The 277,469-nt window shown below is 43.9% G+C and overlaps 27 protein-coding genes across 56 annotated transcripts; 20 read left to right on the plus strand and 7 right to left on the minus strand.

Moving 5' to 3' along the window:
- Positions 1-24,141: 24,141 nt before the first annotated feature.
- cks1b (CDC28 protein kinase regulatory subunit 1B) lies at positions 24,142-26,862 on the minus strand. Its single transcript, XM_067255999.1, has 4 exons — positions 26,728-26,862; positions 26,296-26,366; positions 26,007-26,134; positions 24,142-24,972 (listed from the first exon to the last, which is right to left on the minus strand). The coding sequence occupies exons 2-4, from the start codon at positions 26,352-26,354 to the stop codon at positions 24,923-24,925; spliced, it is 237 nt and encodes a 78-aa protein (XP_067112100.1). The 5' UTR covers positions 26,355-26,366; positions 26,728-26,862; the 3' UTR covers positions 24,142-24,922.
- A 761-nt stretch (positions 26,863-27,623) lies between these two features.
- pbxip1a (pre-B-cell leukemia homeobox interacting protein 1a) lies at positions 27,624-35,167 on the plus strand. 5 transcript variants are annotated; one of them, XM_067256107.1, is made up of 12 exons: positions 27,624-27,840; positions 28,541-28,654; positions 28,888-28,972; positions 29,094-29,179; positions 29,367-29,720; positions 29,775-30,318; positions 30,800-31,036; positions 31,473-31,496; positions 32,287-32,321; positions 32,406-32,495; positions 32,637-32,817; positions 33,045-35,167. In XM_067256107.1, the coding sequence occupies exons 2-12, from the start codon at positions 28,589-28,591 to the stop codon at positions 34,085-34,087; spliced, it is 2,745 nt and encodes a 914-aa protein (XP_067112208.1). In that variant the 5' UTR covers positions 27,624-27,840; positions 28,541-28,588; the 3' UTR covers positions 34,088-35,167. The 5 variants fall into 5 exon arrangements, with proteins under 5 accessions (XP_067112208.1, XP_067112204.1, XP_067112206.1 ...); XM_067256103.1 differs by having other exon boundaries at positions 29,367-30,318; XM_067256105.1 differs by having other exon boundaries at positions 27,625-27,840; positions 29,094-29,161; positions 29,367-30,318.
- Positions 35,168-36,457: 1,290 nt separating this feature from the next.
- On the plus strand, positions 36,458-37,928 carry s100a11 (S100 calcium binding protein A11). Of its 2 annotated transcripts, none has more exons than XM_067256168.1 (3): positions 36,458-36,576; positions 36,684-36,830; positions 37,420-37,928. In XM_067256168.1, the coding sequence occupies exons 2-3, from the start codon at positions 36,702-36,704 to the stop codon at positions 37,549-37,551; spliced, it is 261 nt and encodes an 86-aa protein (XP_067112269.1). In that variant the 5' UTR covers positions 36,458-36,576; positions 36,684-36,701; the 3' UTR covers positions 37,552-37,928. The 2 variants fall into 2 exon arrangements, with proteins under 2 accessions (XP_067112269.1, XP_067112270.1); XM_067256169.1 differs by having other exon boundaries at positions 36,534-36,576; positions 36,668-36,830.
- Positions 37,929-38,998: 1,070 nt separating this feature from the next.
- s100u (S100 calcium binding protein U) lies at positions 38,999-43,720 on the plus strand. 2 transcript variants are annotated; one of them, XM_067256412.1, is made up of 4 exons: positions 38,999-39,140; positions 42,019-42,149; positions 42,525-42,731; positions 42,816-43,720. In XM_067256412.1, exons 2-4 carry the CDS (start codon positions 42,030-42,032, stop codon positions 43,023-43,025), a joined length of 537 nt encoding a protein of 178 aa, XP_067112513.1. In that variant the 5' UTR covers positions 38,999-39,140; positions 42,019-42,029; the 3' UTR covers positions 43,026-43,720. The 2 variants fall into 2 exon arrangements, with proteins under 2 accessions (XP_067112513.1, XP_067112514.1); XM_067256413.1 differs by having other exon boundaries at positions 42,525-42,710.
- A 3,507-nt stretch (positions 43,721-47,227) lies between these two features.
- Positions 47,228-48,127, plus strand: s100s (S100 calcium binding protein S). Its single transcript, XM_067255715.1, has 3 exons — positions 47,228-47,241; positions 47,587-47,740; positions 47,930-48,127. The coding sequence occupies exons 1-3, from the start codon at positions 47,228-47,230 to the stop codon at positions 48,125-48,127; spliced, it is 366 nt and encodes a 121-aa protein (XP_067111816.1).
- A 2,211-nt stretch (positions 48,128-50,338) lies between these two features.
- On the minus strand, positions 50,339-56,972 carry she (Src homology 2 domain containing E). Its single transcript, XM_067255689.1, has 6 exons — positions 55,861-56,972; positions 54,288-54,414; positions 53,225-53,476; positions 52,883-53,096; positions 52,598-52,717; positions 50,339-52,403 (listed from the first exon to the last, which is right to left on the minus strand). The coding sequence occupies exons 1-6, from the start codon at positions 56,353-56,355 to the stop codon at positions 52,220-52,222; spliced, it is 1,392 nt and encodes a 463-aa protein (XP_067111790.1). The 5' UTR covers positions 56,356-56,972; the 3' UTR covers positions 50,339-52,219.
- An 808-nt stretch (positions 56,973-57,780) lies between these two features.
- On the plus strand, positions 57,781-62,327 carry pygo2 (pygopus homolog 2 (Drosophila)). The gene is made up of 3 exons (XM_067255891.1): positions 57,781-58,716; positions 59,173-59,222; positions 59,429-62,327. The coding sequence occupies exons 1-3, from the start codon at positions 58,659-58,661 to the stop codon at positions 61,043-61,045; spliced, it is 1,725 nt and encodes a 574-aa protein (XP_067111992.1). The 5' UTR covers positions 57,781-58,658; the 3' UTR covers positions 61,046-62,327.
- Positions 62,328-62,814: 487 nt separating this feature from the next.
- cgnb (cingulin b) lies at positions 62,815-76,396 on the plus strand. 4 transcript variants are annotated; one of them, XM_067255316.1, is made up of 22 exons: positions 62,815-62,969; positions 63,816-63,850; positions 65,849-67,034; positions 67,243-67,343; positions 67,441-67,504; positions 69,081-69,196; positions 69,338-69,470; positions 69,570-69,782; positions 70,015-70,163; positions 70,681-70,707; positions 71,220-71,322; positions 71,534-71,746; positions 71,843-71,923; positions 72,127-72,372; positions 72,498-72,668; positions 72,778-72,939; positions 73,055-73,144; positions 73,238-73,321; positions 73,461-73,579; positions 73,860-73,968; positions 74,212-74,375; positions 74,940-76,396. In XM_067255316.1, coding segments are annotated over exons 2-22 (3,669 nt in total). In that variant the 5' UTR covers positions 62,815-62,969; positions 63,816-63,848; the 3' UTR covers positions 75,076-76,396. The 4 variants fall into 4 exon arrangements, with proteins under 4 accessions (XP_067111417.1, XP_067111418.1, XP_067111419.1 ...); XM_067255317.1 differs by lacking the exon at positions 70,681-70,707; XM_067255318.1 differs by lacking the exon at positions 63,816-63,850.
- On the minus strand, positions 70,415-177,805 carry LOC136961849 (aquaporin-3-like). The gene is made up of 9 exons (XM_067255326.1): positions 177,791-177,805; positions 177,474-177,518; positions 173,625-173,713; positions 172,372-172,498; positions 172,082-172,219; positions 171,294-171,412; positions 170,896-171,113; positions 170,232-170,785; positions 70,415-70,427 (listed from the first exon to the last, which is right to left on the minus strand). The coding sequence occupies exons 2-8, from the start codon at positions 177,514-177,516 to the stop codon at positions 170,557-170,559; spliced, it is 963 nt and encodes a 320-aa protein (XP_067111427.1). The 5' UTR covers positions 177,517-177,518; positions 177,791-177,805; the 3' UTR covers positions 70,415-70,427; positions 170,232-170,556.
- On the plus strand, positions 80,113-93,389 carry LOC136961848 (tuftelin-like). 3 transcript variants are annotated; one of them, XM_067255322.1, is made up of 11 exons: positions 80,113-80,285; positions 88,748-88,843; positions 88,916-88,999; positions 89,213-89,278; positions 89,402-89,491; positions 90,096-90,206; positions 90,703-90,926; positions 91,219-91,324; positions 91,603-91,686; positions 92,033-92,127; positions 92,251-93,389. In XM_067255322.1, exons 1-11 carry the CDS (start codon positions 80,223-80,225, stop codon positions 92,321-92,323), a joined length of 1,092 nt encoding a protein of 363 aa, XP_067111423.1. In that variant the 5' UTR covers positions 80,113-80,222; the 3' UTR covers positions 92,324-93,389. The 3 variants fall into 3 exon arrangements, with proteins under 3 accessions (XP_067111423.1, XP_067111424.1, XP_067111426.1); XM_067255323.1 differs by lacking the exon at positions 80,113-80,285 and adding an exon at positions 82,948-82,977; XM_067255325.1 differs by lacking the exon at positions 80,113-80,285 and adding an exon at positions 83,597-83,674.
- LOC136961850 (protein C1orf43 homolog) lies at positions 93,389-95,586 on the minus strand. Of its 2 annotated transcripts, XM_067255327.1 has the most exons (7): positions 95,248-95,586; positions 94,968-95,069; positions 94,748-94,856; positions 94,593-94,646; positions 94,324-94,490; positions 94,140-94,198; positions 93,389-93,750 (listed from the first exon to the last, which is right to left on the minus strand). In XM_067255327.1, exons 1-7 carry the CDS (start codon positions 95,305-95,307, stop codon positions 93,543-93,545), a joined length of 759 nt encoding a protein of 252 aa, XP_067111428.1. In that variant the 5' UTR covers positions 95,308-95,586; the 3' UTR covers positions 93,389-93,542. The 2 variants fall into 2 exon arrangements, with proteins under 2 accessions (XP_067111428.1, XP_067111429.1); XM_067255328.1 differs by lacking the exon at positions 94,968-95,069 and having other exon boundaries at positions 95,248-95,558.
- ubap2l (ubiquitin associated protein 2-like) lies at positions 97,264-112,916 on the plus strand. Of its 12 annotated transcripts, none has more exons than XM_067255918.1 (30): positions 97,264-97,288; positions 98,809-98,946; positions 99,263-99,340; positions 99,514-99,624; positions 99,771-99,945; positions 100,082-100,177; positions 100,326-100,371; positions 102,368-102,412; positions 103,079-103,185; positions 103,829-103,897; positions 104,026-104,078; positions 104,273-104,358; positions 104,561-104,741; positions 105,009-105,210; positions 105,299-105,627; positions 105,772-105,944; positions 106,080-106,287; positions 106,533-106,572; positions 106,740-106,929; positions 107,067-107,133; positions 107,272-107,581; positions 107,677-107,765; positions 107,850-107,903; positions 108,063-108,144; positions 108,506-108,723; positions 108,925-109,024; positions 109,729-109,854; positions 111,094-111,161; positions 111,340-111,534; positions 111,691-112,916. In XM_067255918.1, exons 2-30 carry the CDS (start codon positions 98,851-98,853, stop codon positions 111,784-111,786), a joined length of 3,690 nt encoding a protein of 1,229 aa, XP_067112019.1. In that variant the 5' UTR covers positions 97,264-97,288; positions 98,809-98,850; the 3' UTR covers positions 111,787-112,916. The 12 variants fall into 12 exon arrangements, 11 of the variants coding, with proteins under 11 accessions (XP_067112019.1, XP_067112018.1, XP_067112021.1 ...); XM_067255917.1 differs by lacking the exon at positions 97,264-97,288 and adding an exon at positions 97,331-97,465; XM_067255920.1 differs by lacking the exon at positions 97,264-97,288 and adding an exon at positions 97,331-97,465 and having other exon boundaries at positions 106,749-106,929.
- Positions 113,848-116,325, plus strand: hax1 (HCLS1 associated protein X-1). The gene is made up of 7 exons (XM_067255900.1): positions 113,848-114,005; positions 114,251-114,507; positions 114,667-114,887; positions 115,044-115,104; positions 115,331-115,464; positions 115,663-115,783; positions 115,869-116,325. Exons 1-7 carry the CDS (start codon positions 113,935-113,937, stop codon positions 115,943-115,945), a joined length of 942 nt encoding a protein of 313 aa, XP_067112001.1. The 5' UTR covers positions 113,848-113,934; the 3' UTR covers positions 115,946-116,325.
- LOC136962227 (aquaporin-3-like) lies at positions 119,249-129,787 on the plus strand. Of its 3 annotated transcripts, XM_067255929.1 has the most exons (8): positions 119,249-119,397; positions 119,501-119,602; positions 125,850-125,938; positions 127,646-127,772; positions 127,917-128,054; positions 128,164-128,282; positions 128,463-128,680; positions 128,791-129,787. In XM_067255929.1, the coding sequence occupies exons 1-8, from the start codon at positions 119,259-119,261 to the stop codon at positions 128,978-128,980; spliced, it is 1,122 nt and encodes a 373-aa protein (XP_067112030.1). In that variant the 5' UTR covers positions 119,249-119,258; the 3' UTR covers positions 128,981-129,787. The 3 variants fall into 3 exon arrangements, with proteins under 3 accessions (XP_067112030.1, XP_067112031.1, XP_067112032.1); XM_067255930.1 differs by lacking the exon at positions 125,850-125,938; XM_067255931.1 differs by lacking the exons at positions 125,850-125,938; positions 127,646-127,772.
- On the plus strand, positions 135,437-138,726 carry LOC136962505 (IgGFc-binding protein-like). Its single transcript, XM_067256294.1, has 6 exons — positions 135,437-135,679; positions 135,771-136,338; positions 136,847-137,106; positions 137,200-137,544; positions 137,774-138,341; positions 138,632-138,726. Exons 1-6 carry the CDS (start codon positions 135,437-135,439, stop codon positions 138,724-138,726), a joined length of 2,079 nt encoding a protein of 692 aa, XP_067112395.1.
- On the plus strand, positions 150,894-158,486 carry LOC136962211 (phosphatidylinositol 4-phosphate 5-kinase type-1 alpha-like). Its single transcript, XM_067255899.1, has 16 exons — positions 150,894-151,522; positions 151,870-151,901; positions 151,980-152,069; positions 152,926-153,056; positions 153,191-153,308; positions 153,413-153,565; positions 153,979-154,278; positions 154,459-154,664; positions 154,836-154,919; positions 155,027-155,075; positions 155,182-155,266; positions 155,353-155,514; positions 155,644-155,779; positions 155,928-155,993; positions 156,111-156,192; positions 156,314-158,486. The coding sequence occupies exons 1-16, from the start codon at positions 151,489-151,491 to the stop codon at positions 156,314-156,316; spliced, it is 1,731 nt and encodes a 576-aa protein (XP_067112000.1). The 5' UTR covers positions 150,894-151,488; the 3' UTR covers positions 156,317-158,486.
- Positions 158,618-161,996, plus strand: LOC136962068 (26S proteasome non-ATPase regulatory subunit 4-like). 2 transcript variants are annotated; one of them, XM_067255694.1, is made up of 10 exons: positions 158,618-158,649; positions 159,249-159,389; positions 159,510-159,636; positions 159,748-159,834; positions 159,997-160,065; positions 160,245-160,460; positions 160,594-160,702; positions 160,821-160,952; positions 161,050-161,105; positions 161,319-161,996. In XM_067255694.1, exons 1-10 carry the CDS (start codon positions 158,624-158,626, stop codon positions 161,487-161,489), a joined length of 1,134 nt encoding a protein of 377 aa, XP_067111795.1. In that variant the 5' UTR covers positions 158,618-158,623; the 3' UTR covers positions 161,490-161,996. The 2 variants fall into 2 exon arrangements, with proteins under 2 accessions (XP_067111795.1, XP_067111796.1); XM_067255695.1 differs by having other exon boundaries at positions 159,522-159,636.
- Positions 162,286-170,172, plus strand: znf687b (zinc finger protein 687b). The gene is made up of 10 exons (XM_067255315.1): positions 162,286-162,313; positions 163,074-165,440; positions 165,600-165,892; positions 166,029-166,213; positions 166,432-166,608; positions 166,805-166,967; positions 167,084-167,425; positions 167,671-167,771; positions 167,922-168,015; positions 168,127-170,172. The coding sequence occupies exons 2-10, from the start codon at positions 163,088-163,090 to the stop codon at positions 168,721-168,723; spliced, it is 4,305 nt and encodes a 1,434-aa protein (XP_067111416.1). The 5' UTR covers positions 162,286-162,313; positions 163,074-163,087; the 3' UTR covers positions 168,724-170,172.
- A 2,632-nt stretch (positions 177,806-180,437) lies between the features above and the next one.
- LOC136962506 (cytosolic phospholipase A2 gamma-like) lies at positions 180,438-189,877 on the minus strand. The gene is made up of 9 exons (XM_067256295.1): positions 189,723-189,877; positions 189,356-189,557; positions 189,048-189,156; positions 188,790-188,930; positions 188,602-188,667; positions 183,651-183,785; positions 182,305-182,456; positions 180,768-180,933; positions 180,438-180,607 (listed from the first exon to the last, which is right to left on the minus strand). Exons 1-9 carry the CDS (start codon positions 189,875-189,877, stop codon positions 180,438-180,440), a joined length of 1,296 nt encoding a protein of 431 aa, XP_067112396.1.
- On the plus strand, positions 184,017-187,731 carry LOC136961960 (putative nuclease HARBI1). Of its 3 annotated transcripts, XM_067255479.1 has the most exons (13): positions 184,017-184,391; positions 184,675-184,745; positions 184,833-185,009; positions 185,100-185,161; positions 185,244-185,330; positions 185,418-185,459; positions 185,528-185,701; positions 185,781-185,799; positions 186,146-186,194; positions 186,300-186,469; positions 186,539-186,654; positions 186,751-186,862; positions 186,957-187,731. In XM_067255479.1, exons 1-13 carry the CDS (start codon positions 184,234-184,236, stop codon positions 187,325-187,327), a joined length of 1,608 nt encoding a protein of 535 aa, XP_067111580.1. In that variant the 5' UTR covers positions 184,017-184,233; the 3' UTR covers positions 187,328-187,731. The 3 variants fall into 3 exon arrangements, with proteins under 3 accessions (XP_067111580.1, XP_067111578.1, XP_067111579.1); XM_067255477.1 differs by having other exon boundaries at positions 186,146-186,469; XM_067255478.1 differs by having other exon boundaries at positions 186,146-186,469; positions 186,563-186,654.
- Positions 189,878-192,554: 2,677 nt separating the features above from the next.
- hcn3 (hyperpolarization activated cyclic nucleotide-gated potassium channel 3) lies at positions 192,555-198,324 on the plus strand. Its single transcript, XM_067256297.1, has 7 exons — positions 192,555-193,024; positions 195,110-195,539; positions 195,631-195,792; positions 195,896-196,114; positions 196,242-196,388; positions 197,686-197,926; positions 198,140-198,324. The coding sequence occupies exons 1-7, from the start codon at positions 192,555-192,557 to the stop codon at positions 198,322-198,324; spliced, it is 1,854 nt and encodes a 617-aa protein (XP_067112398.1).
- Positions 198,325-223,043: 24,719 nt separating this feature from the next.
- Positions 223,044-229,066, plus strand: si:ch211-195b13.1 (STKc_SGK domain-containing protein). Its single transcript, XM_067255504.1, has 13 exons — positions 223,044-223,240; positions 223,821-223,896; positions 224,733-224,811; positions 224,947-224,990; positions 225,115-225,172; positions 225,276-225,359; positions 225,459-225,590; positions 225,708-225,820; positions 225,954-226,077; positions 226,206-226,301; positions 226,456-226,611; positions 226,728-226,817; positions 226,983-229,066. Exons 1-13 carry the CDS (start codon positions 223,171-223,173, stop codon positions 227,148-227,150), a joined length of 1,290 nt encoding a protein of 429 aa, XP_067111605.1. The 5' UTR covers positions 223,044-223,170; the 3' UTR covers positions 227,151-229,066.
- Positions 229,067-229,617: 551 nt separating this feature from the next.
- eya3 (EYA transcriptional coactivator and phosphatase 3) lies at positions 229,618-245,264 on the plus strand. Of its 2 annotated transcripts, XM_067255565.1 has the most exons (19): positions 229,618-229,749; positions 232,040-232,130; positions 232,360-232,409; positions 232,679-232,770; positions 232,936-233,016; positions 233,116-233,185; positions 233,711-233,820; positions 234,112-234,249; positions 234,367-234,452; positions 234,571-234,751; positions 235,011-235,180; positions 235,928-236,011; positions 236,278-236,367; positions 236,508-236,566; positions 236,675-236,835; positions 242,003-242,117; positions 242,292-242,413; positions 242,516-242,616; positions 242,969-245,264. In XM_067255565.1, the coding sequence occupies exons 2-19, from the start codon at positions 232,086-232,088 to the stop codon at positions 243,047-243,049; spliced, it is 1,836 nt and encodes a 611-aa protein (XP_067111666.1). In that variant the 5' UTR covers positions 229,618-229,749; positions 232,040-232,085; the 3' UTR covers positions 243,050-245,264. The 2 variants fall into 2 exon arrangements, with proteins under 2 accessions (XP_067111666.1, XP_067111667.1); XM_067255566.1 differs by lacking the exon at positions 234,112-234,249.
- A 651-nt stretch (positions 245,265-245,915) lies between these two features.
- Positions 245,916-248,297, minus strand: LOC136962510 (XK-related protein 8). The gene is made up of 3 exons (XM_067256299.1): positions 247,990-248,297; positions 247,356-247,540; positions 245,916-247,257 (listed from the first exon to the last, which is right to left on the minus strand). The coding sequence occupies exons 1-3, from the start codon at positions 248,295-248,297 to the stop codon at positions 246,512-246,514; spliced, it is 1,239 nt and encodes a 412-aa protein (XP_067112400.1). The 3' UTR covers positions 245,916-246,511.
- A 305-nt stretch (positions 248,298-248,602) lies between these two features.
- On the minus strand, positions 248,603-252,026 carry xkr8.3 (XK related 8, tandem duplicate 3). Its single transcript, XM_067255320.1, has 3 exons — positions 251,549-252,026; positions 250,831-251,018; positions 248,603-250,318 (listed from the first exon to the last, which is right to left on the minus strand). The coding sequence occupies exons 1-3, from the start codon at positions 251,872-251,874 to the stop codon at positions 249,531-249,533; spliced, it is 1,302 nt and encodes a 433-aa protein (XP_067111421.1). The 5' UTR covers positions 251,875-252,026; the 3' UTR covers positions 248,603-249,530.
- Positions 252,027-252,824: 798 nt separating this feature from the next.
- srsf4 (serine and arginine rich splicing factor 4) lies at positions 252,825-257,418 on the plus strand. Its single transcript, XM_067255321.1, has 6 exons — positions 252,825-252,987; positions 253,630-253,775; positions 255,134-255,291; positions 255,412-255,629; positions 256,265-256,342; positions 256,474-257,418. The coding sequence occupies exons 1-6, from the start codon at positions 252,881-252,883 to the stop codon at positions 256,997-256,999; spliced, it is 1,233 nt and encodes a 410-aa protein (XP_067111422.1). The 5' UTR covers positions 252,825-252,880; the 3' UTR covers positions 257,000-257,418.
- A 3,656-nt stretch (positions 257,419-261,074) lies between these two features.
- tmem200b (transmembrane protein 200B) lies at positions 261,075-262,328 on the plus strand. Its single transcript, XM_067256551.1, has one exon. The coding sequence runs from the start codon at positions 261,075-261,077 to the stop codon at positions 262,326-262,328; it is 1,254 nt and encodes a 417-aa protein (XP_067112652.1).
- The last annotated feature ends 15,141 nt before the right edge of the window (positions 262,329-277,469 follow it).

A 277,469-nucleotide genomic window follows, 5' to 3' on the forward strand; every position in this document is an offset into this window, starting at 1 on the left:
CTTCTACTTAAGTCACTTTTATCTTGCACTCTCTCAGGACCTTTTTCTAGTGTCTTTAACAGTGAGCCATGGGGAGTGGCCTCTAGCTAACCAAGGCACACCCAGAGAGCTGTTTCAAGGGATAGGGATTTCAGCATTGTTCATGTAAGTGCTAGGTCTAAATGTGCTTCATGAACATTTCTAAGCAATATGGCGATGTGAGATAATCAGTCTGCCAATCAGGCAAAGCAATCAGTGATACTTGTTCGTTTCTCATTGAAAGAGTTGAGGCATTTCCTATCAGCCAAGGCATTTATGAATGGTTCATGGTGTTTAGGTGACATGAATGGAATTTTAAAGCTAATGTATAGCAGCCATTTTGAAATTAAATGGCCTCTTCTGTTAATGAATGATATATTGTCCACAAGAGTAGCACTTGCACAACAGGGCTTTTAGTCTTGATTATTCTAAATAGCTTTATGGTTGTGCATGACTGAGGATCTTGTAATGTGGCAGGGGTTGATAATGCTGGTTATTAAGGTCGAGAGGTTTTTGCGAGTTTTGTGCATGTGTCTGACTGCACATGTGTACCCGTGCCTGTGCGTTTGGAGACTGCATGTAGTAGCCAATACATTTATCCCTGGAGGACCTATTTGCAAATTGTACATCACATTTTGCAGAGGAAAGAGATAAAAAATCTTTCCTTGATTGAGGATGCAACATTATTTGGGGATGTTGTGAATTGCAGCGAAGCAGCTTATTACCATCATCAGCACTCGATAGTGGAGATGGTGGTGAGCTCCGCGGCTGTGCTATTGATTTGGCTGTGAAGAGGTGCTTGTGCTACAAAGGGCACATTGCAGTCTTCCATTAAGATAATTGCGCCCTCCATCCCCTCCTGCACACCTCCGTGGACATTTGATTGAATAAAAGGGCCAATAATTACGTTGCTTCTATGTTTTTCAGCTGACAATGCTCAACAAGTTAAGCAACTGTGTGCTTAGCAGAGGGTTTACAAGATGGTAGTCGTGGAATTAATATTTCATTAGCCTGAGAACATTATTAATTGTCTTGATCATGAATAGTTGGCCAGAGACCACAATAGACCATCTTGGTTAACCTGACCTGAACTTGAAATACCTCTTATTTTTCACCCAAACTTCAGAAGTTCTACTTTCACTTGGGCCTGTGGACTATCTCTTCCAAACTGTTTTTATTATTATTATCCGGGTGTAAATCGTTTCTGGGGCTCCTCGAAATAGACCTAAATATTCTCAAGCATTTTCTGTCCCCAGATCCCAATCACCCGCACCTTGTTCATGAAAGCACCTATGAAGCCACACATGTTGTGGATCTGTCACAACCACGACCCCAGACTTGACTCAACGCTCCCTCGAGAGCACGGCTTGTGGTCCCCCGTTTTCAAACGCCAAGGGCTTCTCGGAGGACCTGTTTCACAGCAAACCGTTTGGTATTAGCATTTTCGAAAGGTCAATCGAGTCGGCACGTCAAAAACAGAGAAAGGTCACCGGGTTTCCTGCCGGTTAGAAACTCCACACTCTATCAATCTCTGGCCTGGCCGCCACAGACCAGCTCACGCCAAATTGAGAGATTGCCCGTCGTTCTCGCCAGTGACATTAAGAGGGTCATTTAGCACTCCAACAGGAAAGACTCGATGGCTCTCCTTCACAGGGGGCTTTACGGGCACGGACACACGCAGAAACTGACCCTGTGTACGTCACCTCCAGACTTGGTGGTGGCAGGACGGGCAAAGAAACTTGTGGGTGTAACCAACAGACTGGGAGGGGCGGGGGGGGGGGGGGGGGGGGGGGGGGGGGGGTTCTACAGAACAGGATGAGGAGAAGGAGGGAAGGGGGGTTGTTCTCAATGTGTCTGTCTGGCTGTCTGGCTGTCTGCCAGGCATCCAGTTAAACCGCCAGTGCACGCATGGTGGGCTGTGTGGCCAAGCCAGCGGGGCCTCCATGGAGGCTGGTTCCAGTAGTCTGGGAGATGTGCTTACACGGATGAGTTAGCTAAGCTCGGAGCTCTGGAAGGGCCCTGGAGGGGGGGCAGGCGGGGAAGGGGGGTGCTCCAGGGACTTGCGTGGCCCTGGCTGCGGAGGGGACCACTGCCTCTCAGGCCCTGATATCTATAAGTACCCTAGGGTTGACCTTGGCATGCTTTCATTCACAGTCACTCTGTCAACATGCTATAGAAAGAGTAAAAGAAATGTTATAACCATGAAATCACACATCTGGTGGCTGGAATGGGTTGGCTGAGCTAAGCTGTGAATGATATGATCCAGTGTAATGTGATCTGACATCTGTGGGCTTTGGAGGGTATTTTGTGTCTTTGAAATCTGTATGCATAACTCATATCATGATTAAAACTAAGCTCATCAATACACAATGTGAGTGAGCATATCAACACTCGGTCAACAGTCTCCCCCCAGCCCCCCCCCCCCCCCCCCTCCCAGCCCCCCCCCCCCCCCCCCGATCGTCATCTCTCTCCTGAACTGTAAATCTGGACCAAGTGTTTCCATCTGTTACTCTTTGTCAGCATGTTATCATTGCCTGAACACCTCTCTTCTCTTCCACCCGCCCTCCCCTCACCTTCCTCACCCCATCCCTCACCCGCTCTCCTTTAATTCTGTTCCTCTATTCGTCCTTTTGGCTGAGCGATGTGCGCAGAGCAGGTAAATAAATCACTAAGCAGCCCACGAGAAGATAACGAGGCGATGGGGGATATGCTGTTCATGCTGCACATGTGTACAGATGCTTTGCCTGAGGCCAAACACACAGCCACAGATATAGACCAGCAGATACAAACACTGTGAGAGTCTTATTCAGTATACGTAGAGATATAGACATATGCAGCATATATTCTCTATATATGTACACACATACACAGTCACAGATCTAGACCAGCAGATATTCTCACTGCTTGAGCCAAATATAGATATGCAGCTTAACCAAAAAAAATGAATGTCTCTTTCATGCTCGCGAATCCCCCTCTCCCCCAAAAAGAATGCCTCATTTCCCAACAGGACCCAAGAAAGTGAAAGAGGGAGAGAAAGAAGATGTCCCATAGAGGAGGCAATAACTGCCCTCATACACACATGATGCAACGCAGAATCACAGGATCCTATGGACATAGACTTGTCGGACAGACAATATTACCTGTACGGGACATGCAAGATCAGACAGCAATGTGGTGTGCAAAAAAACATACAGTATGAGTTTAAATATTAAGGATGAAATGGAGACGATCAGATCCATCCCGATTCATGTCGTCAACGCCAAGCTTGAGAACAGTAAAACTACAAGCAAAGTGCTTCAAACATGGAATTAAAATGGCATTGTTCGAACTCTAAACGCCCATTAGAGAAAAGTGGCTTGTTCCTTATTTGGTTTAAGAAGAAAGAGGGAGGGAGGGAGAGGGAGGGAGGGTAAAGCCAGCTATCAGAAGGATATCCATTTACCAAACGACACTGAGCTAGACTGAAAGAAGAGCAACACAGACAAATAAATCTACCAGCCGCTTGGTTAATAACAAAATAAACGAGTACGGAAATGTTATCAGAGCACATTATACACTGCACAGTTTTATATGATAACATTATACTGTATAATTAACGTTATAGTGAGGCTTTGAAATGAACAAACTAAAGAAACTAATTATGCAGGGATACTGGATATGTGTGTGTCTGTGGGTTTGAGTGTGTATGTATGTGGGTTTGTCGGTGTGTGTGTGTGTCAAGCAGAACTTACTTCATGACATTGAACAGTTTCCTGCCTGCCGATTAGCTAGGTGAAGCACTACAGTATATTAGGATTTGCTCTGTTAAATGCTTCATGGCGTCTACACAATGGTTTATTTATTAACACTTCTGCCAAGCATTGAAAAAGCAAATGGAGGCTCAATTAAGGCGAATAAATTAGGATTAGTGCTGAAATGTGCCGCATTTTCATTTTAATTAAATGTGTTTATTATTTATTTTCCCAGATATAGCAGAGGGAATTAGGAGAAAATAAGACGCCTGACTGCTTCCCAGTGCAGGCTGAACAGGATGACAGCCAGGTAGGAAGGCAGGGTAGCATCAGGGGGACGTGGCAACTTACTACCACAACAACATGGTGAGATATCATGCATCGTATCTGTGAAAAAAAGGTTCAGGTTCAAAAAAACTCACAGGACAAAAAGCTCACAGAAAAACACACATCCAACACATCAGCCGTTTCAGACTGTACAAACCCTGCAATGCGACAAGAGGATTCCAACCTCAGACTTCACTTCCATTCTTTTTTGAAGTTACGCATGGCAGAGTTTTATGAGTCTGTACACACAAATCATATTAGACCAGTTGCCCACAAGTCAATTCTTATATATTCCTCCTGTATGTCTGACGTTCCCAGAGGGAAGGAAAGAAGCAAGAAGGGGAGAGGAGAAGCGTGGCCCCCATGCAGAGACAATGAGAGACACATCACTAAATGGCAGGGAGACTGCGGAGGGGTGACACGCGTTGTGTCATCGATGTCACGCAGCAGCATCCTGCTGTCTTGTTCTGTATAATCTAACCAGCCCTGGCATCAGGCGAGCCTTCGCTGCCATGCCAATATGGTTCTTTGGAAAGAAACACGCACAGAGAGAGAGAGAGAGAGAGAGAGAGAGAGAGACAGAGAGAGAGAGACAGAGAGAGAGAGAGAGAGAGAGAGAGAGAGAGAGAGCAACATAGATGAGACATGCAGATGAGTGGCAGCAGGAGATGAATGTCTGGAATACAAGATCATGTCCAAATATCCTGCTGCAGAGTCAGACAGACGAGCGTGCTGACACGGTGCTGCAGTGACCGGAGAGAATCTTGTCCACATTCTCAAAGCTGTTAGCTGGTACATTGTGGGTACAAGTTTTTATTTTTCACACAAGTGTTAAATATGCAAACCTGCCTCCAGCTATTTGTTTTGAGAGCTGTTGGCAGGTGTAACATTTCATAATTACATAAACACATGACCTGTCCTGCATTAGCTCTGATCTCTGCCTGAACCTCGTAGGTGTGCATCTGTAGGCCCAAAGCACTTCAACCAGAGCTGTATAAATATGCCTCATACTCCAATTGTCTTCTTAGATGCATATAAACATGAATCAGCTCAACATTGACTTGCATGAGGGTCCAGAAAGACAACCCACAGCTTTTATCTCCTTTACATTAACTCCCTTTTCACTAAGGCAGGGAAGTGTTGGCCAAACTGAGATCTATAGTTTATACCCACGCACATGCATTATCATAAAAAAAGAGCTCAAGTAGGCCTTATCCTGGCAGGGAAGTGTCTTCCCCTCCTGCCTGCAGCCAGACAAAGACGGAAGCCCTGAGGTATTGTAAACACCTAGATTGGGAATCTGTTTGAATGAAGCTAATTTGAGCATTGGGGTAAATTAGGCATTAATTCTCTGCAATGAGACTTGCATAGCAATTGACTGAGCCGATGGAGGCGGTGAAATTATTGAAATAATGAGATCTGGAGAAAGAGTTAGACGATAGAAGAACAGAATGGAGAATTGAAGAATGTGGGGAAGAAGAAAATGAAAGGTAGAAAGGAACTAAAAAATTATAATACTAACTGACCAATAAAGAATAATAATACTAACCAACCAATAAAGAATAATAATACTAACCAACCAATAAATGTATGAAAGAAAGAATCGAATGAGCGGAGAAAGGCAGAGAATGGTTGGGGGATGGAAGAGGGAGGAACGACAGAGAGAAAGGGCAGACCGGGAATCATAAAAACAGAAAAGTGCATTTATAAACACGTCTCTATAGTAACCAACTGGTAATCTGGCTTGTGGGGAGAGAGAGGGAGGGCGGTGGGAGGGCAGGAGGGTGAGCATTTACCACCGTCACCGGCATCAGACCGGTTATTACAGAGGAGAGATGAAGAAAAAGAAAGATGGAGAAAAAAGAAAGATGGAGAGTGGGGGGAGGGGGTTGTGATTGTGAAGAATATACATGTACATGTACATGACAAAGACGCCAATTAAGGAGTGAGTGGAAAAACACAAAAATGCAGAATTGGAGAAAAACAAGAGACGGACAAAGAAAGATAGAGGTCACGGTCCCTTGGGTTCCATAATTCTTGTGATTGGGCTGTAGTTTGGTCCTGCTGAGGGAGTAATTCTATCCTCCCTTTTACTGCGCAGTTTTCGGGGCGCTTTACCCTTGCTGTGTGAAATCACCAGCGCTTACAGCCACATTTACTAGTGGGGCAATAATGTTCTTGGAGTGAGACAAAAAAAAGAAAAAATGAGATTGAACATGGAAGATAGAGGTCATCTTTACTGTACGTGATCAACATGCATGCACATACATGTTTGTGTGTGCCGTTACCCTTTAGATATGTGATTGCACTGTATGTACAGATCACGTGGTGTATGTGTGTGTGACGTGTGTGTGTACATGTGTGTGTGCGCAAACCACTTCAAACCCCACTAATGAGTGAACCTGTTGGTATGGTTTTCTCTGTCACTGTTATGCTTCTGTCAGGAGGGTACCCGTTTATTTTTGATGTGACATGCAGCCTGGAATGCACACACCCTTTTACACACACACACACACACGCACACACACACACACACACACACACACACACACACACACAAGACACAGAGCACCAGGCAGGTGTTGATGGGGTTTTCCACACTGAGCAACAGCTGCCTTATAAAGATTCAGATCTTCCCCAGATTTTTTATCTGAAGGTATACAATGTATACTGTCTTTACTTGACAAGTATGGAAGACTGTATTAAAATTACACATGAAGTGCTTTTCTGACACTCACAAATCTCTTGAGTGAGAGAAAAAAAATTGACTAATCTACATACTACAATGGTTTTTATTGACTATGATCTCCTTTTTGCCTAGAGATAGAGCTTATGTAGCTTCATGCTTCTTCTCATCACCCTTGAGAAGCTGGAGTATGTGAGGAGAATCCGGTAATCTCCATTTTCCTTTCTCCCCATTAGGGATTCTCCCCACTCTCTCTCTCTCTCTCTCTCTATCTCTCTCTCCCTCTCTCTCTCTCTCTCTCTCTCTCTCTCTCTCTCTCTCTCTCTCTCTCTCTCTCTCTCTCTCTCTGTCACTCTCTTACCCTCCTCTCTCTCTCTCTCTCTCTCTCTCTCTCTCACCCTTCCTCTGTTTCTCTCTACCTACCTCTCTCTCTCCCTCCTGACATGAATCCTTGCCCTAAAACAGCGGTAAACAAAGAGCAGGGGCATGTGTCTCAGGCTCCTAGAGTCACCAGAGAGAAGGCACGTCCTCTCAGGGACTACCCAAGGCGTCGATGAATAACAGTCCATGGTTGACTTCCAAGGCACCAAAGCAGACTTGAGAATTAATCACCAGTGCTAGGCTTACTGCTGGAGACCAGCTGGGCCCTCTTGCCAGGGCTAACCCTAGCTCAAGCTGTGTCTGGATCTGTAGCAGTGACTACAGTAGCATTAGTCTCCGTGCACCTCTGGCTGTCTGTGTGAGTGATGGCAGTGTGCGGTCTCAGGTGAGTTATCTCGCCACTTTATAAACTCCTCGCTGCTGTAATGTGACAACAACATGGCTAATAATGGGTGACCCTCCACAGCATTCCCTTTTTCTCTGTCTCTCTCTCTTTAAACACACAGGCAGCTTATTCCACAAGGAATCCCTCTTAGCTACATGAATGCTGTACAACTTCATACAGTCCATTTAGGGACACCTTTGTACAGTATACATAACAACATGTACAAGAGAGAGGTGCAAACACAGGTGCAAATCTACTTCAGCACATGCTCACAAGCAATAAGTACTGTAAAGTATAATATTCCAAAAATATTAATCACAATAGTTTCGTCAAATGAAAATATTTTGTAATTGGGAATGGTGTTGAGGTGTAATTGATCTAGGATGACAGGACAGAGTAATTAAAATACAATTCCATCCTATTGTCTGAAGCACTGTTTGAAAATCAGAAGTCCTTGTAATTTACACCAAATTAAGGAAGAAGAGAAAAGAAGCATTAAAGGAGTTAGTGGAGGCTAGAGTACAGTAGACAGGCCCTTACTTACGGATAAAACATTCAAAACATGAGGGAAAAAAACATTCATTTTGCATGCGATAAACAGCCGGTAGACAGACAGCTGCAGGAAGGAGGCTGTGTTGTTGGTGGCAGTGCTGTCAGAATCAGAATCAGAATGGGCTTTATTCAAATGACTGGTAGATGACTTGTCCCCTCCTGAGCGGAAGCCTAAATGCTGTGTCTTAGACAATGCTGGGTTCTCTTCATTTGGCCCCAGTACAGTGACCCTGGCGGCGCCTGCTGTTTGCCTATCTGTCCGAGAGGACCCCGGTCCTATCATTGGTGCGTTGTGGATAATCCAGCTAATCCCTCCTCTCCCTGAAGGCTCCTCCTGGCTCTGGGCTCATCTGCTTTGATCCCCGGCCGTGCTAAGAGCCCAGCGTCTTGTCCACAACTGAGTGGGACTCTCCTCGCGGCTGCTACTGAAGGTTACTCTCAACACACGGGGTCCAAGGGGAACGAGGGAGGGAAGCTTGGCAGGGGCCTTCTCTTCTCCTCCGAAAATATCCCTCACTCTAATCCTGCAGGAGAAGATAGGAACCGGCGCAGGTTGTCTTCCAAGGTTGAATATTGGATTCTGCCTGGTGCTCATTTCCATCCCAGTAAGGCAGGGCGTGATGACTAATCACGTCTAAACAGAGAGCAATTTTACTGTAGCTCTGCAGACAGTTTGGACTTACAAGAGACCAATACTAGTTGATTTTGGGATGCAAAAGCATCAAAAGATTGAAGTCCCAAATCCTTTTTTAAATTCCTTTCCAACAAATACTAGACGGTCTGCTGACTATTGAACATGACCTGACTGTACACAGAAAAACTCCTATTGTGAATAAACCAAGAAATGTCAAACATTGCAGTAATTGGTTGTTTTTCTGAAATCTAGATATTTGTTTACCAGACCAATCAATGTGGATCAATGTGAGCAAATATAGATCAGGGTCAAGAGTTTTTGTGAAATGTTTAATACTAAAGGATTGAGCACGCTTTCTATCATCATTTATGCTTTCGAGAAAAGGTACATCTAATTGCACAGAGGGTGGAGCAGTGTACATCCAATCAATATCACAAAATATCATTTGAAATGGAATTACAGTTTCTCAGTCTGTAATTAAAGAGTGTATGTTGTTGCCTTAGTGTGTAACACAGTGTGCTAGGGGTGTACATTTTCTAAGGAAGCCGCGTGAACACTGGGAGACGGTGATAAGCATAAAGATCTGATTTCACCTCTCAGTACGCCTCCTGCTTTGGACTAATTTTCATAATTAATTAAAAACCCTGTAAACATTACATAGCGCATTTGATAAGCTCTCTTCTGATTTCCTCTCCCCCCATTAACTCCCCATTATCAGCACGTTCTCTATTTTTCATTCCACCTCGCTGTTTGACTGCAATGGAAAGATCCTTGAGAGTGACCTTTCGCTGTGTAGTCACCCCCCCTTCCCCTCATGGAGCTGTCAATCACATGATGAGTGATGTCATCTCCACAGAATTATCTCCAAAACAGCAGAGTTGATCCGTTAACTGTATAACGCATACAGTATGCAAATTAAGTCATTCAATCTGTTTTGTTTAGTACATCACAAAACCCATGCTATAATGTTTTGATGGAAACGTAACACTAGTAGAAGATTGGCATAATTTATGCAAAAGACTTTTACACATACTCTAAAACCTTCACACATTCCAGTTATTTGAGGTACCCTGGCTCCACACAGACTCACAGAGCAGAGACAGCATGTGGTGGTGGCCTGGCCCCATCAACTGTCAAGAGAGGAGGGAGAAGGAGGAGGGGGAGGAAGAGGAAGAGGAAAAGGGGATGGAGGAGGGGGAGGAAGAGGAAAAGGGGATGGAGGACAAACAGGGAGGCGGGACGGCACAGACTGAAAAGATGAAGAGGGGGAATAGGAGGAGAGGAGATGGAGAAAAAGAAGGCAGGGAGAACGAGAAGGAGTAATTGTAGGAAAACAAAAGAAGGCGGAAGAAGAGATGGTGGAGGAGGGGGAAGAAGTGGGTGGGGTGGAGAAGGAGGGTAAGAAGGGCTGTATAGTCTAATGTGATAGCAGCTGCCTGCTGTGAACAGGCCCTCTCGGCTTCCTCTCCCTTGGCGGGCGATCCTCATGGAAATGCCATTGGCCCTCTCTTTCTATCTCTCTCTCCCTCCCTCTTTCTTCCCCTTCTTCCCTACTCTGCCTCATCTCACTCTATCTTCCCTTCTTCCTCCATCATCCCCCTCTTCATCTCCCTCCACCACACTTTCTGCACAAGCTCACTCTCTGTCCTTTTTTTTGCCGTTCTCCGCATTTTCACCCCACCAACGCTCATCTTCAGCCACACTTTGCCACCTCTCTCCCCCACCCTCCTTCCATGCATCCCCTCCTCTCCATCAGCTCTCCCTTATTTCTCCCTTTCCCTCCCTTCTTCTTTCTCTCCCTCTCATTCCTCTTCTTCTCCCTATCCTTCTCGCTATCTCTTTCTCTCAGACTGCAACCTTGCATCTTTGCTGCCCTGACAGTCACTGTTATCCCCTCCAGCTGCTGGGTGTGTATGCATGTGTGGCTCTCTGTGAGTGCGATTTCCATGCGGATGCATACCTTGTGTGTGTGTGTGTGTGAAATGCGTACTTTCCATGTGTTTACTTTGTGTGCTTGTTTGTTTTGGTGCGTGACTGCGTGTGTCTGTGTGTGTGTTTGTGCTGTGCTGTGTGTGTGTTTGTGCCTGTACTGTGTGAGTGTGTGTGTGTGTTTCTGCCTGTGCTGTGTGTGTGCGTGTGTGTGTGTGTGTCTGTGCTGTGTGTGTGTGTTTGTGCCTGTGCTGTGTGTGTGTGTGTGTATGTTTGCTCCAGGCTCTCTCTCGGTGAGCAGGGCTCCTGCTTGACGCTGGCTTCTCTGCTGCTCTGTGTGATGAGTGTCTTAGCTTGGGATTAAGAACGTCATAATGGGCAGCACAGGGAGGAACACAGCTTCAAGGTGGTGATGGAGCAGCGCTCGGACGGATTAACACAGGACGGAAGTGTTCGACTGCACCTCAGACCTGCCTTGAAGAATCCAATTCCTGGAGGGAAAGATTCAGTACGAGGCACTTTCACCCAAAATAAGATGCTTAATTCCAACATGATTGACATCTAGTAAAACAAATCGATGAGAGAGGCTGGTGTTCGAATTGAACCAAAACCCTGTAATTACACGTTTGTAGAAGCTTGGTGTGTGGTTGTCTAGTGCTACTTTTGAACATTCTCTTTCAGATACCTTATTGACCATATGACCAGACAGGTTAACACTTGAAAAGTTCATTCCCTGATGGTATCCATGACAGGCACCTGCTGGAGGGGGAATAGATGGCCATGTGTCAGACACACACCTGAGTCCCGAAATCAGGTGCAGGCCTAATACATTTCAGGTCTAAAGGCACAGAATAACTCTCCGGTTTAATTGCACATTTTCCCACAGTAATTGGCAGAATAATTAAGACTCAGAGGAGCCTGTGAAACCATCTGTGCAGGTAAGAGGGGCATGGTCCAAGAGGAGAGAGAGAGAGAGAGAGAGAGAGAGAGAGAGAGAGAGAGAGAGAGAGAGAGAGAGAGAGAGAGAGAGAGAGAGAGAGAGAGAGAGAGAGAGAGAGAGAGAGAGAGAGAGAGAGAGAGAGAGAGAGAGAGAGAGAGAGAGAGAGAGATGGATGAGAGAGATGTACTCATTAGTTATGTTGTGGTGATTCACTATAAAGGGAACATTCTGCCAGACAACTCTAATTTCCCCTGGACACTGAGACCCCTCCAGCATTCTGAAAGCCCGCAGTTTGGAAACCCACCGAGTTGAGCAAAGTTACTTTGCTGTGTGTGACTGCGCGCATGTGTTTCGCTTATCTTTACGTCAATGTGATAATTCAATTTAGAGGACAAACACAGGGGCACGGCAGACAGCTAGAGAGGGCACCCAGAGAGATACGGAGAAAACAGAGAGAACAACTCTGCCATTACTCTTCTGATGTCTCTTCTCTCTCTGCAGACGTCTCCTTGTTGAGTCTCTGTTCTTTGCATACCTTTCTCCAATGCTGCTCATTGGGCTTGTGAGAAAATACATTACTTCTGTAATAAAGCCTGCAAGATGGAATCAACAGGGGAGAAAACACATTTCAGAGGAGTTGGAGGGGGCAGTCGACAGACCTCGACTCCCCCAACGTCGAGGGGGGCCCCTGGGGTAAGAGAGAGAGAGGAGGCGAGGGCGTCCTGGAGGATGATGGGAAGGGCCAGAATACGTTCCTGTCATGGCCGACACACTTTCTGAGACTCAGAGGGCTGGAAACTACTGCTGACAGAACACAGAAGCGAATCCTAGAGAAATACAAAGTGCTGTAACTCCATGATGTGTGAACCGTGAATAAGATGTATTCTTTTTACTGCGTTTGTGTCTCATATAGGCACAACACAAACTCATACTCACAGTGCATAGAATTGATGTGACTATGTGGCACTCCCATAGAAAATATTCACATAAACTACACAACATTATAAGTACAGATGCATATATGTACCACCATCTAATTGTCTTTATTTTAATATTAGGCCCTTGGAATTGACTATGTTATTGAGACATGCATAACTGCTTGTACAGTCAGGACATACGATACCATGTCCCATAAGGCCATTTTGTACAGATTAGTAAATTGTTTCGGAATGTCTCAAAATGTCTCATATTTAAATGCTAAATGATGTATTTACAGAACATTAAAACTCCTACAATACACATTGTTATTAAAGATAATGTGAATCTACAACTTGAAGAGTCAGATTACTGTCTCTCCATTCCTCTTGTTACTGTAAATTAGTCATAGTTGATTGTCACCACTGCCATATCAAAGTTTGTATACGTAAATTGGACGAAAGAAAATGTGTTCTTTTATGACATCCATCATAATTAAAATTGCGAGCTGTTCGGAAAAGGTTTTCTTTTTGTATTTGATGATTACAAGTCTGAAGTCTCTAAGCAAGATTTTTCTTTTATGCAAGTTATATTTGGCCCAGTTTCTCCTTAGTCCCTCAGATCTAAAAAGCTCTGACAGTGAGAGAGAGAGAGAGAGAGAGAGAGAGAGAGAGAGAGAGAGAGAGAGAGAGAGGGAGAGAGGGAGAAAAGGTGAGAGAGAAAGAGAGAGAGAAAGAGGGAGAAAGAGAGAGAAAGAGAAAAATTGAAAGAGAGGGTGTGAGAGAAAGCGAGAGATAGAATGAGAGGGAGAAAGAGAGGGTGAGAGAGGGAGAGAGACAAGGCCCGGGAAGGCTTTGAACTATACATTTCCAAATGTTTAAAGGAACACTGCAAGGAAGAGAAAAGGAGGGTAAAGAAGTAAGAGAGAGAGAGACAAAGACAAAAAGACTGAGGGAGACAGGGAAGGAGAGAGTGTGAAAGAGAAAGAAAGAGAGTGGGACTGAGGGAGAGAGAGGGGGGGATGAAGAAAGGACAGTTCCACCCAGTGAGAGCAGGGTGCAGTGACCGTGAAAGTGCTTAAATAAACACTGCAAGAGAGCAGGAGAGGGAGGGAGCGAGGGAAGATTGGGCTACTCAGAGAAAGAAAGAGCAGAGAGAGATCAGCATCTTTAAGGGGAGGGGAGCAAGGAAGACAGGCCTCCAGAAAGAACCTGGGGGGGAGACACGAAGCATTAACGACAGGAAGAGGGAAAGAGATAAAGTAAGGAAGTGAGAAGGCCACATGGAGGGAGAAAGTGAACATGACAGAGAGGTGAGAGGAAAGAGTGCGTATCACAGAGATAGAGAAAGAGAGAGAGAAGAGAAAAGAAGAGATAGATAAAGAGTAGATAAAGGTATAGGCAGAGAAATGGGCCAAAGTGGAGGCAGTGGAGAGTAAATGCAGTTAGTAAAAAGATAGGAGTGACCAGGGAGAAAATGGATCGATGGATTTAGAACACGACTGCTGGCAGGAACTACCCTAGGAACTACCGAACCCTTCTTTAACACACTGTCCAGTCCTTCAGACCGGTGTGTCAAGTAGACGAGAACACACAATGTACACGCAATGTACACGCAATGTACACGCAATGCAAGAAGTGACGGGGGGGGGGGGGGGATCTACCCCAAAGATAAAAGCTGTGATATCTAGATGGACAGACTGACAGTCAGATACTGTTACAGTAACAATTCGTCGTTGTGACATTATTTCATCATACTGTTCTGGATTCACCTGCTGTCACATCCAAATGGACTCCCATGGAGATCCTATTATATGATATACCAGGCTATATGAAGATTGTCTTGGCTTCAGAAGAGGCGTTTGTGGGTTTGCACATGTCTGGATATCAGTGAAGTTAAAGGCAGTGTATGAGCATGAGACATACAGACTTATGGACCTACTCGTGTGCATATCTCCCATGTTCACACACCGACAGAGGCTGGCCTTGCTGCAAACCTTTGATATTAATGTAAATGCTAGTCGGGCTGTGTGTGCGTTCGTCTGGGTTTGGCGGGTGGAAGGGCAGTTATTCAACTGTCACATTTTGTCTGTCGCAGGACCTGCACCGTGTTACATCTGTGTGCGGTTCAAGCCCTGCAGGCGGTGTTGTGCCTCCCAATCCCCCTCCTCCCTTGTGGGCCAGCGGGAGAGTGACAGAGTGGGACAAGGGATGGCAGAAGACACAGAGGTCACAAGGCATGGGGTCATGGAGAGAGCTACCAGGATGGGGGGGAAAAACATGTAGAGGGTGACCAAGGAGAACCGAGGAGGACAGGGAAAGATGTTCCACCATCCTGGCAAGCGAGTGTGTGTTTTCAGACATTCTCCTTCTCGCTCTCTTTTTCGCCCGATACTTTTGGCTCCCTGTCTCTCCTCCTCTCGTCGTCCCTCTGCCTTTCTCGGTCTCTCCGTCATGTTCTCCGGTCTTCTCTTGGCCCCCATCCTGTCTCTGCCTCTCTTCTCCCTCCTTCAATCCCTCCTTCGCTCTATTGCTCCATCGGCTGCGGGCGAGGCTGTCCGTTCCCCTCGCTCGCTCTGTGATGGAGGGACGGCCTGTGGACTGAAAGAGCAGTGAAGCGACGGAGGCCCTCGGTGGAGGGACGGACCGCTGGAGAGCCGGGGGAGGGAACATACTCCTCCTTTACCTCGCTCCTCCACCGCCTGCCTTTCCTGGTGGCAACGTGCTCTTTCACTTCTGCACTCTCCCACAAAGCTCGTCCGTCTATTTCCTCGTCTTCATCTCTCAGACTGCCTTTGTCATGAGCAGCACAGTGTGCCTTCTGTACATTGATATGCTCGTGCTAATTACACGCAAACACTGGTAAAGTATCCCTTTTACGGGTTAAATTCTTTTAAGTTAAGTATTTCACACTGAGGAAGCTTGTCATTGTCTAATTAAACACACAGGAAAAGCTTTGTCTTGTGCTTCTGTTTGCCTCATTCTGCTGGTCTGCAACATGCTTCGTTATCTCTTCAAACTATTTAATGAGCAATTTCTGTGGATTGGACCAATTAGTCTCAGTAATCTAGTCAGTTTAGCCATTGGGCTTCCTCCACTGGGCTTTCACTCCTGGAAACCTGTTAGTGCCTCTCACAGTGGTTTCAGAGAGAGCCCCCACTCAATATCGTAATGGTGCATTACGACAATGGGGCTTCCAGTGAGGCTGTACACACACACCAACACACAAAAACACAAACACACGTACACACACGCCCATCCCCGGAGGTCAGTGAAAAGTCTCACTTAGCCCAGTGTAAAAGCATCTCTGTTGCGAGACCACAAGAAAACCCCTCTCTCCTCAGCACTATCATTTAATTGCAGGTGAGGAGGGCATACGAGAGAACGATGAGGTCGTCCTGGATGTGAAGCTTAGTTCGTCCTAACGGCAGATCATAGTCCAGACTCACACCATTAGGAGAGCTGTGCACATCAGTATTGATCTCCGCTTCTCATTTACATTTAATATGCACCACAATTATGGCTTAATGAAGATTTTGGATCTTTGCCGTCACCCATTGCCTCTGTGTTAGTAGAGTAGGGCCACGACCCTTTCTTTCTCTATCTCATTATCAAGAAGTTCCCAGGCAGCAGGAATAACAGCCATCCGCTGTAATTAGACTCCACCTATAATAAAGACATATTACGTTGTTTTCAGGCACTTCTTGTCTCATTGTTTTGCTTTCAGGTGCTTTCAGGTGCAACATAGAAGGGTCAACCCCCATCGCCTGTCTCCATTTCCACCTCTCTGCGCCTCAGTAAGCTGTGTACATTAACTTGTACCGGAACGGGAACTGGGGCTTCGTCTGTGCCTGTGAGCTTTGAGAGATAGATGTTTTTATTGACAGTACGGTGGACAGTCAGATACCAGACTGTCTAGGCCAATGTTTCTCAGCCTAGAATTTGTAGACTTGGCATCCCTCCTTGGAGTGTGTTGCTGACAGAGGCCCATTTTACAGTGGACAATCTGTTTTTTTAATTTACAGGAAGCAGTCCCACCCCACCCTTCCCTCCCCCCAAGGCAAAAGAACATAATCTTCTAAGTCCTTATGAGATCTTACCTTGCAGGTTCCTTGCAGAACAATCCTTATGTAAAAATCGCTATAGGCTGTGGAGGCTCTTTCCAACTCATTCATATTTAAACAGAAATGCACAGCCGGGTTTCCAACATGGCTGCTTGTTCACCACGCTCTTCTGTTTCCCATTGGGTCATTACTAACAGCTGGAGAGATCTCTGTCTCTGGCATCATGGGCTTACAGTCTATGTCACACGCTGATGTGCATAAATGGGTCTGTTTATCAAACTATACAGCAAAGTAACGACGAGTTAATTGAGATACAGTGCATTTGTTTTGCACTAGAATAGACTCACAGTGAATCGACCGCGCTGCCTTGTTTATGTCACATTTGACTGAACATGATCAATGCAGTCCTGGCACTTTGATTGATCACCAATATGCTGTCACATCTATTGATCGAGACAATGGTTAGAATAATGCTGTTGTCCTAAATGTTGGATAGACTGGAATCTGCTGAGCTGGTGGGATTTTGTTTGGAGTCTGACCTATAGTCCCTGTGGGCAAAGTCTCACACACCCACACACACACACACCTACGCACGCTTTCTCTTGTCTCTCTTCTCATTATCCCCCTGTTCTCATTTTTTGGACTCCCCAGTTCTCCGTTGGGCGTTTGCGAATTCTCTCTCTCCACAGTTCTCTCTCTCTGTATCCACAGTTTTGACTCCATCCATCTCTGTCTGACGGCCGTCTCCAGCCTCTCCTCCCATCCATCTCTCCCATTTTCTCATTCATATCCTCAGAGCTTTCTCTGCACTCTATCGTGTGTCATGGCAACCATCTCTCTCCCTCCTCGCGGCAGTCAAAACACGGCGTGCTAACACACACCCACACGTCCACAAATACACAGGCACGCACACAAGCACATCCGCACGCGCACACATCACACACACACACAGAGAAACTGACATATACACTTGGTGCTGTCCGTCCTCTCCCGCTCTCGACAGAGCAGGGCCAATTAGGGAACATCCCAGTTTCCTCTTTGGCTCCACGAAGACGCTCTCCAGGGTCGCTAATTAAACACAAACCTTCTCCCTCTCCGTCCCTCCCTGCTCTCCGTCATCACCTCTCTCCATCTGTCTCCCCCCTCCTTTCTCCCCCACCAGATTCTCTCCCTCTTACCCCCTACCCCCCCCCCCCCCTCCCCGCCGCACCTCTCCTCTACTCTTCTGCTTGAGTCCATTTGTTAGGGAAGGGGGTGCAGACAAGCAGCTGGTCCTCAGAGTCAATCTGGACAAAGTGCAAGGCTTGTTCCCATCCCGATGGTGTTAACCATGCAGTGTGTGTGTGTGTGTGCCCGCGCGCTCGTGTGTGTGTGTGACCTCACACATGTACACTTTAGGCAAGTGTCCAGTTTTGACAGTCATCTCCTCTTAACAATGTTCCCCCACGCCGCAGCTGAGTCCCCCAAGTCTGTCATCCCGCACCCCGTTAATGGTGTCGCCATAGAAACGCTGTGTTCTCTGCCTCTCTTTGTCTATCCCTCCTTTTCGCTCTCTCCATTGCTCTCTCTGTCTGTACCTCTTTCTCTCTCTCTCTCTCTCTCTCTCTCTCTCTCTCTCTCTCTCTCTCTCTCTCTCTCTCTCTCTCGCTCTCTCTTTCTGTCTTTCTGTCTCTCTCTCTTGCTCTCTCTCTCTCTTTTTCTTTCTACCTCTGTCAGCTCACAGCAGGAAATGTATGCAGACTAAAATAGGAACACTTACCTGACCAAGCAGAGGGTCAGTCACTTTTCATCTGAGGCTGATGGGGCCGTGGAAAAAACATCCCTTAATACCATCACAATAAACATAAAGCATTGAGCTGTCAAGTCAAAACCATGTTTACATTGTTACTGTTATTAATTTAACATAAACATCCACACTAGTAAGTGATAAGAGGGCAAAGTGTTTCTGCTTGTATAAGACAGTTGTTTGAGACGAGAGAGATTGCCTTAGGTCTTACTTGGTCACAAATTGATTGATAAGAGGGTTTGTTTCCATGACGCCAACACGATGGGCCAACTTCAGCTTTATCTTTCAATCCCCTGCCCCCGAAGCAAAACTAATCCTAAGTAAACTCCTCGGATTCTTCCCCCTCTCCCATCCCTCTCCTCCTCCTCTCCCTCTCTTTCTCCTGTTCTGTCGCTCCTGGAGTGGCACTAATCCTCCCCCCTCTCTCTGTTTCATCTCCTCTTTCCTCCCTCTCGTGTTTTTATGATCTGTCGTTACCGGAGCAAAACTAATCTTCCCTCCCTTCCAACGTTGCTCTGTCTCCAGACCCCCTGTTCTCTTTTTCAGTACCCCCCCCATCATCCCTCCCTCTCTTCCCTGGTGGTTTGACACCCTACTGTTCTTCACCTCAGACCTCGACTGTATTTACTTCTGTCTGCATGCCCCGTGGAACTTCTCTCCTGTCTTCTCTGGGAGACATCAGACACACAATCCTTTCAAATGCAACATGGAACAATACTGAATATAGAGTTACTAGCTGTCCACCAAGCCCTGAAAAGAAACACACCTGCTCTGGTCTGTGCATCTGGGGGCGGGGCAGGGACGCAGCATGGAGAAGAGTGCCACCATAAGGGCGGGGTGGAACAGTAGAACACAGTGGGGGACAGATCTCTGTTAAACCTCGGAGGGCCTGTAGGTTCACCCACACACATACACACTAAGACCAAGGTCAGGAAAGTATCTCTGTTAAATGCTGGAATTTCTATAGGTTCAGTCTCAGCTGACATTTTATCCATATTCTGTAGCACCACACACACACACACACACAGACAAATACACACACAGAGACATAATGTACACACACAGATAAGGAGAGAAGAAGATCTCTGTTAGGCGTTGGCGTTTCTATAGGTTCAGTCTCGGCTGACAGTTCATTCATACATCGAGGTACCACACACATAAACGGTAAGTTCCTCGCCTGCACATTCAGCTGTATCTGACAGGCCCTGGTAAAGAACGTAAACGTACAGGGAGCCCTAGCTGTCAGCTCGTTCTTCACCACAGCAGCTGAGTGTATCTGCTCTAGCCACGTAATTGCAGCCTTATCTAAGCCTTTCTCAGGCCCTCAGCCAGTGACAGCATATGAAAAGGCCCCAATTAAGCAATTATCTTTAAAGGTAGAGCCTAATTCAGTCATTTGAGCTCCACAGAAACCCAGAGAAGGAGGCCAGCACTGCTGACAGATAATTGAGAGAGTGTGGGGTATTCAAAAAAGGGCATTAAAAAAAGGCTCTGATAGAAAATACAAATAAATGGAGGGGGCTGTCATTAAGAAATATTGGAGAGGCTCCAGCAGTTTTTAAAGACTCAGTTGTTGTCAGATGTGCACAAGCACACACACATGGAGCAGCAAATACAGACAAAGACAGAAAACACACCCAACAATGAATTCATTTGTGGTGTTATTTTCTCCTTTCTTAAATCCTACTCCTCGACTTTCGTAGTGCCTAACACTGGGTGCAAGTCTCCACTAAGATTTACCAGCAGCTCAACACTGATGACTACTGCTGATGAATGAGCACCCAAAACCATAGACATTCTCTTTTCAGCCTTGCTTTTCTCTACAACAGGAGCCTGGCTAAACATTTTACCTCTCTCTCTTTCTCGCACTGTCTCGCACCCGCTGTGAGAAGCCATTACAGCCATTTTGACTCTCTCTCTAATTGATCCTCCCTCTCCCTTCTCCCCCCTGATGTGTTCTCACTGTAATGGAAATTCCCCTCCCCCATCCCCCTTGAGTTTCCCCATTTCATATATTAAAAAAGACCCTGGTAAATTCACCCACCTTTTATCCCCCTCCCACGTTCAGAATGACCATCCCTCTGTCTCTCTTCTTCGTTCTCCCTCTCGTTGCTAAATTAACGGCTTGTTTGTTCTTCTGGTGAACACAGTAAATGTTCAGGGGCAATTGTCAAGCCATTTGCCAGCTACATTTTGTTTTATGATTAATTTGTTTGTTTCATTGTTTGTGCGGCTCTCCAATGTACTTTAATAATTATCTGCTCTTAGGCGTTCAGAATCGGTTGTAAAATGCAGTTACGGTGCATTGTTACTTGCACTAGATGGTAGATTAAAACAGTTTTGTAGCCTACACAGGCGCCTTTTGCATACACACAATGGCTTATTTAAGCGCTTGGGGTAAATATCTCATACATCAAGAGGTCAATTACGCAGACCATAACGAATAGCCTATTGAAAGACAGATTTGGAGTGCCAAAGTAATTCATTTCATTTGAACAGAACAGGTCGTGTAGCCTTTTCCTATTGATTAATGTCATTTCGGAAGTGTGTTGCTGTCAGGAGAATAGAATGGAGAGGATACTTAAGGCTCCACACAGAGATCAATAGAGCAGTCTCCAGGTCCAGTCTGGGCTCAAATCAAGGCCATGGAAGTCCACCGAGTTCCCTTCCAGTAGAATCAATAATCTACCGACTCCATTAGACACCTATTCATCAACAAGTGCCGTTTAATATTCTCCTTTCTGTGAGCGTACAGAGTTCGCCATGATGAGAACCCCAGTTCTTTTGAAAGAGCCGTCCGAGGTGGCAAGAAGAAAGGAAGTAAAAAAGTTTCTCCTAAAGGATAAGTCAGACATCAACCAAAGGAGCACGTCAATTCTAAAAATGGATTTGTCAGCCTATTCATGTTCCACACTGGTTTCAAATATATTCATTGACACATCTACTTCCACAGGTAAGACTTACCTTACTGGAGTCGTATTAATCAAACTTTTTGACTTAGCCTAAAACCTGGCTTGGCGGGGCATTTAGTTTGTCTTTCCCAACTCAGAATGAGCCAGACACCTGGAAGGTGTGTACCTCCACAATGTTAAAGCTGCGCTAAGTAATATTATGAAAAGGAATTCAAATATGAGAAACAGTGCCACAAATCCTTGTTTAAACTTCCATGCTCTCCTCCCGCTCGAGTTTGATTGACAGTGTTTTCACAATATAAGTTAAGGAGGAAAACCTGGCTTGCCGAAGACCATTGGCTGAAACTGGAATCCAGAAAGGAACATAACTGGAAGGAAAGTAACGGGCCAGTCTAAAAATGTAAATTGACATTCCACTAGCACTGAGCTATCTGTGTTGCTAAACAACCCTCAGAGGGCCTCATTAGCTTACACTTGTTTATTGGCGGACACAACTTTTCTTTTAGACTGAAACAATCTCACCCTCAGTATTGTACCTTTAAACGCCACAGGGACTGGACGCTTGGCCCCGACTGTACATATTGACAGCCTCTACTGATTCTCTGGCTTATCAGACACAATCTGTGGGGGCATGTTCCAAAAGGCCGCCAGCTCACAAAACAACTCTCCCTCCAGGAGCATGGATGTACCAGCAGAAACCTGCCCTAAGATCAACACAGCTAACCTGCAGGACTCCTAGTCCTCCATCTCATGCTGCCTGGAGATCGTAATGTCTCTCTCCAACCAGATCGATAGTCTGTACTCAGCCTTTATACAAAAAAGAGTGATGCAGAGAGGTGAATGAGTCGGTGGTAATGCAGGGATGGTATACAGTACAGTTTATCAGTAAACAAAATGATGGGGGTAACACACTATCGTTTTTGGATTGACACTGAACAGACTATCACAGAAAAAGTCTGATATTATTTAGGGCATTCATGCTTTATTAGGATAGAGACAGTATAGAGCAACAGGCAATGAATGGGAGAGAGGGGATGACATGCAGGAAATGGCCCAGGATAGGTTCTAACAACTGAAGAAGATACCTCCATCGGAAGATACAGGCAGACCTCTATTGTTTTAAGAGACTAAATAATGGATTTTTATCTAATATTTATAGGAGCATTCTTTCAACTGAGACGGTGCCAAATAATATTAAACCTTCAAATCAAGTTTGTATTTACTTCAATATATTTTTCATTAATATTAATATTGTAACTGCATCATTGGGCAAAAGATTTCTTATGAGATTTTTTAAAAGGTTGGCAAACAAATAAAAAAGGATCCCTCGATCTGTCTTCACTTGCATATAAAACATGTCAATCACTGCAACGTTTCTGTATGAACTTCATCAATTTTTTCTGCTTCACACATTTCAACAAGATAACTGTAGAAGCAGGTGAGGGGTTAATACAAAAGAAAAATAAACTACTCTTACTGTCAACCATTTCTTTTTGAGTGCAAAATTTTCCTTTCCCACCCACACTTTTATTCCCCATTCCCGTCCTTTAGACGACTCCCCACTGCGCAAGCGACACCCAGACACAAATACCCACCCTTCTACAGCACCCCCCATCTTTCTGTCTGACCTTCTTTCTCTCTCAGCCCCCCCTCCCTCCCCCCACCCGCCCGCTTTTTTTCTGTCTGTCTGTCTCTCTCTTTTGCATTTCTTCACTCCCCTCACACGTCTTCCTGTTCCTCTAATCCTCTCTTCTTCCTGACTTTCTCTGCTGGGTTAGCTTTGTCTCTCTGTGTCCCACCTTGCATTCTAATTTGTTAAAGATTTAGTCTTTCTCATCCTATCTTTGGCAGTGGATTTCTTAGACACAAATGTGTCTCTCTTAAACCTTTCCCTTACATTTTGATTGGATCCACCTATCATGTGAAAGAGTATTTATTATTAAATGTGCAGTGGAATAAATAAAAGTATTAGAGTATCATAAACCTGTGCAGTTTTCATATAGCAGGTTTTTAATCTTCTATATCAGTTCCTTCTCACAAAGTCCGGTGGACACATTGTTGTGATAAGTAATTCTGTTTGCCTGCAACGGTATATAGTTACCAGTTTTGGTATCACTTTTGTAGGCTAACCGATCCAGTATGATTCATAGATACCTCTGTGTGGAAGAAAACCATTTTTCTACACAGAGAGGCCAACTGCTCATTCTCACAATCACATCTCTCAATCTCACCAGGGGCCCAAAATAGCTGACCATTGGGCCCGGGTGATTGCTACTTCCAAAACATTTTCCAAGGCAATTGTGGGAAATGTACTTCTGATACCTAAAACATTTTTTCCTTCCATTACCACATATCACCTAAAAGTGCTGTATCTTTACTAAAATACAACTAAGGGCTTCCCTCACTGCCACAACCAAGTTAACTGTCAATACCAGAATGTAAACTGGCTATACTGTAGTAACTGCTACACGGTTGGTTGTGAGAGACCTTTTGTTCACGTAATAACGTAACGGTCTGATTTCAGTCTAAAACATATGCACCTTCCATGTAAAATCTTGAATAGCTGCAAGAGTCAGCTAACACAGCATCAACATTATCACTGTTGAGCTGGATGTGAAAAAGCCAAAGAGCTGAGATCTAGCTAGACAAACACCTCCAGCCTAACTTACATTTGCCAATGGATAAATCATGATCTCGTCCTTATCGTGAGAGCGACATTTGACCTGCATCGTATTCTCCTGCTTTATACTGCCCTCCTCAGCTCAAAGAAGGAAAATGCAGAACACAATCCTAAATTATTATTTAGCATGTACACAAGTGTACACGTACATTACCCTGGCACAACAGGCATGACTGTATATTATGAGTTAAAAAGACTGTCCAAAAGTTACAAGTTTAATTTCAAACTGGGTAATTAAAAAATAAAAATAAAAAGACGTATAAATACTGAGCAGCTGATTATTACAATCATGAAAGACAGTAAACAAAGATAATGGGCCCTATTTTGACAGTAAGCCTATACTTCATATTTGCAGTGGAATGTATTCAATAAAATCTTTTTGCAGCAATGCTGTCTTTATTGTACACTGTATGTAGATAATGTGTTTGCAAAAGGTTAGATACTGCTTAATTCTAACTCCAGTACTTAACTAATTGGAATCAATCATCATGAAAGTAGCCTATGTAAAAATTCATACAACCAGTCGTAAAAACAAACAAATAATCAAATTGTCACACGTGTGTACAATTTCTCAATTTTAACAACTGGTTTCAAATACTAAGCATGGCATTTTAGATATCTTACAATAGCTTCAGTGGGATTTTGAATCATTCAAAAATGTTGACACAAATTTGACATTTCCATTTTCTTCCAATACACTGGTAACATTATCACATTGATTAAAAAAAAGAAAAAAAGAAAGAAAAAACAGCTGGAAAGTTAAAACCATTCAGCAACAGGAAAATACTCCAAAGAAGCCTTTTGGAACTGAAGGCGAATGTTTTTGCAGTGAGGACAGAGCTATGGAGAGCCCTAGACTGGGCATATGATGCTGTACAGACGCATGAAGATAAAGTCTTTTGTTCATCCGGCTGTGTTATGTTGGTTCATACTCCCCTGCACTCTCTTCTGGTCTGTGGGTTAGTGGATCTCTCTGCTGACAGTTAGTGGGAGGCTGTGGGTAGTGGTCGACGGAAGAGCAGGATGTGGGGCTCTGGAAGGGAAATGATAATGACAATGTATTCATTTAACAGTCGCTTTAATCCAAAGTGATGCACAGTACAGGTTTGAAACTGTACAGTTTTCAATTGACAGTCTACTGCTGTCAACTGAGCTAACCATTAAGCTCTACCATCCCTCGAAAAACAGTATAAAATGAGTAAACCTAAGATAACAATGGGAACAGCAGGGTAATGTGTACAGTGGCCCCAGGAGGTTAGCTGAGGTAAATGACAGCATGACATGAGCTAAGGTAATGACTCTAAACAACCGTTATAGCCTTTCACAAATATGGGAAGACCATGTCTGGCTCCAAGAAAATCAGTGCACACAGACCATATGGTGACCAGTAAGCTGCACTAATAAAAGTGTAATTAGATACATATAGTATCCATTCTCCTGATGTCTACCTGCTGGCTAAATTCTCAATCAAGCCCTAGCACCTGTTACCTACCCATGGGGCTTGTATTTCCATCTGAGATATACCCATGAAGTCCAATGCATTTGCAAGTCTTCCTCAAGACCTAGGTATGTAGCAAAACAGTAAATAATATAATAATACTGCCATAGCCTAGTTGCTTCCTAGCCCACTGCCTTTAGTTCTGTTGAGTGATATGGTGATATTAAAACAAAAAAAAATGTCCTCCCAAATAAATCCTGCCTCTATCTTGTCAACTGTTGATGCCACAAAAGGTGAAAATAACTCTTAGAAGTGGCTCAGTCAGTCTAAATGTGTTTCGCAATCCGTCAGCTAGGCAGCATTTCAGATACCACTGTATTGCATTTATATTTTGCACTTACCAGGCATGGCAAGGACGACTGGTTAACACGTCATATTTGCACTACACTTAACGTAATATTCGTATTTATAAGTCCTTGTATGATATATATTTTGCATTGTGCCTTTCAATGTGACTGTACCAATACATTTTCCTTCTAAGGCACAATAAAGTACTTCATTACTCTACATCTGCCTATAAGCAAGCCAGCCAGTCAGTCAACAGAATCAATCTTTTGGTTTAACTGTACCTGGTTGGTGGATCATATAGTGAATCCAGCCCTGACTTTGCTGGACACCCAAATTCCTCCACTCAGTCTCTGACATCAGATGGGTCTTGGGCACGCGCTTGGCAATGTCCTTGGGCAGCATCACATGCCTACAATGAAGACATACATTAGAGGCAGAATGGCACTAAAGCACTTGCATGCTTGACCATGAAGCTGTGCATCATGGAGCAGGCAAGGCTATAATAAATGAGAAGCTTTCTGAGCCACGTTAATATTGATGATAATGTACAGTGAAAAGCTGGACTCTCACCTGTACTCAAACTTCTCGTCGTCATACTTGTCAGAGTAATAAATCTGCTTTTGAGACATGGTAGGTATCTCCTAAAAACATGAAAACGAGAGTATAAGGAAGCAGTCCACACAGACAGTTCTTTAGCCAGTTGGCTAGCAAATTTCATTATGTTTTAGCTACGACCTACAATGGTAGCCGAAAGTTTTTGCCGTGTGTATGACAACTGGTTAGCTAGCTAGGTGTAACCATTTAAATGGAAGTCATTAACAATCGATGTTGTTGTTATGGGATGTTACACGTCAACTGGGCGTTAGCCAACTAACTTGATTTGAGAGATGGGGAGCTAGCTAACTAGCTCTAACTAGCTGGCCTGGTGTCCGGACACAAAATCAAATAGATATTGTTAGCTAGCTAGATAGGAAGACAGCATGCAGAACAATCTTAGCTCACCTTTAACTAGTTGTTCGTGTCTACTGAATCTCTGTTGTAAATCCAGAAATAAACACTTTTCTGAATGTTATTCCAGTGGTTGGACTGCTTTGTGCTGGATGTCTTATCCCCTTCCACCGTTCACTGCTAGGTTTCCCTCTCTAATGTGCCCCTGATCCCGCCTTGATCATTCAAACACTCTTCACTGCTTCCTATTGGACAATGATTGTCATGTGGCTCCGATCAGGCTTCTCATTCGTCACAGGCAAAGATTACAATTGGTTACTGTATTCGTTACACTTCACAGATTAGACACGTTTTTTGTGGATGACACACATTCATCTGATATCATGTAACTAGTGACCATACATTTTATGTTGATAAAATAATTTCCAAATGAACAGAATCATGTGCTTTTTAGATTTAATTAGTAAACGGCGGATTCTGGGGACATTACAGGAAGTTCTCAGTTACAAGACATATGAACACTGTGAATGGTCTATGAAGAATATAGCTACATGATAATGTAGCTACTTATTTGGGTGAAGGAATATTCAGCCACTTGATGTTTCACGTTAAATCCAACCCAAACAAATAAGTTAGAATCGAATCTGACGAAACAGAGTGCAAGAGTGATGAAACAAAAGGGCAATCTCTTCCAACAGTCAGGAGCTGGAGTGAAGGGACAGTCCGTTGGTAAGTCCCTTACTAATGTCCAGACAAATATAGCAGTGCATACGTGTCAATGGACGGCTGGTTGAGAATTCCTCTCCCTTCGTTATATATATGTACATGCATGCATGTATCTTGAGTGTAAGGTTCCTACAAGTCAAGGAAAAGAAGGGACTGCTCTAAATCCATCACCTGTCACTTTCACCTGCGAACATCAATCAAGCTGCGTGTCAATCGCTTTCGTGGCAGTTGTCTTCACTGTGATTGGCTTTCTATCGCTTTAGGGCGTAAACGTATACAATTTTGTTGGAATCCTATTGGAAAACACGGAGCTTCGCTGTAGTGACGCAGTTGGAATTCCCAAACTTCGTAAATTCACGAGGAACATTGCGCATCTCGACAACGCCGCCAAGGACTATCCAAAACGAAGAGTAAAACTGTAGCATTGAATAAACCAAAAAGGTAAGTATTTGCGCTTTAATTAGAATGGCACGCGGCCTTAAACGTTTGATTGGGGGCTGGCCTGTGAATGCGGAAAGAGAACGTGGGATTCAGACAGCACAACATCATGCTTACTAGGTGTGTGGGAATTATTTGAATCGATTCAGCATTCAAGAAACGATTTACTAAGTAAGCTACCAGAGTCCTTTGAAGATAAAAATAAGTGAGCTCTCACAGAAAATCGTGCTTGCTATTCTAGCCTGGCTACTCTCCTTGGTCTGACTATTTTTGGTCATATTGGTTACAGTATGCATGTTCGGAAATAAATATTAGCTATGGACATTAAAGACAGAAAGAGAAGCGTGTGCCCAAACATTATGACAATATTTTCGCTATGCATTATGACCACTGTTATGTTATAGGCTAACAGGCTTTGCTCTTTAGAATCAATAGACTACACTGTCCATATTTCTATTGATTGTCTATCTATCTTATTACATATCTGGGGGATTACTCTCTTTATCTGAGTCATTTATTTGATTTATTCTGCAAAAATCCTGTATTATGATCATCCACAATTCCAGTGTTCATCTGTGTTCTCTGGTTGACTGATTGAGTTTTAGGCATGTACTGTATATGCTGTACTACAAAGCTCAAAGTCCCTTTTCAGCATATTACAGGCCTACAGCACTTCCAATGATAATTTTGTTGTTGTCAGCAGGACAAGAGATTAAATATCTCTGTTGCTGTGCCTGGCCACCAGGGGGCAATGTCGGACAGCAGCAGCACAGGCAGTAGCGGCTCCTCCAACAGCTGGACCATCATCAACCCGGAGGTAAGTCATTCTGAGCCCCATACAAACTGAAATCACAAAACTGAAAACACAGTGTAGTTCAGGTCAACACACCAGGTCTCTAACCATATAAATGATTTCAACATGTAGTATTGTGAAATGTGATGATAGGTATTTCAGTATGTTTCAAAATATTTGACAAGGGCATTCTGGAGACCTGTGCATCCCTCTGCTGTATGTTACATTTCAGTCTACAACTCATATTTCTCTTTCAGGATGCTGCAGTGGAGTGTGTTGGCCTTGTGGACGATGGACCAGAGAGTTTGGGGGATGTCCCTAGTCTCTACGAGGAAGTGACAGGTATCTCTTTCTCTAAACATTTGTCAACGGGATTAACATGATCCTTTTGAATATAGCGTCATAAAGTCACGGTTGATTCTAATTCTGTGTGTTGAGTTGAAGATGGTTGTTGTTGCTCCAGGGCACACACTGGAGGTCAGGCCGGGTGAGGGTTCAGTAGAGACGGTTCTGTCGGAGGAAGGCCAACAGGTCAGTCTGTATCCTATCGTGAGTCCCCTTTAGAACACATTGTTTTCCCATGGATTCATTCTTGATGTTCATCTTAGAAATGTGTCCAAATGTATAATATTCAACCTCAAACATGATTCAAAAGTACAATCTTTAGTTTTCGTTGAGTCTTTATTAGTAATGACTACTAACTTTATAAATGCCTTGACTGCCTTTTTACCTCCAGGTTTGCCAGGAAACAACTCCAGATGTTGGCGAGGGCTCCTCTAACCCCACCTTGCTCAGCCCCTCCCCCAGCCGTTATATCCCCCTAGAATCTGACCTGGTGCTTAGCCCCTCCCCCAGCAGTTATATCCCCCTAGAATCTGACCTGGTGCTTAGCCCCTCCCCCAGCAGTTATATCCCCCTAGAATCTGACCCAGAGAGCCAACCCCCGGTCATCCACGACATCGTCACCAGCTCCCCCTCTGACAACAATGACCAGCTTTCGGCCACCCCCTTTGTAACCCATATTGACCTGCTTGAACCCTTCGACATTGCCTACGCGGAGCCTGAGGGCGAGGCCGAGGCGGAGCCTGAGGTTGAGGGGGAGCCCGAGGTTGAGGAGGAGCCTGAGACCGAGGCGGAGCCTGAGGTTGAGGGGGAGCCCGAGGTTGAGGAGGAGCCTGAGACCGAGGGCGAGGCGGAGGCCGAGGCGGAGGCTAAGCCCGAGGTTGAGGCCAAGCCCGAGGTTGAGGCAGAGGTTGAGGTTGAGGCCGAGGTTGAGGTCAAGGCCGAGGTGATCTGGGCCCATGAGTCTCCACCTCCAGAGGGTGCCGTACCCAAGGACCCCGATCTAGACACCACTGCAGACGTAGCCCCTGCCACTGAGAGTCAAGCTTTTGAAATCCGTGCCCCATCCCTGCCCGAAGAAAGCCTCCCTGTGGAGATTGTCACCCCATTGGATGTTCACACAGATAGAATCCCCGCCCTCGAGAGCGAGGAATCTGCTAGCCCCATCCCCGAGAGCAAAGAGTTTGTAAGCCCCACCCTCGAAAGCGTGGAGTGTGTAAGCCCCGCCCCCGACAGTCCTCTCCCAATGACCATTGGTTCAACCAAGGCAGCTGAGGCAGCCGAAGCACCAGCAGTGGAGGAGACAACACTTCCTGAGGAAATAGAGGAAGTTGGACAGGTTGAAGGTATGGGTTAGTACGGTGTAGTATGTACTGTGAATAAGAGGTTAAGAGAGATGGAAATACTTCCTTTTTAGAGAGAAATTACATCAAAAGCTTTCATACATAAGGTAGCTAATTTAGTCGTTCTTCCTTGGTAACAGTCAACACCTTGCACAACATGTTGCTCAGGAAGGTCTGTGTTTGAGATCTAGTGTGAGGTTTTAAGTGAGATCCTCCTGTAGAGGAGCAGTTGTTGAAAGTGTCTCCTACCTTTTTGCTCAAAGCTGCTATGCAAGAAGTGGTGCATTAAAATAAGTGTATCGTCTTGGTACAGCATAGCCTATTCATAATTGTTTTGTGTTTCAGTAGATTTAAAGTTATGTGGTGTGATTAATCAAGCTTGGGTGTCAGCCATGTTGCTAGTCACTTATACTCTATATTGTATTTGTAATACACATATACTTCAGGTGCATCATATTGCTCATATTGCCTGTTTCTCCTCCAGAGCCACCGAGGAGCTTTGACATAGGACGAGGTGACACTAGCGCTGAGGGGGATGGCCTGAGGAGGAGGACCATGCCGTCCTTCGAGGCGCCGAGGCGAACATCCGAGGAAGAAGACGAGGAAGAGGATGTGGAGTTCAAACTGCCGGAGAAGGAGGAGGAGAAGCGTGGGTTCTCCCTGAACAAGCTGATCGTGGCAGCAGTAGTCCTGCTATGCCTAGGATCCCTCTTCCTGTCAGGTTAGCCTATCACTCAGCACCCACTATCAGCGTTTACCATACTTTCTATTCTGACTATTATGCTTTGTATCCTTTTTTTGTTGTTTAAGTGTCATTATTTTAAGAGTATATGACTGTGAGGGAAAACATTAAAATACTTGTGTGCAACACTTTCAATTAATTATCATAATCAAAGGCACCACTCCAAAAATATGTATTGATAAATACATATTTCTTTATTATATTGTAGAAATATGACAAACTATGATTAATGCGCTTGACTGGAAACGTCAGCATCAATATCATACTTTTTTGACAGCTTCAAAACCTCAGTTGAAAAACTGCGTATTACAATGTTGTATACATTTGAAGCCATCTCTATTTGACCTCCAGTGAAGGTGCCGAGTAAATGTAGACACCTGTTGATGTGCTTGACTGAGCTATGTTGTGCCCGCAGGTGTCATCACCAATCTGGATAATGGTGGGTCCAAAGACTGAGATAAGATGGCAGTTGTAGCTTTTGCACTGGCCAGCTAATTCTCATGCACTCGCCCCCAAGCGCTAATCTTGTCTCAACTATCATGCACTACTGACTGCTTACACTATGGCAGCTTGCCCATATGCTTAACACTTACAGACATACTGTACAGTGTCTATGATGGCATATAACTGGCGTATTGCAGCCTAGTGCTGGTCAGAAGAGTGGGTGGTGCTTAGGATGTTCCCAGCACTCATCAAGATTTCTGCTGCCAGGGATTAGCAAGTTCAGCAAAAATACATCATTTTAATATGTGTCTTGGCACTTTTGTTTTGAGCTTGGCCTTGGCCAACTACTGGATTCTGTCATCCTCCCCTGCTCGTACAGCAACTGATTTTTTATTAGTTGTATATTAAAATGGAAATTATATGCTTCAGACCAACAGGAATTTCTTAATGAGCATGGTTTGAGAAACACTGCTTTATGAAACCTTTGCATAATGCATAATGCACCCCCCCCCCTTCCAACACCACCACCAATTCAAAGATTATAATAATTATTCAATTGAAAGGGTGTGCACCTGGTTGTTTCCTGTCTACTGGTTGTTAAAGAATCTGCCCAACCTGTCAACTACTGCTGTATGTGCTTTATTGGCAATACATTATTTATACAGACAACATACATTCGTCTGTTGTAATATAGCAGTGATGTAAGCAGGCTATTTGTGCATTGTGTCATCTAGTGTTGTAGAAACACAGGTTTTAGAATAGGACATTGTTCTTTTTGCCTACAGATGACGTTGACTCTGAGATGAGCGATGGGGACCAGGTTGGTAAAGCATACACTTATTGGCCCAGTGTAATAACTAGAGGGATACATTGTTGATTGTCTGGTGTGATGTATGCTGGATAGGACTGGGTAAACCCTCAGGAAATGAAGGAGGTTTTGGACAAACTGGCACAAGAAAACCATCAAATCACCCAATTAGACGCCCAGCTACAGGTCAGCCCTTAAACAACATTCAAACTGTTTGGAATTGTATGAAATCTTCAGACTCGTCAGTTTGTTAGGTAGGCAGTAACATTATGTACTGTCTCTGCTGGCTGTAGAATAAATCAACTTAATTGGTCCCTTCTGTCCCAGACCCAGAAAGAAGAACTCGACTCAGCACTAAAGTTAGCATCAGCAAAGGCAGAGGAAGAAGGGAAAGGAGCTTTGGAAAAAGAAAATGGCAACATGAGAGAGGAGCTGTCGTCCCTGCCTGACCTGAAGGTGGAGCTGGAGACCCTAAGATCCAGAGTAAGAGAGCTTTCCCAGCTCACAGGTAGGCTTTGTAGTCTTCTCCGTCAAACAGATCATTCATAATTCCGCAGGGCCATTCTTTATTCTAGGTGAAAGTATAGTAGAATAGAATTTTGAATGATGAAACTCACCATTCGTGTAATTGTAGCCTTAAGGCTCAGGCTGTTTTTCGTAGTGGTTGTGATGTAATCCTCTAATGTGATAGCTGTTGCTTAGCTGTACTGTATGTTCTCCCATGTCTCCCCTCAGCCAACCATGACACCCCCACTCCACCACCTAGCTCCTCCCCACCTCCTGCTGGCCAGCCAGGGAAGAGCAGCCAGAGCACAGCCGGACCTGACGGGGAGAAGGACCTCGGGAAGGGGGGCCGCATAAAGGAAGAGCTACAGAGACAGAGGGTCCTCTTAGAGGAAAGCAGGAAAAGACTCGAGGGGATGAAGAAAGATGGAGGGCCCAGGAAAGGCGTGAGGGAGAGCCTATCAGAGATCCAGAAGAGGCTGACTGAGCAGGTGGAGAAGCTCGGCAAGAGGAGGCCATGGGAGGGTGGGTCCAAGTGGGACGCAAAGAAAGGCAAAGATAACGGGAAGGACCACTGGAAAAAAGAGGAGAAGAAGGAGTGGAGGGGAGAGAAGGAGTGGAAGCACAGCAAAGACAAGCACGAAGGCGGGTCGAAGTCACACAAGCAGAGCTCCCACAAGGAAGCCTGGCGGAAGTACCAAGATGAGTGGGACAGTAAGAAGGATGAGCGCAGGCTGGATAGGGAGAAGAGGAAGAGGGAGGGACACTGGCATGTCCAGTCTGCTAAGAACTCCAACCACCACCACCATCAGCATCAGAACCCCCAACAGAACCAGCCTCCCCAACACCAGCCCCATCAGTCTCACCAGTTCGACCACACCACCTTCTGGAAGCACCAGGAGGAGAAACTCATCCGCAACATGGACATCAGGGCAGGATGTAATGGCATCAAGGACTGTGCTGCTAAGGAGGGGCTGAATCCAGTGGACCAGTCCCAGTTCCAGGCCCTTCTCGAGGGCTACCTGAGCAAGCTGGAGGGGGTCACGCCAGAGAGCAAGAAGGAGATCCGCAAGCTGACCGCTCAGTTTTTCAAGGGCGGTGTGTTCACACACGACAGGGTGCGATTCAGCGACTTTGCAGAGGACGTGGCAGACATTTTGGAAGACTTGGCAGACATCCTGGAAGACGAAGGGCAGGGGGAGGATGACGTGCTGGAGGAGGCGATGGAGGAGTTTCCTGTTGAGGCTTTGTGGAGGTTTGCTGTTCCAGCCTAGAAACCAAAACAACAGAAATAACTGGAAAGAAAATGAACACCAAGATACAATGGTATAACATAGTTGTTTACAGCAAGGTGTTGCCAATTCTGTGGTCTATCTTGGAAAATGCTTCTGGTCCCAGGAGTGATCCGTTGCCTCATAAACACTCCCCCCTGAGTCTGTAATTACAAGCTGTTCATGTGTGTTGGATTTTAGTTGTTTACCTACCTCTGTCAGTTCAAGGACACTGTCCTCAGTCACATCAGCTGTGTGTTCGAATGCGTGTGTGATTGTGAAACAAATTCTCCCTTTACCTTTAGTATTTAACACTCAGAATGTAGCCGTTTATGATAATGGTCAGATGTACTTCCTTGTGAACTCCGTGCCCAACACTCAGATCCGAAGCTGCCGTAGTGTTGTCAAGGTTACCGTCAGATCTAGTAGGACTGGTTCAACTGTCGGCTCTGTGTGTAACTGTCAGTGTTTATTAACAGCACAGGGATCATTCTGGAACATGCAAATGAAAGAAGATTTCTGCCAGGAGAGAACTAGGTTCTTTGGTTTCTCTTTGACATGGTTCTTTCACTCACACATAGAATGCTGTTATAATGCAGGATTAACCTATTCTGATGTATGGTGCAAGCCCAGCACACATTAATAAAGAATAGCAGCACGTGAAGATTTTATTTCTACATTATTATTTGTCACACTGTGCATTTCTGAGTACGGTAATGTAACGTAAATGGCTCTCTGCATTGTAATGGAAATCTTGAGTCTTACAACCCAATGTTGTTTCTATTGAATTGGGTAAAAAGTGCAATCTATTGGTTTTTAGAAGATGTTTAAAAAGGACGTTCAACCTGTACATTTCAGATAGACCCTTTGATGTTTTTTTGTTAATTCATTTATCACTGTAACACTTTTTGAGATTTGAGTTTACCATGCTGATGTTTTGATCAGATATGTAGGATAGTTGTTTGAATTTTGTATTTAATGAAGGATAGCCCTGGTCCTCCTTAAATACATTTTAATAGGTATTTCTTTTAGTCCACCGTTGCAGTATTTTTGATCATTATATGAAAAGCAAGCCAAGTGGCTGAGGTTAAAAAAAATGGTATGCTGTTTCTTAGAAACCTTTTATTTCAGTGAGCTACTGCTTTTGTGCCTTTTATTTATAATTAAATAACAATGACAGTTTGAAATAAATAAAAAATCTCCAATTGTTTTTTGGAGCCATTATCCTGCTGATTTGGAAGAGAGACAAAGTATCTAACAATGTATAGAAGGATGTACAATAACTTGATGCTATGCTTTAATTGACATTCATAGATTCAGGCTTTTCTTTTTTCTATGATCTTGTAGCGTGAGAAAGCCCTTAAGGGCATCACATAGCACACATACCAAGTTTGAATGTCATTGAATGCAAGTTCTGCCATGATCAGCAGTTATTTTGCGTTGAGTTTGATAAAACATTTTAAACAATAAACTGTTTGAATGTTGTCTTTTGGCTCAATCCATATTTTTCCTGTGTATTTACATAGGGAAACAAATGTATGTAGCCTTTCAACACTAATCTTCTACAATCCAGATGATCTGGATCCATCCAAGTGCTTTCTGATAGCAAGTTACGTGACTCCTTCAAAGAATGAACGTGCAAGAATGTGTGTAATCCACTGTCACATCTGCAATGCAAGGTATGATTCAAACAACTCGCTAAACAATGAGCAATGATGAAACTGAGTTGAAATCCTAGACACAGAAACACAGTCATGCTCCCACATGCCAGTGAGCTGTAGAATAACATACAGCCTTATATATTACTGTTCTGTCCGGGAACCAAAAAAGTGTGGCTGGACTGGTCTTGACTAGAAGAGCTGATGGTCCCAGCCATCTGTAATGATGAATGGTTTCTGTCAGGGACTTTGAAGCTGCAGAGGCTGGCATACCTAACATTCTATCTCTGCAGTACACCTGGGCAGTGGCTTTGAACAGGCCTGTTCGTATGACACCCAACAGCTCTGTACGAGCTGATCATGGGAAACCTACAGCACACATGCTGTATTTATTTCCCTTTCAATGTCTTTTGAGTGGGTTGACTTGGCTGTGTTTCCACCAGTTTGTGTTGAGCCATGTTGTGTGTAGACCAGTTTGTGTTTATTCAGTTTTGATTCAGACCCCTGATAAGAATGACCTGAAGAAGGTTAGGCATTAATCCCTTTAACTGCAAGCCGAGCACCAAAATAAGTTTTGCCTTGTCATCAAGTGAAGAATGGTTTTCTGTTATTGGTAAGAGGCACTCAAGAGTGTGTGTGTGTATGTGTGTGTGTGATGGAACAAAATGGCAGATAAGGATATCTTGGTAGAGGGGGAAAAGTTGTTTGGTGTTTTCCGCTGATGTCGGCATCACCAGGGAGGAATAGAGAGAATAAAAGAGCAGAGAAAAACATGAGGAGTCTAGAAGTTTCCTAATACATCACCACACCATACCTCAGGAAAGTGACTATCAGGTGAGACTCTATATCCTTCTTTTGCAAAGTTTTATCATCCTCTATGTTACCAATATAGTACATTGTGTGTAGAAAAGTACTTATTTGTTAGTTTGTTTCTCTTCAAGCTCTCTGTTCACAACACAATGGAACCTGCCATCAACGTTATTGTCTCTCAGTTCAAGACCTTTGCTGGGAAGGATGGGCCCTCTAATACCCTGAGCAAAGAAGAGTTCACCAGTCTGTTGATCTCCCAGCTTCCTAACTTTGTCAAGGTAAACAACTGCATGAGCTCTGAACAGTTAGCTCCACAAGTCCTTGGACAGTGACACACGTTTTCTTATTTGCTTTTGTCCTCAAAGCACTTTTGGTTTGTCAAGAAGCATTAAGGAATATTTTGAGGTAAAAGTGTAGACTAATGGCTTTTTTAATTTGAGGCAAAAATAATACCAGGAGACCTTTTTGAAATGATACTGTTTAACTTAAAATGTTGTAATGTTAAATACTATTGTATACAACCAAGTATTAAAACCTGATTACTTTATTGTAGATACGTCATTTTGACGTCCAATGACTTTTGGTGCTAAAATGTAGGGACTAAGGAAGTGCAATAATTTCTCAGTTTTATTCTTTATGTATTAAATACCCAGTTCTTTAATTAAATCTTTTGTCATTTTATCCTGTCAAACACAATGCGCTAGAGTAACCAAAATAACCAAAATGTATCATATTGGGTAAATTTAGTGGCGTTCGGAATATAATGTAGTTCCATTCTTGTCCAATAGATGGCAGAGCAGGCTGCAGTCCATTTGGTTCCTTATGTTTGTTCTTAAGTGTCACTGTCCTCTTTCTGATTGCCTGCAGAACGCCACTGATCCAGCCACCGTTGACCAACTCATGAGTTCATTGGATGAAAACAACGATGGCGAGCTGACATTCCTTGAATTCTGGCAGCTGATTGGGAAACTAGCCGGCAAACAAGGAGGCTTCTGCTAATGAGAACCAGCTTCGGGGCCCAAAATTGCAGGAACAAAACATAGTGATCATACAAAATATACATATTATTTTTTGAAGTATATCTTTAAAACATGGTTTCATGATATCCCCACATTAAGTAAGATTGTATAAAGTATCATTTAAAATGATATTGGCCAATTGCCCCTTCTATGCTTGTCCTTTATTTTGCTTTAGCAAATTCAGATCTCTAGAGTCAGTTTTTTTGACTGTTCAAGATTGAGCAACGCAACACAATGAAATTGTCCTGTCCATGTTGTCTGGGGTTAGATTTTGATCTTTGTATGATGCGTGATTCCAGTTAACCATTTCCTGAACGGACGGCTCTTATTAAAGGATCCATTGTTTGAACTCTTCCATATGGTTTTCAATGGTTTGTTTACTCCATTATATTACGTCAACCCCCTTCTCCCCTTTTGCCACTCCTCTCATTTGAAGGGGGGGGGGGGGGGGTGTGGTGGTATTACAACCTTGATGTAATGGCATAATTGGGTGTGTAACTCTACACTGCTCTCACAAACATCACTTCCTAGACTGATCCAGTTCCACAGGGTCTCATAAAGCAAAGCAGTCTATCCATGTGTTACATGGAGTTGTAACAGTATGGGCTACTAACAACATCATCCTTCGGTGACTCTGTGATGTGTGTTGAGTACCTGTGTGCTAATCCGCAGATGGCTACTCATGAGTCAGGTGTCTGTACATGCACTGCAGTTGTTTATGTTGTAAATGTAAGACTGTTTATCTTGGTGTTATAGCCGTGTTGCTTTGATTTCTTTGTCTGGGTTCAACCTTTTGTTGTGTGCTCACCTTCTTTACTTGCAAGTGCAACTCTGGATTTGGTCATTCAGATTGGGCAGGCATCACACATTGGACTTTGTATGGCAAATAGGTGTGGCAGAGTGACTGACAAATGACTGTGTCAGAGATAACACACAGTGGCACCCGCTGACACAGCGTGGCACACCTCCTGACGCATGTGTGTCTGTGTGTGTGTTTGTGTATGTTGGTACGGATATTCTTCAACTGCCACTATGACCTATTAGAACTTACCTGTCCTATACAGTTACAGAACTGTGAAAGGCTAAAGGAGACCTCTGGTACTTTATTTTTTTTAAATGTGAGGGGAATCTATTTTTGATATGAAGAGTTAAAACTGCTTTGGTCATTTATCCCTCCCACCTCCTCTCTTTTCCTGCCTGCCTAATGTGAATCCACATCTGCAGCCTAGATTATTGACTGTACAAATCACAAATGACGTGAACCATACTCCACTTCATGCCAACAATATAGGCGAGGAAATCAGTTTCAACGTTCTGATATACTTTTTGCTATTTCCTAGAAAGGTTCGTCTACCTCTCCTCTTCTACATCCCCCTTTTTCGCACTCTCCCAGGTACACGCCCTTTGACTTGTCAGGGGAAAAAAGTTAAAGAAAAAACTAATTCACGGAAGCCGTAGCCTACAAGTTAGGCAAGTTTTAGTGCAGCAACGGAGAACGACGTCGAGAAGAACTTAATACGTAAATAAGAGCACATTCGTATTGTTCTTTTGTTCTGCAAACATTATCTGGTGAGTTGAAACGTCTGTTCATGCTCAAATGAATAAGTTTTGCTTCATGAAATAGAATAAAGCTTTTCGTTTATGCCACGTTTTCTATGCACCCTTGCGAGATCCGTCCCGTGAAATAGACTGGCTGCAGAGTCGACTGGACAGTGACGACGCAACTGGAGAGATTGATCTGCTCATCTGTCTATTCATCAAATAGTATTAGGCTATATGCTTCGTTTATTAAGCACTCCGTTTACTTTTGCAAACTTACCTGGGTATGAGACGTCAGCTGTCAGGCTACCTGTCACTGATGGCCCAGCCACTCGGTTTTATAAATCGAACACCACTTTTGAGAGCTAGCCTATATAGCTTTAACATTTAAATGTTTACAATTCCAATCAGGCCTGGGCAGTAAACATATTGCTATTCGCTGTAAAACAACTAGGCTACGTTGTCAACAAATGACGACAGACAACCTTCCTTTATAGTTGATGAGAATACGTTTTAGTAGCCTACTTTCTACTGGCGACTGTCAAAGTCATTTCGAATGACTGCGTTGGCTGTAATGGTGAAGAAGGGTAGCAAATGTAGCCGCAATTGTTTGTGCGCAACCATGATTTCTTTTTTTTTATGCGATACAAGACCACTGGAAGCCTGTTTTATGCAGCTAATAGCCACAACCTAAAATGTTCCTCTGTTAATATTTCATGACACACGAGCGGTAGTATTGTCATTACTCTTGAGCACGTACCGTATCGCATTCGCCCATTTGGAAACGCAACACTCAATCTACTTTGGGCTCTGAAGGGAAACGGGAAACCTATGGGTGTATATTTAATTATTTGCGCTCTTTTTTTTCTTCTTTTTTTTTAGGGGGGGGGGGGTAGTTTGTGCGTGTCGGAACGCGGGAAGGGGCGAATTTGTTTCTGACGTTGGTTAAGTAAAGGAAGCCCTGCATTCATTAGTCATATTAGGGAGCGTTGCGGGAACACGTGCTGTCTGGCGGTTGTTGGAGATGAAGTCCGCCGTCAGATACGCTTCAGATCAGTCATCCCGTAAATAATGAATAGGCTTATGTAAAACGGTGCAAAATCTTAAGTGTTATAGAGAGGAATTGGAACAAATATTTGAAAACACCTGTGTGTTATCATGGTCACTTACTTTACATGGGGTCAGTGAAGGTGTGACACTTTGCGTGACATTTTCCGTTGGTGACGTAAAATGTCAGCGGCTGCATTCCTAGAAACCTATCAGTGGCTTAGTATACTGTGTTATATATTATGTACATGAGCATATTTTAAGAGTTAAGGTTAATTATTGAACTGTGGACAGGCTAATGCAATGTATAGCATAAATGGTCAGCAACAAACCGCTGAGTGAGGAGCCTACCGGTTGTGGTCGACAGCTGAGTCAGATGGCCAATGGAATTGTATCTTATAATACGCTGTTGTTGCTCTCTCGGCATAATTAAGCTAATAGCCGTGTTTTTCTATCCTGTCGTTGCCTGAGGATGTGTTAATTGCAGTAGGCTTAAGGGGAGGGAGGGGCCGTGTAGGCAGGGGCAGATCTAGAGATTTTCATTCGGGTGGCAATGCGGTGGCAGAAGGAAGTTGGTGGGTGGCCTCCTGGAGGCGAATCAAAACCCGAAATAGGGGGGTACAGTACTCCCTACGGTAAATTATTAGGCTTTAACATTGTAGTTTAAATTAAACACTAATATTAATATTATTTATTGAAATGTTCTGTAATGTACAAATAATATTTTTCCATGGGAAGATTGGGGTGGCAAGTACTTTTTATTGGGGTGGCAGCTGCCACCCCTTGCCACCCCTTAGATCCGCCACTGGGTGTAGGAAGTTGAGAGGGTGCTGGAGTGTAACAGATCAGCGCAGTCACAGGCTTGAAAGGACCCTTTGGCCACGAACGATATCGAAATGGATAATCATGAGAATCCAATCCTTGGAAGCGACTTGGGATAGCTTTTTTACTTTGAGAGTTGACAGGCAAACAAGGCGTCATCTTACAAAAGCAACACCTCACTTTTCTGCTTTGGGGAAAACTCGCATAGTTGGCCTGTAAATTCCTGTTTAAGTAATTTCCACAGACAGCACTGAATGGAATTCCAGCGTGGATGTGTCGATCAGTGGCATGCATTGTGTCTTGTACGCATTCTTAGTGTTATTTACACATAGATGTATTGTGGCTAAATGAGAACCATATGTCACCCAATTAGTCATAAGCAAATAAAACCAATTGCATGCTACCATTCACTCACAATAAAACACACACAAACATACAGGCAAAACTGTTTCTATAAAGCCCACAGAATGGTCCCATCCTCAAATGCCTTTATGATACTGGTGTTTAAGATTGAGCCTAGGATTGAAGACAAGACAGACACACCACGGAGAAGGCTAAAGACGGACAGAAGAGTAGGTATAGGAAGGGGAAGATGGAGCAGACAGGTGGGAGGTAATCCCTCGGGTAATCTGAATCCTTGTGTCCCTCTGCTGGCTTTAGTAGATCAGATGACCTATCAAAGATCAGAACTTCCATTGTGCGTCGTCTCTCAATCAGACTACCCCTCAGGCTCTCCGCTTATCTCACATCACCCGTCCATCGCTGACTGCAGCTCTAGACCCAACACCTGAAACGACAAACAGGCCAAGTGTGGTCTCCAGGGAGATCCATGTATTCTTTTTTTTTCACCACGGTGGAGCTGTTCTGTTTGAGTTCATTTGTCACATTTGTTCATGTGTCTACTACTAAGTATCTTACTAGTCGCATGCTATGACATATTGTCTCTCTTTTTCAACTCTATCTCTTGCCTCCCTATATTATTTACCCCCTTACATCATGCCCCCTCTGTCCTAAACCCTTTTTCCCTTTGTATGTTCAGACAGAAGAGCCATGGAGGCAGCCATACAGACAATGGTGACAGTCTTTGTGAAGTCTTCCAAGGGGAAGGAGAACCTGGGAGGGAAGGACTTCCAGAATCTGGTCAAGAACAAGCTTGGAAACATCTTGACGGTTAGAACGCCCCTTTTCCATTGGCCATGAATAATGGGCACTCAAATGATGAGATTGCTTTGTCCACGCAGTGAACTTTCTCTTCCGCCCAAGTTTACACCATTAGCGTAATTATCAATAGATTTTGAATCCGCACAGTATGGACACAACATGTCTCCCTCTTAGAATTTAGTGTTTTTAACAACTTTTTGAATTACAGATTATATCTTGTGATGACACTGGGTGGGGGTTGGGCTGTGTTGAGTCAAAAGTCTCTTCCTTTAACTTTGTTTCCCCCCAAGACAAAGCCAACTCTGTAGTAGTGTTATGTGCTATTATTTCACATTCATTATGCATAGTTGTCACATCCTCTTGTTCATGTCTTGAACCCCGTAGGATGCAGACAGCTCTGAGGCAGTGACGGGGATGCGAAAAGGTCTGGATGAAAACCATGATGGGAAGGTCAGCTTCGAAGAGTACATGAAGCTGATTGGTTACTTGGCGACCTCCCTTAGCAAGCAGTGTTCTGATGCTAACAAGGCCCCCGCCAGTGCCAACGAAGCCCCCTCCACCGCTAAGGAAGCCCCCGCCACCGCTAAGGAAGCCCCCGCCACCGCCAACGAAGCCCCCGCCACCGCCAACGAAGCCCCCGCCACCGCCAACGAAGCCCCCGCCACTGCTAACGAGGCTCCTGCTGCCGCCAGTCCAGCGCCTCCGGCCAAGGAGAAAGATGAAGAGAAGCAGGAGGAGAAGAAAGAGGGGGAACAGCCTCAGGCTGCTGTGGCCACGGTAGAGGAGGTGAAGGAAGAAAATCAAGAGGAAGAGAAGGAGGAAAAGAAGGATGAAGAGGTCGAGGAGGAGGAAGCAGCACCAGCGGAGGTGGAGAAGACATCCTAGGGAACTCACACTGACCAATTTGGACACTGTGTTCTTAGCAAACTCAAACACAAACTGACACACACTACACACCAAACACACAGCACATGACACCAACCTAAAAAACACACAATTTCCCACCTTACAAAGCCAATTGAAATTTTCTTAACTAATGTATTACTAACAAACGTGATGCTGCATTGTGTACCACTATATATTTGATGTAGTTCCCTGTGTTTACTTCATGATATTCCTATAACAGGACATTGTGATAGGTCCTATAATAACATACAGATAATTATCAACACGTTCATTCTCCCTGTGAGTTTCTTACACGCTACGTAGGCCAGAGTAGAGTAGGCCACAACATGTCCTTATAGCACACTGACACACATCCTCCTGGGTCAGTGTATGCTAGCTACACCACCTACAGATCCGTGCACCCCTTACTCTATCGCTGTCTGTTTAGCTGGGAGCATTGCACTGTGACGTAATGTCCCCCTCGCGTGTACAAGTGGGACCCTCAAAGCCCTCCGTACGATGTTGCCCCGCGAGCTACATGCCAACCCCTGATGCATGAATGAAGGAAACAAGCTAAGATTGTGTCAGTGTTTCTGCTCTGTCTCTGCTGTTTTCAGTCCTTCAAGCCTCTCACCAAACTCTGGATCTCTGTTTGGCATGACAATAAACAACATGTGTTGCCTTTTTACATAGTCGCCTAAATGTCTGTCTGTTTCTTTGTCTCCCTATGTAATTAGTGTTTTCAGCTATGTTGAGCGCAACATCAGGAGTTCCTTCGCTCTTAGTTAGTCATGGAATTAGGAGCTGATAGATCAGGTGTTGATGTGTCCTAATAATGGCCCCAAACTAAATAATTAAGGCCCCATGCAGGATGGAATCCACACCAGGAGACCCTTGTGGCCCTGAGAGGGCCTAAATTAGTACTGGGAGCGTGCCGCTGTTCTGACCTGGGGAGGCCCCTGTGGACGCTTGAGATGCAGACAGAGTCATTCCCCCGATGCTACCCAATCCACCAAGATCAGAACCAGGAGCTTAACTAATCACACCCATGAAAGGTTACAGACACCCCAGCACACAGACACAGTGGATATACATCAGGGTTCAGGGTTAGAAACTTGTCCTCTTTCTTTGACGCAAGTGTTTGGTCGTTTTGTTTTCCTGCACGTTGATATTGGTGTTTTGTTTCTCTCATGATTTTGGTCCCAGATCTACTAAGGGTGGCTTTCCCAGTGGCAGCCTGCTTCACCAGCCAGTTCGCTCTGCAAATAGATCCCTTAGTCAAAGGGCTTAAAAACATGGACTGAAGCCCTTGTTGGGTGACACACCCTGGACACAAACAAACGCCACTTTGAGATCCAGAGGCTCTGCTGATCCACTAGGCCCCAGCAGTGTCTCAGAGGGATGTCTTTGTAGCCTGAGATCATAACCTTTTAAACAGAAAACAGCATATAGATCCTTCAGACATTAAGAACCTTTAGAGTGATAAAGTATGTTTTTGATACTACCTTCTTTTCCTAACTATTTTATTATATTATTAATTAATTCAAGCCACTCCTATGTCTTTTCCCGTGTGATTAACATGATACTATTTCATGCTAAGGTGAATGTTGTGAGAATTGGGTCTGTTTTGCGGCACATTACCTCGCATGGTAAATTAGGGGGGTCATAAACCTAGTAGTTGTGTGTCAGTTGTACATCTGTCATTTGTTAATTAGAGTTTAATGGTTTGTAAATTGTTGGATCATTAATAATGCAACCATGAGGAAAAGCTCATGTTGCATGTTACCCTGTAACGCAAAGACACATTTTGGGAAAACATTGATCAACCTGAGTATTTTAACGCGTTGTTTTCCAGAGCATTGGGTGTTAAGCTGACCTGAGAAATACATTTTTGTGAGTCATAAGGTCGGTCTGCCTGTCGCCACTCCCATTGTAAATACTGCTCTATTTTCTATACTCCTACCTTGAACTCCATTTTTCCTCACTGCATCTGTAGAAGGATTTAACCCGACTAACCAATGACAAAAAGCCTCGCCAGACGTTATGTCTAGATCACAGATCAGACTATATTATCCTTTTTGTATACAACGCAGACTTGGACAATGTAACGTTGCTATAAATGCTTTTTGTGAAGAATTGGTATATCGAGGTGCCCTCTACAGTTTTAGTCACATTAGCATGTTGCCTCATGATCAATATTACAGTAGTATAGCTTCTGAACATTGACCTCAGCCATTGCACATAAGATCCCTCAAACAAGGTCACCTACTCTTTCCTTTAGTCTAGACACACTAAAACCCTTCAATGCATTAGACATCATATGACATCATCCTTTGGATAAGGAGGAAATTTGAGCTCAAACTAACTTACCCTTCCCAGACACAGGCTCCCACACTTCCAACCAATGTTTTTTAATGAGTGTTATTTCTGAGGTTCACCACTATGATGATAGTATGTTTACAATCCATCCGCCTTTCCGCCTTTCCAATCACTCAAAGTTGTGTAATAAAAACCACTAGCCAAATGTTATACCTTTTCTCGTTATGCTGTGATTCTTGCCCTTCATCTATCTATACCTTTGTATGTAACCGCTGTGTAACAATGGCCAATAATAAATTATACTGTGATGCTAACACGCTACAACTGTTCTGTGGTCTCCTGGTGTGTGTGTGTGTGTGTGTCTCCGTGCGCATGTGTGTGTCTGTGTGCGAGTGTGTATTTTTACAGGCGTCTAAGGTAAGAGGGAGGAGGCAGGAAGCGGAGAGGATGGAGAGAGAAACAGAAGCAGGTAACGTACGTAGGTAGGTGAGGGAGGGGGTGGAGGATGGAGAGGGGATGGGGGGGGACAGGTGATATTTAAGCTGCTGTCAGACTCTCTCCCCATCCGTCTTCCCCTTGGCTCTATCTCGATCTCCCTCTTCGTCAGAAACAAAGGAGGCCCTCCATCAGCATTCAGGTAAGACGGACAGCCTGGAGGAGAGAGACACTCAGTCCCTTTCTCCTGTATCTGATAACTGACTGCATGCTTGGATCAACCGAACACATGTTTTAACAGGTATGCCTTGTGGAGGAAAAGTAGAGAGGGTTTTTGGATGTAAAGATAGCTAAATGTATTAGGATACAGAGCAATAGGAGATGTTGAATGAATAGTTTGTTGTAGTCTGACAAGTCAAAAGGTTTTTATAGGACAGATGAGTTTTAGATGCTGTAGATAATCATTGATCAGGCTGATTTGCAACTGCCAATCAACATCAAAATAGATAAGTTACTATTATTTTGTTATGTTTTATATACAAAAGTATACATTCTAATGGTCAATTGTCTATGTGAGGGTGAATGCTGTCAATAGTTTTCTTAATAAGGAAGACTTTAGGACCTAAAGCACTGAAAAAGTGCACTCCTCAGTATCCTATGCAATATTTAATACAGTCAACATTTTGGTCACCATGGTATCCTTTTGTATTGTGTCGGTCATTGTGACAACTGACCCCTACTGATTTTCCAGTCAATTGTTTCTCTTCTTCTCTTGTTTTCTCTTGTTTTCTCTTGTTTTCTCTCCTTTTCTCTTCTAATCTCTTCTCTTTTCTTATCTTATGTTCTCTTCTCAATCCTTTATCATCACTTCTGGAATGTTCCATGATAAACATTTAACTACAGTACTGAAATCAGCCAATTTAGTTTTCATTATTTCTATAACAAGAATCACAAATACGTCAATGTTAAATTTATCGTATTATTGAATATCACTGTGTGTGTGTGGTTGTGTGTGTGTGAGTGTGGTGCCTGTGCACCAGTGTGTGTGTGTGTGTGTGTGTGTGTGCGTGTGCACCAGTGTGTGTGTAAGGGCACCTCAGGTTACTTGTCTCCCTGTTCTTGTTTGAGATGACTCGGTAGTTGATCTACATTTTAACAGTTTCATGTTTCACTTGTGGTTTCCACCCCACCGTTGGGATTCACTGTTACACGGCCAACATTAGGTAGATAGTATATTCCAAACTCGAGAATTTTACAAACTAAAAGTAAAAAGAACAAAATTGAAATTGGAATACTGTAACAGTAGAGAAGTGATTCTGAAACGTTTCTCAATGCACAGGTCTTTCACCTTAGGATACTATCTATGTGAGTTAGCGTCGTTGACAATGACCTATCTGTGTCTATGTGTGCACAGTCTCTCCACGAAAACCAGCTCAAGAAGATTCAAGATGCCGGACACAATGTGTGTAAGACTGTTGCTTTTCAAAAGCCCGCCCTGTCCCTTTTCAACCTCAAAATCTTTCCAGTATCAAACCAAGTAAGGTTACATACAATACACACAAACAGCAGCCCCCTGTGGGGCCGGCCATAGCCTCCTATCTGTCATCTGACCTTCGTAGTAAACTGGGACAGCTTCTACCCTTTCCTTCCATCCGCCAGGCATGTCTCTGTCCCTCTCTCTGGGAGGTGGCTTCATCCCCGTCTGTCATGTGATCGCACATGTGGTTGGGACTGGAGCGAGCATCCTACTACAGAGTCTGATCTATGACCTCTCCCGCCCCCCCCCCAACCCCTTCCACCCCTTTAGCATGTCCAAGGAGCCCACTACCAACCTGGAGAGTGCCATGCAGATGTTGATCAAGACCTTCCACAAGTATTCAGGGAAGGAGGGGGACAAGTATACTCTGAGCAGGGGTGAGCTGAGGGAGCTATTAACGGAGGAGCTGGGGAGTTACCTAGGGGTAAGAGGAGAGCACACTCACATTTCACATTTGCACAAACACACGTCACACACATGCACAAACATGCACTCGTATACCGACCGTGCCGACCAGACATGCACCTGTGCAGTCACAGGCACACACAAACACTGAAAATATCTGACATTCTTACCCTAACCTCCCCCTCCCTCCCTCACCCCCACCCACCAGAACGCTAAAGATAATGACGGGGTAGAGAAGGTGATGAATGACCTGGACGCCAACAATGATGGAGAGGTGGACTTCACTGAGTTTATCATCCTCATGGGGGCACTGACTGTCGCCTGCAACGACTTCTTCCTGGAGTTCAAGCAGGACGAAAAACCGGCAGGCACGGCTGCGACAACAGAGGGGGAGAAGAAGGAGTGAGGCGACGGGGGAGGGAGGGGTGGGGGTGGGGCCAGAGGGAGGGAGGGAGGGAGGAGATGGATGGATGGAAAATGGATGGAGGGCAATGAACTGTTGAAGAAAGGAAAGTTGGGATGCAGGGTCAACAAGAGGGTGGTATCACGCAATGTCTTGATGTAGAAGGAAAGATGAGGGATGGGGGTCATTCCTGTGTAGAAGGAAAGGGATGATTTAGTGTCATGTGGATATTCAGAAGGAGCTGTGTGTTCCCATTGTCTGCTAACGTATTTCCTAGCACAGATACGGAATCACTGACACAGTTCTTGTGTAGATGATTGTTACTTTATTCAGGGCATGAGTGAGGATTGTCCCTTTAGAAGACCAAATGTATCTACTCAGATGATGTGTTGTATATTCAGACAAATTGTGCAATGGATTGGTGAAAGTGAAGAATTAAGATAGATCAAAGGAAATTAAATGACAATGGTTTAACATCTCTTTCACATGAAAGACTTTCTGGGCGTCAAATCAAGTTATTATGTATTCAGTGTTGACCATATGAATATCATTTATCTCTTTCTTTGCAACTATTTTGTAATCTTTTTGGTAATAACTGCTGTGTTCTTCAACATATTAAACGTTACATTTAACCAGACCTAAATCAATACTCTGTTGTATTGTCTTTGTCCAAAACAACAATGTATGTGTGTTTGTCGGTGTGTATGGTGTGCGTGTGCAAGCATCCATGTGTGTGTGAGGATGTTTGGAGTGGGGATTCCCACAGAGTTAAATGCTCCAGCACACGCATCCTGCCAACAATATCAAAACCTGTTCCCCCCGAGTTAAGTTGACCCAGATGTTGAACTTGGAAAGGCAGAAAAGAACCAGGGAGGAGCACAATTTGCATGTGATCTTGAGAGTGAAACATTTGGAGTACATGAGTTAACTAGCTTGGAGGGCAATGCAGAAGTACAATTACAGAGGAATGCACATGTTCAGATCGTTGCGAGCCCCAGTCTGTCAGTCAAATAGAATGCACCACTCTTATTGGCTTGTACCACACTCAGTTGACTGAAAGTATGCAAAATGATTGGCGAGTCATAGACCTGCCTCTTCCTGGCAGAGTTAGTCATCCTCATTCCTTTGCCGACAGAGCGTGACGTTGAGAGGAGCTAAGTGATTGGAAGGTTCAAAACCTCAGTGACAGGTTGAGCTCCAGGGCCCTATGAACAAGAAGAGAACATTCATTCAAAAACAAACATCATTTTAAGGTGAAGGTGAGAGTAAATTGTGAGGTTACACTACTTTATTGGTCTTTTGTAGTACGAATTAAAAGACACAAACATGTCAACCTGGTAAAACAGTCCAGCATACCATTTAACAAATGCATGCAGAATGGAAATTAAGATGAGCTGTTACAAACAAGGTGTAGAGTGATGTCATTTGAGATTAATCATGTCAGAAAGCAACATGATACATATTTTATTTGGTGTTCTGGGATCATGTGAATGATTAATTTAATAATTAATAATTCACACCAATACTTTATTACACACAGAGAAACTAAACGTCGAAACGAATGATGCCACGCCTCTTACAAACACCTCAATCTAGAAAACACACTTGACCTTGGCCAGGGTCTCGCCAGCAGATTGACTTAATGGGACACCCCTGTCAGGTCTAGGCAGTGTAAACTAAGGAGGGGCAGGACACGGAGCCTGCCCATGTCAGGACACACAGACAGAAGCAGCAGATAAGGATGGCAGCAAAGACACTTCGGTTACCACCGGCCAGGTCAAGCGAAACCAAGATGTCAAACTGCCACGTTCCTCAGGTGGCCCTGTGCTGTTACACAAGCTGGGGAGGACTATGTCATATCAGTGTGTGTGTGTCAGTGTGAGTGTATGTGTGTGTTCGCGTGTACGTATGTGTGTGTGTGCGCGTTTGGCAATCCCACAGACATCGCCAAAAATAGGATAATTGATTATTCAATTTGAGATCATGAAGACCGACAGCATCAAGTCTGTTATCTGTAGATGGCGCATGCGCAGAGCGTTACTAGAGGTTAATTCACAAAGTCGCATGTTTCATGTTGTAAGCCTGTTGCATACTAGACATGATATATTCTGATATATAAAGAACATTCTCTTCAAGTCATGGTTTGTTTATTGAAGAACCCACGATACAAACAAAACAATAGTCACTTGTTTGTCATCTAATTTTATTGCATCTCTTGGTGGTTAGACAAAAATAAGACAAACACTGAATCGCATAAAGAAACTCTTGGCATGTTGGCTTCCCACCCTGACATCAGGTCCAAACCCACATACCTCCAACCTTGTGACCTAAGCCTGACTCAGCTTTCGAGACAATGTCCTTCAGTACTCAAGGTGAGCCTGATGACAGCAGATGATCAGAGCCTGATACCAGTGATCGAGTGAGGAAGGTAAGAGAGAGGGGGAGAGACAGACAAAACAGAAGATGAGGAAGGAGAGAGGGATGGTGTCAGTTCCTCGTTTTTTCCTTCACCCTAAGTATCATTGGTGTAATGATACCACTCTCACACTTCAGCCATTTTTAGTGCTGCGTTTACCTCAAGTACACATTAAGTGAGTTGGCCACTTCCCTTGTCCTGGACCTAAATTGAACCTCACACAGCTTTGAATTCAATCCCTTACGAAACTCATTCCCCATCCTTTGAACTCTTAACCAGAGTGCATTACATAGACTTTCGGTGGGCGACGCAAGCTACTGGAACACGGATAGATTTAATGAACCACCTAATCACCCGATACTGACAAAGTAATCAATTTTTCAGCAACATAGACACTTCAGAAGCAGGATGACATTCACACCATAATTCTGCTCTGAGGCATTGTTACATATGAATTAAATATTAGTGTTTTCACATTTATTACATATGTACTCAGTATTAATACTTTTAAAACAATGATGGATTATGTGTGGCCTAACACTTATTATTCCTTGAGCAAAAATCCTTACATAACCCATACCACCTTGCATCTGACAAGAGGTGGCCTAAAATAAGGAAACATCAATTGGAGGATAATCCAGGATTGTGTTTTAATTCAAATCAGCTATCCAGCACATTCATGCTTAAACAGTAGGAATCAACATGCATGCACCAACAGACAAGAATCAAGGGTTACATACAGTAATCATCAATTGTAATACAAATTACCAGTTGGCACATATCATTTGGTTGGTCATTTTCCATAGCACCAGGGGCTGAACTAATAAACTAATACAATGCAAAAATGTATCATCATATTTTGCTTGAGTTTCTACTAGAATACAAATTTCAGATACCAACTTATTTAAAAAAATAAGGCACTTTTGCATTAGGACATTATGGATTATGGAGCAGATTGCCTACACACACAAACAGCATTCTTCACAGTATCTCCAAAGGCAAAGAACCACAAAGTAAAAAGAAGGATCTGAAACTATATAGCTCTTCTAAACTTCTAAACGCAAGACCATAACTTAAGATTTCTACTTCAAGGTTCATCTGTCTTTGTGTGTGTTCTTCACTCGGTATGGTGTGAAATTCCCATCTTGTTGAGTCACCACAGTTTAGTATATAGTTTTGTCTAATTGGTGCAGTGAGCCAGCACATCCACCAGAGAGAGCTAAAGGATCATAAACAGCAGCATTCTTCAGGCCAACCCTTTTTTCCCCCATGTTTGCTCAATCAAAACGCCATCTGGACAGAGCTACTCGCATGTACACATGCAAAACAGTAGTCGTCAAGCTGTTTTGCATGAGCTGCAAGTGAATGGATAAGATGGCCCGGCAGCATGGAAGAGCAGCTCTTAGCTCTGGGAAAGACCAAAATGGTCAGCGAGGCAACAAATATACAGGGTAGAGGAGAATGAGCAACAGAGAGGCTGAGCAAGAGAGGGAGACGAGTGAAGACGTTCATCTTGATGGGTCAAAGGGTCATCTCTCTCTCTCTCTCTCTCTCTCTCTCAGGTTGTGCTTCAACGGCCTGTGACGGCCATTCGGTTGTCCAGAGATGTATTTTTCCTAAGTGAGACTGAAGGTCAGAATCAGACCAAGAGGCGAGGGTGCCGTGCGGGGTGGGGTCAGTCAGTGAGGGCGGGGCACAGGGTGCAGGAGGGTCATGTGCTCGGCTCCGGTGAAAGGCAGCCTCTGGGCGCCATAGTGGTGCACCACCTCTGGTATGCTGGAGAACACACAGCTGCTCTGGTCCAGTGTGTAGCCGTTCTCTTTGGTCTGGGCCACGATGATGTGCACACAGCCCTGGCTCGTCCTGTGAAGGAGACGAGAACACGGAGGTCCGGGAAACAGTGAACATTTGCAAAAACTAACAATAAAACTCATGTCGACATTGTTTATTTTTATATCAAGATCTATATCATGAGGGTTCACATACATAAACTATAGTTGTAAACATGGGAAGAAAAGAAAATGGACTTATCATGGGACAAGCACAAAAGGACTCACTTAAGGGCAATGGAGTACTTGCTTGTTCCTGATTCACTGTTTCTGACCAGGAAACTAGCTTCTTTGCAGGTCTGGAGTAGAGATTCTACTTCTTGGCGTGTCACACAGCCATGGTACCAGCTGATAGAAGACCCGAGAGAGATAGAGTAAAAGAGAGAGAGGTGGAATTGGCACAAGAGTTAGATGAAAAAAAGGTCTGCTCGTCAAGAAGACAAAAAAACGAAAATGCCACTTCAACACCCCTCGCCCTCTTTGTCCTAGTATGCACCAGTCTCCAATGCTCACTTCTGTTTCTCCAGGGGTAGCATGGGGTCAACACGGCTCCCCTCTCCCTCCAGAGTGAGGCTGGGGGCAGAAGAGGGGGACAGGGTGGGGGAAGACTTGAGGATCTTTTGGCTCCAGCTCTTTTGTCGTAGATGCTGCTGGGGCTGCCTCGTTAGGGTGGGGTGGGGGGGCTCATCTTTGGTTGGGGAGTGGCGCTCAGCGCTGTCAAACTGAGCTGAAGGAGACAGTGTGATTATGTAAGGCTCACAGGCTGAAGATTTTGACATTGATGAGTGAGCTAGAAATGCAAACTAAGGTGCAAGTGTTAGCTGTAATGCCTGGACGGAGAATCTCTTGAGCTACCTGACAGGGCCCTCACTATCTGCTCCTTCTTCCACTCCCAGGGCAGTTCGTACTCCACAGAGGGCCTGGGGTCTAACTCTGGACGGGTGACGGGGGTCTTGGTACTTCCTCCGTCACTCTCTGTGCCAGCGTCGTACGGGATGCCATAGATCTGGGTGGCCCCGGCAGGGCGGTCCTCGTCTTTGGACCCCTCGCCCCCCTCCAGCAGGACACACATCTTTAGCAGGTCCTTGGAGCCCCTTCGTCTGATCTCTGAAGGGAACAGTAGGAGAGGTTCACATGTCAGTTTAGGTTAGGCTAGTTTACAGAAAGTCTTATGGGCTGTATTTATTTTTTAACTGTTCATCAGATTAAACAAAATGATGCCCCACAAGGGCCTGTTTTTTCCTTGTCAATCCAACAGCAGGAAAAATAACATATTGAAGTTAAGATAATACTGTGAACTAGTTTGCCTCCCCAAAAATCAGTGTGCATCAGTGGCCTCTATGGTATTCCGGAGTCATCCATTTGATGTGTACAGTATTACACATTATATAAATAAGAACAGTCAAATAACATTAGAACTACAGACTGGACCTCCCTGAGGAAATGTAGTGAAAGAAACGTAGGTGAAGTCTAGTGAATTAGAGTGCTACAACCATGTTCACCGTCACAGCATGCTTTTGTGTTACCACTTTGGGTAAAACAATGGCATGACGAAATTAAAGGTCAAGGGAGCACGTGATTGGATGACTGACCAGTTGTCTTCCTGGATGCGGGGAAGTTGTGAGAAATGGTCTAAGGCCTGCCAATATGGGGGGCCATGTAGGGCCTTGGTCTGAGGGATGGGAGTCGGGGGGAGTCAATGAGAGCCAACTTCCTTTTCATAGAATAGTACCAGGAAACAGAGACAGGAAAAAGGAAGTCGAGACAGGAAACTGCACCCATTGTCCTAGCACAACACAGTTGCTGTGGCAACCCCATGGGGTACAGTGCTACAGCCTAGGGGGAGTGACTTCAATTTATTCAGTAATCTTTCCAACTATACTGGGAACAGTCTCCGACTGTTGCTGTGTCCGCTCACCTGTTATCATCTGCTGGGCATCATACGGCTCCATGTAGCCATCGTTCTCGCCCTCTCTCTCTGCCACTCTCTGCTCCCTGGTCTTCTGGGCGTCAAAGGGATCTGCATAATCCTCCAGTATGATCACCTGAGACCAACAAAACGTGATTATGGTTGATGACTGGTATTCACTGCTTTAAAAGATATGAGGTTGTCAGTAATTGAAGGACAGTTGAGTTAGCCAAAATCAGTGATTGGTTAAGTGACCGGGCAGTTGCATGATGCTGTGCTTTTCCACAGACACTGAGAGTATAACAATACCTTCTTCAAAGTAATTGATTAACCGGCAGTTCTCCTGTTACCGGTCCCTTTACAAGGGCTCCAGCTTTGTACTAAAGCCATTGTCTTCATTATTGCTTCTCTTTGTCATTACTAACACCTCTCTGCTAAGTGCTGCCAGATCTTCTGAGGCATTCACGCTTGACTGTAAAGACGTATCACTGTCATAAACGTTGTCGTTTATCTCCATGCCAGAAGACAATCTTTACAGTGATTCTTTACATCTTCTCATTTCTCTCTCTCTCCACTTTTTGTTTTCTTGCCAACTAAACTATTGAAAGGCCCTCTAATGCTAAAGACGGCCTTGAATCATTTCCCCTGGATGCTAAACACATGCATCTGAGTGATACACACAACACACACCTGGGTCCTCTAAAAGCTGAAACCCTTCAATGTTTTTGCAACAGACTGCCACTGCCAACAACAGGTGAACACAGGCCTGTAAACAAGCCATAGAAACATAATACTCTCAACTCTCTATTTCACCTGCTTTCTTTTATATGGCTTTCTTCACACCATATTGCTACGTCGTCTCACTGACTTTTCTCTTTCTTTTTTTTCAAAGTGGTGCCAGAGGGGACTTGGGTTTGCGCCCAAGTCTCCGATGACACAATGCTTTTTATAACATGATAGCCCTCACCGGGGGTTGAATGCCAGTAAAGAGGGGGATGAGGTGGAGAGGTGAGAGGGGAGGAACACTGGGCCAGGAAAGATAGGGGAGGGAGTTTAGGATTTATATAGGTTAGTCCAGCCATACATTGGCTTTATATTCATGGGGGGGGGGGAGATTAGAGAGGAAAGGAAAGAAAGATAGAGACAGACAGGGAGGAGTGAACACAATGGGAACCAGAGACAAAGAGGAGAGAGAGCTGAAAAAAATATCAACTTTCAGGGCTTTCAACGTTAATTTACTTTTCAGTGTCAACAATATTGATGACACTACATTCTATTTCTGGGCAGAATACAATTTTACTAGAAACTTACTTATCAGGGCAAAGCATGAAAGTAGCCTTCAAGCAAAACATAGCTTCTACAGATTTCTTCTTCACTCAGGTTTGAGGGTTGGAAGTTTTACAGAGGGAGGACTTAGTCATATTAACCTACAGGTATGAGGTAAATACACCAGGCAACATAATGTTTAGCTGTGTTGTTCACTGACCATTGACCAATTCATCCGCATATTGCGGATGAAGACATAAGACATAACCAATACAAAGCGTGAGAATAAATAGATTAGCATTTCCCAACTTCTTACCGTCTCTGCTTTGCACTGGGTCTGTCCTTTCTCTGTCTCAGATATCACTTGACAGGTGGTACCATTGTTGAAGTTTGGACTCTTGTCCTGTTTGTCTACTTTTATCAGGCGACTGATGTAGGCATTAGCAGAACTTGCACTTTTGGGCCGGTGTTCCTCAAACACCATCTCGGCTTTGGAATTTTTTCGACTCTTCCCTGGAATAAGACTATCCCAAACTTTGCCGTCTTTTATCGAACCTGGTGTGCCATTTCTTCCCAATTCAATGGCAGAATTTTTTCGATTTCTTCCAGACAATAAAGAGCCAACTCCACTTCCTCCACCGCCGTTATCTGTGCCCGAGTTTTTGCGCAGACTACCTTTTGAGCTAGTTGCCTTGGTGCCAGCTACCAGCCCCGCTTTGGTTCGTGACTGGGACCCTGATTCAGAGGCAGAGCGGATCCTGTCGGTACCGTTCTTCAAATTGATGGGAAAGTCTTTGAACCACTTTGCCATTGTAACTATTGTAGAAAGCCGAAAACCTATTTGCTTCAACACCTTTTAGCGCCATGCAGGGAGACCCCAGAGACGCACCTTTAGAAATATTCTTACACAATAGACTTCCGTTGCTTAGGCTATAATACTAAAGGTTTCTCAGGTTCTTTGTGATCTATGTAGGCTACAAGGATTCTTTGGTTATTTTCCATCCGGAGAAAGATTTCATTATACTACTAAATTGTTGTCAAAATATAAACAAAAATATTTGCATTTGATGGAAATGTCATCATCATGTTAATTTAGGCTATTCGATCTGTTTCTTTAAATTATGTATCTAAAAAAGGGCATTATATGAATACCCTACCTGTGACAATTTATGGTCAGAAATTCTAAACAAATCAAATTAGGCCTATTTACAAAAACATTAGGCTAAATGACTGCCGAGACAGTTGGACGAAAAAGAAAAATCCCTACTTTATCCCATTTGTGATTTCCTTTGGACAGTTCCCTTTTCCATTCAGCAGATTAATTATTCTCTTTGGATAAAAATGTGTCTTCGGATTGGGAAGACTCGAAATAATAGAAAGTTGGTCTTGGTTCTTAGAGGTCCCATTCCCAGTGTCCAATCCGTGGGCTACAGTGTGTCTCAGTGATCTCTCAGAAATAGAGCGACTGAGAAACAAAGGTGGGGGGATTCATTTATAGGGGGCGGTGATTTTGGGGGTCTGCTCTTTACTAAAGTCTGTGGCTAAAGATGGTCTTTTGGAAACTATTTAACGATTCATACTGACACTTTAAAGAGTCTATCAATTAATTAATTAATCCATCATATTTATTATAATTGTATTCAATTTATTTTATTTGTTTCTTTCATCAGTAGGCTATAGGTCATTTAAAACGTGGGTAATTAAATTTCTAGTACCGAAAATGACAATATTTATGTTAAATCATGCATTTTCCATATCTTTTTTTTTAATATATGAAAGGAGATTTGCTGCGGGTGGCAGCGTTTGAAAGTAGTCGGTTCTAAAATAGACTACTCCACGACCAGCGGAAAAGGTATGACTGTTGAAATGCAAAAGAAAAAAACGAAGTACAGTGGAGATTTAAGCTTTAAATTCTTACAATTTAATCAAAATATGTATTATTTTAGGACTAACCTTGAATCCGTTTGCATATCATTGAAGCAGGCAATACACAAGTTAAATTTATATTTATGACACCCCCATAGTTCTTACAAATTGCAAACGTCCCTGGTTCGCGTTTCTTCATTGCTGATGTGCAATTCGAATCACTAAATTGAATTGAGTCCTTCTAACTATCAGTAGTTCACACGACTGGGAAATACAATTCAGCTCATTCGGTTCACTAAAAAGATTTGACTGCGAATCATTTGAAGAATGCACTTCACTTGCTACACTACTGCCTGTCCCTCTTTGTCCAGCGGCGACAGTAGGCCGTGATTAATATGACAAAATTAGCGTATCTATACGAATTATAATTGTATGCTGTATTGCAACTAAAGGGTTGTACTGTGCGAGGACTGGTTTATCGACAATGACACACCGGAGGGCCCCAATTTAACGGACAACAGAGCAAGCAACGGATAAAGGGTATAGTTGCCTCCAGAGAGCTAGCTAGCATGCTAGCTAGTGATAGCTAGCTAGCAACGTTTCACAATACCAATTATTTTTCTGTCATTTACTAACTAGTCACAAAAGAGACGAATCAAGTCTACTGACCAAAGTTTACTAAGGTTTATGAGCTAATTAACTATTTGTTGCTCGCTGACTACCCATTTGCATGCTGCAGGTTTAGGTATCTAATTAGTTAGCTAGCTAACCTGCTACTCAAGTCTAGCTTGTGTGGGTAACGTGGCTAGCGTAGGCTACACATCTGTAAGTGATCATTTTTAGAGGGAGGAGGGGGAGTGCAACTTGCATGCACACTGGCAAACACAACGTAGCCAACAAGCGAGTTATCTAGCCCGTGACCAGTTTCATTCAGCACTCTAGTTGTGTGTCACCCGGGCATAGCTCGGTGTTCAAGTTGCAAGATGAACAGGCTTGTTGATCACCAAACCCCGGCGTGACAGTCAGCGTGGCGAAAGGTTGGTAGCTAGCCAGCTACCCACCCTGCCGATACCCAATAATTCTGCAAGGGCTCATAGCACATACCACGTTGATTCCTCATCCGAACCCTGTTCTTTGACTCCGTCTGGTGACACAGCCCGGCTACAAATTCTCCAGACTGTGCCGGTCCATTTAAAAAAAATTCTTGCATATGAACGGTGACATGGCACCGCACCGACAGTCATATTAATGGCTGCCGAATCGGGGAGACTACTGGCGGGACAAGGTCAAGGAAAACGAGGCAAAGGTAGGCACTAGTTCGTCTCCGTGTCAGATCTGAACTAGCAGTCATAGCTACGTTGGCTCCTCAATCTCATCCTTTCCCCACGTGTGTAAACTTCACGACTGTCTGTCCCCGTGCCAACACTTGTATGTCTTTTTGAATACCCCTGGGTTTATCTGGGGGTTTATGTCTTTTTTGCTCTAAATTCGGCTCTTAAAGTTTTCACTAGTCCAATTTTCAAGGCTCTCTTGCCTGGTCTGGTCTATAATGTTGTACTTCCATCAGACTTGAACAACGGTTATGGGAATTCGGCGTTTAATTCTAAATGTCAGTCTCTTGCCAGTTCGAAAAACTAATCCCATGCCCTATATTTTCTACCACTAAACCTTTAACAAAGCCCATAACCTGTCCGATTTGTGTCAGTCATTTAATATTTCCATTTAATTATTCTCTCTAATTTAGCCATTTTCCCGTTTGCAGGTTCACAAATGAAAAGCCCAGAGAAAAAAAAGAGAAAAACCAACACTCAGGTAAAGGCTGCCTTGAGCAACCTGGACACATTCCTACATAATGTAAAGATGTTTGACGAGGACTATCAGTTGAAACAGTTGCAAACCTGTGTCTTCCTGTACTAGCCTCACTGTCCCTAAGGCACATATCTACACTTTAAAACAAGCACTCTACTACATTATGAGATGTGCTGTTTCTTATGCTTTCTCTTTTTCCCCTCTTTCAGGGGGCAGCATTCTCCCACCTCTCTGAGTTTGCGCCCCCACCTACCCCTATGGTAGACCACTTAGTGGCGTCCAACCCATTTGACGATGACTTTGGCCCTCCATCAAGACCAGGAGGTGGGGGTGGTCCAGGAGGAGGTCCGTTCCTTCCCAGCCCAGGGGCAGGTGGTGGAGGTGGGTATGGAGGTGGAGGGAGAATGGGTGGAGGCATGGGCTTCATGGGAGGCCCTGGAGGACCAGGAGGCGGGCAGCCCGGACGCAGACCACCCTTTGGCCCTCCGCCACCCAATGCTGGACCACACCACCAGTTGGGCTTTGGAGGTATGCCTGGCTTTGGTGGACCAGGGGGTGGAGGAGGTGGGGGCGGAGGAGGGTTCCCCCCAGGGGGTCCGGCACAGTTCAACATGCCCCCCAACTTCAGTCCGCCCATGCACCCTGGACCAGGGTTCAACCCCATGCTATCCCCTGGAGGTATGGGGGGGCCTGGTCCCGGAGGAGGTGGACCACCACACCCCCGTTTTGGAATGCCCCCTCAGCAACAGCATGGGCAGGGAGGGCATCCCTTCAACAGCCCCCCCTTGCCTGGTGGTGGAGGCCCCAGGGGACCCCCTCATGGGCCCATGAATCCCATGGGGGGGATGTCTGGTGGAATGAACATGATGGGCGGCATGGGGGTTGGCCCTGGTGGAAACATGGTGGGAGGGCTCCCGGGGTTACCTCCTCAAGGACAGTTTCCTCCTTCGCAAGATGGGCCTTACCCTGGCCCCAGTCCCCCAGGGAACGAGGAGGGAAAGAATTTTGGTGGTGGACCCCAGCCCGGGCCTCCCCAGCAGCAGCAGCCTAACATGAATCCCAACGCCCCCCCTTCTAACAACAACTCTGGACCCCCCCCTAACTCTGGCCCTCCCCAGCCCGGTTTCCCTGGCCACCCAGACGTCCAGCAGCCCAACCCCAACACCCCTGGCCAGCCGTCTTCAGCTCCGCCCCAGCCCAACCCCAACTCCTCACCTACGGGCCCACTGAATGGCTCCCAACCCCAGCAACCACCACCCAATCAGCTCCAGCCACCGAACTCTGCCAACAACTCCAACAACCAATCACAGCAACAGCCTACTCCTCCCAACTCTGTTCCAGGCTCTGCCCCCTACAACCAGCAGAACAACACTCCAGGTGGAGGCCCAATGTCCAATCCCCCCCCCAACTCTACCCAGAACAACATGACAAACAACAGTGGGGGGAATACTCCAGGTAGCAACCCAAACCCTCCCTCCAACTCCACCTCCACCCCGAACACCCAGTCCCCATTGCCCCCCGGCCCCGCTGCCCCCTCCATTGGCCCAGGCTCTGGCCCTGGAAAGCTGGGTGGCTCAGGGATGGTGTTCCCTTGCGGCTTTTGCTTGTCGGAGGTGCATGACGATCAGGATGCCATCTTATGTGAGGCGTCATGCCAGCGTTGGTTCCACCGCGACTGTACGGGTCTGACGGAGCCGGCGTATGGGTTGCTGACCCGGGAAAGTGCCGCCGTCTGGGCTTGTGACTTCTGTCTCAAGACCAAGGAGATCCAGGCTGTGTATGTCCGCCAGGGCCTCGGCCAGTTAGTTGCAGCTAATGAAGGCTGAGGAACAGAGGGTGAGGTGGGATAGGGCACCAGAGAGGGGGATGCAATGCAATGGAAGGGAAGAGACATTTACTTCTACCAATGCTATGGAAGGGAAGAGACATTTACTTCTACCAACCAACTGCTTACTGGACTTTCTCACTGTACTCACACAGTACACTCTCATGCTAATGTATAGCACTTTTAGTGACTCCTTTGGACTGAACGACCACCTCCTCCCTGTTTTGAGTTAATCGTGTAACTGATGTCCACTCCTGGATCCTAATTTAGACATTGTGTCTGCCGACCAGCAAAGCACTGACATCAACACACTACCTCACACACTTATCTGACAGCACAGCGACCACGCACTGACTGGAACATGACTGACTTGACTGACTTGAATAACTCACGTAAGGAGAATGTGTGATCACCACAACCAACTACACACACACACACACACACACACACACACACACACACACACACACACACATACACTCCTCTGAAACCGGTTCTGGCCCATTCTGATCTGTTGAATCCAAAGGAGACCCATGATATCCCCACCACCTCTTTGTGTACCAGACTTGTCTCTCACCTCCCACATCCCTGAGAGAAGAATATCACCACAAGGATATGTGTAAATAAATATTCAGCCTGAACATTCGCCCAAAACATGCCTCCGTCCATTGTGGAATGCTGGAGAATTTAAACCAATGAACAGAATGAAATGGAACTATCTTTTGAGTCTTTGGTTTTGTTGATAGACTTAATGGTTTTATACATTGATTCAACTGTTTTTATATCTCTTCGCTGTACACAGAAATTGTGATATCAGTGCTTTTGGATGGTGTTGGCATAGCAAGTAGTTACATGTCATATCGGATGTGTGTAGTCTTTGGGGTTGCATGTGAATCAATGCAGTAAACATGTCCGATCTGTTTTTGTTTTTATTTGGTCTCTGTTAGAGGCCTTGAAGTAGACCAAATAACTGAACGAAAATAATATCAATTTTCATATTTCTGTCATGGCAGATGTTTGTAACTTCTTTTTTTTTTTTTTCTTTTCTTTTTTTTTTTTTTTTCTGTCCAAGTTGCCTTTTCTCAGCCGTTCCTTTGTTTTGTACGGTATTTGTGCTGTTAAATGTGCTCTACATCGCCCTCTAATGGAATATGGAGGGACCATTCCCACACGGGGTGGGGAAAGGGGAAGGTACTGAACTCTGAAGTAAAGAGAATTTTTTGTACTGTTCCTTGTCCGTTTTTATTTGTTGCTTATTGTGGTATTAAAATCGGGTACTGTAAACCCACTAACCTATTTTGTGTTGTCATAAAAATGATTATTAGTCGCGACGCGTTATAATTACAGTTACACTTAGTGTTCTACATTGACACATTAATGTCACAGTTAATAAAATACGCACAGTCCGACATGATTTGGTTAACATAAGAACACTTTTAAAGGATCACTTAAGCTATTCTTCCCCAATGACTAGTGAAGTAGCCCACAGTAGGTCCAATGCGACTAGCAGGTATGATGAAGAAAACCATGGGTCTGGAAATTCGTTTGCACCCTTCCCCCCCCCAAAAAACAACAAAAACTGTCAACCATATTCATATGTGATTTTGACAGAAAATATGGCTCTGCATAATTTTGGGAGCGCCAGGGAAAAGCGCTCGACTGGTATTGACTAGCGTACTACAGCTAGTAGGCGCCGCCTTTCAAGGTGTCCTCAGCCAATAGCGTAAGTAAGGCGAAACAATTATTATCTGACGTACTAGCAACAGGTTGCTCTAGCAGCAGTAGAAATTAGTCTGCCCAAAGGGAATTGTGAGTCGTCTTTTTTATTCAACTATTCCAAACGTATCACGGGAAAATCAAAGGGGCTCAAGACAAGACAGCTTTCTAAAATATCTCATCGACGGAGTTGGACTCGTTTTTAGAAGGTACAGTCCGTTTGTATTTGCACAGCTGTGTAGCCTATCGGCTCACTGTTTGCTGTACTCAGTGAAGTAGAGGAGGATGTGTTATGTAGAGAAATATTGAATCGGGTGATTTTTGCTGATCGCGCATGTTTTGGGATAAGCAGGGGACACCTGTGGCTTTGTGGTGCGTTGGCAGCCTCTTCACTACACTCAGCATTCCCTGATCACAACAATAACCTGAATCCAGATGGTAGAACGATAGGTTAGTGTGGGTAATTTAGTCTAATGCGCATTCCAGTGTAGATGGGAACACAACCTCTGTGACAGTAAAATAACGTCGCAAACATTACATGTTCTGATGTATGACATACTGATCCTATTCTGTTTTTCCTGTGCGATGACAACAACTCGTGGTTCTCAAGCCACATAAACACCCCGGTTTCGGCTTAACCGATACCGACTGACCGGCTGGGTGGGTGTGACGCAATTAATTCATGAGGTCGGGTGTCAGCTAGTTACCTGTCTTAGCTAGTGTAGGCTATCTGAGCGATATTAAACAATCAGTTTCTACCATTGTGGGTTAAATGAAATTTAGGCTATAGGCTATCCCAAGTCTTGGACAATCTGGATACAGTTGACCAAACCTACTTTACCGTGCCTAAATATTGATGTGTCCGCGTGCATTTACAGTCAGTAGTCTGACAGCTATGCCTTGGGGCACACATATTTTATTATTACAGTAAAACTATGGGGAAACAGATCCTCTGATGATAAACTACCCCCTTATTGCTGTTTTGCATATGACCTACGACTCCACCCTACCCCCCCTCACACACCTACACTCAACAATGACAACATAACCCTAAGACAGATGGATTGACAGACACCCTTCCTAAACAAATGTAAGTGTCGCTGTGTTAGGTTGTCATTCTGAGGTGGGTCAAACCTTGTTTGTGAAAGCATTCGTTTTAATAACAGATATTCATATGTTTCAGACATCTTGTAGGGTGGTGAGAGTTAGAGTTAGAGGGGCATGAGAAGAGAAGGATGATGACATGCAGTCCTGTTTGGTGGCATTCCTCTGTCTGTTGACACAGTAACTCCTTGTGACAGGAGCGCTTTGTTTGAGAGCAAGAGAGAGTAATATATGCAACATGGGATTGGATGCTGTTATGTGTGAGACTGGGTTTATGATTTTGCCACACCATTGATAGCCATGCAGTAGCAGATTTGAAAGCATCTTTATGTCTTGGGTTTTCTGACATAGTAGGCTACATGGGAATGCAGTTACTAGACCTACTAAACACTGTTGAGTCTAACCACATCTTCAAAATTCAAGTGAGACTGAATACATTCGATGCCCCAACTCCCCAATTGTACAGTTGCTCATAATCCGCTCCTTAAACCAATGCAAACCACGCGGAACTTTTAGTATAAAGAGAATGTCTGGAATTCTAGGAATCTTTTCAGAAAACAAATACTTCCATTGACTTGGTTAATCTACTAACCTAAAGCCTGGTCAGGGCACAGACTGTTACAGTGTAACCTAGTAGTCAGTTAACCCTGGCTGTTGATTAATCGTCTCCAGGTTATTAACTCAGCCGATACTGTGCCTCAAGGGTTGAGGTTAGGAAAGGCAGCTTTTATCACCCCAAAATGAACAATAAAGAGCCATGCTTGGACAGAGTGACTGCGGTGTGCAGGTGTGTGAAAGCAAACATGCGTCCACCTGAGTGAGTCTGGTGAACACAGAGAGCTTAGGGAGACATTGCTGTGGACTGGGAGAAACCCATTCCTAGCATACCCATAGTGTTTCATGGTCTAGGGGGCCTGGACAATGGGGAGGAGTATCCACCTCTTTCCAGCTATCTTAGCAAGGCCAGGTCTGGAGAGGGACATGGGAGGGTGCTCTGTTTTGATACACAGGGTCATTGGTTGTTTTATGTGTTTCTTTGGATCTAAATTGATTAATGTTGGTCAACAAAATCCTATTCAAGCAGAACACGGTCAGTAGCTTTGCTTTTCAGAATACAAACGGATGGACCAGCTGACTAAAAAGGTAGAATCTCAGAAGAAGTCAAGGAAACATCTTAGGTTCTCGGAAGTGGTGCGGCTTGAGGTGTTGCCTCTCCCATTGACACACTGACACACATAGATAACAAGTTCCTCCCTTTATGTCTTTCTCTCTCACTCTGTGTATCTCTCTCTCCCTCACAGCCAAAAGTAGGTCTTAAGCAGAATAAAGAGCCCCTTAATGTCCCAGTGGCCCAATTGTCTCGAGATGAATAGAGAGCACATGGAGTTCTAGGAAAGTGAACGAGCTAGATAAGCTATCATCACAGTATGTCACGTAGATGGTAGGTCTCTGTATGTATGAGTGTGTGATTAAAGAGGAAAGGTAGAAAGAACCAAATGGCGAAGTCAATGAGATCTCGGATAGTTAGTCAGTGTTGTCATGGCAATGATGGAGGCTATATGCAAGGGTGGCATTTGAGAGAGACAGGTGTATACTAGAAAACCAGCAACATGCAAATCCTATCTCGGAATGTGTGATGTACAAAAGCAATGGGCACTTCCTTTAATGTATATTGCTTGTTTGAGAGAGAGAGAGAGGGAGAGGGAGAGAGCATGACAAACAACAGTGGGGGGAGTAAGTAAATATGAAGAACTGTGTTGAGTCAGAACCAGTTCTTTGTTAGATCTAGAGAGACGGTGTACCCCTTAAGATTCATGGCTTCAGAAGGAGAACAGGAAGAATAGAGATCAATAGGGAAAAAATAATCCACTTCCTTTTTTAAATAATTTTTTGTCAAAGAAACTGAAAAACTAAGTAGCTTGTTTTCAGGAAGGTGCTATTCTTAGAACCCATTTGAATATCTCTCATCCCTCTCTTTGTGCAGGTCTCTCGCAGCTCAGGAAGTCAACATGAGCGCTCTCTCCTCGGACAGGAAGCCCCCTGTGGACTACGGTGTTCAGATCCGCTTCATCAAAGACCTCCATGACACTGGCGGGGGCTACCCGGAAAAGACCAGGGGTCGCAATAACGCAACGCCCCCCTCCAACAAGTATGGCGTTGCGGTTCGAGTGCAGGGCATATCCGGGCAGCCCTACGTGGTCCTGAAGGATGGGGAGAAAGGAGACTCGTATGGGGTCCAGCTGAAGACCGACCCTCCCCAGGTGCAGCCCAAGGCCCCAAGCTCAGCGCTTGCTTCCCCCTACAGTAGCCTGCCTAGAGGGAAGGACCCTGGAGAAATACCAAACCCTTACAAACCTGAACAGCCAGCCAGCTCCCCAGTCTCCTCAGCCTCCCCGACAGAAGAGCAGGAGGCCTTTGGGAGCCCCTTTAGGAGACCCCCAGGGGACGGTCAGGCAGGGACCCAGGGGGAGGGGGAGGGCAGGACAGGGAGGGAGGGGCGGGCAGACAGAGCGAAGATGGACCCCCACCCAAAACCGACCAATGGAGTAGAAAAGGACAGCAGCTGGCCCGGTCAGGACGAAGATTTGTTTAACGAGGCGGGGCTCAAGCCTGTTGGTCTCAAAGGGGTGGGGTCCAGAGGGCCTAAGAATGGGGTGGGGCTTACTGGGTCACTTGGCAGACACAGCGGGAAGAAGCTCGATTCATCCCCGGAGACATTCCCAGAACCCCCTCCACCAGTGCCGTTTGAGGAGGAGGAGGAGGAGCCTGTGGCCGCCATAGACACCAACTCCTTGGCTCCCATCAACAAGCTCATCAGCAAGTTTAACAGCAGCACTCCCGGCGTGCAGACCAGGGGGCGCACCGGGGCCAGACAGCGGCTCAGGTTCGACGAACGCAGGCGCTCTCGAAGCCTGGACGCCCGTAAGAACGCCCCTGAAGACTCCGTGACTCCTCACCCGGCTACTACTCCCAACCCCTACGCCTCCTCGCTCACGCCTTCCTCCGCCTCCTCCGCCACCTCCACCCCTCCTCACGGTAGCCTAGCAAAGAGCCCCGTCTCCATTGCCAAGGGGACAGCTCTCTCTGCCTCCAAGCCAGCGAGCATCAACAAGACACCTGGGAAGTTCGCTGCCAAGGACATTCCTCCAGCCATTCCACCCAAGAAACCTGTGAGTAAAATTTGTGACTTACAGGGTTTTTCCCCCCTGTGCTGGTAATGATCATTCATTACCAGCACAGCACACCATTCACCCTGGAATACCTTCCCTTTTCTCTTTCACTCGTTCTCGGTCTCTCTCTCTCTCTCTCTCTCTCTCTCTCTCTCTCTCTCTCTCTCTCTCTCTCTCTCTCTCTCTCTCTCTCTCTCTCTCATTAAAGGGGATGCCCCCCCCTCTGAGGGAGCGGGGTCGAAGTGCAGAGGTCATCAACGGAGAGGAAGCCCTGACAAAGCAGGCCATCCCCTCCCTCCTGAAGGAAGGGTACGTGAGAGAGTGACTCAGTCAGATCCTTCCCATCAGGCCGCATCGCAACCCATCTAATCAGGCATCACTCTTGCCACGTTTGTTTTTGCACCAGGCCCAGTGACCTGTCCATCAATCGAAAAGTCAACCATGTCAATGAGACACCAAACGATGCTAAGGTATAAGTGAGTGGATGTATGTCTGTGTGTTGGACTTGACACTGTGAGGATGTAGGGGCCTGTGTGTGAAAGGGATGCACTCTTTCTTTTGTTTGCCAGTAAGCTTCTCTGTCTCCAAGGCCGCCCATGTTAACAGAGGAAAAATGTGAAGATTAAGTGTTGTGCAGAGAATTTCAAATGATCCGCCTAGTTTTGGCAGTATCTCAGCATTGCTGGACAGACTAAGCTCCTGTTTGTCACTTTATGTTCTTTGTACAGTATTTATTGTACAGAATAGTCTTAGTCGTAGTGGCCTTGGTGTCCTCTAATGGTAATTGCATTAGTTATTTTGCACATGCATCAATATTCATGCATGCGTGTGTAGCATGTTAATATACTGTATGTTTTTGTTTAACCTCCTGAGTATGAACTCTTATTACGTAACTCTCACTGGGTTTATATCTATGCCTGCATTCAAATCATCCCTGTGGTCTCTTAGCAACGCTGCACCCGCAGAGGGAAGATGATAAGGGGCAGTGCATTTGGAGTCCCGGTCTTTGGAACACATCAATAATTGAATTGGACTGGAACCCGGCACCAGGTGGTGGTTGGCTAGCTGGAGGAAAGTGTCCCTCTGTGGGGTCATGTGTTCTGTGGTATCCATAGCAACGTGGGGCAGGAAGTGTCCGTCTTACCTAGGCCCCAGTTACTGCCCCCCCCCTAATGAGGGGTTATATTAGGAGTGGTGGAGGACAAAGCCATTTACTGTGAGCTGAGTATCCTGTGATAAGGAAGAGGGTTTGTTTTTCAGCCCTCATTCGTACCTGTGGACAGTTTTTTATTTCCTGGTCCTCCTGGTGAGGGCTTGCTCCTGGTGCGCTAGCTAGCATGGTTGTGCCTGAGGTTGTGTGGGTATGTGTTGCCTATTATCACACTTTCATTAAAGCTACAAGAATCTCTTCCAATGCACACTCGATAATCAAAGTCTGATACCCCGAACAAGAGGAATGACAGATCCTCAAGGATGACTTGTCTCTCTCTCTCTCTCTCTCTCTCTCTCTCTCTCTCTCTCTCTCTCTCTCTCTCTCTCTCTCTCTGTGTCTCTCTCTCTCTCTCTGTCTCTCTCTCTCTCTCTCTGAGCCCCATCTAAACTCTGTAGAAAGAGTGTGTAGGAGGGTTTCATATGCAGCTATTGCTGCTGCTGGTCTATTCAGGGATTAGCAGTCCTGACAAACAGTGCAGCTCTGGTGTAGGCGGCGGATAAGGCACGCTACAGCTTTGCTCTTTGAAAACATTGAAATGGAGTCGCTTGTGTTGAAGGACGGTGGTACTCTGAAGTATGAAAAATTGGTTGATTCTCACACTGTGTCCTGCCTGCTATACAATTGAGCTACTGTAGCCACTGGAAATAATTTGAGCTTGTTTAGTCCTGTTATCAGTTGCTTTGATGGCTGCATGGAAAGCTAGGATTTTTTCCTTATTGGACGACTTAGTTTGGATGATACTGTACAGTACATACTGTACCTGAGGAGGAGACAAAATAGGACTACAGTTTGCTGTGTCATATTTGTGCTGATGTGTGTGTGTGTGCTCTCAGCCATCAGGAGTTGAGAGAAACCTAAAGAAGGATCTGGAGGACTGTCTTCATGAGAACACCCAGCTGCAGAAACAACTAGACAGCAAACAAACTGAACTGCTGGAGGCCCAGGAAGAGTAAGGACTCCCTTTTGACCAAACACTAGTCAAGCCACTTCACTTTGGCAGATAGTTTTTGGTGTGTCTTTTAAATCCACTGCTTTGCTGCTTGATGAGTATATTGATTAGTAATTGATTATGGATTGGCTCCTCCCTAAGGTTGACCCAGCTACGGATGGCCAGGGAGGAGGCGGAGTCTCGCGTCCGTCAGCATGAAGACCAACTGGCAGAGCTTCAGGAAGAGCTGAGGGGAATCTCGGAGAGCTCTCCACACACAGTTTCACTGCAGACGGTACACTCACACACACACTCACAGACTCCGAACTGTAAATAAGGAGCACTGCCCCTTCGTACGTGAACCCCTCATCTCCTCCCCCCGGTTTGTCCACAGGATGTGATGATGCTGAAGGCCGAGCTGGCCGAGGCGGCCATGCTGTGCCAGCGGCAGGAGGAGCAGCTGCACCAGCGCGAGAGGGAGCTGACCGCCCTGAAGGGGGCGCTCAAGGACGAGGTGGAGTCTCACGACAAGGAGATGGAGGTCCTCAGAGAGCAGTACCACCGGGACATGGAGACCCTCCACTCGACCATGGAGCAGGTCTCGCAGGTAGACGCAGAGATCTAGGACGGGGGGGGGGGGGGGGGGGGGGGGGAGGAAGGACAAGCTTGAGCTTGTTCTCAGATGTCCAAGGGCCACTCTGTCACAGGGAGGGTATAGACTGGGGTATGGAAATAGCTGGACAAGACGAGGTACACGCTGGAGCACAGTCACCACACATACTTTACGCCTGGGTACTATATCTACCCGATCCCCTCAATGGTCTCTTCCCGTGTGTCAGTCGCAGCAGCAGATCGAAGAGGAGAGGCAGAAGGTGAACGAGTCCATGTTCAGCCTGGAGGAGGAGCTAGAGAGCTGCCGAGACCAAGAGGGCCTGTGGAGGTCCCAGCTGGACACCGCCACAGAGGAACTCCAAAACAGCAAACAAGAGTGAGTCTGTCCCTCCACCTACCAGCCAGGCTCACGATGAACACCACCGGACGTGGTAGTACGCCGTTTCTGTCCAAACACTGTCCCCCCCTCTGTGTTGTATGTGAAGCAATGTCTTGACTACCTTAGCCAAACAGAACGCATGGTTGGAGAACAGGGCACTCTGTTGTTATGCCAAAACGATGTCAAGTGGGCCAGTAAGCAAAAGCAGATTAGACTCCAGTTTTAAGATAAGTCCTATCTGTGTTTTTTTTTAAACATAACCTCTCTTCATGGTCAAGTGTTTGCGTTGTGGTATCGACTCCATTTCTGAGAACGTCCTTGTGCACATATTCTTAACATGTATGTCTAAGTTCAAATCCTGAAGTCAAAGGAAAATGGGTTTGAATTCAGGGCATTTTGACCTGGTAAAGGTATTTTCAGGCTTGAAAATGTTGACCTTTTCTACTGTTTGCTTCACTTTAACACGGTCACTCTTTGTTCCTTTTTGTTTTCCTCCTTGACTTGTGTTGGGCAGGAAGAGACTGGAGAGCGCGACATGCATGTGAGAGAGAAGCTCAAACTCACTCTGTTTGATCTGAGTACGGCAAACTAGCTTTGTGTCAGAGCCAAATCTTCACTTGAGATATGCAACCCTCCTGCATGCATCCCCAGTGGCATTTGGCTGATCATTCAGTTCTGACCATTCAATAACAACAGTCGGTCTTTGTCCGACAAACCAATGAGCAACCGATCAGTTGAGATTTATGAATCAATTGATTTAGTTCATCCTACTTCATTTCAATCAAGTTTAACATGATGAATGATGATTCAACTTCAAGTCAACTTGAATCAGGTGTCTGATCAATATGTTATCTGTGATCAACTCGAACACTGATCAGTATAAATCTTTATTGATTCAGTGATTTTCATTCAGGTTCACGAAACACTTTTCAGGTATCTGAAAGTAGAACTTACTATGTGTTTGTTTGCGATGCTCCATAGCTCTAGTGTGTGCTTGTTATTGTTTACACCGGGTGTGGCGTTAATTATTCACTGTCTGTTTTCTTTGTCTAGTCTCCTGAGAGCTCGCCTGGAAAAGGATGAGTTTGAGGAGGAGCTGAAAAAGCTTCAGATATCCATGAAGAAGATACCTGTGCTAGATGACACAGACTCACCGGTAACTCCTGCTTACAAAGCATTTCACAAAGAAACTGGTTTAAGAATTCTTGAATTTCCTCCCCCCCCCCCTCCCTCACACGCTGAAGGGCACACACACACACACACACACACACACACACATACTGTCTCACACACTCATTATGCCCACTCACGAACATTCCCCTCTACATGCACTTAATTCATCCGTTCTTATTACTTTTTTTTTTAAGGACCCTCAGCGTCGCCATGACGATATCAAGCAGACTCGCTCAGAGCTCGACAAACAAAGAGCTGAGTCGAGGAAGAAGGAGGAGGACCTGAGAGCGTTGAGGGCAGCCAGCGAAGAGAAGGAGGCCAGACTGAGCGCCGAGATTGACAGACTGAAGGACCAATCACAGAGAGACAGGGATGAGCTCCAGAAGGCACTGGAGAAGACAAAGGAGGTGAGACATCAGTGTCCTTAACCCATCCATGATTGGTTGAATGTGTTTTGAGTGAAGGGTTTTCACACAACCCCCCCTCCCTTCCCACCTTCACAGCTGGATCAGGAGAGCACCAAAGAGACCAACCTGGAGCTTCAGGAAACCAACACGCGTCTCAGGGAGAGACTAGCCCGCATGGTACAACACATTCAATGGAGAGACTCATGTACACACAGGACCGGTGCTCTGACACATAGAAAACCGAGTTTCTGACATGAAAACACATTTTTAATTCAACTAAATTGACTCAATTGTACTTAAATGATTCGACATTCTCATGCAGACGTACACGACGCCTACGTTGATGATCTCACTCTTGGTGTTCTGTTTCCCTTCCACAGCGTCTCCACTCCAGCGTCCCCCTGAGCTCAGACACCGAGCAGGCCCTGGAGGACGAGAACCGCTCCCTGAGGTCCCAGCTGGAGGAGGCCAGACGAGCAGCCTCTCGCACGGGCAAGGAGAAGGAGGAGCTGAGCCGGCGCCTGGAGGAGAGGGACCTGGAGAGGGAGGTGCTGAAGAGGGGCAAAAGCGACCTGGAGGAGCAGAAAAGGCTACTGGACAGGGCTTTGGAGAAAATCAACAAGGAGGTGCGTGTGCGTATTAAGAGAGCTGGGGAGTGGGAGGAATTGAGAGTGTGGTTGCAGTTATGCTCTTTTGAGATTGTCAATAATCCATCCATCCTCTCCTCCCCCCCCCCCACACCCCTTCCCAGATGGAGATGATGATGGGGGACTCGCGCCAGTCGGTGCAGACGCTGCAGAGCCAGCTGGACGACTACCGCGAGCGCTCCAGAAGGGACTTGCTGGACGTCCAGCGCAACAGCAAGGACAGGCTGGCTGAGCTGCAGAGGGCCCAGGCCGCCCAGAAGAGCCTGCAGGAGGAGGTGAGGAAAGGGTGGGAAGAGTGAGGGACCGAAGGAAAAGGAGGAGAAAAGAGGAGGAGGGAAGACTTTTGAGTGGCTTTGAGCGTGTTTGGCCCTTTTGTTCCTGCAGGCGTCCCGTCTCAAGAAGGATCTGCTGGCGTGTGGAGAGGAGAGAGACGGCGCTCAGCTGGAGAGAGACCTACTGAGCAGCCGCCTCAAGCACATGGAGAGCGAGCTGGAGTCGGAGAGAAGCTCCCACACCGACCGAGGCAGGGAGATCAGGGCCCTGGAGGTGAGGGCACGCAGGGGCTCAAAGGTTCTGGTGCGAAAACGGGTGTCATCGAGTCAGTGGTATGAGAGGACTTTGAGAAAATATAGGATTCCTCACTTTCTGGTTTGTGCGTCAGGATAAAGTGAAGACGATGGAGATTGAGCTGGACGAGGAGAAGAGCAGCGTGGAGCTTCTGAACGACCGAATCGCCCGCAGCAGAGAACAGGTAGAGATGTGAAAACACGCGGGGCCATGTGTCCGGAACAGCACTTGAAAACAAGACTGGTAACGCTTCTCTGTCCTCCCCTTCCTGTCACAGGTCGACCAGCTCCGTGCAGACCTGTTGCAGGAGCGATCCTCCAGACATGACCTGGAGATGGACAAGAGTTCCATGGAGAGACAGGTACCCGCCATGAGAGAGACACCTTATGGGTGCACTGCTATCTCACCGGTCAAGCGCCTGTGCCATGTAGGCTGAGGCCTTGCCGCAGGGGCCTGGGTTATGATCCGGCCTGAGCCATTTCTCATGTCTCTCTTGTCAGGTGAAGGATCTGAAGTCTCGCGTGGCGGATATGGAGGGCCAGTCTCGACTTCCGGCTGGAATCTCACTGCTGGAGGGCAAAGTCCAGGAGCTGGAGGAGAGGCTGCGCAGCGAGGAGAGGTGCGCACACACGAGCACGCATGCAAAATCACTGGGCATAGCAAGCACATGTAATTTGCACATGTATACATGCTTTTACACATGCTTTTTTGTCTAGATATTGTATTACAGTCTAGCTCTGTTAAAGATGAGCTCAACCGCTGGTCTGATGTGCACAGTCACTAATTGTCTTCTGCTTGATACTAATCCTATTAATATCCGTGCTCGCTTAAAGGAGTCTTGCCGTTTTTAACAAGCTCTGCAACTCGTAGTGACATGCACTGTAACTCTGACTTGTCAGGGAGAAGGGCAGTATCCAGGCCTCCCAAAGGAGAATGGAGAGGAAGCTGAAGGACCTGAACATCACTCTGGACCAGGAGAGGAACACGCACGCCGAGCAGAGAGATCAGGTACGACATGCTAGTCTCACATCATCTGAGCAGCATCTCTCTACCTCCACCTGGCTGCATTTGGTCCCGTGTGTCATCTTTCCCCCGGCCACTCTCCAACCTCTCCTCACGGAACACATGGAACTCTGTCTTCCCTTCTCACAAAGTCATCCAGCTCATCCAAAGTTTTTCGTCCTCTCAAAGCCTTCCTGAACATTCCGTTGCCCCCCGTAAAACCCACACCTGTCTCTCTTTTCATACCAGCTGGCGCTGCGTGTGAAGGCCCTGAAGAGGCAGGTGGACGAGAGCGAGAGCGAGGTGGAGCGTCTGGAGGGGGTGCGCCGGAAGGTTCTGAGGGAGCTGGAGGAGCAGCAGGAGCTGCAGGACACTCAGCAGTCGAAGATCTCCACCCTGGAGGCTGAGCTCAAGTAAGACTCTCGACACAGGACTTGACTCTGGTATACTAGTTATCCCATGCAGGACGTGACTCTGGTATACTAGTTATCCCATGCAGGGCGTGACTCTGGTATACTAGTTATCTCATGCAGGACGTGACTCTGGTATACTAGTTATCTCATGCAGGACGTGACTCTGGTATACTAGTTATCCCATGCAGGACGTGACTCTGGTATACTAGTTATCTCATGCAGGGCATGACTCTGGTATACTAGTTATCTCATGCAGGGCATGACTCTGCCACTTATATACTCGTTATTACTGCTGTAGTATACATTCCTCTTGGATCACTCCCACTCTGTGTTTCCTAGAGGCTGAATGTGAAACCTCTCAGATCCAGCAGGTGGTGCTCTTCTATCACTCACTGAATGTCTTAAATTCTTCGGAAACTCTCTGGCATTTGATCTGAAGCACAAGCACAGTATCTGAGGCATTCTCTCGGTATACACCAGCACTTCCTGGTATGCCTACTCTGCACAGCTTTGCTTTGGATAAACGCTCCAGATTCAGTGGTGTGTTGATGCTGTCTCCTGCAGGAGGAAGGTGCAGCAGGCGCGTCGCCCGGTCATGGGCTCGTCCAACTTCAGCTCGGAGGACGAGGACGGCTTGTACGACACCAACAGCATCGCTTCCATCCTCACCGAGGCACAATTGCAGACAACCAACTGCTAGAGTACGAGGAAGGGCGAGAGGGAGAGAAAAGGGTGAAAAACAAGAGTGTTTCAGACTTTAACTTGGATTGTCAGAACGAGAAGTTCTTAGGGCTTAATGATAAGCATAGATGCCAAGCACTACATAAATGCCTTGCAGCCAAAATAAAAATGTTCAAGAGGAGCTATTATAAAGCTGGCTGTTTCAAAACCAGGCATTCTGCCAGTACAGAGTAGCATTCTGGCACTCCATCCTGGCACCTTCTGCTGTGATAAGTGTGCTGATTTCATGAATGTTCCGTATCACAAGGGAAGCGTATCGATCTACTTGGAGTGACAGGGTTTTACTGTTCTTGATGTGTTTTTCAGAATGCTTATTAATGTGTATTACTGCATCATTACTCCAACATTCACTGATGCAGAACATTAATGAAACAAGAAATTACTTTTATAGTTGTTTGACGTTGTTAATGTGGATTTTTACAGTTTTCACAACTTTTGCACGTTTTTCCGACTTCCAGAGTCATACTGTTTTAAATCCAAAAGGCAACAAGCATGTTTTTCCTGAATATGTTCAGAAGCACTGCGGTTTTATGTTCAATGTTGTAGTGTTAAGCTCCAGGCACGACATGACGACTATACATGATACTGCTGTACCCTTTGTGTTTGTAGCATGTCTTCTATGTTACTTTGGTGATGGTATACCTTTTTATCTGAAGTAAAGTTAATGATTTTTTTTGGTACCCCTCAGCCTTTAATTTAGGGCAGCTTAAAGGAAGGCCCAAACGTTTCTGGTTAAACACCAGATATTCAGGTCAGTCAGGTTTACAGTTTGTTTACCCTCCAAGGGAAGTTCTCAGCTATAGATACATTCTTCTTTTTATTTCTGTCAATGCCCTCAACCCCAGGCTGTTCTGGAACTTTGCAGCCTCTACTGAAATGCCTTAAGGTTTTATTGTTACCTGTTATCAAATGAAGTTGTAGTTATGATTGTTTGTGTTCAGTGTTGTACTTTGCTGCTGCAAATTATTTTTGTGTTGATTATACATTTCTTTGACTTTGAATCCCAAGGTTAGACTTGAAATTGTGTCATTTTCTCTCCTTGCAACTGCCTTTTAGATTATAATTTTTTCTTACAAACAACTGAATCGTCAGAAACTCAGTACTTACTTTTCTGTTTAAAATGTCTTTGTGAAGCTCAACATTCTTGGTATTCTAAAGATGAAAATTGTATGTTTATATGGTTGATATATGGTATATTTGATATGTAGTGCACAATTGTGTACGCTTTTCTAGAACGTTGACACTTTGCTATCTCAAATACATTTTAGACTTTGTACATAGAGATGAATGGGTTGTTTTATTTTTTATCTCAGACAATTTCACCCACTACCATTTGAGTCAGTATGATTCTGTGCAGGACAGGGATGAGTCAATGTATTCATCCATAAAGTGAAAGGAAGAGATTTAGCAGACCAATCAGAGGCAGCGATTGTGTATAATAGCAAAGAACTTATATCTCTCTTTGATAATAGCAAATGGTCCAACTTCCTTATTACATAGCCACAGTCACACAAACCTTGACCCCATGCCACTGTAGATGGTGAGCTTTCTGTGACATCATGCCAATGCTATGCTCTGGGCACTCCATGAAATTGCTGCAAGTATCTGAACAGAGCTTTGTCTACGACATCCACGCTCATTAAATCGCCTCTCTTCTCCATTTCACCCCATTAAACATGTAAAAACTCCCCCATGTTTCACTGCAGGAACACTCAACATCACTTAATTCTCTTAAATCTAAATGACTCCTATTGTTTTGCATGACATAATAATGATCATACAGTTAGGTCCATAAGTATTTGGACATTAACACAATTTTCATCATTTTGGCTCTTTATACCACCACAATGGATTTGAAATGAAACAATCAAGATGTGCTTTAAGTGCAGACTTTCAGCTTTAATTTCAGGGTATTTACATCCAAATCAGGTGAACGGTGTAGAAATTACAACACATTTTATATGTGGCCCCCCCCCCTTTTTAAGGGACCAAAAGTAATTGGACAATTGGCTGCTCAGCTGTTCCATGGCCAGGTGTATGTTATTCTCTCATAAAGGGAGTTCGTTATTTCATTGACAAGGAGCAGATAAAAGGTCTAGAGTTCATTTCAAGTATGGTATTTGTGTTTGGAATCTGTTGCTGTCAACTCCCAATATGAAGTCCAAAGAGCTGTCACAATCAGTGAAGCAAGCCATCGTTAGGCTGTAAAATCAAAACAAACCTATCAGAGAGATAGCAAAAACATTAGGTGTGGCCAAATCAACTGTTTGGTACATTCTTAAAAAGAAAGAACGCACTGGTGAGCTCAGCAACACCAAAAGACCCGGAAGACCACGGAAAACAACTGTGGTGGAAGACAGAAGAATTCTTTCCCTGGTGAAGAAAAACCCCTTGACAACAGTTGGCCAGATCAAGAACACTCTCCAGGAGGTAGGCGTATCTGTGTCAAAGTCAACAATTAAGAGAAGACTTCACCAGAGTAAATACAGAGGGTTCACCACAAGAAGTAAACCATTGGTGAGTCTCAAAAACAGGAAGACCAGATTAGAGTTTGCCAAAAAACATCCAAAAGAGCCTGTACAGTTCTGGAACAACATCCTATGGACAGATGAGACCAAGATCAACTTGTACCAGAATGATGGGAAGAGAAGAGTATGGAGAAGGGAAGGAAGTTTTTTAAGGCAAAGAAGTGGAATGTTCTGCAATGGCCAAGTCAATCACTTGACCTAAATCCAATTGAGCATGCATTTCACTTGCTAAAGACAAAACTGAAGGTAAAATGCCCCAAGAACAAGCAGGAACTGAAGACAGTTGCAGTAGAGGCCTGGCAGAGCATCACCAGGGACGAAACCCAGCGTCTGGTGATGTCTATGGGTTCCAGACTTCAGGCTGTCATTGACTGCAAAGGATTTGCAACCAAGTATTAAAAGTGACAATTAGATTTATGATTATGTTAGTTTGTCCATTATTTTTGGTCCCTTAAAAAGGGGGGGGGCACATATAAAATGTGTTGTAATTCCTACACCGTTCACCTGATTTGGATGTAAATACCCTGAAATTAAAGCTGAAAGTCTGCACTTAAAGCACATCTTGATTGTTTCATTTCAAATCCATTGTGGTGGTATACAGAGACAAAATGCTGAAAATTGTGTCAATGTCCAAATACTTATGGACCTAACTGTACATATCCTATTGTCTCTCTCCTGTTGATGTGTGGACTGCAGTGATCGCAGCCCTGCAAGAGACTGTAATTATAGAGTTGGCTGCATTCCCCTGCAAAGCTAGCTAGCCCTTAATCCCCCTGTTAGTTTACTGTGATTACAGGAGACATCAGGTCATTATCCTCTGTCTGGCTCCTCTTTATCCAGGCTTCTCGGCTCTACTCCCAGCAGTCCGCCTTGTCTGGCCAAGTCAACTACACTCTGTGTGTGTGTGTGTGTGTGTGAGCGTGTGTGAGTGTGTGTGCATCTGTCTGTTTCCATCTCCCTCTCTCATCTTTCCTTTTCCGCGTCCCTCGGCCTCATAGTTCCTCTGCCTGAATGACTCCTGTCCAATGTCTTCCTTGAGTGTTTTGGGTGCAGTGTTATGGGTATCTGGGAATCCCTCTGAGACATTCCTTGTAAGAAGGGCAATTATACATTCAATTTGATTTGATACAAATTTGACTGAAAAGAAAGAGAGCATGCTGGTTTTGGGTGATTTACACAGTTAAAGAAAATAATGATGTACTTAATTTCTACACACAACTTCTTTGCATGCACAAACATACATGCTGTCTTAGCACTACTTTAGACCATTGGCTAGGTGCCATGCAGTAGATTCTAGTGTCATTGAGTTGCTGCATTGACGTAACCTTCACCCTGGTTTTGCAAAGATTACCTGAGAAATCAATCTGACAAAAGTTCCTTTTAAGTTGAGAGGTTTCGCATTACAATCTGGCAAAGACTTGTTCCGGAAGGTGAGCCTTGAAACTGCAAATTCATGTTTGCATTGGGTTGGGCTTAAAAGTCATGAATAGATTGGTATTAAATTGATTACATGCAATAGGAAGAAAAGTGACACTCAGGATTAAATGGTCATATGTGAAGAATGTCATTGTGTTTCTGTGATGTTTAGTACATGACTACAGAATATTAACACCTTGAAACAACTATCTTGATTGTCTCATGTAGTGCAGAATTTGTACTGGGCTATACTCCTCAAATTCAACATCTAAGGCTATAGTAGAAGACCTGTGCATCCACCAGGAAGAACACAGAACCAATCTCTAGCCCATTTACCACCAACCTCTGTTCATGGATTGAGTATTGGTTTTACAGTATAGTAATAATAGTATGGTAATACTTGTACTACAGTAGAATAGGGATGCTTGGCAGCACATCTGTAAAGCTGGGAAACTGTTATTGTTAGATGCTTCCAATGGCTATCAATTAAGTCTTAATCCACTGCTTAGTCTGTGACTAAGCAGTGGAGCAACCTTTGACAGGAATCACAGCCATGAGAAAGGGGTCTATCTGAGAACACCGAACTGTAGACAGCAGATAACAAGGCATGATGGAATCATATGAAACTTTTTCCAGGTGGTGGGATGCTGAACATGAACATCTATGAGGTCAGTCAAATTAACATAGTGTATGTGTGTGTGTGTGTGTGTGTGTGCGTGTGTGTGTGATTCCTTAGTAGGACAAAATATTGAAAATCTGCTGCATGGCTCACATTAATTTCAGTCAGCCCCTGTTTTAGTTTCTTACCAGTCCAGTTGAGACGACGCTTACCTAACGGATATGCTGCATTTGCATTCCTTGCTTACGTCAGTTTGAAGTTTTAACATTCCAGACAGTTGGGGGGGGGGGGGGGGGGGGGTGTGACTTCATCTCATTGGATAGGACAAGTCATGGTTAAATATTTAGTCGTCTGAGGGCAATGCAATGAGTGGAAGGTGATGTTATTTTGGAAGTGGGTAGTTCATGGACAAATCATTCAATGACAGGCACGATCGACTCGAGTCAACTGTTGCATGGTGCCCGCGGAAACGTTTGTGTCAAATCGACAAATAAGGATAGCCTACATATGTCCTCTCTTTAAACTCCTGCTGCCCAAGAGAAGATGAACGACGTTACGCAAATATTATATACTAACGAAGATGTCAGAAGAGATACAGGAATGAATGTAAGTGATGCAATATTGTCAGTAATTTGACTTCTGATAACTGACCCACATGTTCTGGATTTTTGTTTGCATTCATTTCGTGTTTCACTTGACCCCTGGTATTTGTATAGTAGGCTCAGGCTATATGTCACCATTTTGTAGAATGTGGAGGATTTATCATTTTTCCTACAAAGAGAAGCCTACTGAGAATAAACACTAAATCACAACCACGTTGACAGTACCTGCGCTAGCTTATTAGAGCACTATCCATATCAATCATTTACAGTTCAGCTGGCCTATATGGCAACAGCTTCTAGTCAAGGTGAAAAAATAACTGAATTAGTAAACGGGGCATTAATCCGTAAGAGAGGGTCATGTTTATCATTAACGGAATGCCAAACACTGAATGGTTAATATAGTATTTCCAAAAATGGCAAGTCAGTTTTGTTCTATCTATCTTGGGGAATCTGACTCCAGACAGTTCAATAAACAATACAGATTTGTCTATATAGGTTAATATATGAATTCAAAACGTTGTTGTCTTGCATGGCATACCTGCAGTAGTGAACAGACTACCTGTGGGACCATGAACATTAAAGTGTCATCTATGAACTACAGCAGCCAGCATTTTTTCCTTCAAGTTCAACCTCTGATTTAAGACGAAGAAAAACTGGAAGTGCAGTTTGAAATCATTGTTGTGTTCAAAACTCTTATGTGGTTTCACAAAGTAGAAAATCACAGGCCTATGTCGTTTTCAACAAATTTGCCTTTTCTTGTTACTTGTTAATAAATTACTCCTAATTTTGGAGACATTTTCGAATTACACAATGAGATTATTTGACAGAATACAAACATAACTCGCTAAATAAACAAACTCAGCAATGTTTAATGGCCCTCACCCCGTTTTGGACCCTGTCCAGTTTGTTGCATAATGCTCTTTGTATGGCTTAAGTGTTTGATGGATTTGACATATTCAATTGATTTAAGTTGGCACTAGAAGAATTTTGTCATCTGGAAGGAAACAATCAGAGATTATTTTCGCTTTGTCACTTTCTGACCTCACTTGATTTTTGTCAGCCTCTTTGATACGGGAGGATTTTAAAGTGACCGTTAGCAAGTGTTAGAATGCCCTTGGGCAAACACAGCCTTTTCTCAAAAGCTCTTCCTCCCGAGGTCTGTTGTTACACCTCTTGGTGAACAGTCTTGTGGTTTCCGTACACATGGCACTTTACCTCCTGAACTACCTGTTCCTCTATGCAGTTCCTTTACATTCCCTCTGGGTTTGGTGTACTCTGTGCAGTCACACACGCTCACAGAGTAACTACACTTAAAGGATTGGACGACTTGGAGCTGTAAAGACAGGAACAGGACCTTTAATCTGACCTGATGTAATTTGATTTGATGTATAGGGGGTGGACTGAACCATCCTGTTTGACTAGATGGACTTAAGATGTGGGCCAGGCACAGGGTCTTGAATTAGCTTGGGTCAAGACATCCCTCACACAGACTCTGCTGTATTTGAGGTTCTTAGAAGGAGGTATGCCCTCAGATCATTCACGAGATCATTTGGAGCTCATAAACACTTGAAACCTTCCGTATGTTTACACAAACACACCCACTAACACAGACAGCGCGAGAGCGCGCGAGAGAGAGAGAGAGAGAGAGAGAGAGAGAGAGAGAGAGAGGGTATGTACACACAGACAAGCTGTCAGGGTGTGAGGAGGGGTAGGACCCAAATGCACGAGAGATGCGAGGCATGGTAGAACAAAAGGGTTTAATTCTCAAAACGGGGAACAGATAGGGTACTCACAGGGACAAGTAGTAGTAAGGACACGACAAAGACTGGACACAAAACATAAACCTAAATATACAGAACCAAACGACACACAGGTGGACACAATAACGCTAACGAGAACAGGTGAAGACAATGACAGGGAAACACTAGGGCAGGACAAAAAACTGAAACCGGGGGGGGCACGGCTGTGGCCGTGACACAAGCACATGCACATACTGAATGCACAAACACTTACACACACACACATTCATTTGTATAGCTCTGTTTACTTTATGCATAGTTCATGTCAAGGGACTCTTACATAAAGACACTTCATTAATCTCAGTTATATAACACACCCCACATTCTACACCAGGGCTCTATTTCTGGCACCATGTAGGGATGAGGATTTACTTTTGTGCAAACTATTAACCTACCTGTGTGCTATACTGTAAGATACCTGCATATAGTGGTGACAGACATGCTATATAGACACACACATAACCACACACAGGTTAATATGCCTGCACACTTATTCATATAATGGAATTCTTGTAGTTGCGTCGTATGACATTTTTGCTAGTCTAAACAAAAATTCTTAAACCTAGGGAAAACATCTCAAATGTACAGAATTCCGAACAGACCGAATATTAATCAAAACAATTGTGCTCAAAATCTAACCATCTCAACAACCCATCTGTCTTTTCCTCACTCTGGCCAGTGCAGTGGCCGTCTCTTTCCTGCAGGGGGAGCTGTGAGGCCCTCCAGGGGTTGGAGGCAGGACCAGGTCTGATAGAATAGGGTTGGGCTGGTTTTTGGAGCCTCTCCCTTCCATGTAAGGCAAGACAGCAGTGGATTCCCACACTGAGTCACACACGATTACCCTCAAAACACTCAGGACACCGACAGAAAGGGCTCCAGACTGCTACTTCTAGACAGGTACATTTGAAACTGGTTGGCATGTGTGTTGTGTTGTTTTCACCTAAGTTAGTGTAGAAGTAGTTTTATAGATGTATAAGTCTGTGTGTTATTACTTGTATGCTTTCTTCGGACATGTTTTAGCTATTGCCATTGAAGAGGCATTGTGTTGTTTTCGTAGTGTCTACCATGTAGCTCCTGTAAAGTAACTACATAAAGTAATATATTTACATATTTTGATTTAATATGTTATATTTCATATACACTCACTCCTCCTATAAATAATACAATCATATACTGAATAGTACTGCCAAATATACCTAATACTTAATACCTAATACCAAATACCTAATACACAGAAACATTGTAAATGTATTATAATTTACTTTGTGTTCAAGATACATAAGTGTGTGCATCAGAGTAACTTTGAGATTAATTTAACAAGGCTAACAAAGGAAGCCTCATAGCAGACATAAGAGAAACAGTCATGTCTGACAGGCTCAGAGTTTCACATTTTTCGTCTTAATTGTGGATTGTCGGAATTACATGACATCACCAGTAGTAGGTTCCTGACGTTCGAAAGTGTTTTATTATCTTTGATAATCTCTTTTGTAATCATTTAGGTACCTTGTTAATATGACCCAAGACGGGATATACGTCAATATGTGTCTGAATGTGTTAATGGTACCCTGCAAGGAGTGGAAACTGACATGTTGCTGTGAGTAGCCCAGCCTCTGACTAGACATGTGCATGTGGAACTCTTTACTTGTATGTTGATGTTCAACTGTGGTCAGTTGCATATTTGGCTAAACATTGTAGCCAGTGCTCAATCCTCTGAGCCCGTAGCTGAACTTGTTCAGTATGTGAACCAATAAGAGCAGTGGAGTCTTCATTGGAAGGGATAGGAGTGGGGTGATGGGTCTCTTTGATGCTGTACATCAGAGGGGAGGCTAGGTGGTTGTATTTATAGAGGTAGAGGGATCGTATAGGAGCACCATAGTGTGTGAAGCTCTCAGCTCCAGTGCGTCCATAGAGGAGAGCAAGGTACAGTAAACTGATACTCGCTCTGGGAGCTCAGAGGCCTTAGTCTCAGTGCAGCTTGTAAGAGTAGCCGCTGTTTTCAGCCCAGTTATTGACTGTGTTCCTATGTATCTCGTTGTTTTTTTTCTGCCGATTACATTGTGCAGTTGATAGACCAGGTGGAGAAACAGGCCATTCTTAGCTGTGTGGCTTGTGGAGTTTTCTAGCCCTCAGATGTAGTGGTTTGTATACAGTGCGTATACAGTGCCTGCACAAAACAACTTGATGGTCTGCTTACAGTTTGTTTTCAACATTTAGACAAATGATTGATGAGTCTTTTGCAATCACACATTCTAAGACTGGATGTGGGCCAATCAGTGGTTTGGCGCCCACATGTTTTATATGAAATTGTGTATGGAGGGGAATAGCACGCAAATGTGTAGTCCTCTAGTACTTCCAAGAAAGGTGCTATTTATTGTTTGTTTTGTTAGAATTCAAACTGTCTTTTTTATTCAAGTGTATATCCCCAAGGAAGTGAACAAATACGTATCAAACCTCATCAATCCATTCTGATCAATCACAAGATTTGCACCATCCTTGAAAGCAAATCTGTGATCCTTAATAGCGATGAAGTAGCTCAGGACGTTCGTCTCGCTCAGCTTTTCATACACAATGGGATCATTCGCTGGACAGGGTCCATGGTTTTAGGCCTGTGGATTAGATGTTGATATGGCCGAGGCGGGTCTGTACAGACAGGCCTGGGACAGAGCCCTCAGGGTAGCTGACTGTCTCCCTACTGAAGGCAGATGCTGGGGATGTTTATCAGGCCGTAAATCGACAGAGATAAAAAAGAGTTTCCACATCCAAGAGTATGGGTTCACACAAGCCCACCATAGTGAAACGCATATTGATTTAAACTTTATTACATTTCAGGTTTCACAAGTTTATCATAACGTATTTGTGTGCCAGTGAAGGGTCACATAAGTACACATATTTATTCATTATTCCACTACCATCCTAATACTTGAATGTTTGTTGATGTTTTAAACATTTAGTTTAGTAATAATAAGATTACTACCTATGTAATAACCAATTATATGGGTCATAGTTATTTTCTGGTTGACGATACATTAACATAAAACTAGCCTTCTGCTGCATAATACAGTACTGGGCGCAGCAACAAGGGAAAATCATGGGATATGAAATGACTGTGTATGCGTGGTGGGAGAGCCAGAGATGGAGTTTGTGGTTGTGGACGATTCAGGAAGGGAACATTGTGTCTGTTCCAGCATCCCTTGTTAATGAGTGTGTGTGCGTGTGTCTGAACACCTCTGTGGGTGTGTCAGGATCCTCTCTCTGTATGTGAGAGAGAGAAAGAAAGAGAGAGAGAGAGCCTCTCTCTGTGTGTGTGAGAGAGAGAGAGAGAGAGAGAGAGAGAGAGAGAGAGAGAGAGAGAGAGAGAGAGAGAGAGAGAGAGAGAGAGAGAGAGAGAGAGAGAGAGAGAGAGAGAGAGAGAGAGAGAGAGAGAGAGAGAGAGAGAGAGAGAGAGAGAGAGAGAGAGAGAGAGAGAGAGAGAGAGAGAGAGAGAGAGAGAGAGAGAGAGAGAGAGAGAGAGAGAGAGAGAGAGAGAGAGAGAGAGAGAGAGAGTGAGAGAGAGAGGCCCCGGAGGCTGCAGTCACTCGTTCTGATCTCAGCCTGGTGGTTCAGCTGCCTGCCTGTTACAACCACAGCCACAGCTCTGATGGTTTTTCAGGATTCCATACTGACAGGAGAGGAGGGGGTGGTGGTGTGTGTGTGGGGGGGGGGGGGGAGGTATTTAACTGGGTCACTCATACACAGAGGCTCTCCCACACAAAGTCCATGCTCGCTTGAACACTTGACATATTTTAAGAAGTTTTCGATACAATTATGCTTGTTAGTTTGACAACATATTTGCAGTTTTGTCTTGCTGTATGTGTCTTGTTGGTGTTGGCACAATCTTCTCTCTGGTTACTGGTAACAGATGATGGTATGCTAAGAATGTGTTTGCCCCTTCTCTTTCTCATTAATCCTGTGCTATGATCCCTTGTGTGCTCTTTACAGTGAACCATTAGGGATGTACTGTTCTGTTTAACTGGGTGTGTCTTGTCAAGTATTTTCTGGGTAGCATTAAAAAATGCATTGCGTAGGAGAAAACAATGACAATGACAGGTGTAAGTAATGGTTTTCTCTGTAAAGAAGTAATGTAGCCTATGGCAGCTAAGCCTAATAATGCAGTTCCATGGAATGTTTCCATTATCTTTCATGTTTATGTTTTACACCGGTTCTGTCAAAAGGACTTTAAATAGATTTTTATTTTAAATTCATTATTAGATTTCAGTCAAATAACTTAATGAAAAGATGACTTACGCAACAAACCCACATCATTTAAAGGCACCTGAAGAGAGATAAACATGTTCATGTCATCATAATAGAGAAACAAGAGCTTAACCCTTGTGCTGCCTTCGGGTCACATGACCCAAAGGTTCATAACGAACCACCGTTGTGTTTACCCAATTTTACCCAATACAAAAACAAATAAAAATAATTTTCTTTTATCCATTGCAATGTGGGGGTCTGAGACAGCCCCACAGTTAAAAGAAAATGCTTCACTTTGTTTTTGTAGGAGGTAAAGTTGTCGCAATACGACGGTGGGTCACAATGACTGATGGGTCAGAATGACCCGAAGATAACACAAGGGTTAAAAATGAGTAAAACCAATTTGTTTTAATAGTGCGGTGTACTTGTGAATCATTTGAATTATAGTGATAATTGTATCGTGATAATGTAATCAAAATACACTAATCTTTAAAAAAGTTTGAATGCAGAAACAGTCTGCTTTTTGCATCTTCCTAGACATGATTCAGAGATTTAAACCTAGCCACCAGGTTTTTTGCTATCATAGAATCTCACCTGATACAGACCATCCCATATGGTTTTCAGACAGGTTCCTTTGAACGTAAGGCAGAAATGTGGACTTATTATCTTACTCAGACGATTACTGTGGTATTTGGCATGGCACAACATACCTTAAGAGTAATTATAAGATAATAATATATCAACCCATGCCAACAATGTAATGATGTCATTGTACCTGCTAAAATGCAGTATGCAGATTAGTCATGGAACATACTGGATGTTATTGGACATCCAGTATGTTCCAGTATGTTAGTCTATGATGTCCAGGGTTTCGTCGTCGTCATCTGCCGCTTGTCCGGGGGTCGGGTCGCGGGGGCAGCAACCTAAGCAGGGAGGCCCAGACTTTCCTCTCCCCGGCCACTTCCACCAGCTCTTCCTGGGGGACCCCGAGGCGTTCCCAGGCCAGCCGAGAGACATAGTCCCTCCAGCATGTCCTGGGTCTTCCCCGGGGTCTCTTCCCAGTCCAGGGTTTGCCTTAAAAAAAATCACATCAACACACACACACATCAACATACACACACATCAACACACACACACACACATCAACATATACACACATCAACATACACACACATCAACACACACACACATCAACACTCACACACATCAACATACACACACATTGTACATAAAAGCCCAGGTGTACTGTTCAAACACTGAGCAGACATAAAGTGATGGATGAACTTGACTGTGCTCAGTTATGATAACACAAAGACATCTTGGGAGACTGCATTGACAAAAGGGTTATGTAAGTCGAACGACCGCTTTTTTCAACTTAGTTCTTCGGTAAAACACCTTTATCCCTACCTGAAAAGGTTTCCTTCATGCTGAAAAGCTCTTAGATCTGGTTTGATTCTCACGTTCAGAGATATTCAAGTAGTTTGTTTAGCCTTCTCCATAATACCTGAAATGGGTGTTCCCGTTTATTTTGTATGTATGTATGTATAACTTAAGAGGGACGAAATGTTTGTTACCCAATGCAGAGAGACATTTGAATTGTTACTATAGATTATGTTTAAAGATTAACAACAGGTAATTTATTGTCATGCAAGACAGTTGGCATGGATCTTGCTGAAAGTCATTGTAACATGATATAATAGCAGAAGGTACGTCTGTTGAAAAGTTTGCTTATCTAAAACTTGATATATTAGCATCAATTCATGATTTTTGACAGTTCATTCTTGAAAATGTTTGGCAGTTAGCCTGTACAGTTTAGTAACAACACTTTCAACAAATCGACAGCTGGCACTCTACCAACTCCTTGTTTGTATTGTCTTTGGTATAGAGTCGTGCAGTGACTCAGCACTCATTTAGGTGGTCGGGGTATTTTTGGATTTCCTGGTTTGGACTGGGTTGGCTTTTCCAGTTAATAAAGAGTTAGCGTTAGACCCAGAGTTGGGTGGGGTGGTGTTGGAGACGTCCACCCACAGTCTGGTGTTGTGTCACGGGGCCCACTGTCTTCCAGTGAGTCATTGGGTCCTTTCTTCATGGGCAGCTTTAACTTGTCCCCTAGCTACAGCTCACTCTACTCTCTCTCTCTCTCTCTCTCTCTCTCTCTCTCTCTCTCTCGTTCTCCCGTATGACAGGGGCTATATATCCCTTTCCTTTCTCCCCAAGCGGTTTATCTTCACTTTCACATCTCTTACTCATACAAATCCCTTTTATATTTTTGTCTTTTTAACTCAGGACAGATACAGGCAGCTTAGACTAACTCTGCAGGAGCAGAACCAGTCCAGCCAGCCCGCAGAATCTAGCAGGGCAAAGACAAATATTTGTATGATATTTATAAATCCAAATGGACTATTGTGAATGTTCTTTGCTTTTTAATTAACAGCCAATCAGCAGAGCTTCTGACCTACCTCAGCCAATCAATCAAGACCAGAGACTTGGTCTGGTTGCACCCTCAGAAGAGAAAGTAGAGGTCATCAAGGTGAGTTGTCTGTGAGATGGGTGTGGCTGTATTTGCGTTTTTGAAAAACTAACCCCCTTCTCCAATGTCCAGGTGTACCTTGAGGCACGCAATCAGAGAGAAGCCAAACAACAGAGTGTCAAGATGCTGACAGATGAGGTGTCTCAAATACAGGAGGTCAGTACGGCCAACTAGGAACAGTTGTCTGCACCAGTATGTAGAGGATGAGTCAGTGCGTCAGGCCCAGTCATTGGGTGGGGATGGATAGACAAGCTATTAGGTTGGATGTTTAAAAGGGTGTGTCAGTAAAGAAAAGTGTGTGTGTGTGTGTGTGTGTGATTTTTCCACAAATATGGGCACATTTATCAAATATTTTTCCCATGTTACTAGGTGAGGTACTGTCTAAAGACCTTGAGGGAGCAAATGGCAGCCAGACAGAACAACAACATTAAAAAGGTACGACGATGAAAAATGAATAAACATAACCAAAAAGAATGTGATCCATGAGAAACGTCTGCTTGTGAATACATAACAATATTGGCTTGACGCTAACATCTCTAACCATGCTCTTTTTCTCAGTTTCCTGTTAATGGCTTTAGAGTCAGCCTGCCTAGCAACCAAGCTGTTGTCGCCAATGGTAACCTTGATGGGACTGAGTCAGAAGCTCATGTAAGCTATTATTAGCTCATCTACATGTTAAACTTGAGTGGTAGAGTGGTTTGGCTTTCGTTTTTTTTTTGTTTTACTTCTTTTGCATCTGTTTTAAAGGAGTGCATCCTGACACAGGCCTACAGTCACAACACGTATAAATTGAATGTATTCAAACTAATATGAAAATGAAAGAAAGGCAGAATTCCTCAGACATTTTCCATCCTACGCAACATGACAACATTTCTGTTGTTATTTAAAATGGCGGACGCTCTCCGTACGCAGCTGCTCTCCGTACGCTGGTAGTCATACTGACTACACACTGGGAGATATCTTGGTGTCTATGTGATACAGCCTCCCCATACACACATAAACATGCACAGCCAAGGCTCAAGCAACAGATATTGGATATTGTAAAAAGGCATTCTTTCCGCACAGCCCAGCACAAACAGCCTGTGTAACATGAAGCCGGACATCCATTCTCTATCCTAAAGGCTGTGTTGCTGTGAGAATGCAGGAAAATCTACGGGGAATCTATTTTCTGCCCAGTGACTATGCTCAAGCACAGGCAATCGCTGTGCGAGAGTGTTTCTCTCTCTTAGTCTGTCTGTCTTCATTCTCTCAGGTGAAGGACAACCAGGAGGAGAGCAGCAGGCTGAGGGAGGTGACTAAGCGTTTGTACGCCCAGCTGAAGGAATCAGAGAAGAAACATCAGGATGAAAAAGACAGACTGCATGTATGTACTTGTTAGGTTCACCTAATGGTTCATTCCCACCTTTCTCCCTCCTTTCAATCCATACCATTCACTCTTTCAGTCTCTATCCATCTCTTTTCATTGTTGTTTGGTTCTCTTGCTCTTTATCCAGGGTTACCTCAGGGCATGAGCCTGTGTGTGTGAAGTTATCAGTCTTGGTGTCAGAAGGCTGAAACTGTATTGTTCCAATGACAATCCTTAGTTTCCAAAATATAGGGTTCTACTGCAACACATAATACACAATTTAAGTCCCGACTTTGTGACAAGGCTATAACTTCCTGACTCGCGAAACTGCTTTAGTTCCTCAATATTTTTTAAGATTTTACTTCCCGTAAGTTTAATGCAGAAACCTAAATTACAGGTTGGCGTGTGGTTTGTCTAAACCATAGGTCTAAACAGTTCCATACTTCCAGAGGGGCCAAAGCACCACAACAAGCTTAATGCCATGGTAACCTTGGAACTCTGGCTCCCCCTGCAGGCAGAAAGCAGCGAGTTTCGCCAGCGCCTGGATGAGCAGTCTGAACGTCTGCAGAGGGCAGAGGGGCAGGCCGAGGACCGTGGCCAACGGGTGGAGGAGCTGCAGAGGCTGCTTGGTGGCATGGAAGTGGAGAGCGCCGGTCTGCAGGACAAGATGGCCGCCACGGAGGCTGAGCTACAGCAGCTGAGGGAGTCTAAGGAGGAGGTCCTGGAGAAGGAGCGGAGGTGAGGTCCAGCTGATCACAGATATGGCGCTTATGTTGTGTATTCACATTCTTTATAATGAAAAAGAAAGAAAGATTGAATAGGTTAAAGGGTCATGGATACTAATGCTGATATTACCGTATTCAAATGTATTTTACATCAGGAAACATGCATTTAATTATGTCTGTGCTGTTGGTAAGGTATCATTGATCAGGCCAGATACTGTATTTACAGTATATTACCCACCCACGTTACTTCGTCCTGATCAAGAGTTATGGTGATGTATCCACATGTTGTGTGTGTGTGTGCTCAGGTCTGAGGACTTGGAGAAGCAACTAGCCGTTCAGAAGGAAAAGATCCATCACCTTGACGATATGCTGAAGTGCCAGCAGAGGAAGGTCCGCCACATGATCGAACAGGTGACAACGCACACACACACACAGTATACTTGCACACACACACACATATACACATGCATACACACTCACAGGAACTTGCATGCAGAGTACCAGAAGCAATTAACGGGCAATTTGATTGCCAAGAAAGAACTTAATTTGTTTAGAGGAATGGAGCGGAAGCTTGCGGGGAAACAAAAAACATCATCAATAAGTGATGAGCATGACTCCGCTGGAGAGTTGTTTTTCTTCTTCAGTTTCCAATCGTGATATCCCTTTGTTTGTTTTCCTTTTGTCCACAGCTGCAGAACTCCCGGACAGTGATCCAGGAGAGGGATCGGGCGATCAGAGATCTGGAGGAGAAAGTGGCTTTCCTGGAGGCTGAGGTGAGGATGCTTACAAGTCTTGTGTGCCACTATATTCTCTTCAGCTCTACCCTTTCTGCAAGAGAAGGCGTGAAGGTCTGCATGGGGTCTGCAACCCTCTCTGAATGACCTTTGACCGTTTGACCGGGAGTCAGGTGGCTGAGCGGTTAGGGAAGCGGGCTAGTAATCTGAAGGTTGCCAGTTCGATTCCCGGCCGTGCCAAATGACGTTGTGTCCTTGGGCAAGGCACTTCACCCTACTTGCCTCGGGGAGAATGTCCCTGTACTTACTGTAGGTCGCTCTGGATAAGAGTGTCTGCTAAATGACTAAATGTAATGTAATTGTTTCGTAACGTGTTCCCTAACAGAACAGAGAGATGCACGATCAAATGGAGTACTTCTTGGGAGGGCAGGCACCCGAGACACAGACATCCGCTGAACACAAACCTCAAATCATCTTCAGGTGACAGCTCACTCACCAAGTCACATCTCCCAAAACAGACATGAGAACAAAGCAAAATGAGTGAACAACTACAAGTAATGTTTTTGTACTCTCCATGACTTATAATTTTCCTCTTATTTGCAGCAAGCCGCTCACACCAACCACCCTTGCCAACAAGTCTCTTCCCTTCATCAAAGTCATTGAGATTAAGTCCTGAGCAGAGTCGGTGTGAGAGATGTAAAAAAGAAAACAGTGATACAAACACACAAACAATCTTGACCTGGACAAACAACTCCGTATTCCAACTCACAAATGTAAATATATGGATATGTTACCCCCTCCCAGAATAATGTTTTAAAGCATGAAATTCCTAAAGTGTGAAAATGCCTGTTGAGTCCATATGCTAAATGTGCAGTGCAAATACTTATTCAACATACTAGTTTTGTATACTGTGTACAGGAGTTGTAGGAACACTAAGTTTCAGTTGTTTGAATTTGTCTTTTACGGGGTACTTCTAAATTTAAATTTGACAAATGTTGTCCTGTTTTCCTTGCTTTCCTTAAATCAATGCAGTGTTAGATTTGCTAGTTGAAGTGTCAATACTTTTGAGTCAATACTCATCAATATTCAAGTCGCTTAAAGTTTCCCTCATCATACAAGGCTGTGGATTTAAAGATCCACTGTTACAACCAGTAATCAGCTATGCTATGAACTGTTCATTCGGACTGTGAGATATTCTTTCCTGTCTGTTAGACAAACCTGGTTTTAACTACAACACACTATAATATACTGTATGTGTACTTAATGTGAAATATGTCCCTCTTTGATAGGTAATATAGGGTAGTGGTGAACTACATTTATTGTTATTGTTTTTTCATGGTTGACTTTGTTTAAAATTATTTTATTTAAAAATATATATATAAAAAAGACTTCTGTCTGTTTTTGCTTATATTGTAGCCGCTTATACTGCAGCTGCCACCTAGTGGAAAAATTAAGCACATTGGAATTACCTTTTCCCCCACACGAGAACATCAACACAAATACAATTTACAACAACGAAATACATTATCAAATGTTATAAATACATTAATTTGTACAAACAAATTTTTTTTAACATTTGAATGTACTGTAGACAGACAAAAGCATGTTCAAGAAACATTAACAATGATAACTGCCATATAATGACTGTCCAGAAGCACTGTGTTTTGTCATGGGGAAATGAGCATTTTAACTCATGGAGACAAATGTTGCAATGAACCAGCCATGCACTCTACACAGTAATATTGTTTTTGGCTGACTGTGTTGCAATTTAAAACACTGCATTCCACCCCTTGAGCAACTAGCCTGATCAAGTAAGTGAACATTCTGTAGTAAAATTGAACATGACCACATTGGTCAGGCTGCTCGTCAAGTCCAGCCCATTCTGTGAGGACGTCTCAAAGGGTGCTCTCCAGGGTATTGTAATTGTCTTTGAAGCTTTTGAGCTCCAGGAAATGCTTGGGCCTCTTGCTTCGTTGGCCGGTGGACGGCAGGTAGGTCACCTGGATGGTGGAGGGAGTGCCACGCGTTGGGGAACACGTCAGATCTTTAGCTGCAGACTGGTGGTGCTGGTCCAGACTAGTGGTGCTGGAGTAGGCTTTTACACTAAGGGAAGAAGGGAACTGGCTTTTATCTCTGTTTCTTTATCAGTGCAAGTGTAATGAAGTTATTCTACAATAAAATTACTTAGGGGGGAAAAATATATATACATATTTCGAAGAACATTCTTAAAAGACACCTGACATGTTGTATGCACCTATGAGGTTGTTGGACATCCCATTCCAAATCCTTGAGCATAAATATATAGTTGGTGCCATCATTGTGGCTATAAAACTGCCACTAGAAAGTCTGTCTACAAGATTTAGCAGTGTGTTTGTGGGAATGTGTGCTCATTCAGACACATATTTTGGTTATATAGCTATATGTTGTCTGACATGCTGCAAACAGCTTAGCTATTGTATTTATATTGGCTAGAATTGGCTGCAAATACTTACACATCAGCCAGTTCATTAAGAGCTTCCTGGTATTTCAGAAACTCTGCTTCCCCAAAAACCTGCAACACAGTTCAGAGAAAGACAATAACCACAGGGCAAATCAAATAACAACAACGCATGGTGAGAAACTCAACCCCAAGCACAGAGAGGCAAAGACAAGATGCCTGCACACATAAAAACACACCCCGGTCCCGTGGCGGGCACTGTCATAGCCCTCCAACAGGTTGTCTATAAGGGTGCTGCGGCTGCTCTTAATTAACGAATGGGAGTTCCGCAGCTCCAGCAGCCAGTTCAGGAAGCTGCGTCCAGTCAAAGCATTTGGGTTTCGACTCATCTCTTGCAGCGGGATACCTGAAGTTAGAAGGATGGAAGCGACAGGTCGGTAAATTGTGAAGAAATAAGCACAAGGACAAGTGCAGAGAAGTGTTTGGGTGTCTCTCCACCTGTTCTTACCCGAATCACGTATAGCATCCAGGGCCTTCATTCTGTACAGGTAGTTGTAGCAATCTAGGAAATATTCATGATTGCATGTCTGTGTTACTAAAACTCCATACACAGCCATATTGCAGAGATTCAAATGTTCAGCTTAATAATATATAGTGACTCACTAAGCTGGGTGCCAGGCTTGAGTCTATCATCTTGTTCCGAGAGGAGCCGAGGTTCGAAACGAATATCGTGGACCTTAGACAGGCGAGAATCTATGTTCTCCCGCAGACCCTGCAAAACATTAATGCACAGAATGAACAAAGACACGTTTGATTTGGTTTTGAGTCGGTGCAACAATTGATCAGGAAACGCTTTAAACTAAGTGACACTTTGGGAGTCTACCTTAGGGGCGTTGTGTCCAATAGGGGCATGGGGTCCTCTACGAGACCTCATTGCAAAACGCATGATCTGCCTCTTGACAAAGATGAACAATAATACGAACACCTGCACGGGACGAAATATTTTTATAATTAGCTCGTTAACCACTGATAATAGTAGCTAGCACTTGCTTGTGAGAAATACCCTAATGCTAGCACACAGTAAACTACCAAGCTAGCTAGACAAGCTACTGTAGCTATCCAGCTTTCTTAGTAGCTAGCGTCTAAGAATCGGTCACACTTACCAAGCTACCGTAGGCCATGACAAGAACCACATTGACTCCCGATAAAGGTGACTCTGCCATTTTGTGAAAACTTAAAGCTTTGGTGCAATTTAGAAAAGAGACTATTAGGTTGCTGTGTTGCTAACTAGCAAATGGAAACGCAGACCTCGACTTGACTGCTTGCCCTGACTGGCTGCAACCTACAGCTCTCTCGATAGATAGTCATTTAGCTAGTAGTAGCAAATACATAGATCTTGATCTTGTTTATGTAGACTCTGTGTAGTCAAATAGCTACCTAATTGTCAAGTGATAATGTAAACAAGTGGAATGAGCACCAAATAGCAATCAGCATACACATTGCTTTCCGGTGTTCCGGAGAATTCAGTTCCTCTGTTCCCCCTTCCTTGCGCGTGCGCGAAATCATGACGTTTTCTCTTGTTGCTTGGTTGAGTTGAATGTGATATAATAGCGTGTTATCTTATAATGTACTCTACCTACTTTCCATGAGCATAAGGTACATATCTTGATGTTGGTTAGTTCATTTGCACTCAAATACAGGCTTTAAAGTATTGTATAGTGAGTTGTATTACTCAATCGTTAGTCAGTGCCTGTTTTCAGAGTCTTTCAGAGAACAGCTAGAGCTAGTGCCGTCTAGTGTAGCCAGTAGTAGCGCTACTGTAATTTACAGTACTAATGTATCCAAATTTGAAATGAAAATGCCTAGTTCTTCGTGAGCATTGTCTTGTTCGGACGGTTGTTTATATTTTAGTTTATTTTTATTAATTGTATTATTGTGTGTGTGTGTGTGTCGTTTTGTAACACACAAGCTTACGTTTTGTTGCTAGCACAAATAAACTATTGTATGATAAGTAGGCAAGTCGGTGTTATATTATGGTCTGGCCATTTAGCATGAAGCAAGACAGTGATGCTGGTGATGTATGTTACTGTGATCATTATAACAAGTTTCATCTATACACCAGTCTTTTACACTGAGAACACAGGGGGAACATATTTCCCTGGAGGCCTGAGGAAAGTGGTTCCCCCCCTTGTATATTACCAACAAACGACGAAAAAGGCGTCCCCCGGCGTCGGTATAGTGACGCCAAAGGGCTCTGCCCAAGCGTCTATATTTGACGAGTTGGGATGAGACTGGGTTGATATTACAGTCTGGCCATTTATAAAGCAATACAGTGATGCTGCTGGTGTATGTTACTGTGATCATTATGTAAAACAAGTTTCATCTATACACCAGACACCAGTCTTTTACACTGAGAACACAGGGGGGAACATTTCCCTGGAGGCCTGAGGAAAGTGTTTCCCCCTTGGGAATTTCAGGATTTTTTTCTCTCTTTTTGGCTGTTACATGTGGGTCCCGTTATCGGCCGTTCAACCACTTTCAATAGAGTAATGTCAAGTTTGACGATGTGCAAGACATAAAGCTACTACACACATGGGCGGCGGCAGGGTATGGCTTGGTTGGGCTGCAACATCAAGAAAGAATCAAGAACATTTTGTATTCTATATTGTGTATGGATTCACATTGAAATTCCCAAGAATTCACAAGAATTCACAAGAAAACACAAGAATTTACATTTTGGGCCAGGTCAAGTTCAGTTTGGGACGGGGACGGTTAATTGTGCACCTCGGGACGGTACTATGAGGAAAAAAGTTAGTTGCGAACCCTTTTTTTCAAAACATTTTTCAAACGTTTAGAAAATATTTTTCAAAAACTTTTTTTTCACTTTCCAAACTTTTTTTCGAAAATATTTTTTCACCACAGTAAAAGCTTTGAAGTACAAAGTATAAAGACAATGTTTTGTACAGTGTAGCCAACTGTATTTAACATTAGTTGGATTGCAACTTCCTTGTTATAAGATGCAGTGCAAACTGACAAAGCATCATTACATTTAGTGTGAGCCAGGTATTTATCAATGCGTTTGTTTAATAATAATTTTCGGTGATTATTAAGGGGTGATCACATGAGTGGGTCTAGTTTCCTTGGAGCGTCCTGTCAACCAACCACGTGACGCAGCTATCTGGTGTGTCAGTGGAAAAGAAACAGGTAAATTCCGAGTCTCTCGCTTATTGTCTGCGCGAGTCGGTTCGGTATATTTCCTCAGCTTGGTGTATAAACTGAGGGTTTAGGGGATTTACTTCGTCGAAATCCGTCAAGGAGGTCGACAAAGAGACCACTTGGTCGGTTGTATAGCAGAATATCTGACAATCGCCTAGGTTTCTGGTCAGTATATCGACTGTTATTTATTTTCATTTTCTGGGCCTACTGCAGGCCTACCTTGGGCCTCGGGTTCTTGTGTTACGCTAGAGCTCTTCTATTGCGTTTCTGAAGCAGAGAGCACGTTCGTGGGTGGGTGATGCGAATTCATACTTCAATTACATAATGTATAAAGCTATCATTCGTGTGGGTTGACAATGCGCTTTTCAACATACAATACTATTTTGTATAAACGGAGCATGTCGACAAGTTTACTTTTTAAGAAATTAGGTTACTGCTAGCTGCTAATACTTAGCTAGGCTAGCCAGCTCCTACTGGCCGTTTAGACCCTAACTTCCTAGCTACCACCACCACTCACTATACACGAGCTAACGTTAGCTGTAAATCACAGGCTGCTCGCCATGAGGTGAGATTGTGAGAAACGGAAGCTCATTTAGGGCTTCGATGAGTTTGAACACGGTGTCCTCAAATGTTTATACTATTGATACCTCTAACTGAACTATGTGGTCGCTCGATTTGCTTGCAAAGATAGTAGATCTTATTTGATATGTCGTTAGTGCGGTTTGTACAAAAAATCCCTTTTACGTAATGTCAGCTAAAAGCTAATTGACCAGCTAGTTAGTTGGTCTCTACTTGTCCAGTTAAATAGCACTACTTTGATGGAGGTAGCTAGCTAGCAGTGGGTGTGTATAGGCATTGTTGGCTAACTGCCGTCGGGTTAAAACCGAACCTCGATTCATCAGCTTCATATATTGCTCTGAACTAATTCAAAATCGAAGAAAATCTAACTGTCAGATGTCTAGTTACAGTACAGTAGATCATCTACTACTTGTGCACATTCACCAGTGTAGAGCTACCCAACCAAGACTAGTTTCATCCTCGTAATTAGCTAGCTAGCTGGGTGCATGTGACTGAAGCTTTTCAGCTCAAAATGTCAGCCACCGCAATAAATGGTCGACACATCCGTCAGTATTTTAACGTTTAATAAGGTGGCAAGGAGGTTCCATTAAAAACAATACGAAGCTTGTGAAGTTCAAATATTTAGTCCAGGTAACCTTACTTCCCGGGTTAAACCCCGCGAGAAATGTGATAAAGGTTTGTCCAAACAGCTCGTGGTGAGGGCACAGTAAACTACTTCTGCCGCTCCTTAAGTAAGCATCAGTTCCTCGGTTGTTGGTTACCACCGAGTTGTTAACCGCCATTTCACTAGCGAGTAACAATATTCATTCAGTTAAACCGATGTACCACTGTGACCACATTTTCTTTTAACGATTACTTTTTGCAACTGATTACACATTGATGAAATCATATTCAACGTATTCTTTTCCTGTTCTTTTTTTCTCTGACAGGTGTTATTTCTTTGTAAATACTGTTATTTGTATATACTGTAAATGATGACATCGGTGGGCGGAAATCGAGCCCGGGGCAGCTGGGAGCAGACACAGGGCCAGACACAGAGTCACACACAGCACAAGCAGAGGCCTCAGGTAACCTTACTTCCTGACTCGCATCCACACATCTACCTTAACCACACGATGTTGATGAGGTTCTCTGAGGTTCTGAGATTGTATAGGCTTTACTGCCTGAGTAGAAGACACAAGGATATTTTACCTTGTCAGCTAGCTGTGCCTAGACCCATCTATACTACCTAGATTTTTGCAGAGCTTAAATAATATGAATCTAAATTTGGGCAGTGCACTTTGGGTCTGTTGTCTTTAAAATAAGTACTGTAATTGAGATTGATGTAAGGGAGACCCATAAATGTAAAGTGATCTTAGAAGCTGATCTAATTGTCCCTCCCAGGCCACCGCTGAGCAGATCCGACTCGCGCAGATGATTTCGGACCACAATGATGCTGACTTTGAAGAGAAGGTCAAGCAGGTGAGTTTCTTGTGAAACCTGCATTTTTTTGCGACAACCTACTCCGTTATCTCAGATGGGCTTGTCTGATCCAATCAGTTATGCACTCTTTAAGTCCACCGTGGTAAGGTCGATTTTGGGACCAGGTATAATCGCCAGTCACCCTCACCATCTACTCACTTCACCCTGCACAGCTGATCGACATCACAGGCAAGGACCAGGACGAGTCTATGATTGCTCTGCACGACTGTAATGGGGATGTGAACAGAGCCATCAATGTGCTGCTGGAGGGCAGCCCAGACACTGTGAGTATGACCTCTGTGAGGGGGGGGGGGTGCCTGTGGGGCGCTTATTGGCACAGCCCAAAGGCTCTGAGGAAACTAGGTTGCTACCCATGTAGATCCATGCTAATGCACTACCAGAACAACTCGCTTATACCTCTGATCCTCAGGACTCCTGGGAGATGGTGGGGAAGAAGAAAGGTGTGTCGGGCCCCAAAGAGTCTGGTCAGGCGGAGGTCGGGGACGAGGGCAAGGAGAACCGGGAGAGAGGAGGAGAAAGGGATGTGGCCCGTCGTCGAGGTGGGGTCCCGCGCCGTGGCCGTGGAGCCAGCAGGGGCCGAGAGTGTGAGGAGAATGTCACACAACTTTTTTAGAGCTTCAGCCTTTCTCTTGTTGAAGAGACCATATCAATATCATCACATAACTGATGACTATGTCTGTGACGTGAATAAGTACGATTTCTAACACGCTCCTCTCTCAGTCCGCGGTCAGGAAAATGGACTTGATGGAAGCAAGGCTGCTGGGATCGCAGGCCGGGGCGTAGAGAGAGGCCGCAGGGGAAGAGGCAGAGGAAGAGGTAAATTATTTAGATTTACAAGCTCAACAGCTACACTGCAGCTGATGTGTTTAAAAAAAACAAAAAACAGAAGCCTTTAAGTTAATGAGGGAAAGCAGTGAGCAAATGGCTTGAGGGGCGGGGTGAATTTGCTTCCATCTCTTCCCAGGAGGCTCTGGAAGGCGAGGGGGCAGGTTCTCGGCGCAGGGCATGGGGTAAGTGAACACCTGTGCTCCTGTGGCACCAGAGGGGCCGTATGCGCCCTCTTACCTGTTGCCATGGTCACCAGAGAGCAGGACACCCCCACCCCCCCCAGCCCATTGTTTATCCGTAATCCACATGGGGGAGGGATGTGCATCAACCAATCAAATAAAAGCATGTGGGTTGCGAACAGCCCTTATGTAACTCAAGCCTCAGTGAGAGAACAGGTCTCAAACTACTGCTTCATAGCCTATAGTCACATATTGATAGACCCATTTCATGTGGTCTTGTGTGTGTGTGTGTGTGTTAGTGGGGGGGATTCAGATGGGTGTAAGGGGGTCTCACGTGCTCTCTGTCTCTGGCATATGGTGTGTTCTTGTCTTTTGGGGCATTAGGTTTGTTTTGTGTGCGTGCAGTTGTCATTATGTAGAGTATTTTACCTAAACCTGGTCACTGAGTGCCCTTGATATCATCACCAAGGAAGTGTTTGGATCTACTTTCAGACAGTATTCATTGGACAACTCACAAGCAGTTATTAAAACCTGCACCAGTGAGAGTAAATCAAATCTGAATTCAATTAGACAAATGCATGTACAGTATGTATGCTGCTGGGCTGGTGCCTGTATTTCTATGCCTCCCCTGCGTTTTGAAGATGCTTTTCCTTAAGAACAACCAAAACAGCCAATCAGTTGGAGTTGTGACCTCATTGTTCAGATTCTGAACAAATAATTAAAGATCATATTTTGGTACAGGATGGCATACCAGCCAAATGTCAAAGAGCATGTTTCAGGACAACAAGTCTTACTCAAAGAATAATGACTTTAATAATTAAATTACCTCCTTGTACTTACTACTAGTTGGTTTATCTAATTATTTTTTATGGTTTAATTTATTGCCAATTTGGTGAAACGGGTTGCAATTTAGTCATTAATAGAGACACAGATTAAACCATAAGACCATCAATCTTAGAGCTGGTTGGATGGAAAAACTGTCACTGGAGGCATAAAAATACTGGACACTCATTGTGGTTGGTGATGATGGTTTCATTGACTATGGTTTGGGCTGTCGCTGGGGTTGAGCTGGGTGCTAAGATGGCCCCCTTCAAGGGGCCTGCAGGGTGTGAAGCTTCTTCAGGGACAAGCCAGCTTCCCATATTCACCTTTTCTGAAAAAAAAAAAAAAAAAAAGAGGGTTTACGTCCAAAGCAGCTGGTTTTGTGTGTCGAGTGTTGCGCACTGAGAGCTGGGGCTTTGACTGTGATGGATCATGGGAAAGATGAACCTCTGTTAGGACGCAGAAGATGAGCCTCCCACGGGTCTGTTCGTAGCTTCCACTGTCAGCGCTTAAAGTAACAAGTGGACACAAGCCCCTCCTACTGTTGTCCCAAAGGTTTTATAGACAAATCACTGTGTACTGGAAATGGGAGAGGGTCAGTGTTTGTGCTAGAACAGCAACGTGTGTGTGCGTGTGTGTACTGGTAAGTTTGGCTTGGTCTGGATTAGCGACTAACCTTGAGTGGTGCGCATAGGCTTGCACTGACGGGGACGAGACAGCTCCTGTGTGTGTGTGCGTGTGTGTGTCCCCAAGACGTCCCACTTTGTGGATGTGGCTTCTGCTGCTGTTCCTGTGTGGCCTCTGGAGCCCGTGTTTGCATGTGCGTGGTGTGCGTTCGGTTCCTAACTGCTTTCCTTCTCATGATCAGCTGCAATTGTAATTCAGTACTGGTTCCCTGTTCAGTTTTATGAGCGTGCTGTTTGGTTGCGGGGTCCTCTCTTGGGAAAACCTGTTTGCACACCTGTAGAGCGCGTCACTGCCTTTTACAATGTAGTGTCCACCAATGGTTTGTGTGTGCGTTTCAGACTGTTAGTGTTGCAGTGACGTTATAATATCCTTGCATGTAATCCCCCACCCCCCTACATTATTAGTAGTCTGTCATTCTCCCGTACATTGCATCCCCCACTGTCCCCCTGTTGTGCTGCTTGTAATCGTTGCTGTTGTTTTTCCTCTAAAGCCAGATTGATAAGGGGCCCAGATATGATTTTTCAGGAGACGAGAGGTGAGTGCACCGCCACTGGCGTGTCAAGTGTGTGAATCTTGCTTTCTGTGTGTTGGGGATGAGAGGGAGGGGGGTGTTCTGTAAATGCCACCACAGAGAATGGAGGATGTAGAATGATTGGAGTGTCAGGGCCAGAGAACCTGATATGGAGAGATGAAGGAGATATGTTTTTGAACTTGGGGTTATAACCTGTTCACACAAGCCACTATGATACTGCTGTCGGAAAGCGAAACATCCTGCAAAATTCCAGACCATTCTTAAGAGGCTTCTGATCAGCACGGGTGAACCTAGTGCGTGTGCAAAAGGTTGAAAGAGGGTGTGGTGTTTTTATAAAGATTTTTCCCCTACGTAATTGTGTTATGAAGCCATGTGCCAGTGCCGCGCCAGCCTCGAGTGTGCCGTCCCGTACACACTCGTGTGCCAAGGAAACGGCGCTCGATAAATCCTCCTTTCCGCTTGTTCCTCATCTTTTCATTCAGCCTTTCCCCGCCCCCTCCCCTGTCCTTCGGACGAGCAGACATCTGTGCCCCCCCCTCCCTCCACTCTCCCCTCTGTCTTATCTGATCTCTCTCTGGCTTCTACCACAAGTTGAGCACCTAACGCTGGTGAGATGCTCCTGTTGCTACGCAGAGTGTAGGAGTTCAACCGTGCCCCCTTCTCTCCTAGAACGTTCAACCCCGCAGACTACGCCGAGCCGGCCCAGACGGAGGACGGCTACGGAGGGGGAAGCACCTGGAACAACACGGGCAGCGTCGAGCCGGAGGAAGGAGCCAGTAAGTCTTACAAACATCCCCGCCCCCAGCCTCCCAAGCCCTAATGCATCATTGATCCATTCGAAATTCGATCTGCGTAGAGTGAAGGCTTCCGCGTTCCGTGTGCCGGATGTTTTGTTTTGCGATTATGATATTGGAAGTTGGCGCCTCGTCACTGTTATTGCTCACTGAGGCGACGGCTCGGTCGGCCGAGACGTAGGCCAAATGTCTTCCGAGGAGCCCGTGGAACCGGGCTCGCAGTATCTCAATTAGTCACTGCCCAGTGGTCTGTCTGAGCCTCCCACTGCATGTCGGCTGTAACCCACTTTTACAGAAGATTACCAACAATTTAAGGCAATTGAGTGAGCAACCGAATGATTCTGAGGTGAAGGAACTCCATCCTGTACTCTTTCAACCCTCCCGATGCCAGGCTCCCTTGTGATGCTGAATTTCTATATTGCTCAAGAGACATTTTAAAGCCAAGTGTACACGGGGCCTCCTGTACAGCCCTCTGAGAAGTGTCTTCACCTCCCCCAGTGGCCAATCCCCTGTTCTAGGCAAGCCATGGTAGAGCAGTTGACGTTGTCTAGCTCCTCTGCCAACATCTCGTCTGCTCTTCTCTCCCTCTTCCCTCCCCTCTGTCCCCCCCGTCCCTCCTCCCCAGGGCTGGAGTATTCTTCTGCGGGTGAGGGAACAAATTACCAGCCCAAGTTTGAATCCGCTCCTGGTAAGAGTGAGTCCCCCATCTTCTGTTTTGATTTCCCCACACACACATCCCCCGCTCTGGTTTAGAACATTACTTGCCTCCTACTCGACTGTGTTGAAGGAGCCGTGTTGAAGGAGCCGTTCTTCCTCTCCTAGGTGCCTGGAGGTCGGCTACAGACGAGTGGGGCACCGAGGACTGGAACGAGGACGTAAGCATCTCCGCCTTGAAACTCACAAACATGCAATTTGATGAGGCCTAATTAGTTTGAGAGAAATCCAACCTTGGGTGTTTTGATTTGAGATCTTGCCTAGTTTAAGAACTCCAAAAGGGATCATTTGTGACTTTGTGTGCTGCTGCCAGTCAAATCTGTTTGTTCTACAAACGCTCTCTTTTTCTCTCCAGCTGTCAGAGACCAAGATATTCACAGCCTCCAGTGTAGCATCCATGCCCCTCCCCCAGGAGAACGTCACCATCACTGCTGGACAAAGGTACTTGGGGACCCCGCCCATCCCCCACCCCCCCCCTCATGTAGGCCGGTCACATACAACATATAAGAAACGTATCCGTTAGGACACGTTTGCTGACTTGCAGCCGACGTCCTTCTAAACGGCCCGCGCTGGATTGGGTGTCGGGCCGTTCAGCCACGTCTGGAGGCAGCGTATGATGTGTGAGCGCTTGTGCCCCCTGCAGGATCGACCTGGCGGTGCTGCTGGGGAAGACTCCCCCATCCTCGTCCTCTGAGGCTGAGAACCCCCCGCTGGAGGCCGCCCAGCCTCCCCCCCTCTCCCAGTCTCTGGTCTTCAGCAACTCCAAGCAGGGGGGCTCGCTGTCACAGCCCCCCTCCAGCACTCCGTACAGCCAGCACAGCATGGTGAGGACGCTCTCAGAAGCACTTTGACACCCCAGTTGACAACTGGGGTGTCAGTTTCTGCTCTGTACACCGGCAGACCTAACCCAAAGTTTATGACTTGTTGTGGGAACCTCTTTACTGCTGGAGGTTTCAACGAGCTGTTGTGTTTGTAACGTGTCACCTCCTGATAACAGCCTAACGACCACTTTAAGACGCCTAACACCACTGTGGGGGTAATCCCTCCCTGGCAGATATCTTACAACTTCCCCTTCTTGTCCCTGTCTCCAGGTCAGCATGCTGAGCAAGGGCTACGGGGAGGTGGGGGACCCTAAAGGGGGCTGTACAGGGACCACCAGCGGCTCCCAGTTCCTGGAGCAGTTCAAGACTGCCCAGGCTCTGGCCCAGCTGGCCGCCCAGCACTCCCAGGCTGGAGCCCCCAACACAACCACCTCCTCCTGGGACACCAGCCCTGCTGCGCTGGGGCAGTACGGTGAGAAGACTTCTCGTATTGAATGTAAGAATGCATTTGTCCAGCTCCACTCTTACAACCCCTCTCTCTCTCTCTCTTCCTCATCCAGATCTGAAGGCCCAGGCAGAGCCTGTAGTCCACGCCCCCTTCACCAAGCGCCAGCCCTACCAGCCCACCACATCCACCCCCTCCATGATAGATGCCTTCCTCCAGAACAAAGACCTGCCCCCCTCCTCCTCCGCTTCCCTGTCTCATCAGACCGCGCCCTCGTCCCACGTGGCGCCGGCCTCCTCCGCCGGCCTCCCCAAGATGGCGCCCGTTCCCTCGCTCGGCCCGCAGGTGTCGCCCGGCTCGTCCGACGCCCAGGGCTCCAGCCCGTTGCCTCTGCAGCAGCACAAACTCAAACAGCAGAAGAAGAGGACCTCCATCACCTCGAAGGTAGCCGCTGTCGTCCGGTCTAATATGAGGACAGTGGAAGAGTCGCCCAACTCCTTTTGGGCTCTTGCTTTGTAACCTTTTTCCTTTTTCCTTCTCATCATGTACTGATGATCTCCCCTGTTCTCTTGGCGTTGTTCACCTCAGATCCCTGCCCTGGCGGTGGAGATGCCTGGCTCTGCAGACATCTCGGGCCTCAACCTGCAGTTCGGCGCTCTGCAGTTCGGCGCTGAACCAGCGCTCCCAGAGTACGACTCTCCGCCCGTCACCTCCGCGCCCGGCAACCAGGCTCCAAACAGCCTGTACACAAGCCCCAGCAGGTGACATCTCAGCACCACAGCACACTAGGAGACTGGGGGTTTCAGACAGGTTTACACCCCCCAAACTTCCTTAATAAGCTTTCTACTGGAGAACCTCCATCTAGAAACGATGTACCCATCCCTTCTGTCCTCCAGCGAGTCGACGGCTGCTCTCCCCAACCCCGGTCAGATCGACATGTATGACCAGAGAGCCCCCCAGGGACGCCGCTACCCCCCCTCCACCTCCTCCTCCCCACAGAAGGACCTGCAGGCCAAGGTGAGGCTCCCTTCACCTTCCCGCCTCACACACTCGTGTGCTCGTCTGGGCTCATCCCGTTACTGTTTTAACCAAACCTGCGGTTACGTGAGCCATTTGTACATATTACTTTCCTTCATTACTTTAGCTCTTTTCTGCTGTTTTAACATCCAAATTTCCCCCACCTTGAGGATTAATACTTGTATTTTATTACTAAGGCCTAAATTGTCTATTCTGCTGGTGAAGTTGGATGCTCATTCATTTTCTTGGGGATTTTTCTTTTGTGGGAACTTTTGTTAAATGGACTGGTGGCATGGAAACATTCACCAATGTCATCTCGCCTGTTTTTACAGAACGGATTCAGCTCTATCCAGATGACGCAGTCTGTGGAAGGTTCGTCATTCTACTTCTGTGGCTACTTGTCAATTATAGAATGTTCTCTAGCTGTTTAATTGGATTGGCATTAATCCCAGAATTCTCCCTTATACTTCTCCACCCACCCCTTTTCTGTCTTTCTATTTCTCCCCCCCCCCCCCCCCTCTCTTTCTCTATCACTTCAGCTGCAGCAGGCTCTGCAGTGTCGGTGAAGCCACCCTCTGATTCGACCGTGCCAGCGTCGGTCTCCAGCATGAACGACGGAGGCTCAGGACCCGCCTCTCTGCTGAGCACATCCAATCAGACGTCCCTCAGTGTTCTGGGGCACAACGAAGACCTGCCTCCGAGCTCCATGCCCCCGCCTCAGCACAGCAAGTAAGAACGCAACATGTTCAAACACTGGTCCCACTGTGTTGAAGTGCTCGTCGGTTAGTTCTTTGGAATGGACCGGTGACATCTATGCATTTACTTAGTGTTCCGTCCGCTGATTGGTCCTTTTTTCTCCCCTCCAGTTCTCTACCTACACAACAAAATAGTATTTCCCAGTCATCAGGGCGCACATCTAATTCTAGTTTACTGGTGAGTAGTGGGTGTTTGCATTTTCCATGATGAGGGGAAGCAGAAGTCTTTTAAAAATCTCTTCACCATAATGGAAATGGCTCTTATTTCATCATACTGACGCCTAACTCTCCCCCCCGCTCCCGCCCCGCTCCCCAGCACCAGGGCGTTGACGGCGACTCCAGCCTGCACTCGTCCTCCTTCCCCTCGTCCGTGTCGGCGGTGGCCTCCTCCTCCATCCCCCCCCTCTCCTCCTCCTGCTCCTCGGTGGCGGCGGCGGCGCAGGTGTCCCTGGGCGGGGCGCCGGCCTCCTCCGTCTGCAGCGTGTCGTCCCCCTCGGGCATGGGGCCCGTCGGCAACCTGGCCATGGGCCTCGGCGCGCCCTCCGTCGCCTCCATGGGCCCCCCCGCCGCCGCCTCCACGGCCGCCTCCTCCGTCCCCTCCTCGCGCGGCTCTGCCGTCTCCTCAGGTGGGGCTCGGGGACAGACGGGCAGGTTGGGGGGGGGGGGGGGGTGACGCCTTTATTTTGAAAGATCATCCTCCATGCGTTTTGTGTCCTCGCAGGGAAAGCACCTCCAAACCTGCCCCCTGGAGTGCCCCCTCTGCTGCCCAACCCTTACATCATGGCCCCGGGACTGCTGCACGCCTACCCTGTAAGTTCACCCCGCAGTCTAGGCGGCGTTCTCGGTTGTAACGAAAGCCCGTTCTCTCATTCATTTCATCCCTGTTCCTCTCAGCCTCAGATGTATGGCTATGATGACCTGCAGATGCTGCAGACCAGAATACCGCTGGTGAGTCCAAGCAATGAAGACACATTTTAGTATGCACTCTTGGGGCGGGGAGGGAGGAGGGAGAGGAATGACTGGCCGTCCACCTTTTTGAAATGAACCTGTAACATCCTGTAATCATATTTCTAGTCTCAGGATTTTTTCTTTTGATTTTTTTCTCAGGATTACTACAGCATCCCGTTTGCTACCAACCCAACAGCACTGACTGGTAGAGAGGGCAGCTTGACCAGCAACCCTTACTCCGGTGAGCCCCTGCCTCCTGCACCCCCCCCCCCCCTCCACACACTGTGGGGCTGTGTTGCTGACTTGGTCCGATGCCTTTTTGAAATCCATTTCATTTGACGAAGCACCGCAGTTGACCCTGGCCTGCTCCTCCGTGGGGAAACAGGGGGTCAGTGTGTGCTACATAACGAGAGCAGCTGCCACCAGATCTAGTCAGGCCTTTGTAACCGTGGCTGACTAAAACTGATAAGCTGCTACAGTTTTTGTTGTTGGCTCACTTAACCCCATCAAATGTTCTTCCATCCTCTTCAATGAAAGACGAAAAGATCTTGTTTGTACAGCCTCTCTTTCTAACCTTGTACAATCCCCCCCCCAAATTTTAGGCGACTTATCGAAGTTCGGCCGTGGCGACGCGTCCTCCCCGTCCCCCTCCACCACGCTGGCCCAGACGCAGCAGAACCAGAGCCAGAGCCACCACAGCGCCCAGCAGCCCTTCCTCAACCCGGCGCTGCCCCCCGGCTACAGTTACACCAGCCTGCCCTACTACACCGGCGTGCCAGGGCTGCCCAACACCTTCCAATACGGCCCCGCCATGTTCCCAGTAAGCGCTCACTCTTGGGGGCGGACAACCGACTAGCTCAGTGTTTCACAATGCCGAGGAGGGGGGGGTTTTGAAGCTGTGATGGCGACGTAGCACTGATGCATGCAGGGAACCCCCAGGGTTGTTTCTCTGTAGACGAGCATGTGTGTGTGTGTGTGTGTGTGGCCGTCGAGCAGTTCTGACCCATGCGTGGCCCCCCAGGTGGCTCCTACCTCATCCAAGCAGCACGGCGTGAACGTCGGCGCCTCGGCTACGCCGTTTCAGCAGAACGCCGGTTACGGTTCCCACGGATACAGCACCGGTGAGACCCACAGCCACATACACGTTGGCTGTACAAAGCGGCAGCTCATTCAGGTTCATGGATCGGCAACGGATGCCCCGCCCCCCCCCCCCCCCCCCCCACCTAAAACCATCCACTGAAACATATGGAAAAAAACGATGGCTATGATTTGTCCTCAATCCGCAGTACTTGTGTATTTTTGTTTAGGTTGTACCTGAATGAGTGAGGAAAGGTGGACTTGAGTTATGTCCTCTTTTTTTATGGGGGAGGGGGAAGGGGGGGGTCGTCTGTTGCTGTGTAGCATTCGACTGCTTCTGCTCATCAAGCAACAGGAGTTCAGCTCAGCTTCTCCCTTCTCTCAGTGGTCAACAGAAACCTCTCTCTGTCTCTCTCTCTCTCTCTGTCTCTCTCAACACCAACCTGAGTGCTCATTCTCCTCTCCAAGGATCCCCTGCCTCGTTTGTTATTTTATTTTTTCATCCATGCCTCAGCCCATCATCCAGTGTGCCCCTCATCGCTTGCACGCTTTCTCCTCCTGCGGGTTCACAATGCACCTCTATCCTCCTAAATCTGCACCACTCGCTGCTTCCTGCCTCTGCCCCACCCACCACACGTGCCCTGCCTGCCCCCCTCTCCTCCTCCTCCACCTTGCCCATCCGACTCCCCCTCCCCCCGCCTGGTGTGTCTAACGCTGTGGGCTGCGGCTGTGTGTCTGACTGTTGCAGGCTATGAGGATATGGGCCAGGCTTCGGGGAGTGGGGATTTCTGTAAGGGTGGATACGGCACTGCCGTGGCCGCCACCGCTTCCGCGCAAAACAAGCCAGCCAGCTCTGTCACCGGGCCAGGAGTCGGTGAGTGCCGCCACATGCCAAACCCCTCCCTCCCTCCCCCCCCCCCTCCTCTTGTCCTCCCATCACCTCCTCGCTCCATCCATCCATCCTCTCCTTCATCGCTGCTCACCACGTCTGAGCGGAGCCCTAATCCTGACGGCCGTCATGCAGACCTCCTGCAGAGGTCCTCCCAGGCCTACTCACCACCTGGCACCACCAAGGACAATGAAACCCCACAGTTGGAGCTGAAAGACCTTCTTTTTTTTCTTTTCTTTCAAGCCCTCGTCTCTGAGCTGGCCTGGGCTGGTGTGCAGGTCAGTGGAGGTGTCCTTAGCCTCTCACAGGTGTTGCGTAGCCCTGGGTGCTCCTCGTCATTCTCTGTGCTGCTTGCGCTCTCCTCCTGTGGTGCTGTCGCCTCAGTGTTCGTCCCTCAGATGTACCTGTGTGTTTGGCCTTTGGGTGACGCTGGCCACAAGTCGGAAACGAGAAAACGGATGACACGGAAGCCCAATGCTTAGGATAGTTGCTGCTTGCTTACTTCCCTAAAGTGAGATTATAAGGCTAGCTAGTGTTGTGGCTGGGGATCCAGTCTGTAGTGGCCTGGTGTCTGCTCTGGAGCACATGACCCAGTGCTGTGTCCCAGTGCATTAAAGCAGGGGTTATCAAACGGGAGAAAATTTTCCAAGGACACCCCCCCCCCCCCCCCCCCCCCCCCCCCCAATAATCGTAACACCCATTCAGCGTACCCTTTGTGCTCTTAAATTGACACAATATTCTTGTTTTATTGCTGCAAATGGTCCCCATCTGTAGATTATATTTGTATCACTTTGTTGTGATACAGCACAATTTTATAATTTATGGCAAACTATTTTGTGGACCCCCTGGCTATGGTTCGCGGACCCCACTTTGGGAACCACTGCACTAAAGGACGGAGGTCAGCTCAACACCAAACAAGACTCTGGCCTTCATCATGCTCAGAACTGACACGGCCACATAATTCTCTTTTCTTCCGAACTTTTTCTCCACCACCATCCTCTCATGCCATCATCAAGAATTGTGCTCTCTGAGATTATTTTAATGCTGTCGAATGTTTGGTAACCTAAGAGATGTAGAATTTCCCCGTGCCCGTCACAGATGGCTGTGACTCGGAGGCTGGAGTCACACTGGGCTCTGGCAGGGGCTTCCCTGTGTCACTCTGGCAGAGATTGATTGCGTCACAACAGGGCATCTACCAATGTACTCCGTCTGTCCTCTACGCAGGAGTTTCAGTGACATCTAGCAACACGGGAGTACCAGACATTTCAGGGTCCGTTTACACAAAGACACAGGTAGGAGAACTTGACTGATGGACATGGATTTCAAACTACATATTTGTATTCTTTTTTTTTTTTTGGGGGGGGGGGGGGGGGTTGGTCAAGGATAATTTGGCAGCAGCTGTAGTAGTTTATCTGCCATCTGGCGACTGTTTTACAATGTTAACTAATAAGGCTTCCTCCCATCTCTTAGTCGTTTGAGAAGCAGGGTTTCCACGCTGGCACGCCAACCGCTTCCTTCAGCCTGCCCTCGGCCCTGGGCAGCGGGGGGCCCATCAACCCCCCTGCCGGGGCTGCCTACGCCCCGGCGCCCTTCATGCACATTCTGGCTCCGCACCAGCAACCCCACTCCCAGATTCTGCACCACCACCTGCAGCAGGATGGACAGGTACCACACACTGGGTTCCATCTTGTTCTCTATATATGAGGGATGCAGCTATATCCATCTCATGCATTTTATAGCAAAAATATTTGGTGTGTCTGTGATGGATAAAACGGGCCTCCTCACTGTATTTCCCCCTCTGCCCTCTCTCTCTCTTACTAGAGTGGCACTGGACAGCGCAGCCAGAATGCATCCATTCAACAGAAGTCCCAGATCAACAAGACTGCCTATGGCAGCTACAACTGGGGGGCCAACTAACACACAGCATCCCAGCTCTGTGTCCCCAAGTCTGATCGGAAAAGAGGGGGTCCTTCCTTTCCTTCGTGTGTTCTCCACGTTAACCCCCCTTTCTCCCACAAGAAAATCCCATCCCCTGCTCTCTGGGCTCAGCATACCTGCAGTACCAACCACCTCCACTGTGTCGATAAGGAGCTCTGTAAAGCAGTGATGGGGTTAGGGTAGGGGACAGTCTTAATGGAGAGGTCTACAGCAAAATGGTTATATTTAACCATCAAGATGATTGAGTGTTTGGAATTTGTACCGTGGTCGGTTCCCCTTCACCTTCCCTTTCTCTGTTGTATGTAACATAGAGCTGTTTTCTAAAGGAATATGTATTTGGTTGTTCCTTTCCTTAAATTTTTTACTGATGGGCAGGAAGGAAGATGTATTTGAAGGTGGGAGACAGGCTTGTTTTCTTTTTCTGAACCCCACCCTCCCCCCAGACGTCGAATTGCATCACCTTAACCGAATACTCAAATAATTTCTGTTCCCTGTTAAGTTTTTACAATATTTTAGTTCCATGGAAAATTTCTCTAAATTGGCAGAAGAGTTGTGAAGTTTATTTTTTACCAAATATAAATATATATATATATATGTGTATATATATATAAAAAGATGTATAATGTGAGCGCACTAGCTTGACATATGTGCAGAGTGTGTGTTTTTGTGTGTGAGTGCGTGTGTATGTATATACTAGGAGGCCTTGGGTGTGTACTGCTTCTCTTGTTACTGCCAAACAGATCAGTGAGGTACATGCCCCTCAGTTATCTCATCTTATGTAATAGTAGTTCCCATTTCTGAAGTTAAGTTACATGTTATGCAGTAAATCTTCACAGAAAATGGCATTACATGAAAGGCCAATACACACCCTACACCTTCCTCCCTGTTGAAGTTCAAGTTAATTTTCTAAGCCCCCCCCTCCCCCAAACACACTTCACCCTGTGGTCACCTGTCCCCCATTATATTGTAAGCAGCATTGAATACCGAGGGAAAGAATTGTACCATGGGTTTTTGTCAGTGATTTTTCTTTTTTGTACTGTGTGTTTTAAAGAGAATTTAAATGGATAAACTTGTCTTGTACATATATAAAATACACAAGTACTGTAGTCCTTGTTTGTTCAGTTGCTTTCCCCTACCCCTTTCTCAAAACCTCACAGACTTGTTAGCTTTTTTTGTTTCATATGTTTTTTATTTTGTAAAAATATAAATATTAAGGAAATAAAAAGGAAAAAGACATTTTCATCATTTTGGATGTGAATGTCTTTTTTTAAGAAACTTTATTTTTGTATCATGTGCTTGTAAATAGAGCAGTGTCCTTTTTGATTCTGTATTTAGGTTTACTCTCATGCCCTGGCTTGGTCCATGGACTGTCCTTTGTCTCATTCCATGGAAGAATAGTTACCATGTGTGTCATCGTGGTCTGAGGTCTTCTGAGGGAGAGGGTCCAGGGAGGGAAGGTTGTGTTGTCCTAAGGTAGTTGACTGGAGGTTCAGCAGTATCAAATAAAACTCAAAACACCCTGATTGTTTCTCTACTCATCTGCATGTGGATTTTTTTTTCCAGGTTTTTTTTATCCATCAGAAAAGCTAACTACAGTTCATGAGTTTATATAATCTGGCAGTTAGTTAAGCCTTGAATGCCAGTCCCCAAGGATGAGAATATCATTGTAGTTTGTTCCATTTGTTTCATACATTATCCACTTTTGTTTTACTTTCACTTCAGGTGATTTATATCGCCTTGTTAGAGGATTACATTTACACGAGCTACTGGTCCTTGAAGTGATAGTTTAGCAATATTGGCATAGAATTAGGAATGGAGAAAAAGTGTATAAACTATCCATATCTTTTTTTACATTGTTTATTAGGTGACAAGTACAGATATTTAAAAATTTTAAAAATCGACATTTATCAAGTAATGTCTGAGTGCCCCAATCTGGGAACAAAAACGCTCACTCCCTTTTGTGGCTGGCTGACAGACGGAATACAGCAATAAACTGGATAGCACGGTTTTTTGCGACTGGTTGCGTCATTGACAGCGAAACGTCTAGTACTTTACGGCATTGTTGACATGTCACCGGCCTTCGACTGGTCATGGTATAGTTTTACCCAGTATCTTCAGAAACTATAAATGAGTGTATTTGATCTATTTCGAGGATTTTTTGGAGTACCTGGAGGTCACTACAGTGGGGAGGGCCGAAGGTTAGTTATAATGAAGCCAGCTAACGCTAGCTAGCTAGTTTGAGTATTAACGCTAGCCATCTAGCTGGCTAGTACTAGTAGAACACAACTGTCATACCAAAACATTATTTAGAAGACATGACTAGATTGTAATAACTGTTATGTGGTACAGTATTCAATATTTTATCAGATATTACGTAGTTTCATTAGGTCGAGCTGACGTGGATGTTGCTGTTGGCCCTGTTGTTCATGGCTAATCTCAACAGGGACCCCTTCTTTGATGGCATGACCCATGACGATGATGATGACGAAGAGGATGATGAAGATGGTGGATTCTACCATGATGGTTTCAGGGGAGCTCAGCAGGACCCGTTTGATGATGCCTGGAGGTTTGGGTTCAGCTTTGGCCCCAATGGCATGAGGATGGATGAGCCACAGGTGTTCCGCGAGGTCTTCAGACAGATGGAGGAGATCTTCTCTCAGTTGGGTGGCTTGGACAGACAGCATGGGGCGGAGAATTTTGGTAGGATAACTACCCTTTCCTATTTACAGTCTCAGAACATTAAGTATTCAACCTTGAGCTTCTTTCATCCAGCTGATAAGGTAATACTGCTTTTTGACTGGAAAATAACACTTGTGTTCTTAATCACTTTCTCCTATCCTTCCCGCTGTTCCATGTCAGGTTTCCCCAGTATTCAGTCGCCTCCCCCCCAGGACACGCCAGGAAGAGGGGGCAGCTCTAGTGGGAACACCCTCAGAGACTTCATGCTGAAGTCCTCTGATGACGCCCCACAACGGCCCCCCTCAGGACCACCACGAGAACCCAGGAATGACGACAACCCTCCCTCTGGGTCCCCACACTACCCCAGCACACCGTTCAAGCACTGGACACCATTCTCTAAGGTACAGGAGGTTAAATATGTACTCATATGTCCTGACAGTAGATTGAAGCTGCCTTTTTGAAAAACTGCTTTTCTTGATGGACTCACTCCCGTTAATGTTTTTTACTATATATTTTAGCTCTTGAATTCATTAACCAGGTTCCTTCTTGTCCCTCAGTTTAATGACATATGGAGAGGGGGACCACAGGGAGGTCAAGAGGAGAGGAAAGAAGATAGAGGTAGATACATGACATTCCTACCCTCCCAATTGTAGCAACAATAAGTAGTGTATGACAAGGCTGTACAACCCTGATTTTGAAAATCTACCATCATGTAGGTGTTTTACCTACACCAGCTGTCATGCTGGATTAACGTTGGAATGAAAACCTACAGAATGGTAGCTCTCCTGTAACAGGGTTCGGCAGCCCTGGTGTCTAATTTTGTTATTAAATCACCTTCAAACAGACCTCGACTCGCAAGTCTCCTCTGGAGGTCTGGATCAGATCCTAACTCCTCCACCGACTCGCACCCCCAGCCAGCCCAAAACCCGCTCCTTCTTCCAGTCAGTAACCGTCACCAAGGTGGTAAAGCCTGATGGGGTAAGATTATGGTCAACATTGAAATGCAGTGTTGAAACAAGTTGTCTCTACTATCTAATGCTATTTTGGTTACATCTACATGCTAATGCTACATCAGTTTTCATGTTATTTTTATCATGGCAGTTAATAGGCAGTATGAGTTTAAAGGTACAGTTACAAGTCAGCCGTTGTGATGGTGGTGTTTGTTGTGTTTGGCAGAGTGTTGAGGAGAGACGCACAGTCAGAGATGGCCAGGGGAATGAGGAGACCACTGTGACCCGCTCAGGGGCTCCAGGCAGTGTGGAGGGAACTCAGGATCATCCTAGAGCTCATCTACCTGGTAAGTACATAGCCTTAAAGCTACAGCAGAACATGATTTATGGATTTATTCTTCTTCAATTGTTTCTTTTTTTCATTATCCACAGGTGACCAACATCCCTTTTCAAGTATGCAGGATGATATTTCTTTGTTTTCAAAGTTCTTTGGAGGCTTCAAGGGGTAAAAGGAAGCTGTGGATTGTGAACTTGATTTAAAATCTTGCAAGGATTTTCTGTTTTTGGCTTGTGTGTGATATTATTGTTTAGTTAGACGTTATAAATTCAATAAGGCTTGAATCAAACCAGATATTTATATTGTCTCTTATTAGGTCAACAATGTGTTGAGAATGACTGCCAAACATCACAGATATTCTTATGTAGAGATGTATGTGACAGTGGTATTCACTTCTGATCGCCAAATGGGAAGTTTAGCAGCTAATCACTGCTGATAATGCAGTTACCAACATACAACAAAAGGCATTATTACCAGGTTGTTCACAATACACACTTATTTTTGTAACATTATTTAGATCTTGCTCTTTGACCAATAAAGAAGCTTAATATATTTAAATGTGTGTTGTTTATTTTTTTTGCACCCCATCGTCTAAATATTTCAGCACATGAAGTCCAATAAAAGAATAGAGTGTACACTTCAAGATTAAGTCTTTTGTCATTAAAGATAACTTGCAGCTCCTAAATAATAAATGCTGCAAAGATAGGATGGATAAAGACCTTCACCAGTAGACATCTGTTCTATTATTTATCAGCGTCAGTTCATCTTAAAGTTTCTCTTTTGTAGTTGGACAATTATTTAGCGACTTTTAATCTATTTCATACTTTCATACAAAGACAGCCTCTGCAAACGGGCACACTCATTTTTATGGATGCAGAACAGTAGTCTGCAGACCTGACAGACATACATCTATATATAATGAATTGAATTATATATTGTGGCACGAGACACAAAAAACCTTGTGCCAGTAAAGGAAAACATGGCGTATCTTACAATACTGTTTACAATTGTACTGTAGTGATTATAAGTGTTATGTCTTTAATGCTCCCCGGTGACAGACAATAATTTTCACCCTCAGCTAGAGTGATACAAGTGTCCATCATTTCATTTACAATAGTTTGCTGATAATTGGAAAATTGTGCATTGATGCATAAAAGGCTGATATTTGCCTCCTTGTTAGGCTACCTCAGTTCTTACCTCAGGAAAAACTTGATGTGAAACTTTTTATTGATGTGAAGGTAATATGTTACCGGTCTTAGCAGATGTCTCTCCCCCCACACCCACAAAAACACACATACACACACACACAAGGACCTCAGACATGCCAAAAAATGAGTGACGCAGTGGCTATTGGTGGGCAGTTTCATCAAGGTTGCTTTCAAGGAGGGACGACAGTCAGGTTTGTTTCTTTAAGTTCAAATGCAAGTACTTTATTTTATCTCATCACAGATACAGGCAGTGGGCTTTCCGCGTACAGTTGTTGTTAACATCAATGTAAAAACTTTCTATATCTAATTTATCGACTTCGTTTTTTATCTGCTCCATTACCTTTATCCTGATTTATCGACTACGTTTTATCTGCTCCATTATTTATATTAATTTACAAAAATTCATTCCTGTGGTTTTAGGTGCGTCTTAATGAACTTTTTTTGTTTTATTTTTAACTTTAGACTAAGAATTAGTGGCCACTAATCTCTTGCTTTTTCTACCGTTTTTCCGTTAACCCTCCCAGGACATGAATTAACATCGCGATCTGTCATACAGTTTATTTAGCTTACGATTTTATAGTCATTACTTTTTTTCAAGTTCTGTCAAAATGTATTGTCTTCCTTGACACTTATGTACCTAACAATTTACTCGAGACTCTAATTTTTTTCTTTTTTCTATATCTCAAAATGGGACTTCCTCTTTGGGAATTTGTCCTAGTTTTAACCAAAGTGGGTTTTTTTTTATTGAAGAGCAGGACCGGATTGGCCAATCGCGGTCTATTTTTGTGGCCGCGAGGGCCAGTGTTGTCATGGCACTGGGTTGAAATATGGATGCTGTCCATAGGCTGCCTGCACTCACAGGCAGTGAGTGCAGGCAGCCCCACTATTTATTATTTTAACGCAGCCCCACTCTATTTTAATTTATTATTTTCTCGCAGCCCCCTCAGAGTGTACAAAACTTGCAGGTTAATGATGACGTGTTTTCAGGGCCGGTCCGGGGGGGGGGGGGCAGGGGTGGGCTACGCCCCCCCACCAGAATTATGCCGCGCCCCCCCCAACGCCTTCTGACTTTTTCTGCCGTGCCCCGCCAGCTCCTTCTGACTTCAGCCAAAAATGTTACATTTTGAAGGTATGAAAAACTCCGTTAGGGCTTCAAGTAATATGCATTTCTTTTTATGATTCCCCAGTGATTTTGTGGTTGATAATGGGCAACGTAGGTTTCACGTTTACCAATAAAGGTGAAATTAACCTGGAAACTCTTGCTACTCACTTGTTCTCGAAATTATTTTGTGTAGGGCTTTTGACTGATAGTGACGTAGCATTGGTATTTAATATTAAACCCTGCAATTTCATACTGCTGTTTCAGTTTTAATCTTGTTTGTTTTCATAGAACACAGGCTAGTAAGACGTTAGTAGTCTTTTAGCTTGGTTAGCCACCGGTTTTTCTTTGCGTGCGTGTTTGTACAAAGAAAACCCTTTTATCATGCATCAATTTCTGATCCCCAAACCATCTACCACTGCCCCTGCGACAAGGGATCTAGGACACAACCCCCCCACTCCAGAGCAGGGGCAAAGCGTGCTGGTCCTAGTGGAAGCACTTGTGGAAGCACAAAAAACAAGTCCCTGTCTCTCGGTACCAACGTTACTGCTGCTGAGGGTGAATGCGAGCATGGTTTGAATGACGGTACTCCAATGAAGCCGGTTCTGCAAACATACCCCATACGCATTTTCAGCCAAGGTCCTCTAGCATTCAACCCAAGTTGGTATTGCTCTCGGACTTGGTTAGAGTACTCAGTCAAGCTAGATGAATGTTTCTGCTTCCCCTGTCGACAATTTGGAGCCAGAAATGATAAAGACATGACCTTCACTAAACAAGGTTTTACCAATTGAAAAAACAGCAGTGTATATAGCCTACATAAAGCTCAAAAAACTATTTTGCGCTCAAATGAAGGACAAATATTTTCGCCCGCTCGCATCAAGTGGTTAGGGTTAGATTTGGGCTAAGCCCTGAATGTTTACAAAGTCTGGCCCACGCCTGATAACACTCAGATCGAAAAGCAGCTAATCAAAAAAATGGTAGCAATATAAAATATTTTAGGATCCCTTTCCGTAATCATGATAGGCTACCCCCCGGAAATGTTCACGGCACCCCCACCAGAGAAGGGCTATGACCCCCAGTCAAAACAGGCTGCATCCGGCTCTGATTTATCTTTTGACTCCTTGACCCCGCCCCCGACAGCGGCACCTTGCTCAAAATAAAAAACGTCAGAGATAAAAATGGATCATAGAAAGCGCAAAGGCGGCGCTGAAAAGACCAGAATAAAAAAAAAGAAAGCTCTAGAAACGGACGCGACCAAATGTTGTAAGCTGAGTACATTTGTCCTCAAAACAACAAATGAAGACGACGAGACGGCCGGTAAGCTAATGTTAATGTAGTTAGGAGAAGTGCAAGATGCTAGCGGCCGTACAAAATAAAGTTGTCTGCAAACCACCGTTCATGTATAAAACCTTTCTTGTAGCTCTTCAGCAGCAGCAGCCTCAAGTCCTGTTTGCTGCTAACAGAGAAGAACCAGGCCCGTTACCATGCTCCAGTCATGAGCCCACCACACCAGAATGGGCAGGTAGGATTGTCATTGAGTAACTAATAGTAATGAAGAGCATGGTGTGTACACCTGCTCAATGAAAAATGCCCTGAGTGATATCTGATGATTCAGAAATACATGAATGAAAATGACTTGACTTGAAAGCATTGTAAAAAGGGGAGATTTTTGGTGAGAAATTAAATGTTTAAAATTTAATTTAGTGTCAGAAGCAAAGCCAGAACCAGTTGTATCATGCAAGAGACTACTCTCACTGTGAAAGACACAGGAAAGCTGTTGTACCAGTGTGTGAATAAGCAAACATGATCACATTAGTTACAATATAACAACATTCTATGCCCAAGTGTTGCTAGTGACCCATTATGTTTTTAATCAAACGAGTGAATATACAAAGCCCACGATAGGGAAAGGGAATAGGATAAAAGTCAGTATTGTGTAATCTTTAACATATTTGACATGGGAAGCACATTCAAATTAAATCAAAGCAAATGAAAATGTCAAAATGTATTGTGATTAAATACAGGTGCACTTGAGTCTAGCGATACAAAAGGGGAAGTGTGAAAGTGTGAAAGTACTCAAGGACAGATAGCAGAGCAGAGTGTACTCAGGGACAGATAACAGGGGCAACAACTCAGCAGCAGAACCCAGAACCACAAGCTACGAACAAAGCAGATAAAGATGATTCTGTTGATAGTTTTGATGACTTTGCTCGACCTCAGTCACAGGATATACATCATTATTTTTCTTATCATCCTCAACAAATCCCAATGTTCCTATGCCAAAGGTTTTCAATAGCAAAGATGGAACAAACCGCAAGTGGCTAACTTACTGTGAAAAAAAACAATCTCTGTACTGTTCGGTTTGTTTGGCATTTGCACCTTTGGTAAGTGATTATGAGGGATTATAGGGGCCAAAACGAAATAAATAAATAATTTAATCATTGAATGGTAAAATACTTGAATAAATAAATAACTATATAATACAAAGCTTAAATAAATGACTAATTATATAATTTAATGCCTAATTGACATACACAATTTATAAATTACCAATTAAATGAGACACTAAGTATTACATGTACTTGTGTGTGTATGTGTATATATAGATTTACGTTTTCCTGTGAAGCTGCTTGGTGGTTCAACTTGAATCGACAATCAAATGTTGGCTGTAGCTGAAGAGATGGAGGCAACTGCCAATTCACATTGTTTTACATCATATTGAGAGCTTCGCTGAAATTATGGCAATGATATCGGCCCTGACTGACGCAGACATCAATGGACATGTGTTCACGATCCTCGGCGAGATGGTACAGCAGATGAGGCTGCAAGGTGAGACAATAGAGGATCCCTCTGGATCGAAGAGAGCTTGATGACTGGTTGAGCCTGCCTGGTGTGTAATACTGTTCATTCACCAATCAGAGGCTTTAACCCGCCCCCTGACTTTTGACAAGTGACAGCAGATTTATTTTGCTGCAACAAGTTACACCGTGGATAAATGAAAGTATAAATAAATAAATGTGAACACATGAAAACGTAAATCTATATACTGTATATACACACAAATACATGTAACATTTATATATTTAGTGTCATTTAATTGGTCATTATAGATTTTGTATGTCAATTAGGCATTAAATTATATAATTATTCATTTATTTAAGGTTTGTATTATATAATTTATTTATTCAAGTATTTAACCATTCAATTATTTATTTATTTATTTATTTTTGGTCCCTATAATCCTCCATAAGTGATGGCCCTTTCATAAAGGGAGTCACGAAAGACTGGAAACACATTCACCAAATTATAGTGGAACATGAAAAAAGTAAGACACACAGATAGTGCAGATGCTTTCTTTCTGGAAATACAAAAGGCAGATGTGAAAAGCCTGTTGACTGGCAACCAAATGTCATTACGTGCTGAGCAAGTGAAAAAGAAACGAGCAGTGATGGAGCGCACAGTGGACGTTGTTAATGTCATGGGCAAATGTGGCCTTAGCTACAGGGGAGATAAAGAAGAGGCCGGTTATAGCTTAGAAAACATTGCTGTTAATCATGGCAACGTCCTGGAATTGATTCTACTATTGAGTAGATATGACATTTGCCTCCAACAGCATGTTAACACTTGCATTGAAAACAGCAAAAGGCAGCATGAAACTGGTGCAAAAGGCAGAGGCGCTGTAGTTACTCTGCTGTCAAAAGAAACATTTAATAAAGTTGTGGGTGTCATTAGCCAACTGATAAAGGTGACTATAGCAGAAGAAGTGAGACATGCTGGCATGTTTTCAGTTCAAATAGACACAACCTAAGATATCAGCTCCAAAGACCAGTGTTCAATCATACTCTGATATGTAACAGGTGTCATTCACGAAAGACTGATTGCTGTGGTCGACTGTGAGACATCTACTGGCCAGAAGTTTGTACAGCTTCTGAAAAAAGTGCTACCGAACCTTAATATTGTCATTGGCTCGTGTGGGCAACTCAACTGATGGTGCAGCTAATATGCAGGGTCAGTTTCTTTTCTTTTTTTACACTCCTCTGAGCATTCCCCCAATCAGGTTCTTATTTGTTGTCTTTTGAGTCTTGTACTGGCAGAAACAACAGGCAGTGTTGTGGAAAGTGCATCTCTGTTTTCACTGCTTAACGATATAGAAGTTTTTTTAAGAGTCATACAACCGTTCATGTATCAAAACTTTTCTTGTAGTTCTTCAGCAGCTCTTCTTTATTTGAAAATAGATGATAGTGTCATTAGAAAGTGCAATACATTTTATTTTAATCTTTATTTATATTTTGTTTTATGTATTTGTATTTCTTATATACTAGTGTAATAATTGGACCAATACGCTGTTTCTATTGGTCCAGAAGACGTTCTCAAAAGTTAATAATACCGTTTATATACCTCCTGAAAGTTCACAGAGGTAAATAAACGTTTTTACGGACCTAGCAACAAGCGATTGCCTTGGAGATGTAGCCATTCACCTTAACAACGTGGCATCTGCTCGGCAACAAAGTAGCCTAAATTGCCCCCCCAAAAACTAAAACAACCAAATATGGTTTCTGCACAGGTCCGCAAACGCCCCGCAATCGCTTCCCGTTTTAAAGAAGTATCTGAAGCAGACAGAAGACGAATTGATGTTGTTGATATGTTGCCTTGGAGGTGTAGTGACGTCACCAATGCAAGTGCAGCTGATTGCTCTGACAACATGGCGTCTGCTCCAGATTCGACGTGTTTGATTTCTGATCTTCCCACGTATTGTTGTAGTATATAAGAATTACTGAATTAGTGTTCATAAATGTCCAAGTAACAAATCTCGGTTTACAAAGGCGTTTGCAGACCTGTCGAGGAGTAAACATTTGCTGTTTATTAGATTTTTTCATTTCAAGGTTTGGATATTTATGAACACTAATTCTTACAGATTCTGATACTGTTAAAATTACATTTTGTTGTAAGGAATACTGTTATTAACTGTTGTAATAAATCTCCACTGTGAAGCAAAACTTAGGCTACTGTATTTGCACTGAATTGGAAATAATGAGATTTTTTTTTAAATACAATGAATTACAAGGCTGCAGACAACAGTGCACTATTGCAGACTTATATTCTGAGGTTTTAATTACATTATTTTAATATAGTCAGTCGTGACCTAAAGTGCACCGGTCTAAGGCATGAACATTAGGAGCCCAACTAAAGTTGTTCAGTCGTGTCCCTGGTTGCTTACACGTCAGCTGTTACTTTCCTATCAGTCATAAAAGGACTAAAGTCCACTCTTTAGTGTACAGGTATTTGGTTAATAATCATTTGTCTTGTACTTTTCCATCTTCCATATGCTGTGTCAGGTTCTTAGGTCAGTGATAGTTCATCTAAGGACAATCAGACAGTTTAGCTTACTAGTTTCATACAGTTTTCGGCCCCAACCAGGGGCGTTGTTTGACCCTTTTTACTGGGGCACGTGCCTCAGTATAAATCTGCTGTGACCCAGTAAGATCTAAAGTTTGCGTTTTAACAATTTACTTTATTAGTCAGTGCATTAATTTAGATTTAGATAGCCGAGTAGTGCATTTTGCGCTGCACGCTTGGAAGAAAAAAAAAAAGGGATATGAATAGGGGCCTGTGCCCCAGTAGAGTTTCATGTCTAACAACACCCCTGGCGTGGCAATGAGGAAGAGGGACATGGTGCTGTAGTTGATTATTTCATTGCTTGGTGTGATAACTTTTGTTTGTCTATCAATGTTCCCAAGACCAAGGACATGATTTTCGATTCCCGTAAGTCACAGCACAATGTTTCTCAAACTGTTATTCATAACAAGATTGTTGACACTGTAGCTGAATATACATATTTAGGAACCATCATCGACAACAAATTATCTTTTGAGAGCAATACAGAGGCTGTGTGTAAAAAGTCCCAACAGAGACTTTTCTTTTTGAGGAAGAATAAATCATTCAGGGTGTGCATGACTTTGATGACTTTGTTTTACCAGTGTTTTATTGAATCTGTCTTGACATTTTGCATTGTGGTGTGGTACAGTGGTCTTACAATGATCAGCAAGCTTAAGCTTACAAAGCTGATACATGTAGCATCTAAGGTGGTTGGGGTACAGCTAGCCCCGCTGCAAGACATATATGATAAACAAGTTATGGGTAAGGCTATACACATTTTTAACTGCCTGATCACCCACTCTTCGGGGAGTTTAATCTGCTCCCTTCAGGTCGCCGCTTTAGGCTACCTAGGTTAAGAACTGGTCGTGCCAGAGATTCCTTTATTCCTGTGGCTATTAGGAACCTGAATTCACTTGGCTGACAGCAGCCAAGTGAATTCAGTTTTTTTCTGTCGATATAGTAGGTGAGTATTTATGATTTTTTTTTTTTCCTGTCAATGGCCATTTTGATGGATTCCTGTTGTAGGCTACTGTCCCATTGGGTTTGGGGGAAGGTGAGTCTCCATTGTGTCCTGTGTTGTGTAATGTAGGCATTTGGCGGTGCTGTTCTGTGTTTCTGACCCCTGCTGCACAGTAATTTCCTTTTTAAGGATAAAGTTGGCTACAACACTATGAAAGTGCAAGTCAGCACTTTCTGTAGGCATGTGAACCTTTGGTCCGTTTTCAGGACTGTTGATATTATGGATCAGAAGGCTGTCGTTTTCGACCTGTCTGAGTAGCCCACCTATATACGCGCAGTCTAACTGCATTAAAATCGCATGCCTTTGAACCTATACATTAGTATGAAGATCCATGTGAAATACTTTTAACCTGCTAAACAAATACATTACTTTTGGTAATCATAGCTGTGGTATATTTCCTCAGATTGCGATGTCGTGGAGAAAGAATGTTGGTTCGCGTTCGTTACAATACGGTTTGAATGACGAGTTTGAATGATTTTGTGTTGAGAATAACATCTGTTATTTACACCGATAACCGACATTCTTCTCTTGAATTCTATAACAAAGAAAGTATAATGTGAGATATGACTCCCCTCCGTTTGATTGCGATATCAAGACGACATCCTTCACTTTTTGATTCCGACTGGTTCGCGCGCGCTCCCGCGAAGGGGTGCCTCTCATGGAAGCAGTTCATCTTATGGCACAACACCGGCTGCATTGGAGTGCTGTCATTCAAACCATGCTCGCCTTCACCCTCAGCAGCGATAACGTTGGTACCGAGAGACAGGGAAGTGCTTCCACTAGGACCAGCACGGTCTGCCTGCTCTGGAGTGGGAGTTTTTTGTCCAATAGTCCTTGTTGCAGGGGAAGTAGCAGATGGTTTGGGGATCAGAAATCGATGCATGATAAAAGGTTTTTCTTTATACAAACACGCACGCAAAGAACAACCAGTGGCTAACCAAGATAAAAGACTGTACTGTTAACGTCTTACTAGCCCGTGTATGTTCTATAAAAACAAATACAGATTAAAACTTAAACCGATATGAAATTGCAGGGTTTCATATTAAACGCCAATGCTACACTTTACTATCCGTCAAAAGCCCTCCACAAAAGACCAATATACAATAACTTAGAGAACACGTGAGTAGGAAGAGTTTCGAGGTTGATTTCACATTTATTTGTAAACGTGAAACCTACTTTGCCCATTATCAACCAGACAATCACTGGGGAATCATAAAAAGAAATCCATATTACTGAAAGCCCTAACGGAGTTTTTCCATACCTTCAACATGTAATTTTTTTGGCTGAAGTCAGAAGGAGCTGGGGGGGGGGGGGGGGGGGGTTAGGTCAGTGACCCATTAGACTTAGACCTTAAAGCCTCATTGTACTTTAGGTATGGACAGACTGTTGAAGAAATGTTGCATCAGAAGCAGCCTGGTCAAGAAGTGCCTGGCGGAGTGTCTCGGGGTCTTCATTATAATTGTGAGTGTTGAGACTGTGGGGAGTTGCAAGTTTGTCTGGATTGACTCATCAGCAAACACGAATGTTGCTGTCAGTAATAGGTTACGATTGTTTAACCGCTTGTCTTGGGGTTTACAAAGTACAATATATAGCCTATGTATTGTTCCGTTTGTTCACCTGTGATTATGTACTACCGTTTTTCTTAGAATAAACGCTGCGTCGTTTATTAAATAACGTTCATTTTGGTGCGGCGTTTATTCGAGGGCGGCGTTTAATTATTAAAAGAGATTTCGTGAATTAACTGCAGTGCAGCCACAGACATCTTCGTTGCTGGCATTGTGACAAATGAATCATGCAGATAAAAACGCAGGTTTCATTTACTACCGCTGACCTCCTTGTCTATTCTTTGTGGGTCAATGAGTGCGGCAACTCCCTTTCTCATTGGCCATCAATTAGGTGTGCATTGGTAGTAGCCTACAACTGTCTCAAATACAAGTGTTCTACATTGTGTAGAAATCTGAAGCAGCATGCTGAAACGTTCATACACGTTAGCTTTCAAACAGAAAGCTGTGCAGAAAGTTATGTACATGTGTAATAAATACTGGGGTTGAGTTTAACCAGTTAAAAAGCCTAACCGTTTTCAGTGCGGTGTTTATTCGAGAGCGGCTTTTATTCGAGGGCGGCGTTTATTCGAAGAAATACGGTATTTAGATTCTTATATATATCAAAATCAAGTTAAAGTTTTACGTTTATTGCCATTTGTAACAAGTACATTAGTATTTTGTGGTTCTGCTCCTCTTGACAGTTTCCTACTGGAATATCTTAACCTATAATAAATTATTGCATTTATTATAACTAAGTCCTAATCCTGTATAAACCACTTTTCTAGTCTACTATTCATGCTAGTCTTATCTAATATATCCATCTGCTAGGTATCTGCTAAGTACAGGAAAGCATAGAAGTGACGAGAACAATGTGGTTGCTTTGGTTCTAAAGGCTTTAAATTACTAACATCTGTCCATGTGGGGATTAAGTCCTAACAGGAGTGATTCATGATTCCTACAGTAATTTACTGTATTATTTTCCTTTATAACACTTTCAATCTTCTCCTGTTTATTAGATGTAATGCCTGTAATCTTTCTGTACAAATATGCAATAATACACAGTCCATTATCTTTTCCTCCATCTTTACTTTGCTTTAATTAGTTGATTTAGCAGAAATGAAAACACCAGAACAAAACCAGCGCCTACAGACAAAATCTCTTGTGTACACAAATTAGCGGATCTTCACAATAGCTAACCAGGGACTTTGAGCCCTCAGAGAAAGCGCAAAACATGGCGGGGAGGGGGGGGGGGGGGGTCCAAATTAAGCGATCAAAATGTATCAAAAATAAATTGCAATAAGGTTATAGGGTTACAGTTACACCCTATGCAATAAAGTGCACATAATAATCTGAATGTTGTGATTCATACAAACCTCAATCACAGAGGACCTTCTACAACCAGTTGCAACGATGGAACAAATCATTAACTGATACATTTCCACAGAACAGACCTCTAAACATAACAACAGTACAACAGCATAACAACTTTACAACCTGCTCATGGTTACATTTAGTCATTTGAAATGACCTGAATGATACGGTCTGAGAGCTCTCCACTGTCTACTGTGTGATGACTGTACTGTGTTGATGTGGTTATGTGTTGTGTTGTGGCATGTGAGTGCAGCTGTTTGGATGTGGATCCGTCGCCCAGGTAACAACCTCAGAGAACAAGAACGGCCAATACCTGTCAATCAACCTGGGCTTTGCTCTGGGGACCACCTTTGGGATCTATGTTTCTCGTGGGGTGTCAGGTACAAGCTTTGAAATTATATCTATACTTGAAATGAATTGAAACCAGCTCACTAGAAAAACTTTCCTTTTGGCTCTTTGTATTTTTTTCTCAAATCAAATGAATAAACGTAACTGTAATGAATAACATGTATTATTGTTCTAAGGTGCCCACCTGAACCCTGCTGTGACTCTGAGTCTCTGCTTCCTGGGCCGGCATCCCTGGTTCCACCTGCCCTTCTATGTGTTCTCCCAGGTGCTGGGGGCCTTTCTGGGTGCAGCCACTGTTGCCCTGCAGTACTACGGTACTGAATCTATCAAAACATGTTCCTTACCTCACTACAGGTTTACTGTCAAATGTGAAACAGTGATGCACAATCTAATATGTGTGTGTTTGTGTGTATGTATTTAAAGACGCCATAATGTTCTTCGGTGGAGGTAAACTGACTGTGACCGGACCTACTGCTACAGCGGGCATCTTCTCAACCTATCCTGCTGACTACCTCAGTCTGTGGGGTGGAGTCATAGACCAGGTCAGAAACCAGAAGAATCTACTCACACTTCTCCAGAACTTAAATCACTTATCTTCCTGGGCAAAGGTTTATTGATGACAAATCGTTTCTACCAAACAGAATCAAGGAAGAGCAAAAGGGCCTATATGCTATCGACTCACCATCATGTGACTTGTGGCGTGTTTGGTCCATGCTGTTCAGGTAATTGGTACAGCTGCCCTGCTGGTGTGCGTTCTGGCTTTGGGGGACCGTAGGAATTCCCCGGCCCCTCCTGGTCTGGAGCCGGTCCTGGTGGGGGCCGTGATCCTGTGCATTGGGGTGTCCATGGGCTCCAACAGTGGCTACTCCCTGAACCCGGCCAGGGACCTGGGGCCCCGTCTCTTCACTTATATCGCTGGCTGGGGTGGAGAGGTGTTCAGGTCAGACAAACACTCACAGACTCCCCCCTCGCTCTTTCTCCTTTCCTCTCAAAGGGTTATGGTAGACACTGACTCACTCTACTCTAATGCTCCCTGTTTGTCCCTCCCAGTGCCGGAGATGGGTGGTGGTGGGTGCCGCTGGTGGCCACTAATATCGGTGCCCTGGTGGGTACACTCATCTACGAGCTTGTGATCGAGGTCCACCATCTAGAGCCGGGGCCCTCTTCCGAACCTCCTGGCCTTGATATGAACGCTGAGGGCAAGCACGTTGGACAAAGTTGGAGGGCGAACCAGACCTAATTTACTACCCAAAGGAGTTGCAGTGTGGGACGGCAATGTAAAGGAAAAAAGCATTGGGATCAGTCGTACCCATACATGTTGTGGCTTCCCATTCATAGAGGGAATAAGACTAATTACAAAAGCACGTAAATAGGTGTAAATAGTGTGACAAGTTACTAGTCTATCGTTTATTACTGAAATAACCCATGTTCACTTTCAGACATGTATTTCAAAATGACACAAAAAGTGTATGGCATTTTCATCAAGCAGACCACAACCATATACAATTAAAAGGACAAACATGGATTCACTATTATATGAATATGATATTAGGTGATAAAAAAAACGAACATAACTAAATCCATACAAAAAGGCCTTTTTCACAAGACCATAAAGGTCGTAATGAAACTAATCGAAAATGAAACTGGAGGACAGCAAGAACTGATTCTGTATATTACAAAAAGAAACATATCAAAGAGATATATGTTTGTTCTCATACACATAATTGAAAGACAAGGGGGGGGGGGGGGGGGCAGAAACCAAACAGTACATGTACAAATACTATACGTATTCACATTTTCATAACAAGTAACAAAACTCAAAAGCTTTTCTTTTTGTGTACTGTATATGTATTTACATCGCAACGTACAGGTTGTGCACTAATGGCAAGACTCCGTATTTCTCTTGTTCTAGCTTCACTGTAGACAACACCACCACTCACACCACACGGGCTACAACAACTGTGTGTAACCTCCACTCCTACCGAAAAGTTCAAACAACAAAAAATGTTTACAAAGTCAATATTCATTAAAATCAGTGTTTAAAATTGACGTACTCCATTTTTTGCTTCTGGTGCCTCTAAGCTTTATCTGACACTGATTTGAGAATGCCTTTTTATTACAAAGATGGCCGACAGCTTAGGGACCAGCGAGAGTGCTTCTTTATACAGTGGCTCTGAGAGGATGGCAGGGTGAAGAGTTATAGCAATACTGTACGCCTTCAGGACGCAACTGTTCAGCCGACAAATCCGTATGAAAAATGTATGGACGATGCTGCGTACAAAAATGTTGGTGCATGTAATACAGAGAACGGTACGAAATGTAGAAAAGAAGTTCGCTTCATGTGGAAAGAAACGAATGTGCAGACAAAGCAAATGAGAGGTGTGGTGGTGAAAGATGACGAGACGGGACCCACAGCGCGATTGGGCGTCCAATGCTCTGTAACTGAAACATATATTTAATAATGTCCTTTCATCCTTTTTTTGTAACTGTAAATGTTGGGAATGGCACACCCTGCACCACCCCAAAACTTAGCCCAATGTGTGCACTACCTCTACTCATCTAGGATATGTGCTTTATATTAGAAATGACAGTAACCCCTGGGTGGTTTCACTGTTTCCTGTTTGTATGAGAGAGAAGCAGGCTGAAGAAGACTGACAGCCCAGGCTCTTTGGAGCTCCAGAAGATGGTAGAACTGCACCTTTGTTTTTACAGAGGGGGCAACTGCACTCACCATTGGACTGAGCTGAATTCACTGCTCAAGGGTACTGTCTGAAAGAATAATCACTAATCCACAAGTATGTTCAAGGGATAGTGCCACATTTTAAAATCCCCCCCATGGTTTGTGAGATAGTCAATGGTGCCTGATAATGAGATGATTAACAACTACGAGCCCCTCAAGTTGGATTTGTTATTTTGTTATTATCAACTAATATTTTGCTGCTCATGTTCCATTGGTTCAGTTTTAAATCAGATGTTGGGAGGATTTCAAAATCAAGAACATCCCCTATAACAGGGAAAATTTGCTGAGGGAGATTGAAATGGTCTCGAAAAGAACAACTCATGACAAGTCATCAAAACAGAGATGCAGTCTTCAATGATCTTTGTCATGACATGGCCAAATAACAGAATGTCATTCATTTTAATGACAAAATAATGACACAATTTGGAGATGTTTTCACAGTTTCGTTTTATCTTTATTTTTCAACATAGTAATTGGTACAGAAATTATAAGATTATAAATTATAAACTCTTAATGATTTTAGATGTTTCGTTTTATTCTTCAACCTTTGTTCTTCAAATCAAATTTATTTGTATAGCCCTTTTTACACGAAAGCATGTCACAGAGGGCTTCACATAAGCCCATAGCTAACCAGAGAGAAGGAAACAGTATTGTTCATCATTGGGCAGCTGTAGCTGCTGTAGGCTCTTTGGCAGGACACAGTTTCCTAGAGGAAACGAAATGTTTTAGTATTAGTATGACATTTCACTGAAGCAATAACAAGAATGTAACAATAACGGTACATGAATCTAAAGCTGTGATAAGTGGCCATAAAGGTTCTTTAAATGTGGACTCACTTTGCATCTGCTGAGTCCTGTTTGACAAATTCACACACTTGGCTGGTCTTCTCCATCTGCTGCTTGAGATTGGTAACCTCTGCAGTCCAAGACTCTGTTTCCGTTTTAAAGGCAGCTGAACACCAAAAGAGTTGGGGAATTTAAAGTATATGTCTTGTCTCCTTTTACATTAACTACTCAGAAATATGCAGACCTAAACACTGAAGCAAAAAAGCATAAAAGACTAACATTCATGTTCACCACAAGGTGGCAATGCTGACCAATCTCACGTTGGACCCTCTAAATAAATCACTTACCTTCATGATCATTATGCTCCTTCTCTATTGTTAACAGTTCTTCCGCCTTTTTAGTCTGAAAACATTAGCAGGTAAAATCTTAAATATATTGTGTATTAGCCACTCTCACAAATCAGACTTGAATAAATCAAAAGGGGAAGGGAATCTTTTGACAAATCGTGCTGCTGGAGACAGTGATGTTCAAAGCACATAACACTTCCATAACACTTGAACGTAAGCCCCCCCAACACACACACAGACATACTTCTGGCTCGAGAAAATATTCCCCACAAAAGTTCATATTGAGACATGGGGTACCAAGAGTTTGTGTGACTTAACTCATGGTGCATACCCCTGATACTCAAAGGGATCAAACACGATGTAACATAGCAGTTTGGCATACCTTAGGCAAACAGCTATACACCATGAATACAAATGCAGTGCTCTCAACCTTTATTTATATGAGTTAACTGGATAGACAGGAGTTAACTGAATAGACAGGAGTTAACTGGATAGTTTGTCATATAAAGGTTCTTTCTCTCTTACCCTCTCCTCCTGACAGGTCTCAAACTGAGTGTTCTTCATACCACCCTCACTGACCCGTTTCTTTATTTCATCTTCCTGTTCTTTTATTTCATTCAAAGATTTGTGTAACTGCATTTCCAGTAGGTGTTGAGAGCCAGTACTGTCCTCTATTGTTTGGATGTACAGCTGTAAATTCTTCTCCTGCAGAATTTGTTGCTGCAACATCGTGGCCACAGCCTGTCGTTGACCAAAGATGACCAGGACCATTGCCATAGACATCACTGCAGAGAGGCAAACCACTACTATCTTGAATTCTGTCATCTCACCATGTGGGAGCGTTGGTGGCTTTGTATCTGTAGAAAAGTGCCAAAAAGGTCAAACAAGGGAGAGAGCTTCCACTTCTTCCTGTCTGTTACCTTTTGTGTTTGTCTCGATTGATTGTTGCAAAATGTATGTACATCCTGATGCTGCCTTACCCTTGAACACTGTAGTTAGTCAATGTAGTTTCCAAGTGGAGAGTGGTTCCACCACTTTCTCACAAGCCACTTTACACACTGTCACTTTCAGCTACTGGTTGCACGATCAGCAAAATTGTTACCCCATTTTTCTTTAGGTTAGTATAGGTCTATAAGGTTAGTATAGGTATTTATGTGTATTAGAGGTTGAGTATACTGTATTGTATATTATTTTGTATATTTAGGAGGTTTATTATGTTTTTGCTTATCTAAGGTGTAATTTATGTTCTTATAGTACTTATATATTATGTTATGCCAGGTTGACTTTGTGTTGTTCTGTGCATCTGACAATAAAAGACTTGAACTTGAACTTTAATCTATCAGTCATAATTTCACTTTGCACTTTTTGTGGTTGTCCTTCTGTAGAGCCTATCACAAAAGTAACTACAAGGAACTCACCTTTTCTCTTGTTACACTCTCCAACAAATAATGAGTTTAAGCTTGGTTTTCCCCTTCCAGGTTGTTCACTCAATTTATTTTGAGTAATCCAATATTTGAAACAGACATTAATACAACAACACTTTCAGAGATTCTTTTCAATGTCTGTTTTTTTAAATGGCCAGGGATCCGTAGGATTCTTCTCTAGTTGCTGCCTATTTTGTTTGAAATGTTTTGCAGAAAAACCTGTTCAACTCTACAGACCGGTGTGACTAGTCAGTGGCACATAACCAACCCTGAGGCTTCATTCTTGCAACACCCTGTATATAAAATACACCCTGTATATACTCTTACTACATTTACATTGTCATTTGGCAGATGCTCTTATCCAGAGCGACTTACAGTAAGTACAGGGACTTTCCCCCGAGACAAGAGCACACATTTTCTCACTTTGCAAACTGTAGCCTACTTGCGCAATACTTTTTGGTAGGTGTTAGAGAGGGAATGGCAGTTTGATTAACATCTGAATCTGCTGAACAAGTCTGGGTGCCTCTGTGGATGACATCATAATCAAGCTTCTCTACTCTTTGCCTTCCCCGTTGAAAGTGATGTCCACTGTATAGTTTCTTAATATATTATATAGAAATTAAATTGAATGTGCAGAGTCATCTGATAATACACACTTTGTGAACAAAAAGAAAATCATCATATCAGTTCATTTAAGGCTCAGATAAAGAAACAGTGCATGCGGTTAACTCGCGCCCATTGGTGCAAACAGCTGACCACTCCTGAAAGTCCATTGTCCGTAATTACACAATTCATCTGTTGGCCTGTAAGCAACCTCCACTTGTACCTATTGTGATTCAAATAGTAGAAAGAGATAAGAGGATATCATTTTTTTTGCATTTATCATTCCAATCCCAATCAAAACATAGGCTTTCTATGGGTGGTAACCACACGATAACAATGCCTGTCAACAGCGTCTAACGAACAGTAGGTCTTGAGGAGTCTCTCACATGGGTTTTAAATGAGAACACACACGCCCTCTTCTTGAGACTGCACAGTCACATGCAATGGTCATCAATGATATCAGATCCATGTTTGCATCCAAGAAGGCCCTTAGTGCTTGATTGTTATGCAGTACAACAATTGTAAATAAAGTATGATATTAAACACCTATAAAATGGTGAGGGAATACTATTGATAATAACACATCATACATGAGTCTGCAATCATAGATCTAATTTGTGATTTGTTGTAAATATTTTGTACCTCATTCTACAGCACACACACTATTTATCCACAAAAATAGTTATCAGACTCGAAAGATCAGATGATTAAAAAAGGTCATCGTCTGATAAAAGCTGTTGGATACAAAGTGTGTTTGGTGAAGCTAGGGCACGTCTGGATCTATTTGATCACCACGTCAGCCATGCCAACTGAATGCTGATTGGCTCTTGGGTGGGAACCTTTAACAATTTAAGCCTTGGCCACCAGGATGCCCACACACCAGCAATCCATACAGGTGAGAAGATGCTTAGATTCTACCTTGCAGACACAAACAAATTCAAGCACCAATACAGCACATGTTGACAGTATATAATATACATTTTCACTGGATATTTCGATTATTATGTTACAATGCCAGAAGATGCAGTAACTAGATGCAGTAAATCGTACTGGTTAAAAATGACTGTTCTTTCTTATTTGTTTCTTCATCCAATATTTGTGAGGTGACATGAAAGTTTCAGGAGATGTGTTTTTATGGCATCTGTCAGTAACTCACATTTGTCTTTTGTTGTTTATTAGTCATGGGGACTTTTGTGGCTACCCTTGCAGCTCTACTCTTGGGTGGTAAGTCGCATTAAAAACATTTGCCTTTTCTCTAAACAATATGGACAACAGCTCAGTCAGAAAACTGGTAAAGTCAAACTGGACCTTAACAAGTCATACAGTATGGTGACAGGAAGCACAGTCCTTTGACACTGGATTTGACCAAATGTTATACAAAAATGTTACATTATCCCAACTTGTATTTGAACAACACCAAGTGCAAGATAGATAGACTGATAATATACAGAGAGACTCTTGAAGAATAAAAATTTTAGATAATGTAGAGGTTGTGCAGCTTACAGTTATGTTAATTATTTTATAATTATTGTTTAGCAGAGATTGTGTCACGAAGACATGCATTAAGCTATTTACTTGATAGCTTAACACAACTGGATGTAAAGATGTGACAACATTTCAGATTGTTTTTTTTTTTAGTTTACAATCCAAGGTCAAATTACAGTCTATGAGATGTCTAAAAAAAACAAGGACGGGTAAGGCAATGTTTTCCTGAACTCTGGAGATAATGCAGATTTGTGTCCACTTTCAGGACTGTGTTCAGCAGGACCAGGTGTTTTCAAACCTCAGACTAGTGCCATGTGCATGGTGTCTGGAGACCCCCACTACTTCACCTTCGATGGACAAAACTTTGATTTCCAGGGCACCTGTGTGTACCAGATGGCCAGCGTCTGCCACAACAATGATGATTTGGAGCCTTTTGGTGTTGTAGTGCAGAATGACAACCGGGATAAGAAGGTGGGCTCCGTCACCAAGCTGGTGGAGGTCAATGTCTACGGATATACCATCGTCATCAGCAAGGAGCACCCAGGGCTTGTCATGGTAAGAAATAACATGAAAAGACATGGCCGCTTAATTTTTTATTCACAGCTGCTTTAGAGAGTAATTTACATATTTTTTTATCTGTTCACAGATAAATGGTGAGCTGAACAACCTCCCAGTGACGCTGTATAACAACAAACTACAGCTGTACAAGAGTGGCTGGTTTGCAGTGATCGCGAGTGACTTTGGTGTGAAAGTCTCCTATAACTGGGACAGTGTGTCCTTCGTCACTGTCACCAGCAAGTACGCCGGCGCCATGTGCGGCATGTGTGGCAACTACAACCACAGGCCAGACGACGACCTCCAGATGAAAGACGGGAGGCAGGCGGCCTCGGCCAAAGAGCTGGGTCAGAGCTGGACAGTGGCCACCGTTCCTGGCTGCGTCCATGGCTGCAAAGGCCCCTGCCCTGACTGTAACATCACCCAGAGAGATCTGTACGCCACCAACAAGTACTGCGGCATCATCAGTGACGTAACAGGCCCCTTCCGCGACTGTCACGCCGAGGTCGACCCCGCCGGTTTCTTTCAGAACTGCCTGTATGATGTGTGTCTCTACCAGGGCAGCAAGGACATGCAGTGCAAGACTCTTACTGCCTACACAGCTGCCTGTCAGGAGAAAGGGGCCACTGTCTACTCCTGGAGGACTGCTGACTTTTGTGGTGAGCATAACCAAGTTGAACCAAGTTGGATTGGCTAAACTCCACAGTATATCCACTCTACAGTATATATACAGACCATCCACACCACCGAGGAGGTAGGTTTTTGGTGGCGTAGATGGTTAAAGCGGTGTTTATAGACGTGGTGCTTACAATCGCAAGTCAGAGGATTCAAGTTTGAACCCCAGTATGGGCAAGATCGGAAGGGAGCTTTACTGACGAGCAGTGCATGACACCAGTTACAGGGGTGCCGTTGATTCCAGATACATGTTTGAGCTCAGCGAGACCAGCTGGGGTCACTGTGGTGCAGAAGTAAATTTAGGGGGTTGAATGAAACTGAGTCGAAGTGGGTGAACTTACTCCTCAGTACGCCACCCACCCTCGCCATCAAAGAGCTAGCTTTTATAAAGATTGGTCGTCCAGTCAATCCTCTGTGTATGGAACGGGACATGGGTCAACCAAAGGTATATGGGGTAACCAAAACCTTTATGTCAATGCAATTTATTCACAGCTTCCCAGTGCAAAGAAGGCAGTCACTACGAGCTTTGTGCCAGCAGCTGCTCTTTGTCATGCCAGACTTTGACCCCATCGGCTGGCTGCCAGGCTCCCTGTAGAGAGGGATGTTTCTGCGATAGTGGCTTCGTCCTCAGCGGAGACCAGTGTGTGCCCCTTGCCCAGTGCGGTTGTCAGTATCTGGGCAGATACTACAAAAATGGACAAGTCTTCTACCCTAATGGACTCTGCCAACAAGAATGCACTTGTAACAGCACGGTAAGATGAACAGAAGTAAATAGGAATGGTACCCATCATTCCATACAGTGGAAAAACCCTTAAACCCTAATCAGTTTCACTCGTTTTTTTTAGGTGAAATGTGTTGAATTCACTTGTGGACCATATGAAAAGTGTGCCGTGAAGAACGGAGTCAGATCTTGCCAGCCAGAAGGACAGGGAGTGTGCTCCATCTCAGGCGACCCACATTACAGAACCTTTGACAACACCACCTACGACTTCCAGGGCACCTGCACCTACACTGCTGCTCAAGGCTGCCACCTAGAGGGCACTCACCTTACTCCCTTCAGTGTAGCGGTGGAGAACGAGAAGTGGTATGGAATGTTGTCCAATCCACGAGTGTCTGTTGCAAAGCTTGTGGCTGTTGAAGTATATGGAATCACCTTGACTCTGCGCAAAAACGAAATTGGAATGGTCATGGTATGTTTTTTCACACTGATCGTGTCAAATTGCAATTTTCTAAATCTAAATCCAGTTTGTTAATTGCAAATCAAAGGGTTACCCAGCATCGTGTGTCAGAGATATACCAATCAATCAATTTGCATTAGTGTGGAGTATCTACTAAGAATGGATACATTTAAATGCTTTGGGGTGAGAGTCCAGTTTGAAATAATAATCTGATGAGCAAATCCTGTGATCTTCTCCACAGTTAAATGGAATCATGGTGAATATTCCTTTGACAATCCTCAATGGTGCAGTGCAGGTTTATCAGGAGGGCTTGTATGAAGTAATTGCGACAGACTTTGGTCTGAAAGTCACCTATGACCTAGTCTATCACGTCACCATCACCGTGCCTGGCAACTACCACGGCAAGACCTGTGGCTTGTGTGGAAACTTTAATGACAACAAAGAAGATGAATTCCAGCTTCCAAACGGGAGCTTAACCAAGGACCTTCTGACCTTCGGGGCGGCCTGGAAGGTGATTGTTCCTGGGGTGGTCTGTGAAGATGGCTGCAGCGGAGACCAATGTCCCCAATGTGACAAGACCAAGAAGCCTGTGTTTGAGAAAGACTGCAGCATTATTACAGATGCTAATGGTCCCTTTGCCGTCTGTCACAAAGTGATAAACCCAGACTCTTACTTCAAAGACTGTGTCTTTGATACCTGTATGGCAATGGGAGACCGTATCATGCTTTGTAACAGCATCAACGCATACATGTCGGACTGCCAGAACTTTGGGGTAAACATCTTGAAATGGAGAACACCAACTTTTTGTCGTGAGTCTATTTGCCAACAACTGACTGATACTGAATGTTTTCTATCTCTTACTACATGTCAGCTATGTATGCCTTCTCAGTAACCAGTGAGTATCATAACTCAAACATGAAAAGTAGTTACCACATTTCTAAAAGCTGTGGACTAACATCAATGTATCGGACAGCTTTCTCCTGTCCGACTAACAGCCATTACCAGGTCTGCGCTGAGACATGTTCATCTCCATGTCCCGGACTCTCAAACGCCATCTCTTGCCCATCCACCTGCGCTGAAGCCTGTGCCTGTGACTCAGGATTCTACTTCAATGGCACAGGCTGCGTGGGCTTGGAACAATGCAGCTGTTACTCTGACGGCCACACTTTCAAGGTGAGAGAGTATACTGATTAGAGAGATACATTTTACATTTACATTACATTTAGTCATTTAGCAGACGCTCTTATCCAGAGCGACTTACAGTAAGTACAGGGACATTCCCCCGAGGCAAGTAGGGTGAAGTTCCTTGCCCAAGGACACAACGTCAGTTGGCATGACCGGGAATCGAACTGGCAACCTTCGGATTACTAGCCCGACTCCCTCACCGCTCAGCCAACTGACTCCCTCCAGAGATACTGTCGCTGAAGTGTTCATGCAAGTCTATGATCTAATCTATGATTTATTGGCCAATTGACCCAAGGCCATAGCCATTGAGTCAACATTGGGGGGGACAAAACATTTTTTTTTATGATAATTTCGGACAGCGTGCGTGGTTGCCTGTCGTAGCATAGCACATTTATTTTTTTATATCAATATAGTGGCGGGGACATTTTGACCAGATTTGAATATTGGGGGGTGTGTGTCCCCCCCAATATGTATTATGATTACGGCCTTGAATTGACCAATGAACTGAACCAGATTGTGAGATGTTTCATGGAGATATGGAGCTCTGAAATTCACGTTTGGTTGTAAATTGTCAATGTCCAGATTGGGGAAACCTTGATGACAGAAGACTGTCTTGGGGTCTACATCTGCCAAGCATCTGGAGTGGTCCTATTTGAGTCTGTGACCTGCACGACTGAGGAGAGCTGTGGGGTCAAGAGGGGCGTGCAAGGCTGTCATCCCAAACAGTGTCAGATTCAGTCTGGTGGAGTCTTCACACCTTTCGATGGACAGAGTGGCCACGTCACAGCTTCAGGGTCCTATGAGTTAGTGAACGTGTGTAACCAGAGTCTGGTGTCTGAGTGGTTCAGTGTGGTGGTGACACTAGAGGAGGAGAAAACTTCCCTCAAAGATATGGTTGCCTTGTATGTCTTCTTCGAGGATGTGGCCATAAGTGTCAGTGACAAGCATGAGGTTCGGGTGAGTACATGCATTAACCATAATTCTTTAAGGTATAAATTGTTCTCTTGACATTCATACAAACTGAAATGAATAAATATTCAATGTTATCAAAACATTTTACGTTTTTAATTCATTAATTGAATGAATGAAATAATGAAAAAGTCACGTGAATGAAAATGTCTTTACAGGTCAATGGCAAGAAGATGACCCTGCCCAGTTTGATAAAAAATAACATCTCAGTTAAAATGTCTGACAAAACTCTGTTCATTGAAAGAAAATCAAACCTGCGGGTGTCCTTTAGTCCCTCTCTGGAGATCACAGTTGCAGTCAGTGACAACATGGCAGGCAAGTTGTGTGGTGCTTGTGGAAGACTCTTTCCTTCTGGAGTCGTATTCCGGGCCTCCAGGAACACCATCCTCACCGCTCTCCTTCAGACCAGAGAGTTTACTTACACACAGCAGTACATGTCTGATTGGATAGCCCCAGACATCCCTCAATGGTAAAGCAGCTTATGTCAAACAATAAACATGACAATCCGACTGTGCCAATCTAATCTCTAAATTAGAAAGATTTTAATTTGTCTGTGAAAGGTTTTTAAATATTGTTTGGTATAACAGCTTTTACAAAGAATGATGATAAACAATACAATATGCAAGGGAGGAGTTTGCCTTTCTTTTGTTGAATATGCACATTTCCCTTCAGCATAATGTGTTTTTATTTGACAGATATTGACCCTACAGTACATCCAAATAACTTGTTTTGTAAATGACAGTTCAATCATAATGTGAATTCCATCTTAAGTGTTTGTAAACCTTCTGTTTATGAACATATGAATCATCGTCAATAATCTTTTTGATAACGGTCACAAATTCTATAAATGTTCAATAAAGTAAGTTCATTTTCATACAGCACCTCAGATTCACCTCTTAATGTTTAGCATTTGTAGAAATTCTTTAATCCTGTTTGTTTCTCAGGTAATTTCTTCCTTGTGCTTTGGGATTTAATTAATATTCCATTACAGTTGTGTCATTTTCAAGATTGTGGAAGAAACTGGTCAGTTTCCACTTATGTTGTGGCATCAATTTGGGTTCTAGTTTGGAATAGAAGTTAGCGATCAGATGAAAGGACAGATAACTGACTAGTCAAAGAAATTAAGCAGACAAGAGTCAGCTGGTGGCTTTGCAAATTATTTTCTGAGACATGAAGCTGAACATGAAAGCTCCTTTATACAGGAAAACAGAGAGATAGATACAGACAGGTGGTGGTAGTGTTACAGAGTACAGCAACAAACAACAGTAACTATTTTGGCAACAGCTAGATGGGTAAGAGCAGGACAGACAGTAAATTCCTAATGACTACAAATAGCACGCGTGACCGCATTCAAGAGATAAACAGTATAAAATACAGAATACACCTGCATTCATAGAAATATACTAAACTATACTTCATGGGAAAATAAGAAGTAGGCTCGACAATACCACCTATACCAACTTCAGTAAGATGAAGAGAGAGGCAAAAAGTGACACGTTCTTTCACCTGTTATGGATACTTTATTGATTAATCATTTCACAGCGTGATTTTCATAAAATTGTTTAGGAACACAATTAAAGTAGCCACAAAAATGCATGTACATAAAATGTCTTAATGATTACTGTTTAATAACTTTGAAAACTGATTAAGTAGGGTAGAGTAGGCTTTTGGATGTTCACTTGAGCTGGTCCGTCATGCTTACAGCCCACTGCAAAACAAGATACAACAGCTTTATTAGAAGGAGAATACAGAACACCACCACAAAAAATCCAATGTTTTAACATGCAGGTTGAATACACTTATACACAAATATATGGTCCTATAAAACAGAAGTATATTTCACACAGTTATTATTGGGAATGAACACAAACTCACCAGGTGGGGAAGTCAGGTGCTATCCAAGAGGCCATGTATTCCTGCATGGACAGCTGCATGTTGTTGTTATTGATGGCTGCTAGTTTCCCACAAGCCCCACACACCTTGTTCACTATGTTGTCACTGACAGTTATTGAGATTTCCTCAGACAGGCTGTAGGACACCCGCAGGCCAGATACCTTCTCAATGACCAGTGTTTTTTCCAACACCTTCACCGAAATCTCATTCTTGTATAGACTGGGCAGAGTCCCTGTTTTACCGTTGACCTGCAAGAGCATGGAAAAGGCATTTAGAATTTGTTTTCAAACGTCATGGAATCTCAAGCAAAAATACTAAGGCCTAGTCTCCCATAATCTGTTCATATGGGAGCTGATCCATTATCTGTCAAAGAAAATTAATTTTCATCTTTGTGCGATGAAGCATACTCACCCAAGTCTCATGTTTGTTGTTGACAGAGATGATAAGATCATCGAAGAAGACATACAGAGCCACCACCCTCTTCACCCCGGTGTTTCCACATGCCTCCAGCTTCACCACCACTCTGAACCACTCGGCTACCAGACCGCCGTCGCACGCTTTCACAACCTCATAGGCTCCAGAGGCCGTGACAAATCCATTCGTCCCACCGAACAGAGTGAACAATCCGCCGGTCTCCATGACGCACTGTTGGGGGAAGCAGCCCCTCACGGCATTCCGCACTTGACATCTTTCATTACTCTGGCACTTCTGTTTTTGACACTGAATCCCACGATCAGCGGTACAAGTGCACAGCTCCTGGCAGTCATTTGACAGGATAGACTCCCCAATCTAAGACAGACCAAAAAAAGGCACAGCATATTGTTTCATCACGACAGACATACGTGGACTTGGATGTCCACACACCTGCAACAGCATCCTCCAGCACACAACACATGCAAAAACAATTTTTTCAGGCCTTCATCCCCCTATCATGAAGAATGAATCCTAACGTTTCTTTTAAGAACTTTATGCTGTGATGTGACCGCACCTTGTAGGTGAGTCCTTTGTAATAGCAGCTGCACTGATCTGGGATAACACATCCAGTCCCATTGAAGTAGTGGCCTGGATTGCAAGCACAGCCCTCAGCGCAGGTGGTGGGGCAGGTGATGGTGTCTGACAGGCCAGGACATGGGGTAGCGCAGATCTCGGAGCACACCTGGTAGTGGCTGTTAGCAGGGCAGTTCAAGGCTGAAAAACACCACACACAAAGACCTTATTATTATCCTGTCTACAGTCATTGCACTTTCAGGCTACTCCTTTTCATGCGTTTCAAGGCTGCTCTTCAACCAAAAACAAGTATTCCGTATCGCTTTGTCAACCATAAATATGACACGTACGACAAAAGGTGGCTGTTCTCCATTCTTTGATGTTCACCCCAAGGTTCTGGCAGTCAATCGTGTAGGCGGATATGCTGTGACACAGAACGTGGCGATCTCCTTTAGACAGACACACATCGTAAACGCAGTCTCTGAAGTAAGAGGCGGGGTCTATCCTGGTGTGACAGGCGGCGAAGGGACCATTAGGATTTGTTATGATGCTGCAGTCTTTCTCAAACACAACCTTCTTCTTGTCGTCGCATTTGGGACATTGGTCTCCGCTGCAGCCGTCTTCACAGACCACCCCAGGAACACCCACCTTCCAGGCCGCCCCGAAGGTCAGAAGGTCCTTGGCTGCTTTCCCGTCGGGAAGCTGGAAATCATCTTTGTTGTTGTTGTTGAAGTTGCCACACAGGCCACAGGTCTTGCCTCGGTAGTTGCCAGGCACAGTGACGGTGATGTGGTAGACCAGGTCATAGGTGACTTTCAGGCCAAAATCGGTGATGATGACATCATAAGTGCCATCTTGATAAGCCTGTATTGCTCCTTCATTCAGATTAAGAGGGAGGGTAGTCATGACACCATTCACCTGGATGACACAAGGATAACATGTCATCAGTAAAACTAAACATAAAACAACACAAAACAATATCCATTCATTATCCATTGAATACATCATTTGAAATAGTACATTAAGTAAACCAAATGACTTAATCATGTTGTTTCATACTCACCATTATCATTCCAATCTGATTTCTACGCAGGATGAGGGTATTGCCATAAACTTCAACAGCCACAAGCTTTGCAACAGACACATGTGGATCGGACGACATTCCATACCACTTCTCATTCTCTACCACTACACTGAAGGGAGTAAGGTGAGTGCCCTCTAGGTGGCAGCCTTGAGCAGCAGTGTAGGTGCAGGTGCCCTGGAAGTCGTAGGTGGTGCTGTCAAAGGTTCTGTAATGTGGGTCGCCTGAGATGGAGCACATTCCCTGTCCTTCTGGCACGCAGGTTCTGATTCCGTTCTTCACAGCACACTGCTCATTCACTCCACAGCTGAACGAAACACACGCCACCTAAAAACAACATGAGTGCCTCATTTTTGTATTCGATTTTTTAAAGGAAAAAGGATTTTCTTAATCATCTGGTTCATCATGAATGTCAATTATCCATCGAATTGCTGTAGTAAACAAAGATCTCATGAAAGAGAGACAGATCAACTTTTGAACTATAGTACAGAAATAAACCAAAATGTACTCAACCTGGTTGCTGGTTGGGCTGCATGTGCACCTCTGAAGGCAGTGGTCATCCCCCCAGAAGGATGCGCTGGCCATCACGTAGTGACCTTTGTACTCACAGCCACACTGAGACTTGAGCACGCACTTGTTGCCGCTACGCAGGAAGCCATCGTCACAGGCGCAGGTCTCCACACAATAGCCTTTGCACGTGGAAGAACCGTTTTGATTCTCACACGTTGCAGCGCATGGACTTCCACACTGCTCATAGTGGCTGTTCTCTGGACACGTGGGGTCAGCTGTTGAATTGTAAAGGACATTTAAATGTAGCTGACAGGACCGTCCATTTCCTTGATTTGAACACATTACATATTTTATGTAACCTCACCCCTTACAATTCAAACAGTTTTAATAATATGTGTTAGTAACTCACGACAATGGGCAATATGCCTCCAGTCGTGAATTTTGACGCCTTCCCTCTGGCAGGCATCGCTGTAGACCTGTAGAGTGTCGCAGAGGAAGTTCTTCATACCCTCGCCCATGCACACATCAAACATGCAGTTCTCACGGTACACCTTTGGCTCGATGACAGCTTTGCAATCTTTGAATGGGCCTTCCATAATGAGTGAGAGCGTACCACAGAAGACCTTATCTGCGATGTGCGCAAAAAAGCCATTGTTACACTGGTCACACTGCCCCACACACTCATCCCGACAGTAGGCGTCATCTGCCAAGCCCGGGACCCTCCAGCTCTTTCCCAAAGCCGTTGGATTATTGGCGGGAGAGCCATCAGGTAAGGTTAGGTCATCCTCATTTTTGCCGTTAAAGTTACCACACAAGCCGCAGGTCCTGCCTGCAAAGCTGCCTGGCACTGTCACGACAAGATGCTGTTGCCAGTCGTACTGCACTGTCAGACCAAAGTCGGTCTCCAAGACAAAGGAGAGACCGCTCTGGTATATCTTCAGTTTCCCATTGTTCAGGGTGATTGGAAGATTCCATGACATGTAATCCATCTAAAGATAAATAAAGATAACTGAACAAATGCATCTTATTACATTAACATAAACATAGAGTACATAGTAAATACCAGCAGTTTCAAGCAGAAAAAATTGTACATACCCTCACAAGGCCGAACTCCGAGCGAACAACAGTGATTGTGTATCCATAGACATTAATAATAATCTTGGCCACAAACGTAACAATTGTGTTGCCATTTTTGGCATTCTTGGCCTCCACTTCAAATGCTGGATGCCCCTCATCCACGTGACAGTTCTTGGCCATTGTGTAAGTGCAGTTGCCCATGAAGTTGTAGTAGTGGCCGTCAAATGACCGGTAGTGAGGGTCACCCATGACCCAGCAGGTGCCTGGGGGAAGAACTGGAGGCTTTTTTACACAAATTGGGTTGTTGTCCTTCATTTGACACTCTTCGTCCTTTTGACATTTCATTTGACTGCATTCAAGCTTCTCTGGGGAGAGAAAAACAAAAGGATACAATAAAACTGAAACAGAATATGGCAGTCGAATAGAATAGGTGAGGTAGGCTAAACCATCAAGCAATGAACATCAATAGTCTGACTGACTTACCTGGTTGACTAGCAGAGGCAGGGGATCCATATCCAGTGTCAGCAACCACGCCGATACTGTAGACGCCAAATGGAGAGTTGGGGTGGACTATCTGGTGGAACCCAGCGCCACTGCCATAAGAGATCTCTGCCCATGAGTACTCACTCCCTCCCACCTGTTTCCAGCTAATGTCACTGGGCATAGGGGCCTGGTCTAGCGTTAAACCACCCAGGTCCTGGCTACGAGCTATGATAACAGCCATGTTGGTGAAGTCAGCTTGCCCCTCCAGAGAGTATGAGGTACTAAAACTACTTGTTGGTAGAACGGTCATGAGGAAGGGATCATAAGATGGGTATGTAGAATCAGGCCCCCCGTTGAACTCAAAAAGGACTTGGATGCCTTTGTCAGCCGTCAAGTGTATGGGATTGGGCCATTGGGAAAACAGCTCAATTTTCTGACCAGGAAGCATTGGCAGAGTCATAGCTTTACCTCCATTGTTCACCTGGACGTTGGTTGCCTGAGATGCTTGGATGAAGACGCTGTCATATCGGTTGGGGTGGTCATGGTAGGGCAGGGGTGCAATGATAAATTCCTTCCCCCAGCTGTTTACAGGGAGGAGCTGCTCATAGACATGGTCACATGAAGTAAACTTAAATGTACAGGTATGTCCTGTGGATACTGCTACTGGCTGCTTTGAAACTACCCTGCAACCTGTGAGGTCATCTGAACTTTGAATCTGAATGCTTTCAAACGGCTCAAGGGTGACGGTCAGCTTGCTCCCTGCTCGATACAGACGCCTGTGGAAACGTACGTTTGCCTTCAGGTAAATCTCGACTGAGTTTTGGTTCTTGTGGTTGGTGATAGAAAACTCTTTGAAGGTTTGCAGGGGAGTTCCTTTGGGAGTGAAGATGTAGTACTCCGTCCCCCATTCTTGAACTGGGTAGACCACGGAGGTGTCGGCTGTGTCCTCCTTGTAGTTGAGGGACAGCACAGTGACTTCTTGGCTTGCCTCGATCAGAATGGTGGGAAGGTTATTCCAGCTGCCTTTCATCTCCACACCATTGGGAAGCTGGAAGGCCACACCCTGACCTGGGTCGACACTCTTCTGGTAAACCTGACCCAGGGCCGTTACCTTGACGTTGGTGCTTCCGTGGGAGGAGGGCACAGCGGAGACCTCGATCACGAAGCGTGCTTGGTAATCCCCCATGTAGTTTTGCAAAAAGACCGTGGCAAACTCTTTCCCTGCTGGTGTGGCAGAGCAGAGGCCTGGAAAGACAATCACAAATATAATTGTCAAACGTCACATGTTCACCAACAAAATCTGTTCACCATCACAAAGAAAACTTCATAAAGGGACAGTTCACCCAAAAAAGAGACATTGCTGTTGAGTTTTTAAAATGAATTTTTGGGGCGTGTTGAGCACCACAAACCAAGTGGCATCTAGCTTCTTTATATTCGAGAGAAGGCAGACAATATCTCAGCAAAAAAAGGCCAATATCTCCAGAACACCAAAACAATCTTGGGGGATAAATGGCATTAGGGGTAAGAGGAAACATATGTATTTTTCATCTTTGTGTGATCTGTCCCTTTAAGTATTCAAACACTTTTCATACTAAATCTGAAATGTGGTGTATTATGCCTGGCTTGTTGTCACTATGGTGAACCAAATAATACAAAGAAGAAACTATAGTTCTTTAGCTCATTTTCTTTCCTTCTGGTATTTTCTGTATATCTTCGGCCTTGCTGTTTGGCCTTGTTATCTCATTTTGTTTTGTCTAAAATACTGGCTTGTTTTAGAATCCAGTTCTAACTTACCACAAAGCAGCAAAACAACAAAGCTATGAAGCAACCCGTCCATTCTTCCAGCTAAGAAACAAAGAGAAGGTCAAGTAAAGAAGCTTGTCTATGGAGGCATATCAGCAATTTGAGTCAACTTGAGACCACAGTACGCAGTAGTACAGAGGAATTTTACAGCACATCTGATAAACAAGTACATTTTAGATATCAAGTAACCAAGCAGTACAGATTAATCTTAATCAAGTTATATTATGTGTTACTGTATACAGTTATAAAGTTACACTTGTAGAAATAATGTTACATTTTGCCATGGACATTGATCAGATGATTCTTACCTGAACCAGGTGTCTGGATGATGGGACTTAGGGTACATGGCCTTTTATTGAGGTTTGCTGCTCGACGTTAGCCAATCAGTAGGGTGTTTACACCTCTGTGGCACTTTCAAGTAAAGGTACCACATGGCACCACATGGCAAAGGCACCACATGGCAAAGTCACCTGGCCGGATGTTGGCACTGGGCAGATTCGTGTTTAATCAGTGGTCTAATCTGATGAGAAAAATTGCATTTCTGTGTAACTTTATTTATTTATTTATTTATTCATTCATGACACACTTAGATCTTGGAAGACAAATTCCTTTTGTTTCTGATACTGTTTGAGATCTGTCTGGCAACCATGAGATTTTGTTCAGAATGTAATGTCCCATTGTTGTCCCATTTAGGAACATTTGATCTCACAGTCTTGGTTTGAAGCGGTCACAAGTCCAAGATATCATCCAAGATCCAAGTCCAAGATATCATCACAAATACTTTTATGATGCCCCATCACACACCCGGACCCCCCCACACACACACACACACACACACATACACATACAGATTATATTTTAGTTTGAGAAACCACAGAGGTTGCGATCATGTACAATTTCAAGATTTAACATTTTGCTGTGGATGCATTAAAGTATGGTGATAGCTAATCAGCTCACCTCTTGTCCCAGTACACATGTCAAATTTGAGATTATTTATTCAGGGTTTGGCCTTTTGAGGGTATCTGTGAGAGTACTGAATGACAATTATTCACTGTTTGTTGAAGGCGGTAAACAGGAATTCCCACACCCATAAACATAGATAACGAATGTGTAAGGCCTACCTCACATTGTCAAACAGGCAGTAGGTAGATTTAAAGAAACTTGATGGCAATCAAAAATTACTTTGAAGTGCATAGACAATCATCAGAAAAGATTAGCCAGCAAGGTTGTTTGAACATTAGGGTGTTACTTACAATGTTGACAAAAATACACAATTTAAATGCTTTCTATCTTATAAAACACAATTTAATTAAATTGAGATCATTCAACTCACATGAACTGTATCCATGTGATCCTTCTACATCACAATGATAATTTTTTATTCTTGTTTTGCACTTTCAAATCAATGTCAACAGATACATGTGAAAACTAAGCTAATTGTGGTAAAAATATATTTATTCTGGGAAGCCATCAGAGTGATTAAGTACTTGTGGGAGTAGTGGTAAGTTTGAGAATTACTCAAAATAAACACCTCCACATGTCACAGTCAGCAAAAACAGCAAAAAACAGACCACACAACTGTTGACCGATGCAGAAAACATCCTGTCCCCTGCTGATGTTTTTAATAACATCAATGGGACGCCCACAAATGCACTCAACAGCCTGCCTAAGATAAAAGCATGGTGAAGATTCAGAGGAAGCATCTCAAATAAACGGAACAACGAAGCAACAGACTTGTAGAATCATGGGTTTGGCTGGATGTTTGGCAGGGTCTTGGTTACTTGTACTACTGGCTCTCAATTGTCCAACGCTTGGAGGTAATGTCTGCTGTTTTCATGTATCTAGAGATTGAAATGTCATTTATTCAACACAATAAAGCCTTTCTTTGTTATTTCAATTTGCAGACACTGAGAATGTTCTTGAGTATCCCCTGTCCCAGGAGCCTGATGTTCCTTTCCCGCTGGCTTATCCTTCAGCTCAGAATATTGATGCCATATGCAAAAATGGAGAGTACCGTCGTCGGTACCCCCCCAGCTACTTCCCCCCCTCTGGTTACAGTCATTTTCGCCGTCGTGGAAAAGCCATCAACTGCTTGGAGTCTTGGTACAATATGTGTTGCCATGGAAATGTCCCACAGGATAACAACCAGAACGTGTGCTGTGCCCAGCAAGCTGTGAGTCCATGACCATGTGTGTCTGTCTTTTCACTGGCTATAAAACACGAAACTGGTTTTCTTTAAACTTTTTTACCTTCATTTCAGTGGCATCAGGCCCTTTCCCAGTTCTGTGAAGATGAGTTCTCCGTCAAGACAGTCGCATACCCATGCTGTAGGGTGAAAGGAGATAAGAGATGGATCTGTTTTGACACGAACGTCGTAGGCTCCTATCAAGCCTTCCCTGGCTACCAGGCTCCAGCACAGCTCCCCCAGGAACCTGGCTTCATCTGGAACCCAGACCAATGCCTGCATGAGTAATAGTGACGATGAGTAGTTAGACATGCAAACTAGCTAGCAAGAGTAATGTAAAATAGTTGTAATTTGCATGCTCCAGCATGGTTTAACTAATGAGGCCATGCTGTGCTGTTGTGGGCTGCTTGTTGTAGCACAGTCTATTATCATATACACTTTAGAATGTCTTTACTCATGTTTTGAAAGTTTAACAATAAAAACGATTTTAGTTTGACATGGTTGCAGAGGCAAAGTTGCATTAATGGCGATAATTTGTTTCTTAAGTATCTATTAGATGACAGATGACTATAACATAATTTCAATCTTATCACCAATATCTTGTCATAAACAAATAAATAGGTACTTTCTCTAATGATGTGTTCATCTCCATTCCTTGGGTTGAAAATTAGACTAAAGGACTTCTAGTTTTATTAAATTCATTTGGTAGATTCAGTTAAAACATTTGAAATAGTTTAAAGAATTTGCCATCATTCATTGCTACATCTGCAGCTAAAGGAAATACAATCACAAACACATATTAAAACCATTAAACCCCTGAATCCAGAAGGGTGCAAACGTCAGACGGTGGTGTGGGATAGGCTGAGTTTCGAACACATACGGTTCAATGCAATGTGCGGGGCATGACAACGGGTGGTGTGAGGGGTGCTTGGTGGAGGATACAGTAGAGCATGTATTGTTGCATTGCCAGTTGTATGATGTACACAGGGAAGGTTGGTTGAGAGGTTCCGGGAACCTGGACGGGGCTGGGGTGTGGTTGAAGTGGTGGGGGAGGGTGGGGGAGGTGTGGCGTTGGGTTGTGGACCGTACACACACTCTCCTACGCAGTAGGTGGCAGTGCAGGGTTTCCTTTTTAAAAGATCCGCCAATAAAATTCAAGGAAAAAGAAGAAGAAGAGGCTAACGTCAACAGAACTTAAAGTTGAGCTTACAGCAGTTAAGCCAGCTACAATATACAAAAAGAAGCCGGATAACTCATCTATTCGGAAAAACGAATCAGATAAACTAAAGCACACAGACTTTCTGTTCGCTGCTTTGTTGTCTGGTAGATGTACTGTAGAAGTTAACCTAGTTTGCTAAGTTGTGGTAGCTAGCTACTGTAGCTAGCTAGCAACCCAGCCCAACTGGACTAGCTAACTTGCTTGATACATGGCTAGTCAGCTCCCGAGGTGTTTAGCTAAGTACAGCTAGCGAGCCAACCAGTTAAATACAAGTTAAACGCGGATAATCAAGCAACATTGCTAGCTCTAACGTTTTAAAGTCCTCCATTCAATGCTAGCTACCTATCTATAACTGTACGTCAGTTGGCCAGCTAGCAAGCAATGGTGGGCTGGCTAAATCGATTATGTATTTAGCTAGTTAGGTAAATCACCGACGTGGCTTGCTTCCTTCTCTGTTGATTCTGTAACCAGTTAACTTTCTTGATATTATTGACACCACTGTCTAGACGTTAGCTCTAGCTGTCTCGTTAACAAATTAACTGAACAGGCAAGACCAACATTGCAATGGCCACAGCAGGGGTCTTATCGGGTCCCTCTGGTAAGAGTAAACACACTTTGTAGGACTAAGCATAACTGGTAATTTTCTCGTCTAAAGAGTGAGTTACTGTCATGTATAAGAGTGAAAACTTTTTGGAGAAGACGACATAGAAATACACAGCGTGGTGTTATGTGCAAGAAGCGAGTGTGTATGCCTTTTTTAGGTACTCCCTGACAATGTTTGCTTGATAACAATATCTGCTTACCACACATTGACGGTTTGTCTTGAAGTTGCATAGCTATTTTGTTGTTGATCCTTACGCAAGCGATAACATTTTTGTGAACACTTAGCCTATATGTAGTCCATTCAGCGGTTGCAAGGCCTTAATGATTCGTTCCATCCTTTAGGCTCAGGGCCTCGGAAGATGGCTTCTTTAGAGGTGAGTTAACTTAAGTCCCCTACCGATCATTCCCACCTTTCCTGTACCTACTAGTAACTCTTTCTCCTCCACAATCAGGGTCTAGGGTCCCCTAGTTCATCTCAAACCATGAAGAAGACGATAGGTCATCGTGGGATTGATCCTACTGGGGAGACCACATACAAGAAGGTCAGAGTTTGCAAGTCTATTGTGTCATGTTGTGTCTAAAGCACAAAAACGACATTTTGAATCTCTTAGGCAAAAGCCTTTGACAGTAACAGTTTTTTTTGTGTTTAAACTTAGTCATGTGTTGCAGCATTTTCAGTTTGACAGGATTAAGTGAAAATTTGGTTAAAATTCAGATTGTCAGCAGTAATTCGTACCATTACCTATTTAGATGTTTTTGCATATTTTGTATATAGTCCCTAAATTTTAGGGCACCAAACACTGCCTTGAACGGTTTAACTTTATGTACAATAAAGTAATTTAACTGTGCATGCAATTATTGTCTAAATTGTGCAACCAATATACATCAATAATGGGCATCTTAAATATAGATGCTTTTTTCCTTCAGTCTCTTGTTGAATGCTTAATTGGATTCAGATCAGGTGATTGACAGGTTGATTGTCTTTTTGTATGATAAAGATGCAAGGTTTATAGCATTTGCACTTTAACCTAAAAACATTGCATTGTGTTTACTCCAAAGCGCTGCTGGTAGACATAACTTAAGAAGGAAAACTGCCCAAGCACCTTTGGTTTTCATATGACTACCAATATTTAGTCTTGTAACTTGTTCTGTGGTAAGAATGGCAGTTTTGAAAGGTATAAGATGTTTGTTTTCTTACTCTAATCAGGTCAGAGTCCAGGAAAGGAAAACTTTCAGTGTGTGTTGTGATTAGAAAGCAGTCTGTCAGGGATTTTGATATACTTCATTGTCAGCCGCACCCCGACTGAGTAGAATATTTGTATTAACTAAGTGGAGAGTGTTTGTTTTTTTAACTCTACCACTGTAAATAACTTTCGTCTCCATTGTCGTCTCCTACAGACCACCTCCTCAGCCCTGAAAGGTGCCATTCAGCTGGGCATCACCCACACAGTGGGCAGCTTAAGCCAGAAACCTGAGAGAGACGTTCTCATGCAAGACTTTGAAGTGGTGGAGAGCATCTTCTTCCCCGGGTGTGTGTGTGTGTCTGTGTGTAGTTCAGTATGAGAATGGAGAAATAATTCCACTAGCAACATTTCTCAAAGTCTTCCATTATGTGACCTCTCCCATGCCTCCCCTGCTTATGCTTTGATTATGTATGTTTCAGTGAGGGCAGTAACCTGACCCCGGCCCACCACTACAGTGACTTCAGGTTCAAGACATACGCTCCCATTGCCTTCCGCTACTTCCGAGAGATGTTTGGCATCCGCCCTGATGACTACCTGGTAGGGCTGCCTCCTCCCCACAGCTCTGTTGTGTGAACAAGGAGGGAGAAACACATGTTTGGTTGGCTCTCATTTGACGTGTGTGTGTTTGTTATCGGTTGCAGTACTCGCTGTGTAACGATCCGCTGATTGAGCTGTCTAACTCTGGAGCCAGTGGGTCCATCTTCTATGTGTCCAGTGACGACGAGTTCATCATCAAGACAGTGCAGCACAAAGAGGCGGAGTTCTTGCAGAAATTGCTTCCTGGCTACTTTATGGTAAAGAGTGTGTGTCCTTTGTGCAAATACAGTTACAGATCAAAATAATGTAAAATGATTTACATTTCGTCATTTAGCTGGGGCTTTCATCCAGAGCGATGTACAAAAGTTCACATATCAACAGCAACAGGTAATCAAGGACTAGAAGAGCACAGTTTTAACAGTATTACAGTGTTAATGCCAAGGAACAGTCTGTGCAGCAACAACAACAAAGAACTCACAAAAAGTACAATTTGCAGACACGTAATGTTCCAAAGTGCTGTGTGTGGTGTGATTGAAAAAAACATTAAAATGTTGTGTATGTCCTATTATATGCTTATAAATACAAGTTCAAAATCATATTGATGTCCGCTATTAAGGAAACAGTAGTCAGTAATGACTGTCCAACTAACTCTTCTTTCTCTCCTCACTAGAATCTAAACCAGAACAAGCGGACGCTGCTGCCTAAGTTCTACGGGCTGTACTGCGTCCAGGCGGGGGGGAAGAACATCCGCATTGCCGTCATGAACAATCTGCTCCCCCGGGCTGTGAAAATGCACCTCAAGTACGATCTGAAGGGCTCCACCTGCAAGAGACGAGCCTCGGCCAAGGAGAGGGCGAAGGCCGTGCCCACCTACAAAGACCTGGACTTCATCCAGGACCGACCTGACGAACTGCTGCTTGAGCCTGATAACTACAATGCTCTCTGCAAGACCATTCAGAGGGACTGCCTGGTGAGGGATGAGGACCGCCTAGTAGGAAAACACAATGACCTGCTGGTCCCCGGTGCTAAAAAGTCAAGACAATCCAGTGTAGAATGTATAAAATTATCCTTCAGTTAGATAGGAACACCATTGATTCTTCGCCCCATCAAACACTGACCCCTGGCTCCGTGGGCTCCTGTCTGCCTCTAGCTGCTGCAGAGCTTCAAGATCATGGACTACAGCCTGCTGGTGGGCATCCACAACTTGGAGCAGGCATGTCGGGAGAAGGGCAGTGAAGAGGCTCCGGGGGCCACCGACCAGAGGAGGCCACCGTGCCAGAAGTCGCTGTACTGCACAGCCATAGAGGCCATCCAGGGAGAGGCGAGGGGCAAAGCACACCTAGATACAGAAGACCAGTTAGTTTCACCTCTGTCTCTCTCTTCCCTTCTGGAAATCAGAAACTAGTTTAATTCAGTTACATCAATATTTGCTCTCCTGCATACTGGTTTGATTAGGGTTCTTCCGTTATTACTTTATGAAAGGTCTTCGTGTATGTTTTGTTAACTTTCATTCATCTGTTCTTGCAGCATGGGAGGTATTCCAGCATGTAACTCGAAGGGGGAGAGGATGCTGGTGTTTATTGGCATCATTGACATTCTGCAGTCCTACAGGTAAACATTAAATAAAGTTTATTATTTGTGTGTATTGGGTGTATGAAATGCAATACTCAATATACGTAAAGTATTTGGACTAACGTTGAGTATTTGGACACTTTCAGGTTTGCGAAGAAACTGGAGCACTCCTGGAAAGCTCTGGTTCATGATGGGGTGAGAGTTTACTTGATCCCCATGTAAAACTTTTGGTCTGTTTGTAATTCCTTTTAGTGGTGGGATGTTAACCTTATCCTCCCTATCCCCCCCTCCCTCCCCTTAGGACACAGTGTCTGTTCACAGGCCAGGTTTCTACGCAGAGCGCTTTCAGAAGTTCATGTGCAACACCGTCTTCAAGAAGATCCCATGTAAGTGCATGCATGCGTGTGTGTTGGTCAGAATCCATGACCGCTGTTTCGCCCTCTAACCTGTCCCACGCCCCTTCCCCCTTCAGTGAAGACTTCCCCATCAAAGAAGAACCGGACCCAGAGTGCCCTCCGCAGGACCAACACAGCCACCTCCGGACCTGCTTCTCCAGCTCAGGACGTCAGCAGCACAGCCAGAGGCCCTCTGTCCGGCAGCACAGAGATACAGACCGAAATGGAAGGAGACAGTGGTAGGAACTATGGGGAGAAGGAGACTACAGACACGAAGAATACAGAGCCGTATTTTTACTGGTCTCATAGGATGGTTTGGTATAGTACGTGTACGTGTCTTCACACAAACTGTTTACAATTCTACTCAGGCATGCAGTCAGGACGCCCTGACCTGCTTATGAAGACCCAGACACATGACGATGTCACCCGTAACTCGGCAGATTCCACCCACTCCAACATTTCTCTGGGAAGCGCTGGGCCCGCTCCCACACCTCCCCCTTTCAGGTATGAGGCTTTGTGTGTGAGACGTGTCATCCGTGCGTGTGTATATGGAAGCTATTTGCCTTTCCAGTCAGGCTGCTATGGTATCATGTTTCTGTGCAGTTGTGTCATCACCCCTATTGTCCCCCCTTCTCTCTTTCAACCCCTGCAGGTCTGTTGGAGTGGAGGTGCACAAGTCAGCCAGCACCAACCAGGAGCCTCCTAGCACCTCTAAGAGGTAGGAAAATGAAACTGCATCCTCATGGACCAGAAGACCCATAATTCAGGTTCTTGGACAGGAGTATGTTGTTTTTTCCCTCTTATATTCACCTATGCTTTTTTCTCTGGGTGACAGTGTTGGGACACTGGACGAATGCATTGGTGGAGAAGACATCATCTCACTGAGTGACATCATTCCACAGACAAGCACCTGTTATGTAAGTAGTCGGTGTGCCTGGATGTGAAGCCTCCAACAAAATGCAGACAACAAAATGTGGTCTTGTCATGTGTTGTAAAATAACAAGCTGTTTAAACATTGTTTTTTTCCCTTCTTTGCAGTGATTTCAGAGAAACAGTTGATGGAAAGACACTAGAAGACAAACCAAGTTGAAAAAGAGATGGAAAAGAAAAGGCATTGCGACAGCCTTGAGGAGAAGAGCCAGGGGAGAGTTGAAGTGACTGGACTTGGAAGGGGAAACAAAGAGTAGAAAGACTAGTACAAGTGTACTAGAGAAGCTGCATGCCCCAATAACTCTTGGGTGTGGGCGGGGTAAGAGGGCGGTGTTTTCTTAGTTCTACAGGTCTGACAGCTCTTCCTTGAACATCCTGTTGCCTGCAATGGACAGAGGGATCTGACGGAAATGGTGCCTTTGCTTTGATGACACTTGTAATGGTTGTGTACAGTTCTTGACAACCACATCCATATGGTGGTTATGGGCCATTGTGCAATTACTCTCTAAACCCAAGAGATATATCGCAGTCCTCAAATCAGTGAACAATGCTTTTCAACCCCTCATTCCTGTATTGGTGCCAGTTCCTGGTCATAGTGCTTTGGTTTTCCTAGAATGCAAGGCAATGGCTTGTGGGTACCTGGTGCTAAAAATAGAGATATACCAGTGTAGAATAAAACTTTATAATTGTTCTCAAGTTGTAGCTGGGCACACCAAACACAAGCACAACAGTAAAAGTAATCAAATGCCTACAAAACGATCATCCTTTCTCCTCTGTCAGAGATCCATTCCTGCTGCCTTTGAACTGGATTGCTGCATACTTTCCATGTTGAACTTGCCTGTTGAACTTGCCTGTACTATCATTACAATGCTAGATAATGAATTGTTCCTGTGCTGTATGATGCAAGGACACTAAGGGAAAAGTACAGTAGTTCTTAGACATTTATCTAGTCATACATGGATACCCTTGAACACTGTGATTGTAAACATTGCTGGAATGTATAGTGTTTTTTTTGTTGACATTTTACAGTGTTGTTGGACAGTAATTTGGCAGTTATGAGTTTACATATTGACCAAGCTACATACTTCCCATCGATGCTGTTGTGAACTCTTAGATGTAACTTCTTGACGAAAACCTTTCCCATACCTTAACAGTAGGCTAATATTCAGGGCAATCAACCTTACAATAATCCTTAAGTACAGTGCCTGTGCCCACTGCATATTCCTCAAAAACAAGTTAAAAGCCTTACTGAACTAAAAAGATCATCTTATATTTTCCTCTAACAGCTTTCTTGACAGTGGTGATAGTTGTCTGAAGTGGAGATATAGAAAGACATTTACAGTGAGACCAAAAGTGACCTACTAAGAATCATGAAGTTTGAGTTTCTGATTCAGACCCTTAACGTGCTTAAAGAACATTTTGTTCAAAACTCCTGTTGTTCACCCACGATACACAGGGATTTATGTTCATAGTACTAACTGGTGTATTTTCTCATTCAAATAGTGTTGAATTGTGTGCAGTCAGACACATTACTTCTCTGATGCATACAAAGTTATTTCTTAGGTAGTTAGTAGAGCTCAACCCTGAGAATGATATCAAAGTTTAACTATGCGATTAAACTATATAATAGAGTGCACCTACACACCAGGCAAAATGAAATATGTAATGTCATTTTCTCTGTACACACACTTTTTAATATGCCCTATATTCTCTTGAACCCCAAAGATTGAACAGAATTAGCTGTATATCGTTTCATTCTATGCTATAGAGGTAATATAGGTTATGTCTTTTTCCGACTTCTAGCTGTTCTTTGTCCCAATATGAGACCTAATAAGCGAGCTATTACTTTATAAACTGCAGAAGTAGTAACTCCAACTGTCTGTAAATAAGCCTATTTACTAATTACTACATATGTATTACCCTATTTTTGATGTTATTTATTGTCTTTCTCTACCTTTAGGTGTTTTTATTATGAAGCTACTCAATATATTGCATATTGAGATAAATGAGATTGGAGACAGATTGCATTTACCTTGATGAAACAGGAACTAACATGCAACGTATAAACTTTTTTATTTTTTAAATGGCCTACTATTTTTATACAGATCTTTACATCTGTAATATATTCCTGTGTTTCTTTTCTACTCAAATGTGCTTTCCTTTTTAACTTGTAAGATGGCACAAATGTTTCATCATATTGTGTGAATTGCCTCGGTTTCTTTTTACATGCATTTTGTAGTATTGTATTCTTGCCGGAGTTCTTAATTAAAACCAGAGAACAAACTAATTATGGACCTAAAAACTATTTTTTTTGGCTGTAAATCGCTAAATGCAAGCGCTTGATGCTCAGATAACATCCTCTCGACCAATTGAATGCGTTGTTATTAATTTCGTCATAGATAACATAAAGTTTTCAAAATGGGGCTAGAAAGTACCATGGTGTGGTAAGAGAGACGGACAATACATTTTTTTGTGTATCTTCGTACATTATTTCACGCATATTTAAAGACATTCAACTTTCATTGATGTTGTAATCTTGTTCATAGAGTTTAAATCAAGCTAATAGGCGTGTGGGGGAGATATATCAAGAACATTCACCAGCACAAGCTAGTAGCTAGCAAGGTAGCAACCGCTGGCTGAGTCATTATCGTCGTCGTTGTCACAGTTAACAGGACAACATTTGTCTAAACTTTAAGACAACTTAACTAGTGATTGCTTGTTAGTTTCATAACATATTTTAATTTCATTCAGGGTATTCACCCTAAATAGTTTGCAAGCTCACGGGTTGGGGACTATTGCTAGCTTCGTAGTACTACAGTACAGTAGCAGTCCTCAGCTCGAGTCGCCATGATGAGAACGTTGTTGGCGTGTATAGCTACACACACTGTATAAAGACAGCTACATTTGAATTAATCTTATTTGCTGTTCACAAGGGTACGCCAATAGCACAATGGTTGGTAATGAGTGTTATATTCTGCAAGTCATCAGTACTGTTGGCAATGTATCTATTGACTGAAACTTTGTAATCTTGTCATTTGCTCAGCGTGGACAATAGTGAGTACATGCGAAATGGAGACTTTCTACCCACCAGACTTCAGGCACAGCAAGATGCTGTCAACATTGTCTGCCACTCCAAAACGCGCAGCAACCCCGAGAACACCGTTGGCCTTATCACAATGGCCAAGTAAGCTTGTGGTCGCCTTAGTTAGAGCCAAGGCACTTTGAGTTGAGTTATGGTCTAGATGCTGGCAATAATGTCAGAGAGACAGTCCATTTTTTAACGCTGGTGTGTTTGACTTTTTATGCTTGAATGCAGTAACTGTGAGGTTCTTTCCACACTGACGCCGGATGCAGGCCGCATCCTGTCCAAGCTGCATGCTGTCCAGCCCCGTGGTCAGATCTGCTTCTGCACTGGCATCAGAGTGGCCCATGTGAGTGCCCTTAGCCTTTCAGACAGCAACATCCTCTTAGTGTTTTCAAGATGACAGAAATGTGTGAAATGTGGATGTCCATGAATGTCTGTTAATGCTGTGTTTGTGTAGCTTGCTCTTAAGCACAGACAGGGGAAGAACCACAAGATGAGGATCATCGCGTTTGTGGGAAGCCCCGTTGAAGACAGTGAAAAGGATGTATGTTGTATATTTGAACAATTGATGCTTTGTACATTTCATACTGGCCCAAGCCAGTTCTGTCCAAGGTAGAGAGTGTTTTCAGCAATATACATGTGGTTCATCACCATGGTTACTGCTCTCTCACTCTATTTTTCTCATCCCAATCTGACGCCCCCACAGCTTGTTAAACTGGCCAAGCGTTTGAAAAAGGAGAAGGTGAATGTGGACATCATCAATTTTGGAGAAGAGGTGAGGGTTTTTTTTGCTAGCATTTTTCATTATGGAAATGTTTGGGAATTCAATTAAGTGGAGTTCAAAATAATAATCATGGACACCATTTTAATTGCAAAGAGATTGAACTCCCTCATCTTTATTTTTCTCCCCTTCCTCTCATAATATATTCCTAACTCATCCCATTCTCTTGATAGGAGCTAAACACAGAAAAGCTGACTGCCTTCATCAAAACGCTGAATGGGAATGAGGGGACTGGCTCCCACCTGGTGACTGTTCCCCCAGGGCCCAGCCTGGCCGACGCCCTGCTCTCCTCCCCCATTCTGGCCGGAGAGGGTGGCTCCATGATGGGCCTGGGTGCTAGCGATTTTGAGTTTGGTGTAGACCCCAGCGCAGACCCAGAGCTCGCACTGGTAACTAGACTCTTGACAGACAGTTCCTCTGACTTAATTAGATACCAGTCCTGTGGTGGAGCCACATGTCTTACGCCCAGATGAATTCAAGCAGTACTTATCTTCGCTTGTCGCCTTGCCTTCCATCTTTCAGGCCCTGCGTGTGTCCATGGAGGAGCAGAGACAGAGGCAAGAGGAGGAGGCTAGAAGGGTGACTGCTGCCTCTGCCACCGAGGCTGGCATACCCACTCCCACTCAAGATGGTAATAAGAATGGCATTTTAATGTTTACTGTAAAAATCTGTATTTGCAAAGGGTGTACGGTTTAGAATGAGAGAATTGTGATCACAGTGATCACTAACATCGGTTTGTTATGTGTAAGAATCTGAGGAGGCTTTGCTGAAGATGTCAGTGTCTCAGCCGGAGACGGGACCGGCAGCACTGCCTGACTTCAGCAGCATGACTGAGGACGAGCAGATAGCCTATGCCATGCAGATGTCCTTGGCTGGAGGAGGTGAGATTCATTTTATCATCACCCACACTCATTCCAACACATTAGAGTTAAATGTTTTTGTCTCAAATGCTTCCCCTTTCCCATACCTTGTTATCAGAGTATGAAGATGCTATGGAAACAGGAGCCTCCATGGATACTGCAGAGTCAGCTAAAGTATGTTAATTCAATTGATCATTCATGACTGAATACATTACATATTGGAGCCAATACTGTGAGCTGGACTCCAGCTCAAAAGTGGGATTGACTCCCGTCTCACTGCTAATACTACCACTGTGTACTACTGGGTACCATCTGTTATATCCTGCAACTCTCCATTTAAATTTAGTCATTTATCCCTCCACTCATGACCCTGTTACCCTTCATCAGGAGGAGGATGACTATGATGTCATGCAGGATCCAGAGTTCCTCCAGAGCGTGCTGGAGAACCTGCCGGGGGTCGACCCCAACAATGAGGCCATCCGCAATGCTATGGGCTCTCTGGCTTCCCAGACTGGTAACAAGTCAGACAGCAAGAAGGATGAAGAGAAAAAGAAATAAAGCAGGGGCCAGATAGATACCTATGGAAACAATATAAATAATAGACTGGTGTGCATATAGTAGACAGCCATAGACAAACTCTGAAAATGTATATACAAATAGATGGGACTTCTGATTTGCCACACACCCCTGCATGACATGAAAACCATAAACAGAATTTCCTAAACAGACCATTGTAATTTTTTCTTTATCAACTGCCTCTGTTTGTTGATTGATTGATTTGATCTGTTGGTATTAAGTCCATGGACTGATTCAAGACAGCAATGTGAGACAGGGGTTACACTGGCTTGATGTCATGGGTTTCCGTAGCATAATTTTTGTAATAAAGCACCAAGATGGAGTTCTAGTCTATTTTTCCCCTATATCATCCCATGTTTATATTTAACGCTTGACAGAGTAATCTTGTGAACTGGGTACATGATGACAGGTGTCCAAGATTGTAAATCTAAAAGTCCTCCTATTTACATGGTTGTTTTTCTATTGCAATAAAAATTTTGGTTTCTGGCATGTGTGTTTCATACATGGCTCTGTCACCTTCAGCCCGTCTGATGTTATATAGAGACTGTGGAATATTTCTGCAGAGGGGACCATTTTATTATCACAAAAGGATGTCGAAAGAAGAATCACATTAGACGTACAAACTGAGAAATTTAAACTGAGAAATTGATCATTTTTTATGAATAGGCGATTGCATGCTTTGCGGTTGCACGTACAATAAAATTCCTTTTGATTCAATAATGTGATAGGACCTATTTTCATCATGTGACGGGAAGTCAAGGTTTTTCTGTTGAAGCAAGGAGGATAGTCGGGAATCTCGGATCCAGGTAAACAATCAAAATATAGGGGATAAAAAAACGACTAACCTTGACCCCATCCATAGTCCTATGCAATAACATGGCCCAAACTATTATTGCATTGCCAATATTGAAAAATAATTTATAAGTACATCGTTTTGAGTGCAAGCAATTATGGCCTCCGTTAAATGACCCCTCGCTTGCTTGGCTTGGCTGAGCGGCCAGCTAGCCTGTGTGTCTGGCTCAATGTGATGATGATGGAGGGGAAAGCTTAATAAACTCGCAGCATTGAGACGTCAGTGCTGTTTAAGTATGCATTTCCAAATAATCGTTGCAGTTCGATTTACGTTTTCAAAAATCATGCAAGTTGTATTGTATTAACTACTAGTGCCAAATCTATTTGCTAGCAAGTAGTTAGCAATCTGAACAAGAGGTGGCTAACTAGCTAGCCTAGCAGACGCTACTACGCTAACCTCCGGCTAGCGAACGTTAGCTAGTTGTTGGCATAAATGGTTGCCAAGACGGCAGGAGCTGGCTAGCTAGCTAATCGTTTGCTAGCTGTCAGTGTCCTAAATTGCATGCAGGTCCGCGTCATGTAAAGAATAACATTGAGCTGTTTACTGCAAGTGTAATACCCTGAAATCGTAAACTAACCCAACGGTTAGGATTTTTTTTCGTGTGTTTCATTTGCTTACTTTAGCTTTTTTATAAGGTTAGGTGCATGATACTTGTGCATTGATAAACAATGCAATATATACAAATTATATATTTTCTGCCCCCTATTTTGCAGGATTCAGTCCCGTTATGGGGGACATGAAGACCCCAGATTTTGATGACCTGTTGGCAGCGTTTGACATCCCAGACATTGATGCTAAAGAGGCCATCCAGTCCGCTCCTGATGATGCCGAAGGGCCACATGGGCCAGGGGGAGCTTCTCTGGGCAAGCCAGATGGTGGGGTGGGTGTTGGACCCTCCCTGAGACCACCCAGCCCCCCAGACCCTCAGACAGACACATCCATTGTCAGCGTTATTGTGAAAAACAGAGTTCGTCCTGAGACCCTCGATGGTGGAGATGGAGACACAGACCAGGACCCGATTGATGGATCTTCCGGAGTGGCAGTGGGTCCTAGGCTGGGTGCCTGTGCCTCAGGCATGGCTGAATCAGAACCACTGAATCACAATGGGTTTGGCGCATCTGGGGTCTCTGCATCCATGCCTCTATCCCAGTCCCAATCCAACGGAGAGCCATGGTCCGTGAACACTTCAAAGACGGCTTCAGAGGGCGGAGGAGTCAGTGCTGGGTCAACGAAATCCGCTAAACAGGGCGGCAGCATTTTTAACAGACTGAAGCCTCTAATAGCACAGGGGTCCGGAGACCCTGTAGGTAGAGCAAGGAAGATGCAGCTCCTCCAGCAGCAGCATCAGCAACAACACAGCCATCAAGATGCAGGCCAAGATATGGTCGAAGAGGTCAAAGCCTCTTTATCTTCCTCTTCAACTGTTGTGTCTTCTCCTCTAATCCCGGGAGGACTGTCGTCTCCTTTCTTCCCTCCTTCCAAACCTCTACTCCCACCTCCTCCCTCTGCACTCTCCTCTCTCACGGCATTGAACGGCACTCCCAAAGCCACACCTGCAGGATTCCGCCCCCGGGACTCTGAAGAGGAGGATGACTCGGACCCAGACCTTGGAGGCCCGCTGGTGATCCAAGAGGGCCCTGCCTCTCCCACCTGCACCCCTCCCAAACTGACCCGACGGTTCAGGTCCCCTGCCTCCAGCTCAGACCCAGTATCGACCCAGCCCTCGGTCTCCATGTCAGCTCACCCCAAGCCCGGGGACACACCTTCTGGGGCCAGCTTGACCTCCACCCCACAGCCTGGTTCCACCAAGAGTCCCCCCCAGGAAGACAGACACCCAGAACATGTAATTGAAGAGAGGGATTCGCCCGAGAGTCCAGAGCCCGAGATGCCCAAATCAACTGCACCAGGGATGTCCAAGAGATGCTCCAGCCCTGCCGTGGCCTCCACACCACCGCCTTCAGACCTAAGAGAACCCAAGGAGGAAGAAGAAGAGATGGAGGTTGGGAATGGAGTGGAAAAGGTGGTCGAGAACAAGGCAGACACGGGGAAAGCTGAAGGTGCTAGAAAAGAAGACGAAAAGATGGAGGTGGATGACGGCAAACCTAAACCCCTTTCCACTGAGGGGAGTGCCCCAACCCCTGCAGCACCAGGTGCTCCGTCCCGGCCCCTCAAAGTGCGGATAAAGACCATCAAAACCTCCACTGGGGGGATCACCAGAACTGTTACCAGGGTGGCCCCAAAGGGTGGTGCTGCAGCAGGCAAGAGTCTGGACCCCAGCAAGGCCCAACAAGGTGGACGTAAGGTCCCAGCCAACAAGGCCCGCAAAGTAGAGGCTTCGGCCGGTCGCACGGAAACACCTCAGCAACAGAAAGTGAAAGCTCTTAACGCTCTGCCAGTGTCCACTCTCGCTGCCAGCAGTGTCATGCTAGCAGCTGCGACCAAGGTTCAGAACAAGATGGCCGCCGCTTCAGACAAGGCAAAGGTCTCTGCCACGGCGGTCAGCATCACTAAATCGGCTGCCCTGCCCGCCACGCCATCTGTAGCCTGCTCTCCTAAGTTCTCTGTCGGCGGCGGTGGGATCAGTGTCCGTCCGACTGGCGCCAAGACTGCTAACGGAGCCGGTGCCAATGTCCTAGCCGGAACGCACCAGCCCAGCAAGCCGGCCTCCATCGTCAACAGCACAGGTGCTGTCATCTCCCGCAGCCAGTCCAGTTTGGTAGAGGCTTTCAACAAGATCCTCAACAGCAAGAACCTGCTGCCCAGCTACAAGCCCGACCTCTCGGCCCTTCCGCCCCCAGAGTGGGGGCTCCCGCTGCCCGCCACCGGGTACCGCTGCCTGGAGTGTGGTGATGCCTTCGCCCTGGAGCGTAGCCTTGCCCGCCACTACGATCGGCGCTCGCTGAGGATTGAGGTGACGTGCAACCATTGCGCCAAGAGGCTGGCCTTCTTCAACAAGTGTAGCCTACTGCTGCACGCCCGCGAACACAAGGAGAGAGGCCTGGTCATGCAGTGCTCTCACCTGGTCATGAGGCCCGTCACTGTGGAGCAGATGATTGGTCAGCAGGACATGACACCCATCGGTGAGCGTGGTTTGCAGGAAGTGTCGGGTTTTGTCTTTCGCCACGTTGTATGTATTCATGTTAGGAATGTGTGCAAAAATATACAAAGACCACATTATTCACCTAGGAATTAGCTCCATTGACCCATCTTCTCCACTCTCCATCTCCTTGTTTGACCAGGCATGCTCTCCTCTTCAATCCCCTCTCCTCCAGTCCCGTTGCCCTCCGCCTCTGCTGGCACTGCCGCGTCGGCGGGCTGCAGCCCGATGAAGGACGCCCCCTCCCCGGCCTCCACCCAGCCCAGGTCCATGCGCCGGGCGCCCCAGAGCCCCCAGGCCCTGATGCCCCTGCCCTGCAAGAAGGGGGAGGTGCTGCAGTACCAGAACTTCAAATGCCCCGAATGCCAGACCCAGTTCTCCGGGAAGGCCGAGCTCGTCGCCCACTTCCAGCAGATCAGGGCCACGCCCAACTCGGTGAGTCACGATGATAGACCTGCTTGTGATATTGGAGGGATCTACTGGCTTCAGATGGAATTGCTACAGCGTCATGAATCCACACCTAACGCTGGAGAGCTCTACCTTACGACTGTTCCCCCCTCCTCCATCCCAGACCTGCACCCTGTGTTCCCCCCCGATGATGCTGCCCAACTCCTGCAGTGTGTCAGCCCACCAGAGGATCCACAAGCACCGCGCTCCCCATGTCTGCCCGGAGTGTGGAGGCATCGCCAGGCAGGCCAGCTTCCAGACTCACCTACAGGAAGCCTGTCTGCACTTCGCCAGACGCATCGGCTACAGGTACAGAGCGGCGCGCACACACACCAGACCAGACCCATGCCTCGCGATGGAACATCACAACGCACAATGACAAAACCCCATCAGTAATATTCTGCAGTCAGTCTGCAAAACCCACCTTAAAATAACTTCACACACACGTCACTATCCCGGTGTAAAATACACTATGTTTGATGATCTGTGGTGTGTGTGATCATCCGTTGTGTGGTTCCTGTGTGCAGGTGCTCCAGCTGTCAGGTGGTGTTTGGGGGCCTGAACTCCATCAAGTCCCACATCCAGACGGCCCACTGCGAGGTCTTCCACAAGTGTCCCAGCTGCCCCATGGCTTTTAAGTCGGCCCCCAGCGCCCAGGGCCATATCAGCACCCAGCACCCAACCCTGACAGGGGGACAAGCCAAGTAATGTGTCCAAGAACCTAGCCTATGAAAACATCCTTTAGTCCTTTTCGAAGATTTGAATTTGGATATAGTCATGGTTTAATACATTTATGAATTTGTTTTCAAGAAGAGCATGGACATTTATTTTACTGATGTTTTTTCAATGTATATATTTAGCTTTTTTTTTATCATTGTTTTCTATTCCTTGTCTTTGCAGAATGATCTACAAGTGTGTGATGTGTGACACAGTCTTTACTCAGAAGCCCTTGCTGTACATGCACTTTGATACTCACCTGGCCAAGCAGAAAGTCCATGTGTTTAAGTGCCCTGACTGCACCAAACTCTACGCCCAGAAGGGTTCCATGATGGAGCACATTAAGGTTTGTTTTTTAAGTTAACGGTGAATGTGGTTCTATAACACTAATGTTTTTTTGTTTTTCTAAGTTCCTTGTGTGTTTGTCATTCTCCTTCCGGTTTCGATGTTATGACTGGCCAGACTGCCCACAGAGGCCTGTCAGTCAAACAGGAAGGCCAGTCAGATGCCGCTGCCACGCCCTCCACCAACACCCTGACCCCCTCCCTCCCCAAATCGAAGCCTACTGCAAAAACGGACAACTCGGACGGAGAGGACTGGGGCCGGGACCAGGAGGAGGAGGAGGAGGAGGAAGAGGAGGAGGAAGGGGATGACGACGCGGATGAGGACTACGAGGCTCCTGGGAGTCAGTCCAGCACCATGGATGTGGGCAGCCATGTAGGAGAGAGGAACTGCCAGCAGTGTCAGAAGAGCTTCGCTGACAGGGAGGAATACATCAGCCACATCAAGACAGAGCACGGCAAGGTAGCTGGAACACTCCCACACACACACACACACACACTCCCACACACACACACACACACACACACACACACACTCCCACACACACACACACACGTCACACACACCACACACACACACTCACACACCACACACACAGGTAGCTGGAACACTCACACACCACACTCACAGGCACTGATCCACACACTTCCAGAAGAAGTCTCATAATGTATGCATTCGTTCATTCTTGTTTTTTTGTGTGTTTGCAGTTCCCATGTCATATATGCGAAGGCTCGTTCAGCACCTCGTCCAGCCTAAGGAGACACATACGTGTGATTCACGAGGGCAACAAGAGAGTCTTCCACTGCCAGTGAGTCCATTGCCCTAAAACATTTCATTTATTTATCTATTTTATATATATATATTTATGTATATGTATTTTTGTTTTCTTTACGTATATTTGAAGCTGTAGGAAGTACAACTATTACACGTGTATTTATATATGTGTGTGTGTTTTCAGATATTGCACTGAGGGAAAGCGGACCTTTAGCAGTCGGTTCCTACTGGACAAGCATATCCGGGTCCACCACGGGGTCCGAGCGGCAGATGGACAGGTCAGCCTCTAGTTTAGTGTTAGTCTCAAGCAGGAACAGCTCTAATGTCCACTTACTGGCATTCAACGATCACGCTTATTAAACTATGTATTGATCATCCCCCATCTCCAGGGCCCACAGACCAGAAAACGTTCTGCCCCAGGAGAAGGGCCCGGTAGCTCCTCGGAACTGGATGGCGAGGGCGGCCCCCCGGGCGTGAGGCCAAGTGGGGAGGACGAAGGCCGCGAGGCCCCGGAAGACGCTGGCGAGGAGGGCCCGGCCAAGAGGACGCGGGGCTCGGTGGCGACGGCAGCTCCAGACCCCGAGGAGGACGACAGCGTGTTCCGCTGTGTGCCGTGCGGCTTCACCACGGAGGACGGCGCCGAGTTCCAGCAGCACATCCCCCAGCACCGCGCCGACGCCGCCTCCTACCAGTGCCTGCAGTGCGGGGTGTGCTTCGCCTCGGCGGGATCCCTCGGGCGCCACCGCTTCATCACGCACCGCGTACGGGACCCCCTGGGCGACGCTGAGCGCGGCGCCGCCCGCACCCTGGGCTCCCCTCAGGGCTCGCCCTCCTCCCCCTCCTCCCAGCAGGGCGAGGACGGGGAGGGCAGCATGAGCTGCAAGGTCTGTGGCAGGCGCTTCGACAAGGCCTCGGACCTCAACACACACTTTAGGACCCACGGCATGGCTTTCATCACCTCCCACAAGACTGACAAGCCCCAGTAGGGTGAGTGACTGACAAGAACCAAACTGTCTGGATCCCCCCCCCCCCCCCCGTGCTGTATGGAGCCACCTGTAAGCTCGATGTTTTTATATTTAACACTCTGTGAATCTGACTGCATGTCGATCATTATACGGATCGTAAAACTAAACGTAACAAGATGGGCCTCTGAGGGAACTGCGCCGTCTGACCACATGACCAGGAAGTGAGGCGTTGACGCCCAATCGTGCTGTGGGTCCCGTCTCGTCATCTTTCACCTCCACACCTCTCATTTGCTTTGCCTGCACATTCGTTTCTTTCCACATGAAGCTAACTTCTTTTCTACATTTCGTACCGTTCTCTGTATTACATGCACCAACATTTTTGTACGCAGCATCGTCCATACATTTTTCATACGGATTCGTCGGCTGAACAGTTGCGTCCTGAAGGCGTACAGTATTGCTATAACTCTTCACCCTGCCATCCTCTCAGAGCCACTGTATAAAGAAGCACTCTCGCTGGTCCCTAAACTGTCGGCCATCTTTGTAATAAAAAGGCAGTGAAAAACTGTTCCATTCTCAAATCAGTGTCAGATAAAGCTTAGAGGCACCAGAAGCAAAAAAGGGAGTACGAGGAGAATTTTAAACACTGATTTTAATGAATATTGACTTTGTAATATTTATTTATATGAAACACGTTGTTGTTGGTATTTGTGCTTTCTTTTGCTGCCAGTCTCATCTTAAGATGAAGCGCTATCGCCTGGTTAAAAGCGGTTCCATCTCTGTTGTTTGAACTTTTCGGTAGGAGTGGAGGTTACACACAGTTGTTGTAGCCCGTGTGGTGTGAGTGGTGGTGTTGTCTACAGTGAAGCTAGAACAAGAGAAATACGGAGTCTTGCCATTAGTGCACAACCTGTACGTTGCGATGTAAATACATATACAGTACACAAAAAGAAAAGCTTTTGAGTTTTGTTACTTGTTATGAAAATGTGAATACGTATAGTATTTGTACATGTACTGTTTCTGCCCCCCCCCCCCCCCCCCCACACACACACACACACACACACACACACACACCCCACCACCACCAATCTGAAGAAAAATAGGAGAGTACTACATTATAATGAATGGCCGAAGGGAGCGTGAGAACACTGGCATAGTGTCTTTCAATAATGTGTATGAAAACAGACATATATCTCTTTGATATGATTCTTTTTGTAATACCGTATACAGAATCAGTGCTTGCTGTCCTCCAGTTTCATTTTCGATTTGTTTCATTACGACCTTTATGGTCTTGTGAAGGAGGCCTGTTTGTATGGATGTTGTTCTGTTCGTTTTTTTTATCACCTAATATCATATTTATATAGCAAAATAGTGAATCCATGTGTGTCCTTTTAATTTTCTATGGTTGTGGTCTGCTTGATGAAAATGCCATACACTTTTTGTGTCGTTTTAAAATAAATGTCTGAAAGTGAACATGGGTTATTTCAGTAATAATTTATAGAAATAAATGTTAGACTAGTAATTTGTCACACTATTTACACCTATTTAAGTGCTTTTGTAATTACATTTACATTTATTCATTTAGCAGACGCTTTATCCAAAGCGACTTCCAAGAGAGAGCTTTACAAAGTGCATAGGTCACTGATAATAACAACAAGATAGCCCCAAAAACATTGCGGGTAGCCAAAACATGAAGCACATATTGTGAACAACCAAAATAAGTGCCAAAGGGAAGAACCAATAGGAGCATGTATGTCACTGTTATTAGCCAGACATAATTAGTCTTATTCCCTACAAGGTCTATGAATGGGAAGCCACAACATGTATGGGTACGACTGATACCAATGCTTTTTTCCTTTACATTGCCGTCCCACTCTGCAACTCCTTTGGGTAGTAAATTAGGTCTGGTTCTCCCTCCAACTTCACAACGTGCTTGCCCTCAGCGTTCATATCTAGGCCAGGAGGTTCGGAAGAGGGCCCCGGCTCTAGATGGTGGACCTCGATCATGAGCACGTAGATGAGTGTACCCACCAGGGCACCGATATTAGTGGCCACCAGCGGCACCCACCACCACCCATCTCCGGCACTGGGAGGGACAAACAGGGAGCATTAGAGTAGAGTGAGTCAGTGTCTACCATAACCCTTTGAGAGGAAAGGAGAAAGAGAGAGGGGGGAGTCTGTGAGTGTTTGTCTGACCTGAACACCTCTCCACCCCAGCCAGCGAAATAAGTGAACAGACGGGGCCCCAGGTCCCTGGCCGGGTTCAGGGAGTAGCCACTGTTGGAGCCCATGGACACCCCAATGCACAGGACCACGGCCCCCACCAGGCCCGCCTCCAGACCAGGAGGGGCCGGGGAATTCCTTTGGTCCCCCAAAGCCAGAACGCACACCAGCAGGGCAGCTGTACCAATTACCTGAACAGCATGGACCAAACACGCCACAAGTCACATGATGGTGAGTCGATAGTATATAGTCCCTTTTGCTCTTCCTTGATTCTATTTGGTAGAAACGATTTGTCATCAATAAACCTTTGCCCAGGAAGATAATTTATTTAAGTTCTGGAGAAGTGTGAGTAGATACTTCTGGTTTCTGACCTGGTCTATGACTCCACCCCACAGACTGAGGTAGTCAGCAGGATAGGTTGTGAAGATGCCCGCTGTAGCAGTAGGTCCGGTCACAGTCAGTTTACCTCCACCGAAGAACATTATGGCGTCTTTAAATACAAACACACACATATTAGATTGTGCTTCACTGTTATTAGCCAGACATTTTTTTTGTGTGATTTAGCAGATGCTCTTATCCAGAGTGACTTCCAGGAAGTACAGGGACATTCCCCCGAGGCAAGTAGGGTGAAGTGCCTTGCCCAAGGACACAACGTCATTTGGCACGGCCGGGAATCGAATTAATAGCCCGATTCCCTAACCGCTCAGCCATCTGACCCCCAGACATTTGATAGTATACCTGAAATGTCACTCCAACCACGAAAGGATTGCCATGGTGGAGGGAATTTGAAGTCATTTCCAACTCGCGCTGGTGCAAATGATGAGGTCCGCCATCACGTCTAAGTTTAACACTTTATTTATAAACACGTTAAAAACACGCTTACAAAAAGGACTGTTCCCACGGGTTAGGTTAAGGTTGAAAAACGATGAGGCTTCCCAAACCCTAATTCCAACCACGCTCACCTGTGATTCCCCGTCTTCTAACCCCTGTACCTGCAATAATTAACAAACATACCCACAGGTGCGCAAGTGACGTAATAGTCAACAACCACACAAACCTAACACGCACACACGCTATACACACACACACGGCACAAGTCTAAATTGGCCACAACAATACCAGTAGTGAGGTAAGGAACATGTTTTGATAGATTCAGTACCGTAGTACTGCAGGGCAACAGTGGCTGCAGCCAGAAAGGCCCCCAGCAGCTGGGACAACGCATAGAAGGGCAGGTCGAACCAGGGATGCCGGCCCAGGAAGCACAGACTCAGAGTCACAGCAGGGTTCAGGTGGGCACCTTAGAACAATAATACATGTTATTCATTACAGTTACATGTTTATTCATTTGATTTGAGAAAAAAAATAAAAAAATAAGAGACAAAAGGAAAGTTTTTCTAGTGAGCTGGTTTTAATTCATTTCAAGTATAGATATAATTTCCCAGCTTGTACCTGACACCCCACGAGAAACATGGATTCCAAAGGTGGTCCCCAGAGCAAAGCCCAGGTTGATTGACAGGTATTGGCCTGCCTTGTCCTTTGAGGTTACTACCTGGGCGACCGATCCACATCCAAACACCTGCACTCACATGCCACACAGGACACAACACATAACCACATCAACACATAACCACATCAACACATAACCACATCAACACATAACCACATCAACACATAACCAACACAACACAACACCGTACAGTCATCACACAGTAGACAGTGGAGAGCTCTCAGACCGTATCATTCAGGTCATTTCAAATGACTAAATGTAACCATGAGCAGGTTGTAAAGCCCCATGCTGTTGTACTGTTGTTATGTTTAGAGGTCTGCTCTGTGGAAATGTATCAGTTAATGATTTGTTCCATCGTTGCAACTGGCTGTGGAAGGTCCTCTGTGACTGAGGTTTGGATGAATCACAACATTCAGATTATTATGTGCACCTTATAGGGTTACGGGCGTAACCGTAACCCTATAACCTTATTGCAATTTGTTTTGGATGCATTTTTGTCTGTAGGCGCTGGTTTTGTTCTGGTGTTTTCATTTCTGCTAAATCAACTAATTAAAGCAAAGTAAATATGGAGGAAAAGTTAATGGACTGTGTATTATTGCATATTTGTACAGAAAGATTACAGGCATTACATCTAATAAACAGGAGAAGATTGAAAGTCTTATAAAGGAAAATAATACAGTAAATTACTGTAGGAATCATGAATCACTCCTGTTAGGACTTAATCCCCACATGGACAGATGTTAGTAATTTAAAGCCTTTAGAATCAAAGCAACCATATTGTTCTCGTCACTTCTATGCTTTCCTGTACTTAGCAGATACCTAGCAGATGGATATATTAGATAACACTAGCATGAATAGTAGACTAGGAAAGTGGTTTATACAGGATTAGGACTTATTTATAATAAATTCAATTATTTATTATAGGTTAAGATATGCCACTAGGAAACTGTCAAGAGGAGCAGAACCCCAACATACCAATGTACTTGTTACAAATGGCAATAAACTTTTACTTGATTTTAATATATAGAATCTAAATAGTACATAATCACAGGTGAACAAACGGACCAATACATATATATTGTAGACCCCAAATCAAGCGGTTAAACAATCGTAACCTATTACTGACAGCAACATTCGTGATTGCTGATGAATCAATCCAGACAAACTTGCAACTCCCCACAGTCTCAACACTCACGATTATAATGAAGACCCCGAGACACTCCGCCAGGCACTTCTTGACCAGGCTGTTTCTGATGCAACATTTCTTCAACAGTCTGTCCATACCTAAAGTACAATGAGGCTTTAAGTTGTAAGTCTAAGGGTCAGTGACACCTAACCCTCACTGCAGAATAGGGTCGGGTCCAGGGGGGTGCAGGGGTGGGCTACGCCCCCCCCCCCAGATTTACGCCGCGCCCCCACCCCCCCCCCCCCCCCCCCCCAGCGCCTTGTGACTTTTTCTGCCCGTGCCCCCCCCCCCCCCCAGCTCCTTCTGACTTAAGCCAAAAATTTTACATGTTGTGTATGAAAAAGCCGTTAGGGTTTTCAGTAATATGCATTTCTTTTTATGATTCCCCAGTGATTTTGTGGTTGATAATGGACAACGTGGTTTTACGTTTACCAATAAACATGAAATCAACCTGGAAACTCTTGCTACTCACGTGTTCTCGAAATTATTTTGTGGAGGGCTTTTGACGGATAGTAAAGTGTAGTATTGGTGTTTAATATTAAACCCTTCAATTTCATACTTCTGTTTCAGTTTTAATTTTTATTTGTTTTCATAGAACATACACGGGCTAGTAAGACGTTAACAGTAGGCCTACAGTACAGTATCTTTAGTCCTTAGCCACCGGTTGTTCTTTGCGTGCCTGTCTGTACAAAGAAAAACCTTTTATCATGCATCTGATCCCCAAACCATCTACTGCACCTGCTACAAGGGATATTGGACAAAAAACTGTTTGCAGTCGGTTCTGCAAACATACCCCATGCGCATTTTCAGCCAAGGTCCTCTGGCATTCAACCCAAGTTGGTATCGCTCTCGAACTTGGTTAGTAGGCTACTCAGCCAAGAAGCATGTTTCTGCTTCCCCTGTCGACAATTTGCAGCCAGAAATTATAAAGACATCACCTTCACTAGACAAGGTTTTACCAATTGGAAAACGGCATTACATAATGCTCAAAAAACTATTTTGCGCTCAAATGAAGGCCAAAAATGTTTGCTCGCATAGGCCTAAAGTGTGGAAGACCCTATCTAGCATTAGCCTCTGGCTGGCTCTGCCCTCCTACGTACTTCCGCTCAATTTTCATTGTGCTTCTGTACTGCGTCTGGGCTTGAGGTATATTGGTCAGATGTCTCCGGTAAACCTTTTACCGGTCCAATCAGCGAACAGAGGGAGTGGCTGAGTACGACGTTGATGTCATGCGCTAGTTTGAGTTGTAGTTACGTAATGGCTGCGGAGAAAGATGCGAGCAAAGCTTTCGGTCCGTTGTGTCACGCTGCCGAATATCCAGAAGTTAAAGCTGGAGCAAGAACAATCTTTGATCCCCACGGGGTTTGTTTGATTTTCCAGCTAGCTCCATTAGTGGTGAAGGAGTTGGCTAAGGCGAACGCTAGTGATTGGTTATGCCAGATCCAGAGTGGCTCTGGGCAGATCCAATAGTTTTAAACTTCAACAGAGTACCTGCCTTCAAGGAAGTTAACGCTTGTCAATGGATCGAGCCCAGACTCTATGTACAAATGCAATGTACGAGAGTCTGGTTAGGACCAGGCTAATCTAGCATCACATCAAACCCAGAATACGTCCTAGGTTTGGGCTAAGCCCCTAATGTTTACAACGTCTGGCTCCGCGCCTGAAAACACTCGGATCGAAGCAGTCTCAAAAATGGTAGCGTATAAAATATTTTAGGATTCCTTTCCGTAATCATGATACCCCCAAATGTTCACTACACCCCCAGTCAAAGCAGGCTGTATCCGGCCCTGCTGCAGGAAAATGAACTCTCCACCTGACTATTAACAGGTTTACAACCGTTTGCCCACAAAGAAGACTTGCACTTTCATCATGATAGTGTTGTGGCCGAAAACTGTATGAAATGAATCTAAACTGTCTGATTGTCCTTAAGTTAGGGAGTCAGATGGCTGAGCGGTTAGGGAATCGGGCTATTACTCAGAAGGTTGCCGGTTAGATTCCAGGCCGTGCAAAATGACGTTGTGTCCTTGGGCAAGGCACTTCACCCTACTTGCCTCGAGGGGAATGTCGCTGTACTTCCTGTAAGTCGCTCTGAAAAAGAGCGTCTGCTAAATTACTAATTGTAAATGTAAATTAACTATCATTGAGTAAGGACTGAATTACCTTAGATGAACTGTCACTGACCTAAGAACAAGACGGAAGATGGAAAAGTACAGGAAAAATGATTATTAACCAAATACCTGAACACTAAAGAGTGGACTTTAGTCCTTTTATGACTGAGAGGAAAGTAACAGCTGAACAACTTTAGTTGGGCTTTTGAACTTGTAGAACAAATATGCGATAACAACCCAGCGGGCACCTTGATATCAATTTCAGGTCAAATATTAGTCAAGACTTGATCAAGATGCTGTACAACATCATTTAAAATTCAGTTTGCATGGCAATTTATTCCAGTGGTAGGTGGGTGAAAATAGGAAGCTAATCCCACACAGAAATTGGTTTTATGTAGGCCAATATGTTTGACGTCCGATTGACATAAATTCAACGTGTTATTTTAGACTTAGAAATTGATGTAATATAGACATCACATTGACATCAATGATTAGTATGTTTACTTAGGATTTCTATACATTTATGGCGTAAAATTAATTCATCGTCAGTTTGATTAAATAGCATTTTTGCCTAACTGAGGCCTCAAAATGCATGCTTTTGACACATCTCCTTTTGAATCGTGTAGCGGTTTGATACATTAATTCACGCCCAATGATGTGCTTTTATCTCAAATATTGTGCTTTTAGCTTATATTGTCATGAGTAGGCAGTCTGGCAGTTTTCAGAAATAAAATCGGTGATTGGACGGCGATGATAGGCCTATGTGAGACTGAGACAGGAACCACAATTGTTCCCAAATGTGAAGCTCTAGCTGGAAAGTGTTAATTAGTGTTACATTTACAGTAGATCTAATGTTTCACAGTGAAAAAACGACATTGACATTTGATGTCTGAAGAACAAAAACAGAACAGGTACTCTAAGCTGCACAACCTCTACAGTCTACACTATCTAAAACTCATATTCTTCAAGAGTCTTTCTGTATATTATCAGTCGATCTATCTTGTCATTATTTGCACTTGGTGTTGTTCAAATACAAGTTGGGATAATGTAACATTTTAGCACGGTTGGGTAGGTTACTTTTTAAATATTATCTGTTACAGTTACTAGTTACCCATTCACAATTGTAATCAGTAACGTAACTTTTGGATTACCTAGACTCAGTAATGTAATATGATTACTTTGCATTACTTTTGGATTACTTTCAAAACCTAGTTTTAACCAGTGGAAGTTTGTTTACATAACCTGGAATAAGACTAAATCAAAAAACGAATTCTGTTGCAACTCAGAAACAGTTGCAGCAGGACATACAGAAGCACTCCAGAATAAATAGAAAGGTGACCCCAATTTATGTCAATAAGGGGATTACACTCTAAGTGGACTGTTGGCCAGTGGTAGTGTACCAAAAGAAAAAAAAGGATATAGAAGGTCCAATAATGGCAGTTGACATATAATGCACAATATTATTTAGACACTTTTATTTATTGTTTGAGAAATCAAATGCATAATTGCTAATTGTGGAGGTCAAAGAATTACAGTTACAATTATTTTGTAATCGGATTACAGTAATCTGTTTACTTGTAATCCGTTACTCCCAAACCCTGCATTTTAGTATAACATTTGGTCAAATCCAGTGTCAAAGGACTGTGCCTCATGTCACCGCATTATTTTTTAAGGTCCATTTTGACTTGACCAGTTTTCTGACTGTGCTGTTGTCCATATTGTTTAGGCAAATGTTTAAAATGTGACTTACCACTCAAGCGTAGAGCTGCAAGGGTAGCCATAAAAGTCCCCATGACTAATAAACAACAAAAGACAAATGTGAGTTACTGACAGATGCCATAAAAACACATCTCCTGAAACTGTATGTCACCTCACAAATATTGGATGAAGAAACAAATCAGAAAGAACAGTCATTTTTAACCAGTACTCTTTGTTACTGCATCTTCTGGCATTGTAACATAATAATCTAAATATCTAAATATATGTACATGATATACTGTCAACATGTGCTGTATTGGTGCTTGAATTTGTTTGTGTCTGCAAGGTAGAATCTAAGCATCTTCTCACCTGTATGGATTGCTGGTGTGTGGGCATCCTGGTGGCCAAGACTTCAATTGTTAAAGGTTCCCACCCAAGAGCCAATCAGCATTCAGTTGGCATGGCTGACGTGGTGATCAAATAGATCCAGACGTGCCCTAGCTTCACCAAACACACTTTGTATCCAACAGCTTTTATCAGACTGACATGTTCTTTTTAATCATCTGATTTTTTGAGTCTGATAACTATTTTTGTGGATAAATAGTGTGTGTGCTGTAGAATGAGGTACAAAATATTCACAACAAAGCACAACTTAGATCTATGATTGCAGACTCATGTAGGATGTGGTATTATCGATAGTATTCCCTCACCATTTTATAGGTGTTTAATATCATACTTTATTTACAATTGTTGTACTGCATAACAATCAAGCACTATGGGCCTTCTTGGATGCAAACATGGATCTGATATCATTGATGACCATTGCATGTGACTGTGCAGTCTCAAGAAGAGGGCGTGTGTGTTCTCATTTAAAACCCATGTGAGAGACTCCTCAAGACCTGCTGTTTGTTAGACGCTGTTGACCGGCATTGTTATTATGTGGTTACCACCCATAGAAAGCCTATGTTTTGATTGGGATTGGAATGATAAATGCTAAAAAAATGATCTCCTCTTATCTCTTTCTACCATTTGAATCACAAGTACAAGGTACAAGTGGGGATTGCTTACAGGCCGACAGATGAATTGTGTCATTACGGACAATGGACTTTCAGGAGTGGTCAGCTGTTTGCACCAGTGGCTGTTGAGTTAAGATTATCGATATGAAACAACTTTGTTAATCACAAACAGTATTTTTTCCAATGCCCCTGAATCTTAATTCCTTGTTTTCCATAGACTTATCGACAGGTAGGTTATGTTCATCACAATAGGCCTGTTTAAATCAACTTTTGTATTCATCCTCCTAACACCAATAACCATGTATTTCAGGTGCTGTTGTTGAAAGGTAACCGTGACCATGTCTAGTCCGTCAGAAGTGTTGGTGGACAGAGAAGTATTGAGGAAAGCCCTGCCCACAATGTGGTGTCCAAACGTCTGGGCAGAAGCAGCTTCCTCTTCTCCGGCTGACGGAGGAGCTCCCAGTCATCCCCAAGGGGTGACACAAGGAGCGATATCAACAAGAAACTCTCCTCCCTGGTAACCTCCCATAACGATGAATACACAGCCGATCCCTCTCTGAATTGCTCCTCCCAAGGTTTCTTCCATTTTTTCTCCTGTTGAGAGTTTTTCTGGGAGTTTTTCCTTGTCTTCCTTGAGGGATTAGGTTGGTTGAGGGGCAGTTCTATGGGCGTATGTGAAGCCCTCTGTGACATGCTTGCGTGTAAAAAGGGCTATACAAATAAATTTGATTTCATTTGATCCCAATGGCCAGATGGTGTCTGAAGAACCTACCATCTCCAAAGATGCAGAACATGTTGACACTGAGCCACAGGAGACTGAGGAAGAATATGATAGCAACAACGTGAGATTGGTCAGCATTGCCACCTTGTGGTGAAAATTTATGTTAGTCTTTTATGCTTTTTTGCTTCAGTGTTTAGGTCTGCATATTTCTGAGCAGTATAATGTAAAAGGAGACAAGACATATACATTAAATCCCCTAACTCTTTTGGTATTCAGCTGCCTTCAAAACGGAAACAGTCTTGGACTGCAGAGCTTACCGATCTCAACTAGCAGTTGGAGAAGACAGCAGCTGCAAAATGAGTCCACATTTAAAGAACCTTTATGGCCACTTATCACAGCTTTAGATTAATGTACCATTATTGTTACATTCTTGTTATTGCTTCAGTGTAATGTCATACTAATACAAAAACATGTTGTTTCCTCTAGGAAACTGTGTCCTGCCAAAGAGCCTACAGCAGCTGCAGCTGCCCAATGATGAACAATACTGTTTCCTTCTCTCTGGTTATCTCTGGTTGTGTGACACAGAAATTTATTTTGGGAATTAGATTTCTAGTTCTTTATTGAGTATTATTAGGTTTTCCAAAACCATCTCCAGAGCTTTTAAAATATTCCTTCATCCAAAAGGAATGGATTTTATTGGGGAGTCCAAGCACCAACAAGTGAAGTGTTTATTGGTCGTTTAATGGGAGTCAAAAAGGGTCAGTGTTGTTTTAACAAACGAGTGTGCATTTTCTAAACATCCCCTTGATAATCTCTATTAAGACAGTAATGAAGGATAATTTGTCCTTTACATATAAATTCTGCATAAAATTAAAAATTAAAATAAAACCTGTCAGATACATTGTGAGAAAGATAAGCAAAAACAGACAGTAAGAACCTGCATACTGCAGTACATATAAAATCTCTAACAGTTCATAATTCCCATACCAATTGTTATGTTGAAGAATAAAGGCTGAAGAATGAAACTTGAATAAAATGTAATCTAAAATCATTAATGATTAATAATGTATCTATCAATTGCCATGTTGAAGAACAAAGGTTGAAGAATAAAACATCTAAAAAACATCTAAAATCAATAACAGTTTATCATTTCTGTACCAATTACTATGTTGAAAAACAAAGATAAAACAAAACTGTAAAATCATCCCAACTCTTTCATTAAGTGAACGAGATTCTATTATTTGGCCATGTCATGACAAAGATCATTGAAGACTGCATCTCAGTTTTGATGAGTTGTTCTCTTCGAGACCATTTCAATCTCCCTCAGCAAATGTTTCCTGTTATTGGTGATGTTCTGGCCAGCCAGCTCCATCAGCTCAGTAATCATCTCTGGACTGTAAGCTCCTTGGAATGTTTTGTATTTCTCTCGCAATGTACTCAAATCCTTATCTAGAAAATAAAGCTGAACGTTTTAGAATGTAATCCTTAAAAAGTTCCATTGTATGCAGCATATGAATTAGGCTAATTGCAATTACCTTATGGGCCACATTATTTATTGTACGTTAATATTATTTGTGATGCATTTACAATATATGCACTAATGTCTTACCTTTACAGTTTACAATGTTGAACAATGGCATGTGGATCACAGTTGGAGTGTTGATGCCTTTGAAGACGTAAAAGTCCTTTGGAGTTTTTGCGTCCTCAGGACTCACAACAACAGTTGGAAATGGAATTTTCATCTCCTTACATTTTTTGTGTGCCTCCACAACTGTCTGAAAGAAGTAATCAGCAATGTTAAAATAAAATGAACTAGAGAGGATACAATTTCTGGGAAAATTGTAGGGTGTGCTTGCTTGGGTCGGTTGCACAGGGGTCCGTTTTTTTATGACATTTTTATAACTGATATTTCTGTATATTTTATATAAAAATGCATAGGACCTACTTATTATTTATAAAGATTACATATATTTAAAAGGATCTTTTTTTTGCTGCTCATTTACAACTCAAAATACGAGTGAAGTGTAGAATGAAATATGATGTCTTCTCATTTCCCCTGCAAGAGGCAGCCCATAGCTGAATCAAAACGAATACATTTGGCAGACCGGTGTAAAAATTGACCTAATCTATGACTTAAACGTCCTTTTAAGTTTTCCCTTCTCGTGATATTTTCAGGCATTTAGCCTACTCATATTGCATTCATTCATTAATAAAGAACCCCCTTTGAAGATTATTCTACAATGTTACCGGCAGTAGAAGATGGAATCGCGATTCAAACAGTACCATCTGCTAACTGAAAATATGCCCCCAAAAACGTAAATAAGCTTGACATTTATTTAGTGGAAAATCGCTCATTCATAAAAAGCTCACTGGTAGCGATCATTGTCAGTAACAACGCAAAATGCGATATATCCCTGTGTGGAGAAGCTGCTGTACTGTAGTAGTAGAATTTACGGGGTGATAAGTCTAGTACTACTAGACTACTGCTGTGTTCGTCTTGGTAGCGATTGCGTTGGTTGAATTCGATTCAACGTTCCGTTGTACGGTTTAGGCTGAAATTAATTATTTTCATGAACAGATTGACAAAGTTTAGGCTGTGGCAATGAAGTTCAGGTTAGTAGTCAGATAGTTTCACCTATTGAAAGACTTTTGATTTAAGTAAGGGGAGTGCCGAACATGTTCTGTCGCCGTTTGACTTCCTAAACAGCTGTGTAGATGTTTTTGTAGTGTGCCTCGCCTAGGCTACAGCGTTGCAGTGAGCAACACTGGTTTGAATTCAAATCGTTTACAGTACTTGTAATGTAATGTCATAATAAATCCTACAACGAAAATGTATTTGTGAGGAATGTTTATTTTAACGATTCATCATAGACCACTGTAGTATGTGATCGATAGTAGAAACCTTGATCAGCAACGCTGCTATTGGCTGCTCACATAAGTATATGGCTGCTCACTGTGGCTCATGCTTAACAGCATTCTCACAATAATAAATATATATGTGAGAGAGCAAAGGTTGTGCCCTTGCCGAAGGCAAAGCACACCCAATGAATGACAAATAATGAATATATTTGCTTTGTGAAAGTTGAGGACAGCTAAAGTGACCAGTGATCAGTACTGTATGTACATTTGTAAATATATCTAACTACCTCCATTGGGTTTCCTGCACTGAAGTCAAGGGAGATGATGAGATCTATTTGTCTCTCAGGCCTCAGAACACAGAAATATGGAGAATTCAGCAGCGCAGCAGCATCCTCAAAATGTCTTTTTTCAGTCAGAATTTGTGGAGCAACATCTGGAGCTGGAAATTAGACCAGAACATGTGTTGCATGTAACACAAATCTGCACCCATAGTCAGCAAGAAAGAAGTTGTTTGTTAATGTACATGTATCCATTCAGCAGCCACTTCTAATCAAAGCAATGTACAAATTAGTGCATGGAAGTGCAGCATATACAGTAGTCAAGTTCTAAGAGTTGATTACTTGAAACATGTCGTGATAGGGTCACTCACAGTTGAACTTGTAACGAAACAACTATAAGATAACTTTAAGATATTGGACATTTTAACAATCTTATCAGAATGCACAGATTACTTTAAAATCTGAATTCACCTGTTTCATGTGGTATATTGTGCAGAAAGTTATACTGGGTTCCCCAAATCCAAATTCTTTTCAAGACGACCTCCACAATTGTTAATATGACCTTTACAATAGCTCTCCATATTTCTATAACATACAAATTACACAATTAAAAATAATCAAGAGAATATTAATAGTTCAATCATGGCAGATAGCAAATAAATTAGTGTTGATGATGTGATGACATTCCATGAGAGGTACAAACAGTGATTCATATCAAACCCAACCAACTTACCTTCTTTCAGGTCATCGAACCAGTCAAAGATGGAATCACACACATGGCGCATAGTGTCGAGCTGTTCTTGCTTAGAACTTACAAGTTCTATTCTCCTCAATTGAGTGTTCTCTGTGAATGATACCACACACTTAAAACTTCCCTGTTGTATAGTGCGGTGGTGGTAAAATGGCTGCCTTACACGAAATCAGGACCATCTGACTTGTAATTAAATAAACTACATGTTTCCATGTTCCAAGCACATTTGCATAGTTTTCTTGATTTTCAAATCCTCCCAACATCGGATTTAAAACTGAACCAATGGAGCATAAGCAGGAAAATATTAGTTAATAATAACAAAATATCAAATCCAACTTGAGGTGCTAGTAGTCACAAACCATGGGGTGAATTTTAAAATATTGCACTATCCCTTGAACATACTTGTGGAGCGTGATCAAGGCTGGCAATAGGGTTTTGGGGCCCTAAACAAAAATAGTGTTGGGGCCCTTTTGATTGGCAAACATTCTTTTTTTACAATTTTTTTGTTTGGGGGGGCCTAACCAATCGCAGGGCCCTAAACAAATGTTTTGTTTGTTTATTGGGCTGGGCCGGCCCTGATAGTAATTATTCTTTCAGACAGTACCCTCTAGCAGTGAATTCAGCTCAATCAAAAGGGGAGTGCAGTCTTTCTCTCTGATGGAACCGAGGAGCAGTTCTACCATCTTCTGGAGCACCAACGGGCCTGTGCTGTCAGTGTTGTTCATCCCGCTTCTCTTTCCTACAAACAGAAAACAGTGAAACCACCCAGGGGTTATTGTCATGTATAGAACACATATCCAAGATGTGTAGAGGTCTCACTGACATTGGGCTAAGTTATGGGGTGGTGCAGTATGTGCAGGGTGTGCCGTCCCCAACATTTCCAGTTAAAAAAAGGATGATAGGACATTATTACATATATGTTTCAGTTACAGAGCATTTTATTTGTCAGTGTGGTTTTACCTGGGGCCTGTTGCACAAAAGTAGAATTAAGACATCCGGGATAAATGACTCAGCTGAGCTCAATGAAGCCAAAACATGTGCGTCCAGGCTTAATTGGTTGCACAAAGACCAAGCCAGGATGAGCAGACACGGATTCATTAAGCCAGGTGAAACCAATCCTGGATAGGTGCGCGCTCACGGCTCACTCAAATAGACCCCGCCACAGATCACAGATTAACTGATTTACCATGGCAACTAGAGCCGCGTACTTTTCCCCGTCGGAAGCACAAATCCTCATGGAGGCATACGAGGAGGTAAAAGATATAATTAAGAAGAAAGGCAACACCGCCACAGTGATAAAGCAAAGAGAAAAAGCGTGGCAAAGTATTGCAGACCGCCTGAATGCGTAAGTAGTGCACAATTACATACTCACCGCTCCGCTGAAACATCACAATTACAATTCAAATATTTAATTCACATCTCCAAAAATGCAGTTGTACTGTAATTATGAAACGGTTAAATTTTTTATTGAAATGCACTGCAGATATGAGTGAAATTGTGTAAAGTAACTCCATCACACTGTATAAAGCTATGATAAATTTTTTGATATTTTTACTGAAAACAAGACAAAAATACCAAGTAATTTTTTGCAGTGTGACTCCATTAAATATGTGTGTGTGTGTGTGTAGATTAAACATGAACGGGCCAAAACGGACATGGCAGCAGGTCAAAATCAAATACAAGAACATTCTGCAGAATGGTATGGTCCCTGACTAATATTTAACAAAGCACAAGCATATATTGTACCCAGAAGGTGCCTGCTCACACATTGTCTGTACTGTTTTAGCAGTGAAAAAGAATACCCACAGACAAGGCACGGGTGGTGGGTCACCAAAGGCTGACCTTACCCCAGCAGAGGACATGGCCTTGGAGCTAAATAAAGGCAGGCCCGTCTTAGAGGGGATCCCTGGGGGGAAAGAGACGAGCATAGGTTCCTCCCAAGATGCCACCCGCTTCATTCAAGGTATGTCCTTCCATCTCTACATGGGATACAACCACATTCATATTGAATCAATTTGGACTGTCTGACTTTGGTTTACCTATTGCCTTGCAGTGTCTGGCAGCACTGTGTTCCTGTTAGAGCCACCAGCACAAGCACCAGACGATGCTGATCCAGTGAGTACTCCATCAAAGGCATACTGTAGGCCTGGCATGTCTTGTCTACTAGCTTCAATATGAATCCGATTAAATGTGATAGGGTGAAGGCCCCAGTGCAGCAGCAACAGCACATGATGGAGACGATGATGAGGAGGAGACCATCTCTCTGGATTCCAGAAGGCATGAGGTATCATGTTAAGACTGTGAAAGTACTATTTACTCTACAATGGTGAGGAGTCCTCATCAAAATCAAAAAATCTAATTTCTTTTACAGGACCCAGATGCTATACAGTGGGAAAACCAGCCTGGCAACATAGTGCGTATTAATAAAAGGACACCACATCCTGCCAAATTCCAGCTGCGCTAATTGTATTGTGTTCACAGAGCTCACAAGCTATCAGAAAGTTGTATGGCAACCACCTCCGGCGCCAAATAGAACTGGCAGACATAGACATTCAGTACAAGAAGAAAAAGATGGAAAATCTTGCACTGGAGTCCGAAATAAAAAAGAGGACAATTAGGAAACTGGACCTTGAAATAAAAAAACTTGAGAGGGAGGTGAGATATGCCTTCAATGTACACTGTATGCTAACTGTAACACAAATGTATTAATCATTATTTTTCTTTCCTCCCCCAGCTCCAAGAAGATGACACAGCTGAAAATAAAAATTAGGTATATTCTCGTAAAGTCAAGTGAGCCATGACATATGAGCTCTTATTGTGAGCACACAGGACGGTGGCATCTTTCTAAGGTTTTTTTTATTTTCCCAGCAATCAGTACAACCAAGTCATCGTTATAAGGCATCGCCCTCTTTTGCCCACCCCCCCAGCACCAGGTGTGGCCACTAGCCTATATGAAGGCCCAAAATTGTGTGTTCCTTTCTGCTCTGACAATGGCATGCCCATTCGTGCGAGATGTGGTGGATGAAGAAGCACTTGTGCTGAGGAGAGCCTTCAGGCGAGAAAGGGTCTTCAGGGACCGGTTGGACCCACTGGCCTTCCCTGATGACCATCTATATGAAAGATACAGGTTTTCTGCAGATGGCATCAGGTATCTATGCAGACTACTGGGTCCCAGGATTAAGCACCGCACTGCACGGAGCCATGCACTGAGTGTGGAGCAAATGGTTTGTGTGGCCTTGCGCTTTTTTGCTAGTGGAGCCTTCCTGTACTCAGTGGGGGATGCAGAACAGCTGAACAAGGCCACAATTTGCCGCACAATAAGGAGTGTGTGTCTGGCTATCAAAGCATTAGCAGATGTCTTCATCTCCTTCCCTGGCCACAGAAGACTCTGTGACATCAAAGAGGAGTTCTATAGGATTGCAGGTAAGAGGATCTACAAATTACAGGACAACTGTTAACACATAGTAGGATACTCATTACTTTGTGTGACAGGTTTCCCCAATGTCATTGGTGCAGTGGACTGCACACACATAAGGATAAAAGCCCCCTCAGGTGCCCATGAGGCCGATTTTGTGAATAGGAAATCCTTTCACAGCATTAATGTTCAGGTGAACATAACTTTTTGATATTGTCCATTGACGAACACTCTGCATTGCCAGTGATGTGCATTGATTGGTGTAATATTCCTCATCTTATGATTTCAGATGGTCTGCAATGCTGACTGTGTGATCAGCAATGTTGTGGCAAAATGGCCTGGCTCAGTCCATGACTCCAGAATCTTTCGGGCCTCTGAAATCTATCAGTGCCTATCACAAGGTAAGCCACACAACCCCTATTTATAACCATCATGGCTGTGTCAAGAATATCACTGTGTTTATGAGGTAGTAATGATGAGATTTTGTGTTGACAGGTGAATTCTCTGGTGTGTTGCTGGGAGACAGGGGGTATGGCTGCCAGCCTTTTCTCCTGACACCTTTCACAGACCCCCAGGAAGCACAGCAGGCCTACAACCATGCCCATGCCAGGACCAGGGCCAGAGTTGAAATGACCTTTGGCCTCCTGAAGGCACGCTTTCACTGCCTTCACAAATTAAGGGTCAGCCCTGTTAGGGCATGTGATATTACTGTGGCTTGTGCTGTCCTCCACAATGTGGCCTGCCTGAGGAAGGAGAGGGCCCCCAGAGTGCCACCAGCCATGGACTGGGACAATCCGGCAATCTTCCCTGATGACGACAGTGGTCGGCTGCTGAGGGACCAATATGTGTTGAATTATTTTAGTTAGTATGTGTGCTTTCAATTTTGGTTAAATATGTCCTGCGGTGGCAGAGGAATTTGGGTTTTTTTGGGTTCGTTTTTTTACGAATTTGGCCTCTTATGATGTTTGTGCGGTATACTGTGTGTAATACAAGGCTGCAGGGAGGCTACTGCATCCATTCATTTGTCTGTTCAGTTGATGTGTATGGATTTGTCCTGCATTTATTTTAGTGTGCAGACATGCAGGGTGTGTTATATACAGACCTTTGAATGTGTATGTATCATTTTGTATAATATGCTTGGATTCTGTGCTTTCCATCTTGTAGAGTCACTGTGACTTCAGTTTCGAAAGGAGCTGATGGTTTACCTGCTTTGTTTTGTCCTTATTCAATAAAGGAACATAATGTTACACATTGTGTTTTTATATTCATATGGAATGTGTATTTGTTTATATGACAGAGTACTAGGGCCACACTGAAGAAAAAGGATAAAGTCATAAATTTATGAGGCTGGTTCTTTCTGCAGAAAAGCTACATATTGTTTTTACAGTTTTGATACTTATGACAATGTGATACTTAATATTCTGGCACATCAGCATGTCTTTGTTTATGAAACCATACTGAAGTACAATTTCACGAAATGCCCCACATCTGTCATTTTAACAACTGTCCTCCTTTAAAACAACTGGTTACAATATTATGACTTGTGTTTTTTTCCCCTCTGTGGCCCTAATATTCTATCATTTTATATATAGCCTTATAGTCTATGGGAAACTGTAAATTATCTAATGATAGCAACATCATCTAAAAATCATTTTTTATCCAAAATCATTGAAATTAATGATCACAAACGTTTAAATAATGACAGTGGGTCTAGTTATATGTGATAACAATGTATAGTGAGCAGTGAAATAACTATTGGTTTCCATTTGTGGTGACTGCTGACTGACATTAGGGATGAGATTAAATAGATCCTGGAATTTAGCCTGGTCTGGAGCAGGCTAGCTCCACAGAATAAATCTCCATGGTAATTTATACCATAACATATCCTCCTGCCCCCTATCCATCTTTAGTGCAACCGGATTACGGATCAATTGAGCCAGGATCACCAAGATATCCTGGCTTAATCCCTTATCCTAGTTTTGTGCAACAGGCCCCTGGTGTTGTTTTCCTAATGTGCACTAAACAGACCAGTTTTGCGAGTGGGACACACACAAGCACAATGCTAGGCACATAACAAGAAATTCAGGCCTCTGACTTTTGCCAAGTGTTAGTACATGTGAATACATTTATGGGCGAGTACCTTCTATCAACTTCTTTAATTCTTCCAGTATAACTTCTTTGTCAGCAACAGCACTTCCGCAAAGACCTACAAAAGATCACCATCAGCAAAATATTGACAACATCAACATTGCAGTAGGCCTACAGATCCAGTGTCATATGTGGATGCATTCAAAATGTGTCTTCCTTTGAAATAATTATGGAATTTACCTTGAATATACAACATATCCCTTTCTGGTTGACTCTTTGTCAGTTTACCCTTGTCAAATTGACTCCCAAATCTGGTGGTATCCACAAAGGCCCCCATTATGGAATACCCAGCTTCATGAGGAGTCAGCTCAAACCAGCGGTCTATTGAGAAAGAGTGTCAGGCATACAAGATTACAACACAACTCCCATCTGATTTCCCTTTTTTGCTCTCCATGAAATAATTCCACACACGTGAATACTGTTCAAGAATAAGGATACCTTTCTCCTCCAGTTTTGTATATTTACTATCCTGGTCGATGATGGTATAGATGGGATAGGGGTCCTTGCAGTGGCCCTCCCTATGGCTGGAGAGAGTGTTCTCATCAATCTGTGGGAGAAAAAAAGTTATGTCTGACATCCAGAAGAAACAGTAAAACATTGTGTCCTGCGAGAAAACATGCTAAAACATGAATACTGAAATAGCTTCTTAGATTAATTTATTTGTGGTGAACTGGTTCATAAAAAAAGATGTACGGTTGAGATCTATTGATCACCTATTTAATTTTTTAGGGGAAACATTTACTTACTTCTTTAACTAGCTCAGGCACAACAAGTGCAGCCCAAGCATCAGTCAAGTTGAAGTTATCATGGCATTGAAAATAGTTCAGCAATTTTTTTCCTCTTGCTAATCTGCTCACATGATCATGCCAAAGCCTGTGGACAATTATCTTTTTCTGTTCTTCAATCTTTTCAGACCAGTTCGACTCCTTGTAAAGACTGGACATGCACCTACAGGCACAAACATAAGTCTGTTATGTGACCTGTGATTATATTACCTTGACATGCTGCTATTGGACTGATAACATAAAATATTGAAATTTGAAGTTGTATTGCCATAACCAGAGCCTTCATCAACCATGTTTCAGGTTCTAACTGTATGCAGGGTGCTGTTACCATGTGGAACCTGACACCCCACAAAGATAGAGGATAGAGTCCAGGAGATCCTCCTTCTCCATCTGATAGAGTGATCCCAGAAGTCCAACCATTGCTCTCTCTCCTCCTCCGGATCCCAGCAAAGCAATGTTAGGAACCTCAGGAAGTGGAAACATTTTCACTATGACTTGATTTAAATGTATTTATGTTTCAATGACACACAATATAGAGTAAAACATACATGCATTTAATTGAACCCAATCTATTACAACTACCTGTTTGTATGCAACATGAACATGATTCCTCTTCATACATTTCTCAATAATTGGTTTCCTTTTCTCAAAGTGCTTTTTTTCTCCACTGTTAAGGGAGTGTGCGATTCTTCATGTGTGATTATTTAAACAGAGAGAGAGGGTAGATTGAAAATGTACAAACACAAGTTAGCATCTACTGAACATGGCACCGAAATTCCAACAGAAATGCAAATTTTACCTGATTTGAGACATCAGAAAAATATCTAACAGCACAGCTGAGAGTTGTCCTGTTAATATTCTGAAACTTTCCATAGAGTGAATTTAATTAGTTAGTTAATTAGTTACAATAGTAACCTGTAATGTATCCATTTTGTTCAGTTATAAAGCTGAAATTCACATAAAATAGCCAACCATACCTTTAGAAGGGGGTGGGTGGTGTGCTTCTGCTTCGTTTAATATTTTTTTAAAGTTAACTACATTTATACAGTTATATTCCACCAACCAGCCAATCAGAAACACAACCCCCCCCCCCCCCCATCCCCCCTCCTCCAGGACAATTGTGGGTCATAAGGGCAGACCAGTTTAGATACACATCCTAAGAAGAAGTTCTGTCGTGGCAGAGGAGGGGAAAGGTGAGAGGGCCGCTGCCGTCATGACAACAGAAAGAATATCTGCTGAGAGTTGTCCTGTTAATATTCTGAAACTTTATAGGATAGAGTGAATTTAATTGTGGGTCCTAAGGTTAGATCAGTTGAAAAACACTTCCTAAGAAGAAGTGTCTCATTGTTTGTGGCATTATGGACAATGGAGGAGTGGTCAGCTGTTTGCACCGGTGAGTGCTGAGTTAACCACATGCACCGTGTCTTTATCCAAGCCTTAAATGAACTGATAGGATGATTTTGTTTTTTTGTTGACTCAGCTGCAGTCAACACTTTAAATGATCAAAACTCATTACAGAGTTCATCCTTGGAGGGTAAAGGGCAGAATTGGTGGGGTTCTATGTTTGTGATGTCACTTTAATGTATTTAATGTAATACGACCAGCACCCAGAAGAAGTGTCTTAATGTTTAACCCTTGAATGTAATTTGACCAGTGTGGGATTTGTTATCAAATTCATTTTTGATCTACCAGTTGATATTTCCTTTTCCATGTAAAAATCAAATGTATCTCCCTCAAAATCATACAACAGCTCATATACATAAAGGTACACATGCATGCGCACACAATCTCAAGATTCCTATTGAACAAACACACACACACACACAATCCAAAAATTCCCATTCGGCAAAACCACTTGGTTCATTAGTCTGCCCAAACTTGAAAATTAGTCAAGTCAGATGTATTAAGGACCAATTGGTCAAGTTTCACATTGACTACATTCAACTAACTCAGTGTCTTCTAACCACACAGATTAATGAAGCCTTTAAATGGACCTAATTACAGAAGCAATGGCAATCACTTTGAATATAACCTCCTAATATTCGGTTAACAGTCAGTTATCAAGGATGGCCGGTGTGGGCGACCCAATCAAGGAATGGTCTATTATGTATGCATGTGTGTGTGTGTTTCTTAACTGGTGGAGCTGGTGTGCAGAGGGTAGTGTGGTGACTGGACTTCGTATCAATCAATAAATCTAACTGTTATGTTATTTATAAGTTACTGAATTTCCATTTACCTTGAGACACCGAGTTAATTACCGTCTAAAGTTATACAGTTACATGCAAACTGACAAACCTGAAACAAGACACTGTGTGGACAGGATAGTTTGCAGGTTGACCTGGTCACTTTAAGCCACAGCAAAGCAAAACACTACTGTGGTTAATAGGATAGGAAAACAATAGGATAGCCTACTTTGAAAAATATGATGCAAGTTATTGTATTAGGCCTTTCCGACACACAATGCAACGACACAAACTGCAGTTGTTATCTTGTGGTTGACAGTAGGCCTAAATATTATAAAATGGTAAATCAACCAAATTGTCCAATTATTCTGTAATAGGTATTATGCGTGCGGAGTGCGCACACCATAGGCTACTCTCTGGGTAGTGTCGGGGAAGAGGGACATTCCGTCGTGGCAGAGGAGGGGAAAGGTGAGAGGATCGCTGCCGTCATGACAACAAGCCGATTACTCTGAGTCTGTTCTATGTAGCTTATTTATTTGAGTCCCTGTCGGCTACTACTCGCGCACTGTAAGACACTTTCAGAGACCCGGCGTTTGCCTCGTGCAAGGGTTATTTTTCGTGCGATTCATTTCAACTATTGCCCTTTTTTGATTGTCATTTTGTTTTATTTACCAGAATGGTGTACTTATTCTAAGTCGTAATGTATGGATGCGTGGAAAGCTTCAGAATTTCATTTGAGGACGAGGACATTTTGGACATCGTTTGAATTAAGATTATCGAGAGGAAACAACTTCGTTAATCACAAAAAATATTTTTTCCAATGCCCCTGAATCTTAATCCCTTGTTTTCCATAGACTTATCGGCAGGTAGGCTAATTGTTCATCACAAAAGGCCTGTTTAAATCAACTTTTGTATTCATCCTCTTAACGCCAATAACCATGTATTTCAGGTGCTGTTGTTGAAAGGTAACCGTGACCATGTCTAGTCCCGTCAGAAGTGTTGGTGGACAGAGAAGTATTGAGGAAAGCCCTGCCCACAATGTGGAGTCCAAACGTCTGGGCAGAAGCAGCTTCCTCTTCTCCGGCTGGCGGAGGAGCTCCCAGTCATCCCCAAGGGGTGACACAAGGAGCGATATCAACAAGAAACTCTCCTCCCTGGTAACCTCCCATAACGATGAATACACAGCCGATCCCAATGGCCAGATGGTGTCTGAAGAACCTACCATCTCCAAAGATGCAGAACATGTTGACACTGAGCCACAGGAGACTGAGGAAGAATATGATAGCAACAAGTCGTTCTTTTTCCAGAGAAAGTTTGTTTCTATGCTTCAGCCGGGGGTCAACAAGTTTTCTCTGCGCATGTTTGGCAGTCATAAGGGGGTGGCCGCTGAGCAAGCCAGGGTCAAGTCCTTTGGAGTGTGGATCATCCACCCCTACAGTGACTTCAGGTAACACAGAGGAAAGGGAGAAGTGAGGAGGATGGATGGAAAATTAACAAGATGTCCTTGTGTCTTCAGAAGGCAACTGGCAGATGCCAAACATATTATTGGATGACTCAAGATCCCTCAGTTTACCATTGGCTTTTATCATTTTCTTGCAAAGCAATTCTGTACACATGCCTTAGACCTTCAAAATGATTATATTGAGGGTTATGTCAACGTTAGTAATCTAAGTCATTATGAAGCAGTACACCAGATTTGTCAAGGTTATATCAGTGGTAGGGCAGCTGGTGTCATAGCACATATGGAACATGATAAGGAGATGAAAGGGATTTGATTAGTGATGAAGGACAGAGTATTGTCTGAGATCATCTGGATTAGCATTACCATGTGCCTCAGGTCTTCCAACCAAACCCTCTTTTTCTTTATGTTATGTTATCTGTCTGATTCATAGGTTACTATTTTGAGTTTGTGAACTTTCTGAAATTGTTCTCCACTGTTTTAAACACTGTATATTGTGTTTTTTAGAGGAGGAGGGGGGGGGTCTAGACCCATGGAGCATTATCTAATTATACCAAGCAATCTGTCTGGAGCAGTTGCTTTAATACCATAAATACCATCCAGTTTAAACATTTGGAAATAGTAGACCAATGCAGCGTTGTAACATAAAATCCATGTGGACGGATTATATTCCACAAGAATCCCCAATGATTTCAATCTTGCCCTATTATGTCATAAATACCGAGGCAGATGATAGGAGATTAGGAAGGCCTCCTTGTACTCATGTTCCAGTGTCAACCATGCTGGGTGGAAGACAACCCATCTTGTTTAGAGACTGTTGACTGGATTCATGTCCATCAAATAATTGAATCAATCCCCACTTGGTTCCAACACTGTTCCTTTATAAATGTCTTTTAACAAGCAATAGGGATTCAAAACGTTGTCTGCAACAGAAATACATGTAAAGACTCAGGATACACTGTAGTTCAAGTAATTATGAAGAACCAAATTAAGCGTATATGTTACAATTACAGATAGATACTTCTAATCGAACATGGTCAGGATAACACTGAGAACAGGGGTGTGAGAGATTCTGGGAAAGGTAGGATGAAAGAGGAAGAGAGGAGTCTGTTCTCCCTGCCGCTTTGCTCTGATTCTCACAGGACTTGGGTGACAGCAGCCGGACACAGGGTGCAATTAAAACTAGAGCCCAGTTCAAGTACCAGTACCAGTACAGGCCCTGTGATCAGAAGGAGGGGGAGAGAGGGAGAGAGACAAGGAGAGAAAGAGAAGGAACGGGGGGTACTGAGTGATTGACATACTGTATTGGAAAAACAGACCTCTCAAGGAACTCAATACTCAGACATGGGAGACCCATAGGACAATACTGGATGGCTTGTGTAACATGGGGCCATCCATAATCAGGCACTTTATGTACAGTAAAGGTCTAGGATTGAATGTCTCACATTCTAAATACAATGGAATGTCCATTGATAAATCATCATAGGTATTATTTGCCATATTAGATATAACTATATCCAAACAACAGTACAATGAGTTATTTACTATGTAGTTACCTACAGTATGGCTACTAAATGGGAACACAATATTTATGCCTAGCATTTTTGGCACTAGTGGCAAGACAGTGTATTTTTTTGGGTCTACTTGAGTTTAGTGGTTTGGTTTGTTGATGGTACATCATGGGACATTTTTTATGAGAGTTTTCCTTCTACAACAGAGACTGTCTGTAAAAGAGTCACCCCAGATGTACTAATGCTGCTTACACAGCTTTAATGACCTCCTTTGATGGGCTTGCCTCATGCCTCAAGTCTGTTCATGTTCTGTGGTGTATTTATTACTTTAACTCAAATTTCAGCTGATATTTAGTGAAGACAGGATAGTGAAGGGCTTGATGTGATATTTTTCTGTAATATACCTTCTAGTTACCTTCTAGATGTATATTACACAACCAACTAACAATACCACGCCCATCCCCCTCCACTCCCTGGCCTTGACAATGCCTCTTCCTGCCCTGCCCTGCCTTGCCCTGCCTTGCCCTGCCTTGCGATACCCCCAACCATCTGTCCTGCCCAGGTTCTACTGGGACATAGTGATGCTTCTCCTGATGATGAGCAACCTGATCATCCTTCCCTGGGGCATAGCCTACTTTGAGAACCAGAACACTCTACCCTGGATCAGTTTCAACTTCATCTCGGACACCCTGTTCCTGGTTGACCTGGTGCTCAACTTCCGCACTGGCATCCTGGAGGACGACAGCCAGATCATCCTGGACCCAAAGCAGATCCGCCGGCGCTACCTCCGCAGCTGGTTCATGGTGGACTTTGTCTCTTCCATCCCGGTCGACTACATCTTTTTCATCGTGGACATCGAGTCCCGCTTGGAGTCGACCGATGTGTACCGCACGGCGCGAGCCCTCCGCATCGTTCGCTTCACCAAGATCCTCAGCCTGCTCCGCCTGCTGCGGCTCTCCCGCCTCATTCGCTACGTCCACCAATGGGAAGAGGTGAGGCGTAAGAGGTGGCGGCGGGGAGGACCTTGACCTGTTATGAAATGTGAAACGGAATTTGTGTTCAATGTCCCTCTGCTTCTCTTAGATCTGTCACATGACCTATGACCTGGCCAGTGCCGTTGTGCGTATATTTAACCTCATTGGCATGATGCTGTTGCTGTGTCACTGGGACGGCTGTCTGCAGTTCATGGTGCCGATGCTGCAAGACTTCCCCCCTGACTGCTGGGTCACAAAAAACAATATGGTGGTGAGGGCAGCTTCTATGCTATTTTTTTTTTTTTTTACAAATACATTAAAAGCAACAGTCTTTTCTCCTTGACTCTGTAACTTAATCCATTTCTGTGTTGCAGAATTCAACCTGGCACTTACAGTACTCATACTCCCTATTCATGGCGATGAGTCACATGCTTTGTATAGGATACGGTGCCCAGGCTCCGGAGAGTTTGACTGACGTGTGGCTCACTGTCTTAAGTATGATTGTGGGCGCCACGTGCTATGCCATGTTTCTGGGCCACGCCACTACCCTTATACAGTCTTTGGACGCATCCCGGCGACAATATCAGGAGAAGGTACCTATTTCTATTTACTTTAAAGTTCAAATAAACTCAACCTCCGGTCACTGATTTTTGGTAAAGTAATTGTATCTGTCTGTATGTTTCTCTGACGTTATGTTCTCGACAACCTTTGTTTTTTTAGTATAAGCAGGTAGAGCAGTACATGTCATTCCATAAGCTTCCGGCAGACATGAGGCAAAGAATTCATGAGTACTATGAGCAGCGCTTCCAGGGCAAGATGTTTGATGAAGACAGTATCCTCGGAGAACTCAGTGATCCACTGAAGGAGGTCAGCTCACACCTGCATAACCCTCTCTGTCTCCCTGCTCACACCTGCACAACCATCTCTGTCTGCCTGCTCACACCTGCATAACCCTCTCTGTCTCCCTGCTCACACCTGCATAACCCTCTCTGTCTCCCTGCTCACACCTGCACAACCCTTTCTGTCTCCCTGCTCACACCTGCACAACCCTCTCTGTCTGCCTGCTCACACCTGCATAACCCTTTCTGTCTCCCTGCTCACACCTGCATAACCCTCTCTGTCTCCCTGCTCACACCTGCTCACACCTGCATAACCCTCTCTATCTCCCTGCTCACACCTGCATAACCCTCTCTGTCTCCCTGCTCACACCTGCACAACCCTCTCTGTCTCCCTGCTCACACCTGCACAACCATCTCTGTCTCCCTGCTCACACCTGCACAACCCTCTCTGTCTCCCTGCTCACACCTGCACAACCCTCTCTGTCTCCCTGCTCACACCTGCACAACCCTCTCTGTCTCCCTGCTCACACCTGCTCACACCTGCATAACCCTCTCTGTCTCCCTGCTCACACCTGCACAACCATCTCTGTCTCCCTGCTCACACCTGCATAACCCTCTCTGTCTCCCTGCTCACACCTGCTCACACCTGCATAACCCTCTCTATCTCCCTGCTCACACCTGCATAACCCTCTCTGTCTCCCTGCTCACACCTGCACAACCATCTCTGTCTCCCTGCTCACACCTGCATAACCCTCTCTGTCTCCCTGCTCACACCTGCATAACCCTCTCTGTCTCCCTGCTCACACCTGCTCACACCTGCATAACCCTCTCTGTCTCCCTGCTCACACCTGCACAACCCTCTCTGTCTCCCTGCTCACACCTGCACAACCCTTTCTGTCTCCCTGCTCACACCTGCATAACCCTCTCTGTCTCCCTGCTCACACCTGCTCACACCTGCACAACCCTCTCTGTCTCCCTGCTCACACCTGCTCACACCTGCATAAGCCTCTTTGTCTCCCTGCTCACACCTGATCACACCTGCACAACCCTCTCTATCTCCCTGCTCACACCTGCACAACCCTCTCTGTCTCCCTGCTCACACCTGCTCACACCTGCATAACCATCTCTGTCTCCCTGCTCACACCTGCACAACCCTCTCTGTCTCCCTGCTCACACCTGCTCACACCTGCATAACCCTCTCTGTCTCCCTGCCATCTGCCACTCCACTATCAGTAACTCTGCCTCTTCATAAAACAAACATTTCCACCTCACATAAGAGCTTCTACACATCCCCTTCATGATCCCTTTCCTCTGCTCTCCATCAGGAGATTGTGAGTTTCAACTGTCGTGGGCTAGTGGCCAACATGCCGCTGTTCGCCAATACCGACCCTCACTTTGTGACTGTGATCCTGACCAAGCTGCACTTCGAGGTCTTTCAGCCCGGGGACTTCATCATAAGGGAGGGAACTCTCGGTCGAAAAATGTACTTCATCCAACATGGATGTGTCTCAGTGCTTTCGCGTGGCAAGCAAGAGATACGCCTCAGTGATGGATCTTACTTTGGGGGTAGGTTTTAGGCTTCTTGGATATGAAAACCTTTACCCAAATCGCTTTCTTGATCGTTAAACCATCTAGTCTGTGTAATGTAAATGGCTCTTTTGCCATACACAGTTCTCCTCTTTTTCATCTCCCCCATACTTCAATACCTTTGAAAGAAATGTATATTCTGACCAATATGTATCCTTGTGTGTTCTACTTTCTTTCCTCTCTGTGGCTCAGAGATCTGCCTGTTGACTCATGGGCGTCGCACAGCCAGCGTCAGGGCCGAGACCTACTGCCGTCTCTACTCACTTAGTGTGGACAACTTTAACGAGGTTTTGGAGGAACATCCTTTGATGAGAAGAGCCTTCGAGAGTGTGGCTGTGGACCGTCTGGTTCGGGTTGAGTCAAAGCACCAGTTATGAGCCCCTACACGAAGCAGGAAACAGAAGAGGAAAAGGGGAGGACAGTAAACACAATGTCATGTGTCAAGATTCATGTTCAGTACACTCATGAAGTAACATGGACTACTGACAAAGGACTGGGGATTTTTTGTACTTTGAGTGTGGAAGGAGGGGATTTTTAAGGCAGCCCATTGGGGAGTTCAAAAAACCCTTATTATATTACTGTTTATTCAAATGCAAATGTCTAAAATAGCAATTATATCAGACTGCCAATACTTGGGGGAGCATGTGGTTTTGAGCATTTGTTGATGCATTGGCAATGATCAGCTAGATCTAACAATAGTCCAGATACCCAATAACAGCTTTTTATATTACATGCCGTAATGCCAGAGGATGATTCCACATCATACATTACAAGGGCTTCAGTATGGCTTCAATGCCAATTAGGACTGCTCAACTTCGATAGTTTGTTTACAAAAATATTGTACCGTTTATTTAAACAGACCATTAGTGTTTAGAGCAGTAAATGATGATTATTTTATTATCATGAAATTGCGAAATGTGCAATGTATAATTTAGTTTGTGATTTCAATAATCTGTACATTTTCAGGGGATTATTCGCTTTGCACAAGTACATATATAATTAAAAATCTTAATGTTACTCTTTCAGTAATAATTTTTACTTGGCATTATGCATTTATTATTCATTTTCACAATACATAGTCTGGTGACATGGATGGTAGCTTAGGCAATTATCAATAAATTAAAGCATTTTCAGTTTTGCAAATATGCCTTCAGAAGAACAGCATGGCCTGAAGCGTGCCAAAAGTTATTGTAGCCTAGTCAAAATTACAAATAGAACTAAGTTTAAAAAGCGTATATTTATATAAATTATTACAGGTGTGATATGAATACTTAATATAATGCAAGCAACGTAAGGTGTATGGATGAATTTATGAAGCTGGGATGTGTCAGAATATGTAATGGCATGATATTGGTGCAAATCAGAATGTCAGTACTCCCACAGTAATATGTAGACGATATTCTTTCAAACAATTTTTCTTACTTTTTTAGTTACAAGTTTAGGTGATTTTGACATACAAATAAATGAATGTTGAATTGAATGTTTTTCAAGAATTAAACTGAAAATTATATGCATTTTGTTTGAAGATGACATCAGATAGAGGATAAAGACGATAAAGAAACACACATTATATCAATCAATACATTTTTGCTATTGATTTAAGACATTTCTGGAATAATGGTGAGATTGAAAAAAATGGGCAACTTGTCTTCATTTTAAAAGTTCTTGAAAATATCCACTAGATGTCAGTGGAGGATTATTGACGCTTTCGGATTCATCCTGCATTAACGCCTAACCTCAACCAGTTTCTGAAGGTTAACCCATGTACATGTATTGATGTAAAAACAAATAAATTCGCCTGTTATGATACGACATGCTTGCAGTATTCCTATGGAATGTTGCATTGGAATGAAAATACAAGGGTTGAATTAAATGCAGTGGCTCTACCACCTTTACCCCCTTTTCAGTTATTATTGAATTAAAGGTACACATGACATTGTTCTAGGCAGCTGACCTATTTTCGCTGTGCCATTGTGATGATCATTAAGGCACTCCGGGAATGCATGGTTGGTGACTGAGAATCCCTCACAGTCCAGTGGTGCAGCAGATGACGTAGACTACATCTCTGGAGAACAATAAGGCACACTGCCCTCTCCCATGACAAAAATCCTTTTCAAAGCTTGCATTCATATGGGTTTCTATGCTTGAGGGGCGGGACCTCAGTAGAAAACACAAATCACACACCATTCACAATTCCATGCACAATTGCAATATCATGGAAACTAAGCTAATATACACAACTGGTTGTACATGGTACTTCCGATTACCCACTTGTTTCTGTCTTTTATAAGCAGTGTGCCCATCTGTGATTGTATCATCAGGACACTGTAATTCAACTCTGTTAAATAATTGTTTTAAATTTCATTTGGAAACATGCATTTAGGATTATATTGAGATTATCAAGCATCCTAATGTGTTAATCTGCATCGTATCCATATATGCGCCCACAACATATCTAATTTCTTTCAGTCCTGAAGGTAGAAAGATTGATGACTGCTGTAAAAAAAGAAGCCTAAAGACAGTGCCTCCCACACAGGGTGCTTGGGACGAGGTCAAGCCCAGTCATTAAACTTGTATAAGAGACAGTGTTGGTCTGATGACGGCACTCCACCACAGATTAAAAGCAGTAATCTATCTAAAGGAGCATCATGACTCACAATAGCGTGCCTACATCCAGTGTCAGCAGACACTGTGTCCTTCTAAGGATCAGCTGTACAGTCCATGTGGAGGAGGGTCAGAGGTATGCACCTTCTAGGAAAACACGAGCTGTGAGACTATAGACTTTTGATGCCATGCCTGCCCCATGGTGCTGCTCTGGGGTGATGACGTGGATTATATAGTGTGTACGGCGTTATGGTCCAAAAAGAAAAGCTTTATTTTATAAGAGGGTTATGTAAGCTTGTAAGTGGCGGTGGGCTGTTCTGGGACAGTGAACATGAATTATGTCTTTGTGTGTGTGCATGCAGCCTGCAAACTCCTTATCAGCTGACCTGAACGGGGGAGCCGGACTACAGGCCTGGGCCAAACAGAAAGAGATGACGAACACCCTCCATGTGACTCACTGTGTTGTGTGCGTGTCTATGGGTTACTTACACTCACATAATAGAATGTGATCGTAAAATGAAAATGTAGATTCCAAATTCTGTGCCCATGCCTACAGTATGCTACGTCTGTCATCGGACAAACTGCTTTTTGCTTTGTTACCTCATTTGCAAGCCAGAGAGACAGGAAGTGGAAGAGGAAGCAGGAACAGGAAGCATGTGGAGGCAGCTACTGTCAAACCATCAGGAATGTTATGAAATAACCTTAATCTGTGTTTTTTGGAGGGGCTCTTATAAAGTTATAGTCTAATCTGAGACAGATGAAGAGCAGTACAAGCCCCGGGTTTAGTACAGGCCCTTTACCAAGAAATAATTTTCATCTGACCCTCTTTCACCCAGATTAAAGAGATACGCCTTTTCCATCTGGTTAGAAGTAAGTTCAGTCAGATGGGTGTAGCATTATTATTATTGTAGACATCATTATTATTATAGACTGCCAGAGTGGTGACGATCACCTGTCATTTCCCCTGTGCTCTGGGGGTTTATGGTTGTGCAGTTGAACTTAAAGTACTAAATGTCTGCTTCATCAACAAAACCTGACAACCATGGATTAGATGGATACTGTAAAATAGTTTCCTCCAGGATCACAATGACTCGTATTGAGAGACTTGTTGCTCTTGTTGGTTAGTTGTAACGGTTTCAAATTCTTGTACTCGCTGTGAAATATTTTACTGTTGATTTGTTTTTTCTTGTTTTTTCTACAGGTACACTCTTGCACTCTTGTGGGGAGTTTCATGTTGTTCAATTGTAACTTGTTTAACTGCATGCTCTTATGGTTCTTCCCTTTGGCACTTATTTGGTTTTCCACAAAATAGGCTTCATGTTTTGGCTGCTCGCAATGTTTGGGGCTATCTCGTTGTTATGATCAGTGACCTATGCTCTTTTGTAAAGCTCTCTCTTGGAAGTCGCTTTGGATAAAAGCGATAAATGCATAAATGTAAAGGTAAAATACTATGACAGTACGATGAATTTTTATACAATACATACAAATATATATTTATGTAGATTCTGTGAGTAGGCTCTGTCGGGTTGTGTGGGATTACTTTGTAATGTGGAGTATTGAGCAGCCAAATACGTATATAGGTAATATTTTTTTACAGTACAGTACATCTCTCTCTTCCTCTATCTCTTTATTTATTTTACTGTCTTTATTCTTCTCTCTCTGTCTCTGTCTCTCTCTCTGTCTCTGTCTCTCTCTCTTTCTCTCTCTCTCTCTCTCTCTCTCTCTCTCTCTCTCTCTCTTTCCATTGGCTGACCACAGTGCCCTGCCAACCTCTGTCCAACTTCTTCTCTTGGTACAGTGGACAACCAAGTAAGCTATTTCTGGAGGACAGATCCCTCTATAATAGCCTTATCACACTGCAGAGTGTACCATGCCATTGCATGACTCTGCAGAGCTGTACTGTGCTCACGGCCTGCCCCTGCCTCCCTGTCATTCACATGTGAATAGACTTCCCATCTGATGCACTAATAGCATGTGATTAATGACAAATGCATCCAGAATCCCAGATTATAGAATCCCAAAATAAACCATATCATAGAGTGGCATGTATCCTCCACAGCTGAGATAAGATGTGGTGCCGTCATCATCAGTAATCTTTTACTCATTGGAACCTTCCTAGTTATAGTCTTGCATCTTCGTCACCAAGATGTCCTGTTCTCTAGGACAATATGGTTGGCACTGTTGGGAAAATGTGCCCCTTGGTGTTGATACAACATCATCAGGACAAAATGCTGTGTTCTATTGCTCATAAAGATCACGTTTTATTGAATCACTGGGATTTTCCTTTGAATGGGGAGGGGCTAGTATTGTGTCAAAGCTGTTTTATTATCTGAATGGCCCTCCATGTATATAGTCCACAATCTCTTATGCAACAAAAACAGACACCTTTCCTTTTGTTGAGAAAGATTAGGCGGAAGTCGTAAATTGTTAAAACTTTCCAAGTCCCAGCTCAAAAGTAAATAACAAAATATTAATGTTTAACTCTAACCATTAAAAAGACTTGGATTTAAATGTTCTTGTTTTGTATCTGCCTTTTGCGGTTTATCTAGTGCATTAGCTTCAGTTTACAAGCTAAGATACAGTACACAGAGGTCGAGGAAGCAGTCTTGCCGTTCTCACAGTGGGTACAGAACCAAAGATATAATCACAACATCCTGACCACCCAGAGCCAGTGTGGACTGCCCAGCTGAGTCTCTGTAGATATCTCCTGACCAGAGCGAGGGGTTTTATCCATGCAGAGCACAGGCCTGGTGGAAAAGCACCGCAATTTAATTAGGAGTAAAAGAACAACCAAAGTGACCCTTGTTCTTTTTGACCCACTCTGGAATATGAGTGTTGTTCTGGCAAATGTATGGCACACTGAGAATTGGACACACTGTTCTGAGCCAGAGCATTTGCGTACACCTAGAACAGCCACCATGGCCGTCGTCATGGCGATGGGGACATGCAAATCCCATCTAGACCCCTTCAAGTCAGTGAGAGAGAGACTACCATTCAGATCCCTGCTCCGGATCTCAGGCCTGATGTGATTGCTGCGGAGCTGACTGGCTCCATCAGGCAGGCACTAATTGTGACAAAGATGTGAGCAGACTGTCTGAGGCAGGGGGTGGAGCACATATGCAGACAACATGTCTGGGCAGCTGTGGGTGTCTACACTGAGGCTAGACTCCACAGCAGCATTGTCATTCTCCTTCCTGTTAAGAAGCTGGCCCACTGTTGATGGAATACTACTCACTCACTTGTGCATGAACCCGGACCAGGGGTTTGGTCTATCTAGAGCTTTAGCCAATTCTGATTGGCTGGAAAAAGGGAATCAATACTACTCATTTCTCGCAGAGTCATAAGCTATTTTGTTGACCGTGGGAAAACCTTTTCTTAAGTCTCTACCCACAGTCGTTGTGCCTAAATTCGCTGCTGGCCTTTTCCGATTACCCAAGTAATTTCCTGTCACTGTAGCTGAACTGTGCAGACAGTGTATACAGACTGAGTATACGCTGATCTGCAGTGAACAAGGCTGTTAGGTTTTGTAAATGACCTACTTCTAAAAACAGTTCCTTTTGATTTGGTTCATCTCAATCAACAAGACTTCTCTGTCCTTGGTTGACTCATGAAGTTGCTCTCATGATGAAAAGCTCTCAGACTTGAAATATAACTGATTGCTTCCAACTCCTCCCCTTTTCTTTGTGAATGAGTTTAGCACCTTCAGCCTTGAAACTCATTGGTTGAAACCAGGTTTCATTTGACTCCTGACCTTGCAATAACTGCCAAAAGTGCAAAGGGGATTCAGGTTAAGTGGGGATCTGGTTGCTAAGTGCTTTGGCTCGACCAATCAGCCTAGACTTAACGCCAGATGACTGGGCGGTAACCATGGGAGCACACAATGGAGAATGTCCCATTTCAGAAGGAAGGCCTTTCCTCCCACTAGCACACACTTCTACTGTTTAGATACACATAAACAGACACACACATACACACCCACACACCTGGAGATATAAAGGTGGCTGTCAACACCAACTACTGTTTGGTTATTGGCCCTTGTGAGCAGCACTGTTGACCAGTGGGCATAGGGGTGCTCACAGATCCTGCTTTGTAGTATGACAGGAACATTGTGTTCTGGCCCATGTCAGTTATTCACCCAGTTTGGTTTACCAGAAACACTTCAACTTGAACACTCCTTTCACTTTGTAGCTCTGGAGTCAGGCCAATACACAGAATATGTATAGAAGGAGAATTCAATAATTGCATTAATGTAAAAAAAACTTTCTTGACATAAATTACAAAATTGATAACTAAGTCAATATAACTCTCTGTCTATGTGTCTAGTCTGACCTTTTAATTGGCAAGGCTTCACACCAATGATCACTGTGATTAGTGCTGTCATTAAGAAAAAGAAGGGTGCTGGTGTTTGGGCTGCCTGGATCTGATTCAGGATTATCTCGGTAAAAATCCTGCGGAATCTCGGTGCCCCCGCTGTCATCAGGTTTACAGTAATAGGGATAGAGACATTACCACTGGAAGTGTCATATGACAGGCCCCACGCTGGGATGACAGTAGAAAACATCAGAGCGCATTTTTTATAACAAAACTGGTCATATTAGTGGCCTTTAGTCAGCATGGACTCATTGGAAATGAGAGAGAGCAACCGCACACAACACCAGATGTCTGAAGTCCTCACTGTTGGGAGGCATCTATTATTAGCCATACTCCCATGAGTCCGAGCCAAGATAATAGGGTATCTACAGGAAGTAAAGTCCAGGCCGCCGTTCACGCTGGGCTGTGGTTTTGTGCTCTGGGCTGCACGGCTGACTTTTCATGTGTCTGGGGTGGAAGAAGAACAGTCGAAACAAAAACACACTCCTTCATGCTCCTTTCATCAAATCAAACTGAGGCAGTTTGTCCTTGACGTTTAGACACAACATTGAACACATTTAGGCTCTAGGCTGTTTATTCCATGCCAGGATATTATTTAGCGTTTCAGGTTGTTAAGAGATAAAAGGCTATCTGTGTCTTTGTTCTCCAGCTGTCGTTGCCGGGCAGGCTTCTGCGCAGGCGGCATTGTGGTACAGCTTGTCCCCAGGTCTTGAACACTGGGTCTTGTTATGTGTTACTCACACATACACTCAGCCTGAGACCCGCTCATCTCTTGAATCCTTCCATCCATCCTTCATGCATCCATCCTCTGTCCACTCATTCATTCATAAACCAAGATTAATTTGTGCGTAGGTAACCACTTCATGGCCCTCCTTCCCCTGTCCAATCCTCTTTCTGCATCTACCCCTCATCTGCAATCTAAGCCTGTTGTTTTGGGGGATTTGTTTGAAGGATTTTTTTTCTGAATGATGGTTTTGTCTTGAGATTATTCGGTGGGGTCTTGCATGGAAACTTCGGTAATCTCATTTACGCAGAGGATATAATCCCCACCCAACCCCATCTGCTGAGAGGGAGGGAGAGAGGCGACCGGGTGGCGGAAGAATCCTGGCTGCTCAACGGGACCCCACCAGATTAGGCTGATGATAAGGTGATAATGGGAGTCACACATGGGCCTGTTCAGCTCTATGCAGGCCCAATGGAAATTTCCAAGGTTTCTTGTTAGATGTTAACAACTCAGTTTAGTCCTCAGGTGTACAGTGTGCCAACCACCAGGATTTCTTTCACAGACATTTGGCTTCTGTAGAACTGTCATTGAGTACACTCCACTGCTTGCTTTGCGTGAGTAAATTCTGACACTATAAGGTTTTTCTTGTTTTCCACAAGCACCACAAGGCTCGAAATCACCATGTATAATACACAGTGTTTCAATCTCAGAACATACAGTACAATCTCAGAACATGCAGTACAGCAGACTTGACGTGTTACATCCCATGTTCTAAGTGTAATCAAAACAAAAGGGAAATTCTCCACAAATGTTTTTTTCTACAACACACAGGAGGGAGTGTTTTTCCTCCATCTGGAATGTTCTCACTGAACTGCTCACGAGCAGAGCACATGCAAGGAGTCGATGTGTGTGCATGTGTGTGTGCTGTGTGTGTGCTGTGTGTGAGAGAGAACCAGGGAGAAAGAAAGGAAAAGAAAGACCAGGAATAAGAGAGGAACGTGTGTGTATATACATGCATGCCTTGCATATTTCCCATGTCTCCTGTCTTAAGTGCAGTAGGTCTCTCACATGATGTGTATGTATCAGTGAGTGTGCATAGACTCCCCTCCACCAGCCCTGCTGACCCACCATCCCCATGGTTCAGCTCAGGGGTGCCTGTACTCATGATCCACTCTGTTCTACGCCTGGTAAAATCATGTGGGGCTTAGAGATAGTTCACCACATTTATTTAATTACTTATTGTTTTGGTCGTACATTTGAAAACTTCCCCATGGTAATTCTGTGATTCCTAAATTCTGTAAATGATATTTTGACAACGTTTACAATGTACTGCTTGACAACCAGGTGAAGAACTTTTGATAAAAGATCGAAGAAACACAAGAAAGCCCCAACAGACGCCTCAATGTGTAACAATCCAGCTCTTCACAAAGCATCGCTTTACAGTATATCTATATCATTTCCTTATATTCACAATTCTCATAAAAGTGTTCCACAGTCTTTTGGCAGTGACAGTTACGTGCATGACATGATTTACTGACAGGGGTTTTTAGAACCACGCCCTTGTCTTGGAAACTGGGCAGCCATGGGAGTCTGTCCTCCTAAACATAGGGCACGTACGTGAATCTGTCAGGCTCTCCTTTCGCACCACACCGTCTGCAGGCCCAGCCTCTCCTGAGATGCCAGGGAGCAGGCACTGTGTCCAGCCACTAAATATAGCAGTGTCGGTTGGAACATTTTGGGAAGAGACAGCAAACATGGCAAATGCTCTTTTATCTTAGAGTGCCTGCATCTACTATCTATTTACTTATCAAAATCAAACAAGTTGGAATATTGCCCAGAGCAAGAGAGAGAGTGAGACAGAGAGACTGAAAGAGAGAGCGAGAGAGAGAGTGAGACAGAGAGACCAAAAGAGAGATAAAAAGAGAGAGAGAGAGAGATAGAGAGAGACAGAAACTTTGAAACAGAGACAGAGATAGCTCTGTTTTGCTCGCTCTGATCTCTGAACTTGCAAATGATGCAGCCAAAGAGACAGAAGGAACATGCATTTATGAGTCATTTTATTCCCTCTGTAGAATTAGCCATGCTGCTCTAAGTCAGTGGCAATGGAAGGGGAAAGAGAGCAGAGTTCATGTTTATCCACACCACGGAGTGGACAAAATGGGTTGCATGATGATATCTGCTGAAAGGAAATTATTTTTTATGTGGTTTAGTTGGTCCACACGGTCAGTACGTAGTGCTACAGGGTGTTGTGTCAACAAGCAGATTCTGCTCCATCCTTTGTACGATATGTTCGTGGACATTCCAGGAAGAGGTTAACTGCTCACCTTGTCCCTTGCTGTGGATGGGAGTGGGCTGACTCAGATGGCTCGGTTGGGCTTGGTGTTGCTTAGCATGTCTGAGAGTACTGTAGACTTTTACCATGGATGCTTCTGAAGCCTTCATATTTCAATCATTGACAAAACCATGTCCTCTGATTTGTAGGTGATCCTACTGCTGTATCTAGTTACTGTAAATGTCAACAAGCACAAAACACGCTTTACTGCTTCCTCTTTTCAATCTGCAAACAACTCTGAGACCAGCTGGGCAAGGCCTGGAGACCGACTTGTCATTTGTTATGTCACTTAGTGGCAGTGAGTTATTACAGTAATAAAACCGGTTGTGTCTCCAACATTGTAATTGAATGGGTTGGAATCTGTTGTTACGTAAAAATAAACATGAAGTTTGTGCACGCCACTTTGACTTTTTTGTAATTTGATTGTATTTGCTCAAAGGATAACTGTGAACCAGTTTGTCGTCGGTCTGATAAAGGAGTCTACAGGTACATTGTGTTGTTTTGTTATGTGTCTTATTTTACTGTCAATGACACTCATTCGATATATTTAGGAAAACCACGTAATCCATGTTCCCTACCTTTACTGTAAACGCTGAAGCATTTTCTGTAGAAATGTGATGAAATGAAGTATCATTGTGTCACAAAGTACAGTATGTGTGACAATTCATATGATTTCCAGCTGTATCAAATTCAGCTTCACTCAAAACATTGTTGCATGCATTAGAGTGACCATTTCCACCTGTGTCTATAAAACAAGATAAGCAGCAAGCTGTTCTCTCCAGGGAAGGCACGAAGTGGAAAATTCATTCTTCAGTGGCTAAACAAACAGCATGGGCACGAGAAGACGTCTGAACCAACTCTATTGTTCCAAAGAATAGCTGCCTTTTCAGTGGAATATTGTGGAGAAACAGGGGGAGTTGCAAAAGCTCAACTCAGCACAAAAACATCAACATTCCATAGATAGAGAGAAAGGAGAAAGAGAGGGAGAAGACCGAGACAGAAAGAGAGTGAGAGAGAGAGAGAGAGGGAGGGAGGGAGGGAGGGAGGGAGGGAGGGAGGGAGGGAGGGAGGGAGGGAGGGAGGGAGGGAGGGAGGGAGGGAGGGAGGGAAAGAGAGAGAGAGAACGAGAGAGAAGGGGAGGAGAAGAAAGAGAGAGAGAGAGAGAGAGAGAGAGAGAGAGAGAGAGAGAGAGAGAGAGAGAGAGAGAGAGTCCAGCAACCTGCCACATAAGAGGATGCAGAGAGAGAGTGTAGGATTGTGTTTTCTGCAGATACCTGCAGACACCATCCATATAATTGTTGCATAAAAGAGAAGAAGATGAAAAAATAAGGAGAAAAAGTCATGAAAATAATAGAGAATAGTTGAGACAGTTGTGAATAGTGAGCTACATAGTGTGCCATTTCAGAGTATAGTATCAAATACACATTTGTGTATTTAAGGTTTAATCAAGTGTTGCTTTGTGTTGTGTTTTATCCTGGAACCATCCATGCCCTAATAACGTGTGGAACAGCGTGACCTCAAGTCTTAGATTAGAAAGAGCCCTCACACACTTCTACACGCGGCAGAAAGCATGGAGTTTAGTGGGTGATTTAAGAGCGGTTATTACAGCATCTAATCACAATGTTCTGGGCTTGTTTATGCCCTGCTGAGAACTAATGAACTTTTGAAACATCTCACAATCAAAATGAATGATGAATTGACATTATTGTGCTTGTGTTCATAATCATATAAATTAGATGGTGGATCAAAAATAAGGATAAACTGTTCTTGATTGTTTCTGTGAAGAAATAGCAGTAACATTTAAAACAGGTAAAACAGGGTTCATCCAGAACAGAGCAGAGTGACATCTGGCTGGCAGGAAGAGAGAGGCCAGTGTGATGAGGGTGTGAGGTAGCTTCAGATGGGGCACGGCAGAGCAGGGCACAGATCCATTGGCCGTTAGGACCAGATGTTCCCCCTTTCATAACACTTTGCCTGTGTGCCTAATACCCCCCCCCCCCATCCAGGCTATGTCATCACCGACCCATGCCAGATTCTCTATAATTCTCCTTTTCTCTCTCTCTCTCTCTCTCTCTCTCTCTCTCTCTCTCTCTCTCTCTCTCTCTCTCTCTCTCTCTCTCTCTCTCTCTCTCTCTCTCTCTCTCTCTCTCTCTCTCTCTCTCTCTCTCTCACACACACACACTCACACTATTCTCTCTCTCTCTCTCTTTCAATCACTCTTTTTAATTCGTCCACTTCCCCCTTCGTTCAGCTCACCCCACCCGTTCTTATTACAATATCTTACCCTATCTAAATGTGTCCTAAATTGCTGACATGTCCTCTGGTGTCATCCTGGCCTACAAGTCTCCTTCTGGATGCTGTCAACAGTCACGTAACTCTTTTATTAACCCAAATCTAAATAAAACAAGGACTGACTTACCTCAACAGAGATCTCAGATCTCAATTTCAGAGTCAAACCTTGACGGTTTTGTGCACTTGCTTATAATCAAGTCTGAGGGTCATGTCAAAAACAGAATGTGTTGGATATAAACCTGCAAGCTTTTTGGTGCCAAAGCTGGCTGTTGTGTTTGACAAATACCTGTAATGCATGGCAAATACATTGTTGTCACTTGGCCACAATAGGATTTGTAAAGGCCAATATCCCAGCATGGAGTAGTCTTTAACCCAAAGTAGTTCCAGTCCATGGAGGGAAGACTATGAATGATTGCTCTGAACTGACCCTGTGCCCAGTAACATCTTTCTATCAAGTATTTAGATGTAGTGTGTGATGTTCCTGGCACAGGAAGGGTGCTATCCTACCGTTCTCGCCTCAGATCCGATAGGGACGTACTGTAGCATCTGCCTGTGGTATGTGTGGTAAAGTGTGGGACTGTGTATTCATGGGTTCTAGGGTTCAGATTTATATCAACATTTGACAAGAGGCTGGGTTTTCCCAGGTGTATTTGTTGTCTCCTAAATGTATTAGACTGCCCTAGTGTCAGTAAGCAAAAAACTACCACAGGATTTTGTGTTTATGTCCTAAATGTATTAGGCAGCCATTGCGATTCAAGTATGACTTGCCATTCTTAGAATGGCGTGCTTCTTTCAGGTCGGGTGTCCCTGTCTATCTTGTCTTTATTTTGACACTCACCTTACTTCCAGCCAAGCTTTGCATACTTGACCTTGTTCCTTGAGGTAATGTAACATAAGCTTACACAACATATTTGTAGGGGACCAATCTTTTCAGTTTGTACTGAAAAATGCATACTTTTTGTACCTTTAATGTAATGTTACAGCATGTCTTAAAAAGAAGACACACCAAAATAAAGTCACAATCCCATGTTATCTGATTAGTAATTTCAGCCTTTTAATCTCCAAGGATTTTCTCGAGCTACACATTCGGTAAAGCCAGAAACATATACATAGTATGTTGGACATTTGCACATTCCACTGGGTCAGAGAGAGAACACCCTGTCCTTGCTCTCAGAGGCTCTCATGACCCCTCTCATGTGGGACAACTGCGCATCAACAGGCCCTGAGGTGGCTATTTTTCCACTGGCTATTTTCAGATAATCTCCAACACGAGAGTGACACAGTAATAGAGTACACAGTGTCAGTTCCAGAATGTAAAACAGACGCTTCGAATACCATGTCAAACATATAGGGTCAGAGTTGGCCCGCCATCGCTTTAAACAAATTTGTGCAAAGTCTTAATTATTCCAATCCCCCCCCCCACCCCGTCTCTCCTTAACCTTCCCTCTTCCTTCCTGCGATGTGATGTTCCTTGCCTCACCATGCAGAAGCATTATCCCAGATACAGGGCTGGACAGGGGAAGATTTGCAGGAAAACTTGAATGTTGCCCAGTAAACACCCTGTGCTGAACATGCAGGACATCAGCGTCTGTGAGAACCAAAGAAGAGTAGTGAGTGAAAGACAGTTTCTCCTTGGTTACTACGTCATGTCTGTGCCTTCTTCTCCCGTTTCCACAAGCATCCACACTATTTAAAAAGTCCTCCTTTTCTTGCATAATGTTTTGAGTTGTTCTGCAGCTCTGTCCTTAAAGTTTATGTAAGAGCAGGAGTTGCAATTAAGCTAAATGACGTTCGTGGTTTAGAGGGATTAGAAATGAGCTAACCCTAACCCTAATGAGAGAGGGAGAAAACCAAATAAAGGAAAGTCGATGTATTAATCTAAGCTCTGAGTGCCATAGCTCGGTTGAAAAGGCTACGAGGTTAGAAAGTCTTGTCCTGAAATTCAGATAGCAGTCTCGTGAATCATTGTATGGAGAACCAGGTCATTCATTCAAATGCTCCTTTCTTGTCAAACAAGATATAGAATAAACACAGGCAGTTCTCGGTGTTAACAACATTTGCATAAATTGTCCAAATATTTTACATGACAATGTAACAACCTATGTCCGTGAACATTTATAATTAACAATTTGTTGGTATGTTTAAATGTCAAACAATGTTTTCAACTAGTTCTTCTGGACCAGGCATGTCCTACTCAGCAAAAGATCCAAGCCTTCTAGCTTCCAGACCATCATGTAATTATAAAGCCTTTCTTTTCAGCTGCACTTCTTTTGCGGTTTGCTCTTAAATTGAATGAATAATCCAGAACCAGGAACTTGCATAAGGCTCTTCTGTCAGCTGTTCTATAACCGCACAGCTGCTCTCGTGTGGACGAGCTCTGTTCAATTCCATCCAACACCACCGCACAGCACTGACTAGTGAGTCGGATGTGGAAGGTTCTGTGTGTACTATGTGTCCTTTGTACAAACGCAGGGTTAAACAGACAGATCGTTTTTAATCCGTTCCTGATTAACATGGTCAGGAAGTCTTTTACAGGATGTTAGCTAATGGTATATCATATTGCCTGGGCATTTTCACTTAATGTACACAAGGGTGACACATGATTTTAGCCACTTATCCCCGCCTCTTCCTGCAATCCAATGGGAGAACTGCATAGCCCCTGTTACAGCACTGATAATCCCAGAGTCATCGTGTTTTGGATACTGTAATTGCCACAGTTGTTTGCTCCTGCCCCCCTGGCAGAGTTCTCCCTTCCCTTGAGCAACCTGTTAGGGCATGGAGGGTCGTCAGCGGGGAACAGCATCAGCCAATGGAGAGCAAGGTGGCCCTGCGGCCAGGGACAACTCCCCCATCCTGTCAAATACAGAGAGCAGTCTGACTTGTGCCAATGGTGGTGAAAGAGATGGCTATAAAAGGTATAAACTTGGCTATAAAAGGTTTAGGTCTCCACAGCATGATTTTCCCTGATATGGCAGTAAAGCTTAAATCCCTAATTTTTCAGCACTTAAAAGGTTTCAGGCGTTCCCCACAGAAAACCAATTGTAATTTGTTATTTTGTCATTGATATTTCCTCCCCTCAGAGATGAGTCGTCTTTGTCTCCAGAGAGGCCTGCAGCAGGTTGTATTAACCTCCTGACACCCTGTCATGAGACTCCAAGAGAGATGATACCAGAAGAGCAATAAGCCCATTCTCAAACCCTCGTTCAGAATCAGAATCAGAATCAGAAAGGGATTTATTCGCCATGAAAGTTTGCACAGACAAGGAATTTGCTTTGGCAGGAAGGTGCATACAATAAACATATACCTAAAATTAAAATATGTGGACTAACTATACTAAGGGTACATAAACTAGCAGGATTGTGACTTGCGCATGGTCTTGAATAACAAGACTTAGTGCACAACCCCTTGGACGTTCTTTGAAACTGTGACTCTCTAGGCAACTTTCTATAGTTGTAAAGTCTTTCAAAGGTTTTCTTTACCTTTTTTTATCCCCCAGGAGGAACAGTCACCTACACAGCCCACACGGTTATAGTCAGCTCTGTGCATGATGATCTACTCAGCCATGAACCTGTAGTTAGTAATGTCATATGAGACAATTTAGAGCACAAAGTATTTGTGTTTGTGAGAGGGAGATGATACTCTAGATAATGGACACCTAGACATAAAATGGCAGCAGTCTAAAGTCCGAAGTCTAAAGCCACAACATTAGTTGACATTAAATTGATTGAATGTTATTCATGGGGTCAGACAGGATAACTTGTAATTCACCACCCACAATTCACCAGATCTCATTTACATGCTAATTTTGCACTTGTTTGGAGAGACCTTGTTTTCATGAATAAGACTGCCTGTTCAATGTCAAGCACATTCTCCTCTTTGATCATGTTTCCCATATATGGAAGATAAAGCTGCACAACCAGCACAACACAGGTTTAGTTTCCATCCACCCCAGCCACCTGAGGTGGACACAGGTTCTTGTCAGGAGAACAGAACTGGATCATTTTGGTTTCGTCCGGTCTGTAAACTTTTGTTTTCCCAGCAGCATGCAGGCCTATTTGAAGTGCTTCTGGGGTGGAGTGTGAGTGAGGTCAACAGTGATCTAAAAACAGAGGGCCCTTCACTGCTGCTGCACCTGCAGGTCAGCCCTTCTTCCTGGCATGTTCTTTCTTTAGAGACCCCCCTCTTTCCCCTCCTCCCCCGCCCCTACCACCACCCCATCCATCTCCCCCTCCCCAATCCACCTCCCCCTCCCCCTTAAATGTTGCGTAACTCAGTCTGGGAGTGGGAGAATGCAGAATCGGGAAAAACACAGGTTTTTCTCCAGTCACATTTCATTCGATGTCTTGTGTCTCTTCCATTTCAAAACTTTTACTTTACTTATTTTGTTACTTTCAAATCACACTTCGTCAATGTAATTGGAGTCAGGTGGCTGAGTGGTTAGGGAAGCGGGCTGATAATCTGAAGGTTGCCAGTTCAATTCCCTGGCTGTGCCAAATGACATGTCTTTGGGCAAGGCTACTTGCCTCGGGGGAGAATGTCCCTGTACTTACTGTAAGTCGCTCTGGATAAGAGCATCTGCTAAATGTAAATTGTTGTCTTGCATTTTACAATGACAAAGTCAAGACCACTTCAATGCTCCAGCCTGCTTCCAAGAAGGTGAAACAGATTTCTGTGACTATGCATTTTCAAAGGCGAATGAAATCCAGAGAAATCATGTCTTCTGCAGGGACATGATCGAAGCTTTGAAGGGCACTTTGAAAAGGGGTCTGGATATTCTGTTAGTGAGGTGGATGATGATCAAAGGTGAGCGCGAAGAGGATGACAAGATCAAGAGGATGTCCTCAAGAGACCACAACTGAATTTCTCTCTCTCTTTTCCTCTCCTTTGAGCTGTCAAGTCATTAGTCATTGTTCTGTTGAATTAAATATCTTTCCCTTCTCTCCTTTTTGCTCGCGCTCCCTCTCTTTTTTTCCCTTTCACTCACTCACTCACTCACTCACTCACTCACTCACACAAATATGTTATGTACATGTACTTACCTCTTGTTCTCAAGGGATGTGAATCATTCTGTTATCAATTATAAATAAGAACTGGTCGGTCCCCTAAGGTGTCAGTGTGGCTGGATGTATGAAATGTTAGAATCAGACGGACACACACGCAAACACACACAGACACAGTTCAGTCTATAGGTCAGTGCATCAACTTAATCCTACTTCTCCATTCTTTGAATAGTGTGGTAACAAGAGCGTGAGAGGTGTTGTGTAACCTAGCTGATTCTCATTGTACATTACCACTCACATTGTGCACTGGTCTGCACCAACACCAACACACACACACATGCATGCACATGTGCAGGCAGGGAAACATTCACTCACTCATTCACTCACATTCACTTACTCATTCACTCACTCATACACTCGCCCCTGGGGACGCCCCATGGAAGAAACTCAGTGTCTGGATTATTTCCGCCAGATGACAACAGTTTAATCTATATCACAAATCAGGGTTATTTTATAAGACTTGGTCTACTGATATAATGCCAGTTGTCATAATGATGTGATGCTAAATACTGGTATTAGTTTAATCAATCCGGTATGTCCACAAAGTTTTTGGACTTCAGAGAGCAGCTGACACAGACCGCCAGTATATTACTAGAGGGACTAGATGGCTATTTTTAAAGTCCATATTTTCCATGATGCCATCTTTGTCCTTTCGGCTGTCCAGATACACTGCTGTAAGTTAAGTTGAGATGAGTTAATAGACTTTCAACACTGTGGAGACCTGATATCCAAGCGCTGGCCTCTGGCATCCTCCTACTGCACACTCACTCTCTATTGACACCAGTTGAGTTGACTCCAAACAATCCTGATCCAATATGTACCTTAGTCAAGTTACTCTCCTGTCAAGACAGTAGAAAAACTGATAAATCTTGAGACAAAGTGAAAAAAGTGCCCCACTATGTGTATTTGAATGCTTGGAATCATGAAGTGATAAACCTGTCACTATGTGCTGCATAGCTATATATATATTTTTTTTTTTTATCACAATCATGAATGTACAAACAATGTCATTCAAAAAATGTCATACAATTTTTTATGCTGCTCTTTACACTGTATGACATAAAGTTGACCTGCTGTATGGCATTCAGAGCAACAGACAGCAAAGGGACTTGGTTTCCTGGACAAGAGGGAGATTATAAACAACTTTGCCATTGCCAAGTGTGATTCAATGTGGGGTCAACACCTATTATGACTGTACAATATCTCTGTCTAATTATAACTGCTGTCAGAAGCTCTCATGTCTCAACACTGCAGAGACACCATCCTTGTAAATCCTGCTTAAACATGGTAACATGTGACCGATGTATTGGTGCAGGGGAGCTCAAGTCTGTTCTGAGACAATAGCTCAATCGAGCCAAAGCCCAGCTAGCAGAAGGAAGACTGGTCTTCAATTCTTCTGTGCTCACACGTCTGTCGTTAGCATATGAATTGCACTGCTGACCTGCCACATCACTTCACAAACCAATACATGCTGTACCTGATCAACTTGACAAACCACTCTTGATTGATGAAGGAATGTTGTTAGCTGTGGCCCACAGACATGTAAGATCAGAATGTTTTACAGGCAGGGGCAGGAGTGAATTACCCGGATGCTCCAAGAACCCTGGTCCAGTCAGGCAGCCCCTCGGAGCCCCAGCCCTGACAGATTGTCCTTCCTCTCTGCTCCTCCACTTGACCAGCTAATCAGTCTAAAGACGGCAGCGTGCAGGCTAGCAAAGGGTATTTAGAGAATGTCCCACTGTACAGACAGGATAAGCTCCTTCTTTACTTCCTGATGAGCTGAGCACTGCTACTCTCCTTCGTAACCTACAACCTTCAAGGCAGGGTGACTTTGCAGTTTAGTGTCGTGATTCACAGCCATTGAAACAATCACTCATTTGTTCAGGTGCTTGAATTTTTTCATTTCTTTCACTTGTATCTTTGTCAGTTGATGAATAAGTCAATAAAAGGGAAGTTGCAAAACTGATTCGGCCTGATATGTATGTATTGCACTTTAGTATACATGATACATATACATTAAATAGCATGATCACCTGATACAGTCTGTCTCACACTTCAACTCATCTTCACAGTTTCTGTTTTGTCCAAGTATCCTGCTTCATCACATTATTCCTCCATGACTGAAAATTTCAGTCATCAGTTTTAAGGAGTTCCAGGGAATCAGTCTGTATTTATTTTCACTTCCCGGTGTGAAATGTTAAGTCAGCATTTGCCGATGTTTTCTTGGGATGGTCGTTCCATGAGATGCCTCATTTGACACTGAAGGCTTTCAAGGATACATTTCTATTTCAACAAGTGGCATATAATTAAATTATGGGATGGGAATGATCAAGGCAAAAACGGACCCATGTTGTGAGTCAAAGGGTGTCATTTCATGGACACCCTTTGACTCACAACATAACGGTGTAACAACCCTAACTTTTGTTGGTGGGAGCAGCAGTTTGTTTAAATCTTTGGGTTCAACACTAGAGCAAGGAAGCTCTGCATCAACAACTGCCATACACCATTGGTTCAATATCAATAGAGGATGGACTGAAGAATGCCTTAAGGCATTATTATGCAAGTGGCCTTGAACAGAAGCATCTGATGATGTGAAAATGACACCCAGCACAGCCAGTCAATTGCATTACACAGTGAGACATTAAACAGGCCTCTTTTTTATCACCCAGCAGCCATGTGTTTCTGCATGACATAGCGCAGCCTATTGCCTCACTGGCTGGGGTACCAATGCAGTCTATTACAGCAGGGCTATTAAAATAAAACAATGGGCATGCTTTCTCTTTCAGGGTTATAGCCGGTACTGTAAATGCATGTTGATGCATCACCATGTGGATGGGAAATATATGCTGTTATGTGGCAAACAGCTTGACTATGCCCGTTTGCAAAGAGGATGGAAAATCAATTACAAAAGAAGGTCCAAAGGGACAGGCAGCTTCAGAGGACATCACTGTGAGGAACAAGGAGCAGGCAACACTGTGAGGAACAAGGAGCAGGACATCACTGTGAGGAACAAGGAGCAGGACATCACTGTGAGAAACAAGGAGCAGGACATCACTGTGAGGAACAAGGAGCAGGACATCACTGTGAGGAACAAGGAGCAGGACATCACTGTGAGGAACAAGGAGCAGGACATCACTGTGAGGAACAAGGAGCAGGACATCACTGTGAGGAACAAGGAGCAGGACATCACTGTGAGGAACAAGGAGCAGGACATCACTGTGAGGAACAAGGAGCAGGACATCACTGTGAGGAACAAGGAGCAGGACATCACTGTGAGGAACAAGGAACAGGCAGGACTTGGGTGCTCTCTTTCTTTTCTTCTTTTTTACTGTGATAATTTTAAACTCTTAAAAACAATGTTTTTAAGATACAACCAAGTGACAGATAACTTGGCAGACATTTAAGATTTTTGCTTTGATGTCCTTCTCATTGACTGATTGCCTCTGTATCATCTATGACCCAGTTGTTTCTTGTAGCATTGCATTGTGTGGGTATACCAGCCCCCAGCCCCCAGCTTACCCCCTCCCTCCCCAACCCCACACACACATTGTCTCCACTGGCCTACAACTCTGGGTCGTCACGTAAATGCTGTCAGACCTGTGTTTCTAACCACATCCTTCCCTCGACTTCTTCCAAGACATTAAGTGAGGGAGCAGGGTGTGACTGACGGGCGCATCTTTATGAGCCAATTAAAGATGGTTTTAGAAAGCGGCATTAGGGTGCTCCCGTATCATAGAGACCGGATTCTCCTGGGCAGGTTTCCCCCTTCTCACGGGAACGGTAACCTGACACCTGCTTTTGTTTTGTTACGCAGGTAGATAAAGGAACAGGTGCGGGGGAGGGGGGGGGGCTGAGTAGGGATGCATAACTGTTCTTTGGTTTCTCGGATTTCAACATTGCGAGGATAGAGGGAAGAACCCAAAAAGAGGAGACAGGGAGGGAGTCAGAAGCACAAGGGAATTGCAGTGTGGGGACATGAATCGCCAGGCTTGTGAATTGTCTACTTCCAACCGTGCTGCAGTGAGATAGAGAGAGCGAAGGAGGGAAAGAGAGGAGCACATTAAATTAGGAGAGTAGTCGCCGACAATATTACATTCATACACACGATACCAGACAGGAGACTGCTTCAGACACGGTCTCTCTCTCTCTTTCTGTCACATACATTCAGTTGGTACACCCAAAGGCACTCACAGACCGCAGACAAGAACCAGAAGTCATGAAGACCGGCAAGAAATCCTTCATAGGTAAGAACCAATTCAATTAATTGAGTGTGAAATACAACAAGCAAGTGTTGTTGACTCCACGGCAGAAGCAGTCTACTGATGGGGTAACTGCTTCAGTTTTCTTTTCTTATTCATCGCTGTTCGTCTCCTATTCTCTTCTTCATTGTGTGAACGATGTGATCCTGGGCTGAGTGGAGGGAGTTCATATCACCTCCAGGAGAAAACATTCTATGCTTCACTCCATCCATCGACCAAAGAACAGCTCAATAGAACCCAGGCTTGGACCTCTGAAAGACAGATCTCAGTCAGACAACGCTGTCTGGACTGTGTTGGGACTGTGTTGAGACTGTGTTGATATATATTTTTGCACCGGCTACCCAGTCAATAATTCATTCACATTGTCACAACCTAGACCATGTCTGGAGATAAAGGGGGAATCCACCCTTGAAGTAACTTGAGTCACGCCATTCTGACATGGACTCAATGAGGCCTATGAGCATGAAAAGTGTATTGGCTTGAATGAGGAAGGTTGTTCTCTAATACATCTCTCGGCTGTGACATTTACTGAACTGTGAGAAGATGAGGGATTCTGGTGAAGTCCCTGACACGTGAAAAGTATTTAAAGATTCACCTGCTGCACAGACAACTGTGGCCAAGGGAGCAAACTGTAGAGATCTACGAGTTTCTCACAAAATACAGATATCCCTGTTCTTAGTCGTAGGAATTTTAACAGTGAAATAGCCATAGTAGAAGGTCATAGAGGTATCACTGGTTGCCCCGTTTAGGTGGTTGTGGCAGTTAGCTTGACTGTTCATCTCCTTCAATGAGTTCTACCAGAAACACTCCAAGGTTGTCAAAGGTGAGCTGATTTGATTGGATTCAATACCAAAAACAAGTGAAACAACCAGCTATTCTATCTAGTTGATAAAGTGAAAAGTAATTTTAGCCTCTCTGTTGGTATAATTTTGTGTGCCTGAGTACAAGCAGCAATACCAGTGATGCCATAACGCTTAAAGCACAGGGTGGACACAGACGTTAATTCGAATAGGCACTGGCAGAAAAAGAGCTGCAAAAGAAAGGAGGCGTCGGGGGAAGAGGCTCTGGAAGAAAATGAGGAAGAGAGCCATCGATAGAGAAAGACAGGGATGACGGACATCTGATTATATGTGATTTAACAGGTGAGACATTCAAGGAAATTACAGCGTAGGCTTATTACCTAGAGGCACTCTCATCAGGGAGGGATGAATCAATGGAGCTGGAACGACTGAATGGGCAAAAAGCTTTCACTCCACTTGCCTCTCTCTGAGCAAAATAAAAGCGCCCCCATTTGCCACCCACCTGACACTGGAGCCCAAACCCACCCCACAGCGTGAGGGGAAGCGGGGGAGGCCTAAATGACTCATGTCCCTGCTGCACCTCCAGACGGCCTCCCTACCTTCCCACTAGCCACCATACCAGAACCAAGCAGATTGAGGCCCTGGCTAGGCAACACACAGCCAGCACACCTATCAACCCGGCAGAGACTCGTATAGTCAAGGCAATGGAAAATAATTGTAGTAACAAGTGTTGAGAGAAAGCCCGGTGTTTGAGGCTTTCACTGGCACTTCCAACTGCAATAGCAGTGCCATTTGTGCCACCTGTCTACTTGGCATTAATCAGACAACCAGACGGCAAAAGAAAAAGGAGGGGGGATGCATTTAGACTTGGTTTTGAAAGAGTGGCTAAACATAAAAGCTTTTAGCTAGTAGTGCTGACACTGAGGTGTTGTTTCCTATAGAGATAACGTATCTGTTCCTTCATTACGCAAATGTAAATTCACTAGGCAACTATTGGTTTAGGCTGCCACAGATTGTCATCAAGACTGGCTACCACCTCCAAGTTCAGTTAGTGGACAGAAGAAAAAGGCAATGGATGTTTAATTCATCACAATGCATCGTGGTCAGGTTTCAGACATACCTACATCTGATCGGAGTTGTCTTACCGTTGTGTTCTTTTTGTTCTTCTCATTCTCCAAATTCTCAGCCGGTCTAAGAAAGCTGAAGTTAGACAGGGTTAAATTTTCTATTTGTAAATATGCCTCATTGACATACAGTGAGGGTAATAACACATAATCATTTCTTCATTCTTTTCATTTAATTTCCTTTCTCAGACTTTGACAGTGACGTCTGTCTTTTTAACCTTTGATGTGCTCCTAATCAGCTGACAGTCTAGTATGACTTAAAGGAGGCTGTGGGAAAAAGACAAGAGGTCAGGGAGTATGTCCTGCCAAGACTGCTGTACGGTGTCAGTGACGTGCAACCGGATCTTCTCTGTGTGTAAAGAGATGAAGACTGAGACGGCTTGCTAAGGTGACACAGCCTGAGGTGATACAACACGATTCTGACCAAATGTCCTGTGCTTTCTGATCAAACAGCGCACGGTTACCAAGCTTAAAGAACTTCTGTACTTGTTTTACACACATTGTGTCACATTGAAATGCACGTTTAACAACTTTTGTTGAATTGTAATAGACCAGAGCATATCAAGGTAAAGAAATAGAATATAATTTAAATAATTTAAAAACTAGATGATGCAAAGTGTGACAAGGCAGTTAGATAACTAACAATTTCCTTTGTGATCTCCCATCCTTATAATTCAGGCTTTGGGCAATCAGGCTAGATTTGACACACATATATAACTTACATAACAGGGTCAGTGGACTACATCTGTGACAGCTGGATAGTATGTTGGGCTTAAAGGAGCATGATGTCATTTTAGAACAGGGTTTTATATAATGTCATGGTGATGGAAAGCCACCTTTCAACCTTGACCTCCAGAGGCGCTGTGAGCGCTGCAAGTTGAGGACATCTTCATTTGGTCTTATGTCACCAAGATGGACATAATGACATTTCTTTTTTAATTTGGGTTTGTACAGTGTCACTCTAAATGCACAGTACTTTCCCCACTGGTTTTCTTTGTGATGTTATACAATATGAGCAAGTCACCACATCTCTGCTGGTGACGCAGACTGGAAGCTGGAATGATTTAATCATGCAATGGATTCCCTCGTCTTCATGAATGAATCATTACATCACATCATTGGTCTAAGCAGTCTGTATGGGATGCATTTCTTTATGAGATCAGTTGCAGAAGTCAATATGATTATATTATTGCATCCATTTTGATTTGTATTGATACAGACTGCCTTTAATCATTTGGTTTTAGCTATTAGGCCTGCAGTATCTTTCCACTGAGAGAAAGAGGTTGCGGTGAAGAGGCGGGGGAAATGACGGGGTGATCGTGCCTTCGGCATCTCCGCCAATGCGGTGAGCTATTCTCGCAAGCCCCCGCCTCCTGCAGGCAGGACGAAGAGCTGCGGAATCCCGTGACATCACTTAACCAAGAGTTGCCTTGGTAACTCTGATTATGTCAGTGTATTTTGCGTCCCGAACCACGTGCTCCCTATATAATAACTGGTTCCTCTCGCAGTGGATAGCGGCATTTAGAACTGATCGCTTCCTTGACAGGCTCCATAGGCGCGCAGTGAGGCATCTATAGAGCAAGCAACTTGGGTGACTTATTTTATCAGCTGTTTGGAAGCTTGTTTCTGAGCTTGTTGGATATACATTTTCCTCACCATGGCTGTCACAGAGGCTGGATGTGATTTGACTTATTGCAAAATGAGGGGCATTGTAACAGTTCTTACTGGTAAGCATCATTGTTCAACCTTAACTTGTGATCGAGATTGTTGATTAATTAACTTTTGAATAACCTGTAAACGGCAGTGTATGAGAATGACTGGAGATTGGCATCACCTCTAAACCTGGTGTTTTATAGGCTACCACAGACAATTTTCTGTTTGGCTATGATATGGGAGTCCGACGTCCCGGCACCAGAATTTGAATTGTCCATTGTTCCTTAAAGACGCTCACACAAACTCTATATTGTGATGGTTACGTGGTTATGTGATTTTCGCATTATTGTGATACCGCATTCATTCTTTAAGATATGGCGGGGATACCCAAAACAGTTCCGTTGCGCAACGCATAATCTCGTAGCCTAAATGTAAATTTGGCCCACAACAAATTTTCCCCTACACCATATTATAATGTTGAATATGTTGAAACAATCTCAGCGGCTCGGCTTGTAGCTCACTTTGTTGTTAACATATGAGTCTGTAGGTGCTGGCACCGCACAGCCCAGTATTGGAGAACAATATTGACTGATGATGAATTCTCTAGGTTCACAACTGACGTGAGCTGCCTATATGCTTGTTATCCAATTACAGCTTTCATCAAGGAGAGGAAAATGGGACTGAACGACTTCATCCAGAGGCTAGTGTCTAACCCGCATATCTGTCAACAGTAAGTATAACACGTGAAAAATATGGTTTCAGAATGGAGCTGTAATAATAGCCTACACTCCAAATAATAGCAAAAAACACCATTAACACAAGTGTGCACATTCCCTCTTTGTGCGTCACTTAAACCCTGGCGTGTCTTAATAAAATAAATGGAAGATCGGGTCAACGTCCAGTTTCCAATCCAATCAGCCTCATTCAGCCGTTGCTTGGTTTGGCTGTACATGCTGTGACCTCCGTAATCTGCCCTCAAGCAGGCAAAGCCATAGCCAGAATAGTTATTTCGTGTTCCACGTAATCTTCCCGCCGCGGCCTCTGGAATGCATAAGCACCTTTATACAAATCCCCCCGGTCCGCTAGACTAGATAACACCATAATTCAATTAAGTGCGCACCACACAATGTCTTTCCGCCATTCACGTTCACACAGGTGTCCAGGTTCGGACCTGTAAATGTCCTAATTAGCTAATTTGTCCAACTGCTTCCTCCAGATGCTTGGGCAGTCTGTCACTACTTTGATGTCTTGATTTCAAGGCCATATATAGAAAGTCCTAGCCTCTTGTTAGGAACCCTTCCTTGATCAGTGTTGTTTTTTTGTTGATGTTGCTCTTAATTGACAACTAAAATGTCTGGAATACATCCTACCCAGGAATGAAGTTAACCTTATTGACTGTCCGATTAACAGTCTCTCTTTGAGACTCATGTCTTCCCTCTCCATCCATTGTCATTTTAGCAAAGCAGGGATTGTTTTACTCACAACATTGAACCTTATCATAGCAGATACTGAGAAACAAAATAATCAATGACAATTCAATCTAACATTGTTTTCTCTCTCTCTCAGCTCTGAAGTTAGCACATTCCCGAAGATTGATGAAAACCAGAATGATGAGATGGAAAATGATGAATATGGAGATAATCCTGTAAGTGATCTGCATGCTTGACTATTAAGACTAAAATGCTGTAGGATAGTATGTATTGTTACCTAGCGATGGATGTGGCATTGATGTTGCTCTAAGATTGATTTTTATCTGTCTTCTGTCCATCCCCCCTTTCAGATGTGCCTGACATCGGCAAGAACCTCATTGGCTGAGGAGTATCAGTAAGTAGACTTGACACCTTATGTAAAACTCTCTATCTCTGTCTCCTCATTCTATGTTTATGCTATGTCCATCTTCACAATTTTAAAATGTTATCTTTCTGTCTATCTTTACCTTGTACCTTAGGATCAAGCCATGTGACTTTGACTACCTGAAAATCATCGGAAAAGGAAGTTTTGGGAAGGTGAGCGTCTGTTTGTGCAGCCCCATTGATATTAGACCATTCGTAGTGTGATAGTTGCACTCTTTCAGTAGTTGAGCTTAACATGTTGTCTGCTGTGTTACAGGTGCTACTGGCTCGGCACAGGGAGAGCACTAAGTATTATGCTGTCAAGGTTCTTCAGAAGAAAATCATTTTAAAGAAAAAAGAAGTAAGCTTTACTCTCAATTACTGCACATAATTTTCCTGTTTTCCTCTCTCTGATGAGTCTTCTTTGCTAACCTAATTGCCTCTGCCTTTCCCCATCCAGCAAAAGCACATCATGGCAGAGAGAAGTGTTCTGATGAAGAATATCAAGCATCCCTTCCTGGTGGGACTGCACTACTCCTTCCAGACCACCGACAAACTCTATTTTGTACTTGATTACGTCAATGGAGGAGAGGTAAACCACTAGAGCTACCTATGTTCTGCACCAAATGGTGAAAAGAGGAAGTTGAGTTTATACACATTAAACCTACATTCACTCAAGTACTTAATCCTGCTGTATTTTCTTTCTCAGCTGTTCTACCATCTGCAGAGAGAGCGGGTATTCCTGGAGCCCAGAGCCAGGTTCTATGCTGCTGAGATAGCCAGTGCACTTGGCTACCTCCATTCCCTGCATATCGTTTACAGGTAGGAACCAACAATCCACAGCGCCCCCTGCTGGAGAAACTGGGGTTACTCAGCAGCACAATTACACTGGAATGAATGGTCAAGGTGCATTGTTGGAATTTCATTGAACACATTTCCTTTCTCTCATTCACAGAGACCTCAAGCCTGAGAATATCCTACTAGACTCTCAGGGCCATATTGTCCTGACTGATTTTGGTCTTTGCAAGGAGGGTTTGGAGCCCACTGGGACTACCAGCACCTTCTGTGGGACTCCAGAGGTACGGCAAACCCTACTATGACCCTCTCATTTCCTCCTTGATTCATGTGTTATTTAAACAGCTGAAGACAGTAGGGATTGGGGCTTCGGAAGGATTTGTTTCCAATCGTGCTTTCATGTCCTCCACAGTACTTAGCCCCTGAGGTGTTGCAGAAGCAGGCGTATGATCGCACCGTTGACTGGTGGTGTCTGGGGTCCGTGCTCTATGAGATGCTCTATGGCCTGGTAAGTGACCTGAATTCTTTTAATCACCTCTTTTCCTCCAAAAACCTTTTCTGGACCAATAGGTTATAGTATAGTCAATATATGATACCTGTTCATTAGTGAATGTGGCCCCGGTATCCTCAATTGATTTCCCTATCTTTGTCTCTCCCCATAGCCTCCCTTCTACAGTCGCAACACAGCTGAAATGTACAACAGCATCCTGCACAAGCCTCTGGTGCTGAAGCCCAACGTGTCCAATGCAGGCAGGGAGATTCTTGAGGGACTCCTGCAGAAAGACCGCACAAAGAGGCTGGGCGCCAAAGATGATTTTGTAAGTAAATACAACACTTGCACACACACACACACGCATACATTGGGATAGGTTGTTAGTGTTGGGTGTTTTCTGTCAGTGAATTGACAGTGTTTTCTTCTGCTTTGCTCTTGCAGATGGAACTCCAGTTCCATTCGTTCTTTTCACCCATCAATTGGGAGGATCTTATGGCCAGGAAGATCATACCTCCATTCATTCCCTCAGTGGTAAGTAAAGTACACATCAATGTATGTTTACATTTACATGTATTCATTTAGCAGACGCTTTTATCCAAAGCGACTTCCAAGAGAGAGCTTCACAAAAAGTGCATAGGTCAATGATCATAAACAACGAGATAGCCCCAAAACATTGTGTTTGTGTTTCCTTCACAGAGCGGACCCACAGACCTGCAACACTTTGACACAGAGTTCACCCACCTCCCAGTGACATCCTCCCTGTGCAACACTGACTCCCTGATGGTGACCAGCAGCATCAAGGAGGCAGCTGGAGCCTTCCCTGGCTTCTCCTACGGCCCACCTGCTGACCACAACTTCATGTAAAGGCACATACCTCTGTCTTCCTAATTTCCGACCCAGAGACCACAGAGCCCGAGGACAAAGAGCAGAAAGAACACAATGCATCAGTCTGGGAATTCAGAACCGACTAGAACACCCTGGGATGGTTATTGCATGGCCTGCTGACAAGAAGTCTGACATGCTGATCTTGTGGATATGAACTTGTGAGGGGAACCCTACTCCTCTCCACTATTGGAACTGATGCAAAGAGTGCCAAGTTAAGAAAATAGTGACAACTCGTCCTCTAAAAACAGAAGATGTTGCATTCTAATGGTTATGGACCACAGCCTCTGCCAGGAGACCTGTGAAGTGCCTGAGGCTAGAAGGCTATTTGAAAAGTAGCTATTGAGCTAAACAAGAGCCAGTAGCATCAAAACTTAAGACTGACTATCTATGTGGACTACTGACCATGGAGGTAGCTGTAGATTGCCATGGCCTTATGATATTCTCCATCATCTTAAAGAACTATTTGTCTCTTCTCATTTCTGGTTGTTTTTTATGTGAATGATCAGTTGCACTTGAGAAAAACAGGGCAAATCTTAATTGAATAGATAGCTGCATATTTTGTCCCTTTTAAATTCAAATTTCAGTTACAAAAGGCAAACAACCAATTGACCTGGCATTTCAACAAAATATTTGCATTTGTTAATACCAAATGTATTGGACCAAATAATGAACTGTGGTACTTTTAAATAGTTTGTTGACCAATGTATTCTCAAACTACAGTTTCACAAAGTCAGTTGTCACAATCCTCGTGGTATCTTTATGTTGTGGCAATGTTTTACATGACAGTAGCTTTTTTGGAAGAAGAACTGTCTTAAGAACTTAAAATCTGTACCTGCTCATTATTTGAATGAAACTCAAATCTTATATATTTGCTATATCTAAATGTTTAACTCTTACATATGACATGAAAAATAGTAAAATTCATGTTTTATTGTCTTACCTTTTGTCTTTGAATATATCTTCACTTCACCTATTTACCGTCAGAGACTGTGTTGACTTGAAGTGACATCTGCTGTTTGTAAACATTCATATATTTTTATCCATGAATTCAGAGAATGCGATGTGCAGTTTTATTAGCAATAATAGGCTTGTATTGATAATACATAATATAGCAACTTCTTGTGTGAATGTGTGTTTCATATCAAACACTCCAGATAATCCACCGCCAGATTGTTTCATATGCATCATGTACAAAATTCCTAGAATAGAGAGCTGTGAATGTTTTTTATTTTGTTAAGTGTGCCTGTCCAGTGATGTAAGGCTCCTAGCCTGGCAGTCCATTATGTTTGTACTGTATGTACATATATTGTATCTTCCCTGTAATCTTAAGGCTCTACATTAGGACCTGAAAAGCTTTGAACTAAAGAAAACTAAAAGCAGACAGAGGTTTTCAGATAGTACTGAAGTCATTGCTACACATGACTCTGGAAAGTGCAATAAAATCTCAGGCAAGAAAAATTATATTAAACAGTCAAATTCTGTAAACATATAATGAAATCTTGAAAACGGTAGTGTATTCCACTGTGTAATTTCTGCTACAAACATATTATAGATAGATAATATTGAAATAGTAAATATGTACTATTTGATGGGTACTCTTTGATGAGTTTTACTTAAATATACTTGACTTGAAGTTTTACAACATTCTTGGATGACAACTTGATCCAACCAGTTGAAAATGAGCAAAAGGCAATACCGTTTTAGGAAACCTTCTTCCATATTTGGAAGCTTATCTTACTTGCTTTGAATTGTATCCATGTATATTTATTTACATGTCATTTCACATATTGTACTGTATGTTTTAAAAAGAATATATTGTATGGTTTAATTTAATATCGAATGATCATCTGTTTATAATCTGTCAGAATGGCTAATAAAATATGACCAGATTACAAACCCCCAAAATTCTTTATTTCTGTGTCTTTATTTTATTGAGCTGAGGAGTTGCACAATGTAAATATGTGGCATTATAGGCTTCTGAGAACTAAACGTTATCAACTAGACGTTTTACCCAATGGTTAGGCTACTGCAGGCATACCATTATGTGGATAGAAAAGTCTTTGTAACGAGCAAATTCACAAATCAATGTGCAATAAATTCCAATACACTTGCTGTAGAAAGCTCCCCTTCAGTTCATGGTTTAGCATTAGGCTACCTTAACACAACCTGTTCCCTGTACAGTCTCCACCAATCATTTGAGTAGGAAAAAAATATATACAATAAATAACTTGTCTACACATCTAAGAGCCTGCGTTTTGACCTGGATGCATGCAATGGCTCTGGTAAGTAGCCAGGTGCAGCATGCGTAACTGATGCTGACACTCCAGAGCAGAAGGTGGCGGTAATGCACCAATAAACTCGAGCAAGAAGTTCGTTTTCTTGCTCGTCTCCTCGGCCCGACCTCTCTAGTTAGCTTACTTCAAATAGCGTACGGTGTCGGTGAGTGGTCAGAACTTCCTGCAAAATATAGTTCCCTAACAACAGACAAAGCTAGCGAGCTAGTACTTGTAGTAGTCTAGATTGTCTGGATTCAATACGAATACGTTTATTGAACAAAAGCACAATTCATCCCCCTATGGTAAGGTTAATAACGATATTTTATTGAGCTCATCTTAAATATAGCTAGCTAGGGCTACATTGTTTCCAGAACGTTGGAAAAAGAAGAGGGCAATGCCATCCAAATCCTAACTGGCTAGATGGAATTTACTGTTGCGTTTACACGTTGCCTTTTGCTTGCTAGCTAGCCTATCTAGCTGAGTGTTATTGTTAGCCAGTTAGCTAGCTCTAGCTAGCGCAATCATGTAGCCAACTTTCTATTAAAGACATGTCAATACAGCTAGATTAAATACTTAAATGTTAGTTTCAAGGGACATTTTGTCATAGTAACTTGCTAGTTGCATGGCTGGTGTAACGTAACGTAGACTAGCAAGAGAGCACTGTAGCAATCTTAACTAAGCTAGCGGTATGTACTGCTTAGCTGGCTAACGCTACAATGCTGAATTTCACCTTCAGAACATGCTGTCCTTGATATGTAATTAACAAGGTATTGTAGGCTATACACTATTTCCACACGTAGTAAGGAAAAATGAAGGATTTGCGTATAATCTAGCAAGTTGCATTTGCGAGTTAGCTTAGCTAATTCTCGGATAATGTTTACAGTTAGGCAACTGCTGGCTGCCAAAGCGTAACGTTACTCACTACTGTAGCAATGTAAACAATCTGTCTTCGACACACTAGTAAGAAAGCACATCTCAGCAGTCAATAACTTGTGAGTTATTGCGAGTGAATGCATCGTCTGTAATAGCAAAAAACTAAACATTTACACTTATTTAATACCTAGCTACTGTGAATTTAAATGTCTGAATACATCAGGTTGTTGTAAAGACTGATAATCAGAAAGATTTTACGTCGACATTGGTTGACTATTTTCTGCGTATTTAATGGAACTATCTTGATGAACATATATCGCAGACTACACTGTTGAAATAAAAGTTTCAAGGAAATAATACATGTCACCGTCATTGCATGGTCAAAGGTCCTCCTGTTGTGTTGAAAAGAAGTTTTGAAGTAAAAACTGTTACTGAGGACCTTGTTCTTTGTGCTCTGAGATCAATTATTCAAGCATTTAATTCATTTTAATTTGACACATTACAAATAGTTACGGTACCCCAATACCCATGGAGCATTATCCACCATCTACTTCCATCCATCAGGCTTCAATTGGATAAATAAATAGCATTCATGACAGCACAATGGTCATCGGACATAGACTGACAACTTTTCCTGACCCTTTTCTGCTTTTGGCAGATTGTAGCCATTGCTGCATTGGTCAGTAACTTCCTTCAGTCAGCCACTGTGCGCTCTGGCACAGAGGTGGAAGGGATGGTGGTAAAGGTTATCACAGGACAGTAGAAACAGTTGATGACGGGTGTGATGTCCTTTTTACGCTACCTAGAGCAACGGCAGGTCTCGTGGGCCTGGGTTATGTGTGGTTTCTGGTGTCAAAACACCAGCAGTGGCATGTCTACCCTAAAATTACCTTGTCCATCATTTAGTTTGCTGAGATTTATTGTAGGACAGAAACTTCAAGCAGGTAGTAGATGATGGCTAGTAAATCCACCTTGAAAAATTGCTAGTAAATCCACCTTGAAAAATTGCACAGTTAACTTTATAAGCCATTTACTTGTCTTAAAAAAGATATTATATATACTCTACATTGTGTCTCACTGCTTGTTAAAGACAAGTTAAACATTTTAAACGATTTAACTTGTAATGTTGTTCATCTCTGAGGTTTGCAATGCAATTTCATACACGTCGCGGAATGTTTCCTTTTGACATGCTGTAATTCCCTTCTAACCTGATGCAGGTGCCCCCTGCTCATGTGCTCACATGTGCCTGATATTTAAAAAACAAAATGAATCGAGGTGGACTGGAGGTAAAACTAGGTTAGATCTTATCCCTCAGACCACCTATTTATATACGACAGCTTGCATCTGAAAACCTAATGCCTCCGAATGATCCACAGGGAATACATTTCGTCAAATGTAGGTCAGGTCACATGTAAGGAAGCACCCTCCCTCTAATCCAACTGTAAACACAGGAGTTGATGAGACAAGGGGGGTGACGTCTGTACCAGGCCTACACGTGCCTCACATGCTGCTCTTGTGTGGGGGATTAGGCCAGTGTGCCCCATTTACTGGCTTTCGAGGACGACATTGTACCTCTCTTCTGATCACCCGTATGATAGGACGGGTGGAGGGGGGCGAGGATGGACAGACCATAGAGGGACTACATAAAGCAGTGGCCCTGTCCACTCACTTGTGCCATGTGTTTGTGTGTGTTGTTTGTCTTGTGGTCTTGTGAAGCAGGGTTCTGAGGGTTTTTCCAGAAACAGCAGAGTCTAAGACTGCAGACATGTCGGGTCACTCGGCAGACATGGATGACTTGCAGGAGCAGCCGGTAAGTTTGCTCATCAGATTATTTTATTATTATTATTATTATTACATTTGTTTGACAGGGACAATGCAGATAAACATAGCTGTAGATCAAAGTTTGCAGCCGATGTAATGCACATAGAGATTATAGCAAGTGCTAATTTTCAACTTCCGTCCCTGGATACTGGAGATACTTTTACCTGGATATCTGTGATGTGTTCATCCCCGCCATGATGCATTAACTTTTTTTACAGACAAAGAAGGCCAGGCATGAGCTAGACCTGGGACTTGAGAAAGAGCCCAGGTCAGTTTTGGTTGGGTATGTTTTTGAACCTTGGATGATTTTAATTGCCACATTTACACTGAAGGAAAACACGCAGGATGAAACAAAAAAAGCCAAGGTTATCGATGTCTGCTCCCTAGCTTTTGTGATTTTTGTTGTTGTGATTTTTCCAGTTCACTTGTCATTTGGAATGACATGTCAGGAATTTCTCTGAATGTCACAGAGTAGTTCTGGCTATCTGCAGGCACTGTGTGGGTTGTGGTTGGTAATATCTACTGTTTTTGTTTCAGGGGCTTAGGTGATGAAAGTAGTCCCTCTGCTCTCTTGGGCTCAGTAGAGCAGGACAACTCTTACTCCACCTTGTCCAGTGCCTCTCTTGGAGGTGAGTGGATGGCCCCCCCTTACAACCGCAAACATACTACCTTACAGGACAACAAGGACAGATTTGAGGGAGGGCACACACCCACTTGGAGACGTACATATTTTTGATGATGAGAAAATGACCTAAGATTGTGGGTGTGTGATGTTTGACTATTTTGTCTTGCAGCAAGCCGAGAACAGCCTGGACCAGAAACTGGGTCAAGGCCTCAAGCATGTGACGACAACATGAATTCGTACGCACACACTGGTAGGAATTTTACACGTATTTGTTGAATATTCTATATAAATAAGACACGCTTACTCAATTCAGGCTGACTGTTTTTTTTGTGTGTTTTTTTTTTTAAAGCTGTGACCTGCAAAGAGCTAACCACAACAACAGCCTCTGAATATACCTCACAGATATACCAAGGAAACAAGTGAGTACCACTGTGTTAGGGTCAGACAATATAGCTTTACATACATTTTGCTTATTATATAAAGAATGGTCTTTGTCCTATACCTATATACAGGTGTAGCCCCAACCGCTGCCCCGACTGTTCTCTCTTTGTTTCTCTTTTCTTTCTTTCTTTCTTTCACTCTCACTAATTCTCTCTTTCTTTCTCGTACTCTATCTCTTTCTCTCTTCCACACCATCTTTCTCTCTCACACACTCTTATTATGTAATGTAATTGTAATTTTATGTGATGCTGATGATTGTGGGTTGGGGGGTGTGGTGGGGTTTTTAAAACAAAAAAAGATTGATTTAGCAGTGTGTTTTTAATGTGAGAGTCTCAATAAAGAGCATCAAAAGTCTGTCTCTGTCTCTCTCACTCTGTCTCTCTGTCTCTCTCTCTTTGTCTCTCTCTCTGTCTCTCTCTGTCTCTGTCTCTCTCACTCTGTCTGTCTCTGTCTCTCTCACTCTGTCTCTCTCTGACTCTCTCTCTGTCTTAATAACCCCTCAGCCCAGCAGTGACATCCTACACCAGCCAGGTGGGCTTCCCTCCTCTGGCTCAGTCCACGGTCTACACACCCTTCCCCCAGGCAGGGCAGACCTACGGCCTACCACCTTTCGGTCAGTTTCCCCCTCTCCACATCTCCCCCACAGCCCTACTTAACATCACCTGGTCCTAACCCAGCTCCCAGCCCTCTTAGTTTACAACGCTGAAGCTCTGACATGCTTTTGCGCTGTTGATTTAACTACCTACGGTCTCTTCTTGTCGATGCTAGCGACACACGTCTTAACGGAGAGGTTTATTTTTTATTTTTACTCTCCCATCTTGCTTGTTCCCCTGCTTTCTCTCACACACACACTCTCTTTTCTTTTTCTGCTTCTTTTGCCACCTCCCTCTCCATCTATCTTCAGGTGCTATGTGGCCAGGCATTAAGACAGAAACAGGGCTGCCTGAGGCGCCCTCTGTTGGCCAGCCTGGGTTTCTCAGCTTCAGCACTGCCTATACCTCCACACAGCCAGGCCAGGTGCACTACTCATACCCCAGCCAAGGCAAGCCATCACCTCTCCCTGTCTCACATGTGTGTCTGGCTCTCTACAAATGTGACCAAAAATAACGTTGAAATCGGTCCCTGAATTGAAGGTTTCCACGTGTTCCCCTCCCGACAGGCTCCAGTTTCACAACATCCAGTGTGTACACTAATCTCACCTCAGCTACAGCCGCCACCACAACCTCGGCCTCTGTGGCTCACCAGGTAAGAAGGACGGACCTCAGAGGGTCGGAACAAAACCCTCTTAGTCCCTCCATCCATCCCACACAAATCCACCGGCCTTATCCCACTGATCTGTACATTTCCCCTTTTGTTTATGAAGGAATTCAGCAGTTACAACTCCCTGGGACAAAGCCAGTTCCCCCAGTATTACGCCCCGGCACCCACCTATGTGCCCGCTGGCCTGCCCAATAACGACGGGCATGGTGCCAATGTGGGCGTAGCTGGTTACCCAGCCATCAAGACAGAGGGCAGTGCCTCAGCCGGACTGCCCAGCACTACAGGTACTGCCAGCACCTGCCACCATCTGGGTCGGCTCACTCCTATACATTATGTGTTCACATCAAGATACCATGTCTACTCCCGTTTCTGCCAGCTGCATGGATCCCACTACCCAATCTAGTAATACTCATTAGCAGTTAGTAGTAGAGTAGGTGATTTTCACCTTTTTCAGGAAAGATTTGAAATCTGCATGCGTGTAAATATTCTGTACTTGTCTCTTTAGTGTCTGTCACTACCTGTCTGCTTTTTATTTTATTTAAGATGCGTCCCCACATGAGAACCTCCCTACAGGAGTAGCTCTGCCTTCAGGGGTGGGCCTGCCTACGGGAGCCAGGGACCAGGATGAGGCTGGCCGCAGGAACTCTGCTGGGAAGGCCAAGGCCAAGAACAAGAAGTCCGACAGCTCCCAACCCACCGACACGGATCTCGAGGTATCTGTCATGACTGGCTCTTAGGCTGTAGCATAAAGGAGTCCACACAGCCAAGCAGCATGTCTAAGTGGGGCTGGAGAAGGGAGAGGGGAGAGTTTGGAAGGCAGGCTGCACAGTGGCCTACATCGGTGTGGTTCATTAGCTTATAGACGGCCTCTTCAGCACTCTGACCCCTGTCCTGCTAAGAGACCATAGCCAGGCAAAGCAGCATGGAGCCGTAACCACGAGTGAAAGAAAGCCACCCTGTCACATAAATAGACAAATGTGTGTTTACATGGCTGCAGCACAAGACTGGGGGGGGCTACACCACAAGTATGGGGTGACAACATGACGTGTCTGGGCCAGGGGGCTGGATCCTCATGTGACTCATGGGGTAGGAAAGGAGATGATGGGGTCACATATTCAGAATGTGGTTTTCAAACATCACAAGTTATGAAACCTCATTATGAAAACCTGCATCGGTTACGTTATAGCTAGGTTAGTCTTGGTTGTCATTCATAGCTTAGCTCATTCTCAATTAAATTTTTCAAATTCTTTCTTATGCAGTATACAATGTATTATAGCTTGTATAGGTGAGGTCAAATGTATTATAGGTTTAGATTATTATTATTATTATTATAGGTTTAGTTAGGCCGCTAGCCATTGTCAAGAGAAACAGGACATAATATTTGCAATTTACTTGTACTTAAATGGCAAATACAACTAAACTTGAACGTAATTGTTGATGTTTCTGTTCTCCTCATGAAGCGCGTGTTTCTCTGGGATCTGGATGAGACCATCATCATATTCCACTCTCTCCTCACAGGCTCATTCGCTCAGAAATTCGGCAAGGTTGGTCTCCAGAGTCCATATGACTTGATATCAATCTGTCAGATGTTACTATGTAATCTATAGTATCTGAATGAGTATGTTACATGGATGGCGGTCAGATTTTCAGATTCAATATGTATATTATATGCTAACTGTATGCACCTGCCCACCACAGTAAATTCCTTGTTTGTGAACACTTACTTGGCGAATAAACACAATTCTGATTGTGATTGCCTCTGCTAAATGACTAAATGTAATGTAATGTGTGTCCTGCTGGTGCTTTGTAGGACCCTGCTTCAGTGCTGAACCTGGGCCTGCAAATGGAAGAGCTGATTTTTGAGCTTGCAGACACACACCTGTTCTTCAACGACCTGGAGGTACAGCATGAAGCCCCCTCTGTCCCAGACCATGCAGCTAGCCTGCTGCCGCGTGAGGCCTCGCACCTGTGGTAGCTTCCACAAACCGCTGTGTTTGTGATTGATGAGGGATTTATCTCCCTTTGCTCTTCCCTCCGTAGGAGTGTGACCAGGTGCATGTTGAAGACGTGGCCTCTGATGACAACGGGCAGGATCTGAGGTTGGTCTCCAGCTAGAGGACAACTGCAGCCAACAGGTTTTGACATGCATGAGGCACCGCTATGTACCGTGATGACGCACACTGACGTCTCTTTCTCACCCCTCTCAGCAGCTACAACTTCCTGGCGGACGGCTTCAACGGCCCCAGCGGTGGAGGGGCTTCTGGGGCCTCCACAGCAGTCCAGGGAGGGGTGGAGTGGATGAGAAAATTGGCCTTCCGCTACCGGCGACTAAAGGAGATCTATAACGGATACAAAGGGAATGTGGGAGGTAAGAGAAAGGTGAAAGGAACAGAGAGAGAGAGCCTCTACGGTGCCACCCACTTGCAGTTGAGATGTTGGTATTGCACTGTGGGTAAATGTTTTTGTTCACTTTGCATGCCTGTTCACTTTGCATGCCTGTTCACTGTGCATGCCTGTTCACTATGCATGCCTGTTCACTGTGCATGCCTGTTCACTGTGCATGCCTGTTCACTGTGCATGCCTGTTCACTGTGCATGCCTGTTCACTGTGCATGCCTGTTCACTGTGCATGCCTGTTCACTGTGCATGCCTGTTCACTTTGCATGCCTGTTCACTGTGCATGCCTGTTCACTGTGCATGCCTGTTCACTGTGCATGCCTGTTCACTGTGCATGCCTGTTCACTTTGCATGCCTGTTCACTTTGCATGCCAAATCCCACTCCACACTTGACAAAGAGTGAGTAAAAGATTATGCGGCTAATCTAATCTACACTTCACACTTAGACAATCCCTTGGTCAAAACTCCTTTCCGGTTAAGGATAAAATCACCAAATGTCATCTAGTGTGACAAAACTAATTCACAACACTCACATGCTAAATATACATAACTCTCAACAAAATTATTACTTCACCCCTAAATAGTATTCCTTAATACATCCCTACGACTAGGAAGGCTGTAAACTTTTTTAAATTAAAATTAACATCACACGCAAACAAGTTCCAAGAAAGAGAATGTCTTCTATTCGTGGTTCAGCCGAACTCGAATTCCTCTCTTAGGCAGGATCAGTCTCCTGTCCTTCTCCATCTGTTTGACTCATTTGCAATCAGAATTAGACATTTCATGACATGCAACACTATCTCTCTTAATCAACATTGTCGATGGAATCTATGGATGAGAATGAACTTTCAGAAGAAGTATCAGAACGACCTCTAATAGATTTGATGTTAACCGCAATATTACCCGTAATCCATTGGGGTTGACCTGTAACCTTAACAGCTGTTCTGGTTGGAGGTCCTGGTCCAAATCTTGGCTGGTCCTGCTGAGCCAATGTTTTTAAACTGCGTACCAAAACATAATCACCCGGCTGAAAATTATGAATACTCTGATCACCTGGAGTAGGAAGAGAATCTGTTACTTGTTGATTAATGTCAGACACAAAAGACCCCAACTGTTTCACATACTGTTGTTGAGTTTCCTGCAACAAAGTTAAATCATTTGCTGGTGTCTTGTCCATCAGCACTCCTAGAGGAAAAGGTCTAGCCATCAAAACTTCATGAGGAGCAAATCCTGTGTCTGAATTTGCCATCGCTCTGATTGATAGAATCACCTGTAGAAGGGCATATATCCAAGTTGTCTGTTTTGTCTGATGTATTTTCACCAGTTTATTTTTCTTAATGGTCCTATTTGTCCTTTCCACTTGTGCTGAGCTTTGAGGATTATAAGGAATGTGAAATGTCCAATTAATCCCTAATGCTGCTGCTAATTGTTTGGTTACTCTAGAAGTATAAGGAGTTCCATTGTCAGAATCTATTCCATTTGGTATTCCAAAGCGAGGAATAACATGTTCCATTAAACATTATTTGAGCTATACAAGTTATGGTCAAATCTATCAACTCTGTAGCCTAAGTAGCATACACAAATCTATGGGCTTTGATACAATTACCTAAATTATCCACTATGGAATATCCGGAAAGAATAGTTTTATCATTTGGTCGCATTGCTGAACCATCACAAAATAGGACAAAATCACTATATTCCAAAGCTGTTTTTACAAATCCGTCCTTACACTGGATGTAGAATCAATAATATTCATGCAATCATGAGGATCGACATCATCTGAGTCAGTTTCTATAAATCTTTAAGTGCACATCTGGATTAGTGTGTGTGGCCGTGGAAATAGTCAAATTTTGAGTTCCTGTCAAAATGTGTTCGTAATTACTACGTCTCTGGCTTGTCATGTGTTGCGTCGTAATATGTACTAAGATAATGTTCACAGTATGTGAAGTGTGTAATATCATTGGATGTCCAATAACTATTATTTGTGACTTTTCCACCATTAAAGCAGCGGATGCAACAGATCTTAAACAGGGAACCATGCCCTTGACGATTAGTGGCAACATTTTACCGTAATAGGCTACTGGCCTAACTCCATTTCCATGTTCCTGTCCCAGAACTGCGGATACTATTTCACCATTGTCTGCAACGTACAGCTGAAAAGTTAGTTTGTAGTCAGGTAATCCCATTGCAGGAGCAGTACACAAGAGATATTTGATATGACGGAAGGCATGTTTCATTTCCTCATTCCATTGAATGACTTCAGGAGAGTCTTTGAGTGTGGCCTTGCTCAATTCTGCGTAGTGAATCGTGTATTCAGAAATCCCATTTCTGCAATAGTTCACCAGTCCTAGGAAAGACAACATCTCAGTTTTGTTCCTTGGTCGTACAATGTCCTTAATGCTGTTCACTCTTTCCTGTGACAAAATCGACAGCCATATCCCCGATAGTTCATTGATTCTTGACAGAATTGGAGTTTAGCAAGTGAGGCCCAGTGTCCACCTGTTGCCAATGTTTGAGCAGGGCTCTCGATTCTGAGACACATTCTGTCTCATTTCTTGCCGCCACCAGAATATAGTCTACATTTTGCAATACGGTCGAGTTACATGGGAGTGATAATTGTGCCAGATGCCTATTAACTATTGCACTATAGACAGCTGCTGAATCAATATAGCTCTTTGGAGGGCGTGTCCAAATATACTATTATTGTAATATACTGTCAATAACAGGGTTCATCCCCTCTTCTTTATCTTTGAATAAAGGATAATGTGTAATAATTATATTTTAACATTACCATACCGAATCCGTGGTTCAACGTCAGTCTGTATTGTTCAATAAAGAAATGCCTAGGTTCCAATCCATAAGTCCAGATGATACAACTATTAAGATTCCTCCTAATCTGTGGGCATTAATAAATATTTATGAAAAGCAACTATCAAATGAGGGACATCAGAAAAATCCTCCCTGACTGCACACACAACGGTTTCAACGTTATCTTTCTTTATCACTAATGGTAGACAAAGTTTTCACAAATTCCACATCCCCTAAAATAGACTTAGCTCTGTGGTATGCCTTAACACTACTGGAAAAAAACTGAGGTATGTGGATCTCTATCCCATCCTGAAAACGTAAGATGGTTACATTCAATTTACTCACCAAGCCCAATAATGCCATTGGAGAAGTTGCGCTACCAATAAAATAATGTTGTAATGTGTAATCATCAAAATCTATTTCCTGTTTTCCTCAAACAGGAAATATGGTGGTTTCTACATCAACCATAAAGGGAATTCTTTTTCCTGCAATACTCAAACTTAATTGCGGTATTTCATATGGTATATCTGAAACTTGAAATTGTGGAACATTAATGATACATTTAACATTGTCCAAGTCCATGGCAGTATACAGCGTCACTTCTCCCACATCAAGTCGACAAGTGTGTCAGTCTGTTGTGTGGCCTGTGGTGCCATGTTTGGTCTTGGAGGGGTCGTGTGAGGAGGGGCGAGTCTCTCCTTGAGCATATCTCCCTTCCCTCATCTTTCCTCCTAAAGGGACACCTTCGGAACGAATGACTTGCGAATAAAATTTATAGTTGGAACTTGTTTTAAATGTAGATCCATTTTTAGTGACTCTGACATGGTATTTTTCTCCTTGCGTGGTCTCTGTATTGAATTTAATTACCATAGGCACATTCGGTTTACTAGATTGGCTCCCCATTTTTTTCATGCACGTTTAGTAAAAGAAAAACGTTAGTAACTAATATCCTAAGTCAAACCTTTTATTTCTTTACGTTCATTTGTGTATTTATCTTTTAAGTTTTGATTATCTTTTAAGAAGATATCTCTTTACATATGAATTTAGCACTTGAATGACTGTAATTTATCATAATACGTTTTTAGTCCTTGGGAAACATTGCTCGAGTCTTACATTTCAATTTAACGTGTCTTTCAATGTTTTACTAATCACGTGCGTATCTACAACCATTAACCTAAGTTTTTATATCGTTCGAACCAGCAACGAGACTTGTTAACGGACTTTACAGTACCGGGAATCCTGCCCTTAAATTACTGACCTTCTAACCAAGTTTTGTTAGAGGTTTTTACGGTCCATACGTCTTACCATGACACATCATCTCATATGTCCTACGCAGATACAAAACTTTTTAACCAATTAGACGTCAAGCGGACCAGCCCTTGCTCATGGTTTCTGTTTGCATCTGTACCGTAGATCATCGCTTCCCAAGAAACTGTTAGGCCTTCTCGTATTTACCATTAATTAACAGTCATCGAGTGAAATAAGATACATTTTGCCAATTCTCTATTAATCTACTAGACTACGTTAAAGTCGTGCCTCCTGCCTTCTCCTCATACAGAACTCATCCATTCCCCTTTTTATAAATATATTTTGAACAGGTTCGTTCTCTTAACAGCTATGGGACCACAGGTAAGCAGAAGTTAATATAACCATTCAAAAATGACAATCAAAGTCTGCTCACCTGCTGGCACCCTTTCTCTGAAGATCCTGTTCGTGACGCCACTTGATAAGATGTAAATTCTGGAGAAGGCAGGCCGGAAGGAGTCACGACAATTAGAAAAGGGTTGACTCGGTTTTATTAGCTCGACGTTGGATCATGCCACCAATCCACAACAGAGTGGCTAGCATGAGTGAAGACTCTCTCTTACAAGAGTGCTTAAATACAGTATCTGGACATGTTCAAACATAGAATGCACAGAATCGCTTCCTTAACGGGTCTTCAGTGGTCAGTACACTGATACACTAGAACGTTCAGCAGGTGAAGTGGTCGTTAATCACATAAGCCTTATTTGTACATGATTTTCCTCACTGTCTCCCCACTGTCTGGACTGCATGCTTTATTCTGCTCAGAGGGAGCCTTGCTGTATGACCTCTTGGCCTTACAGAGACACACGCTGTACATGTACCCAGAAACTCTGCCTTACACGTGGTTACTTTGCGATGTGGCTGGCAAATACAGACCGTTCCTTGACTCTGAAATACCGTTAGACCCATGCTCTTCTGAGCCTTGATCTTCTGCTATGTATAATAAAAATGTCAATGGAAATGTCACCTCGGTGTTCCCCAAGGTTATCATGCACCACTATACCCATCTGCTGTCATGTCCTGCAGGCCTGCTGAGCCCCATGAAGAGAGAGCTGCTCATGAGGCTGCAGGCAGAGATAGAGAACGTGACAGACGCCTGGCTCAGCACCGCTCTCAAGTCCCTGTTGCTCATCCAATCCAGGTGGGCTGGTTATAGAGCATAGGCTGGTTATATAGCATCGGCTACATACACAGACATGTATAGCATAGCACTACATATAGTATATAGCATGTATAGCATAGCACAGGCCATGTGGTGTTTTCCTTGTGAAGTCATCTATGCCTTTGTTCTCAAAATGTGTGTGTGTGTTCCCAGGGGAAAGTGCATGAATGTGCTGGTGACCACCACCCAGCTGGTGCCTGCTCTGGCCAAGGTACTGCTATACGGCCTGGGAGACATCTTCCCCATCCAGAACATCTACAGCGCCACCAAAATAGGTAGAGCACACACACACACACACACACACACAGAGTCGTCCTTGAGAATATATGCTCTTTCTTGTCCCATGGTCCATGTTTTCCCTGTGGTTTGGTGAATAGGGAAGGAGAGCTGCTTTGAGCGCATCATCTCTCGCTTTGGGAAGAAGGTGACCTATGTGGTGATAGGGGACGGACGGGACGAGGAATTTGCGGCGAAACAGGTAGCACAAGCATGCACCTTCAAGCCAGGCCAAGCCACGCAAACATTGTGCAGAACGTTTACATTTAGTCATTTAGCAGACGCTCTTATCCATAGCGACTTACAGTAAGTACAGGGACATTCCCCCCGAGGCAAGTAGGGTGAAGTGCCTTGCCCAAGGACACAACGTCATTTTTCACTGCCGGGAATCAAACCAGCAACCTTCTGATTAGCCCGATTCCCCTAACCGCTCAGCCATCTGACCCTCGTCAGAACATGCAGTATTTCCTTGACTATCACCTGACGCCTTACTGTGAGAAATGGCTCCTGTGTAACAGAAGCTTGTGGAACTCATGTGGTCTTTGTATTTGCAGCACAACATGCCTTTCTGGAGGATCTCCACCCACGGGGATCTGGTGTCCCTCCATCAAGCCCTGGAGCTGGACTTCCTCTAGAGCACCCCACGCTGGAGGTCATTCTCACTAAAGAGGAAATGCAGTCAGCTGCCTCTGCGGCCCCGCGGAGCCCTTAGCACTCCCTCAACCCTCCCATTATTCACACACACACACACACACACACCTGCTCTCTGTAAGTCCTTACTTGCGTCTGACAGCCATTGACTAAGGTGGATTGGGGATGGTGGTTTGGGAAGAATTGGGAGTAGACTGGCTGAATCGTAAAGCAGGACCTGCCCCTGCCCCAGCGACTTTTCTCCCTCCCTCGGCAGCTAACCTCTCTCTGGCTGAACCTGGCACTTAACCACGAACATCTCTTAAGCTCCGAAGTCTGTCTTTTCACCCAACCACCAGTGGCTGAGACTGTTCTTCTGTTTTCTCTCTACCCCCCCCCCCCCCCCCCCCCCCTCAATGTAGTGGACTCACCAAAGGGACCACTGACTGACCAAAGGTCTGCACTGGCATGGTCTCTTTGGGTTGTTTTCAGCTTTCTTCTTTTCAACCCCTCTGGAGGGTGTCCGGGAAAGTATGATGTCACTTCCTGATCGGAAACATCAGTTCCTCCTTTTCTTTTTTGGCCACTCATTCCAAAGCTTGAAAGCATCTATGTTACAGTCTTTGAACATGAGGCTACATTAATGAGGCTACATTGACGAAGTCAGCCATCATTTACTGTAAGTTTTTTCCCCCAAAGTCGTATGAGGTATTTGGAAAGTATTTTTGCCGCTCTAGCCTTTCCCACTAGCTGACTAATGGTAGTAGTAGTCAACAGTCAGATGATCCGATCATGAGGCAGTCAGCTAACCTGACCTCTCCACTGTTACACCAGTCACTCCTGTGGAGGCTTTGCAGCCAGACAGTCTATCAGAGGCATATTGAGGAGCCAAACCTGCATTCCCCTCCGTGCATGCTTAGGAATAGTATGAGAATTGAATAGTGTTTGTAAGGATTATGGATTAATTGAAATCAAGATGTTGCTTTTTATCAGGTAGTATGGATGGGCCCAAGAAAGCAATGCATGGCATTGCATGCTTCATCCAAACCCTTTTGGCTAACTGTTCCTCAGTGCACAGCCCTAAGTGTCCTTGAAATCCTTTAAAAGAGACTTCTGTTGACAAGGCATTTAAACATTGCACATTGCATAGATACAGTGGAACTGTTTTAGGTTAGGTTGCAGAAGTTTATTTTTATGGAAAACATTATTGGATATTTGTCTTGCTCATTACAACTTCTTAACAATTTGATCCACCACTACTCCAATCCCTTCATAGGGATTTTAAGATGCAGGACAACTAACCCAAACTCAGCTGTATAAATCGACACTCCTGTTTAGTCTGTCTGTCCCAAAGCATTGCAAACCCTCCCTTGTCATTATAGCCTACATGTTGGGGAAAACAAGGGATGTGCAATACATGTATGTCAGTGGTATGCTCTTAAACTATATTTCAAGGGAAATTTTTGCCTGAAGTAGCTGGTAAAGAAAGCTGGATGGCCAATAATCCCTGGTCAGTGTGAGATTGTGACTGAACAATACTGAGCCTGAAGAAGATTTTGTTCCTTGTTTTTGTTTTGTTTTTTTTACTCACATGCAGCTTGACAATTAAGAATGTGTTTTCTGTGTATTTGTTTGTATTTCTTGAGTGTTCATAAATATTTATATAGTGCCTTGTAGTCAATACCATTATGAATATATAATCTCTTAAGGGAATTACTTAAATGTGTTTTATGCATTATCAATAATGGTTGTTCCACACTTAAGCTGAAGTGTTATTTTTCTTATTGTGTTACCATACTTTTTTTTTTTTTACGATATTACAATATACTTTATTAATCAGTGCAAAGACTTAGTTGGTCCTGTTGGACCGATGCACAGGAGTAATTGTTACCTGAGGAAATTATACCACTGAAACTCTTTCTCTGCTATAGCTTTGTCCACTGAAGCAGTAGCATTCCCATTAGCCTCTGTAAATTGGAATCACATTGCTGTTGCTTTGAGTGGCTTGTATGACTAAGACAATCAATCCATAAACTACAAGGTACTTTGATTTATGTTTAGACACACCAATTTTGGGTAAAGAAAGTATACAGTGAGGTCATGTTAGCTCTCTGTTAAAAACAAATTATGAACTACCTAAGTGAATCAAGGAAATGATACTGTGACAGATCTCTTTTAAAATAAGTCCTTTGGAAAGTAAATGTTGTCAATGTAAAGTAGATATGGACTGATCCGTTTTATTTGAACCACCACACACAATCATTTGACTTGTTTTCTAGAGACCATTGAAGTTTACCAATTGCAAAATACATCCCTTTTGTTGCATTTTCTTTCTGTAATGAGTTCTTCTCTGCTTGCATTGTTTTTCTGGTTGATTGGTTTGATTTTATTTGTTTTGAAGTGCATGCGTTTCTATAAATGTTATTTCTGTTTTAAAGTTCGTTGTTATGAAATGTATGAGTATGCGTTTTTTTACTATGAGGGTCTGCTATGGATTTTACTCCCCACACTTGTTTCAAAGCCAAAAAACGAAGTACTGTTTGTCATCTTGTTTCTAGATCTGTCTGTGTTGGCTTATGTAGATTAGTGTGTGCAATATCTCAACTCAATGCAAAAAGCTATGATGGCACATAGCTTTGTAGGGATCAACTTTATCATGTCAATACTGAATACACTTAATAGGCTAACTTATGTAAAGTAAGAACAGATGCAGAGCTTTCTCTTGTGTATGTTTTGTTTCCAGTCTGTTGCATACAACCGGAACACTGTTGATCACCCTGCAAGGTTTTCCTGTGTACTAATATTACCCATGTCAATGTACATTTAAAAAAAATAATAAAACTTTGAAATGTACTTAAATATTTAGTTGAACAATGCAACATATGGCCAAAAATATGTGGACACATAAGTGCCAACTAATGTCTTGAAGCTAAGCTCCGTAGTTCTATTGAAGGCAGTCTAAATACTAAAGGATGCAATGACATTTCAAACAATTTTGTGTTATAACATTTGTGGCGGCAGTTTAGGAAAGATACTTTCTTGTTATAGTATGGTAATGCTTTCATGCCCAAAAAGATACATAAGGAAACACCTTTGGGATTAATTCCAACGCCATCTGAGATCCAGGTGTTTTCTATACATTTAAAATGTATAGAAAAATATATTTAACTATTATACTTTCCAAAGAACTTAGAGAAGACAGTCAAATGACGCTTTCTTCTGAGTTTACAGTCCAGAGATGTTCCAACGGCTGCTGCTGTAAATGAGGTCATTTCCTGAACAGGAGTCTTTGTGGAAGTCATTCACAGTACTTCCAATCCATGATCAAATCCATAGGTAGCTTGTGAGTGCTACACCAAACAACAGTTTTAATGCTATCATATACAACAGTGCTTTTAGTTGTTTTTTTACTGTTGCTGAGCTCTGTCCATTTTCAATATCAGTCTTCCTTACAGACTGGATTTAATTTAAGTTTTGTCACTGTAGAAGTTAACAGACAATTTCTCCATCCTAGTTTTGACTCTGGCAGGTCTTGAAGGGCCTTGCATGTTGCGGTCCATCAAAACATTGTCTACCTCATCCGACCCCTCTTGAGTGGCAACTCCTCTCAGGTTAGGTTCAGGCTCAGACTCAGGCTCAGCTGTTCTCAGATTTGTACCAGTTGGATGAAACCATTTATAGTAAACCACTCTAAACAGGAGCCCAATACTGTACAATAATAACATACCAATGAGCACTGCATAAGGCGGCAGAGAGGATTTGAAGTAGGGAGGGTCAGTGGTGATCCTCCAGTACCAAACACAACAAAGCACACATGTATCAACTGTTATAAAGCTGTAATAGAAAAGGCACTTCCTCTTGGTCTGCCCCGCTGACACATTAAACCAGCTGAAGTACCAGATGAGGCCTAAAGTGGCCTGGAAGAGCTGCTCTCCACCAGGGCTATCCATAAATGTGGTGTTTTCTCGCCACGCGCAGAAGACTAGAATAATCCATAGGGACAGGAAGTGTGCAGGGAAATAGCAGGGCAGGACGGATGTGAAGAGTGCGAGTGCAATCACACGGGTACCAATCAAAAACAGGTTCCACAGGAAGTATACAAAAGATGCTACCCAAGTTTGTTCTGTCTTATCAGGAAGGAAGGCACGAAGGGAGCGGTGGTACATGGTCACGCTGATAGCGATGGCGGCCACTGATCCAGCTGTCTTTAATACTGGGAGAAAAACATAAATTGTCACACTCAGTTTGTTTGTCAGAGAAGTGTGTTATGATTGAAAAAAGATAATAGCGGCTTGCCATGGTTTAACTCACCAGTAATGGGCTCCAGGACGCCCCTGTGGATAATGACAGTGAGCATGAGGACCAACTGTGGGGAGCTTTCGGAAAATGTCTCAATCAGACGCAACATGTTGAGGTCATGAGATAGGGACATTTCACGTCCCTCTGAGTTCCCATTGCAGAAGGATTGTGTTGAGACCTCTACTACACCAGCAAACCTAGGGTTCGTAAAGAGTGATAGTGTGGTAGATGAGCCAGAGTCCTGCATCCTCATTTGTCTATTGAATAAAACTGATCATAACCATAACCAATTTGAAACAAATTTGAAACATACTCAATTATTTACTCTGATGTTTAGGGTGTTACAAAGTACTTTGGTAATGATGTTGCTATTATATTGTTGCATGAACACTATAAATGATCATACATACACTGTATGAGCTTGACATCTCCTGTAGGTTGTGCTCTATTCATTATTAACACGAACTGTATTACTTTCAGGAATGAGCCCAAAAGTTAAATTCAGTGTTGTGAGAAACTTTCTATTCAAGCTGAGACATAGTATACGTGGCTGGCATAAGTTGTTGGTGAACCACAACTATGTGTTCAAGCACAGCCTCTGGCTATTTCAACATTTCTGTTAATAAGTTAACTGAGGTTATGTCACCTGAGATAGAGTCCCATCTGACACAAGTGGACAACCTTGAGACAGAAGCCACCGAAAAAGCCTTCAACCTTTGAATTCTTTAATTCATCGTAGCTATACCACAGCCAGCTGTATGCCTGGGAAAGGACAGAGGAACCCAGAAGCAGGAAGACCAACACTCCCAGGGAAACGTAGTCCTCCTCCTGGTAGAAATCCACAACCGCATATATGTCCAACACCACATCCACCACGCACAAAACTAGACTACCAAGATTCAGAATGAAATCCCTGCAGTCAAGATTAAATCTGTGTTGTTGATTCGTTTCCATTTCACGTAGAGACTATTCTTGTCCCAGCTCTAATGAAACTGAAAGCAACTTTTCTATTCTTCTTTTTGAAAGCAGGTGACTAAGAGGTTGCTTGTTTAGCTTACATCACTTCCCTTCAAAAATATTTCTCTCCTCCAACGCATGTATTGTTGTAAGAACAAACAATTAGAAAATATTGTCAAGTTACCAATTACAGAAGTGAAATAGGTAATCACTGTAATCATTACATTACTTATAAAATGTGTATACAGCATGTTCATTTCATTCATTTCTTCCACAGGAAACGTAAATAAAGGAAGGTCCAAAGTATAAAGAACAGAAGTTACAGCATGCGTATTAGAAGAACTTCAAAGCAGAAAATGCTTTACATAACTGATGGGTCGTTTTCAAGCATTTTCATCCTCAAAAACTTAGATTCCTTCTGAAGTGTATGAGTATTACTTTTTTTTATCAACAATGTAGGAACTGTAAACATAATTTTGGAAGAACTGATGATGACTTAGGAGGGGCTTTAATTATTCCAGCATTACATTTACAATACTATCAAATGAGGTCATATAGAAATATTTAAAAAATGTGGTTGTGGAAGAACATTATTTATTCATCATGCTTATTGTGCCTTGTGTGTTGAACGATAATTAAATAATACACTCTCCATCTTTCAAACAATAACTCCCTGGTGTTACATAGAATTTTCGACAAACATTACTATAGTTACAATATCATTTAGATGGATCACTATTACATATTTTACAATGTTGGCATAGATCATGAGACATACTGCATGTATGCCTTATAAATAAAAAGAGAACATTCAAATAAAAATAACTCAAGAGTTGCACTACTGTACTGGTTTTAATTTCTTAACACAAACTAGACTGTTGCCTTTGCCCTTTACTTAATATATACTTGATCTCTATTAGCCAGTATATTATGTCAAATTCCAACCACCTGCATGTAAATACTTCATCAAGAAACAGACTTATTCTGGTCAAATACTGTATATGGTATGCGTAATATATGAAGTGTTTCAGTTGTCTCAAAATGTTGGCCATCAGTACAGAGGTTATGCAGTAAACAAACATATTTCAACAAAACCAACCAGTTCAAACATCCAGCATTACTTCATAACCTGGAAACAGTAACAGTATACTACTCACAATTGTACCAACGGTACACCTTTAGTAGCTCTCATAACACAGTAGTGATATCAAAACTTTCTAAAACTAACCATCATTCATTTTCCACAGTTAAGTTTGCAATGGGCTGCAAAACACTGTTTGCATCACGTCCGTTTGTTTTACCAATAAGGTTGGTACTACTAGCATCTCTCTGCGAGTAAAAGCGATTAGCATGATGGGCCATCCTACTGTTGAGAACCTGAGAGGAGGCACCCACCTGGGGAGCCATGGCTCTCACAGACACCTGACCATCAGGCATCTCAATAGCGCCTGTGTCCCGCACTGGGGGCCTCCACAGTTTGGGGTGAAAGCAGCAGTAGTAAAGGACTTTGAAAAGCAAGCCCACGAGGTAAGTGAGTGGCAGAGCGGCAAGCAGGATCGGGGCGTAGGAGTCTGTCAAGACTGGGTCTCTGTACCACCACCAGGTAATCAACAGGATCCCTCCATCCACGACCATGAAAGAATGGTAAATAACACCATTTCCCCTTGTCCGCCCCTCTGCCACGTTAAACCAGCTAAAGTACCAGATAAGACCTACAGTGGCCCGGTAGAGCCACTCTCCGCCAGCACTGTCCATGAAATCTGTTTTCTGGCACCAGACCCAGTACACCATTACAAACCATATTAAAAGTAAGTGGACAAAGACGTAGCTGCACAGGACTGAGGTGAAGAGGGCCACTGCAGCTACACGTGGGGCGATAAGCAGCAGGTTCCACAGGAAGTAGACCAGAGAAGAGCCCCAGCCCTGTTTGGCCTTGTCAGGGAGGAAGGAGCGCAAGGAGCGATGGTAGTCCACCACCATCCACGCTATAGAGGTGGTAGATGCTACGACGCTTACACCTACAAAACAGAAAGAGATAGAAGACAAAGAGAAGTTGGGTCATCACACTACTGATTAGAGCAAGACAATAAAGTCACACAGATATAAGCTGTAGTCGGGATAGCGAGACAACAAGTGGACGTTTTTATTTTATAAAAGTGAAAATTTGATAGTTATAAGATAAGTTACAAACTAAGTGTTAAATACTGTAACATCAAATCGCAAGGTATGGCTATTATAATCACATAGTTTGTTGATTCTTGTAGATCGCACACAAGTCATTTGCCTTGAACGGGGTCAGATGGCTGAGCGGTTAGGGAGTTGGGCTAGTAATACGAAGGTTACCAGTTCGATTCCCGGCTGTGCAAAAATGACGTTGTGTCCTTGGGCAAGGCACTTCACCCTACTTGCCTCGGGGGGGAATGTCCCTGTACTTACTGTAAGTCGCTCTGGATAAGAGCGTCTGCTAAATGACTAAATGTAAATGTGAACAAGAATGCAAGAATGTGTGTGACAGGACACCTCTACTCACACTGTACAGTCCTTGCATGGTTGGTGTAGAGCATGATGTAAGCCATGAGAGTGAGTTGGGGGGCACTCTCACAGAAGGTCTCAATAAGCCGGAGCATACTGAGGTCATGAGTCAGGTACACAGCATATTCTGAGATCTGATCCCTCCTCCACCACACCCGGAAGCCTTGCCATATGGCAGAGATGTGCCTGAGGAAGGAATGACACTCAATCAAAAAAATAAACAACAATCAAGCTATAACTCGAGGCAAGCCAAAAACCATGTTTGAATACATCCGTAAAAAGATGGTGGTGCTACGGGGGTTGTTAAAAGTTGGTGGTTGTTGCTTCTTTAGATTCATTCTCAACATCCAAGGTCTAAAAACAGTATGTGTCATGCTTGCTTATCATGTAACTCCCTTGGCAGTCTGTGTTAAAATAGGGTGCCTATGGAATCTGAGCATGTTAAATTGATATGCGCTTAATCGACCGACCTGTTAGCATCACTTAACAAATGGCCTGCAGCTCACTAGTGCTTTGTTACCTTCATTTATTAGGCATAATACAATTCTGAGGACCTTTACTCAAGGCAAATATGTCAGATGTAGGCCTACGTGGGATTTTCAAGGTTTAGCAGCCAACTATATGCGGCTTTGAGTTTGAATTCAATAGCCTAGATCCAGTGACCACTAATAGGCAATGTTTACAAATCTGCACCAAACAAACAATAAATAAAATACCTGCAGAAGAAGCCCAACTGAAAAACATGTAGAAGGCCTGAAAGCTTGAGGTGGTTGCCAAAAAGTACTGTATCTGTTGAGTTTTGCGCATTGAACCCTTCCAGTTTGCGGTCGTATTTGAACCAGTACCAGCTGAACATCTGGACCACTACTGAAGAAAGGGCCATGAGGCCGACAAGCACTCCAAACCATGGGACATCCCCGCGCGAATAGAACTCTGTCGCTACCCATACATCAGATCCCACATCGAACAAATAAGTGCATACACCGATTACCGAAAACCAAAAATCCAGACACGAGTACTTAGAAATTGCTGGGCTTTCCATGGTTAGCTATGTTTCCCGTTAACATTTCATCTAATTTCACCATCTCGAACGCACACTCCCCGCTTGCGCTGCGTTATATTGGGCTTGTTAAGTCTACACCGATTATCTCTGTTCGCCCATGTTGCCCAAGCAAAGAAAACCTTCCGCAAAGTTATGTGTTAAGATGGCGTTGCATACATAGCTACTTTGCTGGGATCTAACCGCGAACTTTTTATCTAGCTGCAAAAGGTCGACATCAGAAACTTTAAAAGCCCCTCCCACAACAACAAACGTAGTGGACTCCAACTGTTCCAGACTGCAGCCAACTTTTATAAAGCAGTGTGACAAAACCCACTCTGACTAGACATTCTAATACTACTGGCTCAGTGGAGATGAATGCAAATGAACAACCCTTAGTCATACGAATAATTAACTAAATATGAATCCATTAAATATATACAAGATATAGCTGCCGAGAATGCCCTGCGTTGTTCATATTACCAATGTGCAATCTCTTTAAGGAATGGGGTGGTTTGCTATACACACAAATAGTCTACACAAGGGGTTCCAGACATTGGTTATTGAGTGAAAAAATAAAATAAGGCGAATAATAAACTCTGGAGTCTGTACGGGCTAGGTCTGCCCAGGCTACTAAACTTAATACTATTAACGTAGGCCTACTACTTACTATAGGCCTACTGTATTAGCCCTAATAATTAGTTCAGTATGGTGTGCTTTTTCCATAGATATATTTTTTGATGCTCAAAGTCCACTCTCAATGTATAAAGTGAAACAAATCGTTTCATTTATATATTATCTGTATTTAAATTAGTTTATCACATTTTACACACAACGGTTTTGAAATTAGACACCTCAGATGTGTTAAGTGAGACACGCCCACTTCATGGCGCGACCTATGGTGTTCAAGAAGCACGTATAACGTAATGAGCGTTCAGCCTCCTCGCGCCATAACGTGTGTTTTTCGCTTTGAGTGTGCAAGCGGACGCACACATTTTTCGCCGGGACAATGTCAAGAGTATACATTGGAAGATTGAGCTATAGAGCAAGAGAAAAGGACGTCGAAAAGTTCTTCAAGGGATATGGGAAGATACTGGAAGTGGATCTTAAAAACGGGTAACAAATAGAATGGCACCCTTGTGTAATGGATGCAGCTAGCTAGTAGCATTGGCTAACCCTCGTTGTGTTTGGGGCCTGGTCGGCAGGCCTACTGGAGTCAACCAGAAAATAATCAAAAACGGCAAGATGCATGTAGCCACTTTTCTGTGTACGCTGAGTCAATATATCTATTTCTAATGAACTAATCTGCAATTGGCTAATTAAAAGAACAGATTAGATTTTTTTGGCGACACATCCAGCAAACTAGCTACCTATGTAGCCAGCTATCTAATAATGGCGACGTGTCCGTGTGCAGTTCGGGAAGAATGCGTCCATGATGGTGCAGTCAGTGTATTGCAACTAGCTGTTGAGCTAGTTGGAGGGCTACGTGTTAGTCAGCTAGCTAATGTTTGTTAACCTATAGCTAGCTCTGTGTTGGTTTTTGGTAATACGTTTTAGCGAAACAAAGATTCAATCGAATACAAAATGCATTCCGTCTAGCAGTGTCAGAGATAAACGCGCCATCTTCCTCTGTAAAATGGACGTAGTTGGGTCAGTTAACCACAGTTAGTTTTCACCCCGTGTCACTTCAGTCATGAAGTAATGGCGAAACATTATATTTTAAGTTTTAACAAGCTAACATACTGTTTATTCCTGTAGGTATGGGTTCGTTGAGTTCGATGACCCCCGTGATGCAGATGATGCCGTGTATGACCTGAATGGCAAAGACCTGTGTGGGGAGCGAGTGATAGTCGAGCACACCAAGGGCCCGCGTCGTGACGGCAGTTATGGCTCAGGAGGACGAAGTAAGTATTCAATTAAGTGTTGTTTATTCATAAATGGGAGGAAATGTGATTGAGGAAGACTCATCTTTTGCATGACTTTCCAACATGTCCTTGGTGGCTCCTTTGCACACAATTTCAATTATGTTTGTGGTGGAACAGTATGATTTAGTTTCAGGTGCCTAGGGTCACATCTAGGCAATAATCCACCAATAATATATTCACCCCCCCTCCAACAAACCCACACCATTGCTGTGATTGTATCAAGTCTCAGTTCGATTCAGGTTTACGGGCCTCTGACTCTTTGTCACAAATTGTGATTGAGTTCACAGATTGGATTGTGGTAAGCAGTTTGGCTGCTTTTATTTACTCTAGCACCATGACAATTCTGACTTAATGGTGCTCTGCACCTTTTGTTTGTAAAGTGGGTGTGAAGCAAGGATTTACATGTGAGAGAGTGGGACTGTGTGCATCTTAGCTACCAAGGACTATAAATGATCTTGGGGGAATCCAGATGCGTGAATGATTGTGTTTTGGGTTTGGTTTTTTTTCTATCTAAATTAGTCTGGGTTAATAAGGAGAAGTTATCCTCTGAGATTTTAAAATATATTTGACAATGAATGTGCTTGTAGTATATGACATATGTATGAGTATGTATGAGTATCTATTGCTGTTGTATTCAGGATTTTTTATTTTGTTTAAAATGTGTGTCAATAAAGGTAAAGATTTAACAAAGAACCTCAATGTTTTAATTGAAAGAGTCCTTTGCTGACTGCCTGCCCCTATTGCTGGCCATGGTGTCCCCTTTCCAAGAGTGTGGTTTGACCATTCTGGGCCCCTGGGCAGACCAAAAAAGGGAGCCATTGTGAATGAAGACCGCTTTTGCCATTAGGCCCAGGCCGGGTGGTGAGGATGCCATGGGGTTAGGAGCAGATGTGGGTTGAGCTCTTAATAGGTGCCTGAAAAAAAAAAAAAAAAACATTGTTAAGTGAAATGTCTGTGTAGATGTGTTAGTTAGGACATACTGTAGTTCACCGTAAGTACTTCTACAGTCAGTTTTTGTTCCTTTTTTGTAATTTTATGTTTCTGTTTAGATTCTTAGACTCATGTTGGCCTACAAGACTAGTTATGGTACAGCGCTTGATAGTTAAACAAGAGTTGTCAGAGTTCTTGATTGAAAAAACAAACACAAACATTTAGTTCAGTAAAATGAGCATTTTGTTTGTTTCCCCCCTTTTAGTAACTTTTGTTGTCTTTGCTTTCCCCTTTTATTATTTCTCCCAGATTTGATTTTGTTTATAGAATGTAGGTGAAGGGTAGTATATTGACTGCTTTTGAATTGGTTCCCCACCCTAACTGTTCCTGTTCTTGTTACCTTGAAGGTGGTGGTGGAGGAGGGGGAGGAGGAGGAGGTGGTGGTGGTGGTGGTGGTGGTGGGTATGGGCGCGGGGGAAGAGACAGGTATGGCCCTCCTGCTAGGACAGACTACCGCCTGATTGTGGAAAACCTCTCCAGTCGCTGCAGCTGGCAGGATCTTAAGGTATGAAGCCCAGTATGATAATGCACAGCTTAAATTCATGCAAGGCATTTTCTAGAGGTTCACAGTTTGACTCCTGATTTTGATGGAACCGTTTCTAATCATTCCAAATGCTCTCCTCAGGATTACATGAGGCAGGCTGGCGAGGTGACCTATGCCGATACCAATAAGGGTCGCAGAAACGAGGGAGTGATTGAGTTCAGGCTTTACTCTGACATGAAGAGGGCTCTGGAGAAGCTGGATGGTACTGAGGTCAATGGCAGGAAGATCCGCCTGATTGAAGACCGCCCTGGTGCCCGGCGCTCTCGTCGCTCCTACTCCCGCAGTCACAGCCGCTCCAGGTAAACCTCAACTTAAATCCCGTTCTGCCGTTTCCACCCCCCTACTACAATGTTTTTTGTTATTCACACCTCAATTGGTTTCTTGTTCCTCTGCTTCTCGTAACCCTGCCCTGCTGTTCCTCTTCACTTAACCCTGCCCTGCTGTTCCTCTTCTCGTAACCCTGCCCTGCTGTTCCTCTTCTCGTAACCCTGCCCTGCTGTTCCTCTTCTCGTAACCCTGCCCTGCTGTTCCTCTTCTCGTAACTCTGCCCTGCTGTTCCTCTTCTCGTAACCCTGCCCTGCTGTTCCTCTTCACTTAACCCTGCCCTGCTGTTCCTCTTCTCGTAACCCTGCCCTGCTGTTCCTCTTCTCGTAACCCTGCCCTGCTGTTCCTCTTCTCGTAACCCTGCCCTGCTGTTCCTCTTCTCGTAACCCTGCCCTGCTGTTCCTCTTCTCGTAACCCTGCCCTGCTGTTCCTCTTCTCGTAACCCTGCCCTGCTGTTCCTCTTCTCGTAACCCTGCCCTGCTGTTCCTCTTCTCGTAACCCTGCCCTGCTGTTCCTCTTCTCGTAACCCTGCCCTGCTGTTCCTCTTCTCGTAACCCTGCCCTGCTGTTCCTCTTCTTCTCGTAACCCTGCCCTGCTGTTCCGTTCCCAGGTCTCGCTCCAGGAGCCGCAGATCCCGTAAGAGCCGCAGCCGCAGCGAGAGCAGCAGCCGCAGCCGCTCCCGCTCCAGGTAACAACCCCGTTCATAGCAGTGCACCCAGAATGCCTTCTGTTTCTCTTTTTTATATAATATTTCATAGGGAGGAATATAATCATAATTGTGTGTGTGGATATAATAACGTATTGGGTTGTTGTCCACAGGGCTGCTTCGCGTTCTCGCAGTCGCTCCAACAGCAAAAAGAACAAGAGCAAGGGCCGGAAGGAGGAGGAGGAGCGCAGTAACGGCGCCCACAAGGTCAAGGAGGGGCGGCCTCGTGACGAGGGCCGCAGCCGCAGCAGGAGCCACAGCCCCAAGAACAAGAAGATCAAGAAGGAAGTGAAGAGGGGCAGGAAGGATGAGTCCCGCTCCAGGTCTAGGTCTCGCTCTCGTTCCAGGTCCCGTTCCAGGTCAGGGGTCAAGGACCGCTCAAGGAAATCTGACTCCAAGAGTAAGAGCCGGGAGCCGGTCAAGAGCGACGAAGAAGGCGGCGCCGTTGAGAGGGCGTCGTCCCGTTCTCGTTCCCGCACCCCAGTCGAGTCCAAACCCAGGTCCAAGTCCAAGTCCAAATCTCCTTCCCCCTCACCTGCCAAAGCTCGCTCTCGGTCACCTTCCGCCTCACGCTCAGAATCCCGCTCCAAGTCTCGCTCTGCGTCTCGTTCTCGATCTCGTTCCCGATCTCAGTCCTGAGGTGAAATGTTATGACCCCTCTACCCGTCTTGAGCCCCTCACCCCTTGTCTTTCTTTTTTATATATATATATATATGAATCCAGTAGTGATAGAATAAAAAAATGTGTCTTTAATACACATGCTTCCCCATCTTTTTTTTTTTTATATATATATATTATTTTCTTTCCCCCCCCAGTAGTGTCCTCTTGTATTTAGAGACATTTGTAAAATATGTGGTAGGTCTAAGAAAAAAATGCCTGGATAGACTTTTATAAGTTGTAATGGACTGTTGTAGTGGGTGTCTTAACATTTGTATTAGATGCATACATAGTGTGCTGTCAATGTGCTGAGTGTGATTTGTTTTATTCTGTCTTTTGATCCTCGTGGAATTCCTTTTTAACAGTTAATTTGAAAATAAAAAACCCTGATATGGAATGAACAGGCTGTTTGTCTATTGTGAGGGAGAAGGGCCACCTTTCACGTTGGAGTTCAAAGTATGATTGGAAGAAGGGGGAGTGGAGACACGGCGCATTGAACAGGATGCCAATTAAACGGGAACTTACACTTGACCAATTATTCCGTTTTGCCACAAGATGGCGTTGCGCTCTTTTTCTTGACCAGCGGTCTTTAGAATTGACAATCTGTTGCGTTGTTTTAGGGATATCTTATGCAGAGAAATATGTAATCTAATTGGATTTGCCACAATTGAGTTCGTAACCTAGCAGATTTGTTTCCATAATGCACAATTTTTAAACAAGCAACCCTTTGCCTCGCTTCAAATTCTCGTGGATAGACAAACTTCATAGTCAAAGTCACTATGGAGAACGTTCATTAATGTAGCATTTGTCTTACAAAAATATCTCCAATTACTTTTACATAATTTGGTTTTAAATACTTTATAGTAATATGCTGATAAGGCGTCAGTAGCCTATACCAAAACACGCACAACACCCATGATATGCATAACGGATCTACCGTTGCTCCAAGTCGTGGGGTGTCAGACTGGAGGAGGCGCCACTGAAAATCGGCCGTGGAATGGGTTGTTCAGCTAGTTTTGTGAGGTTGAAGGGCACATGTGATTTTAGGAAGATAACCTATAAACTGGCAACATTTTTTATATTTATGGGAAGACTATTGCTGAGTACCTATTGGACAAACCAAGAAGCTCCATACCGACGGTGGAACAACCTCTTATCCATGCATGTAGGATGTTCAGCTCAAGTGATTAGGCTATATGCAATTGTTTCATTCAGTGCAGACTGCATGGGTAATCGGACGAATCGTAGTGCACTGTTTTGATATGAGTCGGAAGACAATGAGACGGCAAGAGAACACAACGGCAGCATAGGCAAGTAACTTAACCTTATTCAAAAGTAGCCTAATACCCTAGTCGAGAGGTAATGCATAACTGGTACAGCTCAACGCTTTGATGCCGATGAGAACTTCAAATGAACGTGCCTTGTCTAGAAGGTCATTGGAGATTTAACATTTTCACCTCACAAATCTGCAAACGTTGTCATTGGCCGCGAGTTGTAGGCTATATGCTATTTCTTTATTCTATATATTTCTTATAAATTGCTGGTTTTAATGACGTTGTAGTTGAGGATAAATGACTAATTCCACTGCAAGGCTTATCAGAGCCAGACAGAACCAAAGGAATGCAACATCACGTTCCGTCAGGTTTCTTGTAGTCACAGCAAGGAATGTTTTGTGTGTGTTTAAATAATTGTTTTTTAATGGCTTAAAAATATATTAACATTTGCAACCTACAGGTGGAGGTAGCATGCCCTGTTACAAGTTAGACACAGAATAGATATTAATACCATTCATTCTAATTCAAATTCGATGCGACCTTATTTGCCTATTTCATTCCATCTAAGAATCAGTGTCTACGTATGCTTAATGAGCTAAGTGATAGGCAAGCTACCCATATAAAGAAAAGTAATTTGGTGTGGTGTGTGATCATTATCATTAGTAATTTCCAATGAATGTAAAGAAAGATACACGTTATGTAAGGTATAATTCAAACCTAAAGATAGATCTTATTCCCTGATTAAGTAGCCTACTTTTATGTTTAGATTAGTTGGCAATAGTCCGCATTCCTCACTCATTAAACTGCGAGTGGAAAAACAAACTAATGATAGGCATGTCTGGTTTGCATCATTCATTTATGATGGCCATATCAGTGACCATATGAATACATGGAATGTTCTTGCCAGAGGCAAGTCTTTCCAGAACAATTCATGCTGTACAAAGGCTACTAATACTTTCCACCAGACTTTTTCAGCTAGCCTGGGTCATCTTTATTCAAGATTATCACCTTCCAGGAGTGTACATGATCACTTGAGGTTTAATCCTTCAGGGTTGGCACTCAGGTAGATTTACCCAGGTCACAACCTTTTCTTTTATCATAAAGTATATTTATGTTCTCCAAGTTAAAGAGACAGTCAAGCTTTTCTGTTTTACCTGTACTGTACATAGCATTGTGCATCAGCAAGTAGAGGTGCAGTTTACTAGAAAAGGGACACTGGCAAAGGTTACAATCATTAACTGTTCAGTTGCGTAGTGCAAAAAACAACTATCCATGCTATTTATCTATTCAGGGATTATAATTTCTTTTAATTGAAAGTATGTCAATTAAAGTAATTTCTCCTTTCTGGTACTATCAGGACAAATACATTAATGAGATAATATATGTGAGATAAAACAGTATGTACATCAACACAGTCCTATATTTAGTCCAGGGTTGTGGCATCGCATCTGACATTTTCCTGAAATATATACTACATGGGAGTCAGGTGGCTGAGCGGTTAGGGAAGCGGGCTAGTAATCCGAAGGTTGCCAGTTCGATTCCCGGTCATGCCAACTGACGTTGTGTCCTTAGGCAAGGCACTTCACCCTAATTGCCTCGGGGAGAATGTCCCCGTACTTACTGTAAGTCGCTCTGGATAAGAGCGTCTGCTAAATGACTAAATGTAAAATGTAAATGTAAACATTGCATTAAGTTGATCTTTGATTTGTCATTCAAAGTTCTAAAATCCTCTCTGAACAGCTTTAAAAATCTGAAGCCAAAGGATGTGGCTTGACTGACCCATCTGTGCATGCATAGTAACCGAACAGCCAGGAAGACATGTTTCTACCCTGTGCCAGGTTTTTGTGAAGGTCCAGAGACCTGTTCAGAGAGATTCAGTTTGTTTGTCGCCAGTACAGGCTGACAGTCAGGCTGTACAGACTTACCTGATAGTCATCCTTCTGGACCGGGGTTATGGTAGTGTGCTCTGTCAGACGATTTGGTGGAGACAGGATTTTAAAGGCATTGCTGCATGTGCCGAGCCTTACAGTAATTGCAGTGTGCGTGTTTGAAGCTGTGTTTCCATTTCACTGCACCTTGTTTATGGTTGTGTGGGAACTGAAGGAGAACAGCACATGTGCAAGTGTTTCTCAGTAGCATCTGAGTTTGGAACTCCTTGAGATGTTATCTCTCAAGTTACCATTTTTGTCTATTATGATTAACATGGAGTTCACTATGTTAAACATATAGAAGGTTACGGTCAGTTTAGATGCATTGTAAAGGAGGCTAGACGTAGACAAGGATCTTTCATCTATATTTTAATTAAAGGTAAGTTCAACAGTTCAAGTATATCAACAGTGCAAAAAACAACAAAAACACATTTGGTTTTAACATCAAAGGCAAATTTTCAAAAGATAACAAAGGAGCAGTGTAATAAAGTAAATACTTCTGAATATGTAATGAATGATGAAATTCAATGCTATATTAATTATTTATTTCTAACATGCTTTACGTCCATTTAGAAAGAAAAATCTGGTATTACAGACTTTTAATTTATTAAGATCTGGATGATTCCATAAACAGTTTTCTTTCTCCAGAAATAGCGGTTAAAGATGCCAGTGATTTATTCGTTGAATCTTAAAAGGATTACATTGCCGTTTTTGTACCGAAACACTTCATACTGTACATAGGAGTCTAGCTGTAAAAGTTGTGTCATTAATCCCTGACCCTTTCCTCCACTCGGTAATCTCCCAGGAGCAGTAGTTCCGCACGTGACCAGGACCAAGAGTTTTGGATACTCAACCATGAAGACCCCGAAATCCATGGGCGAGATGCCAGGCTCCCCCTCCCGCTCTCGGAAGTCTCGCTTCAGCCTCCGCGGCCGGAAGAAGAAGGAGAGCCTGATCCAGGGCAAGCTGCGCATCCGCTCCATGCCAGGTGTCTTCTTGGTCCTGGGTGTCATCGTGGTGGTGGTGGGCACCGCCCTGGCCGTGGCAGGGTACTGGCCCTACCGGACGCACCGCTCAGCCTTGCCTGAACCGACTGATGGAGGAGGGGTTGTGGAGCCCCAGGCTTCTGGCTGGAGTCTGGGGGCCAAGGGCCTCCTTTCCACAGCCAGCCTCATCCACAGTGAGAGGATGAAGCTGCTGGGCCCTGTCATCATGGGCGTGGGCCTCTTCATCCTCATCTGCGCCAACACGGTGCTGTATGAGAACCGCGACAGGGAGACCCAGATGCTCCTGGCACAGATGCGCAACGTCATCTGCTCCGTGTCGGCGGCAGTGCCCTCGGCCGACCTCTCGGAAATTGCGGCAGCCAACTCCATGGCGAGACACTACCAGTGGTTGAGCAGTCTGCCCGCCGCCCACCTCAATATCCTGTGTCTACAACAGCTGGCCTGTTCTGAGCCCTTATTGCAGACCAGGGACCTGGGGGAGGAGGACATGCCAGGCAGAACCTACCGGCAGGCTACTCTGAGGACAGAGGCCCTGCACCACCAGGAGTCCGCCTCCACCCCCTCCCTCCACTCATCCCACTCCAATTCCTGCAACTCCAGCAAGACAGACTGCAACACACTGGCAGAGACGGAGGTAGACCCCCAGCGTGCCACCCTCTTTAAGCTCAACAACTGCCTGGTGTCGGCCAGCTCCATGTCCACCCTGGGTGTGGACGACTGGGATGCCCCTGCCACGCTGCCCAGACGCTCCCACAGTGTGAGCTACAGAACTAACCCTCATGGCCCACACACCACTGCAGTGTGTCTGGGGGAGAAGCTGGCAGCACCCTGCGGACAGGGACAGTTAGGAAGGGCCAAGCCAGCCAGGAGAGAGTCCAACACAGACGTGTGTGTGAACATCTGTGGGCGGGAGGCAGAGCCCCCGGAGCTCATGTCTGTGGAGGTGCAGAGGCATCGGAGCTGGCCCCGGATAGACCTGGGCTATGCCAGGCGCTACCTGAAGCTGGAGAATAAGGAGGACTCTGTAGACAAGCTGCTGGACCAGCTAGAGCAGCAATGCTCTCAGTGGGATAAGAGCTTTGGCTCGGGGCCTTTCCAGTGAGGGAGATCTTGGCAAGGATCCATCAGCTTGTTGAAGAAGAATTCCCGTGGATGCTAATGCATCAATGAGGAGTGTAGGCTCTTCCTCTGGATCATACCACTGCACTTATTTCCATTGACTCCTGAATTCCGAGAGTCCTAATGCAACCTCAGTCCAGCCCATGTATCATTCTGTGATAATACTGTCACACTGTTGGAAACTGTTTTCTTTTGGGAGGTGCAATGTGAAGGAGCTTCCAGTGTTAAGATATCAATCTAAAGATACAACACTTGGTCATTGCTTCTTAGGGTGTGGATTTCAAAGAACAAAAGTTGGGATCTGTGGATGAATTACATGGAGTTGGCAGGCAAACATTTGTTTCTAAGAGGAGAAAAACTCCATATCACATACTGTCATAGTTGAGTGGAGCAATTTGCCAGTCTGTTTGCCAATGCAGTCTTGCATTTGTGGTTGGCAGAAATGTGAGGAATCAATTTTGTCCTTCTTTGCCAAAGCGTTACTTGTTTCAGGATACAGCAAGCACATCCTATTTGAATGAGAGAGATAGATTGTAGGCAGAGGGACTGTCTTCACTGTGTAATCCATTTAAAACCAAACCACTAGAATATGCAGAGCCTTAAAGGTGCTGATAGCTTCTGACAAGTGCAGCTAGACTAAAGAAAGGTTGGGGCTTTGACATGTAAGGTCTAGGAGACCACATTAGTTGCATGATGAAGATGCCGTATGTCACATTGTAATAATTATGCAGAACAATGGCTATATTTGTTATGTATTAGAGAGAGAGAGAGAGAAAGAGAGAGAGAGATAGTCAAGGTTCCCTGTCATGAATAATGTGTCAATTTACAGTGTCCTTTCCCAGGTTATTAACTAGATTACCGGAGTGATAACAGTAGAGGAGGCCTATCCCTCCTCTCCTCTGTTGATCATCTCTCTGTGATTCCTAGAATGAATATCATATGTCTAGGGGGGTGTTCAGGAGAAATAGAGCTTCAAGTATTGGAGGGCACGAGCAGAGAGACATCTCTGTTTGATTTAGTGGGACGATTCAGTGTATTTGCATGCAGTCGGGGATGTTGGGGGTATCGTAAAGGGGAGAACATGACTCTTTTCCAGAGGACACTTCCCCCTCCTCTTTCTTCTCTTCCTTCTCCCACCCTCCACTCACAGATGTGAGGAGAGGGCCCCAACATGTTTACAATGCCACAGTCTCAATTTGTCTCGCTCTCTTTGTCTGTACTGCCTGTTTTGTATGCCGTGTGTGACAACTTGTGTTCTAACTGTATATCAAGCAATATCAATGGTCTGACAGAACAATCAATGGCCACGTCTGGCCCTGTTGACCCACAGAATTAAACGTAATGCCATGTCATGCCTGTGTTTTAAATATAAGGCAGAGCTAAGAAAAAACAATTTGTGCTGTCAGTCATTTCATTAATTCCAGTTGTCAAGATCATGATCTCAGAATTTTTCTCAATGCAGTATAATTAAATCTTTGCCCAATGCTGATGACCTTGCTTCTCAGTAAACAGGCGTTTTTGCATTTCACTCTGCCTCACAGCCTGACAGTGTCAACTTGGGATTTGCACAAGGTTGCCTTCACCATCTCCAGAAATCTATTCCTTCCACACTATTACCTATCACCGCTGAGCAACTCACCGAGGGTTGGATTTGGGAGTAAATGGAAGGATAAGAATGGAGCAATCTTCAAAGCCTCAGCACTCATCCATCTTCCATTCCTTCACGGATCTCATTTTTATGCTAAATTCTGTTGTGGGGTTGACATCCTCTGACCTTGTGTTCAAGGTGCAGCCACTATCACTGAATCCTGACAGATCCTGGCACCTTTGTAGAGATCTGAGATTTGTGCTGGTCACAGCCTTGGATTGGAGCCGTCCTTGGGGGAGAGAGCGGAAAGAGAAATTCCCTAGCTGTAATTATACTCGGCAACACCCTTAATGCTGGCCAACTTTCCCCCCCCTTTCAGATTTTATGGTTCCTTCCGGGCAGGTATGCAGTCTCTCGTGATCTCTTCTCATTTAATTGGTTGTCTACAAGATGGCTTCTGCGATTCTAACAGCTCGTAAAGCTAGCGGGCAAGACCTGGGGCCCCATGCTTCCAAAAGACATGACGAGGTGGGGGCATGTGGGGAGGGGGGGTCGGGGTGGAAAAGGGAAAGTGACATCAGCTACTGAAAATGACAACAGTACTTGTCTCACTCGACTGTGCACCTCCCACTCACTGTTTCTGTCCATTAAGCCTTGTAAATCCAGATGAAGGGCATTCAATCATAGCAGTGCCAAACAGGAAGAGGCTTGAGATGTTTGGAGATTTTCATTGATGGATGGATCTCATATATGGAAGATCCTGCTGGGTTGGCTAGCATTGGCATAAGGTGCTGCCCATTACTGGATCGAGTGCATTAGTGTCTGGCAGGCAGAGATTAAGCAGACCTGAGCATCTGCAGAATGATGTCAGTGGTGGTCAACAACTTCCAGTTCTGCAGTCTACAGACTTTTCACTGATTCACTTAGACTGGGTAACATTCATTAACAGAAAATACTGTCATTTTAAAGGTATTTATGTTGTTTCATCTGAGATGTATGTATATATATATATATATATATATATATATATATAAATCGTATTAGTCTCTCTATTCAAAGTTAATATATACGACCCATAAGGGAATCTACAGTTACTATGTGAATATTTGGTCAAGAATTCTGACCTTACAAAACGTACCGTAGGTACTTTCTCTGGCCTAACTGCAGTGTAGCATTCATAACTTGACTGCTAAAACAGCCATTAAATGCTGGTGGGTGGGAATGTCATGTCGCCCAACTCAGCCCAACAGTCTTGCAATTAGTGTGAGAGAGTGTGAGAGAGAACGAGAGAGAGGGAGTCGGATAAACGGCTTCAAGCTGGTTATAATCGTTTTTACTGCAGTCACTCCCAGAGGCGCAGGCTGGTTGGCCTGGGTGCAGGAGTCAATGGGATCCAGGTGTAGACAAGCAATAGTTTCAAAGAAGATCCTTCCTCTGAAAAGAGACAGGGATGAAAGTTGGGGCGAAGTGTGACAAGGCACGTTGTGTCCTTGACTCATTCCCAGAATGTTTTAGTTTGGAGTTCACAAAGCATTGCTTCCAACCTCCCCCAAACTATGCAGATCAACCTATCGGATCTGCCTGTAGGGTGTCAGTGGAGAGAGACAGGGAAAACACTTGAATGGAGGTTTCTGTTTCCTTTTCTCCAAGCACTCCAAGTCACCAGTTTGTGGAAACAGCCTCACAGAAAACAGGCTTTACAGGCTCTCCAATGAGGCAATGAGGTAGAAAGGGATTAATGACAATGGGGTAATTATGGAGCCCGTTTACTGCAGCAACAAAAGAAGCACACTGCACAAACCCTGAGTTTCTGAAAGGCTTTCCAGCATTATTCAGACATGGAGGATTAAACTTGCATGTGCTCAAAATACTCAATTACATTATATGTACGGTCATTATCCAGATTCCAAGGTAGCAAACACCCCTGTTTATTTTTATTATGTGTTCTTAATGTGATTTTCCTATTATTTCCTTGCTGTGGTGAAGCTCTTGAGGATGAGGGCATTCAGACTAGTTTATAGTAAATTTTGTATTTTTTGTGTTCACTTTTGCAATCCTTTATGCTGATAAACAAAGCACAGTCTGATGGCTGGGAAAATTGGATGACAATGTGATTCAATAACAAAAGTGTCAATGACAGTACATAACTCAGCTGCCTCTGACCCACCCCCTGTATGTTCAGCAGAGAGTGGACCAGCGGGAAATTCACAGGAATCATGGCAATAGACAGGGGTGGGTATTAGCACAGTGGTAGAAAATTTGACCGCAGATCAAAAAGTAACAGGTTTCAGTAAGATTTGAGTCATTTCAGGGATTTGCCAAAAATGGTTGTCTTAAGAGTTAAATAATAATAGTAGCTGATTTGAGTAAACCTATTCAGTCAAAACAGTAATCAGTTAATATGTTGTAGCCAGCAGGTTGTTTTTGAAACCCTTTTAAAGTGACCTTTCTAGCTGGAATTCGATGAGCACAAGTGGCCATGTATGCAGTTGGTGCTTGTCTGCCTGTCTGATGGGACTTGTATGACAGCCGGCTGGGGCTCTTTGATGATGCGTGCCCACGCTCAGGGAGGCAGGGATCCCCGCCAGCGAATCACTCAGCTCATGGGGAGAGTAACTCGTCCTCCATGTCAAAAGTGTCTTTGTGACTAAAACTTCATTATGTCAACAGTCAACCCTATCAGCTTACATCTAGCCTGCTATTTGCCCACCAATCAATAGAACAAAGGGCTCGCTTCACTCTTGAGAGTGGTGTGTTTTTTAAATTTATTTAACACTTCTCAGACTCCATACTTTAAGGATCCCTGGCAGACATTCCCCTCATCTTCCCCTCGTCTCTCTCTCCTCAGCTCATTTTTCATGATTATCACGGAGCATCACACACTCCCCCACAGATCACTTGACTGTGCGCGCGGGTGTGTGTACATGAGGTGGAGAAGGAAGAGGAGGGAAGTCGGGGGCTGGTTTTCTGCAGTGTTCTGATACTGCTCACTGTCCAATCAGGATGGAGAACATAACCATCTAGCAGAAGGTTTTCAAAGCCTTTGACTCTGACATGCTGGAACTGATGAGGGTGCCTAGCTGTCTTGGTGTGTGAGCCAACACCAGTCCTCCTGGAGATGGCTCTGGAGGTTGGCAGCCTCAGGTGTTTGTTAAACATATCCCATTCCTTCTGACTGTTTTATTTTAGGACAGCTGCTCTGCTGCCGGATGGTGTGTGTGTATGTGTATTAATTGGGTTTTCTTTCTCAGATGTGCGGATGTGTGAAAGGAGCGAGCCTATGTTTTAAACAGTGAGTCATATGCATGGGGAGCGGCAGGAGTGTGATATTGGACTATCTCTAAAGCCTAAGTGATGTTTACTTTCATCTGGCTCAGATAGCACATCCTTGCGGACCGCACACAGACAGAGTGACAAATAGAGGAGGACTACTGCGTGTGTTTATGAACATGCATGTTTACCGTTTAGGTTTGACTACATCACCATTTAAAAAAAATGTCAATGGTATTCTTGTCCATATTTTCACAGAGGGGTTCAAGCCCGTTTACAATGTGTGTGCGTGTGTGTGTGGCCAGTGCGACATCACTTTATGGAGTTCCCGCGAAACGCGAGCTTGTTTACCATTAGTCTCCAGCTTCCAGTCACGAACCTGCTCTGGTGTGAAGTGGAGAGCGCCTCTGTTATTCAAACAGAATAATCAAACCCCCCTCCTCCCTCGCCTTTCCTCTGGCCCATACTTTACTCTGCAGTCTCCTCTCTCTCCACACGACTACCTTACATAAGGTTATCAATTTTGGATGGATATATACGAAGATGGCGCGAGAGCCTGAAAGGAATAACTTCTTTTTTTTCCACCAGCAAATTATGCACATGTAGCTGACATCGGGCCGTCGTCAGCTTTGGGAGCAGACTACAGAACGAAGCCACATGAAGTGTGAACTCAGCTGAGAGGGCCGAAGTTAGCAGTGGTCACATTTGTGTAACACAACGTGTGCGTGCACGTTTTATCCAGTTACGAGTTCCATGAAACTCAATTTCATGTCGCTTCTCTTGGGGAAAAGGTTTATGGTTTTACAAACCTTTAAACAACAACCCTCACCACCACCACTAACGTTTCAGAAAGTGGAGAAATTGAAATATTTGTTGACATTTCCCTCCCTTCGCTTTAAGACTGACCTTTTCTAGCGCATTGGATGTGCCGAGTGGCCATTTTCCTCTATTTAAATTGTTGACAGGCAAAACAGCTCCGTTGCAATAATACTCAGCCCAAATCACTAGCGTCTAATTATGCATTTGTTTCCATCATTAATTCTGCTCCAATTGAAAAAAAGACCCCTTGCAATGCAAAGCTGCCATTGCAGCCATAGGATGACATTATCAACAACTCCCACATGCTCTGCTCCTCAAAGCGCAGGATTAAATAGGTGTCAGCTTTCTTGTCAGAATCATAATGTGAACTCTTGCATCTCTCTCTCTCTCTCTCTCTCTCTCTCTCTCTCTCTCTCTCTCTCTCTCTCTCTCTCTCTCTCTCTCTCTCTCTCTCTCTCTCTCTCTGTCTCTCTCTTTCGTTTCGTTTCATTTCAAAAGCATGCTCAGAGATGTTTTGTAAGATTTAAGAACTGAAGTGGATGGCTTGTGAGGCAGCATTTCATTAGTGTAGCTTAGAGGGTGTTGGAAATGCGTCCTTCACTAAGTATCCTGTTAGTAGTAGGGGGTTCAGGTGGCTGAGCGGTGAGGGAATCGGGCTAGTAATCCGAAGGTTGCCGGTTCGATTCCCGGTCATGCAAACTGACGTTGTGTCCTTGGGCAAGGCACTTCACCCTACTTGCCTCGGGGGAATGTCCCTGTACTTACTGTAAGTCGCTCTGGATAAGAGCGTCTGCTAAATGACTAAATGTAAATGTAGTTGTGTCACAGTGGCCTTCAGTGAGAGATTGATGAGTCTACGTGATCAATACTAAGTAACCCATTCCAATTATATTATATTTCCATGGTAATTTTAAGGTGTATATAGAGGTTACTGCCTTTATACAACGAATGAGTACGTCTGATGATTCAAAAATCTATATGGAGAACTTGAAGATTCTGCAAGCTCTGTACTTTTGAGTAGAGCCCCAGAGGATAATGTGTCTTCAGTGATGGACTCATAAAAGCACTGTAAAATCCAACCATGGCATCCATTCTGAGGTCCACAGGAACTTATAGTAGACAGGGCCATAGCTGTCTGGGAGAATTTGCTCATCAACACTAACTCAAAGATGTCCAATTCAAATCACTGAGGCACCAATTACGGCCTCAGTTTAATACTGGGGAGCTGACGTAAAAGGCCATCCAGAGACTCAGTGATTCTGCGAATGAATAATATCTAGGTGCCTAGCAGTTCACTTCACCGTAGACCCTGTGTGAGGGCACAAACAAGCAGCGCTGCATGTGATGCTCAGCTTTGACAGCTGATGGAAGACTGGAAAGACAGAGGAATGAGATTGCCTGGTATGTGGAGAGGGAGAAAGTAGAGAGATAAGAGAATAACTGTCTAGTGAAACTGAGGGGAGTCTGACAACGATAGCTGAAGTCTCAAAAGACTCAATAGTTCTCAATATGCTGTTTGTTTATATTAACTGATGACTGGAAACAAACTTAGCTATAGATACCTTTCTAAGAAAGAAACATTTCAAGAACTGCGTAAAGATAAGGACTTTCAAGATATATATTTTTTATATTTGAATAACTAAACCTCTTGGTTGCATTTAGAGTGTGTTCATCCCTCTCTCGCTCTCATCAGTTGTTTTGAAGCCTACTTTCACAGAATTACATTTTATTTAATTTAATCTTTATTTTATCAGGCAAGTCCAGTAAAAATATATTCTTATTTACAAAAACAGCCGGATAAAGGAGCACCTTGAACTTGGTTGAGGTAATGAAATTGTACACTTCCATATCATCACAGGGGAAAGTGAGCGTTGAGGATCCTCTCCCGGAGTCGTCACAACAACGCGTGATGTATGACTCTATCCTCTTCCTGCATCCTGACGTGGATCTCCAGTTAAGTAAACACAGAGCGCAGAGATCTTCTGGGACACAGCGTTCTGTTCTAGCCTGTGTGTAAACTCTGAGTGAAGATCGCCTTTATTCTGTCAGGTGAGATCAAGTCTGTTGAATGCAGATGGGTTGGGAATGGGATGAAGCAGAGTTTACCACAATGCTGGATGTTTGTCTCTGGCTTTGGAGTGGAGTTTGATTCCCCTCTATCTGCAGTGGCCTCCTCAATGCCTGAAAAATGAAAAATTGTATTTGCCCTCACTGCTGCACACTATGCGGGGGGAAAAACCTAAGCATAAAGGACTGAAAATACATATGGATGAAAATGCTGAATAGAAGAAAACATGAACTGGGAAATCCTCCAGCAATGGTGAAAGGCACTGCACAGATAGAGAGCTTACAGTCAGGGATGGTTTAGTGCTGAGTTACTTCTTTATTCCTCTATTATTTATTTGACTTTTCCCACACGTCAACAGTAAAAGTTTAATCTCTTTTTAAAAAGCCAAGCATATTATCAACGTCGTTTCTTCCAATGCTCCCTGGATCTCTTTAACTATCTAAACAGCCTCTGATAGCCCCGGACAGCCTCTTCAACATGGCTGAGTTAGTGATCCAGAGAGTTTCACTGTGACAATTCTTCTCTGACCTCCATATTAAGTCCCTTTCTCCCAAATTAGACTAATTCTGTTTGACTGTGCTAAAGCATCCATAGCCGTGTCTCCAATTGGATTTCGCTGCCAGATCAAACTGTAGTCAAACATGATATGTTGTAATGCACATCAGCAGAGCGATGATATAACAAAGTAATCATCTTAATCCTATTGTTTAAAGTTTAACTTCTGTTTTTGTCTTTTGTAGGGTTTAGGGAGGAATGCACAATGGGCTTGAGTGTAGGTTAACACACAGTACAACAACATAAACAAACAAAACGCCTTAAGGTACTCGTGCTCAGATTTCAGACAGGCCCCAAGGGGCACACTGTTTAGGGTGGAATATATTTTTAGCCACAGAATCATAGAGATTGCTACGTGACAACAGAAACAGAAGGTCCCACTCCATCCCTCTTGCTTCTGTCAAACACAATCTCCTCCTCTTCCCCCTCGAGAAGCGATCCTTTGGCGCTGCCTTTATCTCCGTCTGAGCCACCTCCAGCCCTGAGAGAGAGAGAGAGAGAGAGAGAGAGAGGAGAGAGGGAGCAAGCACATGAGTCTGAGCCACCTCCAGCCCTGAGAGAGAGAGAAGGAGGAAGCACATGAGTCTGAGCCACCTCCAGCCCTGAGAGAGAGAGGAGGAAGCACATGAGTCTGAGCCACCTCCAGCCCTGAGAGAGAGAGAAGGGGGAAGTACATGAGTCTGAGCCACCTCCAGCCCTGAGAGAGAGAGAAGGGGGAAGCACATGAGTCTGAGCCACCTCCAGCCCTGAGAGAAAGAGAAGGGGGAAGCACATGAGTCTGAGTGAACGTCCTCCTCCACCTCTCCTCTTTTTCATCTTCCCCAGAAGAAAACGTCCGGTCTCCCAGATCAAACGCAGCAACTAAATCTGACAAACCGGAGAAGAGTTTGTTTAAAGAGCTCTCCCTATCACATCCGGCGGAGAGGGGTGACACCAGTAGAACGAGAGCTGATTGGACCATTATCTAAGTAGCAGGTGCAACGGAAGCAGGAAAATAGCTTTAATAACAAGAGTAAAACACTGACGAGGAGTTGCTGAGTGTTACTGAGTTGACCTTATACTTCTTGTATTTTCAAGGCGACAACGAATGATTAATTTTTTGCCTTGTAAAGGATGACACTCATTATACATTTGGTATCTATTCTGCAAACTGGGTTCTATTGAGCTTCAACAAGGGCCAGGGCAGTGGCTTATCTCCCAGGGTCACTTATCTACTTCGCTCACCACTCTACCACCACAAAGCCCACCACACTCCACTCCTAAAGGCCAGACACCACAGACAAATTGATTTACAATAACCACAAGCAACCCCCCACAGATAAGTGATGTCTAATTGTGTTTCCATGGTCCCAGACAAACATATACAAAAGATTAGATGGCACAGACCTGCAGAACACAGAGGCCTCTGAGGAGTCAGGGAAGATATTAGAGCAAAATTATCTGAACTGTTCTCCATGTATTTTCCTGCTGACTCAGGCACGCTACAATGGAATCTGTAAAATGGTATTGTTTCAGATGTGATTGGATGGAAGGCTGGCTGGCTGCGGAGCCAAGGAGCATGCAGACAGACCCCAGACCTGATGAAAGTAATTGAATAACTTTGTAATGCCGAGAATAGAGCTTCTCTTTTCCCGCGGGGGGACACATCAGAGAGAACTCCGCTCCTGTTATCATTCTGGATCCCCCTGCTGTACACAGCCAGTCATCCCACTGCCGTACACAGCCAGTCATCCCACTGCCGCACACAGCCAGTCATCCCACTGCTGCACACAGCCAGTCATCCCACTGCTGCACACAGCCAGTCATCCCACTGCTGCACACAGCCAGTCATCCCACTGCCGTACACAGCCAGTCATCCCACTGCTGCACACAGCCAGTCATCCCACTGCTGCACACAGCCAGTCATCCCACTGCTGTACACAGCCAGCCATCCCACTGCTGTACACAGCCAGCCATCCCACTGCTGTACACAGCCAGCCATCCCACTGCTGCACACAGCCAGTCATCCCACTGCTGCACACAGCCAGTCATCCCACTGCTGTACACAGCCAGTCATCCCACTGCCGCACACAGCCAGTCATCCCACTGCCGCACACAGCCAGTCATCCCACTGCCGCACACAGCCAGTCATCCCACTGCCGCACACAGCCAGTCCCCCTCACATCCCCACCGTTAACACCAACCCCCAGCCTGTTACCTCCCAATGTTACACCAGCATTTGCGAGCTTCATTTTCAGCCTTACATGGAGGGGGTGGGGGAAGGGGGAGAGGGGTTATCAAGTGAAAAAGCAAACACTGTCTCTCTGTCTCCCCAGAATACCAACTCAAGCAGTTGGTCAGATAACACTTCCCTGCTCTCATTCTGATATGATGTATCAATATTGTCATCCACACGCTGCGCAAAATCAGGGTTCCAAGCATACACTCTACGTTGCTAACGTTGCTCTATGTAGACGATGCTAATCCGAGTCAGAGTGAATGACTATTTGCCTGAAATATCTCTCTCTCTCTCTCTCTCTCTCTCTCTCTCTCTCTCTCTCTCTCTCTCTCTCTCTCTATCTCTCTCTTTGTCTTTGTCTCTGTTTCTGTTTTTCTCCATCTGGTACAAGGCACATACAGTATTGCACTCATGCAATTTTTTCTCTGTATAAACTGCTGATGCTATCTCGCCGTCAGATCAAACACCAGCCTTATCGCAATGCCAGTGCAACAGTGAGATAATGCTCTTTATGACAGGGCGAGTGCTGCCGCTCCCTGGGGTCGTCACAGATTCTACACAAGCTCCGCTGGGTCTGTCAGAGAGGGAGGTTATCTCAGCAAATCCTCCCCCCCCCCCCCCTTCCATCCCTGAGTCAGAGCAGAGCTGATATGAAAAGCAGGGCTGAGGAGATGCGTCAGGGTACAGGACAGGCTACGTCGCCTCTGTCCCAAACCATCACGATCAATTCCCTTCAAAAACACAAAGGGAAACACGGACGGTCTCAGAGAGACAGTGGCGATGGATCACACAGGATGTTTTCTATTCACATCACAAGGGACTTTTATAGTCATGTGGCTTTTTTCGTAAAACCCTCTTGAGAGCTGGGGCCAAATGAAGGTTGCACGTACCTGTGCAGAAACATTAAATGGACAGGGTAATAATAATAATGATCTTATAACACACACCATTAACGAGATTCAGACATTAGTAATTTGATTGTAAAATACGCACACAAACTTGATGATCTATCTTTGCCAATGTGATGGTCATAAAAGTCACACATTGTTTCCCCAGTGGACTCTCTGACAAGCCAGCAAGTGTTGTGAGAGCAAGAAATCCAGTGTTAGCCTGAGGTGATGCTGAGTGCCGCATTCTGACCTTGGCTCAGCAAACCCCCCCACGGCAGGAAGACCAGCCTCACACAGCCCACTGCTAGACGGATGCTCTTCTAAGCCACGCTCCCAGAAGAACACACAATTACACACCCACACATCCACACGCACACACAATGGTCTTACACAGTCTGCAAGTCAAAACAAGAGTGAACTGAAGCTGAGTCTGCCAAAGGAAAGTTGAGGAGAGTAGAGTGAGGAAAATGATGTACAGTCGTTCCATGTATGCTGAAACAGGACCCACGGTTACAAACCTGTTCCCAAACACAGCACTAAACCAAGACGATCTGAGGAAATACACCCTGTAAGCTACTTACAACACAGCTCAATAATTCTATCCAAAAGTAATACTGACGCCTACTTTTTCACTTGGATTCTATCCTAGTCACTTTCCTGACAGGTTATTAAGCGCTGGTAATAACATTCACACCTCACTTCGGGATGGGGATTAAACTCAGCATTTGCCAAGACCAGTACTTTTCTCGATGGTGTGTTACAGGACATTTTATTTCGAATCTATTGCCCAGTAATAACAATACTATCCTTCAAAACAGTTGTGTTGAAAAAGCTTGTTTTAGTTAGGCAGCATGACTTGGCCACCCAGCTCTGCTTTTAACACAGTTTGTTGCTATTTGAAACGTTGTTATGACATGTCAAACTGAGAGGGCTTCAAGAATATCTGCATTGCCCGGACATTTTGCTAAAGAAACAGCTTGGGTTTTCAGCTTGGCTTAGTCACATGATTTAGCAAGACGCTAACAAGGACAACAGCCCAAATCTCGCTTTCAAACACCAAAAAAACACAGATGTTTAGACGATACTGCTGTATAAGGCTATTCTATTGACATGGCTGAGCGTTTCAGTAAAGTGAAAGCATGTTTTGGAGCACAGCTAGTGTGTGTGTGTGTCAGTACCTTTTAGCGGCAGGGAAGACAGGCAGGGCAGGAGGGGCTGGCAGGAGGGAGGCTGAGGTCCAGAGGCTGAGGGCTGCTTCAGTGATGTCCTGCTGGGACGGAGAACGAGACCTCTTCCTGAAGGATCTGTCCGGAAGAGCCATGTATGCCAGGATGACAGTGACAGCGCTCACTTAGCAGTTACCTTACCCCAGGAAACATCAACACTCATTAGCTATCTAAACCATCAGGAACTGCCAGCATGACTGAGAGGTACTCTCCCTCTAGAACAGACAATCAACAACCCACAAGAGAATATGTCCCACTGAAAAGGAAAGTCTCTGAATTGTGGGATAGATCGAGGGATTTTGGGAACAGATTAGGATTGCATATCCATGACATATTATATATATCCACACATCTAAATATTTTTATAAAACCAAGTGTGTGTATGTACACACACACACCCTCACAGACACCCCTTGGAGGTGATAATTAGGCTTTTTCATCAAACTGTTAGCTGTTTATCATGAGGGAGAAAGGAAGCAGGAAGAGGCAGAGTGGTCCAAACGAAGTAGGAGGATGATACAACCTTGTATTCTTCACAGCTTCCTAATACAGTATTGCAGTGCAGTAACCAATCATAAGGAACCCTTGGGAAATAAATAATCTCCAATCTACATGTCAAACAACCGCTGAATGCAGATTATATGGAATTTCACCTCAGGTGTCCAGGCATTTGAAAAGCATCAGACAAATGTGCATTAGCATAACCTGACATTGAACTGCCTTGCCTGTTCGTTTAATCAAACAATGTGCGCCTAGTGTTTTCAATATTAATATTTGAGATGGGGGGAGGGGGATAAAATAGAAAAGGGAGGCTCTGAGTAATCAAACTTCTAAACGCCTTGTCTAAACTGTCTTCCCTTTTCTAACAAACAGCCCATGAAGAAAGTGTTAGGCTGTTAGAAAACAGTGCTCACAAAGATGTTTTCAAAACCAGATAAGGAGGCACTAGGATCTCATGAACATTAACTCGTCTTCTACGGGAGAAGAGAAACAAAAACATTGGACAAATAAGGAGAGAATTGGAAGAAAGGGAAGTTACCAATGGGACAAGTTGTGAAGGTATGAAGAGGCCTCGGAGGAGGATTGGACATGTTAGACGATTCTCTTTTATCTGCTGGTGATTGTGGCTGTTGACAGATAGACCAGGATGCATGGAAGCCGTTTGGGAAGTTGTGTGAGATGGGGGGAGAGGATGAGGTCTGTCAAGGACACCAACATTGAGAAATATGGAAATGCATCACAGGGAGAGGTGCCATGGAAGATAAAGGAAAAGGAGAAACCAATGAAGATTTGTCTACAGGGATTTCGGAAGTACCGGAACAATTCGGATCGTCATTTTGACATGAATACAAGCTTTCTTGGCCAGGAGTACAGAGTAATCTCCTTCACCACTCTAAATACAACCTCAAGCCCCAGTCTATCATAAAACCAGAGTAAGATCAAAGATACCCTTCACCTGCCTGCTACATATCAATAGAACAGGAGTGAAGCACCTCAAGCCCCAAGGGCAGTTCTACACTAAAGAGTTCTGAAATATTACTGAAAGTCTTTACAGACGAGCTGTATTGGGTCATTGAAACATAATGAGGGAATCTTACTTAAAAATGAATCTCTTTTTCCTAATCATTGACAAAGCCATTAAAAGGGAAAGTGAATTAATTAGTTCGACCTGATGAGGCCTGTTTCAAGCAGAAAACATAGTAAAGTGTGAAAGTCTCTTTCCAGAGAATAGATTTATTCGCTCTCATTACTGGAGATTAAATTGTGCTGACCCAGTGCAGGACCGTAGGCTAATCGGTGGGAATCATCTGACAGAAGCATTGAGCTGCTCTGACATGTGGTCCCCACCAGGGTTTCCATTGCCTGGTGTTCCCATGGAAAGATGGTACCATGTCAGCCTGACGCCACCGGGGAGGTGAGCATTCCAGCAACCCTCCCTCGTTCACTGGCTCAGAAACTATCCCTCAGGCCCATCATCCAGACTGCTTCCCCGCAGAGAGCTTCAAGAATCACTCTGGGTCCTCCTCTGCTCTGCTTGTGGGTTCATGACGCCATAATGAGGGACTGGCTTATTGCTGTCATTAATCTGAGAGCCGAACAGAAACACAGGTCCCATAGTGCTCGTTTTGCCTTAGAGTCTAAATAACTCAAATCTGTGTCTTCTGGCCCCCCAAGCAATGAATGTAAAAGCAATTGCCGCAGTATGCAGGCCCGAAAGCCCTTGTTGGACTTCCAATTGCATCATGGGAAATATATTGTCTTTCCAATACATTCTTACACCCAATAAAAGATTGTTCATTGCAGACAAGGGTGGATATGAATCTGAGACGGTTTGTGGTCATTCAGATGCAGTGACAGTAGGGCAGTGGGCTGGTTTGTTATCCTCCACGGCGATTCCAGGAGGGAGGACTGATTTACAGCCAGAGACTGATTAAACAGAAACAAACAGCAGCTAGTCTCTCTCACATGCATTACACGGAACTGTCAACC

Source organism: Osmerus mordax, chromosome 18, assembly GCF_038355195.1.
Source record: "Osmerus mordax isolate fOsmMor3 chromosome 18, fOsmMor3.pri, whole genome shotgun sequence".
In the NCBI taxonomy this organism is placed as follows: Eukaryota; Metazoa; Chordata; class Actinopteri; order Osmeriformes; family Osmeridae; genus Osmerus; species Osmerus mordax.

Excerpts from the sequence above, each read along its gene's own strand:
- eya3 (XM_067255565.1), top strand. The coding sequence starts at position 232,086 with ATGTCGGGTCACTCGGCAGACATGGATGACTTGCAGGAGCAGCCG. Across the intron at positions 236,368-236,507 it reads TGTTCTTCAACGACCTGGAG|GAGTGTGACCAGGTGCATGT; the intron begins GTACAGCATGAA and ends TTCCCTCCGTAG. Across the intron at positions 242,414-242,515 it reads CTACAGCGCCACCAAAATAG|GGAAGGAGAGCTGCTTTGAG; the intron begins GTAGAGCACACA and ends TTTGGTGAATAG.
- LOC136961850 (XM_067255327.1), bottom strand. The coding sequence starts at position 95,307 with ATGGCAGAGTCACCTTTATCGGGAGTCAATGTGGTTCTTGTCATGGCC. Across the intron at positions 95,070-95,247 it reads TCATGGCCTACGGTAGCTTG|GTGTTCGTATTATTGTTCAT; the intron begins GTAAGTGTGACC and ends CGTCCCGTGCAG. Across the intron at positions 94,647-94,747 it reads CAAGCCTGGCACCCAGCTTA|ATTGCTACAACTACCTGTAC; the intron begins GTGAGTCACTAT and ends AATATTTCCTAG.
- LOC136962068 (XM_067255694.1), top strand. The coding sequence starts at position 158,624 with ATGGGGCTAGAAAGTACCATGGTGTG. Across the intron at positions 158,650-159,248 it reads CTAGAAAGTACCATGGTGTG|CGTGGACAATAGTGAGTACA; the intron begins GTAAGAGAGACG and ends TCATTTGCTCAG. Across the intron at positions 159,835-159,996 it reads TTGAAGACAGTGAAAAGGAT|CTTGTTAAACTGGCCAAGCG; the intron begins GTATGTTGTATA and ends ACGCCCCCACAG.
- s100a11 (XM_067256168.1), top strand. The coding sequence starts at position 36,702 with ATGGAACCTGCCATCAACGTTATTGTCTCTCAGTTCAAGACCTTTGCT. Across the intron at positions 36,831-37,419 it reads AGCTTCCTAACTTTGTCAAG|AACGCCACTGATCCAGCCAC; the intron begins GTAAACAACTGC and ends GATTGCCTGCAG.
- she (XM_067255689.1), bottom strand. The coding sequence starts at position 56,355 with ATGGCAAAGTGGTTCAAAGACTTTCCCATCAATTTGAAGAACGGTACC. Across the intron at positions 54,415-55,860 it reads CCCAGTGCAAAGCAGAGACG|GTGATCATACTGGAGGATTA; the intron begins GTAAGAAGTTGG and ends TGTTGGTCTCAG. Across the intron at positions 53,097-53,224 it reads GATAGTGAGGGCCCTGTCAG|CTCAGTTTGACAGCGCTGAG; the intron begins GTAGCTCAAGAG and ends TGTCTCCTTCAG.
- LOC136962227 (XM_067255929.1), top strand. The coding sequence starts at position 119,259 with ATGGATCATAGAAAGCGCAAAGGCGGCGCTGAAAAGACCAGAATAAAA. Across the intron at positions 127,773-127,916 it reads TGTTTCTCGTGGGGTGTCAG|GTGCCCACCTGAACCCTGCT; the intron begins GTACAAGCTTTG and ends TATTGTTCTAAG. Across the intron at positions 128,681-128,790 it reads TGGGGTGGAGAGGTGTTCAG|TGCCGGAGATGGGTGGTGGT; the intron begins GTCAGACAAACA and ends TGTCCCTCCCAG.
- LOC136962211 (XM_067255899.1), top strand. The coding sequence starts at position 151,489 with ATGGCCACAGCAGGGGTCTTATCGGGTCCCTCTG. Across the intron at positions 154,920-155,026 it reads GACATTCTGCAGTCCTACAG|GTTTGCGAAGAAACTGGAGC; the intron begins GTAAACATTAAA and ends GGACACTTTCAG. Across the intron at positions 155,076-155,181 it reads AAGCTCTGGTTCATGATGGG|GACACAGTGTCTGTTCACAG; the intron begins GTGAGAGTTTAC and ends CCCTCCCCTTAG.
- s100s (XM_067255715.1), top strand. Across the intron at positions 47,741-47,929 it reads AGCTGGGGAGTTACCTAGGG|AACGCTAAAGATAATGACGG; the intron begins GTAAGAGGAGAG and ends CCCACCCACCAG.
- pygo2 (XM_067255891.1), top strand. The coding sequence starts at position 58,659 with ATGGCTGCCGAATCGGGGAGACTACTGGCGGGACAAGGTCAAGGAAAA. Across the intron at positions 58,717-59,172 it reads TCAAGGAAAACGAGGCAAAG|GTTCACAAATGAAAAGCCCA; the intron begins GTAGGCACTAGT and ends TCCCGTTTGCAG. Across the intron at positions 59,223-59,428 it reads AGAGAAAAACCAACACTCAG|GGGGCAGCATTCTCCCACCT; the intron begins GTAAAGGCTGCC and ends CCCCTCTTTCAG.
- cks1b (XM_067255999.1), bottom strand. The coding sequence starts at position 26,354 with ATGTCTCAAAAGCAGATTTATTACTCTGACAAGTATGACGACGAGAAG. Across the intron at positions 26,135-26,295 it reads GACGAGAAGTTTGAGTACAG|GCATGTGATGCTGCCCAAGG; the intron begins GTGAGAGTCCAG and ends TCTTCATTGTAG. Across the intron at positions 24,973-26,006 it reads CTATATGATCCACCAACCAG|AGCCCCACATCCTGCTCTTC; the intron begins GTACAGTTAAAC and ends TTTCCCTTCCAG.
- tmem200b (XM_067256551.1), top strand. The coding sequence starts at position 261,075 with ATGAAGACCCCGAAATCCATGGGCGAGATGCCAGGCTCCCCCTCCCGC.
- LOC136962505 (XM_067256294.1), top strand. The coding sequence starts at position 135,437 with ATGTGCATGGTGTCTGGAGACCCCCACTACTTCACCTTCGATGGACAA. Across the intron at positions 135,680-135,770 it reads AGCACCCAGGGCTTGTCATG|ATAAATGGTGAGCTGAACAA; the intron begins GTAAGAAATAAC and ends ATCTGTTCACAG. Across the intron at positions 138,342-138,631 it reads GAGAACACCAACTTTTTGTC|GATTCTACTTCAATGGCACA; the intron begins GTGAGTCTATTT and ends CCTGTGACTCAG.
- LOC136961849 (XM_067255326.1), bottom strand. The coding sequence starts at position 177,516 with ATGGGGACTTTTATGGCTACCCTTGCAGCTCTACGCTTGAGTG. Across the intron at positions 171,114-171,293 it reads GGGGTGGAGTCATAGACCAG|GTAATTGGTACAGCTGCCCT; the intron begins GTCAGAAACCAG and ends CATGCTGTTCAG. Across the intron at positions 170,786-170,895 it reads TGGGGTGGAGAGGTGTTCAG|TGCCGGAGATGGGTGGTGGT; the intron begins GTCAGACAAACA and ends TGTCCCTCCCAG.
- ubap2l (XM_067255918.1), top strand. The coding sequence starts at position 98,851 with ATGATGACATCGGTGGGCGGAAATCGAGCCCGGGGCAGCTGGGAGCAG. Across the intron at positions 99,625-99,770 it reads TGGAGGGCAGCCCAGACACT|GACTCCTGGGAGATGGTGGG; the intron begins GTGAGTATGACC and ends TCTGATCCTCAG. Across the intron at positions 111,162-111,339 it reads CCGTTTACACAAAGACACAG|TCGTTTGAGAAGCAGGGTTT; the intron begins GTAGGAGAACTT and ends CCCATCTCTTAG.
- hcn3 (XM_067256297.1), top strand. The coding sequence starts at position 192,555 with ATGTCTAGTCCCGTCAGAAGTGTTGGTGGACAGAGAAGTATTGAGGAA. Across the intron at positions 193,025-195,109 it reads CACCCCTACAGTGACTTCAG|GTTCTACTGGGACATAGTGA; the intron begins GTAACACAGAGG and ends TGTCCTGCCCAG. Across the intron at positions 197,927-198,139 it reads TGATGGATCTTACTTTGGGG|AGATCTGCCTGTTGACTCAT; the intron begins GTAGGTTTTAGG and ends TCTGTGGCTCAG.
- znf687b (XM_067255315.1), top strand. The coding sequence starts at position 163,088 with ATGGGGGACATGAAGACCCCAGATTTTGATGACCTGTTGGCAGCGTTT. Across the intron at positions 167,426-167,670 it reads TCAAGACAGAGCACGGCAAG|TTCCCATGTCATATATGCGA; the intron begins GTAGCTGGAACA and ends GTGTGTTTGCAG. Across the intron at positions 168,016-168,126 it reads TCCGAGCGGCAGATGGACAG|GGCCCACAGACCAGAAAACG; the intron begins GTCAGCCTCTAG and ends CCCCATCTCCAG.
- hax1 (XM_067255900.1), top strand. The coding sequence starts at position 113,935 with ATGAGTGTATTTGATCTATTTCGAGGATTTTTTGGAGTACCTGGAGGT. Across the intron at positions 114,888-115,043 it reads ACTGGACACCATTCTCTAAG|TTTAATGACATATGGAGAGG; the intron begins GTACAGGAGGTT and ends CTTGTCCCTCAG. Across the intron at positions 115,105-115,330 it reads GGAGAGGAAAGAAGATAGAG|ACCTCGACTCGCAAGTCTCC; the intron begins GTAGATACATGA and ends ACCTTCAAACAG.
- si:ch211-195b13.1 (XM_067255504.1), top strand. The coding sequence starts at position 223,171 with ATGGCTGTCACAGAGGCTGGATGTGATTTGACTTATTGCAAAATGAGG. Across the intron at positions 225,821-225,953 it reads TCCCTGCATATCGTTTACAG|AGACCTCAAGCCTGAGAATA; the intron begins GTAGGAACCAAC and ends TCTCATTCACAG. Across the intron at positions 226,818-226,982 it reads CTCCATTCATTCCCTCAGTG|AGCGGACCCACAGACCTGCA; the intron begins GTAAGTAAAGTA and ends TTTCCTTCACAG.
- LOC136961848 (XM_067255322.1), top strand. The coding sequence starts at position 80,223 with ATGAACGACGTTACGCAAATATTATATACTAACGAAGATGTCAGAAGA. Across the intron at positions 89,000-89,212 it reads AGGTGTCTCAAATACAGGAG|GTGAGGTACTGTCTAAAGAC; the intron begins GTCAGTACGGCC and ends CCATGTTACTAG. Across the intron at positions 89,492-90,095 it reads GGACTGAGTCAGAAGCTCAT|GTGAAGGACAACCAGGAGGA; the intron begins GTAAGCTATTAT and ends TCATTCTCTCAG.
- pbxip1a (XM_067256103.1), top strand. The coding sequence starts at position 28,589 with ATGTCGGACAGCAGCAGCACAGGCAGTAGCGGCTCCTCCAACAGCTGG. Across the intron at positions 28,973-29,093 it reads TCTCTACGAGGAAGTGACAG|GGCACACACTGGAGGTCAGG; the intron begins GTATCTCTTTCT and ends TTGTTGCTCCAG. Across the intron at positions 31,497-32,286 it reads CATCACCAATCTGGATAATG|ATGACGTTGACTCTGAGATG; the intron begins GTGGGTCCAAAG and ends TTTTGCCTACAG.
- LOC136961960 (XM_067255477.1), top strand. The coding sequence starts at position 184,234 with ATGGCAACTAGAGCCGCGTACTTTTCCCCGTCGGAAGCACAAATCCTC. Across the intron at positions 185,162-185,243 it reads CACCAGACGATGCTGATCCA|GGTGAAGGCCCCAGTGCAGC; the intron begins GTGAGTACTCCA and ends TAAATGTGATAG. Across the intron at positions 186,863-186,956 it reads CTATCAGTGCCTATCACAAG|GTGAATTCTCTGGTGTGTTG; the intron begins GTAAGCCACACA and ends TTGTGTTGACAG.
- s100u (XM_067256412.1), top strand. The coding sequence starts at position 42,030 with ATGGAGGCAGCCATACAGACAATGGTGACAGTCTTTGTGAAGTCTTCC. Across the intron at positions 42,150-42,524 it reads AGCTTGGAAACATCTTGACG|GATGCAGACAGCTCTGAGGC; the intron begins GTTAGAACGCCC and ends TGAACCCCGTAG. Across the intron at positions 42,732-42,815 it reads CCCCCGCCACCGCTAAGGAA|GCTCCTGCTGCCGCCAGTCC; the intron begins GCCCCCGCCACC and ends ACTGCTAACGAG.
- LOC136962510 (XM_067256299.1), bottom strand. The coding sequence starts at position 248,297 with ATGGAAACGAATCAACAACACAGATTTAATCTTGACTGCAGGGATTTC. Across the intron at positions 247,541-247,989 it reads CAGATGGGACTCTATCTCAG|GTTTGCTGGTGTAGTAGAGG; the intron begins GTGACATAACCT and ends TACGAACCCTAG. Across the intron at positions 247,258-247,355 it reads CGTCCTGGAGCCCATTACTG|TATTAAAGACAGCTGGATCA; the intron begins GTGAGTTAAACC and ends TTTTTCTCCCAG.
- srsf4 (XM_067255321.1), top strand. The coding sequence starts at position 252,881 with ATGTCAAGAGTATACATTGGAAGATTGAGCTATAGAGCAAGAGAAAAG. Across the intron at positions 253,776-255,133 it reads TTATGGCTCAGGAGGACGAA|GTGGTGGTGGAGGAGGGGGA; the intron begins GTAAGTATTCAA and ends GTTACCTTGAAG. Across the intron at positions 255,292-255,411 it reads GCAGCTGGCAGGATCTTAAG|GATTACATGAGGCAGGCTGG; the intron begins GTATGAAGCCCA and ends TGCTCTCCTCAG.
- xkr8.3 (XM_067255320.1), bottom strand. The coding sequence starts at position 251,874 with ATGGAAAGCCCAGCAATTTCTAAGTACTCGTGTCTGGATTTTTGGTTT. Across the intron at positions 251,019-251,548 it reads CAGTTGGGCTTCTTCTGCAG|GCACATCTCTGCCATATGGC; the intron begins GTATTTTATTTA and ends TTCCTTCCTCAG. Across the intron at positions 250,319-250,830 it reads CCATGCAAGGACTGTACAGT|GTGTAAGCGTCGTAGCATCT; the intron begins GTGAGTAGAGGT and ends TCTGTTTTGTAG.
- LOC136962506 (XM_067256295.1), bottom strand. The coding sequence starts at position 189,877 with ATGTTTCCACTTCCTGAGGTTCCTAACATTGCTTTGCTGGGATCCGGA. Across the intron at positions 189,157-189,355 it reads TGCCTGAGCTAGTTAAAGAA|ATTGATGAGAACACTCTCTC; the intron begins GTAAGTAAATGT and ends TTTCTCCCACAG. Across the intron at positions 180,934-182,304 it reads GTGCAGGAAACCCAATGGAG|ACAGTTGTGGAGGCACACAA; the intron begins GTAGTTAGATAT and ends TACTTCTTTCAG.
- cgnb (XM_067255316.1), top strand. Across the intron at positions 67,035-67,242 it reads CCATTCCACCCAAGAAACCT|GGGATGCCCCCCCCTCTGAG; the intron begins GTGAGTAAAATT and ends CTCTCATTAAAG. Across the intron at positions 67,505-69,080 it reads AGACACCAAACGATGCTAAG|CCATCAGGAGTTGAGAGAAA; the intron begins GTATAAGTGAGT and ends GTGTGCTCTCAG.